General features: G+C 52.3%; 2 protein-coding genes across 2 annotated transcripts; both read right to left on the bottom strand.

The window, feature by feature from the left end:
- Positions 1-10,112: 10,112 nt before the first annotated feature.
- LRRK1 (leucine rich repeat kinase 1) lies at positions 10,113-114,028 on the bottom strand. Its single transcript, XM_036277940.1, has 33 exons — positions 113,815-114,028; positions 85,303-85,466; positions 83,522-83,693; positions 79,808-79,987; positions 78,792-78,940; positions 53,170-53,396; positions 52,038-52,165; positions 51,774-51,937; positions 50,782-50,919; positions 49,057-49,169; positions 47,660-47,736; positions 42,497-42,626; positions 41,762-41,874; positions 40,248-40,462; positions 37,993-38,157; positions 37,299-37,471; positions 36,390-36,510; positions 36,064-36,223; positions 35,421-35,697; positions 33,336-33,507; positions 29,241-29,404; positions 28,624-28,763; positions 26,378-26,627; positions 24,719-24,885; positions 23,422-23,619; positions 20,971-21,248; positions 19,809-20,003; positions 18,926-19,077; positions 17,718-17,835; positions 16,571-16,687; positions 13,749-14,596; positions 13,275-13,376; positions 10,113-11,473 (listed from the first exon to the last, which is right to left on the bottom strand). The coding sequence occupies exons 1-33, from the start codon at positions 113,918-113,920 to the stop codon at positions 11,296-11,298; spliced, it is 6,051 nt and encodes a 2,016-aa protein (XP_036133833.1). The 5' UTR covers positions 113,921-114,028; the 3' UTR covers positions 10,113-11,295.
- An 8,141-nt stretch (positions 114,029-122,169) lies between these two features.
- On the bottom strand, positions 122,170-156,717 carry ALDH1A3 (aldehyde dehydrogenase 1 family member A3). Its single transcript, XM_036277874.1, has 13 exons — positions 156,554-156,717; positions 151,282-151,386; positions 149,135-149,275; positions 143,749-143,878; positions 143,375-143,436; positions 142,179-142,307; positions 140,453-140,566; positions 137,555-137,657; positions 135,256-135,440; positions 129,925-130,089; positions 129,468-129,625; positions 128,071-128,145; positions 122,170-123,344 (listed from the first exon to the last, which is right to left on the bottom strand). Exons 1-13 carry the CDS (start codon positions 156,650-156,652, stop codon positions 123,272-123,274), a joined length of 1,539 nt encoding a protein of 512 aa, XP_036133767.1. The 5' UTR covers positions 156,653-156,717; the 3' UTR covers positions 122,170-123,271.
- Between the last annotated feature and the right edge of the window lie 63,931 nt (positions 156,718-220,648).

Below are 220,648 nucleotides of genomic sequence, written 5' to 3'. Positions count from 1 at the left end.
TTTATTGTAGCAGCCTCAGGAAACTAATTTGGTTCTGGAAGGGGAACTGATTCAGACCTGGAAACAGGGTGGGGAGCGATGGAAGCGAACTCAGGGACTGTCTGTCTGTCTGAGATCAGCCAGCATTTCAACAGGGCTGAGTCAGGATGGAAGGATGGTGGGTAGGGAGGAGGGGAAGGTTTGGCCAATGGAGTGACAGCAGACGGCAGGAGGTGGGTTACAGAATCCCGAGGTTCTGTGGGACATCTCCCCAAATGTTTTTTTTTTTTATTATATATATATATTTTAAACTATATATACTTTTTTTTTTTAATCCTCACCTGAGGACATTCTTCCACTTTTTGCCCAGAGTGGGAGGGAGAGACGGGGCGGGGGGGGGGGGGCAGAGAGAGAAACATCGACGTGAAAGGGACACATCGAGTGGCTGCCACCCGCACGACCAACCAGGGCCGGGGACAAACTGCAACCGAGGTACATGCCCTTAGCGGGAACCGAACCCCAGTCTCTCTGAACCACAGGCCAACGCTCCAACCGCTGAGCCAAACCAGCCAGGGCTTAAACTATTTTTATTAATGTATTTTTGTTACAGATGTTTCTCCTTTTTCCTCCATTGGCGCCCTCTTCCCAATCTCCACCCCCCACCCCACCCCCAGCTTTTTTTTGTTGTCTATGTCCATTGGTTATGAGTACTTGCATATACGTTCTGTGGTGTAGCTCTTCCCTTCCCCTCATGCCCTCTTCTGAGGTTTGTCAGTCTGAACCCTACTTCTATGTCTCTGGGTCTGTTTTGTTCATCAGTTTGTTTTGTTCATAATATTCTACAAATAAGTGAGATTATGTGGTATTTGTCTTTCTCTGCTTGGCTTGTTTCGCTTAGGATAATAGTCTCTAGGTCCCTCCCTGTCATCTCAAAGGTTAAGAGATCTCTCTTTTTTTACAGCTGCATAGTACTCCATTGTGTACATGTACCACAGCTTTTTTATCCACTCATCTATTGATGGACACTTGGGCTGTTTCCAGATCTTAGCTATTGTAAACAGTGCTGCTATGAACATAGGGGTGCATATATTCTTTCCCCCAAATGTTTGATTTGAATTTCATTCATCAAATATTTCTATTTGCAAACCATCCTAAAAACCTCTCTCTCCTTCACCTCTCTGTCTGTCTCTGTCTCTCTCACACACACTCACTCACACTCATTCAGCGAACCAACTTTATATTTTTTGCCCACAGACATGCCGATTTGTGCTGCTAGGTTAATCGGAATAAAGGTGTTGTCATCTCTATGCCAACCTTGTTAACAACGGTCACCATTTGCCACTAACTGTCTCCCTGAATCAGAATTTCCTAAACACGCCATTAACCAGTTCAGGTTCCTGGGCAGATTCCGTCGATGAAGCCAGTGTGTGGACGGATGACCCAGGCCTTCTGGATTCTAAGAGACAAAAACACGTGCCTCCAAAAAGTTGGGGTATCTGCATGTCCTCTCCTACCTCAATGAAAACTGCAAGGTGAGTGGCCCATGGTGCTGAAAGGGGCCCCCTGCGCGAGTGTCTGGCCCTGCAGGTGAAGGGGGGCCATGCTGCTACTCCCTCATTCGGCTTTGAGGTGGGCTGGTGACTGTAAGTGGATCAGGAAGTGAAGTTGCCTTTAATTTCGAATCGATTGAGCCTCCTCGGTTCCTATTAGCATGCGAGGCTCTGGAAAGAGCTTAAACAATCCCCAAAGGCTGGCAGGGAATCAATATTCAAATTGGCGTTCAAAGCAGACGGACATTTGCAGGCAAAACCTCCTGCTCCGGGAGGGTCGGCCCGAACTTTCTATTTTAGACCTTTTTGGGAGAGAGATGGTAATGTGTGCTTTAAATCGGTCAGATCTTGCTCGGCCGGTGGCTCAGCAGATGGAGCATCGTCCCATGGACTGGGAGGTCCCAGTTCGATTCCTGGTCAGGGTACGTGCCCAGGTTGTGGTCTCTTAGAATCCGGAAGGCCTGGGTCATCCGTCCACACGCCCAGTGAGGGGCGTGCAGGAGGCAGCCGATCCATGTTTCTCTCGTGCATCGATGTTTCTAACATTGCTCCCTTTCTCTCTCTCTCAAGAATATCAATAAAAACATATTTAAATCGATCAGAACTTTCCAACGTTCCCGTGTGATTTGTGGGGATGGGGACTGTCACCTGGAGCTCAAACTCCTTTGTGTTCCACTGGGGAGAATGTTCTGGGTTTTACGGTTTGAAGGCAATGGCTCCAGGAGGGCCCCAGGTGTGGACACCTCCTCCCAGTTCCAGGCCCATGTCGATGTCACCCGTCAGTCACAGCATCTCTCTCTGACTCCCACACCCTTCCCAGCTGTTTGTCTCTTGGGGCATATTAGTCAACAGCTATTAAGTGCCAGGCACTGAAACATGTGCTGGGAATATTATGGTGATGCAGAAGAGAGTAAGCCCGGCTCTGGTGGAGTTGATGCCGGGGGTGGGGTAGGGGTCGGGGGCACGGCCAAGGTGACAGCCTGCAGAAATCAATGCACAATGTCACCGGTGTCTGCCCTCCCCTCCCCTGTGCCATCAGAGCAGCGTGCTGGCCCATCACCCGTCCCCAGGTTTCCCAGGTGGGTGTCCATCCGCTGTGCACCCTGGCCTGCAGGGACATCATGAAGACCACAGGGGTCCCCTCAGGAACCTGCCTCTGAGATTTGGGTGAAGAGAGCACACCCTCTACTCTCCTTCCCCTTCTGGGGTAGAGGGTGGCCTGGGGCATCAAAAGCACGTTCCAACCCCGTCCCTGTCTCCAGCCACCCCAACGCCCGATGCGGACAAAGCGTTTCGGCCGGATGCAGAATCTGCCGTCTTGATGTTTCAGAGGGAACTTCTACTCTTCGGAAGGGCCGGGCTCTCAGCACCTGGACCCCGGCTGTTTCAGGAGGCCGGTTCTGGGCAGGAGGAGCCCCCAGTCCCTGTCCTCCCCCCTCAGCAGTGCCCGCCCTGCTCCCAGCGCCTGCGTTCCCGTCTCGTCTCGGGCAGCTGCTGGTTCCGGCCCGGCCACTGAGGACCCGAGGATTCGTGCGCTCTCCTTGGCACTGAGCCTGTGGCCATCAGGGTGGAGCAGAGCCAGGCTTGGTGGTGGGACCCGGGCAAGAGAGGAGCCACGGTGCCCCTGCTAGGTGGCTGCCCCTGGGGAAGGGCGGCTGCGACATCCCCCACCGCCCTCGGGGCCTGGGCCCCGGTGTGAGAAGAGTGGACCTTAGCTGTCCCCTTGAGAAGTGTGACCACGTAGTCGGAGTTGCTGGTGGCATCCTCCCCAACCTCCAACAGGAGCCAGGGAGCCTCCCTGTGGCCCAGCTGCCCTCTCTGCCCAGCAGGGGAAGCCGTGCCAAGGTCCAGCTGTGGGGCAGTCTGCAGGTTTCGATGCCATCCACATGGAAGGGGCTCTGCCCAGCCAGGGACCAGCGCGAGGAGGAAAAGCCCAGCTTTCTTCTGGGAAGTTCTAGCCAAAGCAGGCTTGTTCCAGAGCTTCGCTGGATCCCGAGAGAAAGCCTTTGCCTCCAGCCCTGGGGGGGGGAGGGGGGCTCATCTTCATGTGGCTTCCCTTCCAGCGGAATTTGCAGGGAGGCCTGGACTTGAATCTGCCACTCATCATGTGATCACGGGCAGGCCACCCAACCCCTCCGAGCTTGTGTTTTCTTGTTTGTTCAATTGGCAACAGGAAATGAATGTACGGGGAGCAGATTCTAGACCCCAGGCTCTGCCTCAGGGGCTCCCTCGCCTCCTGTGCTTGTCACGAGCTGCGTGGCTGCCACAGAGGCAGTGACGAGGCCACGGGCTGGCCCTGGGTGGCTTATATGTTTCCTTTATTCTGCGGCAAGCCCCCGGGGTTGCTCAACCGGAGAGGTTGCTCATTCCAGTCTTGGAGCACAGCCCTGTGAGGAACACGTGGAAGGTTCTTGACTATCGGTTGCGTGGATGCTGATTTGGGGAGGCAGCTCATTTCTTGCTTCCGCACATGAAGTGACGTTGTTCACAAACTCACGAAACAAGAGAAAGTAAGTAGCATTTTCCTGACCACCTGCTATGTCCAGGTGATTTACCTCCATTGTCTCAGTTCCTCTTCACGGTACTGCTGGGAGGAACGCTCTGCCCACTGTACAGGTGGGGAAACTCAGGAAGTCCCGGCCTCGTCAGGATTAGTCAGCACACAAGGGGGAGGGGCAGGCCCGGCCCGTGGGCCTCAGTGCTTGAGCGTCGACCCTGCACCAAGAGGTCGCCAGTTTGATTCCCGGTCAGGGCACATGCCCAGGTTGTGGGCCCGATCCCCAGGGAGGGGCATGCAGGAGGCGGCCAATCGATGTTCTCTCTCATCGATGTTTCCATCTCTCTCTCCCTCTAATATCAATAAAAGAAGAAAAAAGAGGGTAGGGCAGTATTTGAATCAGAGTCTGACCCCTCAGGCCATGCTCCCTACATTGCACTAGGCTGCCAACCTGAGACTGGAGGAGGTGCCAACAGATCTGCTCCCAGGGGTGCAGGGAGGGAGGGCGGGGCCAGGGTCTGCCCCAGGAGTGCGGAGCAGCTGCAGCCTCGCAGCTGGGCCACAGGAAGGGGCTGGGCCTGTGTCCGCTGCCCTCCGGCCACTGGCCCCGTGGACGTGGTGTTGCAAAACGGCACTATTGTTTTGGACTTCCGCTTGGGTTCCCAGAAAGTTTATTTACAGAAGTAAGATCGCCTTGTAATGTTAAAACAACAACAACAAAACATATGGGACACAAAATTTGCCATTTGAACCACTGCATTTTAAAAAGTGTACAACTTCATGTCGTGAATGCACAGGGTGCGGATTTCCAGCGTGGCATAATCATCACACCATCTGTCCCCAGAACAGCCAAACCGAAACTCCGTACCTGTCACACACTCGCCCCCTGGCCCCCCCCCCCCCAGCCCTGGTCATCCCTGGTTCTTTCTCTTTCTTTATGCCTCTGCTTACTTGAGTGTCTGTCCTTTTGTGACTGGTTTATTTCATTCAGCATAAGGTCCTCTAGGTTCATCCACATAGTAGCCTGTCCCAGAATTTTTTTTTTTTTATCCTCACCCGAGGACATTTTTGCATTTATCTTCAGACAGAGCGGGAGGGAGAGAGGGAGGAAGAGGGAGAGAGAAACAGTGATGTGAAAGAGACACATTGACTGGTTGCCTCCCACACGACCCCAACTGAGGCTGGGGACAAACTGCAACCGAGGTTATGTGCCCTTAGCGGGAACTGAACCTGGGACTCTCTGGTCTGTGGGCCGACGCTCTAACCTCTGAGCCAAACCGGCCTGCGGTTAGAGTTTTAAGTTTTAAAAAAACTTAAAAAAAAATTGATTTCTTAAAGAGAGAGGAAGAGAGAGAGAGATAGAAACATCGATGTAAGAGAGAAACATCCATCGGCTGCCTCCTGCACGCCCCCTACTGGGGATCAAGCCCCAAACCTGGGCATGTGCCCTGACCGGGCATCGAACGGGACCTCCCAGTCCATGGGACAATGTTCAATCCACTGAGCCACACCAGCCAGGCCGAATTTTTTTTTTTTTTAAGCTGAATACTATTCCATTCTATGGATTCATCTACCCATGAACAAACTTGGGTTATTTTCATCTTTTAACAAATGCAGCTATGAAGGTGGGTTAATCGATATTTGTTTGAGTTTCTGCTTTCAGTTCTACCGGAAGTAGAGTCACTGGGTCCTACAATAATTCCATGTTTCATTGGGGGGAACTCCATTCTGTTTTCCACGGTGGCCGCACCGTCGTCCATTCCCACCAACAGTGCCCCAGGGTTCCCGTTTCTCCACATCCGCCAACACCCACTCTTTTCTTGTTCTAAAAACAGACCACAGCCACCCTACGGGGCGGGGCTTGGGTGCCTCGGCCCTTTTTAAAACTCATGTTCCATCTTTTTATTGCACACGCGGTCCTTTTGACCTGGTCTTTAGGGAAACCTAGGAAGCAGCTGGTTCAAGGGCACGTGGGTTGGGAGGAGGGCAGAGCAGTTCGGGTAACAGTGTGGGAGCCCGGGGGTGACGCCAAGCTGCCCACCCGGGCAGTTCAGCCGGCCTGCACGTTTGCCCAGCGAGATGCCCAGCACAGAGCCGGGAGAAGAGCCTCCGGCAGGGCTGTGCTGACTTGCTCTCCTTTGCAATGAGGGCAGCCGGGTCGCTCCATCACCATCTCCATTCCAGACTGGGAAGTCCGGAGGCTTGTCCCACCTGCCGGACTATGGCTGCTTTGGGGTCTGATGGGACAGTGAGCGAACTGAATGTCTGTGACAACCAACACTGAGATGTCTACCTTCTCGGAGAAGGGAAACTGCAGCAGAGAACTCGACCTTTTGGCTGCGTTTTTCCGAGAAAGGTGCTGACCGGAGGGAGGGGACAGACCCCGGCCAGATGTGCTGCTCTCCAGCCTGCGAGGGTCTCCCTGGGAGGTGGCGATGCCGGGGCTGCCTTCTCCGGCCGTCTGCAAAGGGTGTCCTGCCCTGGAGCAGCATCTGAAAATGCTGGTTTGCTTCAGGGTTTTGTTTTTTTTTAAATGGAAACAAAACCAACACCGCCCGCTGCGAGGGACAATGGCGTTTTCCCAGGCCCGGGAGCGGGTGGGCACCGCTGCCTCGTTGCCCCGGTGACGACACACTTTGGGCTGGCTGCCGCTCTGGGCCTTTGTTTCCCCTGTGCCCTGGGGTGGGACAAAGTCAAGGTCGTTTCCTGCTGTCCGGTCTGGGAGGCCAGACCCAAGCCCGGGGGCTCCTCTCTTGCGGTTTAGTGTCCTGGCCAACGGCACAGCGGGGGGGAAAAGGCACCTGAGTCGTGGGCTGCCCAGGGCCTCTGGCCTGGGAACAGATGATCTGATGGCCAATGAAGGTGGCTGCTGACCACCCGGGGCTCTCTGCTGAGGACCACTAGGACCCCGCAGCTTCAAGCTCTTGCCTGGCTTCCAAGTCCCTGCCCAGCCCACAGCCACAGGGACCTGTCATGCTGTCCCCTTTGCTGGACACTCTCTTCCACCCGCCCTGAGCCGTCAGAGTAGCCAAGGGGAGGAGGGCTGACCCCAAGCCAGGAGTCGAGGGCAGGAGGAAGGTTCTGAGTTCCCTCCACGGGATGGTGGTTTGCTCTCGGCCCCTGTGCGGGCTCGGTGGCTGTTGTGTCCCGTGACTGGAGTCTCCAGTCACCTATCAGGATCAGAAGCACTGAGCAGACCAGCTCTGGACCGGCCTTCCGCCACCAGCCCTGCCTCGGCTCCTTGGGGCCGCTGCTGCCCAGCAGTGTGGAAACCAGTGTTTGCATACGTCCACACCCGGCCACAAGGCCCTTCCTCCCCAGATGTGATCCTACTTGGGATACTTGGGAAAGTAAACTCATCAAGCCCACAAACTGCGCAGAGGGCCAGGAGCCCAGGGGCATCCACTTCCCCCTGGTCTGGGCCGGGCTGGGCCAGGCAGGCAGGAGGGCAGGGGAGCCCCCTGGCCGCGGGTGCGGGAACTGCTCCCGAGAGCCTGGTGAAATTGGGGGGCGAGGCACGGGGTGGCGGCTGTCAGAATTAGGAGTGGAGACGCCGGGATCCATCCCCCTTCTCTCCTGGACTCCAGGGAGAGATCTTGTATTTTCGGAAACAGTAAGTCTTTTTGGCCAAGCCTTTAGCTGCCGGCCACTATGGTTGGCCAAGGCCTTTGTCCACTATGGGAGAGGCAGGCCTTAACCAAGGAGACCACCATCACGGTCTGGGGCCATGAAGGCTGGGTGGACTGGCTTTCTAGGAGCCACACTGAGGAGTGCCACATTTCCTGGGTGCCGAGGAATCTTCTGCACCCCAACTTCCACATCCCCAGCTCGGGGTCCACCCTCGTGTCTCCCTTTGACATGTAGGTCTTCCAGCCTGGCCCTGGCCTGGATGCAATCCCTTCCCGAGGACCAGCGGGGATGGGGAGGGGCGTGTCCCCTCTGATTTTGTCTGTGGCCAGCCCAGCTTTGAGCAAGTGAAATTCCTCCCTGTTGCCTGGGGAAATGGCCCTCTGCTCTGGCCCTGGCGACAGGGACAGCGTGTGCAGGAGCCGAAGGGGAGCTTGCCCAGGGCCACCCCTCAGAGTCACGTCTCCTCCCTGGAAGTGGACAGGACAGACGGACTCTCCCGCCAGTCACAGCCCTTGGCCCTGGTCGTGCCAACAGGAGCAGAGGTGTGTGTGTGCCCATGAGTGTGAGTGACAAGCACAGGCCCGCAGCGTGGGGGCCCTGGTGACGGCCCGAGGGTGCCACAGACCACTGAGGGCCAAGTGGACGTGTGTTTCCCGTGCCATGTGTTAGAGCAGTGGTCCTAGACGGGACTCGAACATCCTGCTGTCTCCTCATGCTACACACCGGCTCTCGTCTGTGGCGTGTGGGCTACACCTGACTGAGCCACGCTCTCAGGGACAGGGCCAGCGACAGTCTCCCTGAGATTTCAACACTAAAAGCAGGAGTGGTTCGTTTATCAAGTTGGGCTGTTTTCACAGGAACAGAGTCGTTGGTTTCTCCTGGGTGCGGGTGCACGTGGGGGGCAGGGAGGACGTCCTGGCCCTGGACTTGCAAACAGGCCCCTCCCCCTGCAGGCCTGCCCAGCCTCAGCTGCACGTAGCAGCCCCCGGTCATTAGCTGCCAACTTCCTGATGTCAAGATCTAGCTCCACGACCTCGCTGTGACGCTGTCATCTCCCGGCATTAGAAAGGAGCTCTGGAAAGCAGTTTGTCTGTTAGCTCGTCAGTATCCCAGGGCAGTGCCTGACACCGAGCAGGTGTTCAAGAAATACTGGCCAATGTTTGCCAGCATGAAGGCATTCGGTGGCCATTTATTGCTGTTTGCACGACCGTCTTCCTCCCTGGGTGATGCTGAGCATTGGTTTTGATGGCCCCGTCTTTGTCGGCTGCTGGTTCAGGTCTGTCTGCTTTCCTTCGGGTTGTCTTTCTATTTTTTCCCCAGCTGACTATCCATTTTTTAAAAAAAATCCTCACCTGAGGATTTTTTTTTTTTCATTTTTTTTTTTTTTTTTATCCTCACCCGAAGACATTTTTCCATTTTTTGTACAGATAGAGTGGGAGGGAGAGAGAGGAAGAGGGAGAGAGAGAAACATCGATGTGAAAGGGACACATCGAGTGGCTGCCACCCGCACGACCAACCAGGGCCGGGGACAAACTGCAACCGAGGTATATACCCTTAGCGGGAACCGAACCCGGGTCTCTCCGGACCACAGGTGGACGCTCCAACCGCTGAGCCAAACCAGCCAGGGCTTTTTTTTTTTTTTTTTTTTTACAGAGAAAGGATGGGAGGGAGGGAGGGAGGGAGAGAGAGAGACCAAGAGATAGAGAAACATCCATGTGAGAGAGACACATCGATTGCTTGCCTCCCCCATGTGCCCTGACTGGGACTGGGGATCAAACCTGCAACCCGGGTACATGTCCTTGACCGGGAATCATATCTGCAACCCTTCCATCCACGGCTGGTGGTCTCACCACTGAGCAACACCGGCCAGAGATGCGGGTCTCTCCGGACCGCAGGCCGACGCTCTAACCGCTGAGCCAGGGCCAGAGCTGACTATTTTTTGACTTTGAGATCATTTCCTCATTCATGTTGCTAATGTTCATAGTCAAGTTCATTAGCCATTTCCTGTATGGGTTCTAACTTCCGTGATGAAGTCCTTCCCCAAGTCGGCTGTGTGAGGCCTTGGGGGGTTAGGGTTAGGGTAAGGGACAGGGACAGGAGGAAGCCAGGTCGGAAAGGTGGGCGGGGACAGGACTGTGAGGGCCCTGTTGGCATGACAACGTGGCTGCAGGGATGTGGGGAGCGGTCACCCCGAGGCCCCGCTGAGGGACCAGGGCGGAAGAACAGTGGTGATGAGAGTGGACGCACAGATCCTCGGTCACCCTGGGACACCGTGCCCAGGCCAGTAAGAGGAAGTGGGAACGCGGACAGATTGGCTGTTTCTGTCCCGGAAACTGCTAGGGGGCAGCTGGCAGGGGCCAAACCGCTCGCCGGGGCAGGGAGTGGGTCCGCGCGGGAGGGGCGTGCGTGTTATTCTAAGTGCTGTGCAGATGGAGACCATGACCTCATTCCGGAGAGTCTGTTTATTTTCTGATAAAAGGAGTCCCATTAGCCCGCACACCCCAGCAAATCTTCAGTTTTTATTCTTATAACTTAATTTTGGACAAAGGTCCACCATGCACATTCACGCTGCTGTTCTGGGTGAAGCGGCCTCAGCTGGTTACTCTCGGAAACCACGTGCACAGGTGCGTGTGTACGTGTGCACAACCTATACGCATTCTCGCTGTTGCGCCCCGACACCCCCGCTGACGGTTCCCCTTTTACTCTGCTCGGCTGTACTTGTGTGGAGTCAACGTTTAGCAAACACACCATTTGCTATAAGCCCCATAGTCTATAATTTCACAACCAGAGGCCTCCCTGCTGTGCTATCCCTTAATTTGTGAAAGTGATAAACAAGATTATGATGTGCAAACAAACAGGACTTGTGCCCCAGCTGTATCCCCAGTTTATTCGACGAAGCCGTAAACACAGGCCCTTTCTCAGCCCTGCTGACTGTCTCCTTCCTTTTGTCGGCGCAGAAGGTGAAGAACGGGCAGCCCTGGGCTAGCTCGCTTGAAGGAACTCATTCATTCCCCAGATTGGGCAATGTTCCTCCCGGAGGGTCCTTCTGGGGGTTTCTCACACAGAGACTTTCCCGAGCTGAGCGGGAGACATATGATCTCAGCTTTCCCGAGCAGGGCCCCAGGCCCCGGGGACGCCGGAGCTTGTGAAATGTGCTGAGAACCCGGGGGCCACCAGGGGAAGGGGCAGGGGTCGCGCCCTCCTCCCACTCTGCCCCGAACTGCTCTCCAACTGAGAGGACTAGTGTAATTCCATCCCAGACCTGGGGAGGAAAATGGGCAAGCCCTGTGTGCTGGGAAGGCCCAGCCCCCCTCCTTTGTGTCCCAGCCCAGAACAGGCCCCCCTCCTCTGCTCCTGGAAGTGGAGAGAGGAGGCAGGGGGAGTTGCTCTCATCCAGACCCCAGCATCGTGCTCTGGGCTGAAAAACCAGCAAGGGGGGGGGTCTAGGGAACTGCCCTGGCGAACCAGGGAACCCCGAAACCACCGCCAGGGCGGGGACCTCTCAGCACGTCTTAGCAGCAAGTGGTTCATGGAGAGCCCAGCTCCTTTCTTGGTCCTCCGGGGGCTGAGGGCTGCTGGCGGAAGGGTCAGCCACTGGCCTGGGCCCGCCAGGTCCAAGTGACAGTCAGTCCACGGGGATCACCTCCTCTTCCGCGTGCAAGCCTCCAGCCGGCCCAGCTCCTCGTAGGACTGGTAGAAAATGTCAAACTCCCGGGTGCCCCAGCCCCTCCACACAGCCAGGCACCATTCCGTGTTCTCATTCTCAAAACCACACACAACCGTGTCCTTTGCCACCACAGCCGAATCCACGAGTACCCTGCAGGGGGAGAGAGGGGTCTGAGATGACCTGCAGGGGTCCCCCCGGGGTCGGGGCTGGACCTCTGCCTGCACCTTCTCAGGAGGGCAGAGCGTGGCTAAGGGGCCCTGCCCTCCCTGTGGTCCGATCTGTGGGCAGCAGCTCACCTACAGGGCCCAGGGCATTAGCTCAGATCACAAGGACTGTCTGTGAGGGACAGACTCCGTGGAAGGGCACTGAAACCACCCTGGGTGATGTGTCTCGGACCCCAAGGTGTCCGGAAAACACCACCCACTCTACTTCCTGCTCGTCAGTGGCCCACGATGGATTTTGATTTTTTTTTTTTAAATCCTCACCCGAGGTTGCCCTGGCTGGTTTGGCTCAGCGGTTAGAGCATCGGCCTGCGGACCAGAGAGTCCCGGATTCGGTTCCTGCTAAGGGCACGTCCCTTGGTTGCAGTTTGTCCCCGGCCCTGGTTGGGGTCGTGTGGGTGGCAGCCACTCGATGTGTCTCTCTTACGTCTATGTGTCTCTCTCTCTCTTCCTCCCTCTCGCCCTCCCACTCTATCTGAAGACAAATGCAAAAATATCCTCAGGTGAGGATAAAAAATAAATAAATAAAAATAAATCCTCACCTGAGGATATCTTTCCATTGATTTTTAGAGAGAGTGGAAGAGGAGGAGGAAGGGAGAGAGAGAAACCTCGATGTGAGAGAGACACATTGATTGGTTGCCTCCCACAATCAGGGCTGGGGATTAAACCTGCAACCCAGGCAGGTGCCCTTGACCAGACTCGAACCTGAGACTCTTCAGTCCTCAGGCTGACGCTCTAACCGCAGAGCCAAACCGGCCAGGGTGACAGATTTTGACTTTAACTCAGTGCCCTGCCTCACGTGTGATTCTTTTTCCTTCAAGTTTCCACACCTCAGGAAACACGGCAGTGGGCTCAGGCTATGGCCCGCCGTTTGGCTCTCGGTCAGGGAATGTGCCTGGCTCTTGGTAAGCCTACTTTTGGGGGATAAGTGGGGAAAACGGAGGGACCATGACAGCAGGCTCTCTGAGGTCAGCCACCCTGGGTGGACAGACCAACCTCTTCCCCAGGAGCCTGCCTGTGACCCAGGAAGGACCTCGGGCAAAGCTGCAGCCCACGCTCAGCAGGGCTCACGCTGCAACAAACCCAGAACTTATTTCTGGAATCCCTCGTGGGGCAAGGCCACTGGCCCTCGTGACTCCCTGAGAGAGCTGGACACCGGGGGCAGGGGCGGGCAGCTGCCATGGGCATTTCCTTGGTCAGCGCCTGCTCTGGGGGACAGGCCAAATGAGGTTCCCCATAAGGGAGATTCAAGAGACAAAGTGAGGGTGCGAACAATGCTGCCTGCCCGTCAAACTGTGGGGACACCGCCGGTGCCAGCTCCCCACCTCCACGGCCAGGCAGACTGGGTCCGGACAGTGTCCTGTCTGGTGGGAGCTCCCAGCAGATGGGCACCGAGCCCCACGTGGTGCTCTCTGGGCAGGTGGGCCACCTTGGTAAGGGCTCTCCCGCTTGGTGGGAAAGACAGTGAGCTACCTGGATCTCCATTTCAATGGCACCTGTACTTGGGTGACGTACCGCAGGCGGGGCACTTGGCCACCAGTGCAATGGGTTCCCCAGAAACAGGCGTCTGGGGCCAGCTGGTGTCTGCTGATCTAGGAGCTGCCCGGACCACCTCACCCTGCTCCTGTTGTGCCTGTGGCCATGTGGACGGACGCCCCCGTGCAGGGACAAAGAAGGGGCCCGCCTTCCCGTGCCACCGCGTGGGTCCTGAGAGCTGTCCCCCGTCTTACCCCCACGGAGTCAGCTCTCGGGCCTTCAGGACGGCGATGACTCGGCCCCGCTGGGCGCCTGCATCCCTCTCCAGGCCGATGATGATAACATCTCCGCCACGCCTGCGAAACCAGAACCGAGAAGGGGAAGCGCTTTGTCAGGGGTGCTCTCCGGGGGAAATGGCGTTGGCATGCAGACCGGCAGGGCAACAAACGCGCGGGTGCCGCTAATGGACCGAGTGGCAGAGGGCGCCGAGCCCGGCCGGCCAGCACCCCCCAGCGGGAAACCCGATCGCGCCTGACCGCCGCGCCCTCGGCTCTGTTGGCGGATGCGCCTCAGGGTAACCTTGTCGGCGCTGCTGAGAGATCCCTCCCGGTCTGGGAGCAGAACGGCCACTCCTGATGGACGGTAACAGTGTCTCCAAGGTTCCTTCGCTCCGGCCCCAAAGGAAGAGCCATGAGCACCTGCAAGATGGTGCCCCCGCTGGGACCTACCTGGGGACCCAGATGACGTCCTTCACCGCGAGGACCTTCACGGCCTGCAGGTGCTGGTTGAAAGCCTCCCCGTCCACGGGGGTCAGCTCGTGCTCCGACCTGTCGGAGCCGGCTGTGGGCTCCAGCAGCCGGTCCGAGTCCTCGCCGTCGGTGGAGAAGGGCACGCTGGAGGAGCTTGCCGGGGAGCAGGGCAGGCTGGAGGACAGGGGGGCCCGGTGGGGCGGGGACGAAGAGCAGGAGGACATGGAGCAGTAGTCGGTCAGCGAGTCCTGGTGCGTCAGGATCTGCGTGCCCAGCTCCTTGCTGTACATGATGCTCACGTCCGTGATGGAGTCTGCCTCGGGCTCTTTCGGGCTGGCCGTGTGGCTGTCCGGCGGCTCTAGGCCCGACAGGTGCACAGGAAACATGTCCCTAAGAGGGTTGGGGTCCCCGCAGAAGTACCGGGCACACAGCTGGTACGTGGCCGAATGGTACATCACCAAGGAGTTGGTCCAGTTGTCCAGGCACCAGACCACCTCCTCGCCCTTGCACTCCGAGCTGCACACGACCGAGGTGACCACCGACGGGGCCGCGTAGGGCTCCAGCCGCCTGCTGATGTCCAGGGTGGCACAGTTGATGACCAGGAGGCCTGGGCCGTTGCTGTACCACACCTCCGACCCACTGTTGACGATCTCCATGGCCTTCACGGGGTAGGGGTTCTGCCGCACGTCTTCGTCCGGGATGTTGAACTTGGACCTGTTGGCCGTGTGTGAGCAGAGGTAGGAGCAGCTGTCGTCTGGGGCTCCCCGCACCACCGGGAACACCGCCACCAGCCCGTCGGCCAGGCCCGCCAGCACCAGGTAGGAGTTCTGCTGGGAGAAGAGGAGCAAGGCTCCTGAAGAGGGGGAGGCTGCCAGGCCCCGAAGAAGCCGCACCCCTGCTGACCTCCGGGAGGGCTGAGTCCCCGCCGGATTTTCTCCTCCGGGAGAAAACACGTGCCTGCTGAGCTAACTCTGCAAACACTACTTCCAACTCAGGCCTCTCGTGGAGCCTGCGCCCACATTCCCAGCTCCCCACATCTGCTCTGGAAATGCCTGTGGTCCAGCTGATACTGATTGTCCTTGGGGTGCCCCCACCCCCACACCGAAGCATGCACTCTCCTACAGCCACTAGAGGTCGCCGCAAAGAGGCCAAAGCTGCAGCCACTAGGCTGCATGCCGGCCCACCAGGGCCTCCCGAGCATGATCATGGATGCGAAGCGGGGAACAGGGCACAGCGCCTCAGCGTGGCTGCCCTGGTGGGGCTGGGTTTGGGGAGGGAAGAGTTCAGGGGAACAGAGCTGGAGCCAGAACAGAGCAGGGGGAGCGGCCGAAAGCCCCCTGTTGGGAGCTGGGGGAACTCGGGAGGGTGAGCTGTCCAGGGGAGACCGAGGCAGCCTCTAGCGCAAGAACAAGGTCAGTGCGCACTGAGCCGGGCTGTGGAAATCCACCTTCAGGTTCCGGGAAGAAAGCAGCCAAAACAAACAGGAGCCCAGTCTCTATCGGGTCCGGCTCAGCCCAGCCAGGGCAGTGAGCCCTTCCACGTCCCGCGGGGTGTGAATGCGCGCGTGCAGACATGCAGGGGTCTGCTCCGGCGCTCAGGGCAGGTACCCGGGCAGGGAGGCCCGCACAGAGCCGGCTTTATTCCTCCTGGTCGTGCGGCCGGTGGTGCCCTGGCTCGGGGGCCCCGGCCAGCAGCAGCCTTAAATGACGCTTTGTGTCATGTTCTCCTGCGCCCTGGTGCAGACCGAGCCCCGAGCTGCCCAGCCTCACCCGTGGGGCCACAGTCATAAATGACTCTGAGGTTGATTTCAGACTTTTTTTAAAGAGATGAAACTGTGGTAGGGTGGAGAGAAGAGCACATGTATTTCGGGACCCTCGGGAAGTGATGAGAAGTTGGTGTTCGCCCAGCACCACGGCCTGGAGTTTGGGTATGGAATACCCAGTGGTTCTTTTCATGGGCTCTGTGCATCCCCATTTTACAGATGGGGAAACTGAAACCGGGCGACGCGTTTTAACCAAGCAACACCAGTAACGACCCCTGGCGGCTTCCTCTGACGGGGGAGCCTCGAGCAGGGGCCTCGGGGCAGACAAAGGGGGCGGGGCCTGGATCCCCGAGGCCTGAGAAACCCGACAATGTTGCTGAGGGTCTGGAGTGAGGGTGGGGGCTTCTCTGAGCTGGGGCCCTGACCTTGACCTTGAAAACTGAACAGGAAGTAGTCAGGAGAGGTGTGTGCAGGCAGAATTCCTGGCGGAAAAGGCCCCTCAGAGTGTGGTGCTGGGCGGGTTGGGGTACAAGGGGCCCAGCTGCGGGGAGCCTGACCGGCCACGCAGAAGTGCCCGAGTCTGATCGAAGGAACGGCTTGGGGCCTGGGCTGGGGAGAGCACCACTTGGGGTTCATTTGAGAAAGGCAGGGGTGCAAGGTTGAGGCCATACTGGACAAAGAGGGACCCAGGTCTGGGACTGACGGGTGGGGACAGGGCCTGCCAGGGCCATGGGGAGGTGCTGGCCCAGGATCCTGAGGTCGCGACTGTCAGAGGTGAAGAGCTCATGGGACATCTGCCATCTCACCCAATCCGGGCTGTGGAGTTTGCACGAGGACCACAAGCTCCCCGCTGAGCCTGCAGCCTTACCGGTCACGCGGGTTCCCCCACGCAGGAAGGGCGGTTACAGCGGCCCAGCTCTCCTGGGTCCCTCAGGCTGACAGTGACCGGGCGTGGGGTCCGAGAGGGTGTGGCTATGCTCCTCACCCCCAAAGGAAGGGAGAGTCAGCTACCTGCGCACCCCCTTTCCCCATACCTCACCTTTTTTAAAACAGGCACCGCGAGAAAGCAGGTGACGACAGCCGGGGTGTCCAAGGCCCGCTGGGGCGTGTTTAAGGGGCACATGCCCTTGAGGCTGTAGATGGAGATCTTCTGGTCCTGGGGGCAGAGAAGCCGGTCAGACTGGGCAGAGACTGTTTCCCACAGGCCCGCTCGGTCCTGAAACCCCTCTGGGGCTCAGGAACACCCATGGATCTTTCTGGTTGATGGTTTTCAAATTTCTGTTCTTTGCAGAAACTTTGAAAATGACAGGATTGTCTAAAGAGGGAAAGTGAGATTCCCCATAATCTGTCACCCAGAGAAGATGACCTTTAGGGTCTGAGGCACAGATGTTCAGTTTCTGCGGGTACTTGTATGTGTTTGTCCCCGTTCCTGCTGGTATTACACCTCCTACTCCGGTGACGATACCTACTCCAGACAGAGGACCTGTCTAGTCGTCAACGGGGGGCAGAGTGAGGTCTCTTTACTGCCTACACTCAGGTGCACCACAATTTGGTTCGCCCGTTGTCAGATGCTGAGTCTGTTCCCTAGTCTTCACTACTGTGAATTCTACTGGGATGAGCATTCTTACAGATACGTGCGTGCGTGTGTGTGTGTTGGTTATTTTCTTAGAACAAATTCTTAAAGCAGAATGATTGCGGCTCCTGTGGTGTGAAGGGATTTCGGATGCATTTCTGAACCACGCATCCCAACCCCTCTCTGAGGGCTGCACGAATTGACCCCCACCCCATTTCAGAACACATATTTGGGGGCATTCCCCTCTGGGTTTCTCAGAAGACAGCCACCTGGGCCTTCCGCAGACTTTTATGTGAAGGCACCAGGCCTTAGAGCTGAGTGGATTTGCTGTGTAGACCTGGGGATGTTCTAGAAAACCGAGTCAGGTCGCCACACTACGGGGCTCCTGGGGTTCTCTGGCTAGGGCTCTGTCCCTGACCCTTGTCGTGGCTGAGTCCCAGTCACCAGCTGTGCACAAGGCAGGCGGGACACTGCTGGGTCACAGGGCTGCGGGCGTGGCTGGGGGTCTCACAGGTGGAAACCAGGGTCATGGCGAATTCAAAGGTTCCCAGCGGCCTGTGTTTTCGGTCGTTCGCTCTGGCTCCCACCTCGACGAGCGCGGGCAGGTGGTTACCTCGGTGGCCATCCACAGCGAGCTCTGCACTTTGAGCTGGCAGCTCGGCCGCATCCCTGCGCAGCCCATCCGCTGCACCTCCAGAAGGCCCTTCTCCGTGTTCACCACCGTGTAGTTCCTACAGGGGGCAGCGACAGTGCGCTCAGCTCAGGGGCCAGGGGCCGCCGCCCTCGTCCCCGCCTGGCCTGCCGCCACCTGGGAACAGGTGCAGCAGCGTGGCCTTGTCCGCCCCTTCGAGCCAGGGCTGAATTGTGTCGTGTTCTGGGGCAGAGCCCGAGTCTGCTGGCCTGGGAATGCTTGAACATTCAGGCAGAGAAAAGCCATCCCCATTGAGAAGAAAGATGCCCCCCCTTCCTCTCTCACCACTCAGCCACTAACTGTCCTCTCTCCTCAGTCCCCAGAATCACTGACTCCACCATCAAGCTAAAAATAGCTCCCGTCTTAAAACAAAACCCTCCCTTGACCCCTGCCCTCCCCGCCCCCAGCAGATGCCACCTCTTCTTTGCTTCTCTTAATCACAGACCCATTTCTGCACGTCTATATGTGGGGGCTTGGTTTCCTCTCTCTTTTTAAAATATGTCTGTACTGGCTCTGGCTGGTGTGGCTCAGCGGTTAGAGCGTCAGCCCATAGACCAAAGAGTTGCAGGTTCCATCATGGGCACATGGCTCAGCTGCGGTTTGGTCCCCGGCCCTGGTCAGGGTCATGCAGGAGGCAGCCAGTCGATGTGTCCCTCTTCCGTCGATGTTTCTCTCTCTCTCTCTCTCTCTCTCTCTCTCTCTCTCTCTCCCTCTGTCTCTGTCTCTCTCCCTCCCTCCCACTCTATCTGAAGACAAATGGAAAAATATCCTTGGGTGAGGATTTTAAAGAATAAATAAATAAAACAAAATACGTTTGTATTGATTTTTTAGAGCAAGAGGAAGGGAGAGGCAGAGAGAGAGAGAAAAACATTGATGTGAGAGAGAAACATCGATCGGCTGCCTCCCGCATGTGCCCCGACCGGGAATCGAATCGGCGACCTTTCGGTGCATGAGATGATGCTCCAACCGAGTCACACCAGCCGGGCAGTTTTCTCTCCTGTGGGGACTCCGCCAGGCTTCCAACCCTATGCACTGAACGTCTCTCAGTATGGTCATCCCCGACTGCCCCCCAATTCCAGGTCGCCCCCCACTCTGATGCCAGCAGGGCGCAGAAAGCCTGGGGACGTCACCTGGACTCTTCTTTCCCATCCCAGAACACCACCGTGTATTCCTGACTCTGCGACGAGAAGAAGGACGTCTGCTTCCCACAGGGCAGCTGGTACATGAAGGTCGCGAAGGTCGGGTCCTTCATTTGGCTCACCACCGACAGGGCCAGCGGTCGCTGAGGGAGAGAGGCCACCAGGGCTGTGAGTGGGGTCACTTCTAACCACACTGATGCCCATTCTGCCCACGATACCAACGATCTTGAACCAGGAAGGAAGGATAGGATCCGTTCATTCAGGATCCCACTGGAACACAAGACCGCAACAGACACCAGAAACAGACCCCCAGGTGTCTGGGTCATCACTGTGCACGGCAACTAGCACCCAGGTGATCAGATCGGTTTCAACTCTGATCTTCCAACCCCCATCCCCAGGGAGTGTCCAATCCTGTAAAGAAGTGTTCTCAGACCTCATTCACTACCAACACATTACGCTAGCACCATCCAGAGTGATCGACGAGTTTTAACCTCGAAGTCACTGGTCTTTCTGAGAAAAACTGGCTTTAAAATGATACCGTGGCCCCTGTTTCTCATGAGCAAAGCATCTCTCCATCGCTTTACAGAGACACCTATGTTCTCCGCGCCTGCGTGGGGCTGTGCTGCTCTAAGGGGAGGCTTTGTTTGCATGATGTAACATGCAAGTTGTGGGGGGAGGAAGTTCACTTATCCTGAGAGTGACACACACACACAAACAATGATCTGAATGTATTGGGAGCAGTAAACACCGTTTGCCAGAAGAGGTGTGCAGGGGAGAGCTGCCCCATTTGTCCTCGACCCTTTGTGAAGGGCGGGTAGGCAGCCTCTGCCACAGTGGCTGGAGGTGCCAGGCTCGGCCCTGTGTCCCCAGGTACCTTCTCGGGCTTTGTGTCCCAGCACTCTATCATGAGCGCCTGCAGTCGATGGAACTGGACTTCCTCCGGCTGCCCCAGCACCGGGCGGATGCCCTTGGACAGCTTCTTGGCAATCTGAAGCTGGTGGTGGCCCAGCGCAGGCCGCTGTCCGGACAGCAGCTCGTACAGCACCATTCCGTAGGAGAACATGTCTACCTGGGCAGAGAGGCAAGCCAGGTCAGGTCCCTGCCGGGCCCAGCAGCTTCTGGAAGCTGGCCCTGACATGCACGGAGCAGGGAGACACCAAGAGACAAGGGAGGCGTTCCTTAATCCATCCACCAATCCAGCCCTCTCTCTCCACCTGTCCGAACATCCAAAGAGCCACCTGACCATCGATCATTCTGTCTCTCTCTGCATCCATCTTCCAGTCTGTCCATCCTTCCTTCCACCCACCTTATGCACATTTATTTATCCATCCACCTGCCTACCCATCCATCCATCCACCCATCCATCCAGCCAGCCAGCCACCCACCCATCATCCATCTGTCCATCTATCCACCCATCATCCATCCATCCACCTATCTACCCACCCGTCCATCTGCCCACCCATCCATCAAACACCCAGTGAGACCCGCTGACTGCCAGGCTGTGGTTAGTGGCTCCAAGGATGCACGGTCCTTACCCTTGAGTGTGAAGACAGGGCAGGAAAACACAGACCCTCACCTTAACGTGCTCGGTGCCAGAGGAACAGTGTATGCAAACCAGAGAGAGGACAATGTCCCCTAGATCACCACATTCGACTCCTCTCATTTCAATGTCACAGAGAGGCCCAGCAAAGAGCGAGCTACACAGGCATCCGCAAGAGTCAAGAAGGGCTGAGAGGGACCTGTGACTTTTCACTGTGGAGGCTCCTGTTAGAACCTCCGTTTCAAGGTGCCTGGTCTGTGTCACCTGCTCCCGAGAGGCTCTTATTTTTGTTACTCTGATTTGCCTTTTCTATTTTGGTTCACAGCCACAAGTGCCGAGTTAAACACTCACGCGCTTAGGTCATTCTTGAAGCAGAAGGTCAAGAGCCTATCCGCTTGGGGGCGGGGCATGGAGCTCAGAGCTACAGGTGCTGCTAGGACGGCGGGGCGGGCCGGCCACGGGGCTGGGCAGGGGACGGCGTGGGCTGTGGGGGTACCTTCTCATCGTACACGATGCGAGGCCTGATCTCCGGGGCCTGGTAGCCAGGGGTGCCCTCCACGCCCAGGGCGCCCTCATGGAAAGACTGTCTCGAGATGCCGTAGTCCGACAGCTTGATGTTGACATGCTCCTTGACGTCCAGGGACCAGACCAGAATGTTGTCGGACTTCAGGTCGCAGAAGATGATGTTCTTCTTGTGCAGGTAGGCCAGGCCACAGGCGATCTGGTAGGCGACCTTCTGGGTGAGCATGTGGCCCAGGGGCATGAAGGAAGAACCTTTGCAAAGAAAAACATCAGACTATCATTATAACACCTGTGCTCTGTTCTTACCTTCTGTCTCCCCAAATACTTCCTATTCCACTCACATGCTCTCGTCACTTCCACGCTGGGGGCCCGAGAGATGCAGAAGGACCTTTTTTTTTTTTTAAATTTAATTAATTTTTTTTTTTATCCTCACACAGGACATTCTTTGATATTTTGTTCAGATAAAGTAGGAGGGAGAGAGAGAGAGAGAGAGAAACATCGATGTGAAAGGGACACATCGAGCGGCTGCCACCCACACGACCCAACCAGGGCCGGGGACAAACTGCAACCGAGGTACGTGCCCCCAGCGGGAACCGAACCCGGGTCTCTCTGGACCGCAGGCCAATGCTCCAACCGCTGAGCCAAACCGGCCAGGGCCAGAAGGACCTTCTTAAGCAAAGTATTATTTGGGACAGAGATGCCTGTCATTATGGTTTCATTCACGGCATCCCTGGCCTGGAATTTGTGTTTCTACTAAAAGAGCAAATATTCAAAATCCCAAGAGTTCATCTCAGGCCAAGGTTGTTACTGTCAAGGGGCAAACTGTAGGTATAAGCACTTCTTTTTTTTTTTTTTACAAAAGCCTTTTCATCGAGGGAGAAACAATTAATTTTTTATCTTTTTTTTGTCCTCACCCAAGGACATTTTTGTATTTGTCTTCTGATAGAGCGGGAGGGAGAGAGGGAGGAAGAGAGAGAAACATCGATGTAAGAGAGACACATTGAGTGTTTGCCACCCACACAATCCCAACCAGGGCCAGGGACAAACTGTAACCGAGGTCCGTGCCTTTAGCGGGAACCGAACCCGAGACTCTCTGGTCCGCGGGCCGACACTCCAATCGCTGAGCCAAACCAGCCAGGGCAAAATAATTAATTTTTAACTGCATGTCTTTTCCTGATCAAAAGACAGCTAGCTACCTGTCTCCCTCTGTCAGCTCTTTGAAATTTAGTGATCCATTTTTCAAGGTAATATATTTTAAAATTTCATTAACAATGTAAGATAGGATTGCCCAGGCCGGTGTGCTCAGTGGTTAGAGCGTCAGTCTGCATACCAAAAAGTCACAGGTTCAAGCCCGGCTGGTGTGGTTCAGTGGTTGAGCGTTGACCCGTGCACTAAGAAGTCGCCAGTTCAATTCCTGGTCAGGACACATGCCCAGGTTGTGGGCCTAATCCCCAGTGGGGGACATGCAGGAGGCGGCCAATTGATGTTCTCTCTCATCGATGTTTCTATCTCTCTGTACCTCTCCCTTCCTCTCTAAAATCAATAAAGAAAAAAATATTTTTTTAAAAAAAGGTCACAGGTTCAATTCCCCATCAAGGGCATGTACCGGGGTTGCAGGTTCACTCCCCGGTCGGGGCGCATGTGGGAGGCAACCAATCAATGTGTCTCTCTCACATCCATGTTTCTCTTTCCACCCCCCCATCCCTTCCACTCTCTCTAAGAATCAATGGAAAAAATATCCTTGAATGAGGCTTAACAATGAAAAAAGCTAGGGCCCTGGCCAGTTTGGCTCAGCGGTTGGAGCATTAGCCTGCGGTCCAGAGAGACCCGGGTTCGGTTCCCGCTAAGGGCATGTACCTCGGTTGCAGTTTGTCCCCGGCCCTGGTTGGTCGTGCGGGAGGCAGCCACTCGATGTGTCCCTTTCACGTCGATGTTTCCCTCTCTCTCTCTTCCTCTCTCTCCCTCCCACTCTATCTGAACAAAAAATGGAAAAATGTCCTTGGGTGAGGATTAAAAAAAGCTAGGCTAAAAATGACCCCAGGGTCTCAGATTTTAACAATGGTGAACACGTGTGGTTTGTCACCCACAAGGGAGAGATTTCCTTGGCTGGGAAGCTTATGGGCACCAGGCTGCTGCTCGGGTCTCTCAGCTGCCTCATCTGATGTCCCCCCAGCGGGGCTCTGCTCCTTCTCCATTTATAGGTGAGCAAGTTGAGCAACTTTCTAGATTATGGCTGACAACCGGGACTTGAACCTGCTCCTCTCTGACTCCAAAGCGTGAGCTCCCCCACCTTGCGGACACCAGTGCATAAGGCTAGACTGGGGGAAGGGCTTTTCATCCCCCACAGGGAGGCGGCCCGCCCCGCAGAGCCAGGCCAGGCTGGAGGGGGTCCCCAGCCCCCCAGGAGGTCCCTGGAGACCAGCACCTTTGGCGTTCTCGGACAGCACGGTGTTGAGGCTGCCGAGCGGGGCGAGCTCCAGGGCGAAGCAGAGGGGGTGGATGCTGATGCCGATGAGGGACACGATGCAGGGGTGCTGCAGGGCGTGCAGCATGCTGGCCTCCTGCCGGAACTCCGAGAAGTTCTTCACGGCGTCCGTGGCCCGCAGGTGCCGCAGCATGGTGTCTGCAGGGACACGCACCGTTTCGTGACCCTGTCCTGACTCTGCTGTTTGGCAACAGTCTCTTAGATTTTCTGGGCAGAGAGTCACATTCTCGTCACAAAGTTACAACTGTGTCTCTTTTTCTCTGATCTGTTTTCGTTCTATCATTTCACAGTCCTAGGATTTCTACCAAGAGGGTCAATTACGATTAGGATCGTAAAGGCGGCCAGTCCGGCCAGTGTGGCTCAGTGGTTGAGCGTTGACCCATGCACTAAGAGGTCGCCGGTTCGATTCCCGGTCAGGGCACATGCCCGGGTTGTGGGGGCAGGCAGGAGGCGGCCAATCCATGTTCTCTCATTGATGTTTCTATCTCTCTCTCCCTCTCCCTTCCTTGCTGTCTAAAATCAATAAAGAAAAAATAATAAATAAATAAAGGTGGCCATGGTAAGTCAGAGGCGACAACAAGGGTGCCATTCAGCTGGTCAGGAGCGAGGGGGCTCCCGGCACCCGCACTGGATGTTAGACGGTGGCAGGTTCCTCTAGACCAGCGGTCCTCAACCTGGGGGTCGCGACCAGTAGCAAAATTACAGTTATGAAGTAGCAACAAAAATAATTTTATAGTTGGGGGTCAGCACAACATAAGGAGCTGTATTAAAGGGTCTGCTTAGGTGGAGACCATCCTTCGGCGGAACATACTGTGTCGGCCTGAGAGTGACCAAACAGTGTCCCCTCCTTGGAGGGGGTGAGCGACCCCACGCTGGCTTCCCAGTGCCCACCCGGAGCGCCCACCTTCCCACAGGCTGCGAGGCCCACCTCAGGTCCGACTCTGTGCCCACCACGTGCCAGGCTAGTTGGGCACGGAGCAGATGAGAACAATAAATAAGGATGGCTCAGGTTCCTGGGGGCTCACGTCTAGGCAAGAGGGTAACCTCCAAAAGCAAATCCAGCCTCGCTCAGCCTGACCCTTAGGCCTGTCCCACGTCCTGCCAGGCACCCAACAAGGTGCCCCCGGGGGCCCACCTCCCCTTCCTGCCATGTGCTGTGGCCTCAGGCCTCCCCGAGTTGGCATGAGTGTGGGCGGAGGGGCGCATGTCTGAGAGACAGGCCTCAGGGCCCCGTTACCTGCTGGGACGTTGGCGAAGTTCTTGAATTTCTTGATCTGAAATCGCTTCACCGCCACGGGCTGGCCACGGTACCGGGCCCGGTAGATAATGGTGCCGCTGCCGCCTTGGCCCAGCACGCTGCCCTCGTCCTCACTGTGCTCCAGCCTGCTGTTCTCCAAGAAGAGCCTGCAGACACACGGTGCCAGTCGGGACAGGCGCCACCTGCCCCGACCCCCGGCGGGGACCTTCCCAGACAGCCTGTGCCGGGCTGCGGGTCCTCTGCAGGTCGCCGGGCTAGTCAACCCCTGGACCAGCAACCTGGTTCCGGAGCCCCGCGACGGCCTGTCATGAGAGCCAGCCCGAGAGCGAGAGCAAGCTGGCTTCGCAGGTTCCAGACAGCAGACCCGCCGGGGGCACTGAGGTCACACAGGTTCAGTCAGTCCGTGAAAATCTAAAACTCGTGGACTAGTCGGGATCCCGTTCCCCCCCAGATCTGATTCCTGCACATGCAGACTGCAGGTGGTCTCCGAGAAACGTCCATTCCTGTGTTAAAGATCTAGGGACAAAGGGAAATCATTTTGCAGAAGGGAGGTGCCTGAGGGGCATCTCCACCATGGGGCGGATGCTGAGAAGAAGACGAGAGAAACTATCCAATGTAGGGAGCAGTTTCTTAACCTAATAGACTCCCCCAGAAGCCGGCTTCGGGACCCCAAGTCTGCAGCATCACAGACTGCCTCACATCTATTTTTTTCGGACGGGGGAGCAATTTGGAAAAATGAGGATGTGATAGTCCTTCCCCCTCTTCCAAAATGTTTCACTAGAATAGCAATCCTTTGACTAAGAAAATAACAGCCCTGGCCAGTGATCAGAGCATCACGCCGAGGACCGAAGGGTCTCGGGTTCAATTCCTGATCAAGGGCACGTGCCTGGGTTGGAGGTTTGTCCTGGCCACGGCGGCTGTGAGGGAGGAAGCCCGTCAATGTGTCTCTCTCACATCGATGTTTCTCTCTCTCGCTCTCTCTCTTTCCCTCCCTTCAACTCTACCTAAAAAAAAAAAAAAAAATCAATGGAAACACATCCTCAGGTGAAGATGAATAAAAACAAACAAACAAAAAGAGAGAATAACAGGACTTCACAACTCCGAACGAGTGGTAAGTAACCACAATGTCCGACTGTCTTCAGGGAGACCAGATGACACCTTCTGGCTCGACAGCTACAGAAGATTCCACCTTGTACGCAGCACGTGAATTCCGTGATGGTTTCCTGCTTAATGGGACCACAGAATGTTTTCTGCAGCCTCCCCTCCCCCCGTGATGGTCTTGGATTAGACTCAACAGATTTCGGGGACGTGATGCTCAGGCTGAGAGCAGCCCGTGGGACTCAGCATCTGCCGAGGGAGGAGAGGGAGGTTGCAGGTCTGAGAGCACCCCCTTTCTTGATAACTGGGAGCATTTGACTTCTATTCCCCGAGCAGGCAGCACAGCAGGACTCAGAGGGGGGACCAGCTCTCACGTGGGGCCCGGAATAGCCTCTCCCTCCCAGCGCTCTGCCCGGCTGGGCTGTGTGCCTTGCGTGGAAAGCCTGGGACAGGCCCAAGTCACCAGAGACCGTGGGGAGCAGCAGCCACAGCAGCTGTGTGCGCGAGGGGGCCACCGTGTGGCGCGGTGTCGTGGCCTACCTGGCCGGGAAGTCGGTCATGAACAGCTCGGGGACCAGCTCCTGGAGGGGCACGGGGAGGTCGGGGTGCCTGGGGCAGGTGATGAAGTCCCGCTCGATGGCCGTCAGCACACAGTCTTCCATGTCAAAGTACTGCACGTCCTCTGATTTCTCACTAGGGTCAGCGTGCTGGGCCCACGACGTCTCGCAGACCGGGCAGGGCACGTACTGCTCCATGAGCGGGGTCCCATCGCTCTCCGTGGCTGTCAGGGCTGCACGGGGACAGCAGGGAACAGCTCACACAAAGGTGGCCACGGGGGGGGGGGGGGCTCCCTAAGCAGCATCTGCAAACCCAGCCTCGGGAGCCTTTCCCAGGAGGTCTGTCCGCTCTCTCCTGGCCCCCAGGGAGTAGCTAAACCTTCATTACTGCACTCGGGGTCCTTAGCCCTGGATGGCACACAGGGAGGGGCCAGGGGTGCCCTGGACAGCCGCCGGGTGGTGAGGCCTGAGCAGGCTGGCCAAAGAGAGGCCGGGAGGTGGAGGATCCTCCTGCAGCCTGGCCCTCGCAGGACCCTGCGGGCTGGGTCTGAGCCGGGCTCCAGCGACAGCATCCCAACCAGTGAGGGGCCGTGGTTAGAACTGGAAACACAAGGCTTGCGATGAAGGTTCTTTGTAGAAGAGCAACGCAAGGGAGACACGAGTGTAAGTCACATGGGCCGTAACCGGGTACGTTCCATGGGTCCCCGGGCAGGAGACACGACGTTTCCGCCCGCCTCTGAACGAGGTGGAAGAAACAGCCTTGAGGGTGCCCGCGACGTTCCCTCGGGCCGAGGTGATGGCCTGCTTTGTGTAAAGTCCAGGTGGACCCAGGTTCTCCGGGCGCACCTGCCGTCCGAGGCCCCCGTGTGAAGCATCCTACACGCTGGCTGGCGGTGCTGTCTCCAGGCAGCCCTGTCTCAGGCCCTCAGCCATCCCTCCTGCCGAATGGGGCTGCCCCCCCGGCCCCGCAACCCCAGCCCCGGTTAAATCCCCACAGCACCTGCTATGAGGACCACGGGTTGATGGGAAGACACATGGGGCCTAGCAGCCCTCCTTGGATGGTCAAGCACCTCCCCAACTACCTCCTCTCAGGCCCCTTGCTAAGTGTTTCCTTGTAGGTCCCCTGCCCGTCAACACCCGAAGGACCCAGGCAGGTATCTTAGCATTGTCCTTAAGCATCTCATGTGGCGCTGTCCTGGGACGCAGGACGGCGAGCCGGGGCGGAAGCCGGCTCAGGAGGCCGGAGGACCGGCTGGCAGGCCCGTGGGTGCTCCGATTCCAGACCGGATCTCTGCTCGCCGGGCCGCCAGCCTCCAGAGGGTGAGGGCTCACGGGGACGAGGCCGCTGGGCTTTGCTGGGGCCTCCTCCCTGGAGACCGCCCTGTGGTCTGCCTCTGCTCCAGGAGCAAGACAGAGGGTGTGGGAACAGCACTTCAAAGAGTGTTTTCTTTGGGTTCGCAAAGGGCCCTGCTGATGGCTGAGCCCCTGCAGGACTCGGGGGGTGGGGGGGTGGCTGGGAAGGAGCAGGGGTCGTGGCAGGTGTGGCTCCACCTGCGGGCTCCCCAGATTCCAGCAGCACTGTCCCCACCGTGTGGCAGACCATGTGAGGCTCAGGTGGAGGGTCTCTGTGGACCACGTGTGGTCTGTGGTCACAGGGCCACTGACCGGCCCGCACACTGGGCAGCCGGGGGGCCCGGGTCTTCCCTGCAGTGCCGCCCCCCACCCTGAGGCTGGACTCCTGCCGGGGTCAGGGCTCCACCCGAGTGGCCTCAGGACCCCTCTGATGTCCCTGGGCTACGCACCAGTGGGATTTCTGCTCCCCAAATAAGGAGCTACCTTGGCTTACGAAGAAATACCGTTGACCTCAAAACAAAATACAGTTTTCCGTGTCGCTGAAAATCTGAATATAACTTTGACTCCCCCAAAACGTGTCTACAGTTGTCCCTCAATATCCATGGGGGTGGGTTCCAGGACCCTCAAGTACCAGATCCGCAGGTGCTCATGTCCCGGATAGAAAAGGGTGCGGACTGCGGACTGTCAGCCCTCCGCCCCCACGGATCCCACCGCTGCTGGTTGAATCCACGGATGCAAATCCCACGGCCACGGAGGCCAACTGGATGTTTATTTTAGAAACTTGCATGTAAGTGGACGTCCGCAGTTCAGACCCGTGTTGTTCAAGGGCCCCTGGATTAACACGAGCGTAGACTGGGTTCTAGAACATTCCCTTACCGGGAAACCATTGATCGATCAGGGAGTTGACATGGTCTGTGATGAAAGCCATCGCGGAGAAGTCCCTCATTTCTGACTGGCAAATGATTTTTATTCCTCCACTTTTTTTCTTTTTCCAGTTCACGTCCGAGGACTCCACACTGCAACCCAGAGACAAAAAGGCGGCCGTGGTGGTCTGGCCGTGGAGGACCCTGGGGTGGTCTCCTGCATGCACCCTGACAGGACCTGGGGATCGAACCCGCAATGCAGGGACATGCCCTTGACCGGGAATCAAACCCACGACCCTTTGCTCGGTGCTCTAACCACTGAGCACATGGCCAGAGCTAGGGAGGTATCTCATGTCTCCCTCAGGACCAGTGGCATCAGGTCTAGGGCAGGGGGCAGGGGGCCACGTAAATGACCACGCGGGTGCAGAGCTCAGTGGCCACCCACTCCGCTCAAGTCCTGGGCTGTCACCACACCCTCCGAGGGGAGAAGAGAAGGGGGGAGGAGATGGGGACCCTCTACACGGGTGGGGGACGTGTCTCCTTTTTCCAGCATGCTCAGCTCTCGGGAGCAGAGCTGGACCCGGCGGCCAGGCCCCGGCGGAGGCGCCCGGGACCGGCAGGCGCTCCTACCTGAGGTAGCCCCCGTCGAAAGTGACCAGGAGGCCTTCCTGCCAGTAGATGGTCTGGTTCCTCTTCACGCGGAAGGTACTGCAGCGGTTCCTCTGGTTGCCCGCGAAGCTGTAGATGGTGACTCTGCGCTGCCTGCTCTTCGTGTTCTTCTTCGTTTCGAAGAGCTGGAGGCGGAGACGAGACCCTGCTCACGGAGTCCGGGCTGCTCCGGCCCTGGGCAGAGCTGGGCAGGGGCCGGCCGCCCCGCCAGGACCGACGCCCACGGTCTCCCGGCCCCTCCCCGCCTGCGCATCCGGCCGCAAGTGGACGCTGGGCGGTGGGACGGGGTCTCCAGGATACCCTGGGGACAGTCCCCCGAAGACTTTTCCAGTCTGCCCCCCCGATTTTACAAGCAAACGTGTACGTTAAAAAACAAGGAAAATACAGGAAAAGGTAAATGAGAAAATAAAACACCAACACCACCAAGCAGAGTGATTAGGAAGATTTTGGTGTGTTTTTACTTACTTACTTACTTATTTGTTTATTTATTTATTTAGTTAGTTAGTGAGTTAGTTAGTTATTTCTTTTAATCCTCATCTAAGGATATTTTTCCATTGGTTTTCTGTTAGAGAGAGAGGGAGGGGGAGAGAGAGGGAGAAACACGGACATGGAAGAGACTCATCAATTGGTTGCCTCCTGCATGACCGTGACCAGGGCCGGGGATCGAACCACAACCGAGGTACATGCCCTTGACCGGGAATCGAACCCGCAACTCTTTGGTCCGAGGGCTGATGCTCTAACCGCGGAGCCAAACTGGCTGAGGCTATTTTGGTGTATTTTTACATCCAATGAATATCAGAATCGTTTGAACACGTACACACTCTGGACGAATACGTGTTGGAAATATGGGTTTGCACTGTCTGATCTCGAAGTGGAGGTAAATATCTCGGTGGGAAACCAATGATCGAGGAAAAGGAAAATAACTTGGAATATTTTATTCTAGAATCTTTTCCTATCTACATGTATGTTGATAAAACAGCTGAGGCCATCTTTCCTAAACTAGTATTTCTCATTTTCTAAATTTCTAATTTGGCATTTCTAACTTGGCACACTTTTATTTTTATTTTATTTTTTTTTTATCCTCACCCGAGGACATTTTTCCATTTTTTGTTCAGATAGAGCGGGAGGGAGAGAGAGAGAGAGAAACATCGATGTGAAGGGACACATCAAGTGGCTGCCACCCGCACGACCAACCAGGGCCGGGGACAAAGTGCAACCGAGGTACGTGTCCTTAGCGGGAACTGAACCCGGGTCTCTCTGTACCGCAGGCCGATGCTCCAACCGCTGAGCCAAACCAGCCAGGGCCACACTTTTAATTTTTATTTTTTAATTCTTTTTATCCTCACTCAAGGACATTTTTCCATTTTTTTGTTCAGATAGAGTGGGAGGGAGAGAGAGGAAGAGAGAGAGAGAGAGAAACATCGACGTGAAAGAAACACATCGAGTGGCTGCCACCCACACGACCAACCAGGGCCGGGGACAAACTGCAACCGAGGTACGTGCCCTTAGTGGGAACCGAACCCGGGTCTCTCTGGACCGTAGGCCGATGCTCTAATCGCTGAGCCAAACCGGCCAGGGCTTGGCACACTTTTAAAAGCTACAGTTTTCCAGTGCCTTGGAAAACATCTATAATATTCATGGCTCTAAAGCTCAATATTTGATTGCGTATAATAGTTTCTAGGTCATTCTCTTCTTTGGATGCTTAGATCGGTTCCCATCTCTTGCTCCTTCAAACAAGCCTGATGAAGATAAAGAACAGAGCATTCTCTGATTTCAAATAGTGTCCGCAGTTCACTTCTGGCAAGAGGGTTCGCGGGACAGGGTCTGAACGTCTTGGATTGAGGAATCTCTTTCCAAACGATGACACTGTACACACACTGACCACGGTGTGTGGCCGGTTCAAGATTCTGGGTTGGCTCGTACCACTCAACTCTGCTCATTTGATCGGTGACATGTGGCATCTCAGCATTGCAAATCTGCATTGACCGCTCAGGAGACTGACTCCTTTCTTTTCCTCATCTGAATTTCAATAGGACTCTTTTCCTGATTTTGAGTGAGGGATGGTGCTGGGAAGGGTGCCCACCTGCTCCCCCGGCTGGGCCCCTCTCCCTGCTTACTGAGTCCCCTGGGGAGCTCAGGCCTCACACGACGCTGCTGCTCTGTGGGCTCCCGCTTAGAACAGGGAGAGTTCAAAGGGAGGGCCAGGTGGCCGAGTGACCTAGTGGGGACCAAGGTCCTCTACCTATTCCTTCCACCAGCCCACCCTCTGGCGTCAGACTAGCCTCCCTAGACTGTCTCCTTCTGAGACAGTTTTTTTTCTTAATCCTCACCCAACAGTATTTTTTCCCATTTATCTTCAGATAAAGTAAGAAGGGGGGAGAGAGAGAGAGAGAGAGAAATATTGACAGGAGAGAGATATATCGATTGGTTGCCTCCCGCACGACCTGACCAGGGCTGGGGACCAACTGCAACCCAGGTACGTGCCCTTGGCCAGAACTGAACCTGCGACTCTTTGGTCCATGGGCTGACGCTCCACTGCTGAACCAAACCAGCCAGGGCAGCTGAGACAGTTTTAATTTTCAGGCTCTTGCTTTATTTTTTAACATTTCAGTAAAATGGGGAGATCAAAAAATACTTGGCCCGGCCGGTGTGGCTCAGTGGTTGAGCGTCGACCCTGCACCAAGAGGTCGCTGGTTTGATTCCTGGTCAGGGCACATGCCCAGGTTGTGGGCCTGATCCCCAGTGGGGGGCATGCAGGAGGCGGCCAGTAGATGTTCTCTCATCGATGTTTCTATCTCTCTCTCCTTCTCCCTTCCCCTCTCTCTAAAATCAATGAAGAAAAATAAATTTTTTTTTAAATACTTGAATTTAGCCAAGAAGCTGTAAATTCCTCAAGGGCCTTTTAATTAGACTGTGGCAAAAGTCAGCTCATACTGAATTGAATGTCAACTGCCCGACTGTCCAGGTTTAGACCAGGGGTTCTCATGCTGTCGGGAGGGTCAGAATCTTCCGGAAGGCTTGTGAAAAATGGAGCGCTGAGCTCCATCCTGGAGTTCCTGCTGTATAGGGGCTGGGCAGCCCGAGAATTTGCATATCTGAGAAGTTCCCAGGGCCCAGCCAGGTGTGGCTCAGTGGCTGAGTATCAGGTGGGACCCAGGCACCAAGAGGTCCCAGTTCGATTCTGGGTCAGGACACATGTCCACGTTGTGGGCCTGATCCCCCGTGGGGGCATGCAGGAGGCAGCCAATCGATGTTCTCTCTCTCTCTCTCCCTTCCTCTCTCTCTAGACTCAATAAAGGAAAAAAAAAAAAAGAAGTTGCCAGGTGAGGCTGATTCTGCTGGTCCAGGGACCGCACTTGGAGAACCAACACTCTAGACAAGTACCACTTCTATGTTATTGTCTTGCGATGAAATGAACATTGACCGACAGCCGGGTGTCCTTTCAAGAACCCACAGATAATAACTCCCTGGCGTAGCTCATCATTGCTTCCAGACCAAGTTCACGTTCTGTGCCCAAGGTCTCAAGCTTGACTGGACATGGAGTCAATGGGGAGCTTTAAAAAACACCCATGTCTGGGTGCCACACCCTAAGATTCTGATTTAAATGGCCTGGGGCCTGCGCTGTTAGAAGCTCCCAGGCGAGGCTGGTGCACGGACTCAGTGCTAAGTTGCGGCTGGAAGGACGTGGTTCTCAAGTGTGGGCCCCAACGTCAGGTCACCTGGAACAACGGTCAGATATGCAGATTCTTGGGTCCCTGCCCATGTCCACTGACTCAGAACCTCGAGTGGGGCCCAGCCCTGCAGGGATTTGGGTGCAGGTTAACCACTGCTTGCAAAGGACTATTCTGAGCCAGCCAGGTGCTGACTTATGTTCCCAGCACGGTTCCAAGGGGTCTGCTGGCTCAGCAGGACGAAGGCTGTGCCCAGCTCAACTCCTGGGCCTAAGTCAACAGTTTTGCTGCAGGAAAAGCATTTTTTAGTCAAACCTTCCAGCAGAGGGCGCTCCCTCGAGGGCACTGCTGCAGGGACCCCACCCCGGGGAGAAACCGCCACTACCTGGAGGTCCATCTCTGCCAGGCTGATCAGCATCCGCGCTATGAACCGTTGCCAGAAGCCAACGGGAACGAAGCTCATCTTAAACACCCTCTGAATGGTGTTGGCCGCGGGGCGCCGCATGCTGTGGGTGTCCAGGCCCGGCTTGGACGGGAGGAGGTGCGGCAGGAGGTAGCTGCAACACCAAAGGGCACCGTGACCGTCCGACCCGCGGACAGCCAGCTGCCCTCTTCCCGGGGCCTTGGGATTTTGTTTTGAAAAAGAGAGCGCAGTTTATATGCTAAGAATAAATGCTCCAAGAGAGAACGAAGGCGGGAACGTATGGATCGAGTCTCTAAGACAGAGACCAGGTTGACGTCGGAAAAGGACAGGAACCTTCCGTGATCGCAAACGCGACACACAGAGCAAACCGCCGGGAGGCTCTGCATGTACAGGGGCGGCGGCCCGGAGTCGCCTCAGATGGGCTCTGGACGGCGGAGGAAACAAACACAGCTGTCCAGCCCCAAGGACAAGGGAGGTCCTGGGGTCAGAGTGGCGTTTTTTGGCTTTCGAAGCTATTTATTGTTCTTGGCTAACGGAGACCCTGCAGTCGCCTTTAAAGACTGAACGAGGCTGTTCGCGCGAAGGAGGGCATTTGACAAGAGTGTCTTGCTGGTCATAAAAGCTCTGAATCACCATGTCACCGCGCGGCCCCTGGCTGTGGTCCTTGGAAAACAGCCGAAAGCCAGGAGGTCCCTCCAAGAGTGTCCCCAAGGGTCAGGCTCAGGGCAGAACGAGGGTGTGTCCCTTTCTTAACAAAGGCTTTCCTCCTAATCCTCTTAAAACACATCGGTTTAGGTCCTCCAATAAAAATGTCTTTATAATTTTCTGGAAGAGATTCCAAAAATATATCGTAGAAGGAAAATAAAGTGACAGGCAGGCTCGGGGTCTTACACACACCTGTGACCTCTGCAACCTCACTCCCGACTTGGGAAGAGAAGGGACACCCAGCTCCCAGGGGTGGCGAGGCCCAGAGGGGGCGGGCGGTGAAGTTTTAGGGGCTCCCCATTTCAGACCTGGGGGGGATAAAGGACCTTCTCACCCACCCCAGCTGCAGGGCCTCTCTCTTCGTGTATTATTCCCATTCCACAGATGGGCAAAGAAAGGCAGTGGGGACTCATCCTCAGATCTCAGCCCCACGCTCTGACCACTGCACTGAGCCTCCACGAGGACCCGGGGACGAGCCGGCTGTCGTCCACGCAGACTCGCATACACGCATAACTGACTTGCCCTTACTGAGTGTCAGCGCCTCCTCACGCCTGTTGATGAAATGACCAGACACGTGTTGTGTTCGGCACCGCTGTCCACTCCCAAGCCGCCTGGCCCTGGGCTTTCTCCTGGACCGAAGCCCAGGACGCCCCCGGCCACGGTGCGAGGGGCCGTGTGGATTTTGAAATCCATTTTGTGGTTTTGCTTTTGAGGACTCGCTGGTGGTCCCCAAAGGGCTGGAGGCCCCTCCTAACCGCTGAGCCATACCAGCCAGGACTGGAGGCCCCTCCTAAAGCTACAAGGCTGAGTAGAAATTTCGGTGGGACCCGGGCATGGCTGACACAGTCTCTGGGGTAGAGGCGCCGGGTCCAAGCCAGCGCCCCAGGAGGCTCCAGTGGGTTCGCCCCAGAACTCCGGGGTTGGAGGCAAGGTGGAAACACATTTGGCGGACTTGGGGTCCTGGCTGCTGGTCAATATCAGATCAGACCCAGGAAGTGGCTACACTGAATTCAGGCCAGGAGGCCCTGAGTACCAAGCGGGCTTAGATTGGAGCATCACCCGCCTACCCAGCCCGGGCCCTGCACCCTGAAGCCAAGCTGTGCAATTAGCATGAGCAGACTTGTCACTTACTCCTTGTCTATTCACCAAATAACCAAGCAATCGACCCCCTGAAATGTGAACCCCCGCAAAGTTAGTTTTCATGCCATCCTTGTATGTTTTCCTACAACTTTTCAGCGAGTGGTTATCTTCGAACCCCGTGAAAAGAGACACCACGGCCCACCCCTCGGCCCCAGCTCCTCCTCCTTGCAGCAGCGGGCGCAGCCCGGTCCCAGCACTCACCTGTCATTGGCCACGGGCAGGGCGATCTCAAACTTGGCCAGGAACTGGAAATACTGTTCTTCCGTCTGCTGCGTGAAGCCGGTCCCGACCAGCAGCATCCTGAGGTCCTCCGCCCGGATCACCCCGTTCTTGGCCACTGAGCGGGAGCCTTTGATGTTGAAGATCCTCTGCAGACACTCGGACAGCCAGATGGGGTCCAGGAAGTAGAGGTTCCGCAGGCCGTGGCTGGTGTCAGGGAAGTGCAGCAGGGCACCGGTCTCTATGAGGAAGCTGATGGCTACGCAGAGGGGGAGGGGCAGCATCAGACAGAGGGCCAAGGGGACCCGGGGCCCCGACGTCCATGAGGGCCAGGTCGCAGATTCTTCCCGGGAAACACCAACATGTGGGCCTTCGGATCGGTCGGCTGCCCCCTGCAGGTACCAACATGCCGCCAGCCAGCCGGGGAGCCCCCGTCTCTCGGTCCCCTTTATTCCGGATTCCATCTCTGCAAATCCGCTTACTCAGAATTGATGTGTGACCCCCAAATCAATACCCGCAGCGCATCTGTGTCCTTTGCAGACATGCGCAGAGTGGTGGAAAACCTGCGCCCCCTTTCCGGGACCCCGTGCGTGCCCGGTGCCGCCCGCGCCCCTCCCCCACCCACCAGACTGCAGGTCCTCGTAGTCGTTGATGTCATTGCAGGGTGTCTGCTCCACCAGCTGCTCCAGCTGCCGGTCCGTCAGGTACTGCACGTCGTCGCTCAGGCGGCGGCGCTGATGCTCCGCCAGCACGGCCTCCTGGAGGCTCAGGTAGCTCCTGGGGATCTGGGGACATGGGCAGGCTGAGCCCCCAGGTGTGCCCGGTGTGCCCGGCCTCCCCGCCTGCCTGCTGGCTGGGACCACGGAGCCCGAGGACACGCTAGAGAGAGGCGGTGGCTCCCCACAAACGGGGCGCAGGCCCCTCTGCCTCCGCGGGATGTGAGGTACCCACCAGCCTCCCCACGAGCCGCTGGCAGCCGATGGTGCTGCCCACGTCCCTCATGCTGCAGGTGACGTGGAAGATGAGCTGACGCAGCCCCTCCTGGCCCTCCAGGCTCTTGCAGGAAACCTCGCTGTGGGTGCAGAACAGACCCCTCCTCACCGGCCTGGCCTCCGACAGGCGCCGCGGCGTCTCTGATTCCCGAGTGTTTCGTCCCGAACACCGGAGAGTCGCGAGCACGCACGGAACACGGACACGCAGAGGTTTCTCGAGGTCTCGCTCGGCGCAGAGCACGGTGCTGAGAGCGCCCCCACCTGTCACTTCGGTCCGCCTTCCCAACGTGCCCATTTTACAGAGGAGGGAAGGGAGGTGGCCCCCAAGGACACAAGCTGGAGGGGAGCAGACTCGGGTTGAACCCAGGCCTCTGACCCAGAGCTGGTGTTCCGTTGTCACAGACCCCAGGGCGCAGGAGTTCTGCCTTCTGAGCTGGGCAGTTGTGTCCCCAGGCTGACCTGTGCACCCTTGTCCACGGAACTCTACCCAGAGGGGCGGCACCCAAAGCCACGAGCGCAGCCACTGCCACACACACTTGACTCCCACCAGAGGATGGTAACTGGACTTGCTGAGCCTCAGTTTCACCATCTGCAACGTGGGTGCCACGTCTAACCTGCAGGGCCGTGGCGAGAGTCCTAGGACAGGAGGTGGGAGAAGGGACAAGCCCAGAGCGCCCTCCCCAGTGCCGTGTCTGCCCTGGGGGTCAGGCTGCTCCCCTTCATGTTGGAAGCGGCCCCAGAGGAGCCCAGCCTGGTTAGGAGCCCTCCACGGGCAGATCTCAGGGTGCCTGGGAAGATCGACAAGAGAGGGAGCAGCGGCCACGGCCACCCGCCAGGTCAGAGCGAGCAGGAGGCCTGGGACACTCACTGTAAGTGTTTGAAAGTGATGTCAGGGAAGCCGGTGGCCCGGGACCCGGAGGGCGCGCGGCAGAGAGCCAGGACGTAGGCTCGCAGCGTCGCGATTCTCTCCACGCGGAACTTGCTCTCGATCAAGTCCAGGTGGGTCCCCACCACCAGCACCACGGCGTTGGGGGCCTTGGCCTGCAACAGAGAACCCGGGGCTGAGCACCCACTGCCCTCACCTGTACAGGGTGGCGAGACCCCTCCCAGGTGATGCCCACCTCCGGCCTGTGGCCCTGAGCCTGTCGCCCACTCCTGTCAGCAAACCTCGAGGGCACAAGACCCCGACTGAGGGGTGCGAGGCCCCTGTGAATCTCCCTGGATTTCAGACCCCGTCAGACGGTGCAGCCGCCTCCTGGGACAGAGGCTGCCTCCAGCCGTCACCTCGCACCGGAGAGGGGCGCCCTGCTCCCCTTTACCCGACAGCGAGGGGCTTTCAATTAAGGGAGAAGGACTAGAGCACTTGCTGCCAGACACCATCCAGCCAGGGGGTTGTCAATGCCCCACCGTGGCCTCGGATGCCAGGGCCCTCCGTGCAGTTTGCCCAAACGCAAAGCTTCTTCCTGAGGGTTTGTTTTTCTCAGTAAAAGGGGACGCTTTAGAGGTGTGGCCGGATCCCCGCGACGCCCGGGGACGGCGCTCCGACGGGCCGGGTCTCTCACCTCGATGTTGAGCAGCCAGAACTGGAGGCTGGCCACGGCCTCCTCGCCCAGCGCCAGGTTCCAGACCACCACGTACAGGGCCTTGTCCGTGAAGAAGCACTGGTTGACGGTCGCCATGCTGGTGGGGCCGCCGATGTCCCAGACGTTGAATTCTATGGACTCAACCTACTTGAGCAACAAAGCAGAGGCAGGAGGCATGTTACAGACCACGGCTCCAGCCCCGAGAAAACTGTCCCCTTTGCACGCTGTGTTTAGGGCCTAAAACACGGCCGACGGACAAGCTTTGCCTGTCTCGGCGTTCGTGTTAGGAGTCGGTCATCCAAGTCGGGGAAAGGGACCCAGGGTGCAGAGTGGACTTACGGGGGCCTCTATCCACTATTAGTGGAGCAGAGCCCGGCCTGGACACCGTGTCCATCTGTCTGTGGACACGGGGGCATTGTCCGGTCTCCATCCGGGCTGCAGACAGTTAGGGGACGTCCTGCCCTTGGAGCCCGTCAGTGATATCAGCGCGCACACTGAGCTGAGCCTCCCGCTGAGTGGGGCCGAGGAGACGGGCCTCTGGACTCTCGGGGGTCAGAGGCGGCGCCCACCAAGGGCGCAGGGAAACCGCCTTGCCGTGGGAATTAAACAAAAGCTTAGCTGTTGGGCTGCTGGGAAGGGCTGTGTAAACGGTGGTTTCTCTATCGCTCTATGAGGTAAGAGTCTGGCCCGAGCAGCTGAGACTGTGGTTTTCTGGAGCCAAGAACCATTCCCACGATGCTGCCTTCGGGCCTCCAAGACCCGCTTCTGTAGAGAGTTGAAAACGAACAGCTGGACAGCTGTGCTCAATTGGCAGGCGGTCCAGTCCCACAGAGCTACGGGCTCAGCATTCGAAGGACGGGGAGGCTGTCTTTCAGGGGGAGAGAGGGGGTCACTTTAGCGACGGCAGGAAAGAACCAGGGGCCGAAGGAGACCGTTGATGACAACGGTCATCGCTGCTCGGGCCGCGGGCAGCTGTCAGGAGCGGCTGCACAAAGCAGGGGGGGCATCCAGAGATCGGGTCACTTAAAGACCCTGCGGGCACGATTTAGGTGGATTCAGTCCTGGGGTGTTCTGGGGGGAGGGTGATTTAATTATTCGACCGTTCTGGCCCGAACAGGCAGGGCTCTGTTCTTCAGGGGACTATGCTCTGAGTCAACGTTAAATTAGACATTCAGCTTACATGCCGAGTGACGCACACAGGATGGAGTTCCCTGACTCGGAAAGTGGTTCGTGTGTGAGGCTGTGCTGGGCTGTGGGGCACCATGCAGGCTTGGGCCTGGAAGCCCCCCGGTCCCCGCAAGCAGCCCCCTGCATCTGCATCCCTGTGGGGCTACCTGCAGCCCCACATTTGGCCACAGGTAAGGGAGGCATTGGCTGCACCCACTCCCTGGGCCTGGACACAGCTCCTGGCCGGGCTGTATTCCATCCACCAGTATTCCCAGGCTTTTTCCTGATTCTAATTAGAGACAATTTTCATGTTTATTTGTCTCCTGCTGAATGGAAAACAGGAGAATCAACAGGTCCCCAGAAGGATTAGATTTAAACAGGGCTTCAAAACTAGATTTTTCAGACCCTGCGGTGACAGCAGGTGTCAGGGGAACAGCACATTCATACTTGGGGTGCTTTCCCAGCCTCCCCGTTAGCTGCAGGTGCCGAGGGTCTCACCGCCTACAGCAGTGATTGGTTCTCAGCCCCCGTGGGCCCGGCCCCAGGCCATTTGAATCGCAGTCGCTGGGGTCAGGAGTAGAAAGGCAGGGGCAACACTGTCTTTAAAGGCTCACTGAGGAACTCTGACAACCAGGATTGGCGGTCACTGCCGGAGCCTCAACTTATTCTAACAGATAAACTCCAGCCTGGCCGGTGTGGCTCAGTGGCTGAGCCTCAACCTGTGCACCAGGAGGTCACTGGTTTGACTCCTGCTGAGGGCACATGCCCAGGTTGTGGGCTCGATCCCCAGCAGGAGGCAGCCAATCGATGGATGTTGATGTTTCTCATCGATGTTTTTATCTCTCGCTCCCTCTCCCTTCCTCTCTAAAATCAATAAAAACATATTTAAGAAAAAGAAGAACTCCAAGGTCATGTTAAGGAGTTCACCGGCTTGGCAGGAGCGGGTTTGAGACGGCACACATTGGGCCCTGCGACCTTTGGGGTCTCGGACACGGGCGAGGAAGTCCCAGGCTCTGCGGGAAGGAGGGGGGAGGGCCGGGGGCCGCTGCGTGCCCGCCGCCCTTCACCTTGGCTTTGGAGCCCGCGGGCCTCTGGAGCTCCCACTTGGTGGTCCTGATGGTGGCCTCGCCGTGCGCCAGCTGGGGGCACCGCCCCGTCTGCAAGATCTCCAGCAGCGTGGACTTGCCCTGGCGCGGAGGTCCCACGACGATCATTTTCATCAGCTTGCACCTCTCGGCTTTCCGCAGCTGCGCGCGCAGGTAGCACAGCACTGCTTTGGGGCCTGCGCGAGATGGGGGGCCCGCTGCTGAGACTGTGGGGTGTGGGGCCGCTGCTGGGGTTGGGGGGGTGGGGCCGCTGCTGGGGTTGGGGGGGGTGGGCCCGCTGCTGAGACTGCGCGAGATGGGGGGCTGCTGCTGAGACGGCGTGAGATGGGGGGCCCCCCCGGTGCTGAGACTGCGCGAGATGGGGGGCCGCTGCTGAGACTGTGGGGTGTGGGACCGCTGCTGGGGCTGGGGGGGTGGGCCTGCTGCTGAGACTGCAGGAGATGGGGGGCCCGCTGCTGAGACTGCGGGAGATGGGGGGCGCTGCTGAGACTGCGGGAGATGGGGGGCCCGCTGCTGAGACTGCGGGAGATGGGGGGCGCTGCTGAGACTGCGGGAGATGGGGGGCCCGCTGCTGAGACTGCGGGAGATGGGGGGGCGCTGCTGAGACTGCGGGAGATGGGGGGCCTCTGCTGAGACTGTGGGAGATGGGGGGCGCTGCTGAGACTGTGGGAGATGGGGGGCGCTGCTGAGACTGCGGGAGATGGGGGGCGCTGCTGAGACTGCGCGAGATGGGGGCCCGCTGCTGAGACTGCGCGAGATGGGGGGGCGCTGCTGAGACTGCGTGAGATGGGGGGGCACTGCTGAGACTGCGGGAGATGGGGGGGCCTCTGCTGAGACTGTGGGAGATGGGGGGGCATTGCTGAGACTGTGGGGGGCACACCCGCCTCCCTGGGGAGCAAGATCCCGTCTGGAAGAGCCCCTTTCTAGGTGTCGCAATGGGGTGGGTTCAGAAGACTGCTGGATCCAAAGGAGGGGAGCAGGGATACTGATCACCCCCGAAAGTGAAGACTAAAGTCACAGACCTAAAGGCAACATCCTTGGTGCCTACGGGGTCCTACTAGTTTTAGCACATGGTGGATGACAGTACAGTAATGGTTCTCAGTGCCCGGCCGGTGTGGCTCAGTGGTGAGTGTGGACCCTGCACCAAGAGGTCACCGGTTTGATTCCCAGTCAGGGCACATGCCCAGGTTGTGGGCCAAATCCCCAGTGGGGGGCATGCAGGAGGCGGCTAATCAATGTTCTCTCTCATCGATGTTTCTCTCTCTCCCTCTGACTTCCTCTCTCTCTCAAATCAATAAAGAAAAAATAATGATGATGGCCCTCAGCAACTACGGCTTTCTGAGTGAGTTCTCAGCATCTTCCCAAACATGGGGGCTGGAGTCGGGCTCCATGGGTCACCCCGCTGTCTCCACCCCAGGCCCTCAACAGCGAGACTTGAGCTGTCTTTCCAAGGGGGTGGCACCGGGAAGCCTTACCTTCTTTCCTGATCTCTGCAGGCACATTGCTGATGTTCAGATCTTCAATGTCCAGTTGCCAGAGGTTGCCCAGCTGCCCCAGCTCAGCGGGGAGTTCTCTCAGGCCAGGATTGCTAGGAGCACCATGGGGGCACACACACACGCACGCACAAGCACACACGCACACACACGCGCACACGCATGCACACGCACGCACACGCACGCACACACACACAGCAGCCGGTCAGCTCGGAGGCTTGCAGCAGCCACTCAGCCCACACCCCAAACCCAGCATCTTGGGCCCTGATTTCCAATGGTCCATTTATATACTAATTTCAAAGCCTTTCCCCCTGGGAAGCCAGGGGTCCGAATGGCAGCTTTGTCCTCTGCCAATCCTGGTGGCTCAGCACTGGGTCCCACCCCCCAACTTTCTCAGCTGGTCTATTAATTACACCACCTTGATGACGATCACTACCTCCTCCCGCAAAGGCGGGGTGACCTGACGTATTTTCTATTTCCATGAGGATTTGCCCACTGCTGAACCCTCGGAAGTGCTTGGCAGTAGCTGCTCAGTGAACGGAAGGACGGGGATCAGACAGTCCTCAGGAACACGAGCAGAGCGCCCCAGCCTCACCCTGGGGCTCCTCTGTGCCTCCCCCGCCCAAGGCCTGGCTCTGCCTGCAGAGGGCTCCTCCCCCCTGGCTGTGTCCTTGGCGATTTAGGGAGGGACACCCTGCCTCCAGGCTGTGTACTTACTTTCCCAGGTAGAGTTCTGATAAGCCCTTCAGTAGGCAGACGGAGGGTGGGACTGCATCCAGATAATTGTCGTTCAGACACAGGACTTCCAGAGAGTCACTCAGGAAGGCTGGGAAGTCCAGGACACACACTGCAAAGAGAGGCAAGGCGGCTGGGTTTGAAATGGACTGTGGCCGCCGCGCAGAGGCCAAGGGCTGGACACGTGGGCGCAGCCTCGGGGTGGATGCTCGTGCTACGGACGAGGGATTCCAATTCCAGCACTTCGCCAAGCAGGTGTCCTTGAACGCGGGCAAAGATGTGACAACAAGGGTGTTGGGGGACAGTTTCTAACAGCAAAGACAGGACAGCCCAGCCGTCCACCCACAGCGGGGTGGGGTAATAACAACCGTCAGAGAGTGCGGGAAGTTCTGCATGGACGGCTGTGGGCCGAAAAACAAGGTGTGGAACAAGGTAGCTGAAGGCTTACTGGATGAACCACAAACAGTGTGCGGACTCGTGAGCAAACCACACCCCATGCATTTATGTGTGTGTGTTATATGCATGTGTGTACACGTGGCAAAATGCACATACGTGTGTCTATGTTATACATGCATGTCAGACACAGTTGTGACCAGAGACACATGGAATTCCACAGACGTCTCTGGAGAAGAAAGTGGTCAGGGGACGGACTATCCCGTCCGCGCCAGCTGGTACCGTTCAGAAATTTTGTCTGGCACGTCCACGTGTGACTTCTTCAATTAGAGAAAGCCAGTTCGCTAAAAAAAAAGTACTAATATGGGCTTTGTTCCCATGCTCCCTAAGATGGCATTTTCTGAAAAACAAGCCAACTCTCCGGTCTTCCAATGACTTCATTAATTAGACTAATGATGAGATTACCATTAAAATCACGTCCAACCCGCCGTTTCGCGGGCACCAGAGTGTGAGTTGAGAAAGAATGTGTTTCAGAGGCTTGGAAACGCACGCTGATGGGAACCAGGGGGTTGGGTTTCAGCAGAATCTCTGAAGGGCCTTCCCCCCTCCAAAGGCAGGGAGAGGGGGCAGGACAGCCTGCAGAATTCAAGATAAAGTAGTGGCTTGACGCCCTCTCGCCTGGTTCTCTGCCAGACGAGAGGACAGAGAAGCCAGAATCTCTCTTTGGGCTAAAGGATGCTCTGTTGCCCTCGATCATGACACCCACCCCCTCTTCGCTCTGGCCCTTCTCCACACGGAGCGCAGAGTCCATGGCAATAGGGTAACCTGGCATCGGAGAATGCTCTGGGGGAGATGATAACGGAATACCAAAACCGGTGCCCGGCAGTGTGCCCAGTTAGCCGCAGTGTTGAGCAGGGCTCAATGCAGCGCCCCCTAGGGGAATAAACACGCAACTGCCTCCTAGAGACGGCTTGGTATCAGCCCCTGTTCCGCGAGAAAATGTTCAAAAGACTTCTTTTCCTCAATGAAAAAGAATGAGCAATTTTAGCCTGCCCTCATTCACACCGAAAAACATCGAGAATGAGAAAGGCTCGCTTTCTTCCCGGAGAACACCTCTGAACACTTGGCTTCTGCTGCCTGCCAGCTTTAAAGTTTCTCCCGGGTGTTTATGAACCCTCTTTAAGTAACGGACGGATGGAAGAAGGAACCTTTGCTCCAGACAGAAGCAACACCTGTTAGAGATCTCCTGGCCCCGTGTGGAAACTATGAAGACCGGGCAGGGGAGTCCGGCGCGAGGCATTTATGAACTGTAATTATTTATTCATAAGTTATTTATGACTCCGCTGGTCTGAAGGTTACCGTAAAAACGGCTGTCCAAATTATTTTTGGACAAGGCCGCTGCACAAATATGACTACTCGAAGGTGCATAAATTCACTCGGAATTTTACTATCCATCCGCAAACAAGTTATCTTTTATAGATAGTTCCTGCCTGTGGGTCAACAGCCCGAGAGAGGAGACAGCTTTGCGACGGGCCGCCTTCTTCCCCCCCCCATGTGGGCCTCAACTTGCTAGACGAAAATAAAAAAATCAAGAGGCCTCTGTCCTGTGCCCACTCTGCCATCCACCGTGGCGGGGGGGCCCTCCAAGATGTGCGGCCTCCCCACCTCGCCCCCCCAGACACGCCCGTGTGGGCCATGAGCAGAGGCATTTTCCAGAACATCGGTAGCTATTCCCATAATGCCTTCACAGGGGTGGCTGGTCCCACGGAGTGTCAGCCCATGTCCTCACCCTTCTAACAACCCAAATGTATGGGGCTTCGTCCGCAGCGAGGGACACGCGACGGCTTCACCCCAGCGACACGTTCCATGCCCACTGCTCCATTTGGAATTGATGAGATGGAGGGTTTGCTTCTCTTTCCTCCCAAGTGAGATCCCTACGTCTGGACTCGTTTCCAAAGCCCTGAGGCCCCTCATTTTAAAAAGGGGCAGTTATGCCCGGGCGGTGTGGTTCAGTGGTTCAGCTTCAACCCTGTACCAAGAGGTCGCCGGTTTGATTCCCGGTCGGGCACATGCCCAGGTTGTGGGCCTGATCCCCAGTGGGGGGCATGCAGGAGGCGGCCAGTCCATGGTCTCTCTCATTGATGTTTCTCTCTCTCTTTCCCTCTAAAAATCAATGAAGAAAAAATATTAAAAATAAATAAATAAAAGGGGCAGTTATGGAATTCCCCACTGTGTTTCCCTGTCAGTGTGGTTCGGGGCCTTCTTGTTGGTTTCCCGGCCATCTGACTTCCTTCTCTGTCAACTGTTTATATCCATTGCCCTTTTTTTGCCTATTAGGTTGCCTTTATTTTTAAAAAAGGAAATCAATTTGTAAGCAATCTTTGTATATCAGGGAGTTGAGCCAATGTATGTTGCAAATATTTCTTCGAAGTCTGTTTTTACAAAGCTTAAGGTTTTGGTCTTTTAAGAAAAAGGATTTCTGGCCCTGGCTGAGTGGCTCAGTTGGTTGGAGTATTGTCCCATATACCAAAAGGTTGCGGGTTCGATTCCCAGTCAGGATACATACCCAGGCTGTGGGTTCGATCCCCAGTCGGGGTGTGTACAAGAGGCAACTGATCGATCTCTCTTTCTCAAATCGATAAAAACACATCCTTGGGTGACGATTAAAAAAAAAGATTTCTGAATTTCCCACCTAGCTTTTAAAGATCTTCTCCACCCTCAATTATACATCTGTTCTTTTAAATGTCATTTTCTTTTTCTTTTATTCTGAAATCCACGTGGAAATTCGGTAGTTGATGTAGGGTTGGAAATCTAGGTTCTAACTTTCCTTTTGCATCTGGCCAACCAGTAACATTAACACTACTTATTAAAATAACACAATGTTCTTTCCCCATGAAACTGAAATGCCACTGGGGTCATCTATTAAATTCCTATATTGACTTAGGTCTATTTCTGGACTCTTATCTGTTTCCCTGATGATATATTATTTATTAATTTTTATCCCCACCCGAAGACATTTTTGCATTTATCTTCAGATAGAGTGGGAGAGAGAGAGGGAGGAAGACAGAGAGAGAAACATCGATGTGGGAGAGACACATCGACTGGTTGCCACCCACACGACCCCAACCGGGGTCAGGGACAAACTGTAACCGAGGTACATGCCCTTAGCGGGAACCGAACCCGGGACTCTCTGGTCCGCAGGTCGATGCTCTAATTGCTGAGCCAAACCGGCCAGGGTGATGCATTACATGTTCAATCATATGTAAACACACTCGTGCATGACTGACAGACACATGTCATAAGTATACATACACCCACCAGTTCGTGAAGAATATAGTGGGTGAGCAGACTTCTGTGTTTGCTTCCTGCAAAGTGTCTGGGTGTCTGTGGGTTCTTATCCCCACCTCACACCATCTGGGCTTAACGAGCACTTGCAGCATAGACCTGCTCAACCAAAGGCGAGAGTTATATCACACTGAAGATGACCTACGGGACAGCATCCTGGGGGCGTCTCTGTGAGCAGAGCTGGCTTTAGAAGTCTTCGCTTCAGGTTAAAAAGCAGGGCTGGTGCCCTGGCCAGTTTGGCTCAGCGGTTAGAGCGTCAGCCTGTGGTCCCTAGAGACCCGGGTTTGGTTCCCGCTAAGGGCACGTACCTTGGCTGCAGTTTGTCCCCGGCCCTGGTTCAGTCGTGCGGGTGGCAGCCACTTGATATGTCCCTTTCACGTCGATGTTTCTCTCTCTCCCTCCCACTCTATTTGAACAAAAAATGAAAAAATGTCATTGGGTGAGGATAAAAAAAAAAAAGCAGGCTGGTTGATGCAAGGGACAAGCCCACGCTTCACAGAAGATAATGGATGGGAACTACTTTCCTCGACGTATTCTCCGCTGCACTGGCCTTGTTGTGTGACCAGTACAAACAGTTTAGCAAAAGTTCTGTTTCTGATGCACTGTGGGGAAGCCCCCAAGTCCCTCTGGACTCTCTGCCATGGCGACCTGGGGGACTGAGAGAGTGGCCGTGCTCCCCTGTGGATCTCCCAGGACCCCGCAGAGTGACTGTAGGAATGTCACAGTCTGCCTCGCCCCCACCCCCAGTGCTGGCTCGAAACTTGGCTTTGCCACTGAGCAGCCACGTGACCACATCAGTGAACCCCTCTGCCGAGACCGAACTGTCTCCCCAAATCCATATGTTGAAGCCCGAACCCCCGATGTGACGGTATTAGGAAGTGGGGGCCTTTGGGAGGTGATGAGGTAGAAGGGCCACAAGGGTGGGGCCCCCGTGATGGGATTAGTGCCATCTGCAAGTTGGAGAGAGGGTTCCCACCAGGAGCCAACCATGCTGGCACCCCGATCTCAGACCTCCATCCTCCAGAATGAGGGGGAAACACATTGCTGTTGCTCAAGCCTCCCAGTGTCTGGTACCTTGTTAGGGACGCCCAAGCCGACTGAGACTCTGGGGGTCCGTTTCCGGGAGGGTCAGAGAAAGACTCACACTCAGCGCATCTAGGACACCCACAGAGCAGCAGCCAGCCTCACCGGACTGCAACCAGGGAAGGGATGTCAGGGTACTTTCAGGCCACATGTACCCCACCAGCAACGGCACAGTTCATTTCCAGGGTTTTCGGTCAAATGTGGACATGCGCACTGGGCACTGGGGGGAGAGCCCAACAGAAGGACAATCCCGCCCGGTGGGGGAGCAGGGAACCAGGGAACCGCCTGCCCAGCATCCTCATCTCGGGGCATCTACACACACACCTGTCTCAGTCCCTGAACGCTGGCGCCCTCTCGTGGTGAAGAAGGAAATGCGCTTGGTTTTAAGTCCATCTTCATTTCTGTGGGAGGAAAAAGAGTCAAAACGGGAGGAAAAAGAGTCAAAACGGGAGGAAAGCAGGACAAAGGCCTCACTATTTTGGCTGTGACTATATAATGCCTGCAGGGAGAAGGGAGAGAATTCCATCAGCGGGGTGCGGGGCCCCCCGCGGCTGACGTGTGAGCGTCGACAGCCACGGCTCACTGATGACAACCGGTCGTGTTCAGAAGTCTTTTGGGAAAGAAACGACTAGAGATGGTAATCTAAGGCAGGCGTGACCCCGGTCCCCTTCTTGGGCTTTTCCCTCCAGGCAGGTGGGAACAGTTCCGTGCCCGGAGGGAATGCCCATTCCCACGGATGTTACTTTTAGGGTGCTCACCAGGAGACTTCTCTTTGGGGTGTCAGTTCCACTCAGACACCATGGAAGTGGCCCTTTAGCAAGTAAACCACGGAGGCTGGTCTCCAGGACCCCGAGGGGCACCTGGGCCCATCCCCAGATTTTCACCTTTTTTAAAAATTTTTTTATATTTTTATCCTCACCCGAGGACATTTTCCCATATTTTGTTCTGACAGAGTGGGAAGGAGAGAGAGAGAGAAACATCGATGTGAAAGGGACACATCGAGTGGCTGCCACCCGCATGACCCAACCAGGGCCGGGAACAAACTGCAACCGAGGTACATGCCCTTAGCGGGAACCGAACCCGGGTCTCTCTGGACCACAGGCCAACGCTCTAACCGCTGAGCCAAACTGGCCAGGGCAGATTTTCACCTTTTTATTCAGTCTTGGGGGATTCCTTTCATTCAATTTATATCATATCGCTTAGCGATGGGCAAAAACCTTTCAACAGAATGGCCGGTTAGGCTAAAGGGAAAAGATCTCCAGGAGTCCCTAAAAATGAGAAATGGGGGGACCCTGCTGTGGGCCAAACCGTCTCCCCTCCTCCAAGTTCATATAATAACGTCTAACTCTCCATACTTAGAAGGCGGCCTTATCCGGAGACCACGTCTAAAGAGAGGGATTAAGTTAACGCGAGGTCATGAGAATGGATCTGAGTCCTCACGGGAGGAGGGTGTCAGGACACAGGCTCAGAGGGAAGACTGTGCAGGGACACGAGAAGACGCCGTCTGCAAGCCCAGAACGGGGGCCTCAGAAGAGATCAACCCTGCTGACACCCTGGATTACACTTCGGCCTCCAGTACAATGACAAAGAAATGCCTGTTGTCTCAGCCCCGCCCGGGGCACTTTGTCTTGGCCGCTAGCACGCTACGGAGACACAGTCCGGGTGCCCGCTCGGCTGGGTCTCCGCACTGCGGGGCCTGCCGGGGACGGGGACTTGCTTACCTGCCAAACTGGTTTCTGGAGAGGTCCAGGGTTTTCAGTTGCCGGCAGGTCCACTTCTCTTGGGGTGGCACTGCCACCAGCTGGTTACCCTGTAACCTCAAGGACAAGAGCGCCTGGGACAGACAGGGAGAGAGGCAGATGCCCTTCGTGCCGAAGGGGGAGCTGGAGGAAAGTCGGTTCCCGGCAGAGTGGAGCCGGAAGGTGATAACCGGTCCACCTTGCCCCAGGCTCCATCATGTGGACTCAAGAGTGTCTTAAACTCAGGGAATTGTACCGAACAGATGGGACACTGGACAGAAGACCCCTCCGCCAGGTCAGTGGGAGACGATTATTCCAGAAAGAAAGGAGTCTCAGTACCTCTCAGAGCGGAGACTTCCTAACCGTCCAGGGGTGAGTGTCTGTGAGCCTGTCTTGGGGACAGTGGCTGGCTCCGAATGTCACCACAGGAGGGGGGCGTCATGAGGCCTTCTTGGGCCAACTCAGGGGACAGCCCAGACAGGGCAGGGGGTAGCAGGGACCCTGAGGGCAACCCCTCCGAGTCACACACCCTTGGCTGGTCAGGAGCCCGGGGCCACCATGTGACTGTGGTCCCCTCACCGACTGCCTGGCCCTGACGTCCACCTGCTGCTGCAGGCCCTGCCGGCAAACCCGGTCACCGAGGACTAAAGGCTCTGCCCTTGACCTGGGAGGGCTCAGGGGCAGAGTATCGCTCATTGTTGATGCCACCACCACGCACCGACTATTCCACCCACGACGGGGGCTCAGGATGGCAGCGTCTGCCCCGCCTCACACTCCCGGCGCCTGTGGCTCCATGACCCTTGTCCCTGGGAACACGCATGTGGAAGGGGCCTCTGCTGCCTTCTGGGGATCCCTGAACATGGGGGAGGCTGCACCCAGCCTGGATGAGAGCCTGTGGGCGCCGAGGCCTGTGCACCCTGCCCGGGCCGCCCTCAGCCTTCAGCAAACATGGGCCAGGCCCCTTTCTGGGGCTGGGCCTGGCACGAAGGTCAGGTGACAGGATCCATGCTCTGCCTTACAGGTCCCCACCCGAGCATGTGGGGGAAACAGAGGCAGGCCTGCAATGCCCAAAGCGAGACAGGAGCCCCACGCTGGTGGGGAGGGGACACCCGGGGCTCTGGGAAAGGCATTTCCTGAAGTCATGGCCAAAGAAGCTTCCAGAACTGCCACCTCTTTGGAGGGAGGCAGGGGCAAGAAGGCCCTGCAATGCAGTGTTCCCTCAGCTTTGGCTTCATAACCCAGCTGAGCTCCGTGTCGCTCGCGAAGGGACAGAGCTGGAGAAGATCAGGGGCTGCCGGGCTGTGCTCACAACATTTAACATCAAAGAAAGTCCTGGGCCCGGCCCGTGTGGCTCAGTGGTTGAGCGTCGACCCTGCACCAGGAGGTCGCCGGTTCGATTCCCGGTCAGGGCACATGCCCAGGTTGTGGGCCTGATCCCCAGCGGGGGGCGTGCAGGAGGTGGCCAATCGATGTTCTCTCTCATCGACGTTTCTCTCTCTCCCTCTCCCTTCCTCTCTCTCTCAAATCAATCAAGAAAAAAATAAATAAAGGAAGTCCCGGATTTTAAGAACCCATCACCCCACCACCGCACAGAACTGCTTTCATTTGGCACTTTTCCTGCCAACAGCCACACCTTTTCGGGGCTCAAAGGGAGCACAGATGCCCGCAGCGCGGAGCAAACTGAAATAGAGGGGCCACCGCACTTACGTCGAGCTGGAAGAGCCCCAGGGGAACCTCTCTGAGTGCGTTTTCTGAGAAGTCCACGTCCTTCAGGTGATGCTTCCAGAAGACAGCCATTCTGTCCGGCAGGCGCTCCAGGGCATTCTGGGATGCTTTGCAACATTTCTAGCAGTTTGCCCAGAAGGAGAATGGGATAGGAATTAGCTTTTCGTTTTACTTTAATTTAAATAATTTTAAATCGATGTTAGAGCTAGAGGAAGGGAGAGGGAGAGACAGAAACATGGATGAGAGCAAAACATCCATCGCTGCCTCCTGCACGCCCCCTACTGGCGATCAAGTCTGCAACCCTGGCACGTGCCCTGACTGGGCATCCAACTGGCAACTTGACGGTGCACAGGACGATGCCCAACCAACTGAGCGGCACCGGCCAGAGCAGAATTAGCTTTTTAAATGCAGCTGTGCCTAGGAGGAAAACGTTCCAAATTTGATTTAAAAGTAAGGTCTTTACACCAGAGCTCTGTAATAAACAGGATTCAGTTAATTAAGAGGCTACAGACTGTGGTGGCCCCGGTTTCTTGTCCCTGCACCAAGGAAGGGATGGAAAGGGTCCCCAGGGAGACAGAGGTGGCCCACCGCCCTTCGCCTCCACTCCAGAACATCTGGCCGGCCCTCTGGAGAGGAGCAGGTTCCCACGCACACATGTTTCAACCGGAAATGCTGATGTTGCTGATGGAGAATTTCCTGATTTACAACCAGCAGCAAGAACATGCCCTGTCTGCGGTTCCTTCTATTTTAATGAGCAAACTTCCCATGAAACAAACCAACCCACCCACCCCCTTTCATTGGCAGTGTGAGGGGAGCCGTCTGAAAGGAACTGAGTCCCCCCTCCTGGGCGGAAGTCACCCTGACCAGATGTGGAAGCTGTAACCATGCGTATGTCTGTGGGTCTTACGTGCAGGCCAGTGAGGGGCAGAGAGACCGTGCACGGGGCCCTCCGCGATCCCTGCCCCGATACTAACCAAAGGGCAGGCCCAGGCATCTGGGAACACCTTCAGTTTATTTCTGGAGACGTTCAGAAAATTCAGTGACTTGAAAGAATGAAGGAAAATCGCAGGGAGCTCGGTCAATCTATTGTCAGAAATATCCAGTTCCTGTAGCTTCCGCAAACCAATCCAGTTCGTGGCTGGAGGGCGGGGAGGGGGAAAGGGTGAATTGGTAAACCCATCCCGATCCATCGAGAAGAAAATGACGAACCAAGTCAGGTTACTGACGGCAGAACATACCGCTTTCTTCTTCAAACAGCTTTTCTAAATAGTTTTTCGAGGCGATCAGTTTCTGGAGCTTGGAGAGGTGCAAGAATCCTGGGGGCAGGTGGGATAACTTGTTGCTGGAAATGTCAATTTCCAGGAGCCTGTGGGTGGGGAAGAAGAAGGTCAAGGTCTCCGAAGGAAGAGGCCAGCTCTGCAGTTATTTCTGTCGACATGGAGGTGCGCTTATGTAGTGATATACTTAAAACATTGTCCTTCTTTATTGATTTTAGAGAGAGAGGAAGGGGGAGGGAGAGACAGAAACATCGATGAGCGAGAACATCGATTGGCTGCCTCCTCCATGCCCCCTACTGGGGATCGGGCCCACAACCTGGGCATGTGCCCTGACCGGGAATCGAACCAGCAACCTCCTGGTGCATGGGTGGATGCTCAGCCACTGAGCCACACCAGCCAGGGCATCGTTCTTCAGGTTTTTGTGTGCAGGTTTTCCCTGCACTGGTTACAGAGGATCCTAAGCTCCTTCCAACATTCTCTCTCCTACTTCAGTTAGAGCCTTGGCTTTTGAGATCCGCTGGACTCCTTGCAAGAACGAGGCCTTGCAGGGAGGTGTGGCCAGCGCATGGCCGAAGGCGAGGTCCTTCCCCTTACAAGCAGCCTGGGGTGGAGGGCTCAAGCCTCTTCCCAGCGCCTCCAGCAGCAGGAGACTGAGCCTCCCCTGGGCTCGCGCTGCAGAATCCTGCGCAGTTCACCTCTCCGCTGAGGCCCCTCCCACTTTCCCGGAGGCGGGGTAAAAGCCGGAGCTCTGGGCCCCGCTGCTCCCACCAGCCCCCTTTCCTGACTCCTGAGTGAAGGACCAAGACTGGGCGTCTGGGGGCAAACAGGTCTGCAAGGCCGCCACTGAGCAGTGTAAGTGGGGGGCAGGGGGACACTCAATTCTCCCCTCTCTGCGACCACCTGCTGGGTGGGACCTTGGTCCTGAGAGAGAGCCTGCATTAGGGCAAGCAGTTTCCTTCTGTCATTTCAGCTGAAAATTTGTTTTCAAAACCACAGGCTACGCTCGGGGAGCCCGCGAATGGGAGGCGGGTGCGGCAGTCGGGGTGCAGAGGCCCCCCTCACACCCCGAGCGCCTGTGACGGGGGAGGCCCACCTGGAACAGATGATTTCGTCTGAGGACTGCACCCCGGGCAGTTCGCACAGGTGGTTGTCCGAGAGGTTCAGCTTCCGCAGGTTGATGAGCCCCCAGGGGATGACCGACGGGAGGGAGGACAGGCAGTTGGCGGAAAGGTCCATCTCGGTGATCTGGCAGGAGATGTCTATGAGCCAGTCGATGTCCACCCAGGGCAGCTTGAGGTGGGACCATTTCACATGAAGAGGCTGGGGTTGGAGACAGGGGAAGAGCACCCGTGAGTGGACAGTCCAGGGCCCGTGTCAGCCTGAGATAAAGCAACGATTTACGCAAGTGTGAGCCAGCTGGAGTCCCAGAGGCCGGGACCACATCTTGGGGCCGGTATCGAGCAGGTAGGTACCTATTCCTATCCGGCAGGTCAGCTCTGCACAGTTCCAGCTACTCCCTCTCCAGCCTCTAGAGGGAGCACGTGAGTCTAATGTCACCACCGCCCAGAGATAGAAAGTGAAGTTGGAGTGGCCCCTGCTGTACCCAGAGGAGGCCCACCTGGGCTGGGGGAGCCTTCCCAGACGGAGAAGGCCGAGGACCAAGCCTGGGCCTCTGACCTCTCCTCAGGGCCCTTCGCTGTGATTAGAGTTGCTGCTGTCCCAGAGCACCCTGGGTACTGCTTCCAGACTAAATGCACAAAAGGACAACGGCCAAACCATCTATAAAAACGGGGCTTTGGCTGCCCCGCCCCCCCAACAACCTGCCCAGGAAACCAACTTCCTTACCTATTATAACTAGCCCAGGAAGCCAGTCTGTTAATAACCCCGACTGGCAGGAGACCAGATTACTATCTCCGGCGAGGACACCTTTGTAACCAGCTAGTTACTCATTGTGGGAAAGGAACAAAGGGGGGAGGCGGGCATCATAAACATGGCCGTTTGGGCAGCTTCACCAGGAAGCTGCAACTTTGCACTCTCCGGGGAACCACCGGCACATTCCCCGAAGATCACTGGGGGAAGGGGTCCAACAAAGGGGAGATAGACGCATGCCTAGTGAAGTTGAGGTGACTTGGGAAGGTGCCTGTCAATCAAACCTGGGGACAGAGATCATTGGCCAGAATGGACAGGGCCACTGCAAGCCTGCGAAAACGTGACATTACACAATCCCCTAAACAAAGGAGCCCACTCTCTCGGCTGGCAGGGCTCTCGGGTTCCCGCTTCCTTGCATTTGCCCATGTCTCCCCCAGAGCCACGTGGCCCTGTGGACCCCACATGCAATAGTCTGGTGGGCTGCAGCGGGGAACACAAACTAAGCCAGCCTGAGGCTGGAGCGGACTATGCCCTAGCGCGGAACTTCTAATTTAGCCTTATTGAAGCCACAGCTATACTTCTGCCCTGGTTCAACAAAGGTAAATGGGACCAGGGAAACCCAGGGGTATCATTCCACAGGAATAAAGCTTCTACAGTATTCCATCCTCCCGTGTGAGTCTCAGAAATCTCCTTTTCTCGGGATATCACAAGAAGCCCACTGCCATGAGCAACCGGTGGGGATAAGGAGAGCTCACCACCAATAACAGTGACGATCCAGGAAGCTAAACAGTAACTTTTGTAACAATATTTGGTTAATAACCGACAGCTTCTCTAGTCTTTGTCCGAGCTTCCAACTTAGATCAACCAGAGAAAGCGACGTACTACCCCTAACCAATCGCGTAGGGCCAGACTTTAGTGAGCTGCCGCCAGCTGCCCCATCAACAGCCCCCAGTCAAGGCACCCCAAGCCTCCCCGCACCCCCCCCAACCGTTCCCACCCCTCTGCCTGCCTCTGACTGGCTGATGTCCTTGTCACAGAACCTCTGAAGATGCTGCCTTTGCTTTTCTCATCTGTCCGGCTTCTGTTCATTTCCATGGGAGGGAGCCGGAAAGGCCCGTGGTTTGCTGATGTGTCATGGTGAGAGGCCCCAACACACTCAGCAGGGCTGGTCTCTTTTCTTTTGGATTATCAAGAATTTGGGGCTCTGTTAGGTTTCCGAGGGTTGGAAATGGGCTTTGTTTCTTTCAAAGCAACTGGAAATCCATATCAGAAAATCCAGAGAAACAAACATTAGTGCTTTGTAGATGGGAAAATGTCACTACCAGGCTGACTGCGATGGGGCGGGGGCGGGGAACACCCATAAAATGATATGAGCTTGCTTTCAAAATTGGTGGCAGTAGACAGACTCCCCTATCTGACCACTAGGTGGCGACGCGTGTCCTGTCTTCATCTCAGAATTAGCAAGTCTAGGTGGGTCTCTTACATCCTCTCAAGAGTTCTGGTCCTTGAACCAAGGATAAAGGACTCTGTCTCTGTCTCTGTCTGTCTGTCTGTCTCTCTCTCCATTTGCCTGGATGAAGACGGACGGATGGGTCAAGACAACAGAGTTTTAGCCTCAATTGATTTTTTTAAAAGACAAATCACTATTGCTGTCTCCCCGCCCCATACACAATATTTTATTTTGAAAAATGTCTAAATTGCAGAAAAGTCGAACTGGGACACAATAAATACCCATATACCCTTCATCTAGACTCTTTCATTGCTAATATCTTGCCACTTTTAATTTCCTCTCTCTACTCACCCATACAAAAACACACACTTTTGCATTATTTGCTGAATCATTTGCAAGTATTTGGTAGGCATCCATGGCCTTCACCCAAAACTCAACATTGCATTTAGTTATCGTGAACTTTTCTTTGACCCAGAAGGGTCCCCTCATGTCTTCTCAGTCTTATTCAACTCAGGCATTGCAAGGTTTCGCGTCATCCCAGCTGCCTTGTAGACTATCTCATAATCTGAATCGACTCGATTTTGTTTTCCTAACGTTTACATTCAAGTTAGGCACCTTGGGCAAAAATCTGACATTATTGAGTCCTTCCGTTAGTATCCACCAGGGGGCGCCTGATGTCTGGTTATTCCACTACTGGTGATGCCAAGCCCCTTGTCGGCACCTGTCAGACCCCCATTTGTAAAAGTCCATTTTACTCTTTGTGATTAGTAAGCAATTCAGGGGTTGATATTCTGAGACGAGTGAGTATCTCCTGTTCCTCCGTCATCTCACCCAGTGGTTTCAGTATCAGTGTAGACCCTGGCCTGAATCAATTAGTATATCGGTGGGTGGTGATTTTTCTCAAACGACCGTCCCTCTAACACTTGTTACCTGGTATTATTCTGGTACAGAAGCTATGCCTTCAAGGGTCACTATGGACTCATTGAGTCTCTTTTTATTCAAAGTATTAGAATTCATTATTATACTATTTCTTTTGATGCTCAGGTGGCCAGTGACGTCCCAGCAGGGACGTATCCCCTGACGTATCCCCATCACCATGGGGCATACGTCACTTCCTGGGAAAACAAGATGCCCCAGCCCTGGAGTCAGCCCTGATTCCCTTTAGCAGAAAATGGTAGTTAGAAACCAAGACAGGGGTGCTAGGTACGTTCATTGCCGCTGGGATGTCACGGCTCCACGGCCCACGGACTGAACCCAGCTCTGTATATAACGAGTGCATCCTCATGCCTCCAGTTCAGACCCAGACACTTGGGCTGCTTCCTCTAATTCATAACTGCATCACCCTTCCCCTTGGGCTTGTTGGTTTCAGTCTGTTAAATAAGGGGTTTGGGCCAGATGATGGCTATCGAGGTCACTTCTGGACCCAAGATTCTTTCTGGCTTGTGGTGTTTTCAAGGACAGTGGCCTCCCACGAGGAAGCAGGACAGCTCATCCAGGAGCAGGCTGAGAGGAAGGTCACTGTGCTGGTCTTTGCGATGCCAAGTCAAAGACCCCCCTAGGGCCTGGCTGCCACCCTTCCTGGGTTCTCAGAGACGCACCCAGGGCCCGGGCCCAGACCCAGGGAGCAGCACACAGCACCAAGGTGTCCAGTTTGCAGCATGACCTTCCATGCCCTGTGTGGCCACCCTGGTCATTCAGTATCAAATGGACTGGCCCTGACCCGAAAGGGCAGCCCAACGCAAGATGACAAGGAGGCTGGTTTTACTTTTGATTTTAAACCACGGATCTCAGGTGTCCATGGAAATTCTTATCCCTAAGACTCTGGAGGAAAAGCATCAGACCTTACACTGACACGAGCCAATTATGGTACAAATGACCTCAGCGTCCTTGGAGGATAACTTAATGGTGCTGCCCCGACAATGACAAGTGCCCTCTTGCTTCCTTCATGTCCTCTGAGCCCAGAGCTGCACAAGGGGAGGGGACTGAGCCCCAGGAGACCCAGCCCTGTGTCTTCTTTGGGCGGGTCTCGGTGGAGGTCTCCGGCTGTCTCCGGCTCACCTCCTCTTATATGACCTGCTTGCAGATGTCATGCTGCCCTCAGAGACCCAGGGGCGGCTCCTCTGTCCCGGCACCTGTCGCCTTCCAGAGCCGGACGACGTGCGCCTCCGCTGCACGGGCTGGTCTGACTGCTTGGCCAGCTCAGCCGTGTGCCCAGCTCAGCAGTGTGCCCAGCTCAGCGGTGTGCCCAGCTCAGCTGTGTGCCCAGCTCAGCAGTGTGCCCAGATCAGCAGTGTGCCCAGCTCAGTCACGTGCCCAGCATGCAGCAGTGTGCCCAGCTCAGCTATGTGTCCAGCTCAGCCGTGTGCCCAGATCAGCAGTGTGCCCAGCTCAGCCACGTGCCCAGCATGCAGCAGTGTGCCCAGCTCAGCTGTGTGCCCAGTATGCAGCAGTGTGCCCCGCTCAGCCATGTGTCCAGCATGCAGCAGTGTGCCCAGCTCAGCCATGTGCACAGCATGCAGCAGTGTGCCCAGCTCAGCCATGTGCACAGCATGCAGCAGTGTGCCCAGCTCAGCCATGTGCACAGCATGCAGCAGTGTGCCCAGCTCAGCCATGTGTCCAGCATGCAGCAGTGTGCCCAGCTCAGCCATGTGCACAGCATGCAGCAGTGTGCCCAGCTCAGCCATGTGTCCAGCATGCAGCAGTGTGCCCAGCTCAGCCATGTGTCCAGCATGCAGCAGTGTGCCCAGCTCAGCCATGTGTCCAGCATGCAGCAGTGTGCCCAGCTCAGCCATGTGCACAGCATGCAGCAGTGTGCCCAGCTCAGCCATGTGCACAGCATGCAGCAGTGTACCCAGCTCAGCCATGTGCACAGCATGCAGCAGTGTGCCCAGCTCAGCCATGTGTCCAGCATGCAGCAGTGTGCCCAGCTCAGCCATGTGCACAGCATGCAGCAGTGTGCCCAGCTCAGCCATGTGCACAGCATGCAGCAGTGTGCCCAGCTCAGCCATGTGCCCAGCATGCAGCCGTGTGCCCAGCTCAGCTATGTGTCCAGCATGCAGCAGTGTGCCCAGCTCAGCGGTGTGCCCAGCTCAGCCGTGTGACCAGCTCAGCCATGTGCCCAGCATGCAGCAGTGTGCCCAGATCTACCGTGTGCCCAGATCAGCCGTGTGCCTAGCTCAGCAGTGTGCCCTGCTCAGCCGTGTGCCCAGCTCAGCGGTGTGCCCAGCTCAGCAGTGTGCCTAGCTCAGCCGTGTGCTCAGCATGCAGCAGTGTGCCCAGATCTACCGTGTGCCCAGATCAGCCGTGTGCCTAGCTCAGCAGTGTGCCCTGCTCAGCCGTGTGCCCAGCTCAGCGATGTGCCCAGCTCAGCAGTGTGCCCAGCTCAGCCCAGCCGTGTGCCCAGCTCAGCGGTGTGCCCAGCATGCAGCAGACACTAAATAAATGTTTGTGCATTGAGCTGCAAGCCACTGACACCTGCAATTCATCCATCATCCTTCTAACCAGATCGATCACCCTAAAATATCTAAGTCTGCTCAGAATCCTTCAGCCTTCCCCACCCCCAGCCTGCTGCCTTCAGCTCAGCAAGTATCTGAACTCCTCCCCCGCAGCCCCACCCCTCCGATCTGCCCCAAACACCTTCCAGCTCTGTCTCCCTGTTTCCCCAACCCTGCCCACCTCCTGCATTCCTGTGGGCAGGTGGCTTGTGAGGTTGGTACTTTGCTCTAGGTAGGTGAAATTGGGGATGGGCATACGCCTAGAACAGAGGGTTCAAGGCCAAGGGGAAATCAATCGCCAGTTAAAACACAGGAAGTACCCGTGTGTAAGTGAACCGCAGGGCTCAGAAGGTGGACCCGAGGCTGAGCTTCCTAGGGGGTGGTCTCACTGTCAGTCATTGGCTGGCCAATGTGCCCAAGGCCGCAGGGTGGTCTGGGGCTGAGGATGAGCCTCCTGGGATGCGGTTGCTATGGTGATGGGAGGACAGTGTGGGAAATACAAGGGTGACAGGCAAGGATCTGAGAGCTTTGCAAAAGCTTACCCCTGGGGCTGGCCTCCTTCTGATGGTGGGTAACATGAGGCCACTCAGCTCAAGGACCCAAGATGCTGCAGGCCAGCTTGGCCTCTGTCTCCTCACTGTCCTGCTGCCACCAAGGGGGAAAGAAACCCTTTCTGCCCCAGCATCCCATGCCCGTTTCTGTCCCCTGGAACTCATGGCCCTTCTCTCTCACATCTAAACCCAACTGTTCCTGGACACCCTGGGGCAGAGGACCTTCTTCACCCCAACCAGGGCCAAGCCACCACCCGCAGCAGGGATGCCCTGTGCTAAGCTGAGAGCTGCTACGTACACGCCGTTGTGGAAGGTGTCAGGGATGGAGGATGCGGACCAGGCAGAGGAAATAAATGCTCAGAGCTGATGGTTCGGAGGGAAGGGCTGTGTGTGTGTGTGTGTGTGTGTGTGTGTGTGTGTGTGCTGGACATGCCTCTGGTCACCCTAACTCGTGGACTTCTGGATTTTCATGGACCATGAGCATGTGATGTTGGCCACGGAGCCGAGGAGGACACCTGCCAGGGAACCGAGTGTGCTTTCTTCGGGGACACGTTCTATCAGAAGACCAGTTAGACGTGAGTGGCCTTGTGTGCCACTGAATTCCCCCGAAATGAGCAAGACGAGGAAGCAGATGCTGTCAGTTCCTAAAACTCAGTTCTTTCTAGGTCTCACACCCACCAGAAGGTCTGCAGGGTTGCAATCGGTTAAACTCCAGGGGAAAACAGAAGTCAGCGGACACCGTGACACTTCGAACAGACATGCTGGTCAAGGGATCCCTGGGCAGGGTGGAGGTTGAAAACCCGTGTGAGATTTCTCCCTCGTCTTGGTGAGCGTGCAAATTTTCCGTACAGACGCTATCTCCCTAGTGCACCCACATGCAATGCTGACCAAGAGGCGCAGAGTAGGGGGAGGAGTCACCGTTCCGAAGATGGCAGTGTCTTTAACCTTGAACCCCAGCCTGGCAAACTCGGACGCCCTCGTTACTTAATTGTGTGCAGTCCGGGTGGGCTCACAGTAAACACGGCTTCGAGGGAGAGAAGCCAGCAATTGTCTAATGGAATTGTAACTGGGCTACAAAATCAAAGACAGCCGGTGTGGGGACCCCACCAACTCAAGGGCCTTGAGCATGAACAGAGGGAGGACCCGCTCATGCTTGTCCTTTAAATCCGGGGCCGAGTAGAAGGAGCGCTCGGAGGGAGGACCCACAGACTTGCTGGATGTGCCCTGGCCGGGTGGCTCGGTGGGCTGGAGCATCGTCTCGTGCACCGAAAGTTTGCGGGTTTGATTCCAGGCCGGGGCACATGCCTAGAGAGCGGTTTCCATCCCTGTTCGGGGAGCGCATGGGAGGCAAGTGGAGAATGTCCTCACCAGAGCGGGGCTCTCGTGTCACCTCCGTACTGGGTCTCTCCTGAGCCCAAAGAGCAGAATTCAGACCTCTTCTCCCCGTGTTCCCAGTTCCTTCCTGCCAACTGGTCAGCACTTGACCTGTGACCGATGGTTAACTGCGTAAGAATCGTCCCCCCTGGAGACTCTGAATCCCTTGAGGGGACAGACTAAAGGTTGACGACAGAGGGCAAGACACAAGAAAGGCAGTCGACAGAATTCAACGAAGACACACATGTTAAGTCAGGGTTGGGACGGTAGGCAGAATGTTCTGGAATGTATTCGTGAATCCTTGGCCCCCATCAGACAGAACAGACTCACCCAAAGGCCCGAAGAACAAGCCAGAAAAAACCCTAGAGGAGAAGATGCTCAGAGCAGGGCCCGTTCTGGAAGACACGTGTGTGCGCACCCGGGTGAGGTCAGCGGCTGCAGGAGGGGTCTGTGGACGGGTGCCGACAGGTGGGGGCAATGCCTGCAACTGTCCTCTGAGGACCCAACCTTCAGGGGAGGCCCTGGAGGGTAGGATTCAGCTGGACAGAGAGTCAACATGCTGGGGTCGGCGACTCTGTCCCAGCTACGACAAACAACAACAGACTGTGCCCCCCACCGTTGCCTGAGGAGAAACCCTTCATGGGAGGGTAGCACCCTGCTCAAGTCCCTGCTCTCTGGCAGGGACAGTCCATCGAGGCGATTGCACCTGGACCGGTCACCCGCCCGTGCACACAAGGGACCCACGGTGGTTGGACCCAGCCCAAGGGCAATGCAGCAATGGCCAGAAAGATGGTGTTATGGCCGAATTCTGTCCCTTTTCCTCCAAAAAAATATGTTGAAGTCCTAACGCCAAGGACTGTAGAACGTGAGCTGAATTGGAAACAGGTCTTCCCAGAGGTCATCCTGTTAACCCAAGGTCATCAAGGCGGGCTCCCATCCTTCCGACAGGGCAAATTGGGGCACAGAGGCAGACTCACGCAGAAGGAGGACGCGCACCAATATGATTTAAAACAAACGAGCAAAAGCAAGTATTGCCGTAGACAGACGATCAATGAGAAATGTAGGCACAGAGTAACTCACAAGACAGCCTATGAGGGCAGGGCAGTCACGTGGGACCATCTGTTGCCTCCAAGGGCGCTCAAGGTCACGCTCCAGTTGAGCTGTGATTGCCCGGTCACACCTTCTTGGTGATGCTTTGAGATGCACTCATAGCAATTTCATGCTCGTCCTTCCTTCCTTCCTTCCTTCCTTCCTTCCTTCCTTCCTTCCTTCCTTCCTTCCTTCCTTCCTTCCTTCCTTCCTTCCTTCCTTCCTTCCTTCCTTCCTTCCTTCCTCCTTCCTTCCTTCCTTCCTTCCTTCCTTCCTTCCCTCACCCGAGGACATTTTTTCCATATTTTGTTCAGATAGACTGGGAGCGAGACAGAGAGAGAGAGAAACATTGATGTGAAAGAGACACATAGAGTGGCTGCCACCTACATGACCAAACCAGGGCCAGGGACAAACTGCAACCGAGGAACACGCTCTTAGCGGAACCGAACCCGGGATTCTCCGGTCCGCGGGCCGACGCTCTAACCGCTGAGCCAGGGCTCATGTTTTCTTTTTTCATGCTCACTGACCCTCACTGGAGCCCTGTTGGGTCACCCACGATTTGCACAGAAAGAGCCTCAGAGAGGGGACCTGTTCAGACAGAACCGGGATGTGATTCAGGAGCCTGACGCTCCGCCGGGTCCCTCCTACCACACCTGCTTCACGTGGGCACAGGAAGGCTGAGCGTGGGAGAGATAAACACCACACAGCCCAACATGCAACCACGCTCCTCCATCTGTAACTTCCGACCCGGGACAAAACATGTACGAGAAAAACTAATCAAAATTCAGGAAAAATAGCCGAATCAACAGACCCAATATACCAACAATGAATAGAAGCCACACGCTACAATAACAATGGTGAGGTCACCAAATGGTAGGGTGCAGGGCAATACATTCTGTTTTCAAGTAGATAGGAACTTGCACATAAATTGATGAAATTCTGAATAGAAAGGGAAAGTAAGTAGGAAAAAGAAAAAGGAAAAGAGGAAGGAACAGAATGGGCAACATCCTAGCTGTCTAATCCCTAGACAAATGCAGAGTAAAGGTAGAAATGGCTGATGAAAGAATGAAAAGGTGTTCAGTTACCGGGATATTAAAAGTATCTTTTCAGCCCTGGCCAGTTTGGTTCAGTGGTTGAGCGTTGGCCTGCGGACCAGAGAGTCCCGGGTTTGGTTCCTGCTAGGGGCACGTACCACCAAAAAAAAAAAAAAAAAATCTTTTCAAATAATGCTTGCTCAGGAGAGAAAAATCAATTCGCAACCACAGAATATATAATTGAGAACAGGAAAGGATCACAAGTAATGGGGGAAATACACAATTCTGATCACAGTTGCAAAACAAAAAAGTGAAACATAGTAACTAGTTCCCCCACTTGGCAAGGAGCCCTCAAGGAAAAATAGTCCCTGAGTTACATTTTGTGAGTCAGATCCTGTTACTTTGGAAGGGTCATTAAAATTTGAGGCCAGCCCTGGCCGGTTTGGCTCAGCGGTTAGAGCATGGGCCCGTGGACCAGAGGGACCCGGGTTCGGTTCTCGCTAAGGGCATGTACCTCGGTTGCGGTTTGTTCCCGGCCCTGATTGGGGTCGTGTGGGTGGCAGCCACTCGATGTGTCTCTCTCACATTGATGTTTCTCTCTCTCTCTTCCTCCCTCTCTCCCTCCCGCTCTGTCTGAAGATAAATGCAAAAATGTCCTCTGGTGAGGATAAAAAAATAATTCGAGGCCAGTGACATGTACATGAATGAGGACGATGACTGTGACAATCTTCTCTAATGGAAATCCACAGTTGAATTCAGAGATTTAAGTTGTCTCCAGTTACACCTACACCAAGGAAAAAGCATGGTGGCAACTGAGGGAAAACCGTCAACAGAGTCTTCATCATCTGAATGCCAAACCGTGTTCAATCGATCACTTTTTCTTCACTACATTGTTAAAAGCAGGAAAGCATGATTTTAAGACAATAAACATCACTGTGCCTTTTCTCCTCCTGCAGCATTTCAGTTGTTCCTTTTAAAAACAGGAAGCTTGCCCAGCTGGTGTGGCTCAGTGGTTGAGCGTCGACCCTGCACCAAGAGGTCACTGGTTCGATTCCTGGTCAGGGCACATACCCAGGTTATGGGCCCGATCCCCAGTGGGGGGCATGCAGGAGGCAGCCAATTGATGTTCTCTCTCATCAATGTTTCACACTCACTCTCTCTCAAATCAATAAAGAAATATTATAAAAAAACAAAAAACAAAAAACAAAAACAAATGAAACAGGAAGCTTACAAGAAATCTTTTGTCACTAGCTTCAAATTAAGAATTTTGCCAATAGGTGTTGGAGCGAGAAAAAGAGCAAGAAATGAAAATACCATCTCTGTAGTTAACTAAGCTACTTAACTTAGTGTCAAGAGAGCTCTCAGTTTCCTCAACTTTTATTATTTTTTATTTTTTTATTTTTTTATTTATTGCATTTATCTTCAGATAGAGCGGGAGGGAGAGAGGGAGGAAGAGAGAATGAGAAACATCGATGTGAGAGAGACACATCAAGTGGCTGCCACCCACGCGACCCCAACGGGGGCCGGGGACAAATTGCAACCGAGGTACGTGCTCTTAGTGGGAACCGAACCTGGGACTGTCTGGTCCACAGGCTGATGCTCTAATGGCTGAGCCAAACTGGTTAGGGCAGTTTCCTCAACTTTTAAATAAAAATACAAATTTCTACCTCACAGGATTGTACAGGGGATTAAAGTAGAAGGTTTGGCAAAGTACTTCGTTAACTATGAAGACCTATGTAAGTAGAAGGGAGATTACTGCATATATAAAATTTCAACCATCTATGCATCCAACCATCCATTCATCCATCCATCTATCCATCCATGTATCTATCCATCCATGCATCTATGCATCCATGCATCCATCCATCCATGCAACCATCCATCTATGTATCCATCCATATATCCATCCATCCATCCATCCATCCATGTATCCATCCATCCATGTATTCATCCATCCATGTATCCATTCATCCATCCATGTATCCATTCATCCATCCATCCATCCACCCATGTATCCATCCATCCATGCAACCATCCACCCATCCATCCATGTATCCATCCATCCATCCATGCACCCATGTATTCATCTATCCATGCAACCATCCACCCATCCATCTATGTATGTATCCATCCATCCATCCATCCATCCATCCATCCATGCACCCATGTATCCATCCATCCATCCATCCATCCATCCATCCATCCATCCATCCATGTATCCATCCATCCATGTATCCATCCATCCATGTATCCATTCACCCATCCGTCCATCCATCCATCTATCCATCCATCCATCCATCCATCCACTCACCCACCCATGTATCCATCCATCCATGCAACCATCCACCCATCCATCCATGTATCCATCCATCCATCCATGCACCCATGTATTCATCCATCCATGCAACCATCCACCCATCCATCCATGTATCCATCCATCCATCCATCCATCCATCCATCCATGTATTCATCTATCCATGCAACCATCCACCCATCCATCTATGTATCCATCCATCCATCCATCCATCCATCCATCCATCCATCCACTCCTCCACCCATTCATCCTGTTCCAGGCTCTACACCGAGTGGCAAACACAAAATGAGCACCACTGCACAAGTTCCCTGCTTTTGAGATGCTTTCAATCGAATGAGGAAATTCACGTTCAACAAGAATGCATGGACAACCCCAAACTTTGTTCTTTGCTATGAATAAAATGGACAGGAAGCTGTGAGAGATCTAGGGGGGATCTGACCAGGCCTGTGGGTTCAGGAAGGCCTTTCTGAGGATGTTTGTGGGGAGAAGCCTTGGCGGGTGCCCTGGGGTCAAGGAGCCACGGTGTGCTGAGTGCTCAGGGGCAGACACGCCTTTTTCTGGCTCTGCGTGTCCACCCTCCAGGTATAACGTAGAAGATATAGTTTCACCTGCAGCTCAACATTCTATTCTGATTTCATTCCTCTGATTTCTTCTTATAAATAGTGGTGCTTTGACTGCATCAGTAGCAATTGCATTTTTTCCCCCTTTGGAATTATGTCCTAGAGGTATATTTCAGAAAGGAAATACCTAATTCAGAACAGTTCACTGGGAGAAAAGAGGTTTATAGCTTTGTCACACGGTGCCAGTAACTTTCCACACATATGGAAACATTTGACAGCGTCAGAAGCAAGATATTGGTGTGCCCATTTCTCTGTGACCCTGCCAAGGGTCTTACTCAGCGTTCATACTGAGTTTTGCTAGCTTGATAGGTACGTGAGATCATTTTCAAGTTGTCTTAATCTGAATTTCTGTAATTGCCAATAGGGTTGTATACGTGTCCCTGCCGTGAGTTACCATCTGCTTTCTTATAGGAAAATGAACTGTGCATTTCCCTGTGGTTCTGCCCAGTGGAATCTGAACAGTGGACAGCAAGGGCCGCGGTTCTGGCCAGGTCACCGCTCAGCCCCAAGCACGGAGCAGGTGATCTACAAATATTTAATCCGATCATCTACTGATGTATAATTGTCTCAAGATCAGCTGCTCACAAGGGCCCCAGCGAAGGCTGATAGGCCATGCTTCCCGCCTCCCCCCCTTTCTGAGCGCCCCGCAAATACAGACTCAGGCCCACTGGATCACGCACCTTGGAGAATGGAGCCGGACGCTTGTGCGGGGGCCAGACACCGTACCTGAAGGGCGGGTCACCAGGAATCACTGCCATACCTAAGCCAGAGCTGACCCCCTAAGTGACAACAACACAATGTCCCTGTCCAGGGTAGCTGGCAAGTTTGAAGCCATCAGAGACTCTTCCAAGGAAAGCGGTCATTCCCCCATTTAGTTGTTTCAAAATCAGTGTCCGCTCCGGTCTCTTCCCAATGCTCCCAACAGCCCCCGGGAGCCCTCCGGCTCGGCCCTCTCACTGCTGGGTGGGGACAAACGTCGTTCCGGGACCTGCCCAGGCCTTTCTTGGCACTGCAGACCTTCCCTGCCAACACAGGAGCCTTGTTAGTTCTCATGGCAACAGAGACGGTCACCGTGAACGGAGCCCATCGCATTGAACATTCAGGCGAGAGTTTGGCAACTTCCAAGAGGGCACCGATGAGCCAGCAGGGCAACGGCGTTGGCCACGTCCCACATGGCTTTGCTTTTGCTTTTAAGAGTGTTCAGACCAGCCCTGGCCAGTTTGGCTCAGCGGTTAGAGCGTCGGCCTGCGGTCTGGAGAGACCCGGGTTCGGTTCCCACTAAGGGCACGTACCTCGGTTGCAGTTTGTCCCCGGCCCTGGTTGGTCGTGCGGGTGGCAGCCACTCGATGTGTCCCTTTCACGTCGATGTTTCTCTCTCTCTCTCCCTTCCTCACTCTCCCTCCCACTCTGTCTGTACAAAAAATGGAAAAATATCCTCGGGTGAGGATAAAAAAAAAAAAAGAGTGTTCAGACCATGCCATGCGGGCTCTCGGACCTTCCTTAGCAAACACCGGCAGAACCTAAGCAGGCGGTGGGAAACCGACGTGGGCTTCCCTGCAGAGCGCTGTCGGCTCTCAGAGGAGGCTTCTAGAAGCCTGCGAGCCAGGCAGTGCGGCCCAGAGGTACCGGGGGGCTCTGAACCCCACCGCCCGCAGCTCCCACAGAGGCAGCAATTACATGAGAAAACCCCAAACAAAGCAACGTGTGGTGGCGGAGGCACACCACAAATGCACACAGAAACAAGATGTGAGTCTGGCAAGGTCACGAATGCCAACAAAGTCAAGGGCGTCTTCAGGCCACGTGCATAACAGCGGCGGCCAAGCACCCTTTTTTTTTTTTGTTAATCATCACCCAAGGATATTTTCCCATTGATTTCTAGAAAGAGCGGAAGGGAGGGAGGGACACACACACACACACACACACGATTGGTTGCCTCCTGCACGACCCCGACGGGCCCGGGATCAAACCTGCAAACAAGGTATGTGCTCTTGACCGGGAACTGAGCCAGATGCTCTAACCGCTGAGCCAAACTGGCCAGAACCCAAGCACCGTCTCTGCCTGCCCTTGTCTAAGGTCCTGAACCAAAAAGGCCAGTTCAATCTTCCTGGACACCTGGAGAGGCAGGGACACTCACCTCGGGTTCCCGAGTCATCGCGCACTGTGGCGGACTGAACCCTCATCCGCCAGCCGCCCAGAGGACTGTGATCCAGGGCAGCCTGGCATCCACTGAGGGCACTTACCTTTGAAAGTCACTTATATAAAGAAAGTAGCAGCTGCTTTGGGGAAGCCCAGGGAATCCTTATGACTCAAGCCGCACTGTAATTTCATTTTCTCTTCTGAGTCTACTCAGAAGGGCCAGAAGAAAACCAGCGGGCTTCCTATTTGCACTCGTGTTCACAGAATGCAGAATCACGTCCACGCTCTCGTCTGTCTGCCGACCACAGCAGCAGTTATCCCGGGGAAAAGGTCGTAGACGTAAAGGTCAGCTATTCCTGTTCCTCTTCACTTATTTATTTTATTCCTCACCCGAGGATATTTCTCTATTTACCATCAGATAGAACGGGAGGGAAGGAGAAAGAGAGAGACAGAGAGACACATCGACTGGTTGCCTCCCACACGACCCGACCAGGACCGGGGATGAACCACCACCGACCAGGGCCGGAATCGAACCCGAGACTCCTTGGTTCACAGGCTGACGCTCTAACCGCTGAGCCAAACCAAGCAGGGCTACTTCTATTCTTTCCTTTTTTTTTTTTGGTACATGCCCCTAGTGGGAACCGAACCCGGGACTCTCTGGTCTGCAGGCTAACGATCCAACCACTGAGCCAAACCGGCCAGGGCTTCTATTCTTGACTGTAAGCCAAAAAAACCAAAGTCACCCAGTCTCCAGCTGGGGAGTGAGCTAGAGTCACCTGGGGGATTTTTTTATCCTCATCCGAGGACATGCTTATTGGTTTTAGAGAGGGGAAAAGAGAGAGAAAGAGAAACCTTGATGTGAGAGAGAAATATCAACAGGGGATCGAATCTGCAACCCGTGCCCTGACTGGGAATTGAACCAGTGAGTGACCTTTTGGTGTGTGGGACGACACTTTAACCAACTGAACCACCTGGCCAGGGCTCTCCTGGGGAATTTTTAAAACTACAGATGCAGAGCCCACCCCAAAGATTCAGATTTAGCACAGGGTGTGGCCTGAGCATCGGGATTTTTTTTTTTATCCTCACACGAGGACATTTTTTCCATTTTTTGTTCAGGTAGAGTGGGAGAGAGAGCGAGCGAGGGAGAGAGAGAAACATCGACGTGAAAGGGACACACCGAGTGGCTGCCACCCACACAACCCAACCAGGGCTGGGGACAAACTGCAACCGAGGTACGTGCCAGTAGCGGGAACCGAACCGGGACTTTCTGGACCTCAGTCCGACGCTCTAACCGCTGAGCAAAACCGGCCAGGGCGCATCAGGATTTTTAAAAGCTCCCGGGGACTCCAATACACAGACAAGTGTGAAGACCTCAGGGCTCCGGGAAGCAGCTGGAGGGTACAGCTCGGGAATCGTGAAAAGGGAAACACCCCAAGTTCAGGAGGCTCTAGTCCTGGTCTGAGCATCACTGTTGAGTATCTGCTGTCCTTGAACAAGAATATCTCTAAACCTCAACATTTTCATTTGCAAAACAGATTCCACTCCCTGAAGTTCTCACGGAGGAGATAGGAAAATGCTGGAAGGACCCTGAGCACCATGTAAATGGAGGGGTTCGAGGACCTCTATTTCCTTTTGCAATGCGAGGCTAAGATTTAACTACTGTTTACTGGGCACCTACTATGTGCTAAGTGTACCACTGCCCTCCCTGGTGAATATTATCATCAGCCTGTCTTATGACTTAGACAAAAGCCAGACAGGCGACAAGGTGCAGAAAGCAGAAGAGCAGTTTTCTGTAGAAATGAGGAAACCGGCAACAGTGAAGGAAGGGTTCAACGGGAATAGCAATACATATAACACAAGCTGGAAGGAATAAACCCACCTGATGGGCCCCACACCAGTGAGCACTGCGTGGATTCCTCAAAAACACGCTCTCAGAACAGATTCAAGCTGAGTGCCGTGTACAATAAGGTGTACACCCGTGACAAAGAGACCAAACGACAACCAGAATAAAGGTCTGAGAAAACGTCTACACGGTGGATCCAAAGGGGAAAAGAGCCACCAAACCCCACTTAAGTACAGAAACATCTGGATAAAGTCGTTTTTTGTGGTGTTGTTTTTTTTTTGGTACGTGCCCCAAGCGAAAACTGAACCCGGGACTCTCTGGTCCACAGGCCAATGCACCAACCGCTGAGCCAAACCGGCAGGGCTAAGTAGTTTTTTTTTTTCTTTTTCTTTTTTATAAATTTTTTATTTATTTTTTTGTTACAGATATTTTACCTTTTTTACCCCATTGGCACCCCCCTCCCCACCCCACCCCCACCCCGTCCCCGGCTTAGTTGTCCATGTCCATTGGTCATGCAAACATGCATATAAGTTCTGTGGTTTATCTCTTCCCACCCCCCACCCCCCCACCCCCTCTTCTGAGGGATGTCAGTCTGTGCCCTACTTCCATGTGTCTGGGTCTACTGTATTCCTCAGACTGTTATGTTCATTATATTCCGTATATGAGTGAGATCATGTGGTATTTGTCTTTTTGTGCTTGGCTTCTTTCACTTAGGATAATACTTTCCAGGTCCCTCCATGTCGTCTCAAAGGATAAGAGATCTTTCTTTCTTACCGCTGCATAGTACTCCACTGTGTATATGGACCACAGCTTTTTTATCCATTCGTCTACTCTAAGTAGTTTTTTGATATAATGAAAATAGGTATTCATGGGTCACAAAGCCATAAACCAGGTAGATAGAGAAAAAACGTGTGGAATTATATGAACTAGATAGAAACCAGTAGACCTGGAAATATATGTGGACAGCTATGTGTGCATATTTGCATTTCAGATTCTGATCAATTAGCACAAATAGACAACACATAAAGGACCTATATGATGCGATCAGCAAGCTCCAAATGCTAAAATTAGGGACAAAAGACCAAAGTAAATATTTAACTGAAGAAATTTGGAAAACGAACACAATAATAATAGTGAACATCCATTATCTATAGGTTCTTACGATATGCCAGACACTGTTATTAGAATGCTACAAACATTAGCACTTAATTATCAAGTAGCTCTCTGAGACAGGGACTGTACTGTTATTTCTATGTTGCGGATGAGGAAGCCGAGATGCAGGGAGGGGAAGGAGCCAGGCAAAGACCCTGGAGGCAGATGACAAGCCGGGCTCTTCTGCTGGGGCCTCCTTAACCGGAACACCCGCAATAAAACCATAAAATACTCCAAGACGCCTTTAGTACAAATAAGCTAAAGTTAACAAAATAAAAGAAATGCTTAAAAAATCAAATCAGCCCTGGCCGGTTTGGCTCAGCGGTTGGAGTGTCGGCCTGCGGTACAGAGAGACCCGGGTTCGGTTCCCGCTAAGGGCGCGTACCTCAGCTGCAGTTTGTCCCCGGCCCTGGTTGGTCGTGCGGGTGGCAGCCACTCGATGTGTCCCTTCACATCGATGTTTCCCTCTCTCTCTCTGTTCCTCTCTCTCCCTCCCACTCTACCTGAACAAAAAAAAAAAAAAGTAAAAAATAAAACCATAAAATACTCCAAGATGCCTTTAGTACAAATAAGCTAAAGTTAACAAAATAAAAGAAATGCTTAAAAAATCAAATCAAATCTAGCAAGTTCCTTAGCAGGACCGGCGAAATATATAAACTCGCCCTGGCTGCTTTGGCTCAGCGGTTACAGCATCGGCCCAGAGGGTCAAGGGTTCGATCCTGATCAAGGGTACATATCTAGGCTGCAGGTTGGATCCCCAGCCCCAGTCGGGGTCATGCAGAAGGCAACCAATTGATGTATCTCTCTCATCTCGATGTTTCTCTCTTTCTCCTTCTCTCCCTCCATTCTATCTAAAAATCAATAAAAAACAAAAAAACAACAACAACAAAAAAACCATCCTTGGGTGAAGATGAACAAGAACAACAAAAAAGAATATAGAAATTCCTGGGTGGCCCTAATGACGTTCCAAAGAGACACAATAAAACTGCTCATCATCAAAATGAAAAGGGAACTAGAACTACAGATATAGAAAAAAAAAGTTATAAGTGAAATGTACATGCCACACACCATAATGGCAAATCCAAAAATCTACAAGGAATGGATGCTTTGCTACCAAAATCGAACCTCATGAACTGCACCCAAGGGAAGGGAGACAACCCTGAAGTGACCAATGACTTTATAAAAGTCAGGAAATGAAGACCTTTTTTATCTAAATGTAATCTTTTTTTTTTATCCTCACCCGAGGACATTTTTGCATTTATCTTCAGATAGAGCAGGAGGGAGAGAGGGAGGAAGAGAGAGAGAGAAACCTGGATATGAGAGAGACACATTGACTGGCTGCCACCCACACAACCCCAGTCGGGGTTGGGGACAAACCACAACCGAGGTACACACCCTTAGTGGGAACTGAACCTGGGACTCTCCAGTCCGCAGGCCGATGCTCTAACCGCTGAGCCAAACTGGTCAGGGCTAAATGTAGTCTTTAACAACAGAAGTTCCTATGCAACTCCCCCAGACCATAAGAGGGAAGGTTCCCCAAGACATTTTCTACAACTAGCAGAGCCTTGTACCAAATCTCATAAAAACAATAAAAATACAAAACCATAGCTCAATCCAGCTATAACTATTGATGTAAAAATTGTAAATAAAATATCAGTAGATGAAATCCAAACAGTAAAAAAGCCAATTGGCATTTATTATAGAAATTAAAGAGGCAACATCTATCATGATCCATTCCATTAATAAGTAAAGTAGAAAAGCTACAGACATATATTAATATCTACCAAAATGGAGTTTGACATTATTTAGCAACCTTTCCTAGTAAAAGCTCTAAGCAAAAAAGAAATATTTGGAAACCACCTAAATAAAACAAATCTATTTACCAGAAAATCTACCACAAATACCCATAAATTGCTGACATTAGGATCTTTAAAATCAGGAACAGAAGAGATAACAAGTCTGCTATCATCATGGTTATTTAACTTTTGAAATTTCTAGCTATTTAGAATAAGACACGAAATAAAATGTTACAGAAATATTTGAAAAGAAGAGACAAACCTGTTTTGAATTGCAGATGATTGAATATCTAAAAGTCTCAAGGACCTCTTCTTAAACTATTAGAATTAATACGACGGTGGTAGACTTCCAGTCGGGATGGCAGGTAGGTAAACGCGGTATCACGTCCTCCCACAACCACATCCAAGTTACAACTAAACTACAGAACAACCACCATTCAAAACCGCCTGAAATCAAGCTGAAGGGCAGTCCTACAACTACGGAATTAAAGCACAGCCACATCCAGACGGGTAGGAGGGGCGGCGGCGGCGCGACTGGCTGGTCCCACACCCACGTGTGGCGGATAAAAATCAGGAGGACACCTCAGCTGGGAAGGTCCTTCCTGAGGACTGAGGGGTCCCTGTCCCACACCAGGTGCCCCGCTCAGGGTTCCAGTGCCAGGAAGAGAGTCCCCATCACCTCTGGCTGGAAAAACCAGCAGGAACTGAGGCTCAGAGAGGCTGAGGTGGCTGGAGCCCCAGGCAGCTCCTTAAAAGGCCCGCGCACGGACTTATCGGAATCTCTCCCTCTGAGCTTGGAGGGGAGGCAGCTCGAGGGACACAGAGACATACAGGGAAGAACTGAGCTGTTTGGCACTGGAGCCAGGGCTGGAGAGGGGGCTTTCTCCGGGACAAACGTGCTGTCAGAGGCCTTTGTTTCTTTGGTGAGCCCTTCCCGGGGGCGGCAGACAGAAGCCATATCTGGGACTCCAGCAATCTGGCTCACACTGGTAGCCCCGCCCTGCTGACTCCCTGAGGCCCCGCCCCACCCAACTTTCAGGCCCACCCAAGCTGTTGCCACTTGCTTAACCATAGGATGGGCCTGACTTGGATCCTGCTTCAGGTTTTCCTAAATTTTTTCAAACGAGCAGCATCTGATCTCAGCTAGCCCCATACTGCTCGTTAAGTAATACACAGAAACAAACACAGGGAGGCAGCCAAAATGAGGATACAAAGAAACAGGTCCCAAATGAAAGAACAGAACAAAACCCCAAGAAAAGAACTAAGCGAAATGGAGATAAGCAACCTAACAGATGCTGAGTTCAAAATACTGCTTATAAAGATGCTCAATGAACTCAGTGAGGGCCTCAAGAGCATAAAAAAGGACCAGTCAGAAATGATCGATGCACAGTTAGAAACGAAGAAGGCTTTAACTGAAATAAAGAATAATTTACACAGCTTCAATAATAGAGTACGTAAATCCAAGGAGCAAACCATCAATTTGGAATATAAGGAAGCAAAAAACGCCCAATCAGAACACCAAAAAGAAAAAAGAATCCAAAAAAATGAGGATAGTGTAAGGAGCCTCTGGGACAACCTCAAGCGTGCCAACATTCGCATCTTGGGGGTGCCAGAAGGAGAAGAGAGAGAACAAGAAATCGAAAACCTGTTTGAAACAATAATGGCAGAAAACTTTCCTAACTTGGTGAAGGAAACAGACATACAAGTCCAGGAAGCACAGAGAGTCCCAAACAAGATGAACCCCAAGAGGCCCACACCAAGACACATCATCATCAAAATGCAAAAGGTTCAAGACAAAGAGAGAATCTTAAAAGCAGCAAAAGAAAGGCAGCTAGTTACCTACAAGGGAGTTCCCATAAGGCTGTCAGCTGATTTCTCAAAAGAAACTTTGCAGGCCAGAAGGGAGTAGCAAGAAATATCCAGAGTGATGAAAAGCAAGAACCTACAGCCAAGATTACTCTATCCTGCAAAGCTGTCATTTAGAATCGATGGCCATATAAAGACTTTCCCAGACAAGAAAAAGTTAAAGGAGTTCATCACCACCAAACCGTTATTATATGAAATGATGAAGGGTCTTTTTGAAGAAAAAGATAAAATATATGAACAAACAAAATGGCAAGGAATACATATCTATCAACAATGGAATCTACAAACAAAATGAACAGATAGAATAGAAACATTCTCATAGATACAGAGAATATTTTGTTGGTTGCCAGATGGGAGGGGGTTTGGGGGAATGGGTGAAAAAGTTGAAGGGATTAAGAAGTACAAATTGGTTGCTAAACTGACAAACCTCAAAGGGAAAGGGGCTGGGGGGTGGGAAGAAATAAACCAAAGAACTTATATGCATAACCAATGGACACAGACAATAGTTTGGGAAAAGGCGGGAGGGAGGCGGGAAGGGGGAGGAGGGAGTCAATGGGGGAAAAAATGTGGAACATCTGTAATACATTCTACATTCAACAATAAAGATTAAAAAAAAAAATAATACGGTGGTAAGGAGACTGGAGAAAACATAAATAAACCAAAGAGCTTTTCTCAAGACCAGTAATGTCAGGTTGGAAAGAATTATATAGCCCGGCTGGTGTGGCTCAGTGGCTGAGCATCAACCCATGCACCAGGAGGTCTCTGGTTTGACTCCCGGTCAGGGCACATGCCCAGGTTGTGGGCCCGATCCCCAGTGTGTTTGTGTGTGTGTGGGGCTTGCAAAAGGTGGCCAATCGATATTCTCTATCATTGATGTTTTTATCTCTCCCTCTCCTTTCCTTTCTCTCTAAAATCAATAAAGAAAAAAATCCATAAGAAAAAATTGGGCACATTAAAAAAAAAAAAAAGAATTATACCAATTTCCATTCAAATAGTGCCAAAACCAAAGAAGACACAAGTAAACAAGCAGGTCTAGGAGCTTTATGGAGAAAATGACACAGTGTCATCGAAGACCATACATGAGCACCGCCACAGTCGCCATGGGAAATGCACAAAGAGAAAGAACAAATATCTAGTAGCAGTCAAGACATTTTTGAAAAAACAACAAATAACAAGTGTGAAGCCTGCATTAGCACTTTGCAAGGCTTAAAGGCAATGCCTGTAATCAAAACAGAATGGCATTTACCCAAAGACAAACAGGACAGGGGACCAGTACAGAGAACCTCACGAAGTACACAGGTACACCTTGGGAGAAGGGACGAGGTGACAATTCAATTCAGAGAAAAAAGGACGCTTTATTTTTATTTTTATATTTTTGTTAATCCTCACCTGAGGATATTTTTCCCATTGATTCTTAGAAAGAGAGGAAGGAAGGAAGGAAGGAAGGAAGGAAGGAAGGAAGGAAGGAAGGAAGGAAGGAAAGAAGGAAGAAAGGAAGGGAGGGAGGAAGGGAGGGAGGGAGGGAGGGAGGGGAGGGGGAGAAAGAGAGAGAAACATCGATGTGAGAGAGACACACTGATAGGCTGCCTCCTGCACATGCCCTGACCAGGGCCAGGTATGTGCCTTTGACCATGAATTGAACCCACGGCCCTTTGGTCCTCGGGCCGACACTGTAACCACTGAGCCACACTGGTCAGGGCGCGGAAGATTTATTTTACAAATTGTTCTGGAGTAACTGCCCATCCATCTAGAGGAGATGAAAGCTAGACTTGCTCCCTCACACCACACACGCAAAGAGACTTCAGAAATATTAAAGCTTAAAATGTAAACAGTAAAAATACTGTGAGACTCCAAGAGAATATTTCTACAAAATGGCTTTTTTTATATAATGCAGAGGCCATAAAGGAAAAGATAGACACAATTGATGACACATTCTTTTTTTTTATCCTCACCCGAGGATATTTTTCCATTTTTTGTACAGATAGAGTGGGAGGGAGAGAGAGAGAGAAACATCGATGTGAAAGGGACACATCAAGTGGCTGCCACCCGCGTGACCAACCAGGGCCGGGGACAAACCGCAACCGAAGTACGTGCCCTTAGCGGGAACCGAACCCGGGTCTCTCCGGACCGCAGGCCGACGCTCTAACCGCTGAGCCAAACTGGCCAGGGCTGATGACACATTCTTACATCTTTGTTATCGCAAAAGGTAACAGACAAAAGAAAAACAGTGGATTGCAAGAAGTATTGGCAACACGGCCGATCCACAAAGGCTTAAGATCTCTAGTGTCCAGAAATCCCCTCCACAGGGAGGACAAACAACCCTTCAGAAAAATAACCAACAAGCAGTAACAGGCCACACACATAAGGGGAAATACAATTAGTTCATGGAAATATGAAAAGATGCTCAATGTCATTAATTATGAATGTGGACATTAAGACAAGAAGATATTTGTACCCATTAGAATGGTCCAAATTTATTTATTCATTTAAAAAAATTTTTTTAATATGTTTTCATTGGTTTTTTTAGAGAGACAGGAAGGGGGAGAGAGAGAGAGAGAGAAACATCGATGAGAGAGAAACATCAATTGGTTGCCTCCTGAACACCCCCTACTGGGGATCGAGCCCACAACCCAGGCATGTGCCCTGACTGGGGATCGAACTAGGAACCTCTCAGTCCGCTGAGCCACACTGGCTGGGCAGAATAATACAAATGTATAGGCTCCTGAATATCTAGTACTGACCGGAAAGAGGATGAAAATTCCCATCTATTTCGGGTGCAGGACCGAATCACACTGCTTTTTGGGGAAGTGATTCCAAAGCTGTCCACTTTGACCACTTACATCTACATGAGTAAATACCCTAGACAGCCAGGCTCTCTCGTACAAGGAGGCCAAACCCAGAAATGATCCCCGTGTTCACCAACAAGAGAAGCCCCGAGTCAACAAAGCACCATTATCCTGCAGGTTTGAGGCGCGGACTTGAAAGAGTGACTACAGCCACGTTCCCGGATCGAGCGGGGGTCCGCAACAGAAGGCTATGCTGAAAAACCAAGTTGAAGATCATGCAAATAATGCAATATTATGTGTGCTATTAAAATGGAAAACTAAAACTAAACCTTGCAGATGTTTTTTTCCGGTTGTATTGAGATGTAATTGACATCCAAGATTGTCTAAGTTGAAGGCGCACACATATATCGCAAGATGGTCACCTCCATGGTGTTAGCCAATGCCTGCCACCTAAGTGCATTTCTCTTTGGTGGTGAGAACATTTAACACTGACTCTTTTAGAAACTTTCAGATATATAATACAGTATTACTAACTATAATCACAACGCTGTCCATTAGATCCCCAGACTTGTTCATCTTTTATTTATTTTTAATTATCTTAATCTCTCTTTAATTTAAAAATTTTTATTTTTATTGATTTTTTTTTTAGAGAGAGGAAGGAGGGAGAGAGAAACATCGATTTGTTGTTCCGCGTGTTGATACATTCATTGGTTGCTTCTTGCATGTGCCCTGAGTGGGGATCGAACCCACAACCTTGGCGTATCGAGATGACACTCTAACCAGCTGAGCTATCCCACCAAAACGAAATTATTCATCTTTTAAATGAAGTTTGCTAACCAGCTTAACAGTAGCCCACAACCTTCAAACTGACTAAAATGAAGTTTGTACCCTTTGACCAACAGCTCCCCAACCCCCCACCCCCAGCCCCAGAAAACCACCATTCTCCTCCCTCTTTCCATGAATTTGGCATTTTTAGATTCCACGAATAAATGACATCATACAGTATTTGTCTTTCTCTGTCTGATTTGTTTCTCTTAGCATAACATCCTCACAGCCCATCTATGTTGTTGTTGCAAATGGCGGGATAATCTTTTTTTGTTTTTTTTCTCATGGCTTAAAAATATTCCACGGTCTGCACCTAGAGGTCGCCAGGTGATCCCCAGTCAGGGCACATGCCTGGGTTGTGGGCTCGATCCCCAGTAGGGGGTGCTCAGGAGGCAGCCGATCGATGTTTCTCTCTCTCTAATGATAATAAAAAGAATCAACAAGAATGTATTTTAAAGCATTCCATGGAATACCTGCCTCCTGAGTTCATGCATTCATGCCCAGGCAGCTACTCACCACCTTCCCCGGACAGCTGCTGGGCAGGGCGCTGGCTTCCACAAAGTGCTTCCTGAGGAGGCGTTTGCTGGGGTCGGGGCTGTCCAGGAGCACGTAGGAGCAGAAGAAAGCCCCGTGGCGCAGCAGGAACATGGCAATGTCTTCGTTCCCTAGGGGACAGACCTGGGACCTCAGGGCCTTCCAGGGCCCGTCTGTCCCACGCGGCAGACACTAACACGCACAATGAAACGAAAAGGGATCTTGTGTTGGCCGGTGTGGCTCAGAGGTTAGAGCGTCGGCCTGCGGACCGAAAGGTCGTGGATTTGATTCCCGTCAAGGGCATGTACCTGGGTTGCAGGTTCGATCCCCAGCCCCGGTTGGAGACACGCAGGAGGCAACCAACTGATGTGTCTTTCTCACATCGATGTTTCTCTCTCTCTCTCCCTCCCTCCCGTCCACTCTACCTAAAAATCAATGGAAAAATATCCTCGGGTGAGGATTAAAATAAATACATAGCCCTGGCCAGTTTGGCTCAGCGGTTAGAGCGTCCACCTGTGGTCCAGAGAGACCCGGGTTCGGTTCCCGCTAAGGGCATGTACCTCGGTTGCAGTTTGTCCCCAGCCCTGGTTGGTCATGCGGGTGGCAGCCACTCGATGTGTCCCTTTCACATCGATGTTTCTCTCTCTCTCTCTTCCTCTCTCTCCCTCCCACTCTATCTGTACAAGGAATGGAAAAATGTCCTCGGGTGAGGATTAATAAAACAACAAAAAAACAAAAACATAAACAAAAGGGGTTCTCGTGCTGGCTGAACCCCTCTGACTTTCCTGGTCCCTCGAGTCCCCGTTCGTGTGACTTTGTGTGGGATGGTCCCCTTGCAGGGTGGGAAGACGGGGCAGACATAAGGGAGGGTACAGGCACCTTGGAGAAGATACAAAACACAGGACTTGCAATGTCTCTACACAGGGGGCCGAGAGCAGGGGGAGGGGGAGATGCTGTCTCGTGTCTCAAAACCATGCGGGGACCGCCGGGGGACCCACCTGACTTGATGGCCGCGTACAGGGGCAAGCACCCGATGACAGGGAATTCGTTCTTCCGGACGGCGTAGCTCTCGGGGTCGGCCCCGTGCGTGAGGACCAGGAGTTTCACCAGCCCCAGGTGGCCTCGCTGACAAGCCAGGGCCAGCATCCAGTTCAGTAGCCTCTGGGGGCTGCAGCCACCTAGCGGGAGACAGCAGGGCAGAGGGACGGGGCCATGAAGGGCTCTGGTGTCTCCCACTCTGACTCCCCTCTGACCTTCCAATAAAATCCAGCAGAAAGAGCGCTTCTGCAGAGCTGATGGTGCTTTCTGGAACAACCCCCCCCGAATTGCATAGTACACGTTCCCACCATCACAGACCCACCTGCTCACCCCATGACGCTGTGTGAGGGAGGGCAGCACTTGAAACAGTGGGCACTGCGACCTTCACAGAAGCAAAAATGTGCCCAGATGAGACTAGAAGGAATCACCCGTATTACGTCTGGGGGTGGGATTCTGAACACTCCCCTCCCCCAACACAGCCAACCTCATCCCTAGATGAGGGGATCGATTTTGGAGACAGGCAGTTTAGGGTTAAACTTTAGCTGTGTAGTGTTGGACGACCCATTCTTTAACCTCTCCCTGACTCAGTTTACCCGTAAGTCAAATGGGAGTAATAACGTCCATCCTTCCAAGTTTAGCGTCAGGAGCACATGGCGTGACGTACGACAAGGGCCTGAACGTGTGTCCTCATTCTCAGTACTAATGCTTTTCTGCATGGTCAAGCTGTCTGTGATATTCATGTTATTTTCACAAGCATATAAAAAAAAACTTTGATTAAAGAAATAGACCTTGTTCTCCAGCCTAAAACGTGAAGAATGACTCCTGGGAAGAACCACTCACTTCACGGCAGGTGAGACAGTGCTCCGAGCACTGAATGAGCAGGAACAAGAAGGCTGGAGTGTCAGCTGCCTTCAGGTTCAAGGTAGTGACATAGCTCTGGGTCCGGCAGCCAAGGACAAATGATCTCACCCACAGACTCTCCCCAACTGCATCATAACACTGTCTCATTTCCAGGGTGGAAAGTCCTTAGGAACCACGAGCTCCCACGCACTGACAAGAACCCCCCTCTCCATGACAGGAGACTGACCAGGAAACATGGGTGAGGTTGAAAGGGTAGGAATTAAAATCCAGCACAGAATTCACCTGGCCTAGGACCCGGGTTGCAGCAGGTGCTAAAAAAATGTCCCTTCTTCACCCTCCCCTGATAACTAAAATGGACAATTCGAAGGAGGCGGTACATGATCAGAAAAGCGATCCCTGGAAAAGCAGACAAACCACGTCTTTCCCTTGCTTGTCTGCCAAGTAAACTCCTACTCACCCTGCAAAGCCCTACCCAGAAGTCAGCCGCCTCTGAAGACCCTGTCCTGCCCCCCCACCCCCCAGACAAGGCCATTCCCTGCTGTGCGCTCATAGACCACTGTGTGAATATTTCAACCTCAGTATGGATATGCTGCCTTGATTTTCTGTGTGTGACCAGAAGCAACTAAAGGGCTGGGACCACCTTTTAAAAAGTCTCTGTGTCTCAGAGTGTCCTATTTGGCAAATACTCAAAATATGTAAGCTGTGAAATTAGGTGGGTGAGTCAGCTGGTGTCGACTCTTTGGGGCTAGAACAGAGCTAATCCTGGGGCTCCCTGAAGGGAGAGAGTCAGTGGCTCCTCAGGGGTGCCTAGCTCCTTCCCGCCCTCCTACACTTCGCTTGACCCAATCTGCATCCATGGGCCCTAAATGTCCCGGTTTCTGTCCATAACCTCATTCTCCCTCCAGCCTGAGGGGGCACTATCCAGAACTAACTCTGAGTGTAAGTCTATTTCAAAGCACACAGTTGGACACCCTGAACAGTACTGCTACATAATTTTTGGGACCCCATGTTTAAAAAGTATTAAAGATTTCCAGATGGTGACTGCAGAGTGTTAAACCAAGTGTGGGGCTCTTCTAAGCACAGGACCTTGTGGCTACATTGTTGCACATTCATGAAGCCCGCCCTGCACCCAAGCAACATCCTAATTCTCAGTGACCACTGGTAAGGTAATGCCTCAGCCTGTAGTTGCAGCAATGCCTGGACTTGTACAGTTTTGCAGATCTGAGGCCACTGTGGGAAATCAGGAACCCTGAGTCTACCAAGAGGAAAAAATTACCTGTTACTGAAAAAACAACATCACATGGCACATCCAAAACATATGTTATTCAGCGATCAAAAGAATTGAGCTCTTGCCCTGGCCGGTTTGGGTCAGCGGTTAGAGCGTCGGCCTGCGGTCCGGAGAGACCCGGGTTCAGTTCCCGCTAAGGGCATGTGCCTCGGTTGCAGTTTGTCCCCGGCCCTGGTTGGTCGTGCGGGTGGCAGCCACTCGATGTGTCCCTTTCACATCGATGTTTCTCTCTCTCTCTCTCTTCCTCTCTCTCCCTCCCACTCTAACTGTACAAAAAAATGGAAAAATGTCCTCAGATGAGGATAAAAAAAAAAAAAAAAGAATTGAGCTCTTAAGCCACGAAAAGACATGGAGAAAATTTAAATGCATAGGGCTAGGTGAAGAAGGTCAATCGGAAAAGGCTATATACTATATGATTCCAACTACATGACATTCTGGAAAAGGCAAAACCATGGAGAAGGAAAAAAGATCAGGGTTTCCAGGGCTTCAGGGTGGGGGGGAGGGGTTAACAGGTGGAGCACAGAGGAGTTTTAGGGCATTGGGACTATGCTGTATGATATTAAAATGGTGGATGCATGTCATTATATATTCATTTGTCCAAACCCATAGAATGTACAATCCCAAAGTAAACTATGGCCTTTAGTTGGTAATAATGTATCAATATTGATTCAACAACTAGAACAAATATAGCATATTCAAATAAAATAATAAGTAATAGGGGAGACTGTGTGGGGTAGGATACGAGAATTCTCTCGTTCCCTATCAATTTTCCTGTAAACTTAGAACTGCTTTAAAAAATAAAGTCTGGCCTGGCCGGTGTGGCTCAGTGGTTGAGCATCAACCCATGCACCAAGAGGTCGCTGGTTCGATTCCTGGTCAGGGCACATGCCCGGGATGTGAGCCCAATCCCCAGTGGGGTCATGCAAGAGGTGGCCAATCAATGTTCTCTCTCATCGATGTTTCTATCTCTCTCTCCCTCTCTCTCTAAAATCAATAAAGAAGAAAATAATAATAAAAAAATAAAGTCTGCCCTGGCCAGTGTGTGTCAGTTGGTAGACCCTTATCTTGTTCACTGAAATGTTGCTAGTTGGATTCCCAGTCAGGGCACACACCTAGGTTGTGGGTTTGATCCCCTGTTGGGGTGTATATGGGAGGCAACGGATTGATGCTTCTCTCTCACATCGATGTTTCTCTCTCACATCGATGTTTCTCTTTCTCTCCCTCTCCCTTCCTGTCTCTATATAAAAAAAAAAACCCAAAAAACAATAAAAAAATTTTAAAAAGAAAAAAAAGTCTATTAATACAGCATAAAAAGGAACATAGATCCATCTTCTTGATCAAATACAATGTGAGAGAATTTCCCACATGAGTGAAAGGGAGTGAGATGCGGTGTTGCCGCAGAAGCTCACGATTGGTAAAAGCATGAAGAAATAAGCATTTTGGGGAGCAGCCCCCCAAATGCCTGTCTGATGCCTAAGAAGAGGGCCCCTTGAGTGGCGGTGAAGAGCCCGTGGCGGGGACTCACCTGTTAAAGACTCGAGTAATTCGTGCACGATGTCCGTGTGCCCGAAGTGTGCCGCCACCACGGCGGGGTTGTCGTCCGTGGGCTCTGTGGGCAGCTCCACCTGCTTCTCGGTGAGCAGATACCGGACGGTCTCCAGGTCCCCATAGGCTGCTGAGATGCTCAGAAGCCGGCCCTGGTCACAGCAGAATAGGAACAGGGTTTGAGGGAGATGATCGCTGGTGGACATTGTCAAGGGGTCAGCTCCGTGGGTTCGATGAAGGCCACGGACACGCCGAGGCTGAGCTGCCCCAGAAGGCCCTGGCCACGTGCGGCTACCGAAGGCTTGAAATGTGGCCCTTGCAGAACCAGAGGAGCCAAGGTGTGAAATCACATGCGATTCCCCATAGCACAGAGAAGGTAAACTAGCCCTGGCCGGTTTGGCTCAACGGTTAGAGCGTCGGCCTGTGGACCAGAGACTCCTGGTTTGGTTCCCGCTAAGGGCACGAACCTCAGTTGCAGTTTGTCCCCGGCCCCAACATTGGGGTCATGTGGGTGGCAGCCACTCGATGCGTCTCTCTCACATCGATGTTTCTCTCTCTCTCTTCCCCCCATCTCTCCCTCCTGCTCTGTCTGAAAATAAATGCAAAAATGTCCTTGGGTGAGGATTAAAAAAAAGGTAATCTCATCAATAACTTTTATATTGATTACCCGCTAAAATGATGATTTAAAAAAAAAAATCCTCATCCAGAGGTGTGTGTGTGTATATATATATTATTTATTTATTTTATCCTCACCCAAGGATATTTTTGCATTTATCTTCAGACAGAGCAGGAAGGAGAGAGGGAGGAAGAGCGAGAGAGAAACATCGATGTGAGAGAGACACGTGGAGTGGTTGCCACCTACACGACCCCAACCGGGGACGGGGACAAACTGCAACCGAGGTACGTGCCCTTAGCAGGAACCGAACCCGGGCCTCTCTGGTCCACAAGCTGATGCTCTAACTGCTGAGCCAAACTGGCCAGGGCAGGAGGTATATTTTAAAAAATGGATTTGAGAGAGAGAGAGGGAGAGAGAGAGAAAGAGAGACTGATTGGTTGCCTCCTATATGTGTTCCAACAGGGGATTGAACCTGCAACCTTGGTATGTGCCCTGACCGGAAATCGAACCCACAACCTCTCTGTGTATGAGACCATGCTCCAACCAACAACCAACTGAGGGGCCAGGGTGAATGTCACCCAGCCTTTGAAGGAGATGCACTCAAGCATTTATAATCATAGAGGAAACTGCTGATACAATATTATATGAGAAAAAGCAGTGAGCAAGACTGTTCATCCGATAGGACTGTGTCTGTGTGAGAAATGACTCAGCAGGCTGGCAGCACAGCCCTAACCCTGCTAAGTGGGATGTCCCGATGCATCAGGAATATGTCCCTTGCTTGTTCTTTTTTTCTCTGCTTTTCCATATTTCTAAATTTTCTTTCTTGAGCATATGCTATTTTTAGAATGAAAACCGTGTGAAAGAGTACTGGACACTACCCTTCAGACTGGCATTCTGTTTCTTACCGATCGGCTACTCCTCCCTTGTCCCCTGGGAAGGGGGCAGTGGTGACCTTAGGTGATGACAGGTCGAAGTCATCTCGAAAGGGCTGGCACCCTAAGTGTGCGTGTGGAACAAGATATTTCCAGAACACGGTAAAAAAAAGAAAATCCCCTTACAATGATGATGACAAGATCATCTGAGCAGCAGCCCGTGTCCCATCTGGGTCCCCAGTTCTGGCCCGAGGGTCTGGTAATGACCTTTACCTTTTCCAGCTGGGATGTGCTCTCGTCACAGGCCTCTCTGAGCAGGTGGCGGGCTCTGCTGGAGTCGCCCTGCTTGTACGCGGTGTGAATGTCTTCTGTCCCAGGACACCGCACTGTGGGGTCACCGCCTGGTGCGGACAGTTTGCTGCCCATGTCCCCAGCACCTGGGTGGATGGAATTGCACACATGTGACTATCACTGCTGGCTCAGGAAAATCATCAGAAAGGTGCTGGCTGTGACATAAATTTGAGGTGTTGACAAGAAAAAGGGATCACCCTGAAATGCTGCCAGTGTCACCAAGCACAGCAGACCCTGGGACCTGCCCCCTGCTGGAGGGACTTTCTACGTAGGGCTGGCGCTGAAGTTGGGCTGATTGCAAAGGCACCTGGCAACCCAGGACAGCCAGAGAGATTCTGCCATGAGACTGTCACCTGGAGCGGGCCTGGGGCACCCGAGAGAGCTGCCTGGACAGAAACTACCAGGTTGACATCACCGAGAGCAATGGAGAAGCGAGGGCTTTGGTGGGACAGCTGGTGGTCTAACCAAATTGTCCCTCTGCTGTGTTCCTCGGGGACAGGGTATCGGGTGGAAGAAGAAAAAGCAAATCCTACTCTGTACCCTGTTTGCCTGGAAAACAAAACAAAGGGGGTGGGATTGAGAATCAGCAGCCCTCATGTATCCCTGCGGGGTGCAGAAGGTGCAGAAGGAAAGGAAGTCAGCCCCTACCCACACAGAGCCCCCACTCTAGAAGAGGGGTTCATGATGATGAGGTGTGTGAACCCCCAAAAGCTAACCAACAGGCTTCAGAGTTTTCCTGCATATCCCAAGTTGCACACAAGAGTTTTGTGTGTGCACATTTTTGGGGGAGAAAATTCAAGGCTTCCACCCGATTGGAGAATGTATTAGTAAACCAGAGTTTAAAGCTTTATCTCTATAGATATTATTTAAAAAAAAACTGTAAAGAATGAGGAGCACATTCTGATTGTGTTGAGTGACAGCGGAACTAGGGAGAGCATGCTAGCATTTTTGGCCAAGTTTACACAGGCAGGAAGACGCGGAAAGGGGCTGAGGTTTGGTCCCTCAGGGAACTGTCATCTCTCTTCTGCCTCTTGGGAGGGATGAATGAAACTGCTTACAACTGTTTTTTGAAAAAGGTAAATTCTGAGCAAGGTTGGCTTCCAAATACTCACATCACAAAAACAAGTCACAGTATAGTAGCTAACATTTAAAAATTAAAAAAAAATTATTTATAACAGCATAAATGGTACATGCTGAGAAAAAAATTTAACAGAAGATGGAACAGAGCTATAAGATACTGCTGAGAGAAAGCAAGCAAAACCTATATAAATGGAAAGACATCCCATGTTCATGGACTGCAAGAATCAACATTGTTACGATGTTGATTCGCCCCGGTTTTATCTATAGATACAATGTAATCCCAACCACAATTCCAATAGGCTTTTTTTTTTTTTTTTGGTAGAAATTGGCACTCTGATTCTAAAATTTGTACGGGAATTCAAAGGACTTAGAATATCCAAAATAATCTTGAAAAATAAGAGAGTGAGAAGATGTACATTACTTGATTTCAAGTGTTATTATGAAACTACACTAATCAAGACAGTGTGGAACTGGTACAGCAAACGGAAAAGAGTTGAGAAAAAGGTCCATACTTGCACATCTAATTGATTTTTGACAAAGGTAATACAACAAGAAAAGCCAAGTCTTCTCAACAAATGATGTCAGAACCACTGGACATCACCTTGAATTAAAAGAAACCCTGACCCCTATTTCTCACCCCACACAACAACTAATTTGAGCTGGATCATGGATCTAAACAAAAAGGCTAAAACTATAGAGCTTCTAGAAAAAAACAGAGGAATAGCTTCATGACTTGAGAGTAGGCAAAGGTTTCTCAGACAGGACATAGGAAGCAACAACCATGAAAGAAAAAAAAAAAATGGTGAAATTAGTCATCACCAAAACATTAAACTCCTGCTCATTAAAAGATTGACCTACTATTTGCAAATGAACAGCCAAGTTACATACTAAAAGAAAACATTTGAAAAACATGTCCAAAAAAGGAATGGTATCCAAAATATAAAAATAACTGTTAACTCAGTAATAAAGGAAAAACAACCCAATTAAAAAATGGGCAAATATTTGAATAGTTGGAAGATAGTCAAAGAACTCAATATCATTAGTCATCAAGGAAGTGCAAATGAAAACCACCACTGTACTCCACTAGAACCACTCAAATGTAAAAACACTTGGTGAGAATCTGGAGCAAAAACGAATATTCAGATCTTATTGGCTGGAGCGTAAAATAGCACAAACACTAAACATACACCCAGCCTACGACCCACAGTTCTATTCTTAGATATTTACCCAAGACAAATATGTCCTAAAAATGTATCCAAGAATGTTTATAGCAGCTTCATTTATAGCATGTTCACACTGTGAATAGTGTAGGTATCCATCAGCGGAACGGATACACAGTTAGGTATTGTGGTTTAGTACCTTCTCAGCAAATTGTCTGCATGATGTTTCTATATCTTTTTTCGTTTGTTTGTTAATCCTCACCCCGAGGATATTTTTTCCACTGATCTTTTTTTTTTTTAGACAGAGTGGAAGGAAGGGAGGTGGAGAGAGAGAGAGAAACGCAGATGTGAGAAAGACACATCGATTGGTTGCCTTCCGCACCGGGCCAGGAATCTAACCTGAGACCATTTGATGCTGGGCCGATGCTCTAACCACACTGTTTCTATATCTTGATGGTGATTTCATTACACTGGTGTTGTTTCTAAACTTATCCAATACTCCAATGAAGAGATGTGCCTTTTACTTTATATAAATTTTACCAAAAAAACTATAAATAGCCCGGCCAGTGTGGCTCAGTGGTTGAGCATTGACCCATGCACCAGGAGGCTGGATTTCTGGTCAGAGCACATGCCCAGGTTGTGGGCCCGATCCCCAGTGGGGGGCATGCAGGAGGCGGCCAGTCGATGTTCTCTCTCATCAATGTTTCTCTCTCTTCCTCTCCCTCTCTCTCTCAAATCAATAAAGAAAAAATATTAAAAACAAACAAACTATAACACTGAACAGTAGTCAATAATATGAATGCTAAAGTATGTGAGGGTGAAGTGTACAGGTGAAATGCACTACAGATAATGAACTGATGGGCGGATAAAGAAATAAATACACAGATAGAAATGTGAGTCATTTTAGGAAATGTTAATAGTAGAATCTAAGTGGTGGGTATATGGATGGACATGATTCAATTATTTCAACTTGACTGTATGTTTGGAATTCTTATAATATATATATTTTTTATCCTCACCCGAGGACAATTTTCCATTTTTTGTTCAGATAGAGTGGGAGAGAGAGACAGGAAGAGAGAGAGAGAAACATCGATGTGAAAGGGACACGTCGAGTGGCTGCCACCTGCCCAACCCAACCAAGGTACGTGCCCTTAGCGGGAACCGAACCCGGGTCTCTCTGGACCACAGGCTGATGCTCTAACCGCTGAGCCAAACCAGCCAGGGCTGGGATTCTTCATAACAAAATGTTGGGAGAAGTCAATCAAAGAGGTCACCGTAAACGCAGGGCCTGCCACACGGCATACGAATGAGCCCACCACCGGAGCAGGAAAACCTGCTCTGTAAAAAGGCAGGTCAAGCTGTTTACAGTAAAGTGTCTCGATGAGCAAGAACATCAATTGGCCGCCTCCTACATGCTCCCTACTGGGGATCAGGCCCACAACCTGGGCATGTGCCCGTACCAGGAATTGAACCGGTGACCTCCTGGTGCATGGGTCGATGTTCAACCACTGAGCCACACCTGCCGGGCTACAGTAGTCTCGTGGTGCCATCCAGGAACGTACAGCTCACTCTGAGCCAAGGCTTCGCTGTTGTAGAGGCAAGTACTCCGTAAATCCACCCGAGTGGATGAGAGTCCCATACGATCTGCATCGTCACCAAAACACAAACGTGTCGTCGCTGCGTCTGCATGGAGGGGTGTGTGTGTGTGTGTGTGTGTGTGTGTGTGTGTGTGTCTATGTATTTCTGGAAAGAAGAATCAGCTCAGTGTGTAAGTGGTTATAGATGTAAACGAGGCAGCCTTGCTCCCTATCACACATAACAGGTCCCATTAATCATTTATAGTCACAGTCCCAGACACATCTGAGAGTGGGCTGGAGGGAGGAAGGAGGGCCACTGGTAGACGCAAGGAGGACGCAGCAGAAGGGACAATCATGTCATTGGTCATCTTTCACAAATAAACAATCTCATCTCTATGAAAGATCAACGTGCGTGCATGTGTGTGTGCCCGAGCAGGTACAAAGTAACCTCCTCTGACCACATTAGGAACACTAATAAAAACAGTTAATCTTTTAGCCCAAGGTACGCGACATTAGGAAGGTTGAACCTAGGACATAGAAGATGATTTTACTTTCACTTGATTTTTAAATAATATAATGTATGTGGAGTAAATGACATCATCAGAACCAAGACTCTGCTCAGTTCGATTAACATTTTTTTCAATGTGGTGATGTTTTCAGTTTTGAATCCAATTTTCTTAAGTGGCACAGATAACACTTGTCCACAAGACCCCGAGAGCTAGTGGGTCTGGTCCAAACTGCTGGGTGGACATTATGGGAAAGCATCAGTTAATGAAAAGACACTTAAGTTAATCTGCCAACTTCATTTAATTCCCTGAAATTATAGAGAGAATGGTTACATATATTGTAAGTGAAAGAAAAACATCAAAATGTTAGAAGGATGGGCTGGCTGGGAGGGAATTAGTCATAGGATTAAAAATATTTTTCTTCTTTATTTCCCAAGTTCCCGGTGATGGAATTATATGACTGTTTTATTTAAAACTTGAAAGAAATAACACGAGTAAGAAAAGAACACACTCTCATTGAAAAAACCTAAATAATAAAGAAATGCATCACGTAAAATACAGAAGTCCCTCCTCCTACCACCAGACATGTTTTCTTAGAGATAAATATTTACTTTTATAGTATTACTCCCCACCCCACCACCAAATACTAGTTCTATATTTGAGAATTGGTGACCTCTGATTTAAACTTTAAAGCAGGGGGACATATTTATACTGTTTGTGATTCTTCAGTTACTTATTTGTGCCTATTAACCAACGCTTGTCCATCATTGTATTCTTTTATACAGTAAAACATCACAGCTCTAAATATGTTTCTCATATAGATTTAAAATTCATATTAAAAATATAACCCCCCCCAATGGACTCTATTTCAATAGTTAATATGCTAAATAAATCACTATAACTAGTAGGAACGATTAGAGTGATTCTGTTTCAAATAAAGCAATTCTTTTTTGTTTTCTATTACAATGTCATTATTTTTCTATATAGCAATAAAAATTCCTTATATACAGATACACACATATATACGCGTGTATATAAAAAATACAAACAGGCAACTCACTGGGTGTCAGTGCAAAATAAATATGCTTAATGAAGTGTGTAGCTAGGTAAAGACCAACAGCACGGTTCTTTTTGTTTTGCTTTTAAACATTTTGGCTGGTGTTTCTTGTTTGATTTTAGGAGCGCATCAGTTCGAAGTAGGAACACGTGAGCAGAGACTAAAGATCTAGAAACATTTACAATAAATTGTGAGATGACACATAAACATACTTTTGGGATAAGCGTTCATACCCACGTAGCCTGAAGTATTTGGTTAAAAACTGTGTAAAAACCCGTGACACCTAAACACGGAGTCCGTGACAATGACTTCCAGTTGAGCAATCAATTTCTGGAGATACACTTTTAGGGACGTGATATGTTTCACGTGTTCAGTTGTTTCTATGAGAAATGTGTTCCGTTGCCAATAACTCGATCTCTCAATATGCCATTTTTGCAATTCATGTTTCAGAAAAACACGTTATTCTGACAGCAGGGAAACTAACGGAAATTATTTTTCGTAAGCCACTGACTGACACCGACGGCTCACTGTGACCATCCATCCCCACCTGGAAGAGTCCTTTGTCTGCGGTGTTTCAATCTGTCCTGTCCTTACATCCTAAGATGACATCTTCATTTTTTTCTTTTAGAACAATACTTGTTAAATGATCCCTCCTGACCCAATAATCGGAATAAAATTTCCCCTCCACTGTTTTTCTCCTATAAATCTAGGACAATGGAGAAGTAATATGAAAGCGACTTTAATTCTATAAGCTGTAAATGTTGACCTCTTCTGTGTGTGTGTGTATATATATACACACACATATATATCTATATATATACATATGTATATCTCTATATCTATATATGTATATAGATACAGAGATATGTATCTCTATATATAATATTTAATTTTCTATAGATATAGAGATATGTATATATATATATAATAGATATAGATATAGAGACATGTATCTCTATATATAATATTTCATTTTCTCATCCCCACGAAAGAAAACATGAACACATGCTCCCGGCCAATTCAAACCTGTGGCGCCCTCTGTACATCCCAGGAAAGACACTAACAATTTTATTTGCACATCCATAAATTTTCTTATTACACTCACCGCCATCGACAGAACAGCAAAACCTAGAAATATATCTGTCCACCCCCCCGTTCACCGCAGAACACACGTAGGTCAACTTTAGGGTGCTACTGACCTGCTCATAATTGTTTAACGACCTTCCTGGGACGTCGTCCACCGAGTCCCCCTGTGGCCAAAGCAGGGGGAAGGGGACGGTCCCTCCCGGCAGGTCACGCCCTCCTGGCACCGCCCTGGCGCTGACCGGCTTCAGCCCGAGGGTGCTTCCTCCCTGCCCAGCGATGCTCTAGAGGTTTAGCACCAGCAGCACTTCTCATCTCTGGGTCGAATTACGGTGAAATCCAACCCTTTATGTCTTCGGGGAAGATGCAGAAGTTGGGAGGTGTGGAGGCTGATGTGACCACCAGAGTGACCCTCAGCGGTAATTCGTCACCGGCTCCAGATGGCTGGTGCCTGGCCCCATCACGCTGGGCCGCTGGGACAAAACCACGGACCCCGTGGCCTTCCCGGCCCGGCTCACGCCCCACACGGAACCGCGCTCCAGCGACGGGGCCGGGCGTCTCTGACCAGCAACGCCTCCCAGCCCAGATGCCCAGCTTCCCTGTGGATGCCCTCACCCAGCACCGGGGATGATGGATGCTAATGAGCGGGGGATGGGCGGGTCTACCAGGTGGGCAAAAGTAGGTTTACAGTGGCGAGTATGCGAAACAGAGTTTATTCTTGAATTGTTATCTATTTATTAATACATTTATTTGCTGTATTCTTTATTATTGTCCATGCACCTACTTTTTTTTTTTTATCCTCACCCGAGGACATTTTTTGATATTTTGTTCAGATAGAATGGGAGGGAGAGAGAGAGAGAGAGAAAAAAAAACATCGACGTGAAAGAGACACATCGAGTGGCTGCCACCCGCACGACCCAACTGGGGCCGGGGACAAACTGCAGGTACATGCCCTTAGCGGGAACAGAACCCGGGTCTCTCTGGACCGCAGACCGACGCTCTAACCGCTGAGCCAAACCGGCCAGGGCCCATGCACCTACTTTTGCCCACCCCTGTATATACAAACAAATCATGCAGGGGTATAGCACACAGAAAATGGCTATTTTCTCTAGAAATAAAAAATACAATCCATCACAGGACGCTATGTATGTCCACCTGACATGGTAAAAAAAAAAAATGGCCCTGGACAGTTTGGCTTAGCTGTTAGAGCGTCGGCCTGCGGTCCAGAGAGACCCGGGTTCGGTTCCCGCTAAGGGCACGTACCTCAGTTGCATTTTGGCCCCGGCCCTGGTTGGGTTGTGCGGGTGGCAGCCACTTGATGTGTCCCTTTCACGTTGATGTTTCTCTCTCTGTCTCCCTCCCGCTCTATCTGAACAAAAAATGAAAATATGTCCTTGGGTGAGGATAAAAGAAAAAAAAATGCCGTAACTTCTAACATTGGTGGCTGGCCAGAGTGTGGCGAAGTAGATCTGTGTGTCACTGGGGACGCCTTGTCCACCGTGGGACTGTCTCAGAAAGCAAGATCCGGGGAGAGGTCCTGCCGGTTCACGGTGGTTTTTTCCTCCTAAAAATGTATCTGCAGAAATAACGTGGCACAAACAAGAGAGATACATTCCCGAGCTGCCACGCCGTGCCCTGCAGAAGCACCTACAACGGTGCAGGGAGGAACCTGCCAATATAGTCAAGGGAGAGGCAGGCGCCCAGCACTGACCGGTTCTGTGTGTGTCATTTACCATGTCACTCACAGCCATGCCATCAGGTGTCACGGCTGCCCTGCTACCGATGAAGGAGGCCAAGGTGAAGACACTGTTCGTAGCGACAGAGCTGGTGAGCAGCAGAGTCATGAACGGGAGCAGGTGTTTCTGACGCGGGAGCCCAGTGAATTTCCACGACTCCACTGTCCAATTTAGTACCTGTCAGGGACTGTATGTCTGCCTCCCCCGAGTGGGTCTGTTTTAATCCCAATCCCCGAGGTGATGGGGTTTGGAGGTGGGGCCTTTGGAAGGTGATGAGGTCACAGGGGTGGAGCCCCCATGATGGCAGAAGTTGTAGTCTGCAAAGTAGGAACTGGGCCTTTGCCAAGGAGAGAACCTCCCAGCACCTTGGCCTTGGATTTCCCAGCCCGAGCCTGTGTATTCTCTTTTTATTTATTTATTTATTTATTTATTTTTTATCCTCACCCAAGGACATTTTTCCATTTTTTGCACAGATAGAGTGGGAGGGAGAGAGAGGAAGAGAGAGAGAGAGAGAGAGAAACATCGATGTGAAAGAGGCACATCGAGTGGCTGCCACCCGCACGACCAACCAGGGCCGGGGACAAACTGCAACCGAGGTACATGCCCTTAGCGGGAACCGAACCCGGGTCTCTCTGGACCGCAGGCTGATGCTCTAACCGTTGAACCAAATCAGCCAGGGCCTTTGCCAAGGAGAGAACCTCCCAGCACCTTGGCCTTGGATTTCCCAGCCCGAGCCTGTGTATGCTCTCCTAGCAGTCTAAGCTGACTCACGGTGCACCCAGGTACTTCGACGTGAGGAACTGCTGTGCAGCCATTGAAACCAATGATAACGGCCCTGGCCGGATGGCTCAGTGGGTTGAGCATCGTCCCATGCACCAGAAGGTTGCCTGTTCGATTCCTGGTCAGGGCACAGACCTGGGTTTCCATTCTGATCCCTGATCGGGGAGCTTATGGAAGGCAACCGATTGGTGTTTCTCTCACATCAATGTTTCTCTCTTCCTCTCTCTCTCTCTCTCTCTCTCTCTCTCTCTCTCTCTCTCCCTTCATCTCTCTATGTATGTCCTCGGGCAAGGATTAAAAAAACAACAAACAACCCGCCCCCCTAAACGGATGATAATGAAGACCAAGAGAAGTATGGAAAATACATAACATGAAGCTAAAAGAGTGGAATGATGGGCACAGACTGAGAAACATCACAGAAAAAATTCATAACACAGAACACTGGTGGACATGATTTGAAAACATGCAACGTGAAAGAATTCACCTCAGGTGGGTAGACTGCGTGAAATTAAAATGCTTTGCCAGAGGTTTGGAATGAGCACAGAGGATTATTTGTGTTCACACCAATTCTGCCTGTCCGACGTCTCTGTTTAGAAAGAAGCCCCCAAGGACCTGTGTAAATTCCAGCAGCAGTTGATTTCAGCAGGTGAAATGTCTGTTTTCCTGCCTTTTCCCATCTTTTCCCCCTTCACCAAGCTTGTATGGATTTTGAAATTTAGACAAAAAACTAAAGAAGAAGCGTATCCGACACAAAATTGACTCATTTCAACCTGACTTAATGAATTCGTTCTTGGATGGTAGCCTCTCAGCTGAAGCGACTGTTCTCGGGTAGACCGAATCTCGACTCATTATTTCTCCATCGCTATGATCGTGGAGAAATCGTTCTTTAAATATATGTTCCAGCCCTGGCCGGTTGCTCAGTGGTTAGAGCGTCAGCCCATGGACCAATGAGTCGCATGCTGGATTCCGGTCAAGGGCATGTACCTCGGTTGCAGTTCATCCCTAGCCCCGGTTGGGGTCATGCAGGAGGCAGCCACTCCATGTGTCGCTCTCACATCAATGTTTCTCTCTCTCTCTCCCCTTCCCACTCTGTGTGAAGATAAATGGACAAATATCCTTGGGTAAGGATAAAAAATAAAATAAACACACGCATGCACACACACACACACTTTGCAGGTTAATCAAACAAAATTTCTAACCGAATTCCACTTGCTAGCGGCAAAGTTGGGCACGTGGGAAGGAAGAAGCAATCTTAATTCAGAGGGAAATTTAGGGTGAGGCACCAAGATTTGTCCAACGTGTCTTTTTCTGAGAACGGTGGACCATGCTAAAACACAGGGTGACAGGATGGAACTGTGTCCCTAAGGGGTTCGCCTCTGGTCCTGCCCATCTGCCGGGTCATTCAGAATGGCCAGCAGGCACAGACTTCTCCTGCTAAGGAGGAGAAAGACGTCTACAGGCCCTTCTGGATTTTGCTCTCTGAGAACAGCTTCACAGTGGTCCCACTGCCCCATGTCCAAACCACCTGCTTTGCAGCCTGTCTGCTTCTGCACACCAGGGGTGGGGTTCATGTCAGGTCAAAGTCTAGACTGTTTCAAGATAATAGTCCGGGACTTTCCAAGTCATAGAAGTATCCCAGGGCTGAGTCATCCGCACCACCAGGGAAGAAGAACCCAGAGCACGGAGCAGCGGAGAGAAGCCGAGGACTGTAACAGTGCCCAGCCTACAGGGCAGGTTGTGAGGTTCAAATGAATGCAACCTTGGGAAAGTGCTCACAACGCCAGCTGGCCCCTCGTGGGCTGTCAATAAACGCGAGCTCCTAGTATTGCTATTTGCCATCAAGTAGAAATTTTTGGCTGGGGTCTAAAATGTGAAGTCTGCAATTCTCATCATGTTCTCCAGGCCTCTGAGATAAATTACGTCGCTTCAAAGGGACAAGCTGGTGGCTTGCTGAACTGAGCTCGGGCTCAGGTGTCAACGGAGGCTGTTAACCTGGGACTAAAAGGCAAAAGGGAGAGGCAATGAGCATTTATTTGAGATCCCAAAAGAGGATGCTTTTGGAAGCACTGATTCAGGCAGAAACCCAAATAGAGTTCCAATCAGGAGGCGAGGCAAGGGGTATTTACGAGGTTTCTTCCATAACCGACTGGTTTTCAGGGGCTCGCTATTTCACTGTTATATATTTGTGAGTTCTCCAAATTTCCTTGTGCTACTGACTTCTAATTTCATCCCACGGCGATCAGAGAACATATTTTGCGTGATTTCAGTCCTTTCTGATGTACGGAGGTTTGTTTTCACGGCCAAACATAAAATTGAAACATCTAAGGAAAAAAGCCACAAAACTCTTCACACCAACAAGGTCAAAAGACAAATGACAAATTAGACAAAAATGTGCAACTTACATCACAGGTAAGGGTTGATATGATGAAAACAAGCCTGCGTTTCCATGGCCGGGGGGATGGTGCAACCCCCATGGAGGGGAACTTACCAACATCTAGCAAAGTTACATCTGCATTTTTACCTCTTAGCCAACGGTCTGGCTTTCAGCAATTCATACCAGGGAGACAGCTGCAAAAATGCAAAGTGATGTCTACACAAGACAACTCGTTGTAGCATTATTGCAGGGGAAGCAACCGATCTAAATGAAATACGGGACGTCCATATAACAGAGTGCATGGTGCACTAAGAAAGGAAGAGGAGGAGTTTTATATACTTCGGAGTCCTCTGCTATGATTCTCAGGGTAGCTTCCATTGCCTTCTGCTGGGGGTGTGGGGGGGGGGGGGCACAGAACGCCCCGCCCCCACGGCCCTATGTCTGCAGGCTGCATTCTACAGCTGGGAACACAAGCTCCAGCTAAGGGCAAATGAGGAGCTGAACTCTGCCCCCCAGTGGCAGCTCTGTGCACTGCAGCACCTATGCTTGGCTTGGAGTGACACGTGTTTGTGGGAGAGGGAGAGGCCCCCAGCCAAGGACTATCCCAACACCCTCACATAGTCTTCATGCACCCCCAAGTACTGAAAGTGGGGACAGGACCTGCACAGGGGTATCCCACTTCCGCTCCCCATCCTCCCAGGCAGAGTCCAGGTGCACCCCGTCTGAGGGAGGGCGGGGAGCAAGGCAGAGGTGCCCGCACTGGGAAGGGCAGAAGCGGGGGGCAGACAGACAGACACATGCACACAGGAAGACAGGTTGGCTTTGGGGGGACACCTGGCGGGTCTCTAAGAAGTCAGAGACTGCTTTGGGCCAACTTCTGGGGAAGATCTGGACAGAGGCTTGGCTCCGTGTTTTAAGTGAATTCCCCCTGGATCCCTTGTCAGAAACTTTAGTTAAGATTTAAGCTGCTACCCTGGTCCGTGTGGCCCAGTGGCTGAGCATCGTGCTGTGCACAGAGAGGTCGCCGGTTCAATTCCGGGTCAGGGCACATGCCCAGGTTGTGGGCTCCATCCCCAGTAGGGGGCATGCAGGAGGCAGCTAATTGATGTTTCCCTCTCTCCCTCTCCCTTCTTCTCTCACTAAAATCAATAAAAACATATTTAAAGAAAAAAAAGATTGAAGTTGCATTTTGAATTTGTTTTAAGATTCCAGGCTGGAGTTTCCTTACAAACATCATTGTGCTGACACAATAGTCATTTCTCATCCTTTTTTTTTTTTTTTTTTTTTAGTACGTGCCCCTAGAGGGAACCGAACCCAGGACTCTCTGGTCCACAGGCCCATGCTCCAACCACTGAGCCAAACCGGCCAGGGCCCTATATAATTTTTATATAGATCGCCAATTTGCTTTTCCAAACGTTGCACCAATTACATCCTTATTAATGATCCATGCAATGCTAGAATAACACATGAAAAACAGAACAAGAATGATATTAACTAATAGTGAACTTTCTGAATTTTTTCCAACCTGAAAAGCAAACACAGATCTCCTCATCGGTTTTGGTTTGTGCTTCTTTCTCCGTGAATGACACGCAGCGTGTTTTCCTGTGATTGTACAACACTTCTGGCTTTTCCAGTGAACTCAACTCTCTGATTCTATTTTTCAGGTTCCCCGGGAAAATGGAATGTTGTTTTCTCACTGACTTGCGAAGGCTCTTTACAGATAAAGGAAGGTAGCTCTTTCTGGTACAATGAAAATAGTTTTCACCTGTTTGTCACTTCGCAGAGGTTCTGCTACAGAATAGTTCTAATTGTTATGTAGTCACTTTTATTAACCTCTCTTTTATGATATCTAGGTTTGTGTTCTGCTTAGGAAAAACATCCTTCTTCACTACAAAATTATTTTATCATCTTCCTAGACTTTTTTTTTTAATCCTCCCCTGAAGATATGTTTATTGATTTTAAAGAGGGAGGAAGAAATATCCATGTGAGAGAGAATCATTGTTCCGTCGACTCCTGTATGTGCTCCAACTGGGAATCAGACCCACAACCTTTTGGTGTATAGGATGACGCTCTAACCAGCTGAGCCACCTGGCCAGAGCTTATGATTTTCCTAGATTTTTCGTGGTAGTCATTTTTATATTTAAATATTTGATTCATCTGAAATTGATTTTGGTCTGGAAGTGAGAAACGTGATATATTATTTCTATCCTATTACCAAATAAGTTTTCTCTTCTGGACTAATATAAAAGTAAGTAGTAAAGCAAAATTGATGTGCATTTGGGCCTATTTTCGCTCTGTTTCTCTGCTTCATCTGACCTCTCTGATCTCTGACCCCTCTTGTTACTGTGGTATTGTCTGTCATACATCCTAACATCTGATCAACAATCCCCCCCCTCAACCTAATTTTCCTGGCTATGCTCATCTATTTATTTTCTAGGTAAAATTGATTATGCTTTGTTCATGTGCCCAAAGAAATTCTGTCCCTATTTTAATTGCTACTGCTCTGAATTATAGAGTCAACTTATGAAGAATGAACATATTTACAGTGTTAATTCTTTCCATGCGAAAGGAAGAGGTGGCATTTTATTTACTCAAATATTCTTTCTGTCCAAGGTTTAACGTTTTCTTCAGGGGGGCCCTGTATGTGTATCATTACTTCCCCTAGATATTTTTATTTTCATTTCATTTCATTTTATTCTTTTGTCCTTACCCAATAAGGGCCGGGGACAAACTGCAACCGAGGTACGCGCCCTTAGCGGGAACCGAACCCGGGTCTTTCTGGACCGCAGTTTGACGCTCTAACCGCTGAGCCAAACCGACCAGGGTAGGATATTTCATACTTAATTTATATTTATTTAATAATTAAGTTAGAATGAAAACAAAACATTACTTATTACATTTAAAGGGTTTATTTCAGCTTTCTGGGTTTGTAAGTGGATTTCGACAGGGTATCTAATTATGTGCCAACGCCCACGAGATACGATGCCCACAAAGAGATCCTAGGGATTGATAAGGATAAGATCAAAGAGCACCTAGAACGTGCTAAGCAAAGGGTAGGCAGAGAAATGAAAAAAAGTAAACATAACCAGTCTTACACATGCTAAAGTATGCTGAACCTCACTCATCACAAGATGAATGCATATAAACTACAGCAAACACCGTGGTTTTTTTACATATCAGATTAGAAAAAACCAGAAGTTTGATAATGAACTAGTTGTAATCAGGCCTCTAGGGAAAGAGGCAGGCAGACATTGTGAAAGATGGGAGAAAACAGGAAAAACTCCCCAGAGGGCAGCAATAGATGTCATATTTTTAGAAGCATATGCTCTGTGACCCATCGGTTTGGAATTTTATCGTACAGGTATTCTTGTTTACATGTGAAAGGACATCACAGCATTATCTGTTATAACAAAATATTAGGAACATGGTGGTGATGATGGTGATGATGGTGATGGTGGTGGTAATGGTGGTGGTGGTGATGATGGTGGTGGTGATGGTGGTGGTAGTGGTGATGATGGTGATGGTGGTGATGGTGGTGACGATGGTGATGATGGTGGTGGTGATGGTGGTGATTGATGATGGTGATGAATATGGTGGTGATGATGGTGGTGGTGATGGAGATGGTGATGGTGATAGTGATGGTGATGATGGTGATGGTGATGGTGGTGGTGATAGTGGTGGTGATGGAGATGGAGATGGTGCTGATGAAGGTGGTGATGGTGATGATGGTGGTGGTGATGGAGATGGTGGTGATGGTGATAGTGATGGTGATGATGGTGATGGTGATGGTGGTGGTGATGGTGGTGGTGATGGAGATGGAGATGGTGCTGATGAAGGTGGTGATGGTGATGATGGTGGTGGTGATGGTGGTGGTGGTGATGGTGGTGACGATGGTGATGATGGTGGTGGTGATGGTGGTGATTGATGATGGTGATGAATATGGTGGTGATGATGGTGGTGGTGATGGAGATGGTGGTGATGGTGATAGTGATGGTGATGATGGTGATGGTGGTGGTGATAGTGGTGGTGATGGAGATGGAGATGGTGTTGATGAAGGTGGTGATGGTGATGATGGTGGTGGTGATGGTGGTGGTGGTGATGGTGGTGATAGCATTTATGTACAAATGTATGAATAAAACTGGCAAAGTACAGAAAGTGTGTATTATCAGCCACATTTCGTATAAAAGAATGAGAACTAAAAACCTATATTTGTTTTGTGTGTGTGTGTGTGTGTGTGTGTGTGTTTCTATATACCTATAAAATTCTGGAAGGATTATAGATTGGAACAGGGTTTTTGAGACATGTGACCATACCCAAACAACTAAAGTTCTTAAATGTTGGCAAGTAAATGCATATGAAGTAATTTGCTCTTCCTTTTCCTCTGCATTTTTGCAGGCCGAGAGGCACACCCTTGACTTCAAACAACAAGACAGACCCCAGCGGATCTGCCCCCACCTGGCCAGCTGCCTTCCACACCCGGAGGCCTGCACACAGAAAACAGAGGGTCCAGGATAGGGTCCTCCAGCTCGCAATGCAGATTTGCGAGTTAACGACAACGTGAGGATTTGAGGGGAACCCTCTGGAAGTCTGAAAGCAAGTTCCACGAACACATCTGCGTGAAGAGCGATGTTGCAGGGAAGAGAACGCCTCCCCTGCCCCTTTGATCTAAGACAGAAACGCGGAGACTTCAGACTGAGCCTGAGTCAGCGTTCCTGGGAGCCGCACTCCTCTGCGCTGGCAGCATGTGGGACCTGGACCCCCCGCCACCCTGTGGCCACCAGTCACAGCTGCACTTTCCATACGGAGTGCCCACCCCGAAGTCCAAACTCCTTCAAGTTTAGCACAAACCCTGGCCCCACGACAATACGGCTCTTTGTTTTCATGAATGACGTTCTGATTGTCACAGTGGGATGCTCTACAATTCTTCAGCAATCACAAACATCCCAAGAATGCCCGGCTCTGCTGCCGTGGCCTGAGCCCCGGGCCCGACTCACCCCTCCTGCCTCGGTTTCTCGGACCTGTCCTCCCCGTGACATCGTGCAGCTGAGCTTCGCAAAGACACTCGCGAATGTCAGAACCTCACGTTCTACTGGGGGTTTTCTTCCACGAGACACAGATTTTTCTCATTTGCTCTCCACCGCCCGCCAGCCACCAAATGCATTCTGGAGATAAGGCAAAGAAAGCTTTTCATTTCACCGGAAATATTTTGAATGAAAACTTCCATTCAGCCATTTAGCGACTGGATTCGGGTCGTCACATTTCAGCTCTATACACATTTGAAAATAAGCATCAGGCCCCGGCCAGTTTGGCTCAGCGGTTAGAGCGTCGGCCCGTGGACCAATGAGTCATGGGTTCGATTATGATCAAGGGCACAGACCTCAGTTGTGGTTCATCCCTGGCCCTGGTCGGGGTCATGCGGGAGGCAACCAATCGATGTGTCTCTCTCGCATCAATGTTTCTCTCTCTCACTCTCTCCCCCCTTGCCACTCTATCTGAAGATAAATAGAAAAAATATCCTCGGGTGAGGATTACAAAAAAGAAATTAAGCATCAGTCATGTTTTAAATTCTAGGCTTCTAATGGTTTCCAGCCAAGTAAAATCAAAGGATACCCATTTTTCAGAAACCTCCATTTAAAAAATTATTTTTTCTTTATTGATTTTTTTTTTTAATCCTCACCCGAGGACATTTTTTTTCATTTTTCGTTCAGATAGAGTAGGAGGGAGAGAAAGGAAGAGAGAGAGAGAAAAATCGACGTGAAAGGGACACATTGAGTGGCTGCCACCTGCACGACCCAACCAGGGCCGGGGACAAACTGTAACTGAGATATGTGCCCTTAGCGGGAACCGAACCCGGGTCTCTCTGGACCGAGGCCGACGCTCTAACCGCTGAGCCAAACCGGCCAGGGTTTCTTTATTGATTTTAGAGAGAGAGGAGAAGAAAAGGAGAGAGAGATAGAAACAACTATGAGAGAACAGTGATTGGGCGCCTCCTGCATGCCCCCCTCTGGGGATCAGGCCCACAACCTGGGCATGTGCCCTGACTGGGAATCGAACCGGCAACCTCTTGGTGCATGGGTCGATGCTCAACCACTGAGCCACACTGGCTGGGCAGAAACCTCCATTTTTATCATCATGATATCAGTATCATTTTCACTAACAGAACTGGACTCCAGGTGGGACTACATAACTTGCCCACCAGGGAAAAGAAAGAAGTGGGCATTTGTCTAGGGGCTACACGTCTGGCACACTTGGCATGGTGCTGAGCATTCTGCAAACAGGCTTGGGGCATGCTCGGAGGCTGCCTGGGCTGTATTTGGGAAGCAGGAGAGTCTGAAGGCCACCAGCAGGGGACTTCGGGGAGGGGTACCCACAGTGAGACGCTTTCCAGCCTGTGCCAGTCAGTGAGGGGCCAAGGATTCTGCCCTTTGTATACTGGGAAAAAAGTGTGAAGCCTCAGGTGGTGGGTGAGACCCAGTTGGCATGTGGAGCCCCCACCCGGAGGAAATACTCCAGCTGTGCCCCCCGGGCTGCAGTCTCCCTGGTCCCCTCGGCGGGCTGCACTGCCCAAGCTGTGTCCACAGACAGCTACGGGGAATCCCAACTCACAGGTCAACACCCAACCATGTCCTCAGAAACTTTTGAGGAAGATGAATACCATAAAGGAGAAATACCCAACTTCTCCAACCAAGTCAGCAAACAGGGCAGGCAATGGATCAGCAGGAAGAGACCACCCCTCCTCACCTCACCCCCACTCCACAGAAAGTAAAACTAAATCCGCGTCCCTGCTGGTGCAGGCAAGGACCCGGGAGCACCAAAAGTATGCTCCAAAAGGCAACAACCAGAACCATCCAGGGCAGGAGAAGATGAGGCAGATCTCACCGCAGCCCGCCTTGGGCCTGAGTCCCCAAGGGGAAGTGAGCAGTTAGCAGTGAGGAGGCCTGTGCAAGGCAGGGTCTCGTCGTATCTGAGAGCTGGCATTTCTTGTTGCATCCTGACACTACTGCTTGGGAGGAGTGGGGAGCCTGCATGGATAACCAGCTGTCGAAATAAGGGAGAGCAGGCAATCTTTGAACTCTCCTGTTCCTGGTTAAACTCGATTTCAGCAACCACCACCTTCATCTGACGGAATCAGTGCCGCAGCTTCCTAAGCAGAATCTCGGGCTTGGGCTTTCCAGTATCTCGGGCCCATCTCTACCCAGAAAACGTCTTGGAGAGATCAGGGAGACAGGACATCCATAAACAAGAATCAACTGAAAAGCTTGGACATTAAAACTAGAAGAATCAAACCATAAACCACAGGAGAGGATGGCAGGGTGGAATAGACAGGGCTGGAGGACAAATCGGTAATCTGGAAGACTAAGCACAGGAAGTTGCACCAAGGCACAGAGATCGAAAGTACAGATAAGAAATTAAGCCTGCCCTAGCCAGTTTGGCTCAGCGGTTAGAGCGTCAGCCTGCGGTCCGGAGAGACCCGGGTTCGGTTCCCGCTAAGTGCACGTACTTCGGTTGCAGTTTGTCCCCGGCCCTGGTTGGTCGTGCGGGTGGCAGCCACTCGATGTGTCCCTTCACATCGATGTTTCTCTCTCTCTCTCCCTTCCTCTCTCTCCCTCCCACTCTATCTGTACAAAAAATGGAGAAATATCCTCAGGTGAGGATAAAAAAAAAAAAAAGAAATTAAGCCCGGCCAGTGTGGCTCAGTGGTTGGAGCGTCATCCCACGGCCTGAGAGGTCCTGGTTGGATTCTGGTCAGGGCACATGCCTGGGTTTCGGGCTCAATCCCCAGTAGGGAGCGTGCAGGAGGTAGCCGATAGATGTTTCTCTCTCACATTGATGTTTCTATCTCTCTCCCCCTTCCCCTCTCTATAGAAAAATCAATAAATACATAAAAAATATATTAAGAGACTTGATAGATGATGCTTTAAGCTCTTCAAAATGTGTCTAGTAAGAATTCCAGAGCTATATACTCAAATAAATAAGAAAAATGATCAAGTTGAAAAAAGATGAATTCTCAGAAGCAAGGAGATACTCCTCAAGAAGTTGCAAAAGGAGGGGTACATTTAGAAAAAAAGAAGAAAATGAAGGAAAAATGGAAATTATTTAAGTAGAAAATAGAGAAATAAAAAAAAGCAACAACTGCCCAGCTGGTGTGGCTCAGTGGTTGAGCATTGACCCATGCACCAATAGGTTGCCAGTTCCATTCCCAGTCAGGGCACATGCCCAGGTTGTGGGCCTGATCCCCAGTGGGGGTCATGCAGGAGGTGGCCAATTGGTTTTCTCCCTCATTGATGTTTCTATCTCTCTCCCTCTCCCTTCCTCTCTCTAAAATCAATAAAGAAAATAAAAAATAAAAAACAGAAACCTTCCATTTAAGCATTGGTCCATGGACCAATGAGGCCTGGGTTCAATTCTGGCCAAGGGCACATATCTCGGTTGCGTTTCATCCCTGCCCCTGGTCGGGGTGGTACAGGAGGCAACCAGTCGATATGTCCCTCTCACGTTGATGTTTCTCTCTCTCCCTCTCTCTCTCTCTCTCTCTCTCTCTCGAAGATAAATGGAAAACCATCCTTGGGTGAGGATAAAACAAAAACAAAAACAACCTTCCATTAAAAAAAAAAGCAACAACTAAAACCCAAAGCTGGTTCTTTTTTTTAAAAAAAAATATATATTTTTAGTGTTTTTTTAGAGAGAGAGGAAGGGAGAGAGAGATAGAAACATCGATGTGAGAGAGAATCATCCATCGGCTGCCTCCTGCACGCCCCCTACTGGGGTTTGAGCCCACAACCCCGGCATGTGCCCTCACTGGGAATCGAACCAGGGACTTCTCAGTCCATGGACGACACTCAGTCCACTGAGGCACACCAGCCCGGCCAAAGCTGGTTCTTTCAAAGGACTCATGAAACAATCTTATTGAAAGATGGATCAACAGTGTGTGGAATGAGAGAGGAGACAAAACCATACAGAGAAGAACTGAATCGCGAGGTTACCAAAAGCAGCGGGACTCTTTGGAGAAAAGGTGGGGGGAAGGTCTGGGACCTCATGGCCTGGAAGATCTTGTCACATCAGAAAGCAAGGAAGTTATCAAAGTCTACTGAGGTCACGTGAAACGTTAGAGGTACTACCCCAAAGGTGCTTCTGCTGGCCAAAGAGAAATAATTTTAACATCAAAAGTCAAGTAGGTTAAAACCCACAGATTAATAATATGAATAAAAAACCCCCTTATGCTCTGGCCGGTTTGGCTCAGTGGTTAGAGTGTCGGCCCGAAGATGAAATGGTTTTGGGTTTGATTCCTGATCAAGGGCACGTACCTGGGTTGCAGGTTCAATCCCCGCCCCGGTCCGGGTTGTGCGGGAGGCAGCTAATTGATGTGTCTCTTTCACATCGATGTTTCTCTTTCTCCCTCCCTCCCACTCTATCTGAAAATCAATAAAAAAATATTCTCGGGTGAGAATTAACAAAAAGAAAAAAACAAACAAAATGAGACCTTCAAGAGTCTCATTCTCCTTTTACATCCAAACTCTCACCTCAAATCTGCATCTTCACTGGGGTCTCGGGTCAACACAAGGGACCACAACTTGTCAGGGGCTCGAAATGTCTTTACGTCCCTGACAAATTCCAAGAACCAAATTAAGTTCCTCTTTGTCCTTGGTTCTCCTGAAATGACCAGGTAGGCAATTTACTTTTATTTTTTTGATCCTCACCCATGGACATTTTTTCATTTTTTGTTCAGATAGTGGGAGGGAGAGAGAGGAAGAGAGAGAGAGAGAGAGAGAAACATCGACGTGAAAGGGACACATTGAGTGGCTGCCACCCGCACGACCCAACCAGGGCCGGGGACAAACTGCAACCGAGTTACGTGCCCCTAGTGGAAACCGAACCTGGGTCTCTCTGGACCGCAGACTGACACTCTAACCGCTGAGCCAAACCGGCCAGGGCCAGGTAGGCGATTTTAAACCAGAACCTGGTTGCATGTCCCAGACCCTGGATGATGACAAATGATGGAAAGATGAGATTAAAAACTGCTAGGCACAACCCTAGTGAGAAGCAGCAGGATGAAGTGTGACCCTACCTATAAAGTCCTTTATGGTTGAAAACAGAATTTCTCACCTATATGTGATTCCTCCTCTAACCTCAGGGGTGGGCTCGGCCAGAGTCTCCGGCTTAATATGCATGCTTCTGTTTGGCTTTTTCTCTTTTTCTTTATGATAAACATCACTCAGCAATGAGTATGGCGGGTGAGTAGAATCTGGACACATGAACACAGGAGAAGCCCAGAAGGCGAAAGGGTTCCTAACCAGGATTTCCAAGGAATTGGGGTTCCTGAACCTGTGTGCGAAATTCATACCCTACAGTTTGGATTTGTATGTTATTGGGGGAGAGGAGTCCACTCCCAGAGAACCAAAGAATGTCCCAAGAATCCCTATTGATGGCTCCTTCAAGGCCTGACACATGGACCAAGCTCCTCCTGGCTCATGGCCACTGGCCGATCTGTGGGGGCCAGAAAGAAAATCTCTTGTGGCCACTAAATGCCCATCAGGTGGGCCTGGGCTTCTGCCAGTGGGGACAGAGGCCATCGGGAGGGGCTGCTTTGCCTGTAGCTGGGGGCAAATGTGGGGCAGGGGAAGGTGGGCAGTGGGTGAGGGCTGAGATTTCAGCCCTAGTGAACCTCAGACTCTGGTCACTTAGAATGGGCAGGTGGACGGGGCTGCTCCTGAGAGCCTGCCTAAATCAGGGTGGAGGGAATAAGTAGGGGGCAGCTCTTCCCCTGAGCCCGTGGCCTAACAGTTGGTCCACAAAGGCACAAAAGCTCAGTGAAAAATGTGAAGTTGCGGGCTGCCTGCTCCTGCAGGTAGTGGGATGGTTTATCCTAAACGGGACTGCACAGGGAGGCCAAGGCATCAGGAAGGGGTTAAGCATTTCTGATCAGCCTAGGTGGGTGGAGCTACAAGAACAGGGCCCGTTTCTGCAGTAGAAACTTCCTATTTGAGAGGTAGTGAGCTTCCTGTTGCTAGAGGTAATCAAGCATATTCTGCACAAGTAATCAGGAGAAGATCTAAGCCTCAGATTGAGGTTAACGTTAAAAGTCCCATCAAGCCAAGAGCTTCCATAGTTGGGCATGTCTTTGTGGGCATGAAATGCAGCTGTCTCAGCTGCTGCCCCCAAGGGTGGGTGCCCACAGATATTTCCCCCACCCCTCAGTCCCTGCTCAGCCTCCCTTCCCTTCACCTCCCTGTGACCAGGCTGGAGGAGGGCACCCAGCTGGCCACAGCAAGGCCCTGTCCGCCCCTCCTTGCTCCCAGGTCATGGACAAGCCCAGGCGTGGGCAGGACACAGGTTATGGACAGAAAGCTTGCAGGCTCCGAGGGGCTGCCTGTCTGTCCGTTTCCTGCTTCTATTTTTGGAATGCAAGAAGGGCCCACACTTGAGCAAGCCACTTGGCTCTTACATTAAGTTCTTTTTTTAAACGCATGTTTGAAAAAGCCAAAGGAAAAAGAAAAAGACACCGGAAGCGTCTAAGCAAACACCTGGGACTTGCAAACCTTCTGGAATGTTCCTTCTCCTCCTCTGGTCCATGCCGGGTCGGAAGGCTGACCTCAGGACCCCTCACAGAGAGATGGGGGATGACAGTCACCCTGGGGGTGTCGGTCCAAGCGCTGCTCACCCTCCATGTGCGGAGAGTCTCCCCACCAAGGGCTCTTGGCCTGAACCATCTAGACGTTTCTCTGCTTCTCTTCTTTCCAGGGAGACTCGCCTCAGCGGGTAGGACAGGTTTTTCCACTCTGACTAGTGTCAGATGGACAAAAGAATGTCAATGGCTGGTTAGTCAAAGTACTGTAGATTGCCCTGCAGCCCTGGCCCCCCGCTCACCGGTCAGGGGACAGTACTCACAAGCTTGTGGGCCTTCCTGGGACACAACCGTGTAGCACAAGCACAGGTCGGGCACGCACAGGACGGGCACACACAGGGCGCCTGGCACCACAGGGCACTCACACACTCATGGCCTTTGAAAGGGTTAACCATTCTAAACAGACACAGCGGGAGGGAAGCTTGTGAAAACAGGTAGCCCTGCCCTGGCCGGTTTGGCTCAGCGGTTAGAGCGTCGGCCTTCGGTGCAGAGGGACCCGGGTTCGGTTCCCGCTAAGAGCATGTGCCTCGGTTGCAGTTTGTCCCCGGCCCTGGTTGGTCGAGCGGGTGGCAGCCACTCGATGTGTCCCTTTCACGTCGATGTTTCTATCTCTCTCTCTCTTCCACTCTCTCCCTCCCACTCTATCTGAACAAAAAAATGGAAAAACGTCCTCGGGTGAGGATAAAAAATAAATAAATAAAAATATTAAAAAAAAGAAAACAGGTAGCCCTGTGAAACACACACACACACACACACACACGCACACGCACCCCCCCATTACCAAAAAAACATCTGTTTCTAAACTCCACTTGGAAGTATCATAAGAACTTTATCATTTCCAAAGCATGTTCGCTTCCAAGGATATTTTGGTTGCTGTCGTTAATCCTCACCTGAGGATTTCCCCCCCATTGATTTTTAGAGAGAGTGGAAGCGAGGTAGGGAGGGAGAGAGACAGAGAAAGAGAAACATAGATGTCAGAGAGATACATCCATTGGCTGCCTCCTACATGACGCTGACCAGGGCCCAGGATTGAACCTGCAACCCAGGTACGTGCCCTTGACCGGGAATTGAACCTGCGACCCTTCAGTGCACGGGCCGATGCCCTAACCATTGAACCACTCCGGACAGCGGGCGTCCATGGATTTTTAAAAGGTAAGAGCTGTCCCTGCGTGGAGCATAATTTGGGTCTCACTGGTTCTGTCTGGCTGTCAGCTCTCCGTGGGCAGTGCTGGGACTCAGGTCTGGAATGTCTTCCATTGGGTGAGGCTGGTGATTGGGTTGGGGGAGGGGAAGCAGAGCCTAGTCCTTAGGACATGCATGTTTCTGTCCCCACCTGCACCTGTCACAGGTTGGGGAAGGCCTCCCGCCAGCCTGCTGGTCCCAGGGGACAGGGGCCGCGTGGAGCAGAGCCCGGGCTGCAGTGAGCACGAGCGACCCAGCCATCGCTGGCCTGGGAGTCGGAGACACACTCTGATTGGTGCATCTCCCTGAGACTGAGTCTCTTTGAGTCAGGGTTCGAGAGCTGAAGCCACTTGGCCAAGGTCCCCCAGGACTAAGAAGTAAACTCAGGCCTGATTAAGGCCACAGGTGGGTTCCTGAGTTGCCAGAAGCTTCTCCCCACTCCTTCCTGCTCAGTGAAAGGGAACAGCATGCGTTTTAGCAAGACGTGCCCAGCGCTCAGCTAACTTGCAGCGAGGAGCCATGGGAAGTGGGTTCGGCGTTCCCAGTGCCTGTGGACGTCCCTGCGGTGACACTGTCCCCTGCTGGAGGGGCAGGCCAGCAGGTGGGCCCTCTGCTCTCACTTTGTCACTGCTCTTGGTGGGGGTCAGCGGTGCGGCAGGAGGCCAGGAGGCCCCAGGAAGCAGCCTGTTGTCAGCGGGGTGAGGTGCTGGAAGGTTTTACCCCTGGGGTCCCGGGATGCGGTCCCGGGACGGGGTCCGACGCTCAGCTCCTCTGCTGTTACCTAAGCGACCTTGCAGCTCTTGGAGTACGAGCATGAATGTGTATCTTCTCCACAGACGTCCTGATGAAGACTCAGTTATTATTGTCACGCCTCACTGGAGAACATAACGTCCACAGGCTAAGCCACAGAATTTCCCAGTGCCTCTCAGGCCACTTTCTCTCATCTCCTTCAACCCCGCGGTCACGTGTTTGGCCCCCACGTCGCACCTCCCTGGAGTCAGGGTTCACAGGACATCACCTCCCCTGTCGGAGGTGTGTCCTGGAGGTTCGTTCAGAACAGGGTGGTGGGCACCTTGGGGTTCTGTTGGGGACAGACTTTCTGAGCCAGTTCCTTCCAACCTGGTCCTCCCAGCTGTCAGGGAGAGGGCCCCTTCAGAGAATAGGGCTGGGGGCTGTCACTGCACTGGCCTAGGGTGCCCATGAATGTTTTCTGGTTATCTGTCCCCCCTCAGGGGCAGGGTTGCTTCTGGGTCTGTCCATCAGCCTAGGTCCCTAGGACGTGTGGTGGGCATCCCTGGACCACAGCCTCAGCACAAGTGGGGAGCCTGTGGGAAGGCAGACCCTTGGGGCCCTGGACCACGGGGTGTGACTCTGCGTGTACACTGCAGTCCGAGAGGCACTGGTCTCCAGCACTGACCGCTCAGACCAGCCCATGGGCACCCACAGCGGCACCCAGGAACCGTGATGGGGAGCGGAGCGTTTAAGAAAAGCCTGTGCCGCCCTGGCCAGTTTGGCTCAGCGGTTAGAGCGTCGGCCTGCGGTCCGGAGAGACCCGGGTTCGGTTCCCGCTAAGGGCACGTACTTCGGTTGCAATTTGTCCCCGGCCCTGGTTGGTCGTGCGGGTGGCAGCCACTCGATGTGTCCCTTTCACATCGATGTTTCTCTCTCTCTCTCCCTTCCTCTCTCTCCCTCCCACTCTATCTGTACAAAAAATGGAAAAATATCCTCGGGTGAGGATAAAAAAAAAATAAAAAAATAAAAAAATAAGAAAAGCCTGTGCCATGCATCTGGGTGCCTTTGCCCAGTCCCTTCCCCCTTCCGTCTTCGGGGAGTAGACCTGGGCAGTGCCCAGCTGCAGCTTCCTGGCAAAGCTGTGGAAATGGGCTTCACTATCTGGTCTCCCCGTTCGCTTCGAGCCTGTTAAATAATAACCAGATCACTACACCGGCATCGGTGTGTAAACACCCAGCACCATTTATCGTCTCTTTCCCGGGACATTTGCAATCTTACATCATATGTAACCAATTATTAAGTTGAACCGGGCCCATGTGGCATCTCGGTGAATGGCTAGGCCGTACACACACTGCAATCCGGTCTGCGGGGAAATCACTTAGAACACATGAAATTGGTTTTTGCTTTCAAAACAAAAATGCCCCCGCCTGCCCCCGCCCGAGGCTGACCCAGTGGGGCTGGGTACGTGGCGGCAGCAGGTGTTCATGCTCCCGGGAGTCAGGACCAGGGTGAGAGGGACCATTTAGATCCCCAGCCCTGACCAGGAGGGGGACAGGGCAGAGTCCCCTGAGGGGCCATTTCAGATGACACAGGCACCCACACACCCCTGTCCCCACGCTCCTTCCTCACCCGGGATAGCCTCTGAGCATTTTCTTTATTATTTTTTATCCTCATCCGAGGACACTTTTGCACTTATCTTCAGATAGAGCGGGAGGGAGAGAGAGAGAGAGAGAGAAACATCGATGTGAGAGAGACACATCGACTGGCTGCCACCCACACGACCCCAAACGGGGTCAGTGACAAACTGCATCCGAGGTACGTGCCCTTAGCGGGAACCGAACCTGGGTCTCTCTGGTCGGTGGGCTGACGCTCTAACCGCTGAGCCAAACTGGTCAGGGAAGCTCTGGGCATTTTCAGTGAAGAAAAACACTTAGAGCAACTGAGCAAAATATCTGCTGAGCCAGGTTCAATGTTGAGTCACCAACACGAATGAAAGTATACACATGTGGGCCCCTCAAACCCAGCACCCGGGCCCCTCGAACCCAGCACCCGGGCCCCTCGAACCCAGCACATGGGCCACTCGAACCCAGCACCCGGGCCCCTCAAACCCAGCGCATGGGCCCCTCAAACCCAGCACCCGGGCCCCTCGAACGCAGAACACGGGCCCCTCGAACCCAGCACATGGGCCCCCTCGAACCCAGCACCCGGCCCCTCAAACCCAGCACCAGGCCCCTCAAACCCAGCACCCGGGCCCCTCGAACCCAGCACCCGGCCCCTCAAACCCAGCACCAGGCCCCTCAAACCCAGCACCCGGGCCCCTCAAACCCAGCGCATGGGCCCCTCGAACCCAGCACTCGGGCCCCTCAAACCCAGCACATGGGCCCCTCAAACCCAGCACCTGGGCCCCTCGAACCCAGCACCCGGATCCTCAAACCCAGGACCCGGGCCCCTCGAACCCAGCACCCGGGCCCCTCAAACCCAGCGCACAAACCCCTCAAACCCAGCACCCGGGCCCCTCAAACCCAGCACCCGGGCCCCTCAAACCCAGCGCACGCGCCCCTCAAACACCACAGGATGGCCTAGACTTTAAGGACAAGAGAGTTCCAGGGTTAAGAAAGTTTAAATGGAAGTTCTGTCATTTAGGAATTGTTGACTTTGGCCCCGTTTCTAGACCTCGGCTGTGAAATGGGGGTGAAGTACCACTTCCACAGGTCGTTGTGAGTTAAAGGAGACGATGTCCTGGGGCACGGTACGCCATGCCTGGTGTGCACTAAGCATTTAACAAATATTTATTGTCGACAACAACATCGATGAGTGACGACCTGCCGCTGCTCACCGCGGCGCCACTCGAGTGGAAAACCCGGCAATACGTGGGAAGAGGCTTAGCCATGTTCAAGCCCGGTACTTCTACCTCTGTAAGTCTATTTTCTGGAAATCATCTCAGAAAGAGGACCATGCTGGCTCTTTGCCTGAGAGTGAGCAACCAGAAGCAACCCAAATGTCCCCAGATGTCGCACGGGAGGGCACGGAGTAGGCGGACCGTGTTCGATAGCGCTCCTGTCTCAAACGACGTTTCAGCGGGTCCCCTGTGCTAGGTGACCGCTGCAAGGCGAACAGAAAAATGCAGGACACAAAATGACACACCGTTGTAAGTAAACACCGTTCAAACAACATCCCCGAAGCCCAGAGAAACAGACCAGAGCTGGGAGGCTTTGGGCGACTTTTTTTCCTACTTCTTTTTTTTTCAATGTCTCCTTAACAGACATGTATTATTTTTACGACGACAAAACCAAACGAAGCCCCCCACCCCCGTTTAAAAACATCTTTCTCACTAACATTAACTAATGCCTTGACTTTTAAGATGTTCTAGTCCACAACCCCTTAACTTTGAGAATTTAAGGGAGAATCCCAAGATGTATTTTATAATAAAGAACTTCACCAAATAACTGGCGTTTTCGATCCTTTGGTTGAGAACCCCTTGTTTCTATGTGGCCTGGGCTCCCCACGGGGCACGCGTGACGGGCGTGGCCATCCCTGTCCTTACCATTAGGGCTGTCCATGGCGCCTTCTGGACACACGGCTGACCCCTCCGGCCCCACACACCAGTACATGCTGGGTGGTCTGGGTGGTCGCTGCGACATGCCAGCCATCAACCCTCGGGATGGCTGCCCCCCAAGTCAGTGCTGGCCGTGGTCACAGCTACTGCTGCCCGAGGGGTGGTCTAAGGCACGGACGCACGGTCATGGCTGAGCAGAGAGCCGTCTTGTTCTGGTGATAAAAAAAACAACAACACATCATAAAATCAGAAAGTGTTTCTTAACGGTCAGATCCCTTCCTGCACGCTGCCTATATTCTTCTTGGTTCATTGGTATTTCCCCTCCCTTGGGCAACATCCCTCCTCACCATCCGTCTACCCGCCACACCTGTCAAGTGGGGACAGTGCAGACGCAGCTCCCCCCCCCCCACCTCCCAGCTGGCCTCCAATCATGGCTCCCCGAGGAGAACCTGAGAGAAACCCCCAACAATGGGGTCCCATCATTGTTCCATCAACGCATACCCACTGTCCCTTGCAAAGCCACACGGACATCTAAATGAGGCTCCTGCCTTCAGGGGCTCACACTCCAGGGGTGTGGCAGACACAGTTACAGTCAGTCCCAAACAAGGCCGTCCCTTTGCACGGGACAGACTCCTCTGGAAGTCCAGAGGTGGGCGTAATTCCAAAAAGGCTGTCAGGTAACAGTCCCAAAGGGAAGGGGTCTGGCCTTGGCCAGTGTGCTCAGTGGTGCTCAGTGCATTGGCCCATGCACTGAAGGGTTGCAAGTTCGATTCCTAGGATTCTCTCCTGGTCAAGGGCATGTACCCGGGTTGCAGGTTTGATCCCTGGCCCCAGTCAGGGTCTGTGCAGGAGGCAACCAATTGATGTGTCTCTCTTACATCGATGTTTCTCTCTCTCTCTCTCCCCCCCCCCTTCCACTCTCTCTAAAAAGCAAGGGAAAAATATCCTCGGGTGAGGATTAACAAAGAGAGAGAGAGAGAGAGGAGAGAAGGGGTCTGGAAGGTATTGGTATGATTATGGAGCCAAGTCAGTCTGAGCCCCAGGGGTCAGTGAAGGGGCCCCCTGGCACCCAGGGCACATTGGACAGTGCCTGGAGACATTTCTGGCTGTCGCCACCAGGGGTGGTGGCGCGATCGGCATCCAGAGGGTAGAAGTCAGGGACACTGCTGACCACCCCACAGGAGAACGCGCCAGCCAAACAGCTGGAGTGACCAGGAGACGCTGAGTTAGACTAAGATCCATCTCCTAAACCTAATGGGGCTACTCTCTCCTCTGGGCTTCCACGGGGCTTGGGCGAGTCCCCTAACATCAGTGCCCATCCTGCCACGGTGACTAAACGACCCGAAGCACCTTGAGGGCAAGCACAGGGGTGGCACGGGCTACGCTGCATGGCGAGAAGGGTCTTGCCACGTGAAATGCACGCGTTTCTATTACGTGTCTGCTTTCTGTACTGGATGGAAATGAAGGGTGACAGCATAGTTCAAAAGAAGGGCGTGCAAATGAGGTCCACGACCATGTGGGAAGGAGAGCGCAGAGTGTGAAGGTCTAAGGTCGGATGAGCTCAGTCACGTGCCAGCCGTGTCACCTCAAGGAGAAACTTACAAGCGCTTTGGTTTTCTCGTCTATTAAAAATAGATGCGCACCCCGCTCCCAGGCACCGCACGGGGCTGTTGTGACATGTGAAGGCGTCTACAACAGGCAGAGTGTCTTCCTTACAGTGACAGGGGGGTCTGGGAGGCCAGCGGGGTCGCCCCCTATCCTCTGATTGACAAGCTCAGGAAAAGAAGCAGAACCCCTGTTTTAACATAAAGGCTCTATAGACCTGCCAGTGTGGCTCAGAGGTTCGACTCCTGCCCAGGGCACGTGCCCGGGTTGTGGGCCTGGTCCCCAGTTCGGGGTGTGCAGGAGGCAGCCGATGGTTATTTCTCTTCCTTCCTCTCTCTCTAAACAATCAATAAAAACATTAAAAAAAATTAATAAAGGCTCCAGTAACATTCATAAACCAGAAAGAACATTTGCTAATCACTTCAAACACCCCTGCGAATCAGCTGCCGGATATATCCAACACACTTAAAAATTCAAATGCTGGTAGTCATTCCTTCTGAAAAGAGAAGTATCTTACCCTACAATGTGTTTAAGTCTTTAAAAGAAAAAAAAAACAACACACAAAAAAACCCTTTAAAATATTTTAGACCAACCCTCACCCAATACATTCTGTTCCTCTTTTTATTTTCAGTTTCCTTTTGAAAATCACTTTACCAGTGGAGGGTTTTTGCCACTGGTACAGTTTTTCAATTACCATTTGTATTTTGGCTTAGACCCTAAGGTAGAGGTTTTAAGATGAGGTAGCTCAAGTTTTGCTCAATGCCCTCCAAAGGACGTTTGCCTCTTGCTGCTTCTTTTGCATTCAGACCAATGCAATAAATCATGTTTGTAAATGACCTGTTTTCTTCTCCTTATGGTGCATACATACTAAAAAGTTTCTCTGCAAGGATCATTACTTTAAAACACCAATTTTCTTTGGTCAATTCTCTATAACTGTCCTAATGAATAGACCCAAATACTTAAAGAAAAGGGGGGAGGGGCGGCTAGACACTCATTCTACACGTGTTTCTATTGGGCCCTTTGCATGAAGAGTGAACTTCATTGGTTTATGAAACTCGTAGCTGCTGGGGAGGGCACAGTTAAGGAAGTACTTGCTACCGAGTTTCTGGCAGGGAAGAAATACAGGGGAGTGTGGACCTCCCAGAAAAGATGGCAATACTAACAAAATGGAAGATGCTTGCAGGCGAAGCATGTTAGAAATGCTCCCATCACCCAGCTCTTTCCTGAATCAAATGCCTGGTGGAGACGGTGGGCACATGGTCCTTGACATTCCCTCGACCAATCCTGGCTTGCCTACCAAATGTGTTTAATGGATTTCCAGACGTCAAAATATCATGGAGCTGCAGACAGGAGAAATGGGTACTTCTCAATCCCCATGAGCACCGGAGGGTTTGAGAACAGAAGGGTTCGAGATGATGAAACCACAATCAAGTTAAGGCTGTCCATTCGGCATCGGTCACTGTGCAGTGTGAGCCGGGCACCTCCTGGGGGACTCCGGGAGTACGGGCACAGCAGAGGGCAAGGCAGGCTCATAGGCACAGCCTCTGACCCCCGGAGCTCCAGGGGAGACCTCCAGGTAATGAAAGAAGTCCAACAGATTAAGTAGAAACACAGTAGAAACCCCAAGAAGGACACAGAGAGAGGGGAGTGAGAGAGAGGCCGCGTCTAGAGAGGGTGCTGGCCAGGTAGAGACGGGGGCAGCAGAGGCTATGTGCTGGAGGGGCGCCAGGGTGGCTGGGGCAAAGGCCAGGTGGTCTGAGATGGCAGAGGCCACATCAGCTGGGGGTGCGAAGGAAAGTCCCCCTGGATTTCATGCCGCTCACAAGGAGAAATTATTGAAGCAGAGGAATGGTTCTATCTGACTGACATATTTAAAAAAAAAAAATCACTCTGACCCGGCTGGTGTGGCTCAGTGGCTGAGCATCGACCCATGCACCAAGACGTCGCCGGTTTGATTCCTGATCAGGGCACGTGCCCAGGTTGTGGGCCTGATCCCCAGTGAGGGGCATGCAGGAGGCGGCCAATCAATGTTCTCTCTCATCGATGTTTCTATCTCTCTCCCCCTCTCCTTTCCTCTTTCTCTAAAAACCAATAAATAAAAAAAATAAAAAAAATCACTCTGGCTGCCAAACAGAGAGGGTGGGGTGGGGCAGGGAGGACTGTAATAGTTCCGGATGCTGGTACCTTGGACTGGGGTGTGGGCCGAGAGAAAAGAAGGCGACAGACCTGGACATATTTTGGAGGTTAGCCCAACAGGACTTGCTAACAGAGTGCAGTTTAGGAATGAAAGCACAGATGGAGGCTAATTCCTAGCAACAGAGCAATAGAGTTGAAGACTGAGTCACTCCAGGGCAGAAGCCTGGGGGAGAGGCTGGGCAGATCCCACAACCTCCTTTAGGCACAAAATTAGGTGTGAGGTTTGCAAGTTTGTTTGTTTTTAATTTTTTTTAAAAAAATTGTACTTTTCAATTATAGTTTGCATTCAACATTATTTTGTATTAGCTTCAAGTGTATGTTTTTCATTTAATGTCTTTATTCTTCCAGGACATAAGCAAAGATAAGTCAGATCACAAATGGCATTGGATGTTAGCATTGCCCCAAACGGTGTGTATTCTAGTTGTCCCCTTATAATGTCCAGGGACCTGGGACAATGTAAGTGGCAGACTCGACAAGCAGTGTATTTGGTGAGAGGTTCCGGTGTCTCTGCCTCTCTGACACCACATGGGGACCTTTGCCACAGAAAACTCTATGGCCTCAGACTGGGAAGGGACAGGTTGAGCTGGCCACAGACGTTCTCCAATTCTCAGTCACCCTCTCACTCTGACCCGTAAGGGTCCCCAAATTCTCCATCACCACCTTCCTCTGATCCCCAAAGGTCCCCCGATTCTTCATCACTACCTCTCTCTGACCTGAAGCCTTCCCGGGACTTCCCCTGCACCCCAGCCCTCTCCTCCCACGCCCAGGCAGGGAAGGTCTCTGGACAGAGATCCCCATAGAGATGGCGGTTTTTACAGATTAGAGACTCATTTGGGCACAGAGCGTGCCTCAGGCTTCGGGGAGGGTGAAGGCGAGCTGGGCCCCTCCAGCATCACCAGGTCGCCCCCTGGGAAAAGAGACTCGGGGCAGTCCCTCCCCGACACACGCACTTACACTCACACGGACATGCGCGCTCACACTCACACTCCATGCACACGCGTGCTCACACTCACACCTACTCCATACACGCTCGCGCTCACACTCACTCCGCGCACACGCGCGCTCACAAGGCCGCGCTCCAAGCTGAAGGATGGGGTTCGCGCCAAAGGCTAGGAGCCATGTAGACACCCTGGTATGTTTTCCTACTTTGCCTTCTTGCCTCTGCTCCCCCCCTTCCCCCCCCCGCCCCGCCCCGTCCCGCGCGGGGTTTCAGGGTTCCAATCCGGGGCCCCGCACGCGCCCCACCCCGCGGGCTGCCTGGGGTCTGAGCGGGGCCGTGAGGCTGGAGTCGCCCCGCGATCGCGGCCCCCGGGAGCGCCGGCCCGAGCTGCGGGGCCCAGGGCTCCACGCGGAGCGGCCGCACGCAGCAGCGGGACCCCGGGAGGGGCGCGGGGCGCCGGGCGCGGGACCCGCAGCGCTTACCTGAGACTCCGGCGGCGGCGGGGCCGGGCGTGCGGGCCGGGGCCTGGCAGCACTGCCCTCCGCCCCCTGCGCTCCGGCCGCGCGCGGGGGCCGGGCCGGGCCCAGACGCACTTCCTCAATCCTGCGGCCGCCGGCGGGAGGGGAGGGCGGGAGGCGGGCGGCGCGCAGGGCGCTGGGCGAGGACCGGCGCCGCGATCCCGAGCCCGCCCGCCTCAGTTTCCCTAGCCGGCAGCCGCAGAGGGTGAAATTCCCCGCTCCTGCCGGGGAGATGACAGCCCACCGGCCGTTCTAGCGCACTGCCCCCCACCCCACCCCAAGTTTGGGCGCCCTGCCCAGGGACGTGGGGCAGGCGCGGCGGTCCGATGGGCCGGTTCTGGGCGGCCCAGCTCTGCCCCTCTGCTCTGCTCCCCAGCAGAACCCGCGGTTCCCCTCGGACGTGAGTGTCTGTTGGCCGCATACGCGCAGTAAATATGAAAAGGGCAGGAAATACTGACATGTGCACAGCTCTTTGTAGGGAGTACAGGAATATTTATTTTAAAACTTTATTATTTGCAAGCTGCGCCCCTTCCACTACACGAATTTACTCATTTAATTGTGGGTGTCATTATTTGGTGGATTATTTAAAATTGGGGTTCTCTGGTGGGGGTGGGGGGAGTGTAGATAAAACCTGATGGGACGTTGGGAATTTATTATGTTTCAACCTAATATAAGTATGTTCATCACACCATGAGGCCATTATCCAGACGCGGATCACAAAGACGCACGTTCACCCTGCAGGCAGGCGTCAGATTCGGCTCCAAGGGCCCACGGGAGAAAGAGAAGCTTGCTCGGAAAAGTGGTGGTTCTCCACCCACGCAGCCCCCGCACTCGAGGCCCCTGGCTTGCAGTGTTATGACCGGGACCTTCCCAAGATTTAGCGCAAGGCACAGAGACCAATCACCACCACCTTCACTGTCACTTCACAAACGCCAGGCAGATGCGGAGCCCCCACGCGACCTCGCACGCACGCCCCGCTTGGAGCGGCTCCCTGGCGGGCGAGGGAACCACGGGGCAGCTTTGCTTTGCTCCCAAGAGGCTGCCCTTCCAGAAGGAGGGGGCGTTTTTGCAATCCTGTCCTCACCACTGAGGTCCTAATTCCCGCATGCAATAAAACGGCAGTACGAGTGCTGCAGACGAGTCCGTAATAATTTGCAGGGCGTGGCGCCCACAGTGCTGAGTGGGCCCCGCCACCCCGGTGCTGCGCCTTCAGGGAGCGCGGCTGCGCCATCTAGCGGCGCTATGAGGAAGCGCACGCCCAGTGCTGGGGCGGACAGGGGCGGGCAACTCAATTTCTCTTGTAAATAAGCTTGGAAATAGGTTAGGAATGTCCCCAACGTAGAAAACAGCCGGGACACCCCACACACAAGTGGACTCTTTTGAGTTAGTTGTACCCCAGCACTTAACTCTCCATAAGCATGAGTTAGTCACAGGTTTGCCTGGGAAGGTTGTCACAGGTCAGTTTCTTCATCTTGAGCCCTGCTGACCCATGGTCCTCTAACTTTCCCTCACATTCCCCCTTGGACACTGTTTTCAGCGTCCCTCAGTATCCACCTTCAACCTCAGGTTAGCTACATGTCAGGAGCAAGGACATTAACAGGGCTTCGCCCACCATCAGGAGAAACTAGGGCGTTCCAAAGGGTCTTCTTTCAGAGACTGTGCCCCCCTACCCCAGGCACCCAGGTGTACGTATGCATACATACGTGCACACTCACACACAACAGGCAATCTGGGTCCCCAGAATCATTCCCTTCCGAGAGTCATGCTTTGGTGCAGGAACAGGTCATTTCCTGAGAATTTTCTGTTCCCATTTAGCATGAGAACATGGGAGGGGTCTGAACACATGAAGGCATCCATGTGTTCTCCTTGCAAGGGATCTGATTCAAGCATCCCTTAAATTCTCTCTTAAAGGGTGTGCGTCGTCACTGCATGGCCCAAGCGATCTAGACCTTCAAAGTCAAATCCCAGGCTGTGCATGGTGGACCTACCCAAGTACAGGGAATGTTCATGGCCCAACCTCACTGTCGGCTGGACACTTGGTGATTGAGGCTTTTTGGTTTGGAGCCTCAGAAACTTATGGTAAGTTAAACCCAAACACCTAAATCCTCATGGAGAAAAGGGGACAGAAAGTGGAAACCTGTGCACACCCTAAATCCTCCTGCAGGATCCCCTCCCCCATTGCCACGCTCACATCGTTATCAATTAATGGTAAAGAGAGACCCAGGCAGCTTCCGTGTCGTCTGAGAATGCAGAACCTCTGCGGCTCAACCCCCAAAACCTGGGACTGGATTTCAACACTCAGGCTAAATTCAGTCAGGCAACTAATTTTTTTTCTTAAGTTATTGGTTCTGCTTTATCATAAGCCATTTTTATATAGAAGGTCTAAGAAAGAGAAAGGTCAGCCCTAGGATTAAAATGGATGTGGTCCTCAAGCGAAAAGAAGACAGCATTTCACAAATATCCAACTTTATTCTGTTGATGCTGCTTTGTTGACGCTGGAGTCAGGATTCCCAGCCAATAGAGTTTTTTAAACCACAGCACGGGAGTCAACCTCCAGAGAACTGAAATCTAATCCTATATAGATTTCCATTTCTAAATACAGTATATTACAGAAGGTTAAATATACCACCTCTGTTTACTTACAACTAGAAAAAGATACATTAACTATATCCATTATAAATAATGTACCATTTCATATTAAAGGCATTATTGTACAATGAAAGAATAAGAACCTTCTAATGTATTCCTATCAAGGTTAGTGCCTATAATTACTTAAGATAAAATCCTGAAAATTCAGTGTATGAGTTAAATCCTGATTCAACAAGTTACTGACAGTGTAAGTGATTAAGTGGTGCTGAAGAGACAGTGAATGGTGCATTGCATATTTCTTGTAAGAACAATGACCCCGTTTCATATATGACTTGCTTTCGCCATACACTGGTTTGGACATAGACCTTCATTTTATTTTTGCCCCCCCCAATTTAATTCTCAAACATAATTTAATTCTCAAACATAAGCACCATCAGAAAAGTACTAGTTATAACAAAGCATCTGTTTTTGATTCTCAAAAGGACCCAGTTTAAGTTTTTTTTTTTTTTCTTAAAGCGATATGGGAACACGTTCTGTTCTCCAGTTGAAACTTGTAATTGTACGAAGAGGAAATGAAAACCTCACAACCTGTTTAGTGCAGCAACCAGGACACTGTAGGAGGAGACCCAGTTCCTCCGTGGAGTTTGGGTGTTATTTGATGATTAATCGTGAATTTTGATATCAAGACAGTCCTCAGACGCAACCCGGGCTGTATTCTAACAGCAGCCTTTCCAGCTGTGTGTTCTACTCGTCTGAATTAGAGAAAAGGGAGAACACACAGGCTCATCAACCACGAATCCAAGGGGCAGAAACGCAGTTCTGTCAACGCGTGCAGGGTGGCTCTGGTGTGGGAAGTGCAGGACTTAATTTTACCCTTGGATTCGCTCTGCCGTGAACGTCACAGCCTTAAGGGAGACTGTGACAGCGTTTCTGATAGGCTCTCTGGGCTGGTGATTCGGACATATTCCGAAGGCAGTACTGATTTTAAGCTGAGTCCCCAGGTCAGTGTCAAGGTGGAGTCCCTGAAGACCCCTACCCGTTCCCCCCCAAGACCTGCAGTACCCTCCAAGTCCTCGCCTCCCCAGAGTGCCCACACTGGATCCTTGCAATTCTGTGTGTTTGTAAACTGAGTGCTCTTCCTTTTCAGCTAAGCAGTAAGAGGGGCTTGCTTGTTCTGCGGGTGGGTAACCCAGAGGGACCCACAGGTACAAGGCCGAATTTTCTAGAGCATACGGGGAGGTTTCTCCAAATTCTTACTGGAGTAGTGTCAGAAAAGCACTTTTAAGTGACCGCTGGAAACTTCAAACACCACTTCCTGTCGGCAGTGCGCTCGGCCTCCTCACTGTCCCAAGGAACCTGGCTGGAAAGGGAAGCTGGAAATGCCCGAGAGCGCCACCCCCAGGCAGAACTGCACTGTCACCCCCAACATACTGGTCAATAACAGAGGAGCGCGAGAGGAAAATAAAAATCGTCCCCATGCAGCGGATGTGGGGTCTCCAGAAGAAAGTGGGCCAGGAAGGTCAGAAGTGTCGTTTTTTTTTCTCCCGCAGGTGTGATCGGCCACATTCAGGTGTCAGGGGAAGAGCCCGCCTTGCGCTCAGGGGAGCTTGTCGTCCAGTTTGATGGTGATGGTTTTCACTTCGGTGTATTCAGCCAGCGCATACTCGCCTCTGTGGTCACAGAAGAGAGGAACATGGAAAGGGGGCTTGTCACTTAGCTGTTCCAGGGAAGCGGGGCAGTTTGGGATTTACGCAGAGCATCAAAGATGCGATGACATCACAGCGTAAGAGCCAGGATTGTACCGCCATTAGTAAGTTTACGTAACGGGGCGCGCAACTTAAGTTTAAATAGTGACGCTTTTGTGCGTGATGCTTTTGAAATATCCAAGACTAGGTGGTGCTTTTAGAGAATCAAGGGAATAAAAAAAAAAAAAAAAAAGGCAAATTCTTGGATGGAGAGTACAGAGCCAGAAGAGAGGGTCTTCATGGTTGAATGAGGAGGGGGAACAGGGGAAGAGGCATTACTTTGGGTTTATGACTTTTACTTATTATTATTATTATTATTTAAGGTTTTTAAAATCGATTTAAAAAAATCCTTCCATTTTCTTCAGATGGGGGTGAGGGGGAGAGGAGGAGACAGAGAGAAAGAGAGAGAAACATCGATGTGAGAGAGACACATCGATTGGTTGCCTCCCGCACGACTTCAAACAGGGCCGAGGACCAAACTGCAACTGAGGTACGTGCCCTTGACTGGAATCAAACCCTTGACTCTTCGGTCCACGGGCCGACACTCTAACCGCTAAGCCAAACCAGCCAGGGCTAAAAATGGATTTTTAGAGAGAGAAGAAGGGAGAGGGAGAGAGAGAGAGAAACATCGATGTGAGAGCAAAACACTGATCAGCTGCCCCCAGCAACCCAGGTATGCGCCCTGACTGGGAATGGAACCGGCGACCTTTCTTTGCGCAGGATGACGCCCAAGCAACTGAGCCACACCGGCCAGGGCTGGGTTTACGACTTGTAGCTGAAGACACAGAAGAGGCAGAGGCCCCGGAGGGGTGTGGGCAGAGGATCCATGAGGGCCAGGGACATGGAGCCTGGAGCGACCTCGGAGCTCACAGCTGGTTTCCAGCTGTGAGAAGTGAGTCCAGGGGAGGAGATGTCAGCACGGACTGGATGAAAGAGTGACCACAGCCTGTGAGCGAGCATCTTTGATGGATGTCATTGCTTTCAGTCTGGCACAGCCTGGGCGGCCCTTTCCGGGCACCATGGCCACCTGCAGGGCCGAACTAACAGGCAGCTTCGGATGCCTCTGCAGCATCGCTCTGCTGTTGCGTCAATAAACACGCGTCCTTGTTTATGAAAAGAGGTGGGAGCAGAGCTGGTCACTGGAGGCTCTGCACCTGGAAAGACTTGAGGCAGAATTTGATCTCATCCCTCAGCTCTGTGCTTCCCAAAGTGTGGTCCCTAGACCAGCAGCAACAGCTTCACCTCAAAACCGGCTCAAAACGCAGCTCCTCAGGCCTCCCCCAGATCAACCGCGGGAGACAGAATGACGCCCCCACCTAAGGCGTCCATGTCCTCGTTCTATGGACCTGTGAATAGGTTCAGCTGCATGGCAAAGGGGAGTTAAGATGCAGGTGCAATTCAAGTCTCTGATTAGCTGCCCTTGAAATAGAGGATTAGCATGGATTATGTGGGTGGGTCCCTGGTCATCGCAAAGATTCTTGGAAGGAGGAGAGGGAGGCGGAAGAAGAGAGTCGAGGGAAACGAGATGGGAGAAGCAGGTTCAGAGCGATGCGACGTTGCGGGTTTTGAAGATGCAGGAAGGGGCCACCAGCCAAGGAACGTGGGCAGCCTCCAGACGCCGGAAGAGGCAAGGGAACCTGAAAGGAAGGTAACCCTGCAGATACCTCGATTTTTGCTCATTGAGACGTCCAAGGTTTTTAGCCTATAGAACTGTAGCGTGACAAATGTGTGTTGTTTAAGCCACTGACCATGCCCATGTGTCATAGCAGCAACAGAAAACCAATACACTTACTGCCTCTAGCGGTGGGGCCAGGGTCTGTGTTCGGACAAGCCAGGGGATGTGACTCAGTTCCAGATGGGAACCACTGGCTTCGATCTAGGTAGCTTAGGCAAGTCCTTTGTCTTCCCTGAGCCTCGATTATGTCATCTGTGAAATGGGAAGGCCACTACTTCCTTGTAGTTATGATGAGTAGAGATAATTTGTGCAAAGCACCTACTATGTGCTACAGAAAAAGTAAATGGTAGAAAGTAATCTTACTATTTTATGTGACTATGTCACTGAGATTCTTTTATTTCCTAAAACAAATACTCCAAAAGCCCATGATAATGGGTGAATTGTTTTGTAATCTTTCTTTCTTTCTTTTTTATCCTCACCCAAGGACATTTTTGCATTTATCTTCAGATAGAACTGGAAGGAGAAAGGGAGGAAGAGAGAGAGAGAAACATCGACGTGAGAGAGACACATCTATGGTTGCCACCCACACGACCCCAGTCGGGGCCAGGGACAAACTGCAACTGAAGTACGTGCCCTTAGCAGGAACCGAACCCAGGACTCTCCAGTCCGTGGGCCACGCTCTAACCACTGAGCAAAACCAGCCAGGGCTGTTTTGTAATCTTTTCGAAACATAACACAATATATAAAAACAATATACAGAATGTTAAATTCAACTTTTGTAGAGCAGAAACTCCATCAAAAGCCCCCAAGACAAATGACAAACTAGAAAAAAAATAATACTTACAACCCTGTGTGAAAAAGAGTGCTGTTTTCCTTAATATACAAAGAGCTCTTACAAACCAATAAAAAAACACCCACAAAACAAACAAATGGAAAAATCAACAAAGGCCACAAACAGGCAGTTCACAGAAGAAGAAATACAGATGACTAATAAGTGTGAAAAAGGTATTCAACCCCCTCCCAATGAAAGAAATGCAGACTAAAAGAATGGGGAGTCCCCTTTTCATGTGTCCGATCACCCAGTTTTAGGACACAATCTCCCGTATGTGGATCAAGGTTCATGCACAAGGAAAAATGTCAGCGTGATCTATAATAGCAAAACCCCTTGGGAATGACAGAAAAGTCCATCATAGAAGACCACCAATAAAAAGAACAGGACACCCAAAACTCACCCCTAAGAGCAAAAAGCAGTCTGCTCCCATTACATTTGAAAACAGAAAAGAATGCACATGTTTGCATCTATGTGCCTGGAAAATGCACAGTAACCTTTCAAAGTCAGCAGTGAGCATCCAGGGTGGCATCGTAGGTGTTCAAAAATGGTTAATGGGCTTCTCAGCTTAGTAAAGATAAGCAAACGAAGTCATGAAATCGCTTGGTTGAACTAGCACGCAATAAGAAGTCCAGTATTAAATCGTTCCTGTAAAATGAGGTGCCCGGGTCACCCCATTCTATTCCTATAGTCAAGGCCCAAGTTCAAGTTTCTGCCGCTCTTATTTGACCCACTATGGCATCTCCTAACTGGTTCTCACCCCGTCAGGACCACCTTCATGCTCACGACCATCTATGACTCTAGCAAGAATGTCGGAGGGGCCGTTACTGATGACCTGGCGCATCAAAGGTGCTCAATAAACATCAGCCAAGTGAATGAATGAACCAAAGAACAAAATTAATAACTCATCAGTGGCTACCTCTACCAAACGGGATCCAAGGTTAGAGAAGGAGGCCTTGACTTTGCACATATCTCTACGGTGTGGGGTTTTTTTTTTTTGGTTACTGTATTACTTTTATTGCAAAGCAAAACAAAGAACTAAGAAAAGCGCCCGGAAGGAAGAGAAATTGCAGGCTTCTTCTGAAGCCCAGCACAGAAGCTGGTCCCGGAGGGCCCGTGGGTGGGCGGCTCATTGCCAGCCCAGCCCGGGGGCCGGCGGGATGGGGAAATCCATGGAATCCACCGCACGGGGTTCCAGCAAAAAAAGGGGAACTTATTGCAACATGAAGACATCCATTAGAGACAACGGAACATGGAAATCAGTTTTCATCAGTTTCCAGGCTCCTGGTGAATTATGTTAAAGTACTTTATCAAAAGCCTTGGGAAACTATATGCCAAGGGTCAAAAAAAACACACACAAGACATTCAAAAAAGTCCCGATTGTGGCACATCAACAGAATAAGACGTGGACCGTCCAGAGAAGACGCACCCGGCCCTGCTCCACGCCGGGCAGGGGGTGCTAAGAATTTGGAAGCATTGTCAGGGGGTAGGAAGAGAGACAGAGGGGACGCAGGTAAGGACAGTCAGTGACAGTCGGGGTGAGTCGCACTGGGAGTCAGGTGGGTCCCACATGCCGTGCCTGAAGCTTTGACATCCAGAGACATCTGCTTTGGGGACAGAAATTCTTGCTGTGGGAGGGCGGTGCTGCGTGTCCGGGACTGTGCAGGTGCTGGGTCCCCCAGCTGCCACAGCCAATCAGAGACCAGTGGCCACATTTGCACAAAAAGGGACCAGAAAGGAGTCCATGGTGGGTCTGATGGAACCCAGGGCCAGCAGGAGGCGCCACAGGCTCCTATCAGAGCCGCCCGTGGTCTGACGGCCAGAGCCCGACCTGGGAGAGAGCCTGTCTCCTTGCCAAGGGCCAGGGGTGTGTGTAACTATGGCCTACATGTGGCGAAAGGGCAGTTTTGCCCAAGTCCTCACCCAGTGAGGATCTACTGAATGTCCCCACATGTGACAGGTGCTTTGGAGACACCTGAGCCCAGCTGGAGGTTGGTCCTGGGGCCTGAAGGAGCATGAATACGAGGCGGGGGAAGGACAGGAGGGAGGGGATCCAGCCCAGCCCCCAGGGAGAGGACCCAGCCTGACGCAGGCAGACGAGCCCACGCCACACCCTGCGAGTCTAGCGTGAGGGACAGAACACTCACAGTTCTCTGCCGTTTCCCGACATTTTAAAGCCACCGAACGGAGCCTGTGCGTAGATGGCATTGTAGCAGTTGATCCTGGAGAGAGAAGGAGACGCTCGTGGTTACCTGGGGGGGACCCACCTGGATCCCTAGCAGTGCGGGCTCGAGGCGCTCGAGGTGTCAGAGTGACTTTTGTCCCCGTTCTGATCAGGGAAACGGTGTGCTTTCAACTCCGCCTTCTCGTCTTCCCAGCAGACACTGACATTGGGGTGTTCTTAGGGTCAAGCTTTCCCTTGAGAGGCAGGGGACAAGGAAGGAAAGGGAGCTACGAAGCAGAGGGTCACACTCACTTTGGAACGGGACACCCTCACTCCAAAGTTCTGCCGCTTCTCACCTGCAGGATTCGGGGCTCATCCTCAGCCCCCCGAGCCCCAGTCCTCCTCTATCATCCACCAGTCTCTTTAACACGAGGCTGGTGGATCTGTAGAATTCCTGGTGAAGCGGGGAATTTCAAGCATACTTTTCTCAGGAGCATGGACTGCTTTTATTTATTTTTCCTCACCAAGGATATATTTTTTCCATCGATTTTTTTTAGAGAGTGTGGAAGGGAGGGAGGGAGTGGGAGAGAGAAACATTGATGTGAGAGAGAGAGAGACATCGATTGGTTGCCTCCCGCACGCCCCCTGACTGGGGCTGGGGATCCAACCTGCAACCAAGGTATGTGCCCTTGACCAGGAATCGAACCCATGACCCGACACTAACCACTGAGCAACACTGGCCAGGGCTGCATGAACTGCATTTAGAATCAGAATACAGCCCTGGCCGGTTTGGCTCAGCAGTTAGAGCATCAGCCTGAGGACCAGAGAGACCTGGGTTCAATTCCCGCTAAGGGCATGTACCTTGGTTGCAGTTCGTCCCCGGCCCCGGTTGGGGTTCAGTGGGTGGCAACCAGTCGATGTGTCTCTCTCACATCAGTGTTTCTCTCTCTCTCTTCCTCCCTCTCTCCCTCCCGCTCTATCTGAAGATGAATGCAAAAATGTCAAATGAGGATAAAAAAACAAAAAAAAATAATAGCATCAGAATACAAAATAAAATCAGAAGGAGGGAAGTCTGAGGGGCAGCAACACAGCAGCCAAGATCACAGGCACTTGTGCTGGACGACCAGCTCTGAGCCCCCCGCTGCCACGGGCTGGCTGTGTGACCCTAGGCAGCTCACCCCACCTCTCTGTGTCTCCACTTCCTCGCGCATAAAATGGAGACAATGATGGTGCCAGTCTCAGATGGCGGTCTCGGGGACCCAGCGGAGCAGAGACAGTGCTTGCCCAGAGCATCTGACCAGGAACTCTCTCTCGGCTAGTAGGTGACTCATGAAGCAGGCAAGCCAGTCGCTCAGGACAACCGGACACGGGCCCACTCACCAGACCGTGCCGGACTCGAGGGCGGAGGCCAGCTTCAGGGCTTTGTCCAGGTTTCTCGTGAACACGGCGGCTGTGAGCCCGTATTCCAGGCTGTTGGCTCTTTTGATCACTTCTTCGGTAGTTTTGAACTTCAGTATCGGCTGCACCGGCCCAAAAATCTATAATTGAACGCAAGACGGCAGTGAGAGGTACTGTCCAGTAGGACTCGTGTGTCCTGATCGGGCATCTCCTTGTTGGGAGCCTTTCCTGACACCCTACGTGCTCACGTGCAGCAGGTAGGGGCGAGACGGCTTCCCTGGGGACCCCAGGAGAGAGACGACCCCCCAGACAGAAACATGCTCCCCTCACAAGACAGCTGGGGTCACCGAGCCCCAGGAGGACCCGTGGGACAGACCCAGTGTCCTCCCCCAGCTCAGCACCAGCCCCGTGGGCTGTGGCTTTCCCTGCGCCCCCGTACCTCCTCTTTGGCAATTCGCATGGTGTCGGTAACATCCGAGAAGACGGTGGGTTTGATGAAGAGCCCCCTGTCTTCCATGGCCGAGCCCCCGCATTCCAGCTTGGCGCCCTCCTTCTTCCCGCTCTCGATCAGATCGAGGATCTTGTCGAACTGGTGTTGGTCAATCTGCAGAACAGCAGAAGGAGGGGGCGGCTGCCGCCTGACGTGCGTCCGACGGCCTCCCGGGCTCAGCTGTCTGGCCCCTGAATGTTCTTGCCGAGTCACAGTTCAGGGAACACGTGCCTGGACGTACAAACCCAGGCTCTTTGGAGCAGGACAGAGCTCGGGAGACACGCTTGGCTTATCTGGGTATATTCATACGTCGGACCCTCCACGCTGTTGGGCAAATCCACGGTGAAACAAGACCTGAAGCAGCATTCTTCACTCTCCTATCTTCCCATCCTGCTAGGGTTGCTGAATTTAGCAAATAAAACTACAGGACACCCAGTTACCTTTGAATTTCTGATACAAGAGGAATGGGTTTTCCAGTAGAGGCATCTCCCCCACAATCTCTGGGAGATAGGTTAAACATGTATTCACTCTTTTTTCTTTACCCTCACCAGAGGACACTTTTGCTTTTATCTTCAGATAGAGTGGGAGGGAAAAGGGGAGGGGGGAGAGAGAGAGAGAGAGAAACATCGATGTGAGAGAGACACATTGAGTGGTTGCCACTCGCATGACCCCAGCTGGGGCTGGAGACGAACTGCAACTGAGGTACGTGCCGTTAGCGGAACTGAACCCGGGACTCTCTGGTCCACGGGCCAACACTCTAACCGCTGAGCCAAACCGGCCAGGGCTGTATTCACTCTTATTTTATTTTATTTTTTTATCCTCACTCGAGGACATTTTTCCGTTTTTTATTCAGAAAGAGTGGGAGGGAGCGAGAGGAAGAGAGAGAGAGAGAGAGAGAGAGAAACATCGACGTGAAAGGGACACATCGAGTGGCTGCCACCCGCACGACCAACCAGGGCCGGGGACAAACTGCAACCAAGGTACGTGCCCTTAGCGGGAACTGAACCCGGGTCTCTCTGGACTTCAGGCCGACGCTCTAACCGCTGAGCCAAACCGGCCAGGGCTGTATTCACTCTTTATTTGAACTTCAGATCTAAGTGGGTGACAAATACTTCGTCTGGCAACGCTGTGCCCTGCTCACAGGGCACCATGGGTCAGGGTAACAGTTAGCGGGATTCCCTATAGAAGTGAGAATGAAAGCCGATGACCCTCCTCAGTCTCCTGGAAACAGACTGTGGGGCTCACGGGGAAGCGGGGGGTGAGGGGCTGCTCCTTGGTGGGAGGGAGCCAGCTCATCAGAAAGGCGCCACCATCTGACACCTGGTGGGGCCAGTGTGCCTTATACCACCAGCCCAACACCCAGCTTGTAGGCACGGTACCCAACCAGCTGCCAAAGAGCACCCCTTTGGGAGATTGTCTCAAGGTGGAAAATGCTCGGTCCTTTTCCCCTGAGTCCATGCGAGGCCTGTTCTTGACCATGAACCTGCTGCTGGCTACCTCCTTTTTGGGAGAGACAGAGCTTTGATAGGTTTGCTAGAGCTGAGATGTTCAGAGAGAAAATTTGGTTGCATTTAAACAACTTTAAGGAAAAAATAAGCAAACCCAACGACGCCTTTGGAGCACTGTCTGTCCCTGAGGAACAAGTTGGCTTCATCAGAAGGGATGGACATAAACCGTACATGTCACCTGACCGGTCCTCCCCTGAAGTGTGGGTCACGTGTTAAAACACCAGGTTGGATCCCTACCTCACACCTTATACCTGGATAAACTCCAAGCAGACCAAAGACTTAAAAATAAAAGCATCAACGGTTCCCAAGCCTCTCACATGGGAGACTGCTTTCGTCAGCTTGGAGAGCTGATGGCCTTTTCATGACTCAAAATCCAGAACCCCCTCCCCAAATACTGATACATTTGAGTATGTAAGAAAAAAGCAACATCGTCATGTCCTGGCCGGTTTGGCTCAGCTGTTAGAACATCGGCCTGAAGACTGAAGGGTCATGGGTTCAGTTCCCTGTCAAGGGCACGTACCTGGGTTGCAGGTTCAATCCCCAGCCCTGGTCAAGGTTGTGTGGGAAGCAACCAGTCGATGTGTCTGTCTCACATCCATGTTTCTCTCTCCCCCTCTCTCCCTCCCTTCCACTTTATCTTAAAAATTAATGAAAAAAATGTCCTTGGGTGAGGATTAACACCAAAAAGGCAACAATATCACAAGCAAAGTCAAAGGGCAACACGAACTGGAAAAAATCGACGCTGTATCGTAGGAGCAGAGCCAATCTCTCTCGTACGTGACGCGATCTTAGAAGGAAGAAGAAAATACCACCAGGCACACGCCCAGCGATAAAAAGGAAATGTAAAGGCTTCTGAACACACGATCAGAGAGATGTTCTACCTCATTCACTGAAAGAGATCCGTGCATATTTAAGCCAAACGAGATGCCATCTTTAACTATCAGATGGGCCCAACCCCAAATCCTGTTGGTGAGGCTGGGGAGATAGGCAAGCTCACACAAGGCTCGGGAGGCACTTTGGCAATGCCTGCAGATGTGATGAATGTGCCCTCGCTGGGCAGCCCTGGCACGTGTGTGGGAAGACATTCTTGGGGGCACTGTGCGGCACACCCACAGGGTCATCAGAAGGTGTTGCTTGGATTCTGGGGGTTCACACTGCAGCATTCTAGGTACGTCTGTAAAAGGGCCAGGCGGGTTCCCAGGGACTGGCATAAAAACTGAGGCGCGGTAGGTTGGCACAGGCACCTCTGAGCAGAGACAGGATCGGAACACATAGTCATGCTTGTATACACACACAGACAATATAGAGGGATATTGAGAAACTGAGAACATGGGCTCCCAAGGGGGGAAGGGTGAGAACCAGGCCTAGGAATGGCCTTTACATGTGTTTGGGGTTTTGACTCATATATATATACGTTCCCACTGAAAAAAGTAATTCAAGCATCTGCCACAACCGTGACTCAAGGTTTTCTCAACTTCCCTCTGGGTCAGCGGAGTCTTGCGTTAAAAGTGGCCGTTGTGCCCTGGCTGGGTGGCTCCGTGGGTTGGAGCGTCGTCCCATACACTGAAAGGTTACGGGTTTGATTCCCCATCAGGGCACACATCTAGGTAGCGGGTTCGATCTCCAGCCGGGGTGTGTATGGGAGGCAACTGATTGATGTTTCTCTCATCTTTATTCTCTCTTTCTCTTCCCTCTCTTCTCTCTAAAATCAATAAAAAACACAACCTCAGGTGAGGAGTAAAAAAAGAGAGAGAGAGACAGCTTTACTCCCTTACTCTAGTATTAAAAGGAATCAACATCGGCTTTCCCTTCTAAAAAGAAAAAAAAAAAGTCGTAGGTGTGACTCTCGCCTCCTCCTAAGAGGCTTTTCCAGCGTCATCGAAAGACAGGTCTGGGTGGCCCTGGGTCGCCATGGCAACCCTACACATCCAGACTCGGCTGTCCCTGGCGAGTCCATGCGAACACATTGTTTAAATCTAATGGCCCTCCACGAGGTGTCAGCCAGGGCCTCGCTGTGCAGGAAGGCCAGCCTGCGGAAGTGGACACAGCCAGGCACAGCACCAGAGACCGAGAAATACGCCCCGAAGGACGGTCAAAGCCGCACTCGGCCCCGGGGGAGGCCCCCGGATGGGCCCCGCCAGGTGGCCTGCGTGATGTCTTCCAGCAACTGGTTTGTCTGCAGAGAACACGGATCTCGGTCAGAGACCGAACTATTTAGACAGCTGTAAGTCCTCCCAGAGTGAAATCTTATTACTGTAGAAGAAAAAGCACTTTGGGAGGGGAGAAAAAAAAAATCCAACAGCATCCTAAAATAATACGCCGAGTGAGCTTTCTGAAAAGACTCAGCGGGGGCCCCAAACACCCTGATGAAATCAACACCATTCTGCTGGGGTCTGCATCTGACTCCCCACGTCAAGCCTGGAGCTTGGAAAGAGACTTCGGGATAATGAGGGGAAAAAGTGCTTCTTTTAGTGCAGGGTCAGACCACATACCCATGGACTCTGGATTGATCTAAAATCACAGCGGATTCGATCATGACTTTCGGACGTGTTTGTATTCAGATCTGAAACCCAACCACGGCTGCTAGACAACCTCTGTGTCACCGGCTGGGAGGGGATTGTTGGCTACACGCAGGGACACTTCTCTCCACCAGGGTCACGTGGCTTCAGAGCCGCGGAGCATGTGGGCGGGGCACAGCGAGGGCGGCACTGTGGCCAGAGCATCCCCAGGTCACGCACGACCTGGCCGCGTGGCCTCAGTTGTGCATGGCCAGTCACCGCTGCCCGGACCAGGGAGCTGCCTTTCCATGCTCCCTGCTTCAGAAAAGAAAAACGTATTCGGTGCCTTGAAACTTTGCAAAACAGTCCTCGATTACGCCCATTTTCCAGGCGAGGAAACTGAGGTTTGGAAGGAGCTGGCGACTTTCAGAAGGTCACAGAGCCACGTTGGTGCCGAGATCCGCAGCCTCCCATGTAAACACACGGTGCCCACACGGTGCCCACACGGTGGGTAAGCGGCATCTGGGTGAGTCCTGACACGCGATGGGAAACTTCATGGCTGGGGCAGGACTCTGGCTACAAGCAGAGTGGTTGTAGCCCAGCCCCATTTCAGTAACGCCTGGGCTGGTCAGGCTGCTCTCTGAAGTATTTACCCGTGGGCTGGACTACGTAATTCGGAAGAAAGTGATACAGGACATGCCCTTTTAAAGAGCTTATGAAACCTTGTGGTTATGATTGTTTTCATCCTGTCGCTGGCTTCTCAAACCAGGCCCACACCCCGCGAGCTCTGCACTGGGAGGTGTGGTTTCGGATGGTCACCTTGCCCTGTAACGCATCTGGGTTTGCGGGCACCTGGGTTGGACCACCAGCTCCGGGCACTGCCCCTGCCTGTCTTCGGCTGCCAGGGTTACAAACCCTCTCCTGCAGGGGGACCTGCCAGGTGAGACAGGCTGTCTCTGAGCCTCTGCTGGGCACCCTGGCCAGAGGGGCAGCATGGCCTTATGGTCAGGGACCGCCTCCTTCCTGGCGAGGCCCCGAGTCTGGCACAATTTGCTGCAGAAATCAAAGCCTCTGTGTGTCTAGCCCGTTTCCAAACCGCACTGAGAGCGGATGGATTGGACTGGTGGTCAGCGTGTTAGCAAAAGCCTTGAGCGCAAGAAGGCAGGGCAGCCCCCAGGCTTCGGAGGGACCCTGCCATCCCTGGGAAGGAAGCCCAGGCCGGGGTCAGAGGGTCCCTCACGTGCACCCCGGGCTCCCACGCCTCAGGAGGTTACCTGGGGCCCCTGCTCCGTCCTGGCATCGAAGGGGTCTCCGACGGGCCGCTTCTGCGCGTACTCCACGCTCCTCCTGACAAACTCAGCGTAGACTTGCTCCTCCACAAACACCCTGGAGGCGGCCGTGCAGCACTGGCCCTGGTTGAAGAACACTCCCTGATGGGCACACTCCACTGCCAAGTCCACTGCAGGGAGGCGGGCGGGCGGGGGCAGAGGAAGCGATTAAGTCGTTAGGGTAGGACGGGCCACAGCTGCGACCGTAATTGCCCACACAAGCAAACAGCCCTGGGACTGCAGACATGACTTTCGCGCTCAGCACTTTCCAAACAGGGGGCGGGCAGCAGGACTCTGGGTCCACTGCGTTCGGAGTCGAAGAGGTCCCGACTGCAGGACTTCTCAGTGTGTTGACCATGCCAAGAGGCACAGGGACGTGTCTCAGTGGTCACTTCCCTCGCTCAGGGACGCCCTCCCTCCCTTCCTGGAGGACGGATGTCCTTTAGAAGAACCTTTGCTAAGCACTGATGTGGGTCAGCTGGCAAGGGTTTTTACGGGAGCCCAGATTTTCCAGCTTGTGCGACAGAAGGGTCTTATTAAGTAATATAACACCACGTGCGGCTCCGGAGAGTTAAAAAAGAGAGAGAACGCCCCGCTTCTGCCTGACACCGTCTGAGTCTGAACTGCAGAGTCGGCATGGGGTTAAAACCAGGTACTGCGACCGAGCTAGAGGGTGCTTAGTAAGGACGATCTTTGGGGGCCTGCTTAATGGATTCGAATGATAAGTGGGGTGTCGTTGACATTCAGAGGGGTTTCTAGGGCTCCACTTGTTTTGCATCACCACCCCCCTCCCGCCAAACACACTGTGCGCACACTGTTTGCTTAAGCAATGCAGTTTTTCTGGGCACCGAGTAAAAGCAAGACCTTCTGGGCGTGGGCAGGTGATCCCCGGCAGCCAGCGTTGCTTGTGGGGTAACTCTGAGGAAGGCTGCCCTTGGTTTTGAGAACCAGGCCGTTGCTAACTGGCTTCTGTTTAAGTCGCTGCGGTAGCAGGACAGCATAATACGGTTCGTGCCCCTCCCTGTGTCTGCCGCTTTTCATGCCAACTGAAAAATGCCCTTCCTCCCAGCGGGGACCGGGTGAGGGTTGCAGTGGCCGAGAACGGAGGCATGTTATCGCTGATATCATGCCTGAGATGCCAGTGACATCAGGATGTAATTCTGTGGCCCGGCACTGCCCACGGGAGTTGGAGATGACTCTGTAGGGTGTTTCTGACCCTCGTCCGACCAACCCTCAAACAGAAGGAGTCTTGTGTTTTCGTTGTAGTTTTCTTCACTGGGAGGAAAAGAGGATGAACTGTGGTACAGATGGGGAACCCGAATGTGGTGGCACTCAGCCAAACAGGAGTCCTGGCTCCTTAAGGCTGGAGGCTGGGACTCTGAAGGTGGGTCACAGTGGCCGACACCCATTGGGCTCCAGAAACCATTAGCAACACGAATGATGCTTCCCCAAGGGAGCAGCGACTCAGGCCAAAAAATAAACAGCCCATGCACAGTCCTCTTTGCCACTGAGACCTAGCTTCCCCGAGAGGGGATATCAGTCATTTACACTCTAGAGAGAACTAGTGCCCGAGCCATTTTCCTCAGGGATATTTGCAATTCCATCGTTATCTGAGGGTGGAATGGAAGGCTTTATCCTTCAGGAAAGGAATGTCTGGCACTGATGGGCAGTGGGGGAGGCTATTCTTGGCAGGACATACATATGACACTGAGCAGGGACAAGACAGTGGAGGCGGGCGGCACCCAGACCAGGGGGTGTTCTTAAGGGCCAGCTGCCACTGTCCTCTGATTTGTCAGGCCTGAGACCAAGAAGGAGAAGACATCTCAAGTCTTTGGAGAGCCTAAAGCGCTATGGGAACACCAGTGTGGAGGGTGGAATGATTCACGTCGACAGGGGGCGCACCTGACCTGCCCCTGTTTTCTCTGCCCTTCCCACTCCCCCCGCTCAGGGGTCTCTGGGGAACAAACAGACCTTGTCCGTGGCTCCTGCTCCACGGGGATGGGAAGGTCAACTTAACCCTGAAGGGCAGAATGAGGCAGCCCCCTGGTGACCACCTAGACACGTCTCCCTCCAACGGGGCTTTCTATCTGCAGTGACGCTGGCGTTGCGTCTCCACCTGTTTATGGCAGGAGGACCCGCAGCGGGAAGGCACCCCCCTGTGTGTACGTCTGTGTGTGTTTCTCTTGGTTCTGGGGAGACTTCCAAATGCCCCCCAACCAGCAGAGCCCAGCAGGCACAGACTCACGGTCGGCGTCGGCACACACTATGCAGGGGTTCTTCCCCCCAAGCTCCAGGGTCACCCTCTTCAGGTTGCTCCGAGACGCGGCTTCTTTAATCAGCTTTCCAACCTGCAAGATGAGAAAACAGACAGGGTTAGACCTTGGATGTGGCCAGATGTGGCCCCACTGTTCCTCCCCCTCTCCCGGTCACTCCCAGCACCTGAGACCTTGACATGGCTGGACCCCTGGTCTGAGCTGCTCCACGTACCGGGTGGAGCGGGGGCCCCTGGAAAGCCCAGCGCCGGGCCCACACCCTGGTGGCCACCCCTCCCGGCAGCAGACTGGCCAGCTGGTCTGAGAAAAGGCTCCAGGGGTGTTTGGTATAACTGAGGGAGCCCCTAAGAATTCGAGAGTTAGGGGGCTGCCCTCCAGGAGGAGGGGTCCATTCTGTGGGAACGCACGCCAGGCGTGGGGCTTCCACGGAGGGTGGGAGGGCCTGTGTGCTGTGGAAGAGACCCACGCAGCAAACCGCGATGCTCAGCCGCCCGCGTGCCCCTGACCGGTCCCTCCTATCCTCTCACGAGCCGCAAGAGGACGCCTGGATGACTTATCTCGGGTGACAAGTACTGCAGGCGCCATGAACTCAAAGCCTAGATCGGGCAGCCAGCAAGAGGCAGGGCTAGGCTCCTGCAGGGCTGAGGCTGGTCCCCCAACCGAGGTGACCACCTGCTCAAGGTCTGAGAGGTCCCCAGTGACAATGACTGTCCCCAGGTAGACAGCAGAAGCCAAACCTGCTGGGCACGGGCTGGGGGTTCCTTGGTGGGGCTGAGGATGCTCTTACAGCTGGGCATCGGGGGCCACAGTGGGGGGAGCCACAGAGGCCACTTGTCCACGACACTGGGTGCCGAGTGACCGCACCATCTGGCTGGCCCCGTGAGCAGCCTACGGTCGCCTAGAGAAGGCCAGGGCCTCTGTGCTGAGAAGCCAGGGAGGGACAGGGACAGGGACAGGGCTGAGGTTGCTGTTGGGTGAAGAGACTGGAAGGACCTGGGGCAGCTGGAGAGGAGCCACCCTCTGTCCCTGCGCCTCCCCGGCTGAGCCAGGAACGAGGCTGCTGCTGGCTGAGCCCGCCGGCTGTCGCCTGACCTAAGGACATGCAGGGGCCCAGACATGCTGTCTACGCTTCTCTCACAATGCTCACCCTTCCTAGGGGGCGGTATTGTCCAGCTGGCCACAGCTGGCTCCGGCCCCTGGCTGCACTCCACGGGGAAGAGATGGGACATTTATTCCACGGGAAGTATTCGTTTGTTTCTTTTTTAAACACAGAGGAAGTGCTTTCTCATTAAAAATAATTCCACAGGCCCTGGCCAGTTTGGCTCAGTGGTTGAGTGTTGGCCCTCAGACCAAAGGGTCGTGGGTTTGAATCCCAGTCAAGGGCACGTACCTGGGTTGCAAGTTCAATTTCCGGCTCCAGTGGGGGTGGTGCTGGAGGCAACCAATCGAGGTGTCTCTCTCACGTCGATGTTTCTCTCCCTCCCTCCCGCGTTCCCTCCCTCTCTTCCTTCCTTCCACTCTGTCTAAAAACCAATGGAAAGATATCCTCGGGTGAGGATTAACCAGAAAAAAAACCCAAAATATTCCACAGCCCTGGCCAGTGCAGCACAGTGGACGACAGAGTGTCGGCCCATACACTGAAGGGTCTCTAGTTCGATTCCTGGTCAAAGGCACATATTTGAGTTGCAGATTTGATGGCTGGACCCGGTCTGGGCGGGTGTGGGAGGCAACCAATTGATGTTTCTCTCTGTCTCTCTCCCCGTCCCTTCCATTCTATCTCAAAAAAAAAAAAAGAAATTCAATGGTAAAAAATCCTCAGGTGAGGATTAACACACAAATAATAATTCCACATGTGAATTAAAGGAGACGTTTTCATCATGGGATCGTAGTGTACACACTTTTCATACAGTTTACTTTTCTGCGTTCCAACCACAGCTTTGCTTATTGGAATGTCTGTAGACACTGTGTAGGAGAAACAGACTCTACGGAAGGTTCATGAGATTATTTCTCTGAGCAACTTCTTCGAAGCGCAATTTCCAAATCAAAAGTTTTACACTCTTGCCCAGCCGGTGTGGCTCAGTGGCTGAGCGTCGACCCTGCACCAAGAGGTCACCGGTTCGATTCCTGGTCAGGGCACATGCCCAGGTTGTGGGCCTGATCCCCAGTGCAGGGCATGCAGGAGGCCGCCAGTCAATGTTCTCTCTCATCTATGTTTCTATCTCTCTCCATCTCCCTTCTTCTATCTCTAACATCAATAAAGGAAAAAAAAAGTTTTATGGTCTCACGTTTGTGGTGGGAGCTGCCTCCCTGCCTTGCACCTGAGCAACAGTGAGCGCCTGTGGCCCTGGCCTGGTTCACACAGATGTCAATTTCTCCCAGTCTGACAGACCAACAAGGGAAGAGTCCAATTTCTGTTTGAATTAGCATTTCCCCGATTACCCGTGCACTAGGTCAGGCTTATTGGACCTTTGGTATTTGTCTTCTCTGAGCGGCCCACCTTGCCACCATTCAGTTTGTCTTTTTTCTTTTTCTTTAGGGGCACTTTACATATGATGAGCATTGACCCTTGGAGCCGCATGAATGATGACTGTCTTCTCCCAGCTTGTGATTTACCTTCTAACCCGAACTCTGGCGTGGTTTGTCATACGGATGTTTTGCACTTTTATTTCGTCTTATCTATTGGTTGTTTCTCCTTCCAGGTTCTAGAACATATTTATTTAGTCTGGAAACTGGCCCAGTGAGTTTGAGAAACTCATTGTTGCGTACTGACACGTGGTCGGATCCAGAAGGGAAGTGAGGCACAGGTCAACCTCCCGGAGGAAAGTCTGCAGGTCTCAGCTCACCTGCCAACAGCCAGGGCGGGTCCTTACCTCGATGGACCCGGTGAAGGAGACCTTGTTGATCTGGGGATGAGAGGAAATCGCGGCTCCCACGGTGGGCCCGAAGCCTGGCACGATGTTCACCACGCCCGGAGGGAACCCGACCTAGGGGAAACCGAGATGGCCTTCAAGGGAGAGAAGGGACCAGGGACCACCACGGGCCACGCTCGGGCTGAGACAGCCATGGCTAAGTGATGTCCCCGAGCAGAGTGGCGTCCCCACTGGGAGTCTGGGCCCGGGTCACCCACCCACCCTAGGACTCTAGCCCAGTTGGCCAGGGGATCAGGGAGCCAGGGGATCAGGGGGCCAGGGGATCTGGGGGCCAGGGGATCAGGGGGCCAGGGGATCAGAGGGCCAGGGGATCAGGGGGCCAGGGGATCAGGGGATCAGGGGGCCAGGGGATCAGGAGGCCAGGGGATCAGGAGGCCAGGGGATCAGGGGGCCAGGGGATCAGGGGGCCAGGGGATCAGGGGGCCAGGGGGCCAGGGGATCAGGGGGCCAGGGGATCAGGGGGCCAGGGGATCAGGGGGCCAGGAGGCCAGGGGATCAGGGGGCCAGGGGGCCAGGAGGCCAGGGGATCAGAGGGCCAGGAGATCAGGGGGCCAGGGGATCAGGGGGCCAGGGGATCAGGGGATCAGGGGGCCGGGAGGCCAGGGGATCAGAGAGCCAGGAGATCAGGGGACCAGGGGATCAGGGGGCCAGGGGATCAGGGGGCCAGGGGATCAGGGGGCCAGGGGGCCGGGAGGCCAGGATGAGGTGCACACTCTTCCTTCTAGACAACACTTTTCATCCTAACAGGAGTGGTGGCTCTCCATAGCAGAGTCACTGTGTGTGTGTGTGTGTGTGTGTGTGTTGGGGCATAGGGACACCTTGGTCACAACCCCCAAGGGTCAGAGGCACCTGCAAAATGTCCTTTCCAAATCTGCGTTTTCATTTCTTAAATCTGCCCCATAAATGTTCCAAATGGCAACAGAGCGTCACCCGCTTCGAGCTCCCGCTTGCTGAGCCGGAAATGGGTCCGTTACTGGCTGCGCCCACCAACCTCCCATCGAAGCCACAGAGGCCGTGCCACCCCGTGGGCTCGGCGGAAGTGACCTGGACGGACCTTCTCCCATGCTTCTTCCTTTAAATCCCCTCATGTTTCTCCCTTTCACTCTTTCCGACATAGAAGCTGGGGACAGAAGGACTGAACCATGTTGCCCTGTGTGCCCGAAGAGAGGTGTCCCTTTGGGCTGCTAGTTTCCCTGAGGGGTGGCCGCCTGGGGAGCAGGTGATCACCCCCCTGAGAGCTGGAGACCCAGCTGGGCAACAGCCACTTCGGCAGAGCTGCCAAGATGACCCCTCCAAGGGAAACATCGACCATTTTGTACCCCACAAATGCAAGGCCCGAAGACCCTCCGAATATTCATTTCCTTCCCAACTGATTCTCCTGCAAATTCTCTGCTGAAAACGCGTGGTCCCAAAGCAAGTTTGAGCCCATCGCGAGAGTCCGATCCTCCGGTGCCATCCGTGGGAGGAGTGGATTCCTTGCAGCTCAGGGACCACGAGCGGGAGCCATCGGGCAGTTGCCAAGTGAAACAGGCGTCACGCCCTTCCCACTCAGCCGGAGCAGGCCGGACCGTCACACACGGCACGGCAGCTTTATCTCACGACAGTGCTAGTTCCCAGGAGTGGGGATGTTACCAAGAACACGTCATATTTTCCTTTTGGATCTTACCTCTTTGATCAGGGAGCCGAGGTGAAGGGCGGTGAGGGGTGTCTGTTCGGCAGGCTTCACGACAATAGTGTTGCCACAGCACAGAGCGGGAGCCAGCTTCCAAACCAGCATCAGCAGAGGGAAGTTCCACTGTAACAGGGCACAGGGGACAGTGGGGACCCGGATCCACCCCGCTACCCTGTCCTGAGTGTCAACAAGGCCTCCATGGAGGACACTTGCTTTGCACGGTCTAGATTTGGGGTTTAAAGGGTAACATAGGAGTTGGCAATGATCAGAATTGCATTCCAGCCTGGTGCTCCCTAAGTGCATTCTGGGGGGTTGCTCATAGTTACTCTTTGCCAAGAGGATTCCTCTGTGCGTGCAGGATTCCACTACCTCCTCCTCTTGGAGGTTTACAATGCCCTCAGCATGTTAAAGGCTCTGAAAAGTCCTGCAGGGAAGACACCCACCTCTCCTCAACTCACATGGCACAAAAGCTTTTTATCTTCTTACAGAAGAGATACTCAGTCCCTCTGTGAACAGGTGCTTAGTGAAATTCATTTTGGGAAATGCTTTTCTTGTCGTCTTTCAACCACGGAGTCAAGGATATTGACATCATTGCGACAATAAGCCTACAAAAGCCTACCGGGCGTTCCCTGTGCGTCTGGCGCTGTTCTATCTAAGCACTTCACAAAACGTAACTACAAACCAGTATGAGACAGTCACGTTATTACTGCCACTTGCAGATGGGAACTTCCCGGCAGCTTCCAGGCTGCCCACTGCCCAGTGAACAAAGTCCTGGACCCCGAGCAGCCAGGCCCAGTGCAGGCTGGGCCCACTGACCCGGGCCTGCATCCTCTTCCTCACTTTCTCCCGTGTTAGCTCCGGCCCACCGGCTGTCCTGCTACTGAAGTAGGCCAGGCACCTCCAGACCTTCACTTGGAAAACCCTTTTTCCTGTTGGACATTCTTATCCTTCAGGGCCCAGTTAAGAGACCACTGCCCCGGGGGTGCCGGCCCTTCCTGGCCTCTCCGTTTGGAATCCATGCTGCCTCTGTCACATTCCTGGGGTTGTCCTGAGAGCGGACAGGGGGTCTCATCCACCTTGATGACCCTCACGCACCACACCACAGAGCAAATGCTCAATTAATGTTCTTGAGAGTGAATAAAAAATTGGTTCTGAGGGCCCCAAAGGAGCTGGGCGAGCCGAGTACTTACAGGAGTGATAGCCCCACACACGCCTATGGGCTCATGCCTGGTGAAACACACCACGTTGTCATCTGCAAGAGAGGTCACACGGAGGAGAGGAAGACACGCTCATCCAGATGAAGGCTTTTCAGTACTAACAAGACAAGGACTTAACCCAGAAACCACAAAGCTGTCAGTTCCGTCTTGTCTGTCACACAAAGAGGTGGTTTTCAACTCAATTCCAAATGCAAAATTCCTTAGAAGGAGGATCGGCACCGTGCCATTTCTTTTTGGGGACCCGGGAAATGGCCAGAGGTACTCTGCAGCCAGCCTAGGGGAAGGGAAAGACGGGAGGGGGGTCCCCAAAAGACCTGTTGGAAGCTGAGCGCCCTGCGTTGGCTCACCTGTGGGGATGGTCCTGCCCTGTATTTTGTCTGCCCATCCTGCAAAGTATCTGAGGGTTTTGATACAGCCCTCCAGGTCGATGAAGAAGGCGTGGAGGAATGGCTTCCCTGTGTCCATGGTTTCCAGGGTCTGCAAGGACAAGACAGCAGTCTCAGACACAGTCTCTTTTTACCTGTTAAGAATGGGGGAAGGGAGAGAGGGAGAGCGCACGTCCCAGACCACTGGCCTCCACTCCTCCCAGTCACACGTGTCCCTTTAGAAAGCAAGAAACTGCATCGGCCCGATGCACGGCCGTGGGTCCCCATAAAGGACAGTGGACACAAGGCTGATGTTAAGCCTTGCTCAGGAGGACGACTGAGTGTCTGGAGACGTTGCCCCGGCCGTGTGACCTGGCCGCGTGGGGTTGTGCATGCGTGGGAAGCTCCCCGAGGTTAGCTGGCGACAGGACTGGTTTGTCTGACCAGAACGGGAGGACAGTTTCCTCCTTCTTGGCCCAGCTGACCCAGAGCGACGGAGGGAGCCCAGAAATGTCCCGCCACCGGCTCAGGACACAAAGCCCCCTAACGGGCTGCGGCGCTGCAGGCCGGATGCGTGTGGCAGGAGCGGACGCGCCCTCGGTGGTGAGGCAGCCGATTACCCAGGGCGAGCGCACGGCTCAAAGGCGGGGATTCTTTTCTATTTCCAGCCCGGGTTTCAGAGGGCCCCTTTGTCCTTGGGACAAGCAGCCCCAGTTGAGCCCAGGGCTGAAACGGCCCGGCATCCGTCTCTGCAGGAAGTGGCCACCCTGACACACAGCCCAGGGCCGGATTCCTGTTTTAGAGTCGGTGCGGCAAATTGTGCTTTGCAAAGGGAGAGGCCCCTCGTGTGCGCCCCTGGACACCTCATGTCTGAGCGCCACGGCTCGGTCCTCCCTGCAAGGGGCGGGCTCGGAGGCTCACGGGTCGTGCAACAGGTCAGTGGCATGGCCAGCACTGCCCTTGGGGGCACCTGACATCCAGCCAGCACCGCGACTGCCCTGATCTGGAAAGACTGCAGGACGGCCACGTGAGACGCTGGGCTCCTCTGTCTGACCTCGGCAGCCTCTGACTTAGTCAACCACTTTCCTAGGGCGGCAAGTCCCCGACTTGCTCCCTGCCTCAGTTTCCTCGTCTGTAAACTGAGAATAATAATAGTAATAGTACCTACCTCGTAGAGCCAGTGGGAGGGTTAGAGTTAATATCCATTAAGTACTAACAACTGTGCCGGCCCATAGCGAGGGCCCTGTCCGCTGCTCAGATGGCCACAGCAATAACCCCGGTGATTATAATCATCTCCTTTATTTTCTGGGACCAGACACAGGAGCTGGGTGATCCTCATTTGGGGACAGTGAGGACACAGAGCTGTGAGATACGGGACGTGACAGGGTAGACTGGAGGGGGGATGGGTCCCACCCCTCACCAGTGCTGCTCAGGGACCAAGTCAACCCAAGGTGACACCCACCTACTGTCCCTTTGGCTCCTGTTAATTTACATTCCGAGTTGGAACTTTTATTTTCCCAGGGGAAACCCAATATTGCAAATCATGCCAAACGTCCCAAACGGTCTCAAGGACTAGGCATCAGCGTACCCGTCCGTGGGACCAGGATTTTATTCTTGGCCCTTTTGGGGATGAGAAAGGGAGAGAAAGGCAAGGGACTGTGGCTTAGACTCATGGGGAACTGTAGGGCATCTCTGGCTGGGCAACCGTGGCCAGGTCACACACCTCTCTGGGCCTCAGGGTCCTCAGCTCTGAATTGGGATAATAAAGGCCACAGGTGCAGTGCCTACAAGCAGCCTGGGACGTGCTGAGCACTCTACAGGGATCGGCCATTCCTCATTATGAACCCGGGCAAGGCTGCCGACCCCAGCGACAGCATGACTTTGCTCGGCTGGTTTTAGGGAATCTGTCCAAGCCAAACCGTATCACAATAGGCTTAGATAGGAAATTCTTGTAAAAAAAAGGGGGTTGGCCTGGCTGGGCAGCTCAGTTGGTTAGAGTGTCGTTCCGATTTGCCAAGGTTATGCGAGAGTTGACCAATGAATGCCTAAATAAGTAGAACTGTGAATCTCTCTATCGATGCATACAATTTTTAAGAAAAATTTAAAAAGGATTTGCAGGTGAGCAGACAGGACTGAAACTGAGAAATTAAGTCTTAGCTACTGGCTGGGACTTCTAAACAGTAACTGAAGCTGGACCCCGAGTAAGTCACACGGCGCCCCTAAGTTTATGTCCTCGGACATTTGAAGGGACAGTCTGCCTTCTGATAACGTCCTAACGCTCAGATACTAAGAAACAAAGAAAAAGTACCAGGGAGCCTAATCCTGGACTCCAAGTGAGCCAAGGCTGAAAATGAGAGAGCCTAGCCCGGCCAGTGCAGCTCAGTGGATGGAGCATCCTCCCAAGGACTGAGAGGTCCTGGTTTGATTCCGGTCAGGGCACATGCCCGGGTTGCGAGCTCGATCCCTAGTGGGGGGCATGCAGGAGGCAGCAGATCTAAAATATCAATACAAACATATTTAAAAAAAATAAAATAGTCCGGCCCGCATGGCTCAGTGGTTGAGCATCGACCCATGCACCGAGAGGTCACCGGTTCGATTCCCGGTCAGGGCACATGCCCAGGTTGTGGGCCTGATCCCCAGTGGGGGGCATGCAGGAGGCGGCCAATCGATGTTCTTGTTCATCGAGGTTTCTATCTCTCTCCCCCTCTCATTTCCTCTCTATAAAATCAATAAAGGAAAAATAGATAAATAAAAAAATAAAATGAGGGAGCCCGGGTATGTGCCTCAGTTTCAAAAGGGAGTAAGCAAAAAGGACCCCTAATTGGGGGACCTCCAAATGTACACGGAAAAGCCAGAACCAGGGCCCCCACTGCCTCAGGAAGGGGGAGAAAGCAGGGCTGGTAGACCCCACACATCTGTTTCCAAACACTGAGCACAGAAGTAAATGCCCAGTCCTGTCCAAACCACTGAGCCACCGCGAGGACAAGACGGAAGGAAGCGCTTTGTTGCTTGAAAACGCAGCAAAAACATATCGAGGTGGAGAGGGAAGGCTCTTTCCTATGATGTGGTCCAAGTTCCAAAACCGTAGCTGCCAATACTCGGCTCGTCCCTTTCATGATGTGGCAAAGGGTTGGCTCTTACTCCCCGGCGGTCGCTGAGGTCCCCGTGGCAGAGGTGCCTGGTTCCGTCTGCTGCCACAACACAGCCCTGCAGGCGGAGGGGCGGAGGGGCGGGCGGAGGGCGAGGGGCCGCGGCCCGGCTCCCTGTGATAACAGTGACACTGGAGGACAGGGCGGGGAGGGGCGCTCAGGACACATCCTCTCTCCGGGCTCTGAGTCCACACACATTGCAGACTGATGAGCTCATGCTGGGGAAAACAGAAATGTTTTTGAAGAAGCCAGTTTGGCAGCTTGAGAGTTGAGACTGGCTTTCGTTGCAGGAAGAAACCAGAGGCTCCTTGGAGAGAAATGCCGACCCTGGGAGGGAGCTACCCTCGCCGGGGTTGGGGGCAGACATGCCAGACCGGCTGACCGGGGAGGAAGGGAGATAGCTCGGTCTCTGGGCAGATGAGCCTCAGAGGAGAACCCGAGACGGGAGTTCCTCCACCCTGCGTCGTGAAGACGCGCAGTCAGCGACAAGCGGTGTCAGCGTCCTGGCGGGCACTGTCCTCCACGAGCGTGCGTACTTGGCTGCTGGTCCCTGACGTCAGGTCAGGAAAGGAAAGAGCCGTTTTTCCGAATCCGAGGCCAAAAGAGAGATTTCCTCCCCTGCCATCCTGCCTCAAGGTTTGGAGCACGTTTTAAACAGAAGTCGGAGCTGTCCCAGGGCTTCCTGTGCAGGTTGCAAAGGACCCGAGGCGCAAGGTGTCCCTGAGGTGTCCTCTGATCATGCACCACGAGACCAAGAGACGGTCCGGGGGTCCCGTGAAATAAGGCACTTACCACTTATAAGTGTCTCCCCAGCCCCACTGCATGGGAGCAGCCCAGCCTCATGGAGTGGGCTGAATTAATATCCCCATTTCACAGTGGAGAAACTAAGGTACCGAGACATTACTGGCCAGGAGGGTTAGAACCCGGGTCTTCAGACAGCGTTACTATGGAGACGGCTATTACTAGTAATAGTTATTATCTATTTAGTGCACACCAGGGACTCTGCTAAGGACTTTAAATGGGCCATGCTTACAACACCTAGATATCATTATTAGTGACGTTTTCCATGAGAAACATATGCTCAGAGAGGTCGAGCAGCTTGTCCAACGTCACACAGCTAGCAAGTGGCAGAGCTGGGATTTGAACCCCGGTCTTTCATGTAACCAGGTTTCCCTGCCCTCCCCATCACACAACACAGGCTCACCACTGCCCAGTTCCAGAATGGTGCAGAGACCATTTCTAGCGCACACAGGAACAGTTTTTGTTATTGTTGTTGTTGTTTTTTTTTTAGTTGTTTTTTTTGATATTTTATTCAGATAGAGTGGGACAGAGAGAGAGAGAGAGAGAGAGAGAGAAACATCGATGTGAAAGGGACACATCAAGTGGTTGCCACCCTCACAACCCAACCAGGGCCAGGGACAAACTGCAACCGAGGTACATGCCCTTAGCGGGAACTGAACCCGGGTCTCTCTGGACCGCAAGCCGACGCTCTAACCGCTGAGCCAAACCGGCCAGGGCTGTTATTGTTGTTAATCCTCACATGAGGATATCTTTTCCACTGATTTTTAGAGAGAGTGGAAGGAAGGGAGGGAGAGGGAGAGAGAGATGTGAGAGGAACACATCAATCGGTTGCCTCCCACATGCACCCTGACTGAGGCCAGGGATCTAACCTGCAACCCAGGTACGTGTCCTTGACACGGAACTGAACCTGCAACCCTCGGTGCACGGGCCAACACTCTAACCACTGAGCCACACCGGCCAGGGCAGGAACACTTTTTATGTTAAACGGTGGCATTTATTTCAATAAATATTGAAAACATACAACCAGCACGTTAAACCTGAGATTCCATGGGCATTGCCACTTAGGATGAGGTTAAACATAAGTTTAAAAGGGGGTTCATGCAAAGAAAAAGGCGGAGTTCATGACTCCACAAGGTAGGACCAGCCCATCAGCCGTCTGTGAATAGGTCAAGTCTGGGAACCACTCACTAAGCTAAACCTCCTCCCTGCAACTTCGTGGTCCAGGAGCTCAGCTGCAGGGGTGAAAGTGCAAAGGTGAAGGGTCACCTGCCTGCTCCAAAGCCTAACCCCACAGGACTGAACAGACCCGCGGTCTCACCAAACCAGCGCCCTGGGTCTTTATGTTCCATGCCCCATGGGGGATGGGGCCCTCGCGAGACTGCTTGTCCCAAGTCTGTCCCTCACGTGGGTGTACTCACGGCCAGGACAGCGCGGTCCCTCTCCACCAGGTCGGCCAGCTGGTGCAGCAGCCGGCCTCGGCTCAGGGCATCCAGCCGGCGCCATGGCGAGCCCCTCTGGAAGGCGGCTTGCGCAGCCTCCACGGCCTTGTCCACGTCGGGCTGAGCGGCCAAAACAAGAGAGAACGTGTCACCTTGCGGTCGACTGCCGTTTGGGACAGCTACAGAGAACAGCAGAGGCCTGCCTCCCTCAGGCGACAGAAGACGGGGGCGGGGTGGCCAGCAATGACTGGAAGGTTTCCCAAGGGACTCTTTTCTTTTTACATCTCCATCATTTTCAAGATTTCTACCGCGGCCAAGTATGAACTTTCCTTCTGATCCTAAAAGCGTTTTCGAATAGTTTATAAAACCACCGGCCTTAATGAAGTATTTTTCTTGGTCACCAGAGCAGGAAAAGATTTTCCACTTGCTAGACACACACACGGTCACAGTGCACCAAAGAGGAGGGAGATGGCTGTGTGGCATTTCGCTCCAGCTGAGGTCTGTGGTCCACCGGTGAGAACGGGCAGGGGCGCCTCTGGCTCTCAGAACCGACCACATTGAAAAAGCCCGCAGACGGGGACAGTTGGGAACCCGCTCCTTAGCCTCACCTTCCCGCCGGGCTACCGTTTCATACGCAAGGAACAGGGCCTCTGTGCGCCCAGAGAATTACAACAGAACCTTCCACTTAAAAGGAACGAAGGGAGAGGCATTTAGAGGAACACCACTCATTCTGACTTTCGGGAAAATGGGGTTCGAGGTTCCGGTTGCTGGTGGCTCACCCCCAGGCCCCTCTGAGCCTCCTAGGAAGACAGACGCGCGGCAGGGGACACCTGATACGGTCAAGGGAGGCACACACCAAGACTCCGTGTCGCCAAAGCATGCTTGGAGGTGAGGGGAAGCTTTGTCAGGGAGATAGACATTAGGCTTTGAATTGCTTGTCGCAGGCCCTGGGGTCAAGGCAGGACCTCTCCAGCTGCAGGGGACAGGGCCGCCTCTGTCTCAGGGACTCGGAGCAGTCACCCAGACAGAGGGAGAAGTAGAGCCCAGGGCAAGGGTCCCATCCTCCTCCCTGATACCTGTGTGCTGCACCTGGGGGTCGCCCACCAGGATCCTGTTCAGCATCATGCCCCTCCCCCTCCCCCATCCTTACATCTCATATGAGCTCCTAGGTCCTGGCATCTTTGCAAACAGAGCTTTGCCAGTGACGCTGCACGTCGGAGGGTCTGCACAGGTGCAACCGCTGTGCATTGCACACCGATCCCCGAAACGGGGGCTGGTGGCCTCAAGTTCAGGTCTTGTTTCACATGTGTTTTGTTCCCCCTATCCATGTGCAGCGTCGCCCATACACTTGTTAAGAACATCAGGGGAGAACTCTAGTGGTCGAGAAGAGGTTTACATTTCCCTTCTCTCAGAACAACTTGACCTTCAACCTTTGCCCCAGCGGCACTTACATTCCAAAGGTACAGGATACTTTATGGCTTTGAAATGTATCAAGGAAATATCCAGAAGTCCCTTAGCTTTATACACATACACGTGTTACATTCTATAATGTTACATATAATAAACATATAATATGGCTTATGTTATAATATATGCCCAAATGTGTTGTATAGTGATATTATATATATATACACACACACAAACACATATATATACATACACACACATATATATACACATATATATATACATATATATAAAATATTATAATAAGCTCATTATAATATATTACATGACCATTCACATTTCTGGTAGAAAACAAATCTGGTAATTACATGACGTTCTGACCACTGTGTGACTTGGTTAGCAAGTCTTTTTCTTTGAAATGTTTCTGTCTTTTTAAGTGTCTCCTGCCAGAATGCTGTGTTTGGTGAAATACACCAGCCAGAAATGCGTTCTGGAGAGGTTAACGCCTCCAGGTTCGAATCCTTGATAAAAACCTTTCCTTCAGCCACACGGCGAGGAAAGCTGAGGTCATCCTCATAGATGGGGAGCCGCCCATCAGAGGTGAGTGACTTCCTGCAGCTCACAGCCCCTAATGGGTCCCGTTCTGGGCCGTGTGTCTGGGAAGCAATGAGCTTACGTCCCAGCAGTTGAGTTACTTGGGGTTGGGTGAGGGCACCTACCTTATCTCCTTCCTCCACCTCGCAGATTGGTTCTAGAGTCGCAGGGTTGTACGTCGCAAACTTGGTCCCAGTCTTGGACTCATGCCACTCGTTGTTGATGAATATCTAACCAAGAAAGGAAGTTGTAGTGCATTAGGCTTCAATCAAAATCATATAACTACAGGCGCTCAGGTAACTCCTTGTCCTTCTCCACCGCCTGCCCACCCCCCGCCGCTTTACAGAGGGGACTGCAGGGGAGACAGAGTCACAGGCCCAACCTGGGGCACACTCAGAATTAGAATCCAAGTCTCTAGACTTTTTTTTTTTTATCCTCATCCGAGGACATTTTTCCATTTTTTGTTCAGATAGAGTGGGAGGGAGGGAGAGAGAGAAACATTGACGTGAAAGGGACACATCGAGTGGCTGCCACCCGCACGACCAACCAGGGCTGGGGACAAACTGCAACCGAGGTACATGCCCTTAGCGGGAACCGAACCCGGGTCTCTCTGGACCGCAGGCCAACGCTCTAACCGCTGAGCCAAACTGGCCAGGGCTAGACTTTTTTTTTCCCTTTTCTTCAAAGAACAGTTTACTGACCTTCAGAGAGAGAGGAAGGTAGAGGAACATCGATGAGAGAGCATAACATTGCTTAACTGCGTCCTGCAGGCCCCCCCACTAGGGATCGAGTCTGGAACCCGGGCATGTGCCCTGACCGGGAATCGAACCAGCGACTTTCAGTGCCCAACCGAGTCACACTGGAGAGGGCCAAGTCTCTTGACTTTTACTCCATGTTCAGAGAATTACTTTTTGTCATAATAAAGCAAAAAAAAAAAAAAAAAAATTCAGATTTTTTTTTCTAAAATATTCTTTTTGTTGAACAATAGCACAGATCACAGGAATAGCTGAGTTATATAGTTAAACAAGGGTGCAAGTTAAATCCTGTCCTCTCATCGAGTTTGGGGTAGATTAAATAGGTTTAGAAACATTAAGTGCCAAGCGATCTGCCCACTGCCTCCTTCCTCCTTTCTGCAACCCCAGCTAGACCGCTGCGGAACTGGCTTCCTACAACGACCTTACTAGAACCCTCTCTCCCTGCCCACCAGCACCCCCTCCCCATCCTCTTCCAAAACATCCATTTTCATGTTGAGCTTAATACAAGCCAGTGTTAGAACACAAAGATAAATATCGGGGTTAGGAAGTGTTCTGGTTATGTTAACACATGTGGTAAATAAACGTTTACATGCAGAACCGAGGAATTAACCCGCTAAAATCACTTTGTTTGGAGCCTGAATGATCCCGAACAAAGCCGAGAACAAGACCGTTAAAAATACCACGGCGTCACGAGCAAACCAAAAAGGAGTCACCAAATGTGTGTACTATTTACTCTCGGTTTATTCCAAGTTCTGACGGCCCGAAGAAACACCACATTAAAACAGGGGGCTTTTGACCGAGAGCGAGGAACGGAGGTGACAGGTGATGCACAGAACACCTAACGGCACGAGGACTCAGCGACCCAGCGAGAGACAGACAATCTCCGGCGGTGGCAGCCAGGGACAGCGTCGTCGTCACAGCCAGTCACTGCCGCAGAAAGATCTCAGTCACAGACACAGCCGAGGCCCTCGAGAGACATTTCCATCAAATTAAATGCTGTCGATAATTTCTAAACGCACAACCAGCTTATCATTCCCACCCTATACCCTACATGCATAGCTTTGCTTCTCTTGAAGTTGTTTAAGAAGAATCGGGTCGCCAGCAGGGCTAACGTCAATTATTGTGAATTTTACTCAATTGGATTGCTTGATTCCCAAGTGAGGACAGATAAGAGGGGAATCGGCCCGTCCAGCATGTGGCAGGTTCTGTCCTCTGTCCTGACTCTCCTGTGGGAGCCCCAAAGCCCCCCGGGGAAGGAAGCCCACTCTGAGAAGCTGCTGCGAAGACTGTTTGGACGACTCTCCCCTGAGAAGCGGGGAGTCCGGAGGCCAGCTCCGGCTGGGCAGGTGGGCAGAGCCCCCCATCACCCCCCTGCGTGGAAGCCGGAGCCGAGAGCATCCCTCGTCCGTGGGATGTGCCCATCTGACTTCTGGAAGCTCAGCGCCTTCAGCGTGAGGCCAGGCCCCCAGGGAAGCCAGGCTACAATTACAGGTTTATTCTTCCAGCTGAAACCAAATCCAAGCGGGGACTTTTGCCATCCAGCAGGCAATCACTCGCTAACAGTGAGAAATTAATAAGTGCAGAAGAGAGAAGTTCGCGTGGGGGGGGGGGGGCGGGGAGCCGCCAGGAAGAGAGGCCCATTTGTCGGAAGATGAAATTTCGTGGGTTAGATAATAGAGACTGTCAGTGAAAACTGCTGATTCTAGGTCCTTCCTGGTATCAGTTCCGGGGGGAGGGGGTGGAAAATGAGAAGGTGGTAGAGGAGAATATAAATAAAGGGGAGGGAAACAGATTGCAAGGATCAGATGTCTGTTATACTTCACCTCCAAGCATGTTCCTCAAAAAAAAAAAGGAAAAAAAAAATTCACTCAGTCGTTCACAACATTGACGTGGAGTCTTTTCTAACCAGCAACTTAAAAAAAAAAAAACCAGGCAGACTGCTCAACTCTAACCATATTTTTCCCATCACAATGTTTCTAATTTAGCCAACATTTTTCTTTATGCTACACTAGTAAATAATCTTGTAAGTGGTTTCCACTGTGGATTTTCTGTCCACGGAGAGAACAAACAGGAATAAAGTAGGGATCAGCGAGGGAGAGTTGTATTGTCTGCAAACCCAGATCGGAATAACGGGTCTGGGAAAGAACCCCTCCCGTGATGTGTGCGTGGGCACGAAACAAATCTCGGAGTCGTGCAGAGCTGCGCTGCATTGAGCTGCAGACGGGATTCCAACGTTTTCAGGGCTGGGCTGGAGACCACAGCTGTGCGGAGCAGACGGTGTCCTGCCAGAAGCCATCGCGGCCGTCACCCCGCGAGCCCTACTGAGACCATTTCCAGGAACTTCCACCGGACCTCGGCTCAACTCGAAAGGAGTGTGTTTTCAGAAAAAGAGGTTTGAGGGAATTTTATTTTTCTTAAGAGCCAGTGTTGTGACGAGCCAGGAAATCGTAACAAGCATCTCTGCTACTAGAGGACATTCTGTAAGGAAAGGAAGGGGCCCCCTAACGGGAATGGTGTTGCTATCCTCTGAGATCTGTGTGGGGGTTCTGGAGGGACCCTCCCCCCACCAGAACCACGGAGCAAGCCCGATGTCAAAATCGTGAGAACCAACGAAGGCACTTGGACGAGGTCTTCCCTTTGGAAATTGGACTTACCCTGGGGAATGGCACCCTGAAGGGCCTGGGCTCAGACCCACCACCTCTGTCTGGTACGTGCTCCATCAACAAGGAGCACCATGCATCAGTTTGAAAAACAACAGATCGGTACCGGTTCACACACTCCACCCCTCCTGCCTGCCTGCCTTGGGCTTCGATTCAGGAGTTCTGCTCCTCCAGCCTCTTTCTTGGGCTCTGTGGGCTGCCCCTCCAGCCTGGCTGCCCACTCTTAGCCACATCACAGAGGCTGCCTGGGCCCCACATATGCTGGGAGGGGCCTTTGCAGAGGTGGGCCCCGGGCAAGGACAGGGAAGGAGGGTATTGTGACCTATTGTCGGGCTGGGGCCGCCATTACCGCCTGGGATCCCCTGAGGAGCCTGCTCTCTGTTCTCCTCCATCTCATGGGTTTTCTCAGCCGTAATCACGTAATCACACCCGGTTCTGATCCACTGGGGAGACCCAATAAGACGAAAAGACTGGTCCTCTGTGAATCTGCTAAGCTCCTCCTTTCTACAGACTGCGGAGACTTTCAGAGAGAGAGATACGTGGGTGTATCACTCTGATAGGACCCCAAAAGGTAAACAGTAAAAGGACAATCATATATGCAAGTTCTGGTTCCTACATTATTAAAAAAACAACAACACACCCTATAAAAAACCAACATAAAATAAAACACGGTCATTACTACCAACTGGCGAGCACCCACAACATTTGTGTCTGCATTTTCGCTCTGAAGTTGATCCCTGTGAAGGCAACTATGTTAAAAACGATCTCCAGCATTTACGGTGAAGGGCCTCCGTTGATTACAGAGCCCTCTGAAAACGGTTAATTTCAATGTCATGTGATCAGAGGCTCAGCCGACATTAAGTGCCCCAGACCAAAATCTGAAGGCCACACTTGGTGGCCTGCAACTTTCTCCGCCTGATTAAAACTATTTGAGAGACATAATTGCTACTTTTGAAAGTAAAATTGATGGGGGAATTTTCTAAGTGCTGTGTCAGCTGGAGTTGGGGGCTACGGATAAAATGCAAAAATAAAAAGAGACGTAGCTGGGGAATGTAAAGCCAACCACGCTCTGGGTCTGAGCCCCTGAAAGGCCCCCCCGGCCTCTGCCCACGGCCTCCAAACAGCCTCCCTGCCGCTCCCAGCCCAGCTCCAGGCCTCCTAGCTCCGTTTCTGCCCCGTGCAGGTGACCTCATCGCTTTGCTGACACTCCAGCCTCCTAGCTGGCAGCGCACAAAAGGCGCAGGGCCTGGCGACTTTGGGGTACGATGGGGCCCTGCCACCCCGACCCAGATCTGAGCAACTCCACCAGTGACCACCTTCCCACGTCCCCTGCTCTACTGGTCATCTAGGTACAAGCTCAGCGCAGAAGCTGCCTGACGTTTCTCCTTTGGCTCCCGTGCCATGTTTCCGGATGACCCCAAGATCTCAGACCTTCTCTTCACGTTCCCGACACCCTCTGACCCTCCCCGAAGGCCGACCGGCTCCGGCCCGGAAACCCTGCAGCAGGGTCTGCGGGGAGCCCACCAGCTCGCCCGAGGCCCCACACCTCCCGCTCATCTGCAAAGCGGGCCCTGCAGGGGCACGTCGGGGCCGCGCGGAGCTGCGGCTGGCACCGTGCGGGCGCTTCGCAGCCTCCCCCGCCCGGCTTTGAGGTTGAAAGCGCTGAGCGCCCCTGCCCAAGAGCCCGTCCGAGGGTGGGAACCGCGGAGTCCCCCTCGGGGTGCGCCGTGGACGCGTGCGCGGGACGCAGGCTCCCGCCTGGGAAGCCCGGCGCTGAACGCGGCTCCGGGAGGGCCCGGCCCAGGCGGAGCGGCTCAGGTCCCGAGAGCCGGGCGAACCAAGCGGAGAGCGCACCGCCCGCAGCGCCCAACACCCTCGGCGCGGAGCAGCGGGGACTCCCGCTGGCCCCTGTCCGGTCATCCCGGGCCGGGCGGCCCCATGCGGAGCCAGGCTGCTGTCGGATGGGATGGGCGCCACCTCACCTTGGTGAACTTGACCTCCAGGTTGCGGATGGGGCGCGGCAGGGCAGGCGGCTTCTTGTCGGGCTGCCCGTTCTCCACGGCCCCGTTGGTGGTGGCCATAGCTCCTCACGCTCTCGGTCCGCGGCTGCCGCACCGGCTCTGCCCTGGGCGCTGCGCAGCCTGCTCCGAGGGTGACAGCTCCGCGCCGCTTTATGGGGAGCCCCACGCCTCCCGCCCGAGGGGGCGGTCTAATTGGCTGCAGGACGGGAAGAAGGGAGGGCCTGAGGGAGGGGAGGGGGCTGGCCCGCCTCACCCCACCCCACCCGCCGCCCCTGCGAGAGCCGCGCACTCCGCCGCCCGGAGGCTGCCCTTGAAGGAGCTCCCCGAAGCGCCACCGGCCCCGAAAGTCCCAAGGCGCGGGCAGCGGGCCCGGACAGGGCGCGGGGACCGCAGCGCCCAGCTGTCTCCCCGAAGTCGAGCGAACTCGCCCGTGGCACCTGCCGCCCCCTGCCCGCTGCCGCACCGTGTTGTGGTCCAACTTGGGCGGCGCTGCGCCCTGGCAATGCCCGCCCGCCTGGGGGCCTGCTCCGCGCCCTGGGTCCGTCCAGTGGGGCGGCCCCGCGTCGTTGCCCACGTGCCTCGGCCGCTGCTGGGTCCCCACTAGCAGGACAGACGGCCGCGAGCCCCCTTCGGCCAGAGCTGGGACAGCCGGTCGGCTGGCCAGGAATTTCCCCGGGGCTCTGGAACTTCAAGCGCAAAGTAGCAAAAGGCGAAGGAAAAGCTTCAGGCCCTTCCTGCACAGCGCCCTGGAGTCCCGGCAGATGGGCCTTTGACCTTCAGAGGATCGCACCGCCCTCCAGCCCAGGGCTCCCGGATGCAATTAGTTTGATTTTTAAAATGCACGAATTATACCGCAATTTAAAAAAAAAAAAGGAAAAAGAGAAAGCACATAAGAGCTTTGCAGTTCTTAAGCGTGGAAGCCCAGAACTTCCCAGGGAAGCAAAGGCCCGTCCCAACCCCTCTCCTTTGACCTTTCAGAGACGTTCCAACTGCAGGGACTGCCCCAGGTCCCCTCTGAGACGCGGGAGCGGCTTCTCCTGCACGTCACCCCCAGGTTTCTGGCACAATAACGAGGGGTGCAAACTCCCGGGACAAAAGTAGTGCTCAGCGCCTCGGTCCATATCCTTCTGTAAGTTCAAGTGATCGGGTACTTCTTACTGTCTGAGGCTCCTCCTGTTTGTTTTGGGGGCTCCGTGTCCATCTCTGTCCCCTCTCTCCTTCTGGGTGTTCTGGGGAGTGAGTGGAGTGAGCTTAAAAGCTTTTGCAAACCCCTCCTCAGACCACCTGCCTTCTGGGGGTGAAAGGGTCCTATGCCATTATGGGTGAGACTCCCAGGTGAGGCGTGGAAAGGGGACAGGGGGTCCCCTGAACGGGTTAGGGTTAACTGACATCAGTGAGCCTGTCCTGCCTGGATGCTGGGCTCTCCAGCCTTGACCTGCCTCAGGGCAATGCTGTCTCTTTCTTAAGCTGCTCCTGCCAGTCCTTGGGTTCGCTGTCCTGGGGTCCCCACTCAGGTCTCCTGGACACATGTGGCAGGATGCTGAGCCTGGGTGCCTGGGGTGCCCCAAGCGTCATGAGCTGCGATGAGCAAACCTTTTTCAGCTGAACTGCCCTTCTGAGGGTTTTGGGGGGAGGTGCTGGATGGTTGAACGTAAGTCACTCAAAAAAGAGCTTTAAAAAAACCCGAAAAAGTGTAGAGGAAACTGAGTTGATGAAATAGCGTCTGGATGGACGGATGGAGGCAGCCAGGCCGGGCGCAGGGTGAGAGAGTGGATGGAGCCTGCACTCCACCTGCTCACTATGAAGTCAGGAATGCAGGTTGCCTCACTTCACACCCAGACACCATCGTGACCCGCAGTGCCTGGCTTTGGGGACCCGATGGAATGACACTGACTGCGTCACCTGCAGCTCCACCTGTGGACACCCACACCCATGATCCTGGGAGCCTGGGATGGCGCGAGGCATTCGGCCACAGCAGGCAGCTCCCGGAGGACGGGCCTGGCTCCAGACTTGTCCAGACCAGCAGGCTACCTCTGCTCCCCTGTCTTGCCACTCAGGGGGAGGAAGGCAAGAGGCTCTTATTCCCATTTTCCAGGTGAGTAAGCAGAGGCGTGTGGCCACCTGCCCCAGACCACACCAGCACCGAGGAACCTTGGCCAGACGTGTGGGGGTGGGTGATACAGGGGGAGGGGCATCTCTCACCTTCCTCTGCACCCTTCTTTCACCACGGGGAGCTCCTGCATCTGGCAGCCTCGTGTCAGGGCAGGGCAGAGCCAGAGGAGGTTCTTGGTAGCAGCAACCCTTTAGGCCGCACCTGTCATAGGAATCCACCCCGCTAGGGGAGGAGGAAGAACCATTTTCTCCCACAGTCGGCCACCAGGTGTCTGAATGGCAGGGGGACAGCCTGCACGCCCAAGGTGCTGGAGGCCCAGGCCCTCTGGCCACATCCCTGACCTGGCTTCCAGCTATTCACTCTTCCGTCGGACGTGCCACCGCCCTGAGCTTCAGTTTCTTTTTCTGTAGAACAATCTCCCTCCCACTGTGCAGTGTCTGGGAAGCTCACGCAAGAAACGGGTGCCGAGTGCTGTAGACACTGTAAAGTGCTGTGTACACGCCAGTTCCTCGTTTTCCGGTTCTTCCCAGAGAGGGCTTCGTCTCAGCAGGCTTTTCTCCTGGGAAGTGAGCAAGTTCCCCTGGGATCTCTCGGGCTCGTGGAAAGCTCCCGGGTCCACAGACGCTCTGCGCACGCAAATGATCTGAGTCCACGACGTTCCACGTAGAGGACGTGCTTGTTCAGTGAACACGCCATAAAAACGAGCACGAGTAAAAGACTAAGATAAAAGTCAAGTAGACCCCCGTCCCCCTGGAAAGCGCACCCTGGTTCTGTTTTTAAACACGGCAGGATGTTGAGATCTGATGCAAATGTAGTAAATAAGGATGATGGTGATGGCAACGGAGCCCCCATTCTGTTTTCTGTCTCAAGTCTAGTGCCTAAGCTTCACTGGGGTGCTCAGAGCTGCGGCTCAACTGCAGAGGTGTCTCCCAGAGGTCACACACCCCACCTCGCAGCAGGGTGTCGAGGCCAGGCTCTGGGACCTGGGTGTGGACCCTCTCATGGAGCCTAACCCTAGTGGTTGAATGGAGTAGGGAGGCAGTGTAGTTCTTCATGGCAGGTGGCTTAAGCTCAGTTTTCTTGGCGATAAAATGGGCAGACAGGTGCCCCTGCAGCGAGGGAAGGTTGACGTCACTGGGAGCCCCCTCTGCTGGTATCAATGAACTTGAGTCCATGTTTTACGTGAATCATTCAATGTCGCCCAAACTTGACTTGAGTTGGGAGCTACTCGCCCTTCATGCTCTAGAAATAAAGATGCACCGAGCTCTCTCTCTGCGGCTCTCACCTGTCCTCAGGGATCATGCAAACAAATTGTGTTCCTGAGTGACGCCCGAGCTGGACCATCGGGTCTGATGAAGACGAGCCAGCTGCCATCCGGCCACGTCGAAGAGAATGAGCCGCAGCTCTGCTTCTACTGGCTGCTTCCTCTTTGGCCCTGCGGCTCGTTCCTGGGAGACCTTCTGCACACGACCTCGGTCTGAGGTCAGTCAGACGTAGAGCGAGTAGAAGCAGGGAGCTGAGTACATAAAAGCAAAGAGGAGACATCAAGGTGTTTGTGGGCCAGGCCTTGATTAGGCCTCACACACTCAGCCTGACAGCTCATGACTGCGGGCACCTCCTCCCGGTCCACCTGCCACCAGGAACTCTGGTGATTAAGATGTGATAAGGCCAGGGGACACACAGCAGGTTAGAGACAGACAGCTGGCTGACCACCCATCCATCCTTCTTCATCTTTGTTTAGAGAGGGGGGGGGGAGGGAGGGAGGGAGGGGAAGGGAGGGGAAGGGAAGGGAAGGGAAGGGAAGGGAAGGGAAGGGAAAACATTGATCAGTTGCCTCTTGCACATGCCCTGACTGGGGATCAAACCCACAACCCAGATATGTGCCCTGACCTGGAATCGAACTTACAACCTTTTGGTATACAGGACGCTGCTCCAACCAACTGAGCCACCCGACCAGTGCAAGAAAATCCTGTTGGTACAAAGTCCCTCACAGGGATGGGCAGGTAGCCCATCATCCAAGGGGCCCATGGTTTTAATTGCTGGGGCTGCCCCCCCAAAGCCTGCTGAGGGAGGGACCAATGCTCAGAGAGCTGACATGACCCCAGAGGTCCCTGGGCCACCCAGGCTTGGGAGCTGTGTGGTCTAGCCAGCACTTAATCCAGGCAGCGAGAAGTCAGACTTTAGATTTTTAAGTACACAACATTGAACTCGCCCCTTCTCATACCATCACCGACTGTCTCAGTGACAGGATAGGGTGTTTGCAAACTTTCCACCCCCACTTCAAAATTCAGGGATGCTGAACTTTAAATCAAGCTTGCATTATTTGGGGGTTTGAGGTCAGTTTACTCGGGACTAAAGGCACTTCCTGGTGAAGGGGCTTCTGAAAGAGTTCTGGAAGATTCTTGGACACAAAGTTTCACAAAACAGTTTTGCCGAGTGAAGCAGAGACACACAGATTTCGTTCCCGTTGAAATCCACATGGGGACCAAACATCTCAGGACAGGGGGAGATACAGATTGCCAAGCCCCAAATGTTTGAAAACACATTTGAGTGTGTTCGTTTGGCGAATCGCACTTGGGCTTATCTCTCCTAGCCCCGCAGTGATGAGACTTCCCTTCTGCCTTACTGAGGAAGCGTCCTTTGGGTTTTTGCCATGATTCAAACTCTGGGGTGGGTACAGGGTGGGGAGAGGAGAAGTTGTTCAAACCTGGGTTCTCTGGAGTCCAAGCTCCTCACTCAGAACTCTTGAGGGTCCCTGCAATCAGAAAGTTCTATAAAGCACAACCATGGCCCTGGCCGGTTTGGCTCAGCGGTTAGAGCATCGGCCTGCGGACTAAAGAGTTGAGGGTTCGATTCTGGTCAAGGGCATGCACCTCGGTTGCAGTTCGGTCCCCAGGTTGTGCGGGAGGCAACCAATTGATGTGTCTCTCTCACATCAATGTTTCTCTCTCCCAACCTTCCACTCTATCCGAAGATAAATGGAAAAGTGTCCTCGGATGAGGATTAAAAAAAAAAGCACAACCATGACTTATCATATGTTTAGGCACAGCAGATGGGAAGCCTATTTATGTATATTTCCATCTAGTTGTGTTTTTTTTTTTTTTTTTGATCTGGCATTATAGTGATTTTAAAGCAATCACCCCACCCACAAGGGAATAGATTAATTAGTGACCTGTATAGCATTTTCAGATTTATAGTGCTTTTCATTTTGAGCATGCTTGCAAGCACTGAATTTGTATTATATTACATATTCTATTAATTCTATGATCCGATATCATAATTATCATCAAGCGTAGTTTATCAATTTAAAGACAATGGACTGGATAAGGTGTGTTTTTCACCATAGTAAAGAAGCATAAACATTAGGAACAAAACACAGAATTATAGACCTTACACGACTCACACGTGCCTCTTATAAATCACGCGGTCACCTCCGTTGCTCTGAATCTCAGCCCCCCTTTCATCCTGGGAACCACCAGTGTTTACACCTGCTTGGAGTGTCCTGCACTTCTCCGGTTGGCCACTAGGTGTCACGAGACCAAATCGAGTAGGAAATTGCCACCGAAGTTCGGGCTACTGTGAGAAACAGGAATTCCCCAATTAAAAGAAGTGGTGTTGCAAAGCTTATTGACATTCGAGTCCCCCAAACTTTCACTGTGTCATGGGCACAGTGCTAGAACTGGTCACCAGGGCCCAGGCTAGCCCACAAAGGCCCATTAGCTTCTTCATGAGCCTAAAATGGGTTCCTACCTTGGAGACCAAACTCGAGTAGGGTGACTCCCGACGCAGGGAACACTTGGGCCTCGCACCAGAGCTCCTCAAGCCTCAGTCTCTGCTTCTGAAAACTGGAGCAATGATTCCTGCCCAGCAAGGGGGTCGTGGGGATGAGCGGTGTGGCGAGCCGAGCCCACGCACAGTGAAACAGGAAGACATTGCTGCTGCCTTCTCCTGTCTCATTAGTCAGGGTCAGGGCTGCTTCTGCTCCATCGCTGTAGTCCACGCAGGCTACGGGGTCTCCTGATCAGGCGTTGGTAGGGCCCCTGCAGCACCAGGCAGGGAAGGGTCTCCACTCGCCACCAGTGCTGTGGGTGGGCAGGCGGGGCAGCTCTAGAGACAGCCTCTCACGCAGGTGTGCATAGGAATCCCCGGGCATCTTGTCAAGGTGCAGGTTCGATCCACAGGTCAGAGGTGGGGCTCAGGATTCTGCACTTCTGACAAGCTACTAACACACCTCTAAAAGTCGTCCCCAGTGGGGTGGCATTAGTTCTCCTGGGAGCTCTTTAGAAATGCGTGCTCTCGGGCCCTGCCCTAAACCCACGGAGACAGAATCTGCCCGGTAACCTGGAGTTCGCTAGGAACGCCGAGAAACAGAACTCTGCCTCTGTCTGCTTTCCGATTGGCTAATATCTGGCTTCTCACGAAAGGCACCCCTGTTCTCGCGACCTTGTCAGGATGGCTGAATGAGTTTCCCTTCTCTTTATTTTCAGAGTGGAGATGACTTCGTGTTTCCACCGTGAGCCCAGGGACACTTCAGTACCTGTCCCAGCCAAGAGCCACCTGCACACACTCTTCAGAGGTTCCTACAGCTACGCCCCAGGGAAGGGCGCTGCAGAATCTTAACCAACGCAGTTTTACAAGATCGAAGCCCAGACACAGGGCACTGCTGTGAGGAAGAGGTATATTTTCATCACACAGGATGAAAAGTGCTCATATACCGACTGGTCCTGACTTCCAGGGCTTGAGGAAAGCAGGTTGAACTGGATGGAACGAAGACTCAAGGAAGATAGGAGGGACCTTAAGCCACTTTGCAGGTTAGACCCCGTGCCCATTGGGATGGATCTTACCAGGCCAAGCAGCCCACTTTGGGACAGGACGCCCCTCCAGGTGGCAACGGGCCTGACTAGGTGTTTTCCCAGAGGGGCAAGTGTGGACAGGGGACAATGGAAGCAGCCAATAGGAGGCCAGCAAGCCGGGTGGCACCAAGCCTCAGGTCTGAGGACCGAGAAAGGTCAGGGCAGGGTAAGCCCCGCGGGCTAGGAGCGGCTACTGTGACTCAGGCTGCGTGGTTAGAGGTGATGACTGTGGGCAGGCCAGGGACTGGTGGGTTGTTTCAGGCACCTGGCCCTACCGCACAGTGACCCAGGCTTCTTTGTAAAAGCATCAACTCTAAGCAAGTTACATATTCCAACTCAGGGGGGAGCTACATCGGAGCAGACGTGGTTTCTATTTACAAAACTACTTCATGCTTCTCTGGTGTAGCCATTAATTTGCCATTGGGCTTCTCTACTACACTGTGCTCTGTGAGGGTAGGAACACAGGTTTTCCACCATTGCCCAGCCCAGTAGCCTACACAGTGATGCACCCCCACCCCCATCGCTAAATGCATGGCTTGCAGCCTCCCTCCAGCATCCTGTTCTATTCTCTTTACAACACTGATCACACCTCTTCTAGCTGTTGGTTTGTTGTCCCGACTCCTAGACCTCAGTGCTTAACGGTGAGATCCCAGCCCCAACCACCAGGTGGCGTTATTGACCCAGGACAGCTTGGTGTGAGCTATTTCTAGGGGCCCCCAGAGAGTCAAAATGCCAAAGACCATTGACGTGGCACCTTCCGGAACTGCAAGTTGGGTAGTTTCTTGATGATGTGCAATGAAAGCGTCAGGACTAATTCTTTTTCTAGAGCAAATTAAAATGAGGCCCTGGGCTGGGACGTTGATAGATGAAATAACATGATCAACGGTTAGAGAACTTACAGAGACTATAGCGATCTCCAAACCGATTTCTCTTTTCTTTTTGCACAGGTAAATAAACTTCCGGGACGGAAAGGGACACAGTGAAGAGATGCTATTTTTGGATATAGAAAAGTGTTTTAAAAAGAGAAAAATATTGCCCTGGCCGGTTTGGCATAGTGGTTAGTGTCAGCCCGCAGACCAAAGAGTCTTGGGTTCGATTCCAGTCAAGGGCACGTACCTTGGTTGCGGTTTGGTCCCCGGCCCTGGTCGGGGTAGGGTGGGAGGCAACCAATCGATGTGTCTCTCTCACATCGATGTTTCTCTCTCTCTCTCCCTCCCTCTCTGTCTGAAAATAAATGGAAAAATATCCTCAGGTGAGAATTAAAAACAAAAGACACAGAGAAAGAAACAGTCAAGATCACACTTCTGGGCCTTCATGTTGCCACATTGCGGTGACACAATAGTAACCATAGCATTGGCTCAGCTACCCCAAGGTGCCAGATAGTGTCAGCTCTACCTGTGGGCAGGGCCGTGAGGGTCACCTGGTGCCACGGGGCTGGTGAGCCCGGCCGAGCATCACCTGGGCTCTCTGCCATCCTCTGGACTCGCTCTTTCTGCCTGGGCCCAGCACCTCTGTGTGAGGCATTCTCCTGTGTGCTTTATTTTTTATTTTTTATCCTCACCCGAGGACATTTTTCCATCTTTTGTTCAGATAGAGCGGGAGGAAGAGAGAGAGAGAGAGAAACATCGACGTGAAAGGGACACATCGAGTGGCTGCCACCCGCACGACCCAACCAGGGCCGGGGACAAACTGCAACCGAGGTACACGCCCTTAGTGGGAACTGAACCCGGGCCTCTCTGGACCGCAGGCCAATGCTCCAACCGCTGAGCCAAACCGGCCAGGGCTCTCCTGTGTGCTTTAAAGGGGAACCCTCCTTAGAGAGTCTCCGTGCGGGCAAACTCTGCAAGAGCCCATGTAGGCCTGACTTGGGCTGCTCCTAGGTGGTCTCTTGGGCACAAAATGAAAGCCACCAACTTATGGCAAAGCTCCCTTCCAAGGGAGAGGGAGACAGAGCTGCCCACCCCAGAGTGTGCCCCGCCCTGCCCTGGCTCAGGAAGCTGCATCGTCACCAGGCTGCTTGGCACAGCCGCACTGGGCATGGTGTGTGTGGGGTGTTGGTTCTCAAGAGGCAGAATGCTTTTCGGTCTTTTTAGTTATTGCTTTTTTTTTTTTTTAAACACAGCCTGCAGCTCTGAGCCATCCCGTAGAGTTTCTATGGCTCCACCCTGTACGTTCGGGCTGACAGACAAGCTGAATTCTTTCTGGTCCAGTTGTGCCGAGTGGATGGGCTGTTATGTACACTCAATACCCCAAGAGCCCGTGTGCAGAGGGCTGGCGTTCTGCCGTCTGTCACACCTCTTGTCTACCTAGAGTCCTCTCTCATTTGGCAAATGATCTAGCAACTTCCTCAGGCTAATCTTTATGATGGAAGGACTCCTGGTGGACAACTTTCCCTGCCCACCGGACCCATCCCATGAGGGACGGGAACAACGGCGTCCCCGGTTGCTTCTTGGTGACACGACGATGTTGAAGCTTGACCCTGACACAGCCCCGTTGAAAGGCCCTGCGTTGTACGAATGACCAATGGGATCCCAGCCCGTCCGGGTTCGGCCGTCACGGTTCACTTCACTGAGCCCGGACACTGGTGACATTCTGCTCCGGCCGCACCCCGGGGCTGAGCTCTGAGGCCAGGGGGCCCGGCCTGCTCTTCCCAGGGAATCGTGTGTCCAAAACACGTGTGGGCAAAGCAGAGTGGGGTGGAGAGGGCCGAAGGAGCCAGTGCCGTGCGTGACGGAGCGTGGATGCCCTTGGCCTCTGGGCCCCGGTCTCTGTCACCTACACCTTGGCCCCATTTCTCCCTGGGCCCCTCACCGCTGTAAGGGGCAGATTTCATTACTATTTTATTTTTTTATTCATTTTTATCCTCACCCAAAGACATTTTTGCATTTATTTTCAGATAGAGCAGGAGGGAAAGAGGGAGAAAGAGAGAGAGAGAGAAACATCGATGTGAGAGGGACACATTGACTGGCTGCCACCCGCATGACCCCAACCGGGGCCGGGGACAAACTGCAACCGAGGTACGTGCCCTTAGCGGGAACTGAACCCGGGACTCTCTGGTCTGCGGGTCGAAGCTCTAACTGCTGAGCCAAACCGGCCAGGGCTGTAAGGGACAGATTTTAAACATGGGGGTCAGAGAACTGTCCTCAACCCCCCGCACAGCCCTTGGCAGTGGGCTCTTTGGGTCACGTCCCAGCCTTGAACCGGCCTTCAGGGAGCGAGGGAGGCCGAGTGAGGAGGAGGGAGGCTGTGGGCCGGCTGCCCTGGTCCCACTCCTGACCCCAGTGGGGCGGGGCCTCAGGAAAAACCTTCACCTCTCGCAGCCCAGGCCTCCCCACCTGCATACACGTCATCACAGCTGCTCACGGGCCACGGCAGCTGGCCCCAGAGGTGGGCCCCCGAATGACACCTCCTGGAGTCCGTGTCCTGGTCGGTCCCCCACGTGCCAGGTCTGGTGGACTGCCCGTGTGGCTCCGGAGTGTGCTGAGTGACCCTGGGCTGGTCCAGGCCTGACCATTAGGAGATTCTGGCAGGTCTGCTTCTGCGCGGGTGGGGCCTGACCACCGCGGAAGGGGTCCAGTAGCATCCTTCCGAGAGACCATGTGGAGAGGCCATGGAGAGAGGAGAGGCCCTGAGACCCCGGAGAGAGATGAGCCCAGACATCGTGATGTCCCCACTGAGTGTGGCCTCCCAGCTGTCCACACCAGGGCTCCAGGCAGGTGGGCGACTCCACCGGGACCTCCAGCCTGGCCTGCCTCCACCTGACTGTACATGTCAGAGAGAAGCCGAACAAAACCAGGAGAAGGACCTTCCAGTTGAGCCCCAGACAGCACTCAGGATCCTGAGAAATAATAAAATGCCTATTGATCCAGGTCCCTGCGTGTTGGGGTCGTTTGTTTGTTCCTCAGCAACAGAACGTGAGACTTGGGACGTGCCCTCAAGTAAGGGGTGCCAGCTTCCCACACTGTGAGGACAGGGGAGACTTTCAGCGAACCCCGGCATAGCACTGGGCATAGAGCGGGTGCTCAGAAAGACCCGTTTTATTGTTATAAATGTCACCTGGTGGGTTTCCCTCTTCTGAACCCTAGTTAACGTCGACACCGACCTCTCGTGGACCCTGGCTCCTGATGTCCTAGAATCTTGTTTCACTCTGGAAAAGTGTGCCCACCCACAGGCGAAGCCCTGGTTCAGGGCTGCTGTTACATGCCGGCCTCCAAGTCAGCGCTGAGGCTACGGAGGTGAAAAGAACAGACACATCTCCAATCTCACAGCCCTTACGGACTGCGAGAAGACAGTCCTGGAATGAGACATGGCAAGAGAGAATAGTGGTGTGAAGTGCAGAAAGAGGGGGGCTTAGTTTGGTTTAGTTCAGCTGCTAGCGACAGAGTCTGGGAACCACAGTGATTTAAAGAAAAGAGAGGTTTATTTTCACATAAAAGACGCACAGAGATGGGAAATCCAACTCCACGCTCATTCATCAAAGAGCCTGACATCTTGTGTCTTTTTCTGCTCAGCCATCGTAGCTTGTGACTTCTGTCCTCGAGTTGGGCCCAAGATGGCTGCTGCAGCTCCGGCCGTCACACCTACATTCCAAGGGGAAAGGCAAACAAGAAAGCCTACCTCCAGGCTTAATTACCCTCCTTTTGAAAAATTTATCTGTAGTCCCTCCTTCTCCCCAACATTTTCTGCTTACATCTCCTTGGCCACTGATGACTGTAAACCTGGGAAATGTAGCATTTTTAGCTGGGTCCACTGCTGCCCCCAACCATAAGGGTCTGTTCGTCAAGAAGAAAAAGGAAGTGGTGTTGGTAGGCAATGCAGCCTCTGCTACAAGGCCTGCTCCTAGTCACAGAAGGTCATCCTGGAGAAGTAGCATTTTTAAGTGGAAAGAAAGTGTGAGTTAAGTAGGCAAAGAGCATTGCAGATGGACAAAACCAACCTTTGCATAAAGCCCAGAGGTAAGACATCTTATGGAGCCTTCTAGGAACTCAGAGGAGTCCAAGATGAATCTTTCCCCCCTAAATCTAATTCTCTCACCTGCTTAGCAGGGGCTTACTTTAGCTTACGTCCCGGGGAAACATGAGCCTCCCCTTCTACTGTGAGAAAAAACTAGGGTTGCCATTCACACTTGAGTATGAGCAAGTTTCCGCGCTTTGCAGAAGAACAGGCTTGTAGGACGAGAGAAAGTGGGGAACTGAAGCTACGGAACATGAACGGGGAAAGAGAAAACCTCAAAGCACCGGAGGTATACCCTTATCCCCCTTTTCTGGGCTGCAGTGCCTTCTGTGGACAAGGGCACAGGTGACCCCAGAGCTGTGAGATTTCCGACACCTTCCCAGAGGACCCAGCACGCTGCTACCTGTTTGCTAATTTTGTATCAAGCGCATGCACGAAACAATATAGTGTAACCCCAGCTGCCTTAGCTCCGGGCCCTCTAGCAATAAGAATTCCTTTTGTTCTGATCCCACGCATCAGTTCAGGATGTGAGGGGTCTGGAGGGAACTCAGATAGATATGCAGGCCAGACAAATGTAAAACATGTTGACTTCTTTCTTTTTTTCTTCTTCTATTTTTTTTTTGCCTTTCAACAACTGGGCCTGCCAAGCCCACTTGAACAAAAGGGGCTGCATTTTAAATTAGCCCCATTTTCCGAAACTGGTGGCCTGTCTTCAGTCTCCCAGGTTTCGGCCTGTGGTTACCTGGCCAGGATTCTCCGCTCCTCTGTGTCCCCTCTCCGGCTGCATCCCGTCTCTTCTTGGCTCGATGTCCCATCTGTTGCCCAATAAATGTTCATGAAGCCTGTGCACACAGAGGCTACACATAGATGCACAGCCTTAGATGCAATGAACCCAACACACGCCCGACGCCCGGCTCCCCCCACCCTGGCCAGAGCCATCGGCAACTGACATTTGCCGGGCAGCGTTTGGCTTTGGGACTTGGTGACCACACAGCCCTGGCCATTCCTTCTCCCTGGAGCTCCCCGTCCTCACACAGACGCTGTTTGGACATGTGTGGTTTAGGAAGGGATGGAGAAGGTGGTAGCCTTATCATCTGGGAACATAAGCGTGTTTACATACTTCCACTACGGGTCTCGGCGGCCGTCCATCTCGGGCAAAATGTTTATGTTCCCTCCTTTGAAAAGTGAGCCCTGACTCCTTCCACAGGCCTAAGTCATCGCTCTCGTGACCTGATTCTCATCTCAGAGAAGACATCACGCTGCTTCAATATGCAACAGTCTAACAGAACATGAAATCATTTGTTAAAGTTTCATCTAGTTGAGCCCGAGCCAAGGTATTCTTGGGTTGGGTTTGCACATCCACCCTTTTCTTATATAGTTAAAAAGAAACACACGACAAAATACCTATCCAGTGAGTTCACTGTTGCCAGCATCCAAGAGTGGACTGTGCAAGTGGGCCGTGCGGGTTTCCCGGGCCCCGTGGGTGGCTTCTTTGCCAAAGTGCAATGCTGAGTGCCCACTGTGTACAGTGGGTTGCAAAGTGGGGAGCCGGAGAAGGTGGGGGCTGGCTGCAGGGGCTCTGGAGACTTGGGGAGTCAGGCTAACACGCTGGAGGTAACAGGTGCTCCGGCCCTTGTTGTAAGTGATGCACTAGCCAAGATTTCACCTCGTGTCTGCTTCACACCCCCCTTTGCAAAATCCTTCTCACCCACTGAAGCCCCGTGTGAGAAGGTCTGTGTCATGATTCCCCTAAATCTCAGTGGCCTTCCGGAGTCCTTTGGTGACCCAGTGAATGCAGCGGAACCCCCCAAATAAAGAGCTGGGAAGATGAGAACCACAGCTTGCTTCCATTGTGATATCAGCCTCCTACCTGGAACACAGCGCAGACTGACACCCACACCTCATCCAGGTGTCCCCCCGTTTCGCACTTTGTCCTGATTCTGCTCCTGCCACAGGCCCTCCGCAGCCTACCTTGGGGCTCCCCTGGTCCACGTCCTCCCCACCTCGATGCTTCGGAACATGAAGTAGGAAGGGCAGAGATAAGTGGGGAGCAGCTGGTGGGTGGGAAGGGAATTTCCTTCTCGTCTGAGAAACAGCCCAGTGCCCTTGGGACCGGGCGATGATTAGGAAGGAGGGTTGGGTTAGCACGGCCCCAGATGGTTGCCCAGAGTCTTGGCAGGCCTCTTCAGGGCCCAGCAGAGTCAAAGAACATGCTGGGTAATCCACATTCTGTCCTCATCTGGGGCCCCGGGCCCCGGGAGCCTCTTCCTGGGCCTTACACCAGCCTGGCTTCTGCCCAGACACAGGGGCACGTCTAGCTGCCCCCTGAGATGCCCCGAGCTGCCAGGGTCCTGTGTCGCAAGCCCGGCCTCTTCCTAAGACCAGGAGGACAGTCTCCCTGGGCTGGTCTCTGCTCCCGGCCAGCTTGGCCAGCCTGGAGACAGTGACTGGGAGGGAAACCGCTTCTGGGGACTTCGGGAAACCGCGCCGGGCACCAGCGACCAGCTCCGCACAGGGCTGCGGCTCCCCGAGGAGGTCTGAGGGCCGGGAGGGCGGAGAGGAAGGGTAGACAATGGGCAGCTTTGTGCAGCTCCCAGGAAGCCCCGCTCCGCATCGCTTTCAGGGAAATTGACTCGGGGCAGCTTGATGTGATTACGTTAGTCCGGCTAGGCCGGCCCGCCCTTCCTAGCTCGTTAACAGCCCTGCCAGCAGGACCCGCCATGCCACGGGCTCTGTGCCCTAATTCATCAGGCCAGGCTGAGCCTAGGAACTCCTACAGCAACGCATGCTTGAGCAGAAGCTGTCTGGGGAGAGGGTGCGCTTTGATGTGGCGCCCCGTCCTGATTGGGGCCGACGGCCCGCAGGGTCGGGGCTCCGGGAGGTGGCATAAGCCGGGATGGCGCCTGGGAGGTGGGCTTTTGCACCTGGGCCTGATGAAGTGTGGTTGCGTTTAACACGTTGCCAATGGTGGCTTTTGTTCAGCGGGACAAAGGCCCCCCCCCAGGCCCGGGCGCAGGTTGAGACCCCAGCAGCTCCCGTTTTCTCCCTGTCGCCTCTCGTCACTCTCCTTGTGGACGTTTAATTAGGACAAGGCCCTTTCACAGGCCCGTTCCCGACACTTCCTAATGAGGAGGCTGCAGCCTGGAGCCCTGGAAGGCGAGGAGACCGTTGGGAGGCCGGGAGGGGCCACGGGGGTGTGGATAAGAGCAGAACAAGCAGAGGAAGCTGGAAACCACACCAATCCCTGGGGGTCGAGCTGGGAAGAAAAGAAAAGAAAACGAATCTTAACTGGCCTTTGTTTTCTGGGTGGCCAGACAGTAATTTCCCCCCAATTCTCTAAGGTTCTGGAAAAGAAAGCAAAGGATCAATCAGTGTTGACTTTAACTTTCCAAACTGGATCACACCGGCCGTTAACACCTTCTGCTCCCCTAACTCGGTGGCGCAAACTTTTCCCATCCGCTGGGCTGTAAGCCACGGGGGCCACGGGACAAGGCACAGACACGAGGCAGAACTATTCCCTGTGTAGACAACACCAATCCATGTGAAGGGTGTGACCTCAGTGACCATGTTGGTGTTCTTGGGCCCCCCAAATAGGAAGAGATGAAGGTGGAGGATGGGTGTTGCCTGTATTAGTCAGTACAGTTCTGGTTATGCTGCAGTAACAAACACCAACACGTAAGCTCTTAGAATCCACAAAGGTTTATTTCTTCTGCTGCTACATGGCCGTGGCAGGTCAGCTTCTTACTTCTGAGCCCTGAACCGATGACTGGTTTGGGAGAAGGAGTACTGACTCTTGACTTGCCCTCACAGAGGTGACCCACGCCAGTCTTGCTCACTTTTCATGAGCCAAAGAAAGTTACATGTGTACAGTCCACCTCCAAGCGGGGGGAGATATGTCCTCCTGTTATGTAGAAAGCAGAACCAGAAGTATTTGGTTGGTAGCATGAATAACTTCTATCGCTGTGTAACAATTACCCCGAAACATAGTGACTTAAAACAATAAATACTTCTTGTCTTTTTCAGGAATCTGGGAGCAGCTTGGCTGAGTGATTCTGTGGAGGGTCTCTGAGGAGGCTGCAGTCAAGAGATTGGCTGGCACTGTGTCCTCTGAAGGCCAGACTGGGGATGGGAGGTCACATGGCTGTTGGCAGGAGGCCTCAGTTCCTTACCAGGGGGGGCTCTCTGCCGTGCTGCCTGAGTTGACTCACAACATGGCTGCTGTTTTTCCCCCACGGCTAGTGATCAGAGATGGAGAGAGAGGGGAGACAGAACAGGAAGGATCTGCAGTGTCTTTTATGACATAGTCTTGGAGTCACACACCCTCATTTCCGCTTTGATCTAGTCACCAGAATGGAGGCATACGTCTGCTCCACACCTAAGCAGAGGGGAACCAGGCTCTGTGTCTCACAGGGAGGACTTCAAGGAATCTTGGGTCATAGCATCACCCCCACCCCTGCATTAGCTCCCCAGCTCACTGTCAGGATGCTGGGATCAGTCTGCAAGGCCAGGAGTCCACCTGGCCCCCGTGTGGTCCACACGCTCCAGGGGCAGTTGGCATCCCCAGAGGCCCTGGGACTCTGGCTGACTCAGAGCCCAGAGCCCACAGGCCCCGTGCCGGGCCTCTCCGAGGGTCTGAGTATAAGCAGAGGATACGGTGTCGTCCCAGAGTGCAGGAAGGACTCAGAGACAGGAGCAGGGCCGATGTGGGCTGGGGGACCTGCTAGTCCTACTATTTACTCTTTGGCCAATAATTAGAAAAAATCCTGGAAAAGAACAAATACGGAATTTAGCCCAAACGAGAAGAGTCACATAAATGTCCCTCCGTGGGGCTGGGCACTGGGCAGCCTGGCCCGAGAAAGCCTTGCTGGTCCTGGAGAGCCTCGGGCACGCGTGGGGCCAGGAGCCCTGAGCAGGTGAGCTGCCCCGCCATCCGCTGTCCTTCGTTCCCTGACCAGTGCCAGACAGGCCCCGGCACCCCGGCCAGAGCCCGTTCAGCTGGGCTCCCTCCCTCCCTGGGGAGCCCTTCCTCATTCTGGATTCTGTGGTCCCACCTCTCCTGTTGCTCCGTCCCTCTGCACCCGCTTTTGGGAACAGCTGACTCTTTGCTTTCAGTGGCGAGACATTTAAACACCCCTGTTGCCCGTGGACTCCCGGTGGGAGGGACGGTGGCGGCGACCTCACTGGGGAGCGTCTACCGAAGCCTCCCGTGCTGGATGCTCCAGGAATTCAACTCCCACCCGTGGGAGACTAGTGCTCACGTTGCCCACCCACAGCTGTGGACGGGAATGTCCGCAGCAGCTCTCTTCCTAGGAACCGGGACACACCCACGTGCGTGAAAGGTAGAAGGCTCACGCGTGGTCTCTCCGCACAGTGGAAACTGCAGCGCACGGAGATGCAGGAGCCCCGCCCTCCAGACCAGCACAGCGCCGGGAGGAAGAAGCCAGACACAGGGCATGTACTTCCCGCCGCATTTACACCGGTTCGCTTCCTGCGGCTTCTGCTATCCGCGGTGGACAGCGGTCTGAAAACATCGAATGAAACATTTCAGACATTTTGAGAGACGGAGCGAGAGAGAGCATAATCACATCGCTTTTATTATACTATATGGTTATAATCACTCTATTTCATTATGAGTTATTGGTGGCAATCTCTTACTGTGCCCAGTTTATAAATTAAACATTATTATAAGTGTGTACGCAGGGGGAAAAGCAGTATATATAAAGGTTCAGTAATGTCTTCGGTTTCAGGCATCCCCTGAGGGTCTCGGAATGTGTTCCCCACAGGTAAGGAGGATAAACTGTATATGAAATCCAGATAGGTGTTCTGGGGGATACACATCAGAATGGGCCCCCCCTTGGGTGGGGTGTTGACAGGAAGGGGCAGATGGCCTTCCGGGGCTGGGAATGTCATCACTTTTTATCTTGGTGGTGGTTACCCAGGTATAGATACAGGGAAAACATTCATCAAGGTGCACATTTAAGGGGTGTGCGCTTTACTGGACGCCCCAAAGGAAATGCAGGGTGGTAAATAGGTTTTCTGTACATTCTGGCTCTTTCTGGAACTTTCGGAGGTGTTTCTTTAACGCTGAAGAATCGATCCTTCCATCAAAGCCGATGTCACGTTGGCTCCCAGACGTGAGAGTGTTTGTAGGGAGGAGCCATTTGGGGGAAATGACATTCTAGTCCTACAACTTTGTCCCAGTGAAGGGATGATCCCGGCCCCCCTCCTCGGTGTCAGCCAATAGTTTCAACTTTCAGATGTCATCTTCCAAGGAGTGTTCTCATTATGGTCTAATTACCTGGTTCTTGGAAGCAGGAAATGAAAAGCTGAGCTATTGAACCTGGGCAAAAAGACAAGACGAGAACCACTTCCTACCGATATTTTTAAAGTTTCAGAAAGATCACTGCTTCGTGTCCTCAGGGCTATTAGGTATTAAAAATCTTCCTAATTATAGATTTTAACAGGAAACCAAAGAAAGCACCCAGAAAGTACACTTTCAATCTTTGGGATAAATACAAAATAAATGTGTGGGTGCGAGCTATAAATAAAAACGTCCTATATTTTAAAAATGCCTGATCACATATTTGCTTAAGGAATTTCTGCACATTGTGGTAAAAATAACATGCGTCCTATATTTTCCTCTGAAAGATATAAATATACAATTAAATATAAAACAGTCCATTTAAAAAAATAATTGTGTAGTGAGTTCTGGTTAACAGGGTTCCTTTTTCTTTGCGAATTTTTATGGTTTGGGTGACCCGTCCAGGCGGAGGAACTTCGTAAAAGAGGCAGAGACAGAAAATCCTCAGACCCGAAGGGTTGCTTGTCTTTCTGTCGATGAGCTTAACATCCGGGCCGTCTACCCAGAGAACACGTCTTCTGATTTCTCATTGTTCTTGTGAAATACATGCTCCGCCCACAAGCCCAGAGGAGGGGCCCCCATCACAAGTATGTCCATGTCACTTGGCCGCCAACCTCCGTGATATTGGATACGACATGAAAATGAAGAAAGCAAGGAAGACCGACCTAGGGACACCGGGAAACCAAATCTGTATATTTTATTTCAAAGGGAACGTCTCCATGAATGTCTCTCCCCGGCCCTTTTGGAGACACGGTGAGCGTGGGTGTACTTTTAATCCAGGAAATTAAACGTGCTTTAGGTCAGGACGAAGCAACCGAATTGCATCTTGCCGGTGAGATCGGCTTAGATGAGTAAAAAACACACCAGGTCCCTTGAAACAGAACACTGGGCAGGAAATAATTAATAGCACCCCTGACCATCTGAAGGAAACATTCTGCCAATGGGCAGAGTCCTTTATGAGCAGCTAAGGAGTAAAGAAATGGCTTTTTCAAGGGTCAACCTGGTGTAGGCTCTCAAAAACGTTTATGCCAAAGAGAAAGTCTTCAGAGAGGCTTTTACTGGTTAACGCATCGGTTAATTTACAAAGGTAGTGCTTTTATTAAAACTGATTTAAAATGTACACAAATAGCAATAGCTCGATCGTAGTGGGTGTAGTTTACATTTTTCTGTTAAAAAGTATGTATTTCTTCGCTTTGTTTTCCCAAAGCCTCACTGGAGCTGGCTGGCTGGTGAGTCGTTTAGATTTCTTCTTGATATTCACACATAAGTGATAGAACCAAGGACAAGAACTAGCACACCTTGTTTTTTGTTGTTATTTGGCGGGGGAGAAAAGTTGTATTCATACAACGATCTTAGCTACTCAGAGTCAAAGAGGGGCATTTCACTGGGTGAGGGAAATCACCTGTTCTGTGCTGGTGGTAGTTATATGGGGTGACTACCACACCCCATCCCGGCATCTTAAGTGAGGGGCCCAAAGATGAGAAAGAGCTGGTCCCTTCCGGCACTTTTATTTTATTAAGATGGAAAGATGTGCACCAAGATGGGATATTGTCTTCAGAAAGTTGGTGTTTGGATGGGCGTATACCTCTAGATGGCCCCTGGTCCTGTTCTCCTCCTGACCCCCAACACCAGCCCTGACTTTGGCTCTAGACTGTCCGGACCTGGACTCCTTGCAGTGACTTCTGCTTCAGCCATGGCAGACAGAGAAAAGAAACAACGCAAGGTTTTCTTCCAGCAGGTAAATGTTTTGAAGCAAAGGTAGAAGCTGGGTTTCACTGGTTTCCAAGGGGAGCCCCACAGATGTACCGATTGATGCCCTGCCAAGTGTCTGCCGATCTCACGGAGATATAGCCAGCATTCTTAGTGCTCATTGCTTCAGGAGAACAAGAGCGATCTGGGGGCAGGAGGGCAGGTGCCAGCCCACCCCCCATCTCTGGTCCTCAGTCCTTTCTCCTCTGACAGCTGGAAGGTTGCCGCGGAGGTCTGTGGTCCCCACCGACGTTGTCCCTCCCGTTTGGCTTCAGCTCACTCCAAGGTCTGATGAAACTGGGCCACACGAAGCCAAGCCAGGAGGAAGCTCTGGGCGGGCTGGCCCTCCACAGGCAGGGGTGTGATTGGGTCTTGGGAGCTCCCTCTCTACTGTGGGCCTGGGGAGCCCCCCCTGGATAACATATTCCAGGTGCTCAGCCTCCAAACAAAGAAGCTTTTCTCTGCTCCCTGAGAATGAAGAGTCTCCACTAGTTGCATAAAGTTTTTCGGAGATGGTAATATTTGGTTACAGTAAGATCTGCTATTTCACAGGAAACCCAGCTGAGGTGCCCGTAATTTGATTCATGGAGTAACTGGGAAAACCCGAAGCAGGGAGCTCGGAGCAAAGAGGCCACCTGATTCAGGCAGCGGTCTGTGGGGTCAGTGTTCAGCCCTCGGAGCAGAACCTCAGACAATGGGCTTCCAGGTCCGCAGCCACCTACGAGGTCAGGGTCACCGTGGACATTTTACTGCTATTGCTCTAAATACAACACCCCAGACAGTTTCCATGACCCGTATTCTTCCATCTGATTTAATCTTTCTAATGATCGCTAATGTGCAACTCTAAAGCCAGAACAATTAGCCTTATGTAGAGACGCGAAATCCAACACGTAAGGGCGTCAAAAAATCGCTACACATTTATTGGGAGTGCAATAGCATTTGGTACTTGAAGAAGAGAATTGTATAAATAGTATCCAAGTTGACTTGAAATGATGCCGACAGGCTTTGCCTAAACATATTACATTAATTCATATCGTTCCAGCAATTTTTAAATTTATGGCATGACCGTATCAATGAAATAAATCTGCAAGTTACTACACATTAATAAAGATGTATAAGAATGAGACTGATATAATTGTGTAAATGGGTGTTCACCTAATTTATTGGAATATATTTTATCTGAGACCAAGAGCACTAAGAAACACATACATGGAATGTGGGAATGATTAAGTGAAGATTTTTATCAGCCCCCATATCTGATGATGTATTTGTTTAAACACTGGCAGGGTTGCTTCTTGCTGTCCTGGGCTGGCTGGAGGACAAAATGTTGTTTTTTTTAACCCTCACCCGAGGATATTTTTCCATTTATCTTCAGATAGAATGGGAGGGAAAGAGAGAGAGACACACATTGACTGGTTGCCTCCCGCATGACCCCGGCCAGGGCTGGGGACCAAACCTGCAACCGAGATATGTGCCCTTGACCTGAATCGAACCTGAAATTGGTCCGTGGGCTGGTGCTCTAACCACTGAACCAGACTGTTCACGGCAGAACAGATGTTTTGGAGCAGATCCACAAACCTTCAGTTCACTGTGGCCCCTGATTCTTGGAGGTGCCAGTGGTCAGATTCTTAGATACAGAACAGGCACAACATTGGAGAATTTCCACGTGTCTGGGTGACAGGTATTATGGTAAACAGACCCTTCTAATGATGCGTCTTTGTTTCTTTCTTTTTTTTTTTTTTATCCTCACCTGAGGACATTTTTCCATTTTTTGTTCAGGTAGAGTGGGAGGGGGAGAGAGAGAGAGAGAGAGAGAGAAAGAGAGAGAGAGAGAGAGAGAGAAACATCGATGTGAAAGGAACACATCGAGTGGCTGCCACCCGCACGACCAACCAGGGCCAGGGACAAACTGCAACCGAAGTACGTGCCCTTAGCGGGAACCGAACCCGGGTCTCTCTGGACCTCAGGCCGACGCTCTAACCGCTGAGCCAAACCGGCCAGGGCTCTTTGTTTCTTTTTTTAATTTTTTTTTCTTTATTGATTTTAGAGAGAGAGGAAGGGAGAGGGAGAGAGAGATAGAAACGTCGATGAGAGAGAACATTGATTGTTTGCCACCTGCATGCCCCCTCATCGGGGATTGGGCCCACAACCTGGGCATGTGCCCTGACCGGGAATCAAACCAGAGGCTCTTGGTGCATGGGTTGATGCTCAACCACTGAGCCATACCCGCTGGGCATGTCTTTGTTTCTTATTCTTCCAAGTCCATTAGTTGGTGGACCTTCCTGGTGGCCTGCAGTCACCGATTTGTGTAAAATCATCACTTGTCCCCTCTCTCGCCCTTTTTCCGAGGTTTTAATTTGCTTTCCTTTTTCTCCACTAGAGTCGTGTGGCAGTAAGCCTAAGTGTGCTGTCCCCCTTACTTTACTTGTCCAGTAAAGTGCCAAGGTCTTCTATGTTTTATTTTCATTTGTAACCTGGGTTGAATACACTAATCACTTGTATTTAGACTGCATGACTACCCATCAATATTATTAACTTGCGAAAATCGTTAAATATTTTCAAAATAATCAGTAAAATATTTAGATGTATTACATTTTAAAAAGTTCTTATTGATTTTTTTAGACGGAGAGGAAGTGAGAGAGAGAAACATTGATGTGAGAAACATTGATTGGCTGCCTCCTGCACGCCCCCTACTGGGGATCGAGCCCACAACCCGGAAATGTGCCCTGACCGGGACTCAAACCGGGACCTCTCAGTCCACGGGACGATGCTCAGTCCACTGAGCCACACGGTTGGGCTAGATGTGTTACATTTGAATTTTTTCCAATTTTATCAAAATTGTAAAAAACATTAAGAGAATGATTAAAGACTTACTGGAAATATATATATATATATAGAGAGAGAGAGAGAGAGAGAGAGACATTTTACATAGTTTTTGACTATTATAAATAGTTTAAATTATAATTAACTCTATTTTTATATATTTCCTCATCTTTAAAAGGAGAGAAGTTGAGCCTGGCCAGTTTTGCTCAGTGGTTAGAGCGTTGGCCTGCGGTCCAGAGAGACCCGGGTTCGGTTCCCGCTAAGGGCACGTACCTTGGTTGCAGTTTGTCCCGGCCCTGGTTGGTCGTGTGGGTGGCAGCCACTCGATGTGTCCCTTTCATGTCGATGTTTCTCTCTCTCTCCCTCTCTCTCTCTCTCTCTCTCTCTCTCTCTCTCTCTCTTCCTCTCTCTCCCTCCCATTCTATCTGAACAAAAAATGGAAAAATGTCCTCGGGCGAGGATAAAAAAAAAAAAAAGGAGAGGAGTTGAGTAATGAGTCCTCTGGTTCCTTTATCCTTAAAGTTTGTGTTTTAACATTCTGGTGGTGCGTCTCTTTGTAGACAGCACACTCCAAAAGAAATCTAGCCACACTACGTTTTTTCCCATTTAAATTATGAAAACATTGTAACAGACAGCAAAGGTGAAACGGTGGTACGGTGACTGACTGTGATGTCCCCACCGTGATCCCATGGTTGTTGACGTGCATCACGTGCGCGTCCTTGGAAACCACTGGATTCGAGCAGCGAGTGTCGTGACTCTTGAGTCCGAAATTCTTCTCCCTGGCCCGGTGCAGGGTGACCCTGTGAAAACTACCGAGATGTCATGTCACAGCACCCGTGACACGCCGTGTCTCCTTATCTCTTTGCATCTGAAACAGCCACCCTCCTCTGCTGGCACTGTCCCCCATGACCCTGATTTAAACAAAATAAAACAAAACAAAGAGATTAGGCTTAATACTTTGCAGAGTGTCCCGTTTCCCCTGGCACCCTTGACCGTGAGCTTCTCAAGTTCAGGGCGAAGGCGGGCGCAGCTCAGGTGGCACGCCCCGGCGGGAAGCTGTCGTCTTGGGTGAGGCTGCACAGGGCAGGTGTCTGGGGACACTCGCAGAGACGCAGAGAGGCTAAGCCAGATGCCGGCCACCCGAAGAGGGGCGCGGGCCCCATGGCGAGCGTGGCCTCCGGAGCCCCCCGCTTGGCCTCAGAGGTGGCCTCTCTGCACCCCGCTTTCTCATCTGGGGAGAGTAGCGGAACCTCCCTGTGGCTCTGTTGACAGGACTTGCTGCGTTAGCACCAGGAAAGCTCTGTAGGACAGTGCCTGGCACGCAGGAACATGCACTCATGGGAGGTTTGAAAATACATATTTAGCCAGAGAACATGAATCACCAATGCAGGTGCCTCTGGGAACAGACCCCAGTACACAGGCAGTGGGGTTCATTGAAGGCTGTGTGTTGCACGGATACCACGTGCTGATTCTGTGTAGGAAGCAAAGGGACCGTGTGGGAAGCCTGGGGACACAGAGGTCACATCGAGGAGCGCACCCCTCTTTCCGTCACTTCCAAACTCCACCTGCGTGTGCGTGCTGCTCAGGAAGCACAATAGCACGTTGGGAATAAGCGTCATCTCCGAGGTCCATCTCTGAGGAACAGGCAGGTAAATGTGACCCTGGCACCTGCTGAATGCATTTAATTATGTTTCTTTACCCCTGTCTGCCTGCTGCTAGGCTGGCCGTACTTTTTCGTGAATGGCAGAGAGCTTTTTATTGTAAATGACAGCCGGGAGGAGAGTCAAGTTGCTAATTTCCCAGAGCTGCATGAGGGTGTAACGACAGATAGAGGCTGAGACAAAGAGTCATTTTCCTTCGAAGATACGACTTGAAAGTCATTCTTTAAATGACCTAGTGAGTTCCAAGGTCCTGATTAAAAACAGAAGCAGGAGGAAGGAGAACCAGGGAGACCCGTTTCGCGTCGGAGCTCAGAGATTTTCAAGATGCTTTTGAATGTTGTGATTCAGGTCCCCAGAAACCACAGGGAAATGTTCGGATTTCTCTCTCAGAGGCAGGGGGAGTCTCATTCTGGGGTTTTTGCCTGAGAAGGAGACAGTTGTGGGGTGTCCTGTTTGCTCTGGACTTCTCCCAAAAGCCTCAGCAGGTGTCGGCCATCCTGCCTTGTTACTGGCCCAACTGTGACTCAGGCAAATGAGTTTCAGATTTTTCAGGTACCAAGTAAAGGATGAAAGAGAAATGGATCCAGTTTTCCCCTCCTCCTTCGGTCTTTCTGAATTCTAACCATCTACAATGAAAATCCTCTCTCTTCTGTTTTCCAAGTGCATTCGATGTTTTAATGTTTCCCCCTGCGATCATTTCAGAAAATACGGAACATTTTGAATGGCTGATGGTGATGCAAATCAGTATGTATTTGCTGGAAGGTTTGCCCACGTGGGTTGGCGAGGTTGTAATAAAACTGGCACTGCTCATGGGTGCGGTTGGTGGTGGCACTGTGAATTGGTTAGTGCTATCTTTTTGAGAAAGTATTGGGAACCATAAAATATTCCATGCTGTTTGACTAAGATCCGCCTTGGGAATTTATCTGAAGAAATCCAAAGGAAAATACTGCGTATGTGAAGATGTTCATGACAGTGTGTACTATAACAGTGGGAAAGTTGAGAATCATATATGTGGCGACAGGTCAAGCATAGCAATTAAATATTATGTAAACACTAGAACTAGAGGAAACAGTCATGATACACCGTATTTTGAAAATAGTTTATTGATTTTTAGAGAGAGAGGAAGGGAGAAAAGAGAAACATCGATGTGAGATCGCAACATCATTTGGTTAGCCTCCTGCACGCCCCCTACCGGGGATGGAGCCCAAAACCTGGACCAGGAGTTGAACCAGCAACCTTTTGGTTCACAGGATGACACCTGACCAACTAAGCCACACCTGCCAGGCCAATGATACAACGTTTTTTGAAAGAGGAGACAAAGCCCATATACATTGTGATTACAGTTGTGTTCGTATATGGAAGGAAGTATGCAAGAATAGAAAGTAGTTAGGGTGAGATAGTGACATTCTGGGTGCGATCATTTTTATTCATGTATTTTTCACCGTTTCTTGTTTTAAGAATCATTTTTGTTTAATTACCAAGTTTGTCCCAGGTGTGGTTTACAGGTCTGTCTGGTTCAAGGCATGTGTTAGGAGAGGTATTTACTCTTTAAAATACCAATCAACAGCCCTGGCCGGTTTGGATCAGTGATTAGAGCGTCGGCCTGCAGTCCAGAGAGACCCGGGTTCGGTTCCCGCTAAGGGCATGTACCTCGGTTGCAGTTTGTCCCCGGCCCTGGTTGGGTTGTGTGGGAGGCAGCCACTCGATGTGTCTCTCTTGCATGAATGTTTTGCTCTCTCTCTTCCTCTCTCCCTCCCACTCTATCTGAACAAAAAATGGAAAAATGTCCTCAGGTGAAGATAAAAAAAACACCCATCAACATGCGATAAAAACAAAGAAAAGTCAGGGCCATGTCACTGACTATCAAGTAGGGAGCTGGTTTTTCCGATCCATGGTCCCCTCAAAGGGGGTACGGGGGTGGCGTGAGTGGCTCAGACAGAGCCAAGCCCCCGTCCCCTCTTGGACCTTCCTCCATTGTGTGGCCTGTTTGATCCATGCCTCAGTTTCCACATTTGGACAACGGGAAGCTAGCCCCAGCCTGTGCAGAGCAGAGGCGGTGAGCAGGGGCCTGGTGACTGTGAGTTGTTGACAAATAACAGCTTTTCTTTCTTCTTGGTTTCTTTCCGGACAGGGTTTTGGTGTGTCCGAGCTTCTGCTCTTTGAGAAGGTGTGAGACAAGGTCATGCTCAGCTGTCCTCCTGATCTTCATGCCTGCTCCCTGCCTCCCTTGGCGACGATGCCAACAGGCCTCCCTGAGCTGCCAGAATCGGGCTCTTGCGACTTTCGCTCCTTCAGGACAAGTCTTAGTAGATGGAACCATCTTAAGTGACTCCATATGACCTTGGGACAGTGGCCTTAAATGAGCTAGGACAACGGCTAGGAGTGGCTTGGGTGAGGCAAGGCACGCACCAAGGTGGCTTGTCCAGGTTAGGATTCCCGGGGGCAAGAAGTTGGAGTGTGTCCCATGTGCCACACAGGTGTCAACTGAGGCCATGAGGACGACACCGAGAAAACACTGCCCAGTTGTCCTGGTGAGGCGGGCTCTTCCGGGGACCCTCACTTCATTCCAGGGTCCAGCTGGATCTAAGAGTCATCGTCAGCTCAGAGCTGGTGGTGCACGTCCTTGTAAACAGTCCTAATATCATTCTGATCGGACGAATAAAAAAAAAATCACAGTAGGTAATAAATACCACTAAAAAACATTTTTTTTAAAGTCGTGTGATCTTGTCCTGGCTGGTGGCTCAGTTGTTTGGAGCATTGTCCCATTCACCAAGGTTGCGTGTTCGATCCCCGATCAGGGCACAGACAAGAATCAACAATGAATGCGTCAATATATGTGGACCAAGAAATCGATGTTTCTCTCTCCCCCTTCCTCTCTGTCTCTCTCTAAAAAAAAAAATCAGGCACTGGCTGGTTTGGCTCAGCGGTTAGAGCATCAGCCTGCGGTCCACAGAGACCCGGGTTCGGTTCCCGCTAAGGGCATGTACCTCGGTTGCAGTTTGTCCCTGGCCCTGGATGGGTCGTGTGGGTGGCGGCCACTCAATGTGTCCCTTTCACATCGATGTTTCTCTCTTTTTCTCTCTCTCCTTTGCTCTATCTAAGTGAAAAATGGAAGAGTGTCCTCGGGTGAGGATAAAAAAAAAAAAAAAAAAAAAAAATCAGGCCCTGGCCGGTTTGGCTCAGCGGTTACAATATTGACCCGTGGACCAGAGAGTCCCGGGTTCAGTTCCCACTAAGGGCATGTACCTTGGTTGCAGTTTGTCCCCGGCCCCCATTGGGGTCATGTGGGTGGCAACCACCCGATGTGTCTCTCATGTCGATGTTTCTCTCTCCTCCCCCCCCAACCCTGCTCTATCTGACCATAAATGCAAAAAAAAATGTCCTCGGGTGAGGATAAAAAAAAAAAATTAGTAAGACATTGTACTCGAAGAGGATGTTGAAACTTCTAACCCAAATGCTGATTTCAGACACAATGTGCGTGAATGCGGGGATGTGTTCAAGCCTCAGCTTAGCCACATTGCTGTGCGATATTTCTGTTGACCGGATCAAGTGGTGAGTTTGCCAGCGCCTGTCTTCAAAGCTGCCACCGGTCCTCAGGGCGCTGGTCCTAAGGGAAAAGACGCTCCCATCGGACATCAAGTGCGAAACAAAGCATCGAGGCAGCACGTAGAAAATGACCCCGTCAGAAGTCAACAAAGGGGCAGAAGGAGGGCCGTGCATCCGTCACAGGGTTTAAAGTGCTCCTGTCCTGATTGTACCTGCTGCTGACTACCTGGTTCGGAAGGGAAAAGCAGACGTGCTCACCCCTCTCGAAGTGACACTAATCTCGCAGAAAACCCAGCACAAAACCCAACTGGGGCGCACCCGCTGAAGAGTTTCACTTTTGCTTTATCTCCGCCGTCCATCTGGCCTGTCAAGACTTCGCATACCTGCAGCCTACAGCCTGGAAATCAGGGACTTTGATGTTCTAAGGGACGCTTTATCTCGGGTAATTTTCGCCAATTCTTACGTTATTGTGTAGGATGCTCAGGGATTCAGAGAATGAGCGACGGCTTTGTTTGCAAAGATCAGAGCAATTTGCAAGCTTTACTGAGGACAAGGTCTAATAAAGGGACTTTTGAGCTGGGGTCTGTCAACACTCCTGAAACTGGCATGACATCAAACTGGACGATTATTGATAGCTTAAGGATCAGTGGGCAGAGAGAAAGGCTGTGGGCATTGGAATTCTTCCGAGACAGAGCGGGAGAGTTTCCAGTGTATGACTGGCTTCATACCAGATTTGTTTATTTTTAATTAAAAGGAGAATTCATCCCCAGAGAAGAAAAAGTTCAAATTGTACAACGAAAGGAGTCTCCCTCTGTCCTGAATTCCCAGCCGGGCTCGCCTCTTCAGAGGAGTCCTTCTTGCCCAATTTGTGTGGGTGTCAATGCCCTAGTTCACAAAGTGTGGTCACCGGCCACCAAAGGGGTGGGGCCCCAGCTGCTTTGCCTCCTGCACTTTTATTACCTGCGCATTTTATAGGTTATTCCTTCACTGTAGTAATGGCCGGCTCTTACGTGTTCTACTGATGTGCTTGTCCATCTATTTTAATCCTCTCATCAATCTTACAAGGTTAATATGATTATTAAGCCCATTTTACAGATGTGGGAACAAAGACGTGGAGAGAGACCTGAGATGCCCAAGGCTGCCAGTCTGAAGGGGCCAGCCCAGGACTCTGACCTCGGAACCTGTGTGTGACCACTACGGATGTTACCTAGAGACACCTCACTCCTTAAAAACACCCATGATTACATAATTCGTGCAGATACAGTAGGATATATAAGGAGCGTGTTGTAGGAAGCACAGTAATAAAACCTAGACCCTGGAAGGCACCAACTTGGCTCAGCACCAGATTCCTGCTTCTTCTCTTGTTTTATAGAAGTCATATTCCTTGCGTAATAATCTCTGGACCATTTGTCATTTAGCATTGCTTTCTGGGTCTTTCAGGAAAATGGTGTCACCTCTCATTTATTTCCACAATTGTGTGGCATCCTGTCTTCTGGGTCTGTTATCACCTAACCAGTTCCCCAAGCGATGGCCACTTAGGTGGTTGAGATCAAACACGGTTGCCATGAATATCCTTCTGCCTGTGCCTTTGCATGCCTCTCTGAGTATAATGAAGGGTGAAATCCCTTGTCAACCAAGTCACAGGGTGGATGGTGTCGAATTTACCTCCCAAGAAGCTGCACCTTTTGTGGCTGGCAAGATAGGGTCCTGCTTCTTCACCATCTTGTGCAAAATCAAACTTTTTAAAAATTTTTTATAATTGCTCATGTTAAGGTAAACGCCCTATACTTTTAAATTATATACAATTTATTTAATTATGTTTAAGGTCAGGCAGCCATTTTATACCCTTTCCCAGAAAAGTAGCTTTGCATAGTGCTCTGTGAATTGTCTTTTCTTGTTGAATTTCAACAGGTCATGACATATTATGGAAATCAACTCTTTCCCCACCTTGTCTGTGACAGATAATTCTGCCCAGATTATCATTTATTTTCCACTCTGCTTATGATAATTTTTTCCTAAACAGAATTGTGTGGTCAGATTCAGAACTCTTATTATGTCAGGATATTAGGTCTTGTGTAGAAAGGCCTTCCCCAAATACTCAAGGATATTTATTTATTACATATTAATCGTATTATATATTAATTATTAAATAGTAATGGTTTTGGTTTTTTTTTTTAATCCTCACCTGAGGATATGTTTTTATTGATTTACAGAGAGAGAGGAAGGGGGGGAAGAGAGAGAGAGAGAGAGAGAGAGAAGCGTTGATATGAGAGAGAAACAGTTGGTTGCCTCCCATATGCAGCCTGACTTGGGATTGAACCTGCAACCTAGGGGTGTGCCCTGCCTGGGAATTGAACCCAAAGCCTTTTGGTGTATGGAACAGTGTTCCAACCAACTGAGTCACCCGGCTAGGGAGTGTTATTTTTTTTAGCTTATATTATAATTTATTTTTTCTGAGTTTTTTTTTTTAATTGTGATAAGAACACGTCACAGGAGATCTACCCTCTTGACAGATTTTTAAGTGAACAATACGGTATTTTTATGTTTAGGTACAATGTTGTACAGCAGATCTTGCAGAACTGAAATTTTATATGTGTCCTCTCCCCTCAGCTTCAAGTTGGACTATTTTAGATTCCTCATATAAATGGAATTATAGCATATTGGCCCTTTGGTGACTAGCTTATTTAACTCAGCATAAAGTCCTCCATAGTTTGATTTTGGGGGGGGGGGTGTTCCACTTTAATCTGGTTATTTATATTATTTAAAAAATAATTACAAGTTAATTATTTAATAACAATTTAGTTTATTCCTTTTCCTGGGGTGGAGGGAAATAGCTCTTGGACTTATTTGGAGGTTCTACCATTTTTTTTCTCTTTTTTATTTTGATTTCTCTCCCTGCAATATCCTCAAATATATATATATAAATCCTCACTCAAGGATATTTTTTCATGTTTTGTTCAGATAGAGTGTGAGGGAGAGAGAGAAAGAGAGAGAGAGAGAAACATCGATGTGAAAGGGACACATCGAGTGGCTGTCACCCACACGACCAACCAGGGCCAGGGACAAACTGCAACCAAGGTACATGCCCTTAGCGGGAACCAAACCTGGGTCTCTCTGGACTGTAGGCCGATGCTCTAACTGCTGAGCCATACTGGCCAGGGCTCCTCAAATATATTTTAATGCTCTCTTCCTTATTTCTTTCAGTGCATATACTATTAATTTAAGTACTTAAGGCTATGAAATTTCCTCAGAGTGTTGCTTTACCTATATTCTATAGTTTATAATACATATATTTTTATTATTTTCACTTTCTAATAGTCTGTGGTTCTGTTTTCTATTTCATTTTTTTATTAATTAATTTATTTTGTTACAGATGTTTCTCCTTCTCCCTCCCCTCCCCAGACACCCTCCTTCTATTTTATTTTGAAGCTGAGATTTGTATAAGAGAAAGTTAAAAGTTTTTAGGAATCTGTCACTCTCTTAAGCGACACTTATGGTGGGAAAGTCCTTACAGGTGAGTAACCACTGTTAATTGTTTCTCTATGAATATTATTTTATCTTGAACATTCATGATAAATCAAAAGCAGATAGAGCAAAACTTTTCATTTTCATTTCATCAATGCCCCCTTGTACGTTGAGAAGTTCAAATTCTGTTTCCTAACTTATTTAATTTTACTTTCCCAAATGACCAGGGGCCGGGTTGCGTTTTCAGTGAAATGAATGGAAATGCACAATTTGATCATGCCCTTTTGAGCGTTTGTATAGGTTTATGAGTTCAGGTTCAATGAGGATTTAGGGGGTAAAATACAGCGATAGAGATATAGAGGACATAAGGAGGAGAAAGGAACCATGAAATATGCTTCTAAACCTGTGAATTTCTTACCAGGGAAAGCTAAGACTCCAGCCCCCACCACTAAGCTAGGACGTTGTCGGAGTCAATGTCAGAAATAGCGTAGGCTCTTTGGTGCAATGCAGCTGGACATGGCTCTGTTTCCCAGCTAGGGGAATTGAGAATCTAGCCGACCATCCCAGAACGGACAACTTTGACCCTCTGTGGGGCATCACCTCCACCAGATAGACAATGATCTCTGCTGCAACCCTTGGCCTTCAGGGTGGTCACACTCCACCCTGTATCTTTTCTCTGTGACACCACCGAGGTCAGGAGCCTCCCCAACAGTCCGAGACGCCTCCCTGCTCTGCTAATGTCTCCAAGGGAAGGCGTTGCTTCCATCATAAAGAAACATGGCATATAAAACTCCACGTGGGTTTTATGAATATTCACCCACAACCTATAAAATGTTGACTTTAGCCCTGCATGCTTCCTTAAGTAATCAAGTTTGACTTGCTCCCCCAAATCTTCCCACAATGACTCAGTCGCTGAAAATGATATAATTCTGGAGGGATTCATTTGGTTCCACTGCCCGCCGCCCTGGCCATTCCCCCGTGCCCGTGCGGTGGGTCTCTTCGAGCCGTCGGCACGGGCTGACGACTGTCGACCTTCCGTGCCAGCCCCCGGGTGTGTTTTCTTCCTGGAGACACATCCCCACATTTGAATACTGTAGTGAGTTTCCCCTTCTCCTGGGGATTTATTTATTTAGGTGGAAGGAATAATGGCAAATGTGTTTTGTGTTACATGCTATCAACTCCAGCAGACCGCAGTTCCACGGGGCTGAGGGGTGTTTTGCATTAAAGCCTCTATGTTGCCCTGCGATGCAGCTGGAGGGAAGGGCTTGGGTCTCCCCAGCAGGTCAGCTCATATAATGATGTCATTCTGGAGGGATCCGTTTGCCCTCAGCCTCTGCCATTGTCAGGGATGGAATGCCTTACCTGCTCGTTCTCCCCTTGGTTGGTTTTTTAAGTCCCAGGAGTTTAATAATAATAATAATAATCATGATAATAATAATAATAATAAACCCCAAAATGGAAAACGGGGCAGGGAAGAGGTCCCTACGCAAGGGCAAGGGGAGCCCCGCTCATGGGCCAGGCCTGGCTGCAGGCCCTTTGGCTTTGCTGTTGCTACATGGTCGGGGGCAGCGATTGTCCTGTGGGAGCCAACGTTCACCTGGGCTGAGGACCCTGTCTTCTTCTGGGGTGTGCTCAGCTTCTGCATGCCCCGGATCGCGTCCCTCAGGCCAGAGATGGAGGCCCCAGTGGTCTCCACGGTCCACCAGCAGCTCCTGGACCCTGGCAACCCGGGCTCTTCATGCCCAGGAGACTGACCACATCAATCTCCAGCCCCGGGGTCTCCTCTTCCTGGCGAGGGAGCTGCCCCAGGATCCGCTCCTCCAGGTTGAGGTGCTTCTGTGCTCTCTGCAGTCACACTTGACCTTGACCTTGATCTTCCCTTGGCGCCTCACTGGGCCCTTGTCCACGCTGCCCAGGCCCTCACCTGCAGCACTGGGGGCTCTAAACGTAGAGGCAGGGACCTGGGCCGCCACCCCTCGGGTAGGGGGCCGGGGCCGCCACCTCCGGGCCGCCCGCCAGATGGCTGTGGGCTGTGGGCTGGGGTTAGCTGGCGGGCCCGGCTCCCCAGGCTCCGCAGTGCAGCCTCCCTTGCTCTTTGCCTTTGGGGTTCTTTCTATTTCTCTCTTCCCACTGCCTGCTTTCCTTAGAGCCAACACAGCTGAGTGCAGGTCTTGGGGCGTCTTGCACCCGTTCCCGGTCAATTCCACCATATGCTTGACTTTGGCGCCATAGAGTAATCATCATTATTAGTTTATAGTCATTACCATTGTTATACAATTATGAGCCCCAAAGAAATTAGGCATTCTAATGCTTAAATAGCTTATAATTAAATTCAGTTCTGCTGCGTGTGTGTGTGTGAGAGAGAGAAGATGAGGGAGAGAAACAATACACAATTTCCCAATTTGAACACCTTCACGGTGTCGTCCGCGAAACCACGGCACAGCTATGCTGATGCTAGCGGCGCTGGGTTGACTCTTCACTCTGCCAGGCTCTCTCTGCTCTGTGCCCTCCACAGGTGACATCAGTTAGTCCCCACAGTAATTCTGTACAATGAGAACTGATATTCCCATTTTACACATGAGGAAACGGAGGACTCTCAGCAACTAATCCGTCAAAGGTGGATCGAGATAAAAGCCCAGATCCTATGACCAGCGATGATCCGAATGCCAGAGGAAGACACAGCTATGGTTGCAAAATACCCCTGTCCAGAGTCTGGGAAAGAGTTTGAGGATTCAGGATATAATGAAGCCAAGTTGGAAGCAGAAAATACAGTCCTAGTTACCTGCCTACAAGTCCTCTCTCTCAAGAGGGCCCTCCTTCCCACCTGACCTATTTTTAGCAAACCGAATTGACATAATTATGGGATTTGGGGCTCTACTTTTCTCATTATGGATGCTAATTTCTACAATCTTTCAGTGTTGATTGAAAACGTACATTACGTTATCTCCCTGATTTAGATAGCGGCATCTAAGCTTTAGAGTGTGACAGCGCTCGGAGAAGTGGAATCTTATTCTGTAGACAATTTACGTTCTCAGCTGCTCACTCGGTCCTTCTTCACTTCCTGAATCAACAGATCAAAGCCAAGGATGCTTCTTAGAAAGTTTCGCCCGTAACTCACCCTCCGTTTTCTTGGATGTCACCTTTGAAATACGGGTGTTGGGCATGAGGGTTTTACCTTTTACGTGAACATTGATCTTACAGTGGGTGCCAGGGATGTAAGAATCGCTTAAATCATCTGGCAGCATTTCTGCCGGGCGCTAAACCTGTCTGGTGGGCGATGCTCTTAGCCGGGCAGGGTCTAGGGACTCCGGTTTCGGAAGTCCTTGCCCTAACGACTTTCATCCCAAAGCTTCATTGTGGAACATGATCTCTCCAAACAGACATTTCAGAGCATGCCAAGGGGACGGGATGTTTTTTTATCTTGGACACACAATCAAGAAACACAGAATCTGCCTTCGTAAGAAGACACTTTTGGTCTTTTTGTGCGCGGCTAGGTCCAGAACACTACTTCCTGTGGCTGAAGCATCTTAGGGGACAGTGATCTGGAGTTAGGAGGAGGTGCCAACAATTTCTTTAATGAGAGGTGCGGTCACGGCTCACGGGGGCGATGAAAGCGGCCCCCCGCGGCTGTCTGGGGAGCGCAGCAGCTCCAGGGACGGGCGAAGTCTGCAATCCCGCCTGGGCTGCCCTGTAATTTAGGGTGCTGAGCGTGATATAGGAGGGTCATTAAACCAGGACATTAACCATGTCAGAAAGTAAATGAGCTCCTTTGTTGGATGGGTTCTGTGGTCGGCGCGTCACCGGGGTCAATCGTGCACACGAACACGGCTCCCACGCGGGGTCCAGGCAGAAGGAGCGGGTTTTGCACACACTTGCACACGCTTGCACGCGCGCTCCACTCTGCAGCTGGAAAGGATGGTTTGCAACCTCAGCTGAGGTCAGTGCCCTGCAACGTGAGCCCCTCTGCCCACGGGCTGACAAGAACGAGGGGCTGACCCGTGTCTCTAGACAGGCGGGGACATTCTTCCCCAGGAGGGGCTTCTGAGGGGCCGCCTTGGAGCCGGTGGTCGCTGCTCTTTCGCGGCGCTGAGTTAAAGCTGCGAACTTGAACTTGTGACTCCCGAATCAAATTTCACATGGTACATCTGACATTTTGGCTTTTGTTTAGCAATTGTTTTCTACGAGAGAGAGAGAGAGTGTTTGTGTTGTAAACTAGTATTTACTTATTTTTTCCATGAACTGCACGGCAGCCGCATTCACACGTAGCTTCTCATTTTAGGTAAGAAAAATGGCCTTCAATTTACGAAGAGAAAAATTAATATAAAATGGGGGGGGGGTAGAATTCATGTTAATATTGGCCAACAGAACAATTGGACATCCTTAAGCAGAAAGGAAGACACCTGAGAAACCCTTAAAAATCCTTGACATAAACTTCATAGCTTATAAAAAATGAACTCAAAACACACATGCAAAACAATAGAACTCTTTGGGGAAAACAGGAGAACATTTTTTTTTTAATCCTCTACTTGAGATATGTTTTTTATTGATTTCAGAGAAAAGAAGGGAGAGAGAGAGAGAGAGAGAGAGAGAGAGAAACGGAGAGAGAGAGACAGAGAGAGAGAGAGAGAGAGAGAGAGGAACCTTGATGTGAGAGAGAAACTTCGATCTGTTGCCTCTTCCACACTTCCAGATCCAGGATTAAACCCACAACCTAGGAATGTACATACTCTGTGCTTTTTTTTTTTTTTTTTAATCCTCACCCGAGGACATTTTTGCATTCATCTTCAGATAGAGCAGGAGGGAGAGAGGGACAAAGAGAGAGACACACACACATTGAGTGGTTGCCACCCACATGACCCCACTGGGGCCAGGGACAAACTGCAGCTGAGGTACGTGCCCTTAGCAGGAACCGAACCCAGGTCTGTCTGGTCTGTGGGCTGATGCTCCAACCACAGAGCCAAACCAGCCAGGGCAGAATGTCCATACTCTGACCAGGAATCAAACCCGCAACCTTTTGGTGCACAGGACGATGCTCCAACCAACTAAGCCACACTGGCCAGGGCCAATCTCCTGATTCTTAAGCTCGACACTTAACATGTTTTCTTTTTAACTCCTGAGGGGATGCAGGCCTGGACTCCCTGAACTGCAGTTCGAAGCTGGGTCCTCAGCATCACTCGGAGACCTCTCTGCTCTTCGTCCTGACTGGTCCCATCCCTCCAACAGCTTCTCACTTTACTCCCTGTCAACATACACCCCCTGAGCTCCCATTGTCCCAGGACAATTGCTCTCCTGTCCCAGGCTCTGGGCTGGGGGCAGCTACAGAGAGGATGGTCCCGTCCCTGCCCCTGGGGACCTCCGAGATGCTGCGGCTGCCACCATGGAGGGCTCCCGGTCCCTGGGCTTACGGAGCAGAAGGCAGCTCCTCTACCGGAGGGTCCACGGAAGGCTTGTGGGAGGGGGACCCTGGAGTGCAGCCCAGAAGGATGCTGGAAATTTATAGGCAGATCAGGAAGGGGAGGAGGTGGCAGGGTGCGTGCTGTGTTGCAGGAAAGGCAGCTGCTCCATCAGGCGGGTCAGAGGGGGACCCCGGGGATGGGACGCTGGGCAGCTGGGAGAAGGAAGGAGACTAAGCAGGGTTTCCTCTGGGATCTTTGCCAGCCTTCAAGCCCTCTCTCTGTGCTGCTTCTCCAAGGCCTCCTCAGGACGGGCCTCTTTCTGGCTTCTGAAGCTGGGGTCTGCCCAACTCACTTTGGGGTCCCAGAAGCCTCGAGTGGAGTGTGACCTCATGACGGTCTAGCTGAACCCCCATCCAGTGCAGGACCCCCTTCCCCATAGCACTGTTTTATCCACACTCCTCCACCCCCCACCAAACAGGTCAGGCCCTGCGCCCTCCCTCCTCGGGGGGTGGGGAACCCGCGGGTTTCCCCGGCGTTGGAAGGGAGGCCGGGCTGCCAGAGGCCGCTGGACTCGGAGGCAAAGCACACCGGAGCCTGGAGAGAGGGCTGGATGCGGACGAGCTTCCCTGGACAGCTGCACCTCCGCTCTATAAAAATGTGTCAGATTCAATCACCAGGCTCTGGGGCTGCTGACGCCAAACATCTGGATCCTTGGACAGGCCCCGAAGACGCCAGGATGTTGTCTTTCCAGGTGGGAAGTCTGCGTCATCTAAGCCCAGTGCTGACCGGGGAGACGGAGCACCTGGCCAGGCGCAGCCTGCTTCCTGGGAGTGGGGGGTGGGGGGGGGGGGCAGAGCCAGTCCGGCCTGTTCTGGGCTTTTCTAGGCTCCGAGGCAGCCCCGCGCGCACCACGGGGCGCTGACAGCCCATGGCCACTGCTCGGCAGAGTGGCCTTGCTTTTCTCGTGGATCGTGGGTAACGGGGCAGCTGGTGGATTCGCCTGGACCCTGAGAAGGGCCAGTTTCTCACGAAGGAGGAAATCCACCCACTTCCATCCTGACTCTGGTCTCACCAAGAATCAACCCAACGGCTGATTCTGCGGGTCTGATCCCCAGAGGTATGTGTCTGTGAGGTTACCCCTTTTTTTTTAATCCTCACCCGAGGACATTTTTCTATTCTTTGTTCAGATAGAGCGGGAGGGAGAGAGAGGAAGAGAGAGAGAGAGAGAGAAACATCGATGCAAAGGGACACATCGAGTGGCTGCCACCCACACAACCAACCAGGGCTGGGGACAAACTGCAACCGAGGCATGTGCCCTTAGCGGGAACCGAACCCGGGTCTCTCTGGACCACAGGCCGATGCTCCAACCGCCGAACCAAACCGGCCAGGGCAGAGGTTACCCCTTTAAACAGCAGCGAAACAATGCCAACCCGCGATGGTTTTAGCAACAAAGTGTCATTACTTAGAACCCCTGGCCCCCAATGATTTGCTGAGAAAGATGTTTCCGACGGAAGGGCAGGCAGCTTCGGTGAGAACCGATGCCCTCCCCCTGGCTGGGCCGGTTTCCCGCTCGCCCTGCGGGTGTGAGTGCGGTTGCTGGAGGAACCTGGTGTGAAAATGATGAAACTGAATCTAGGTCCGTGATCTGGCCGCTGTGGAGTGACCACGTGCCCCAGCAACTCCACTCCTGGGCTGTACCCAGGGGGGCGAAGGTGAGGCCAACTCGGTCAGAGCCGAGTCAGGCGAACGCAGGCCCGGTTCTGGGAGGAACGGCTCCCAAGTGCAGAGCTGAGCGCCCCCAAGTCCTTGCTCCGTGCGGGGGAGTCGGGAAGTGAATATGTTTTTGCCTGGCCTCTGGATACCCCCACCCAAATCAGAATGAAGCCCTGGCCGGGTGGCTCAGCTGGTTTAAATGTCATCCCAAACACCAAAGCATTGTGGGGTTCATTTCCGGTCAGGACACATGCCCGGGTTTCGGGTTCAATCCCCAGTTGGGGTGTGTACAGGAGGCAGCTTATGGATGTTTCTCTTTTACATCAATGTTTCTCACACACTCTCTCTCTCTCTCTCTCAGCCTCTCCCTTCCTCTCTCTCTCAAATCAGTAAACATATCTTTGGGCGAGGATTGAAAACAGATTAGAACAAAATGTAGAAAACTAGAAAAGCTATAAGCAATGGAGACGACGAGCCATTGGCTTGGTAAACAGCAGGACCCGCTGTGGGAGGTACTGAAGGGCCGGCTGCCCCTCACGGCTGGTGAATGTGGGGACTCTTGAGTCGTGTAAATACCTCAGTGTCACTGAAGGTGCCATGTTTACCAAAAATCACTCCCTTGGGTTGTCCCATCATCTAAATTACCACTAAAACACACACACACACACACAAACAAACTTAAGGGCTCATTAAGTAACACGCAGAGGGCCGGGATGACTCACACAGGGCAGGGTGGGCCTCTCACGGACACACCAAATGACCCCAGACCAGGGGCACTCAGAAGCGAGGGACGACATCACCCTGTTCCCCTTCTGCAAAGCAAGAAAGCAAACAATGTCCCCACCCGAACTGTGAGCAAAAGGCCGTGTCTGTTCTTCATAGAACATTTGGAAAACTCAGAGAACTGCACAGAAGGAAATTAAAACCCCACAGCCCACCACGCAGAGATGAGCACCGTGACCATGTGGACGGACCCCTTCACTAGTCAGCCTCCATTTCCTGGTGGCCTTGGAGGCGGGGGACCCCCCCGCCCTTTGGCATTTATGGCTCCCATTCCGCCCTATATGTAGATCAATCTTTTTTTCTGTAGAAAGTGTTTGGAGTCTCAAGACGCCAGCTCAGGGACTTAAATACGGAGAAAGGTCCCCCCTCCAGTCTCTGTCTTTCCTATCAGATGTGTATGGACTGTGGGAAGCAAGTCATTCTCCAAATGGGGTTTTATATGCCTTGTGCGGCCGAGAGAGTCTCGGGCCTGCGGGACAGGAAGTGTGCAGGGCTTGCTTCTTGGAGAGACCAAGCATCTCTGCATTTGTTTGTTTTTTCCCTCTAATTCAATTAGCTTGGGAGGGAGGTGGGTCACCAGCTGCATGGTTTGTGAGTCACTTGTATTTCGAGTTCTCCGCTGCCTATTTGAGGCAATGAATTTTTAACGTGTCCGAGTTGCATTATTATCGTTTTATTATTATTATTATTGTTAAATTTTAGATCTGGCCCTGGAACAGATATGTTCTTTCCCCTGGAGGGATCAGTATTAGATCTTGACATCTATACATGAGAAGGCACTTTGAGGTACCTCTGACCTCAACTTGGGGGATTCAAAGCGAAACTAAGGTACGAAGAAAATAGTGATCGGAGCTGGGGGAATGGACATAATGGCAAGTTGTCGTCCACTCGTCTCTCCGTGGCCTCGGTGAGTCTGACCACGGCTCTGAAACCTGCCTGGGCCCCTAGTCTGGCCACAGGGAAGAATACTTACATTTAAGCTGTTCTGGATGTTCAAGGAGCACACCAGCATGGATATGGTGCTTTTCCTAGTACGAAACACACACGGACGGATTTGACTGAACACTGAGGCCCTTCTGTCTATGAGGCAGGGGACGAGCCAGACAGAAACCTACACTCTTTTTTTTTTTTTTAATCCTCACCCGAGGACATTTTTTTTGCATTTATCTTCGGATAGAGTGGGAGGGGAAGAGGGAGGAAGAGAGACAGAGAAACATCGACGTGAGAGAGACCCATCGAGTGGTTGCCACCCACACGATCCCAACTGGGGCCGGGGACAAACTGCAACGGAGGTACGTGACCTTAGCGGGAACCGAACCCGGGACTCTCCAGTGCGTGGGCCGATGCTCCAACCACTAAGCCAAACCGGCCAGGGCAGGAACCTCCACTCTTGGACTTGATACATGATTCATACCCAGCACCCCCGGGGTGAGGAGGGGCTTGCCCCTGATTTACAGGATTTGGCCAATGCCTGTGGTGTAAATACTCCTGCCAACTAGACATCATTGAACTGGGAGTTGGGAGGAGATGGGCAACAGCATGTATTACATGGTGTTTCCACCCCATAAGCACCGTATAGATGATAAATAGACAGAAGTCAATGCAATCATCAAATAGGGTACAGTAATTAAAAAGTTTTGAGTATCAGCTTGGTTTGGGGCAGAGTTTATTTCATTGTGAGTTTATCGTTCAATTTTGAATAAAAGCTGTGTTTAACGACGAGTGCAGAACATCTCTAAAGACATCACGGTATTCTCTTATCGTCAGCAATGGGCCGGCTCCAGGACAGATAGGGAGTAAACTAACATCGATGATGAGGCTGACCAGGTCAGCCACTGTCCCTGCCCCAGGGTGCCCAGAGTGAAGTGTCCCTGGCCCTATTAGCTGGGGCCTGGCGACGGACTGGGGGACAGATGGTGGCAGGTCTGAGTAAGCCATGGAAGGCCTAGGTCCTTCGGGCCTGCAGCAGGAAAGGCCTCTTGCCCGGGGCTGGACTCTGGCGCACCGGGCGGGTCCTCTGGCAGCCCCTGGGAGCGTGGGGCTTGTGGGGGCGGCCGTGGGCCGGGCAGCTGCTGGCTCCCAGGAGAGCAGTGCTGTAATGAACTTGGCCGGGTGGCCCAGGCTGAAACGCTGATCTAATGCCTGCACGCAGGATGTGTCTGAGCCAGAACAACCGAGACCAACTATGAAGCAGAAGAGCTTAGAATGGGCTTGAATCCCCTTACAGACCCGCGTTCCAGGCTTTGGGGTCCCCTCCTTCCTTAGCCCCCAGGTTCTCATAGTGCTTTTTCTGGTGTCTGCAAGGAGGTACAAGCTGCAAGTCCTGTGACCCCAGCACCACCAGCCATCCCTTCACTGTCCCTCACCTTCAAGGTGGCTCCAATTATCCCCGTTTTATAGCAAACCAAAGATCAGGGAAGCCCATGAGCTGGTCCACGTGTACCCAGGGTTCAAGTGCAGACCACCTGAAGTCTAGGCCTAGGTCAGAAAGGCAGGGACCCCACCACCACGGGACCAAGCCCTTCTTTGGCCTCAACTTTGGGTAAGAGAGAGACTGAGACTGGACCATTAACTGCTTCAGTCTGGGTCTGTTGGCGGGGCCCTGCGGGGTGTGGGGCTACCCCTTCTTCCTGGTCGAGAGGGATGGTGGGTAAGGAGGAAGTGTGGGTGCCTGGAGCCCATGCCCTGCCTCTGGATGTCCAGGGCCTGTGGGCCTTGGTGAGCCCAGAGCCCTCAGTCTTCTCGCCTGTAAAGTGGGGCCAGGGGCAGCCTCTCTTTCCCTCTGCACCCCTCAGGGAGGCGAGGACCAGGCTCCCCAGGCACGGCTGGGTCACTGCCTCAATGGCTGGGTTTTTATTAAAAAAATTCTTTTTTATTTATTGATTTTAGAGAGAGAGGAAGAAAGAGGAAGAGAGAGATAGAAACATCAATGAGAGAGAACATCAATTGGCTGCCTCCTGCATGCCCCCCACTGGGGATTGGGCCCACAGCCTGGGCATGAGCACTGAGCAGGAATCGAACCGATGACCTCTTGGTGCATGGTCCGACGCTCAGCCACTGAGCCACACCGGCTGGGCAGCGGTTGTGCTTTTAAACGGGAATTTCTCAGGTCTCCAGGAAGGAGTGTTCTGCGCCCTGGGAGAACAGAGGCCGAGGCCCGTAAGTCCCTCCCTCTGCCCCCTCGTGTTCCTGGTCTGCAGGGGGCTGTGAGGAGGCCGAGGGGCAAGGCCCTGCCCAGTGCCCAGCCCTGTGCCTGCCGCAGAAAACACAGTTCACGTGTCTTCAGGTGGGGCAGGGCCCTGAGCATGCCCTGGGGCCTGCCCGCCCACCACGCGGGGCTCCAGGCAGAGCCAGGCCGCCCGTCTCCCGGGTCAGGAGCACCCCACTTGGCTGGGCCCTCCCAGTTTTCATTCGCTAATGTGACATGCCCCCCAAATGGTCGGATTCTCCCCTGACTTCTCCCTGGCTGTCTCGCCCTGTGTGTCTCTCGCTGGCTCTGTCCCTTTCCCTTTCTGTTCCCGCCGTGACTGTCACCGTTCCCCTTTCTGTCCCCCTCCCTCCTTCTGTCTCGGCCTCTGTCTCTCTCTCTCGCCCCCACCTTCCTGCCTCGCTCTCCCCTCCCGCCCCCCGCCGTCTCTCAGGGACAGCTGTGAAGAATTACGAGCTCCACCGTGAGTGTCCCCAGTGGCAGAGAATGATTTATGTCTCCGTGGGAGATCAGGCAGGTTTTCTTAATTATTCCACCCAACAGCACATGTCCCGGGGCCCTTGGGGGCTCTCTCTCCTTTCAAAGTCTTGACTCTCACCTGACTCGGACAGTGTGGTTTTTATTTTTAGAACAGCTCGGGCTCCCAGCCCTCCTTCCAAGAGCATCTGTGGTGTGCAGCCAGTGGCCTGGGGACCGGCCTCTCCCTCCACCGTGCTCCGATGCCCGCGACCCAGGCTGTCCCAGGCCCGCAGACGCAGGGGCCACCTGAGCGGCTCAGGCGACCCTCCCGAGGTGGACAAGGCCCTTCGTTGTGCTGGAGCGCCAGTGCCCACCCTCGGACGGCACTTCCCACCTCCACCTGTCCTGGGTGTGCTGTCACATGGGCCTGAGTGTGGCTGTCACCTGGGGCAGCTGCCCACTTCTTTGCACAGCGGGGAACAGAGGCACCTGCACCTTGGGGCCGTCACTGATGCAGAACAAGGCCCTGAGCACTGTCAAGCTCTCCATGTGGAGCATCTCCTTCTTCGTCTCAAGAGGAAGCATCTGTGTGCCCATTGAAAGGGCAGAGAGAGCGAGGCGTGGAGATGTCACATGATTTTCTAAGGGCCTCAGAGTCATTGAAGAACGTGTTGCAGTAGAACTCGTCCCCCGCCTGCCCCCAGGGCTGTGTTTTTCTTCTTCCACATACAGGAAGCCCCTGATGTCTTTCTCCACGGCCCCCAGGATATTTCCCGGCGCCGTGGATGTGTGTCCACACAGGCTCCCGGCACACACAGAGGAGAAAGTCCTGGCAACTCCGCTTGTGGTTAAAGCAGGGGGAGCTCACATTTCAGTTTTTTCTGGCTTGGAAAAGGCCATTGGAAAAGTCGCCCCTCCCGCCCCCCATGAGCAAAGTGTGTTCACAGCTTGTCAGTTCTGGCAAGCCGAGAGGTCCCTTGCACTGAGGCTGGGTGAACACAGGGGCCCGAGGCCTGGCGGTGTGTTCTCCCCACAGTGTGAGGTTGATCAAAGTTGGGAGAAGTGCAGAACAACGGGACCAGGGGCTGTGCAAAGAAGAATTAGAGTCTCTCAACCAACAACCCTCTGATCGAAGGTCAGAGGCACATGGAAGGGCAGCGTGTTATGGAACAGACTCAGGAACGCCTCGTTCTTTAACTGCCCAGGGGTGCTAAATTAATCAGAACTTGTAAGGTTCAACTAATAGAAACACCAAGTGAAGTGGTGTTAAGTAAAAAAGGAAACACATTAATGAATGTAATTAAAAAGTTCATGGCACAGCTTCAGGCATAGCTGGATCCAGGCGCTCTAATGATGCCATCAAAGAGCTGCCACTTTCTTGCTCAGCTTTCCTTGGCTTGGTTTCACTCTCAGGCGGATTATTCCAGGAATATGCTCCTAGCAGCTCCAGGGCTATACCAGGGGCTGCAAACAAGTCTTGACGTTGCTTCTTAAGAGCCTGAATTGGTCCATGTGTTCATCTCCAAGCCAGTCATGATGGTCAGGGGTGCACCATGGTCGGCATTAGTGTTCTGGAGGGAGGCCACCCAGCTCTGCATCTCCCTGCCTCCCACGTGGCTCCCTAAAGACTGGTGGTTCCTTCCTCAAGTGAGACCAACACCAGGTCTGTTTGCGTTGCGTCTCATCAAAGTGTGACTCCCTTGATCCAGTACACCCTCGATCCAGTACACCCTTGATCCAGTACACGGAGAGAAGGGTGATGAGAAGGTGGTGCAAGATGGACGAGGCACTGCCTTCTTGTGCTGCTGCCCTGGAATTTAGAAAATGTGGCTCCCAGAACATTTGAGATGAGATCTGTGGCTTGCGCCTGTGGCTCATATCATATCAGTACTGGATAGCATCTCTCTGGACAGTATGGATAATACCGCATGGCCCTAGGGACTTGGTCCTAGAAGCCATAGCTCTCCTTTTTCCTTTGTCCTTGACATCTTAGCCCCGCCCACCCTGGCACACATACAACAAAACCCAGAATCATGAGAAGGTGTCTGTGTCCCAAGCATCTCCAGATTTCCACTGACCCGGTGACCTGGTACCTCAAGCATAGATGGCATTTTCGTGTCACTTGGAAACAGGTGTCCCTTATTCAAGATTATTTACTGGTGTCCTCCAGAAATATGGAGCAAGAAATATGCAAATCCATGCTCTCCAAGACGGAAATGGTGGCCCTTAGACAGGGCACCCTAGTGCTCTGTGTGGTCTCAGCTACACGTGGCAAGCCTGCCAGTGTGACCGCTCCATATATGTTAGCTGCAGGAATTAATGAGGAAGAGAGAGAGGAGCCCCTGTCCCCTTACACTGATGTTTGCAGGCTCAGAATGACATCTCTTCTGCAATGACTACCACCGGTCGTGTCTCAGAACTATGGCCTCAGAATCATTTCTGTCCATGTGAAAACCGTATTGGTGCAGAGCCAGAGCCCCAGTATTCATCCATGAGGTTTACAGAGCCATGAGCGGAAGGTGAACTCCTACCAATGCGTCAAAGCCCGGCCAAGGGTCTCCTCTGTGAAGAATATCCTTCTGAGATGTTGATGTCACAGAGGTCCTCAGGGAAGGGGCGCTTTGTGAGTGGGACCCAGAGTTATTACTACCTTGGTTGGGGGACAGTTGCTTTGCTGAGGGGTGGGTGGTGGTACAGGCTGGTCTAGGGTTCCAGCATGCTTTTACCACACATCTGCTTAAAATCACTCAAGTTTATCATCTCGACTGACTCACAGGGCAGCATATACAGGAACGCAGGAGGGTGAGGTAAGCAGGGAGGGGGTCATAGCCGTCTTCATCTTCACCCCCAAACGCCCCATTTGTTCTCAATGGGTTTTGGCCATCGGTTATATAAACACGTAAGCGTTTATTTACCATTGTCAAGATTAGTTCTAATCCTCTACTGCGTAAGCTTCTCATAATTGTCAAGTATAGATTTTATTCATGATCAGTTTTCTTAGTGTCTCACATTTATGAATCCCCCTCACTTTTACACTTTTCTGTAACGTGGAAATTTATCTGTGGTCCTTAGGAACACGCAAAAGAGTGTATTTTGGTGGTTTAGTCCTTTTTTCTTCTACTTTAAAAATACTCACATTTCCCCCAAATTTGCGTTTGACGGCTTCTGGGGAGTAAGAGGAAGGAGTTAGAGGCCAAGCCAAGCGGATACAAACAATTCACAGCCCATTTTTCCAGAACCCCTTGTGGTTCCTTTAACTGCATGGATGCTTTGTGGACAGTTACTTTATTTTTGTACCATAAACATTTTTTTTTCCTTTTCTTTTTAGCCACTTAATGTGGTATCATGAAAGAAAGATCAACTTCTTAATGGAAAAAAGCTGAGATCGGGGCGGGGGGGGGGGGGTGCACATTGGGACACCTCCAGGCTTACATAAGTCACATTCCAATAAACATCTTGGCAAAGTAGAGACTGAGTCCCCGTCCCACATGCTGGCCTGAACCAAACACTGGATAATGTAGTTTTTTAAAAAATCCTGTTGATGGTAACATTTTTCTGTCCAGAAACAAGTCATTAGTTTGGACAAAGGGATCCAAATACATCTGCTTAGTTCCCCAAAGTTGTAGTGGAAAATGTTATCCAGAGAAACAGTGAGGGATAAGAGTGGAGAATTGTGATTTTTTAGGAGTGAAACAGAGAGAAACAGTGTTTAGAATCTCATGATGTCCCTCTCAGTGCACAAGGGCAAACCCCAAACTAAATGAAACCGTCCTAATTTGGCAAATGCCAGCCAGAGAGTTCAAAAAAGAATTTTTAAAATGAATTATCAATTCTCTTGGGGGTTTTCACCATAATTAAACCATTGCATTTGTACCTAACTCCTGAATTGATATGACATTGAAATATGCAATGAGAGGTTTGGGGACCCCAGCTCTTCTGGGATGTGTGCACACCAATGTATTCATACACATTTTTGTTCCCAAGGAATGAAAGGTCTTAGAGAATGCTCTCTGTCTCACAACATATTATCAACGACATTTTAATTCCAAGGAGACTTACTGCCGGTTGGGAGGAAGAACTATTTCTTCTTTGTAAGATTTTGTAACATAAAAACAAAGTCATGTACCAATAAAACCAGTTTCCACAGTTTCTGAGCCAGAAACAATATTTACATTCCTTTCTTCAATTCCTACAGGTCACACTCCACTAGAAGTGGCCATTTTTCTTTAAAAAGTCTCAACAGCCCTGGCCAGTTTGGCCCAGTGGTTAGAGCATCAGCCCGTGGACCAATGAGTTGCAGGTTTGATTCTGGTCAAGGGCATGTACCTTGGTTGCAGTTCGTCCCTGGCCCTGGTCAAGGTTGTGTGGGAGGCAGCCAGTCGATGATGTGTCTCTCTCACATCAATGTTTCTCTCTCTCTCTCTCTCTCTCTCTCTCTCTCTCTCTCTCCCTCCCTCTCTCCCACTCTATCTGAAAATAAATAGAAAAATATCCTTGGGTGAGGGAAAAAAAAAAAAAAAAAAATATATATATATATATATATATATATATATATATATATATATAAAGTCTGAACAGACCAATTATTAAGAAGTCATAGAGAAAGTAGTTAAGGCTCCCCAGCATCCTGAAAATAGCATCAAACCCAAATGGTTTCCCAGGAAAATTCTAGCAAATCTTTAAAAATCAGATAATCCCAGTGTTAGCTACCTAAGCTATTCTATAACATACAAGGAAAGAGAAAACTTCCAATTATTTATGAAGCCAAGACTTTCATCACACTGAAAATCTGACAAAGAGTTTATAAAAAATTAAAACCATAAACCAATCTCACTCATTAATATTGATATGCAAATGTCAGGAAAAAAATCCAGTCAAGTAGAATCGAACAACTAATTAAAGATAATGTTATGAGCACATACTGTTTATTCCAGTAATGCAGTGAGGTTCAATATAGAAAATACAGTAATATAATTGATTATGCTAATAGAGCTTAGGATAAAAATCATCTGATTGTCTTAAAAGTTGCAGAGAAGACATTTGAGAAGTGCAGTTCTCATTTGGGCTAAAAATACTTTCCCATTAACATTAGAACCAAGACAAAGATGCCCACAATCACCACTACTGTATAAAGTTGTGTTGGAAGCATTAGGCAAAGCAACCAAACAAGGAAATAATTGGAAGCAGAAGAATTTAAAAAGAAGCAATAGCAAAAAAAGCTATTTCTGTGCAGACATTATGATCATATATTTGGAACCTCAAAAGAATTGATGGGGCCCGGCAGGTGTGGCTCAGTGGTTGAGCATCGACCCTGCACTAAGAGGTCACCGGTTTGATTCCCAGTCAGGGCACATGCCCAGGTTCTGGGCCCAATCCCCAGTGGGGGGCATGCAGGAGGCAGCCAATTGATGTTCTCTCTCATTGATGTTTCTATCTCTCTCTTCCTCTTTCTTCCTCTCTCTCTAAAATCAATAAAGAAAGAAAAAAAAGAATTGATGAGAAAACGAACACCCACCATAACAGAATTCAGTACAGTTGCAGGTTATAGAACCAATAAACAAGGGGCCTATGGTTCTGTTAACTAAAGCCGTCTGGAAAAAAAACAATGAAAGAGAAGATGCTATTCATAATGGGGAGAGCCCTGGCTGGTTTGGCTCAGCGGTTGCAGCGTCGGCCTGTGGACCAGAGAGTCCCGGGTTCGGTTTCCGCTAGGGGCACGTACCAAAAAAAACCCCACAAAAAACAAACAGAAACATAATGGGGAGAAAGAGAAAATTGTGCGTATAAACTCAATGAGAAATGTCCAAATCTATTCAAGGAAAAGATCAAATGTTTGTGAAGGAAACAAAAGTATACTTGGAAAAATGGAGAGCTATACCATGTTCATAGATAGGAAGACTGAACATCAAAAACATACTAATTTACCCTAAAATAATTTACGAATTTAGCATGATCTCATTTTTTCTTCTTCTAGAGCTAGACAGGTTTTGGAAAAATAAAAAACTAAGTGGGAGGAATCAGTGTACCCAACTTTCAAGACTTCTATACAATAATTAAGACTGTGTGGTATTTGTAGACTAGACATAGATCTATAGAACAGAGAACCTAGAAATAGACCCACACATGTGACTTTTCACAAAGCAACAAAAGCAATTCAGTGGGGGTAAACATAGCCTTTTCCACTAATGGTACTGCAGAAATTAGATATGAAAAAAAAAAAAAAGGACCTTGCCCTACTTTTTATAAAAATTAACTCAAAATGGCCCATGGGCTCAAATGTAAAATGTAACGTTATAAAACTTTTAGATAAAAATAGGGGAGCCCTGGCCGGTTTGGCTCAGCAGTTGAGCATTGGCCTGTGGACCAGAGAGTCACAGGTTCGGTTCCTGCTAGGGGCACTTACCAAAAAAAAAAAATTTTTTTTAAATAGGGGAAAGTATTTGAGTCTAGGTCTAGGCTAAACATTCTTAGACTTGACACAGCATGGTGGATAACAGGAAAAACTGATAAATTATATTTTATCCTCACCCGAGGACATTTTTCCATTTTTTGTACAGATAGAGTGGGAGGGAGAGAGAGGAAGAGACAGAGAGAGAGAAACATCGATGTAAAAGAGACACATCGAGTGGCTGCCACCGCACGACCAACCAGGGCCGGGGACAAACTGCAACCGAAGTACGTGCCCTTAGCGGGGAACCGAACCCGGGTCTCTCCGGACCACAGGCTGATGCTCTAACCGCTGAGCCAAACCGGCCAGGGCGATAAATTATATTTTATAAAAATTAAAAATCTTTGCTCTGCATGAGACCCTGTGAAGAAGATGAAAAGACAAGCTATAGAGAGGGAGAAAATATTTGCAAACCACATATATAGTACTTTTTAAAAATGCTCACGTAAGGATGTGTTTTTAAATTGATTCTAGAGAGAGGAAGGTGGAGAAACATTGATCGACTGCCTCCCGTACATGCCCCGATCCCTGACACGCCAACTGAGCCACACCAGCCGGGGCTACCACGTATCTAATAAAAGGCTAGTATCGAGAGTATATATTTTTTTAAAAACTCTCAGAACTAAATAGTTTAAAAAAAAAAAAAAGCAGACAATGATTTAAAAAGAGGATGAAAGACAGGAATAGATCTTTCCCCTAAGAGAATATAGGAATGGCAATAAACATATGAAAATATATGTCACACAATTAGCTGTTAGAGAAATGCAAATTAAAACCATAAAAAGTGCCCTGGCCGTTTGGCCCAGCGGTTAGAGCATCGGCCTTCGGACCGGAGAGTCCCAGGTTTGATTCCATCCAAGGGCACGTACTTCGGTTGCAATTCTTCCCCGGCCCTGGTTGGGGTCATGTGGGTGGAAACCGATCAATGTGTCTCTCTCACGTTGATGTTTCTCTCTCTCTCTCCCCCCCACAATCTGTCTGAAGATAAATAGAAAAATATCCTCAGGTGAGGATTAAAAAAGAAAAAAAAACATAAAAAGCTATCATTACATGCCTATTAGAATGGCTAAAATAAAACTTAGTGACAACATCAAATGAACAGCCTTTTGGTTCTGGGTCTCTGGAGAACACTAATACAATGCCCTCTGGTAATACCTGCTGCTGGTCCCCCATCCCTATGCGTGCCGAGCGCATGTGTCCCACAAGCCCCCCAAGACACAGACCCTGGGAGGAGCTCTGGTTACAGTCTCAAACGGTCAGACGGCTCTTCCGTGTTTAAGACCACGTTTGCCTGCTGCCCTGTGACAATCCTTCTAGTGTGAGGTCGAGACTATGTCTAGAAGAAACCGGTTGTAAATTCCTTGTGCCACTTTTAGGGGTCCTCACTCAGGGAGAAGCAAGTCTTCCAAGCAAAGAATGGCACTCTGGCCCTGGCCGGTTTGGCTCAGCGGTTAGAGCATCGGCCTGTGGTCCAGAGAGACCCGGGTTTGGTTCCTGCTAAGGGCACGTACCTCAGTTGCAGTTTGTCCCCGGCCCTGGTTGGTTTGTGAGGGTGGCAGCCACTCGATGTGTCCCTTTCACGTCGATGTTTCTCTCTCCCTCCCACTCCATCTGAATAAAAAATGGAAAAATGTCCTTGGGTGAGGATAAAAAAAAAAAAGAATGGCACCCTGTACCCCAAATTCTGACCTATTGATGAAAGCTTCCCTCTCCATCTTCACGTTAACACAGATCAGCACCCAACCCGGCTCTCCAGGCCGACGGACAGTTTCCATTTTACTGCTAAGACACCCCAAAAATGCCGGGGAAACACTTCTTTCTGAAAATCAAACAGAGCCAAGTGTAAAACACAACCTAAAACGAAGGAGGGGTTTATTTATTTATTTATTTATTTAAAATGTTTTTTTCTTTATTGATTTTTAGAGAGCAAGGAAGGGAGAGGGAGAGCGAGAGAGAAACATTGATGAGAGAGAACATCAACCGGCCGCCTCCTGCATGCCCCCCACTGGGGATCGGACCCACACCCTGGGCATGTGCCCTGACCGGGAATTGAACCGGCAATCTGTTGGTGCATGGGTAGATGCTCAACCACTGAGCCATGCTGGCTGGGCAGAGAAGAGGTTTTTAATAAACCGGTTTAATTCTTGATTTTTGCGTAGATGATCTGATGAGCGAGTCTCGAGTTTATTGCGCTCAGGCATAAGCTGTCCCAGCTGGTTGCGTGTGGGGCGGGGTGGGGAGGCAGCCTTGACTTGGCAGGGAACTGTGGTTCACAGAAAATAAAGCACACAGACCCAGAAGGCCCGGGATGTGCTCAGATTGTCCTGTTCTGTTGCAGAAGTTGGTGAGGGGATAGCTCAGGCAACAGCACCAGCCTGCTCAGTTCCCCAGGCCCTGCCTTCCGATGCCAGACGTGCTGAAAGGTGTGCTCTCCTCTGCCATCCTCCCTCTGACGACGGGGGCATTTGATCCTGACCCGCATTCAGATCATTTCATGGCCTTTGAACCTAAAAGCCGAGCTGCCGTGTGTTTATTGGGGTGTTGTTACTGCGCCTCCGAGTCTCCTGGCTTCTTGTAAGCACAGCGCTGGGTTGCCCCAGGGGACCGCTCCATCACTGAATCACTTGTGTTCTGAGAAATCTGTGACAATCCTCTTGGGGCGGGTGGCCTTGGGGTTCCCTCTCCCAGCAGACAGACCTATGAGTCTTCATTGTTTTGTAAGCAGCAGGGACAAAGGTATCGCAAAGGTTCTAACAGGCTCTCAGCTCCTGGGGACATGGGTCAGTAGTCAGCAGTCATGACGCAAATATTGTCAGGAATTAGGGGTCCCCGACCAAGCGTGCATGCAAACACACAGCTCACAAAGTGGGGGGCTCTGAGCCCACCTCGACCTGTGCATATAGTTTAGGTAGTCCCCAACAGAATTTCACTTAAAAAAAAATTTACTGACAATTCCCAGAAGAGGGGGTGGGGGGGAGAGATAAACCACAGAACTTATATGCACGTGTGCATGAACAATGGACATGGACAACAAAGCCGGGACAGGGCGGGGAGGGAGGGGGAGGGGGAATCAATGGGGGGAAAAGGAGAAACATCTGTAACAAAAATAAATTAATTAAAAAAAATTTACTTACAAATTTTAAAAATTGGGAAATTTTGCGTTAAAATCTGCACTTCTGGCTTTTTCTGAAAAATTGGGAAATCCGGCAGCCTTAGGCTTTGTTCCCCAAGGCAACCTCGGGCGGGTGCTGAGGAAGCAAACCCCTTCAGGTAGGGCAGTGATTCTCCAACTGGGGTCCCCAACAGCTGCCTCAATGCCATGTGGCCACTGTTGGTCGGGGTGCAGACTGGTGCAGCCACCGTGCAAAGCACTGTGGAGGTTCCTCAGGCAGCCAATATCTGGAACTGCCTTACAACCCAGTGAGCCACATCCGAAAAACCCCTAAACTCTAATTCGAAAAAAATATATGCACCCCTATGTTCATTACAGACACATTTACCATAGCCAACCTATGGAAGCAACCCAAGTGCCCATCAGTAGACAAGCGGATAAAAAAGCTGTGGAATGTATAAAGTGGAATATTACTTGGCCCTAAAAAAGAATGACATCGTAACCATTTGCGACAATATAGGTGGGCCTAGGATATTTATTATGCGCAGTGAAATAGGTCAGTCAGAGAAAGACAAATACCATGTGCTCTCAGTTATATGTGGAATCTAATGAACAATATAAATGGACAACCAGAAACAGACTCACCGATGCTGGGAACAGACTGACGGTTGCCAGAGGGGAGGGGTGGGGGCTGGGTGAAGAGGTGGAGGGATTATGAAGTCCACATTGGTAGTTACAGAATAGTCGTGGGGATAAAGCAGAGCCTAGGAAAATAGTCAATAACATTATTATAACTCTGTATGGTGCCGGGTGGGTACGGGAACACTTTATAAAGTGTATGGTTATCTAACCACTATGCAGTACACCTGAAACTAATACAAAATCATATTAAATATAAACTCTAATTGGAAAAAAAATTTGTTTTAAGTAAAAAAATAAAAAGAACTTCAGAAAAAAACCTGTGGCGTCAGAAAGACAGGGGTGTGGCCCGGCAGATGTGTGCAGACAAGCCCTTCTGGGGATTCTGATGCCTGTCAGAGTCTGAGGACCCCCGAGGGGACCCCAGGCCACCCGTGTTCCACAGTCCCCACTGCGCCCTGATGCCCATTCCCAGCCCACCTCCCTCGTTTGCAGCAAGTGCTGGTTCTGTGGCTCTGATGGGCACCTCTGCTCGCTCGCTGGCGTTTGGGGAATTCCCTGCCAGCATGGGGTGGGGGTGGACAGAGGGAAGGCCTCTGGGCCTGGCTGTAAAGCCGAGTCACGGGGCACCTCACACTCCAAGCCCTATGGCCCAAGAGAAGCTGAAGGGAGGCGTGAGAGGAAGTGGGAGGAGGACCCCCAAGGACATGCCTGGATCTGGGCACCTAGGGCACCCCAGCTGTCCCCCCCCAACAGTGGACGTGCCTCACCCTCCCACCCAGCACAGAGGCAGGCCCCTCAGCTCCTGCACACACTCAGGGTCACCACAGAGAGAGGGGGAGCACAGAGGGGAAGGGGCACAGACCGGGAGGAATGACCCCTGGCTGTCATGCCCCCCACCCGGGTCACCCAGACTCAGGGCCACCTCAGGGCATTTTCCCAGGGGTGTGAAGGAGGAGCAGAGTCCTGGAACTCCTGGTCAAGGGAGTGCGATGGGGTTTGAGTGCCCAGCTGGCCCCGTGCATGGCACAGAGCAGAGGTCAAGGGACTGGGACGGGGTCTGAGTGCCCAGCTGGCCCCGTGCATGGCACAGAGCAGACAGACCCTCCTGTTTGCCGGGGGAAGGGAACGAAACCATGCTCAGCCGATGTACGGAGGGCGGCTCCTCCTGTCCTTGGCCCCCTCATCCCTCCATCCGTTCGTTCGCTGCGGTGGAGTGGCACAGAGGTGCCTGCTGCGGGCACACGGGGAGGCGGGACTCTGCCAGGGCTCAGGCTACTGGAGGAAGCAGGGGTGTCCGTCAACACCCTGAGACGTGGAGGGGGAGGGAAGGTGGTAGGGTACCAGGAGCCCTCAACCACTCCACTCTTGAACCTGCCAGGTGGCTTCTCTTTCTCAGTTCACCTGGGTTCTTTCCTACCTCGCCAACCCCCCAAAGTATGATCTGGGCCACCCCCACTTTAGGAAAGAAAGAGGAAGACAGCGGAATAGCTGACCTGTGCAGGTGTGGAGCTGGGACCCTTAGACCCTCCCACCCTGCGTGGGAGATGATCTTGGTCAGGATGGGCTCAGACCCTTACCGGGTCTATTGTTACCATGGTAACAGAGCAACAACAGCTGCTCCAACCTCCCAAATTCTCACTAAGACCCAGGCTCCTCAGTCAGGACGATTTTCTGCATCGTGTCATTGACTCGTCTCAGCTCTGGAAGAAGGAGCTATTTTAGCCTTAATTTTCAGGCGAGGAACTCGGTATTAGGGAGTGTAGGCATCGGACATCTTTTTCAACCCAGTGAGGCAACAGCCCAGGAGTCGAGGACCAAGGGTGCTATCGATGGTGAGCTGCAAACCTGCTGGGAGCAGGAGCTGGGCATGGAGTGTGGAATTGGGTCTTGAACCCATTAGGAAATCTCACAAGATTTCCTATCACTGGGCCTGGGGGAACGCTTTCGAATAATTGAGAATTAAACAGCCGTCGGTCTGTTTGTCTAAGGAAATCACACAAGTTCTCCTGGAAGGAAAGTTCTGGCCCCAGGTACGGATGTCGGACCTGGAGGTCTAACAGCCTGAGGAGCAGCCATCAGAACCCTCGAGGGCCAGCTCCCTCCCACGGTGCTGACCCAGAATGCACCGCAAGCCACTGGAAGCTTCCTCCCCCATCAGCCTCTTGCTATCACAGGGCATCCTTCTGTTTCAGCCGGAGGCCTCAGACCCCAGACACTTCCAAGCACGCTTGGAGGATGCGAGGTGCTCCCTAAGTGTGACGCGTTCTGTTTTGCCCACTTGAGTAGGTTTCCGCTGGTGGCCACGTAAAGTCAGATCGACAGAGCTGCTATTTGTCCCCACCCCCACCCCCAGGGAGGCAGGATGTAGAAGCCGCAATTTCAGACAGAATTCCCCAAAACTCACACCCTGGCGAATGACGAGCAGAGGGCATGCTGCTCAATTAACCCTTACACTATCCCTTTGAGGCAGCTGCCGTCCCTGGCTCATACGTATGACCATTAAGGCTCAGAGAGGTCAAGCTACTTGCCTGCTGGGGCACAGCTCCTTCTGGTTCGGTGGATTTATTCCTCCCCTTGCTCAGGGCATCCCGCAGAGCTGGGGACACCTGGGCAGAGGGACTCTGAGCATCAACACACCTCAGCCAGAGCGGGGCGCTGAGGAGTTGATGAGTTGCAGGGAGGCCTGATGCGTGTTTTTTTGTTTTTTTTTTTTGGTCAGGTAGAATGGGAGGGAGAGAGAGGAACAGAGAGAGAGAGAAACATCGATGTGAAAGGAACACATCGAGTGGCTGCCACCCGCACAACCGACCAGGGCCGGGGACAAACTGCAACCGAGGTACGCGCCCTTAGCGGGAACCGAACCCGGGTCTCTCAGGACCACAGGCCGACGCTCTAACCGCTGAACCAAACCGGCCAGGGCCTGATGCGTGTTTTTAATTTTGCTTTCTCAAGCCCTAGGGAAGACTTGCTGAAGCAGTTGAGTAGACGGCAGCTGTGGACACGGACTGCTTCCTAGGAGCCTCGCTCCGTGACTGTCGCCCTCAGGTGGGTCCTCTGCTGCAGCGGCTGGTGCCTGGAGACGAGGGGAGGGCTCTGCCTCCGACAACCCCCTAGCTCTCCGCCCTGGGTCAGAAGCACCAGGGGCATTGGGCCCAAATCCAGTTCCTCGGGTGCTCTCTGAGACGGAGTGGCTCGGGTCCTGGGATCTGCAGTTAAAGGCAAATGCAGAACCTGGTGCTCACTGAGGCAGTGCGGGTCTGCTTTGCAGACGGACCCTGAGGACCCCATGTCCTCCGCGTGGGAGCTCCCCAAGTGTGTGGCTCACATTCCTTTCTCTCATTAGGGCTTTTCGTGTCCGGTGGAGCCCCTGTCCGCCTGGGCTGGCCAAGTGCTCGGGAAGCTGCAGGTGGCTTCGCTATCCTGCCACCTCCCAGGAAGGCGGGAGGTGTCCTGCATGGCTCTGGGAAGCTGTCCTGCTGCTGGAGCGAGTGAGGACCCCAGGCACAGCTGGGTGATGTCGGGGGCTGCAGGGGCCCCGGCTTGAAAGCAGTAGTCCTGGCTGGCTGCTGCGGAGACCCCAGAGCGGTGTGTGTGTGTGTGTGTGTGTGTGTGTGTGTGTGTGTGACTCTGGGAACCTTATAAAGGAGGAGCTGTGAGGTTGACATGGTCTCACACTTCGTGCAAAGTTGAGAGATCCTGAGTTGTCAGCTCAAATCGGGGCAGGTGTGTCATGAGAATGCAGCCCGGGGCCCCAGAGAACACCTGACGTTTCCACAGAAATTGGAAATGCACATTTTTGTGAAATCGCCCAATTTTTAATAAAGCGTTGGCAACTAATGTCATTTACAAACAATCTTCTAAGCCGCCCAGACAAATATACCTGTTGACCGGATGTGGCCCCATGGCCCGCCAACTGGCTGTTTGTGACCTCTGCTGTCGCTTTGTCTGGCAGGCAGTGGCTCTGTGAGGGGTGAACACAGGGGGTGGAGAAGGCAGTCCCTGTCCTCGGAGACCTCACTTTCCAGTGGGGGAGGCAGGACGAAGCCAACAAGCCAATAAATACGTAAATGATGTCATGCTATGCAGGTGAAGAACAATGGAATTGAGGTTTGACCTCCTCAAACCTCAGGGGTGCTGCACGGGGCAAGAGGGGTGTCCTGCCCCATCTGGCCTGCCCTGGCCTCCCTCCCACCGAGCAGGCCGAGCCTGAGTGTCCCTGAGTTGCATGACCTGGGTTTCTGAGCTCACACCTGCATGGGGCCTTTGCTGGGGCCCTCGGCTTGGTGAATGAAGGCGCCATCCGGTGGGAATAGAGAGCATCCTTGGAACGGGACCTTTCCAGATGGGGGACCACTCGGCCTGGGTGCCACCAGCAAGGACAGGCTCCAGACGGGCTCACCTGAAAGTCTTGGCAGGGGGACAAGAACAGACTTCTTGGGGTGCATGTCCGCCCTCATTTCCAAGCCTCATTGACAGCAGAGAAATGAGAGATAATCTCTTTAGGATGAAGGCGATGTCTCAGCAGGGCAAGAGCCTCAACTTGGAGGAAAAGGAGCAGCAAAAAGGAAGTACAGTAACCATATAAGGTGAGTCTTTTCCCCTGAGGGAAATGTTTCAGCTGTGGCTCAGACAGGTTAAGTCATCTGCCCAAAGTCACACAGCTAAGTGCCAGCGCTAGAGTTTGCAATCAGGTATTTCTGGTTGTGACAGTTGGGTTTCCCTCCCCCACCCTGCCAATAAAAATGGTTGAAATAGAATGATCTGTTTGAAAGTGCTTTTATAGGGTCAGTCCTACCGGCTACCTGAAAAGTCCAGAATCCATGAGGGAGGATCGCTTTCCAATGGCTTTATTTCCGTAAATCGAATACACCCGCAATGGACCCAAATTTGCTATCCTTAAAGGTCTTCTGTGTGACTGATTTTGCAGGCGTCATCTTGGAAGTCCGTTCCAAAGATGGGTTTTGAGGACTTGGCATTGACCCTAAAGTCCAGCCTAACCTCCCAAGGAGGCCAACTTGCAAAAGCAATACTCATTCAGATGCAAAAATATAAGGTTGGTATGGTCACTACATCCAGAGACAGGGTGGTGACTTTGAAGGGGATGCCGGCCCCTGGGAGTCTAAGTCCTGCCGGCTGGCTGGTCACACCCCTTGGTGAACCCTTGGCAGGTGTCTTCCATGGGCACAGGGAGGCACGGAGCTTGTAAACTCCTAGGCTCTGGTTATATTTCTTTAACCAGGGATAATGACTGGTGAGTACAGGTATTGCCAGGATGACCTACCTAGATTAGCTAGTCCGGATAAACCAAACTCTTCTTGGCTTTCACACATGCTTTCGCATTTTATAGTAAGGACTCAGTACTTCATCTGCAATCAAGACTCCAACACCCATGCCCTGGCCGGTTTGGCTCAGCGGTTAGAGCGTCGGCCTGCGGTCCGGAGAGACCCGGGTTCGGTTCCCGCTAAGGGCATGTACCTCGGTTGCAGTTTGTCCCCGGCCCTGGTTGGTCGTGCGGGTGGCAGCCACTCGATGTGTCCCTTCACGTCGATGTTTCTGTCTCTCTCTCCCTTCCTCTCTCTCCCTTCCTCTCTCTCCCTCCCACTCTATCTGTACAAGAAATGGAAAAATATCCTCGGGTGAGGATAAAAAAAAAGAAAAAAAAAAGACTCCAACACCCAAACCAGCCGTTGCAAGCGGTGGTCCATTCAAGCAGCCCGTTCGCTGATTTTGAAATCCATGGACCTCTGTGTTCACCTAACACTTCACTTTATTTCCTTTTCAGAGTTCAGAGCCATCAGGCAACTTGGGCCCAAATGTCAGCTCGCTCTGGGCAGTGCTCATGGTTTGGTTTATGCCCCTTGACGTTCCCTGGGCCAGCTCATTCCCGGTGCTCCAGCGGGCTGGCCACTTGGCCGCAAGTGGCTCTTAGACAGGCCTTTCTTCTGCAAGGGTCATTGGGCCGTGAGCTCCTCAGAGGGGTATTGCAAAGACACCCATAAAGAGAATTCAAGCCCTGGCCAGTTTGGCTCAGCGGCTGAGCATCGGCCTGCGGACCAGAGAGTCCTGGGTTCGGTTCCCGCTAGGGGCACGTACCACCAAAAAAAAAAAAAAAAAAAGAGAGAATACAGGAGACACCTCCCATCCAGTGGACAATGTTCTACCAACAAGCTGTGACCCATCTGGAGCCTTAGCAACCCCCTTCTTGTCCTTAGCTGCCCCTGAAGTCCTTGTCACAGGGACACTGGCCACATAAGCAATGGGCTAGAAGCCATACTGAAGGGTTAACTGCCCTGGAATTACCCGCTTATTGTGTCTACACTCACCTAGATAGTTTCGAGGCTTCCCACAATGCTATTTACATATTGAAACTGTCTCAATAATTTACAGATACTCATCTCTTCTGGAACGTTCATGAGTAATTTGTCTTGGTATCTCTGTGTAACTGAGACGAAGGCTTGGCTCTACTCATGAAAGGATTAGTCACTTAGATAAATAAGGATACAAACGGCTTCAGGAAATAGATTCTGTGGGTCTCGAAACAAGATCCTGAGAACCAGAGCGTCCTCGGCGGGAGCAGCTCACGCCACCGGGCGCACACCTCGCAACGTCATGCCACCCGCCCACCGTCCACCCCAGCAGCGATGGCAACAATGAACAATGGTGAAGGATGCGCCCGGCTGGGTCCCACTGGCTGTCCTCCTTCCGGCTAACCAGCATGGCAGCACTCACAGTTTCATTCATTGGAGATTCGCTTCTTCATTCCCTAACCTGACCTGACCCCATTCCCTCCCCACCCCAAATCCTGTCTCTTAACTCTTTCCCTTTGCTGGAACCCGGAGGCCTCTCCCCAGAAGACTCCACTTGCCCCGTGGCCCACTAATGCTGTCGTCACCAATGCTCACGCACGGAGGACTTGAGCCTGCTCACTGGCTCATCCCCATCAGCCATATGGATGACCTGCTACCCAGTGGCCATTCAGGTCCTCTATCCCCCACCGCCGTGACCTCTCTCTCCCCTCTGCCGCACCCCCCACCCCCACAGCCCCACCCCGGTATTGCTCATAGCTGCTCCACATCTGAGGCTCCATCTCCAGCATCTTTTCCACGGCCGCCACGCCCTGTCCCTCAGCTCACTTAGTGTCCTCACTGCTACAATCCACTTTTCCTCAAGTCTTCCCATCACCTGGTCTCGGGACTTTCTCACTCCCTTCTCCTCACACCCCTTTATCATTATAACCCTGACTCCCTGACCACCGCAGCGCTGCGGGTACTGCTGGCTGAGACCCAGCCTCGAGGGGACCCCGTGGTTTGCCTTCTCCGCGTATTCGTCATTGTTGGAGGAAATCTCCCGACCAACCAGCCTAGCTCCGCCTCCCTCCACCAGGACAAGGCCCACACGCTCCATGTTGCTCAAGGAGCCAATGACAGTCCCCTTCAAAGTTATTTCACTTTCAACCCTTTCTTTGCTCTCCCCATTGGACCCAACTTCACGACCCATCTCCCAGTCACGGTCCCTCGGAGGAGTCACCCATAAAACTTTGTCTAACGCACTGTGAGTCCTTCTGCAGCCGCCCAGGTCTCAGTGCGTATGTGTCCTGTTTGCCAAAGGGTAACCGAAAAGCAGGGCCTGGACTCACGCCCCTTTGGGCCCCTGAATGCCAGGGACAGAACTGGACATGCTCATTCATAACAGAACCAACACTTGCGCTGATTCTATGAACTCTCACAGTAGCCAGCCGTTGAGGGACAGTCATTCGGGAACTCACCCAGTGTCACACAGACGGTAGGTGATGAGGCTGGGATAGGACCTCGAGCTACCTGAGACACACTCGAGTTGCATGGGCAGACTGACACCTCTTCAGTGGCGGAAGGACTTCCAAGGAAAATGCATCGCTAAGGCCAGCTCTTCCCAACCAGCGCCTCCCCTGCCGTCTCGGTGAAGGGCCAGCTCAAACCCACCTACGTCCTAGGGGTTCAAGAAGAAAGTCTACAATCACTGGTTTGGACCTTGAGGCGATGTCAAATGGCTCTAAACACTTCTCAACTCTTACTCTCAACATCTGTACTTGTAACCTTGTAGACCCGTAGCCAATGGCGGACCAGGCTTGGAGTGGCGTCTAGCCAACTGCTTTCCTGGGGAGCAGGGCACCTTTCTGTCCAACCTGTGTTTCTCAGGCCCATCCTGCACTGGTAGCCACATCTGGTCTTGGGGTCCAAATGGCTGGAGAAATGAGCTGGGAAGCAGGGGCCACACAGAGGAGACACAAGACAGACCAGAAGCCTGGCAGGGGTGCTGTTGAGACCGTGATGGGAAAGCAATGCTCAGCCTCCTTGGCCGCCTGGTTTTAGAGTTCATGGCTGCAGGCCAGGTCAGCTCTACCAATGACCAGGGCGAAACCGCAGCTTCAGCATCAAAGGCCATTGGGTCTCCTCGGGAGGACTGATCATACCACTTGAAGACAGGGGTCAGGCCAGTGGACCTTGAACCAGGGGTTAATGGCCTCTGTCCAGTAAATGTTCCAAGTTTCATTCATTCTTTCAACGAATGTTTATTGATTGCTAGGAGGCTCTGTGCCCGGATGCGAGATAAACCCAGGCTGTGTCTCCTGCGAGGCGGGAGACAGACGCCTAAACAAGAGCCCCATGGCCATCAGGGGGAAGAAGAGGGGAGACGAGAACCCGGTGTCCTGACTGAATGCTGTGGGGCGGGAAGCCGCAGAGCAGCTGCCTTTGCCCCCGCCGGGCCTGGTTTATTTCTTGACAGCAGGGAAGTGGATCTTTCCTGGTGCCTGTGAGTCAACAAACAAAGAAAAGCCTGGTGGGTCAGCACCGTATCTGGCACCTAAGGAACAAGGCCAGGGCGCAGCCTGGGCACAGGAGTCCCTCTTCTGCTCAATTCTCCTCCTGTTCTTGCCCCCTTCTCTGCCCACCATACTTTCCTGTAGCAGGAAAATGACGAGGTCTGTCATTTCTCAGCAGATGTTTGGAAGTCGTTAGGAGGAGGATGCTCCCTCTTGATGCGAAGGGCAGCATGGGAGCAGAGGGAAGGTGGTCTGTGACCTCGCAAAGACCCGGGTTCCAGTCCCAGCCTGGCTACCTGGTAAGGATGGCATAGACTTGGAGCCTGAAGCCAGAGGCCAGGTCCCAGCGCTGCCGAGTTCTAGAGGTGCACCTGGAGTTGGTTGACATTTCTGCGCCTCAGTTTCCTCCCCCATAAAGGGGGGATCGCTGATGTACCTGCCACGGGGTTGTCAAGCAGACTGAGCCCATGAATTCACATAAACTGCTTAAAACAGAGCTCAGCGAACAGCCAGCGCTTGGCCATTGTTAGCTATGTTCGCTATTGCATGTTGGTTATTGTTTGCTATGGTTATCAGCCGGACTTGCGGGGACAGAGAAGAACTCAACAAGCTAATCGCTGAAAAATGCTGAGTAGGTGCTTGACAAATATTAGTGTTTTCTCTTCCCCATTTTTCTGATAAGATAAAAATTGCGTGGAAGGCAAAAATCTGCCATCCCCAACACCCCAATAGGCACGGGCCTGCTGTAGAGGGGACGGTCCCGGGCTTGCTGCTGCTGCTCCTTGGGGGGACACCCCCAAGTCCTCTGCAGCGGTTGTGAAAGTCTTGAGAAAATACCCATTTATGTGTCCATGCCATCTTTAAAAAGGTAGCTTTAAAAAAACAGAAGCAGGGAGGGAGAGATACGGAAGGAGTTGACGTCAGGGGCCGGCCAGGCTCCAGATGCTCATTCCTCCCGGAAGATGAGCTCAGTTGGCCGCCTGTCCTGGGCAGCGTTGGGGAGAAGGGAGGAACCCAGGCAAGGGCCCCTGAACCGAAGCCTCGGGGCTGGAGGTAACTGGGAGAGAACGAGAAGGAAGGGAGAGAACCCCAGACGCACGCTCCGACACCCACACATTGCTGCCCTGCTGTCTCACTGCGGGCCTTGATGAGGGGGTCCGGCTCTGCCGAGGTATCCTCAGAACTCCCTCTCTGCAGCTGCCCCCTAGTGGGAGGAGAAGCCCCCCGAGAGTCTTTCTCCACCCAGTTCCAGAGTCATCCCCATGCGCGCTCCCAGGGCTGGAGGGACCTGGCCTTGAACCCCTCTCCTGAACCCAGACTGGTGCCCAGTTGTGCTGAGTGGACGGTCCAGTTGGGCTGGTAACCAAAACAGCTCCCCAGAAGTCGCTGGTCCTTGCTGGCCTCCGCCACGCTGCCCTGCTGTGAATTGAGCTGATGACCCATCTAAATGGCGACCCAGCTCCTGATCTGGGCCTCGCATCGGGACTCAGTTTCCCCACATCTTCTGTCCCTGACCCCTGGCGTCTGTCCGCCTCTCTAGCTGGCAGGCTCCCACCACGCCTGGGCTGAGGGCACCATCAGGCTTCTCTGGGCTGGGCCAGCTGAGCGAGACCAGGGGCGCCAGCAGGTGAGGCAGGTGGCGTGTGATGAGGTCTCCCTGGGACAGCCCTGTGGTCGCTGAGTCGCCCCGGAGGAATCTTCCGAGTTATAAATAGGCCTGGCTGGAAGTAAGGGGAAGGAGAACAATAAAGGCCCATTGTCCTTCCTGATCGGCTGTTACCAAGCCCTGAATAATCCCTTTGAGGGCACTCCAGTCTACAGACAGCTCCTGAGCCCCTTCCGGGCCAGCAGCCAGGTGCCCAGGAGTGTGCCAGGGCAGCACCTATAGGATGGCATTTAATGAATCAGACACCAGCCCGAGAGAAAAGCACATGCACTTGTTCCTGATTTAGAGATGGATCGACAGGCCGG

Source organism: Molossus molossus, unplaced genomic scaffold (genome assembly GCF_014108415.1).
Source record: "Molossus molossus isolate mMolMol1 unplaced genomic scaffold, mMolMol1.p scaffold_m16_p_24, whole genome shotgun sequence".
Classification (NCBI taxonomy): domain Eukaryota; kingdom Metazoa; phylum Chordata; class Mammalia; order Chiroptera; family Molossidae; genus Molossus; species Molossus molossus.
The sequence above is the reverse complement of the archived record's forward strand: the minus strand, read 5'-3'. Positions and strand labels throughout refer to the sequence as shown.

Excerpts from the sequence above, each read along its gene's own strand:
- LRRK1 (XM_036277940.1), bottom strand. The coding sequence starts at position 113,920 with ATGGCTGGCATGTCGCAGCGACCACCCAGACCACCCAGCATGTACTGG. Across the intron at positions 83,694-85,302 it reads GCACATCCCAGCTGGAAAAG|GGCCGGCTTCTGAGCATCTC; the intron begins GTAAAGGTCATT and ends TGCTGTGACCAG. Across the intron at positions 47,737-49,056 it reads TCCAGAAACCAGTTTGGCAG|AAATGAAGATGGACTTAAAA; the intron begins GTAAGCAAGTCC and ends TTCCTCCCACAG.
- ALDH1A3 (XM_036277874.1), bottom strand. The coding sequence starts at position 156,652 with ATGGCCACCACCAACGGGGCCGTGGAGAACGGGCAGCCCGACAAGAAG. Across the intron at positions 143,879-149,134 it reads GGGACCGCGCTGTCCTGGCC|ACCCTGGAAACCATGGACAC; the intron begins GTGAGTACACCC and ends TTGTCCTTGCAG. Across the intron at positions 137,658-140,452 it reads CCTTCACCGGGTCCATCGAG|GTTGGAAAGCTGATTAAAGA; the intron begins GTAAGGACCCGC and ends CTCATCTTGCAG.